General features: G+C 45.9%; 3 protein-coding genes and 1 long non-coding RNA gene across 11 annotated transcripts; 3 read left to right on the top strand and 1 right to left on the bottom strand.

Annotated features, from left to right (window-relative positions):
• The first annotated feature begins 8,903 nt into the window (after positions 1-8,903).
• On the top strand, positions 8,904-90,323 carry LOC130403049 (SH2 domain-containing adapter protein F-like). 3 transcript variants are annotated; one of them, XM_056607167.1, is made up of 8 exons: positions 8,904-9,637; positions 24,433-24,565; positions 66,472-66,699; positions 68,030-68,131; positions 75,611-75,754; positions 82,353-82,527; positions 82,993-83,112; positions 90,116-90,323. In XM_056607167.1, the coding sequence occupies exons 1-8, from the start codon at positions 9,206-9,208 to the stop codon at positions 90,300-90,302; spliced, it is 1,521 nt and encodes a 506-aa protein (XP_056463142.1). In that variant the 5' UTR covers positions 8,904-9,205; the 3' UTR covers positions 90,303-90,323. The 3 variants fall into 3 exon arrangements, with proteins under 3 accessions (XP_056463142.1, XP_056463143.1, XP_056463144.1); XM_056607168.1 differs by lacking the exon at positions 75,611-75,754; XM_056607169.1 differs by lacking the exons at positions 68,030-68,131; positions 75,611-75,754.
• Positions 90,324-96,531: 6,208 nt separating this feature from the next.
• LOC130403051 (ubiquitin-like protein 7) lies at positions 96,532-101,861 on the bottom strand. Of its 3 annotated transcripts, none has more exons than XM_056607173.1 (11): positions 101,698-101,770; positions 101,172-101,352; positions 100,663-100,782; positions 100,471-100,556; positions 100,088-100,172; positions 99,917-99,974; positions 99,281-99,414; positions 98,922-98,971; positions 98,660-98,836; positions 98,020-98,133; positions 96,532-96,959 (listed from the first exon to the last, which is right to left on the bottom strand). In XM_056607173.1, the coding sequence occupies exons 2-11, from the start codon at positions 101,344-101,346 to the stop codon at positions 96,819-96,821; spliced, it is 1,140 nt and encodes a 379-aa protein (XP_056463148.1). In that variant the 5' UTR covers positions 101,347-101,352; positions 101,698-101,770; the 3' UTR covers positions 96,532-96,818. The 3 variants fall into 3 exon arrangements, with proteins under 3 accessions (XP_056463148.1, XP_056463147.1, XP_056463149.1); XM_056607172.1 differs by having other exon boundaries at positions 96,534-96,959; positions 101,758-101,861; XM_056607174.1 differs by lacking the exon at positions 98,020-98,133 and having other exon boundaries at positions 96,535-96,959; positions 101,758-101,861.
• A 438-nt stretch (positions 101,862-102,299) lies between these two features.
• Positions 102,300-176,032, top strand: cd276 (CD276 molecule). Its single transcript, XM_056607182.1, has 8 exons — positions 102,300-102,587; positions 105,795-105,893; positions 115,433-115,780; positions 119,032-119,328; positions 148,300-148,437; positions 152,685-152,726; positions 160,003-160,041; positions 167,707-176,032. The coding sequence occupies exons 1-7, from the start codon at positions 102,551-102,553 to the stop codon at positions 160,038-160,040; spliced, it is 999 nt and encodes a 332-aa protein (XP_056463157.1). The 5' UTR covers positions 102,300-102,550; the 3' UTR covers position 160,041; positions 167,707-176,032.
• On the top strand, positions 137,270-140,859 carry LOC130403057 (uncharacterized). Of its 4 annotated transcripts, none has more exons than XR_008904055.1 (3): positions 137,270-138,786; positions 138,886-139,642; positions 139,736-140,859. It is a non-coding gene; the product is annotated as an uncharacterized LOC130403057 (long non-coding RNA). The 4 variants fall into 4 exon arrangements; XR_008904054.1 differs by having other exon boundaries at positions 137,270-139,338; positions 139,549-139,642; XR_008904052.1 differs by having other exon boundaries at positions 137,270-139,642; positions 139,736-139,944; positions 140,125-140,859.
• Positions 176,033-226,208: the final 50,176 nt, after the last annotated feature.

The following is a 226,208-nucleotide window of genomic DNA, read 5'->3' as shown; positions in this document are numbered from 1 at the left end:
TCTCTCTCTCTCTCTCTCTCTCTCTCTCTCTCTCTCTCTCTCTCTCTCTCTCTCTCCCTCTCTCTCTCCACAGTGAGGCTGGATCCCAGGGGGACCACAGAAAAGGATGTCCTTCCTCAGGGAAACTCGATTTCCTCACTTACTGTCCGGGTCCAAGATGGATGTATGCCACTTCAATTCGTTCCTGTTGCTAATATCTGTTCCCTTTCCAACATCCCTGAGTGTGTATGGGAGACTGCTGGACATCTGAGGATGAGTGATGGCTAAGTGGTGATTAGTGATTAGTGATAATGACTTGGACACGCCATTCATCATTTTGGCCACGCTTTCATCAGAACTGTAATTATTACATACAAGGGATTAGACCATTTATTCAGAGTGAGACATTGTGTTTTTCCATCCATGAGCAACAGTCTCATTATGCACATAATATGCAGTGTAATGATGGTAAATAATGGGTTGTAGTGCAGACATTGTGGAAGAGGATCAAACACTAGAAAAACTCTTGCTTGTCATATATATATGCAAATATATGGTAAATATATCCCTTATGTTCAAAGAAATATAAACATTAAACCATACAATCATCCCAGGGTCTATTCCAAAATCATATTCATAGCTGACATATATTCTGCTACAATAGATGTTGGTCACGTGATGTGGACCTCTTGTTAAGGTCTACAGTGAAATAGTCATTAAAGATCTGTCTGTATATTAGATTATGGTTAGCCGGTCAGCGGTGCTTTTTTTCTGCTTGAAATCAAATATTGTGATTTGTAATCCGGGCCGTCCTAATGGGCTGGTCCAGTCTTAACTGGGCAGCCTGTGCGTGGCTGCTTAATGGTCTGGTCCAGTCTAAACTGTGCAGCCTGGACACTGTGTCTTAATGGGCTCCTTTGGTCTGAACTGGGGGGCCCGTGTGCGGCTGCCTAATTGAGCAGAGTGCTCGCCACTCACTTGTCCGCTGCTCTTGCTGCGAGATGGCGAGATGGTGGACTTTGGCGTGTGTCTGAGCATGTGTGTGTGTAATGAGGCTGCGGTTAGGGCCGTCAGTGATGAGTCGTCAGCCAATGAGCAGCTTGGTCACTCCCCCCTCTCGCTGGGTCTCGTCGGAGCATCGTACCTATCCGTCTTCCTCCGTCGCTCATCACCGCCCGCCCTCGACACGACCGCCTCCGTGGAGTCTCAGAGACGCCGCCGCCACGCGTTGTCAAAAGCTGCAAGGCCATTATTTATTTATCATTCACAGCTCGGTGGTTTTATCACACTCCCACTGTCTGTCTATCACACTCACACTGTCTGTCGCTCTCTCTCTGTCGCTCTTTCTCTGTCTCTCCCTCTGATTCTCTCTCTCTGTCGCTCTCTGTTTCTCTCTGTCTCTCTCAACTTTCTCTCTTTCTTTCTCTCTGTCGCTAGACTCTCTCTCGTTCTCTCTCTCTCTCTCTCTCTCTCTCTGTCTGTCTCTGTCTCTCTCAACTCTCTCTCTCTGTCCCTCGCTCGACTCTCTCTCTCTCAATGTCTCTCTCTGTCTTTGTCTCTCTCTCTCTCTCTCTCTCTCTTTCCCTCTCTCTCTCTCTCTCTCTCTCTCTCTCTCTCTCTCTCTCTCTCTCTCTCTCTCTCTCTCTCTCTCTCTCTGTATCTGTCTCTCTCTAGCTCTGTCTCTGTGTCTTTCTCTCTCTCTCCATCTGTCTCTTTCTCTCTCTCTCCCTCGACTCTCTCTCTCAGTCTCTTCCTCATTGTGTTCTCTTTCTATTCTCTTTGCGCCTCATCGTACCTATTTTTTCCTCTTTAAGCAAATAAAATGACTGCGGCCTCCCTGGTTAATTTCCCATGGGTGAGGCCATATGGAGTTTTCCTCAACTGTGTCTAATTTGTCTGGGAAGAGGCTGGAGAGGTACTCAAGGATTCTGGATGCTTGTGCTTAATGGCTTGTGAAGTCTGAGCGAGAAGGCATTTGGTCGAGTTGAATGCGGTTCTCATTCACAGCCAGGGCTGTTAATGCATGTAAACAGAAAACTGGTTTCTTTCGCCCCCGCTCGACAAATTCCACAGGTGTGCTAATTATCGCAATTATGCAGTTGAATGGTGACCGGTGGTTCTTTGTACAAACAGGTACCCTGCGTTCTGAAAGGGGATTTTTGGCAGGGGAAAACGAACCATGCTAGCTGCAGCTACAAAGTCTTTCTGAATCAATATATAATTAGAAGACAGCTCGGGTATTGATGTATACTAAAGATTCAACAGTGGCAGCCAACCGTCGTTAATAACATCATAGATCAGGGCGAACACCGTGGCTCTAGCGACGCGCTACTCTCGCACAATACCGAAAGCATTTCAATGGTTTTAGGGACGCCAAAACTTTTTTAAAGTGCACTATTTGGAAAATAATAATGATTTTTTTATCCCTGCGTTTCGCTTGAGGTCTCACCCATAATCGCAATTCAATTCAGCTTTTAGTATTTGTTTTGCTACTCTGTCAGGTAACACAACTTCTGTAATCAGCCGTTGATTGTTTTGTACTGCGAAAGTCTATAATATTAGAACTATTACTAAAGTAATGGACAAGAATTGACGGCCGAGTGAATTTGTTGGAAGCGGGGTTCTGATTGTGCTGTCAACATTTCATCTTCCTTTCACTTCCAACTCTGACAAACCTGTCATCTTGTCTCCTTCAGTCTGAAAGATGGAGGGATTTCTTTCTTTAGAAGGGGGCACTTTAATGCCATATCACACCCAAAGGCGTATCATCGGTGCAGAAAATGAACGGCAGCTTGGGTCATAAAAGACCTGAAGCAGCACCCCACCGTTATCTCTAACATTGTCGTGGCATGAAGAAAAACTCCAATCAGCATCTTTTCACTGATGACATATTCCAAGACGGCAGGCGTTTCAGGAACATAACCATGACAACCAAACATCTTATCACGCAGCACCCCATGGATTGCTATAACCTATAACCTGGGGAATGCGTTCCCATCCTACACGCTGGTAGCCTGACTTCATAGCAACCCTACATACATTTACATTTAGGGCATTTGGCAGATTCTTATATCCAAAGTGACTTATAATCAGTACATTTATCAAAAGAAAGAGAAACATTATATCGCTGTTAGTACAGTAACAATGTTCTTAGATCCAAGTGCCAAGCCCTTACAATCGCTAGGTTAACCCATTCCCCGTCAACAACAAAGCTAGCTAGGATGAGATGCTATTTATTATTTTTAAGTGCAAGGACTTACAACATACATAAGTGTGGACATTAAGTGCCAGGATGTACAACTTACACACTTATTGTATATAATTACACAGCATGATGCTATGGTTACCGCTAAAGTGCATCAGACCTCATTAATGGGGATGATAAGGAGGAGAGGAGGGAGCCGTCCAATCACGGTGCTATCCTCGGGCAAAGCAATCAATGTAAATCGAACCATTGGCAATTCTCACTTAGGTAATTGCCGTTCAGAATAATGAAATGATATTCGAGGGTGGCCATGAATGACACGTTATTCATTTTGTTAACAAAGGAACTTGCTGGATGCACAGAGAAAATAACAGGTTCCAGATAACTGCTGTTGCCTCATGTTGTTCTATTGTCGTGACAACATGGCCTGAATATGTGCAAAGTTTAGAGACAAAAAACTATTTCTTGAACACATAGATGGGATATTTTGGTGGGGGAGGGTGTGTGTGCGTGTGTGTCTGTGTGGGGGGTGGGGGGTGGACAAAAAAGAAAGAAACGTACAAACTAATCTAAAACCCCTCTGCTGACCACCGTGCGTTTCACTCCATTAACGTGAGCTTTTGGCCGATTTCTTGCGACCGCCGTATGCTGTGTGAGAATGCGGGCATGCATGGCCACAGCACATTACGGACGTTATGAGGCAGTGTGGACCCGGCCGCATGTAAACCTCCATTTGTCCAGAGGTTATTGACCGTGGCGGTCTGATTGGAGAGGCAGGCCTGGGAAGCCGTACCACAGCCATTCATCTCAGTCACCCTTCACAGCGTCTCGCTCACCACTGCAGAGAGGGTACAGCAGGGGGGGGGGGGGGGGATTCATCGGCCAACAATACAGACAACAGAGAAGTTGAAAAGTGCTGGTTTAATTCCACACCTTCACGGTGGTACGCACACAAACATCAGCTTCCTGCCTGGAGCAAGGGGTTTCATCAAAGTGGCTCATGAGCAGATTTGAAAAGGTGAAATTGTGTCATCTTTAGCTTTGCAAATGTCAGATGAGGCAAAAAACAAATCACCAATCCCGAATATTTCAGGGGATAAAAAGAGTATAAGCCCACTGGGGTAAACCGGTAGGGAGGATCCCAAAAATGGATGCCCTGAATAATTGATGAGGCAGTCATTTTTTTGCTGTTATATGCCGTTAGATGTACAAAGGGAAGAGGCCAGGAGATGGAATCAGTGGCCGTTTACCAAAACACCCATAAACCCTGATTAGATGCCACCAAGGGTTCCTCAACTTGGGTCTGACTTCAAACACCTTCATCGAGACACAAACCTTCTGCGTCAGGCTACCCGCTTCCTCTGCTGATTCAAACCAGATAGATCCGCATTCCCCTACTGATATAAACCAGTTAGATCCGTATTTTAATGAGCTTCCCGTCCGAAAGAGGGATGATCTTGTCAGTGTTTTGAAGAGGTTCCTCAAACGCTCCCTTTAGAGAAGTGGGACATTACCGCACTCATGCATGGCTCTGTGATTGAGGTCAAATACAGGGCATTATCCTAACAACTCAGAGTAGAAGAAACATCAATCTAAGATGGCAGGACTGAGAGGGAGATTTCTTCCACTTTTAAAATGTTTTTTTATTTTTTTCTTAAAGGAAGTTGGTATTATAAGGTCATGCCCATTACAGCAGTTGATTAATAGCAACTGTCAAGCCCGAGTTTTAATATCTACCTCATTATCCGCTGAGATGGCTGCATTAATTCTTCATCAGACATTGGTCAAGAGGGACAGAGCGGGGGGGGGATATCAGACATGGTTTGCATATCGGGCTATGAAACACCCCACTGAAATGGTAATGTACTGATCCCGGTCGAAACTCAGCCCATCTCCATGCACGCTGAGAAAGATAGTAACCGATGGCGTGAAGAAGCTTTCATCGAAGCGTGGACTGAATGAATACTTCTGGATAAACACACTAGTATAGTTCAATGAGAATAAGGTCAAAGCCTGCTCAGACCTCGACACACTGCACCGGCCTCCCAGCCCTCTGCAGTAATAAAAGAGTGAATATACTCTTCGCTCAAATCTAGTATGCACACTTGCATCAGAGGGGGAAATGGGGGGGATCACACACACAGAATCCGATCAAAAATCCATGCCTGTCCTCCTTCCCAGTGGGGGAAGCCATTAGTGGTTCATGTCATCTCTGTGGTGGAGGGCTAGCCTGCAACAAAGGCCGGGCCAGGCCCTCTGTTGTCAGATGAAGGTGTGTGAGTGAGAAGCCTATTTCCCGTGCACATGACCTGCACTGCCGCGCACCGTTCTGAGTGACAGGCCCGGGGAGGAAGACAAACATAACAGCAATCAGGGGGGCTGAGGTGGAGATTGATCCACAAACACAGAGGCACAGCTCATAAAGAATGGAACCCCCCGAAGGAGCAGAATGCAATATTTCTACCTGAATCGGTGGACATGGACCGTGGAGAAACATACTTTCTTCCTGGCTCTCCGGTGTTGATGAAAGGATTTCTGTAATTGTATTGTTTTATCTTCGTTCCATGCTCGACAGGTGTACAGAATATTGGGACGATCGCCATTTCATGGAATTGATCGGCCTGTGGAGTCTGAGTGATTTTGTTATTGATTTTTGCTTTCTAACCTTTTTGTTTTCTTCTTATTATTATGAAGTTGAGGTGCAGATGAATGATGTGTAGAAATGAGAGAGCATTGAAGAGAATGGTGCTTGGAAGGATTGTGCTATTCAGTCAATGACCGTGAGCTTTTAGAGTCAATCAAGATTGAGTAGACATTATTATTACTGGCCTACCTTGATCAATGATTCAAGGTTTCAATCACAAAGATAAACTAGACAAAATAGATGCAATATTTGTATGTCCTATATTCATCATTTGAACTGATTTTGCTTACTTGACTGGACTAATATACTTGGGTTTATAATGTATTTGTTTAAATCTGTAAATATATGAGTGTATGTATGTATGTGCAACTGGGGCATGAAAACAGAGCTCCATAGTGTTCACTTGTCTACTCAAGTGCCCTGTTTCTGCAACAGAGATTTTGTTGTGATTTTTCCCGTCCACTTCCTGCCAGGATATATGCTTGAGTCTTCTAGATCTTCAATCGGAAGTGCTGAGTTGGAAAACTACAATCCTACAATGTAAGGCATGGACATTAATAAGTGTCTGCTGAGGGAACTAAGTCTTGCTTGACCATTGATTCTGTGATGTGTTGGCAACCCAAGCCTCTAGAAGCCATTCCGTCTCAGTGAACGCTGCAGGGGATTAAACAAATGCAGCATATTAAAAGGCAGATCGATGTGCACAACGATGCAGTTCACATTATTCACCACTACACTAACAAACTAACAAACATGTACACGGGTATTCCACACAAACCCTGCAACATTTTTTTATGCTGGAATGGCGATAAACACACAGGCAAAAGGAAATTTATGATTAATGGGAAAAGTGCTCATTGTTGACTGGTTGTCTGTTGACTGGTTCTCTGTTGACTGGTTGTCTGTTGCCTGGGTCTCTATTGACTTGTTGTCTGTTGACTGGTTGTCTGTTAACTGGTTCTCTGGTGACTTCTCTGGTCTTCGTTAACAGTTTTTTGTTAACTGGATGACTGTTGACTGGTTGTCTGTTGACTGGTTCTCTATTGACTGGTTGTCTGTTGACTGGTTCTTTGCTGACTGGTTCTCAGGGCCTGGTATCTGGCTCTCTTTTGGCTCAGGGTGGAGGTAGTAAAACCAAAGCCATCGTGTGGTGATTGTTCTTCCGGCTACCGTCTAAATATGCCCCGGGTTTGTTATGATTTTCTGGGTGTATAAATAGTTATCCTGTTCTGTTTGGGGATGCTGTTTGGGTGACTGCCTCCAGGGACACATCTGGGCTTTTTCCTGAACCGTTAAATCATAATTATATTGTGTTCTCAGCCCTCATTCCTGGAAAAAGCGAAAGGAGGAGGGACAAATGAGGACATACACAGAGACGTACATTCCTTGTATGTTGGAATGTGTTCTTGTGTTCGATTCAGTTCATTCCAAGAAAAAAAGGAAAGGATGATATTCACTGACATCCACATGTTTTTATCCTGGTAACATCTTGAGAGTTTTCTGTAAAATGTAATGTTGTGGGTTAATTCAGTTATGAATGCAGTCGGGTTGACAGCTCAGCCATATGGCTACACAATGGCTGCAAGGGCAACATGTTCAGCCCACTAAGTTCAAGGTTAAAAAATAGCTCCCTGTCTGAAACTACCGGGGGTCTGTCTCCAAGGGGGCTACGCCAAATCATAGTCACTGTTGCTCGCACACACACACACACACACACACACACACACACACACACACACACACACACACACACACACACACACACACACACACACACACACACACACACACACACACACACACAAATATATAGGGGACTGTATATATATATATATATGTAACACATCAGTATATATATACAAATATATATATATAAACACTTGTATATACTTGTATATACACAGTGACAGCAACAGTTAAAAATGTATATCCCAGACAAATAAATATCATGTTTCAAAAGATATTCATTGATATGCTCGCAATTTGTATTGTTCAGAGAAACACAAGGGAGACATGCACACTAGGAAAACATCTAGAACTATAGAAGTATAGAAGTAGGTGTTTTCCCTTGGTTCTTTACCTTGCAAAGATGACTACATTTCAATTAAGGAATAAGATATCTTGTAAAGATTTCAACACTTGTGGCCTCTAGAGTGTTAAAATTAGCTGTCCACGCCTTTCCCTGGGCTGTGTGTGATGATATTAAATTGAAATATTGCTTCATAAACCCACTGTATGCTTGAGTGTGTTTAACGTGCAGGAAAAAATATGAATTTTGTATGTCCTCCGGTTGCAAAACACAATAAATGTTTATAATGTTAACTTGTACCCTTGTCCGTAAAAGACTGTATGAGAACTGCACCAAACATTGAACTTCTCTTGTAGTCAGTCTGATTAATAAACCAGTCGACACTGGATTCGGTCGGAAGAGGATATAAAGAAAGCCCAATCTCGCTTCAATGGTCATCGATGCACTTTGCAATCCGATGTTCCTGTGTAGTGTAACACAACAGTACTTTAGGGGACTGTATGAATATTTCACCCAATGGGTGCTATTGAAAATGCTATGCTGAAGAGAGTAGATTAAAGCACTCAGTTGAAACACTGTGCTCTGGAATATATGAATTTCAGATGGAGGGGCAGGCTTTTCTTTCACGTCAAACCAAAACTACTTTCAGAAGTGATTCAATTGCCTATTCCATAATTTTAACCACTACAAATCCCATATGTATCTTATAGATTGAAACAAAGGCATTTTACTCTATAGGCAGCGTGTGTGTGTGTTCATGTTTGTGTGTGTGTTCGTGTATGTTTGTGATCATGTGTGTGTGTGTGTGTGTGTGTGTGTGTGTGTGTGTGTGTGTGTGTGTGTGTGTGTGTGTGTGTGGGTATGTGTGTGTGTGGTCATATATTTGTGTGTGTGTGTGTGTGTGTGTGTGTGTGTGTGTGTGTGTGTGTGTGTGTGTGTGTGTGTGTGTGTTTGTGTGTGGTCATGCTTGTGTGTGCGTGTGTGTGTTGTTCATCATGTCTCCAGTAGGTGGCAGTGAATGTTCTCAGGCAGGGGAGGGAAGCGTGTGTGTTACTCTCCCGCAAGCGGTTACATGTTGAGTAGTTAAGAAATGTGACGTGAGGAACAGCATAGCGCCGTCAACAGTGTGACAGAGTTGCGGCAAACCAGGAAAGTGCCTGACTGTGACACACGGAGATCGCCGCGAGAAGGGCAGTGTTTCCCCGCCGGAGAAGTAGGGACTGAGAGGCGCTCCGGAGCCGCTCGGAGTGGGACCAAGGACCCCCACGCTGGGAAACATTCGCGCAAACTGGCCAGGATAGGGGGATCTAACAACTATAAATTGACTTTTGAGCGATGCACTGGCAGCATGGCCAAGTGGTTCAAGGAGCACCTAGGATTCAAAACTACCAAAGCACCCCCTCCGGCGCCTCCAAAACCGGACTACAGGTATTGTCCCACCGGTGTGCCCAGCACGCCTGGCTACAAGCACCCGGGCTCCGGGGCCACCTACCCCAGCCCCGCTCAGCCGGACATCCTCGCTGCTTACCAACTACAGAAAGCACTGGACTTCGAAGACCCGTACACCCCAGGTGGAAATATCTCCTACGGATCAAGTTTAAACACTGTGGGCTCTTCGGACCTGAAATATGTGTCTCCAAAGCACCGGCTCATAAAGGTGGAGACGGTGGATAAGTCCAGCGCTGTCCCCGGCGGAGGAGTCTCCGTCACACAGGCGGTATCGGTGGGGAGCGTGAAAACTCCGTCTTCACCTCCGTCGGAAAACGACAATAAAGAGAAGGTGAGCGGAGTGAACAATCGTTTCTAGTGGGTCTAACATCGAGTTACTGTTGCTTGCTTACTCCTAGTCTCAGTAAAAGACTTTCCCCTCCTTTCACCCATGGTTGGGAAGATCGTTGTGACTTGTAACCTGAACAACTTGTTTCAGCAGCGGGCTGACGGCCACCCCTCCCCGGCCTGAAGCCCGCTGAGCCGCGGGGGAGAACCACAACACGTTTGCCTTGATTTTACGGTAGGCTACTTAGTGGAACATCCAGCATAGGTCTGTTTAGCAGGGCTACTACGAGCTTACATTATGATGACACGTTTTCACCTAACTCTGCTGAATCGACTCAAGTAAGACACCCCTCCCCTGTAGGCGTTTTTTGTGTTTATGGAAACCTTTAGTTTCATGTCAGTGGGATACTAACGTGCAAGGCAGGGGTGTTAAACAAGGATAGACAATAACGTGGTGACATAACCCGTAAGTTTACAACCCGAGTTTTCAGCCTAACCAAAAAATCCCGCTTTACTTTTCGGTCACTTTTTCGGTCACAACGTGCGTGAAGAGACCTCCAGAGCGCACGTCGACGCAGAGGAGACGCGGTGACGGATGACCCCATTCTGCAGCCCTCCTCGGGACAAGTGTCCCGCAGGGTGGGTTGTGAGGGTCACGTCGTTGTGCGCTGCCTGGAATTCAGTCAGACCGCATGTTGTTCGTTCGGGAGAAACTTGAGACTGCTGGACGTCTGCAAGGTTAAGCGCGTATAAAGAGACGTCCATCCAGGGAATGTGGCAGCCTCCCATGCCTATGCAAATGAAGGACGCAATCATGTGTGGAAAAACGCATCCAATTACCCTTTTCCTGACATTGTTGGCATTCCTTCCCCGAAACATGTAACCACTTTTACATGGGGGTAGGCCTATCACCTATATTGAGCACCTGTGCCTGTATGGATGACTGAATCCTGCAGCGGACTTGTCTATTCGGAACAGAATATGTATTTTGACATTTTTCTCTATTTTAAAATATAAAAGAAGAATGACAACCAGAATCCCCCATGTCCACACTCACTGCTGTTCATCAGCTAATTCAATTGATTATAGCTGTCTTGCGTTAATTGAGGCTTATTGGGATCTTCCGAGTTAATTAGGCATGGCAGGCCCAGCAGAGATGTACAGTTACTACTGCTTCTACCTCAGTGAGCATCTGGTTCAACAGACGGAGGTGGAGACGCATAGGCATGGATTTAAGACCTCATCAGCCAATGTTATCGTGTGTGTGTGTGTGTGTGGGTGTGGGTGTGTGTGTGTGGGTGGGTATATGGTTTCATGTGTTGATGTGCTGAAACGGTATCTTCAAACATTCTCTGCAAATTAACGTTTTGGAGACGGCACTTTCTTATTTTAATGATTTTGTACAGCTCAACAGAATGGAGTGAATTCTAGCTGTCATCCTACTGACACAATTCTTAGTGCAATTCATGCTGGCAATATATTTAGGAAAAACTCAAATCAGATAACGATAATTAAGATCATAATTCTTTCTGATCCGAGTCTCAAAGTCAAGCCAATATAAGTGCTGCAATAATTGCAGATTTTTGGTTGGCAGTAAAACAATTCAAAACCGGAAATCTCACAGCGCTATCATTTAGGTAGCCATGGAGATAGCTTTACGTCCGTCCTTAAATAAATAGTGTTTCAAATGTAGCCCATAAACAAATTTGAATATAAGAGACTAAGCGATATCACACCTGAACCACATGTTTGGAATAAGGCCAACATGGTGTCCGGTAACCACCTGCTTCATGACATGCAGTTAAGGGAGCAACCAGAGGCTAACAGAGATTACATTAACTACCGTGACTTTTGGGTCACGCAAACAGTGGTTTACTCTTTTTCCGTTTGCAGGTGTTTGGTCAGGTCACACAGATACACGTACACGTACACAGACACAGACACTTACACAGACACAGACACTAACGCAGACACGCAGACACAGAGACAACACGGACACACAGAAATGTTCCGTATAACGAATGACATCAGTCCAAAAAATACATCAGATAATTTAAGTACAATTCTGATCCAGCTTGAACAAAGAGAAAAAACAAAACTGTGTCATCACTGAAGCAACGCTTTCTTTTTACTGGCCGAAAAGTGCTGACAGACGAGAAAAGGGGCACGCACTAAGTGTCTTAACGGCAGGGCTTGTCCACATTGATGTTTTAATTACTTGACTCATGAATGCTAATTATATAACTGCTTACCCAACACCTCAAATGCCAATAGTAGGGTCAAGTGTTTTCTACTCCTCTTAATCCCGGCCTTTAAGAATACTTCTTGGGGTTTGAGAACCCGGAGGATAAAGAATACTTTCAGATATAGTAATCCTGTGTTCATATAGAGACCTGCATGCATGCAGCTGTGTTGACCCTGTAACGTGCTGAATCACAGCAGTAGAGCTGTTGTTGTTTTCAAGGCATTGTTTAGGTTTGTTGTTATTTACGACTACGGTCCTTCATGGTAGAGCGGTTTGCGAGCGATGATCAATTATCACCCGGCCTTGGAACTAATTAGAGGTCCCATCTCTCAGCTCATCGCTCCACTCAGCAACTTCCTTCAAGGTTACATGAAAGTGATGACAAGTGGCCAAATGGGGTAAACAAAAGGAAGCCAAGCCGTGCGTCCAGGATGAGACATCCTTGTCATCATCAATATTGTTCTCTGGTCTCGGGGAAAACCATTTTTAAATCTGGCCTTGGAAGCCTTCTGGGCTTCACAATGTTTGACTCAGTCATTCTGCCAACCGGCTTCTGTTTTTAGCCGCGCACCGTTGGATTAGCACTGACAGCTGTCATGTGGCCAAGGGGCATCTGGCTTGAAATATGTCCTCTGCATTGTTTGGCTCGTTCCCTTTTAGTGGGCCTTTTTATAGGCCCTGCCTCTTCATCCGTTGATTTGCTGAGGTGGCACGTTGTAGAATATATTATCACTATTTGTGACTTCCTCAACATAGTAGAGTCGATTTTTAAGACTCTTGCACAGCTTGGGACCGCAGCCGGCACAACGCTAATGGAAAGTGGTTGAGGGTTATTATATTAGGGGGATTTTGATCATGAGATTCGGGGACTGTGGGCATTTCAAAACACTTAGGCGACTGCCATAGGTTTCGTCTGAAAAGGGGCTGTGTCTTCCGACGGAGTCAAGGACAAATCATCCACCACGCTAATGGGCCGTCCACGAAGGAGGCATTGGGCTGCCTGTCTGGTCTGCAAGGGATTCGTGTAAGACGGTGCAGAAATCTGCACAGCAAGCAAGCTGGAGAAAGCCATAGAAATGACTGAGCTCTGCACCTGACGGGCTCTAAAGGGTTATTAAACCTGGGAGATGTTCATGCTGCTTGAATCTATTCTATTGTATTCTTATGTGAGCAGTGTGAGATGGATCTCCAAATCCTGTATTCACTTATTTGTGAGTGATTCAGTGAATATAAAGGAATTGGAGCCTTTATGTAATTGGCTTTTTGGCGTTGGCATATTCTATAGACTTTGGTCTCAATGCATCTCTTTGAGATGAATGCTACAAGGTTGAAGAATATGCTCGGATCATGTTTCTGATAATGAGATCATGGTGATTGAATGAGGGTGTGTCCTTCAACGGACAGTGGGATGTAATTGGCTTATAACTGGCGGCAGGGATATGGTGTCGAGACGCGGCTACATCATAGTTTTAAGTAAGCAGCGAGGACAGTTTTCTTGTGGAAAAATACTGACTATCATTTATGATACTTTTAATATGAATGACACTTATTTAGGTATATCCTCTTGCTCAACACTTAAGAGAGATGATAAGAGATGTTCTTTACTTTCTTTCAATGGTTTAACTTAACTGTTGACACCTGAACCATTTGTATGCCAGGGCATTGCAGAAATTTTTAACCTTTTGGCTGTAAACGAGTGGTTCAGCTTCACTGGATACTGTTATAGAATATTCAACGGCCGTGTATTTATTTGAAAGGTCACAACTTCCGTTGTAGTGTGAGAGCAGTGAGACACTAAAAAGGTAATTAGGGAATCTTTATTATTTTATTATAATTACGACACAATTAGCAGCATTAGTAACTGATTGATCATCGTGTCTCACACCTTCAAGTGACAATCATATTGATTATGATGATGATGATTGGTAGAATATCTCCAGACATTTGCTCTGCATTAATGCACAAATAGACTGAAAGTCCACTCCGGTGTTATTGACATCAGGAGGAAGGAATGGTTGAAGTCATTCACCTCTCTGGGCCCATTGTTCACGGAGGTGTCCAAGGAATGCCACACGGATGCCTTGACTGCGGAAGTATTCAAGGAATGCCACCCACGACGCTTGGCCCACTAGGTGCAGTCCCCTACAACGATAGTACCTTTACTCCGTGCTTGGAATAACTGGACATTCTACCGTGTTCCCAACAAACATGACTTTCATTGTTTGGTTGTGCGGTCTATTTGAGACATTGTACAAGCTGCTTCGTTAGTTTATTCCTACGACCCCGTTCAGAGGTCCTGAAAGGGCACTGTGCTGGACAGGAAGTAGCATCATGCGGTTTCCTTCCTTCCCCCCCCACAGTTCTAACAGCTTACTCGCTTTGGGCGCCGACCACGGCAGAATAAAGTCGTCCTGAGAGAGACGATGTACTGGAAGGCTCATGTCACACAGTCACAGTTTATCTTGGCTCGTCTTAAACCTTCTGCTTGTCATTAGAGACGAGATTTTGGCAGGACAACAGAACCCATGTTTTTATAGCATTGCAAAGTACTTCAGCACTATTGGGTGTAAAAACTAGATACCAATGTCGGGGAGTTTGTGGGAACCTTTTGTTTTTATGTACAACCACCGCACATGTGAGACTCCTCTGGATGGTTCCTGGAGATGGTGGCTTTTATGCACGATTTGCCTCTTTTTTTCTGCCTTTGGCCGAGTGCAGGCTGGTGGACGTTCTTCTGTTTTTTCAGGCCCGTTTATTTTTCTAAATCTGCTGCCGAACACAAGTCCAAGAATTCCACCAGGTCACAATTACCCTCCGCACCAGCTCTGCAGCTCTGGCCATCAGGGATCTGTAGACACATGGCACTGGTTTGGTTAATGACAGTGTGTGCAGCACAGCCCAGAAGGAAGCAGCTCTGTTGGGCAGGCAGACCGTCACACTGATTAAAAGGAAACGATTTAAACCCTCAAGGCTCATGCCTTCTATGTTACAAAGACAGGATCTTTGTGGGGCACTGCCATTTTTTCACTTTGTTTTCATTTTTTTGCATGTTAAGAAAGTGTGTGTGTGTGTGTGTGTGTGTGTGTGTGTGTGTGTGTGTGTGTGTGTGTGTGTGTGTGTGTGTGTGTGTGTGTGTGTGTGTGTGTGTGTGTGTGTGTGTGTGTGTGTGTGTGTGTGTGTGTGTGAGTGATTATAGCTTTGGATTGTGGGCTGAAGGCTGGAAGGTCTGTTTTTGTGTTTACACTTAAGAGGGCAGAGTAAGAATTGGTTGTTCTTTGGTGTAATACCTAAGCCCTTGTAAAGAGTTCCCTAATGTACGCAACTATTTCCCTTTTTAAGGAGAAGTTCAGAATCCTTAAATAGCAATGACATTCTGTTTATTTTACATAGGCCTACATCCCTTTAGACAAACTATGTATGTCACTATGAAGTAGCCAATTTAACAAAATAAATAGGGATTTAAGCTCCATCATTATGTAGTTATTTTTCTCTTGACAGAGTTTATGATTATTTTGGCTTTCCATTCTACATTTAACTTTAAGGCTCATGGATGTCGTATTACACAAGTTCAGCCATTTTCATCCTTCATGGGTTTATCAGGGTCTTGGCCAGAGAAAGCAAGCAACCAAGCACAGTTGTTTGTGTGAAAAACAAGGAAATGTTGGGTTGCTTCAGGATTAAGGAAGTGCTCTCTTCCTGGCAGGAAGTGTTTACAACTTGGTGACATTCCCTTTTTCTAACTGGACAAATCCGCCGTCCCCTACGTTGACGGCTACATCAACGCTGAACAAAACCCAACTTGTTGTTTCAAGTCGAGCAACGCTTTAGTAGGTTCAAGTGTGAAACAGTGTTGCTGGGTTCTGCCCTACTGTGAACCAGCTGTGAACACTCTCTGGAGACCCAAACCCGCAGCCTGTCTGGTCTCTGAGACTCTCCCTTTCTGGGCTGTGTGTCGTGACGCTGGGGATGGGACCTCCACCCTGCAGTCCATTGTTGTTCTCTGGCGGACGTGTTTGGTACTTGGTTCATACTCGCCACACCGCTTTCCACCACAATCAAATCAGCCTCATGTCAACATGGTTTGCTTTTGGTTTGGCTGTGGTTTAGTTTTGTGTGCATGTTGGCGTTCTTCTCCCATGGTTTTGCTTCACACATTGGATTCAAGAGGGAAACCCATTTGTCTTAATCTCTGTGTGAATTTCCATTTTTGTAAAAGTGTCTGTCTGAAACAAATTTTGTAGCTAGGTAGAAGCAGCCCACAGAAGCATAAAAGTGTATCCTGTGCTTTGAATGGTTATATGTAGATATAGTGCTCACATTGGTTAATTTTAGTTTAGTGGAGGTTGGAAGAATTTCAGATGTCTATTTCTAAATATAGATTGAGCCATTGTGTAGTTAAGCCTAAGTATACCCAGTGTTGAAGTTGGTCATAATAATTCATAAATTCTGACTGTTTTGTGGCATATAATTCTCTTCTGCTGACTCCTGGGCTGCACCTCTCTCTGGGTGAAGGCAGCAGAAACTCTGCTAATAAATCTGGCGAGATGGGAGCAGTGTTTGGAAATTGGATTTTGTCAAGTGTGTTGTCAAGTACTTAATCATAAATATCTGTCACACATTAAGAGCACCTTCTGCCACCTTCCAGTTTTTTCCCTATTCTTAACGGACCCAAGCAGATGTTGGGTTTGTTTCAACCAGGAAATCCAGAGGACTTCTGGGTATTTATTAGGGGTGGGAAAAATAATCGAATCTTCGATGCATCGCGATTCTGTCTAGAACGATGCTTCTCTCGTTTCAGATAAGTTAATAATCGGTACAAAAAAATAATAATATATATAATTCTTTTTTTTTTAATTTAATTTAATTTTTAATTTAATTTGTTCGCCTCCTGCAACATTCTGTTTGATCGAGAGGGATAATTTGACTAGTTTTAAAATTATTTAATTTATCTTCAATGTGTATTGGCCAATCTGATTTGTCTGGACGCGATTGCGATTCAGCCTACGCATAGCATGCACGCAAACTCACAGCCAGACACAAGAACGACACACAAGTTATTATTCTTATAATTGACTAAGAGCATGTTTTTCTTTAATGAAATAGAAAAGAAAGATTAGAAGGAAAAGAAAACTAAATCAGTTTTTTTACCTTCTTCCATAGTGTGTTGTAATGCAAGCTGCATTGATTATTGTATTGTTCATAGAAAGTCATATTTTTGACAAAAGCTTTTTCTCTAATAAAATATTAGATAAGGTAATTAATCTGTTGATTTCTTTAATGATCATCACAAAAGTAGGAAGTGATTAGCAAACTCTGAGTAGAAAATTCAGATGTATCTATTTTCTTTTGAAAATCCCGCATGGAAATGTACATAAAAAAAAATGCTTTGAGATGCATCAATAATCGTTTTAGAATCGAATCGTTGACCTCTGAATCAGAATCGAATCGTGAGGTGCCAAGAGATTCCCACCCCTAGTATTTATTTACCATTGGCTCACTAGTCCTTGGCTGGAAGGATAAGGAACAATGAGCCATCAGGGCCGTACCATTATTTTTAAAGTGAGGTTGCAACTATCTTTTACTTTGCATTTGGGTTGCAACAACATGACATTTCCTGGCTGATTCCGGTGTTGAACAAATGTGAACTAATTTCATACTATCTGCACATAGATGATTGTGGTTTTTTGCTGAATATGTGAGCTTGCCATGGACCGATCCACATCCGGGACAAATGTGAAAAATGGAATATCCCTACGTTGTGTATATGGCTGTGCACGTGTGCTATATAGTTATGATGCAAGCTGGAAAAACTGCCATGTATGCACAGTAACCCACAGCTTGGCAGTGAGGGCAAGGCTTGGGAGGGGCTATACAGCTGCACATAATGTGTCACACTGCACCCCCCCCCCCCCCCCCCCCCCACAACCCACAACCCTTACACTAAATGCCAAATGCTGTTGCCACTCTCCTTTTATTATGTAGTTCTGATGTCTCTCCCGCTTGACATTCTGCCACAGTGCACGGTATCGGTGTCACTGTGGCCGCATCTGGAAGTGTTCTAATGCAACCCTTGATCAATGGCTGGCTAAATCGCTGCTGCCAAAAATACTTGGCTTTTCCAGGCCAACTGCCGCACGAACGGTGGCCCGCGTTGGCAAAAGCACTGAGATCAGAGGAGCCAATGTTTTCTGTGGTCTGAATGCTAAAGGGAAGCAGGGACGGTGCTGGGGATGATAAATAAATGGACATGAAAAAAGTGGCGTGTGCTTTTGAAACGCCAGGCAGATGCCTTCCAGCGGGCGACACACGTGGGAGTCGCTGACTAAGATGCAGAGTGGATCCTTTCATCAGAGCCTCTAGATATAGAGGTTGTTGTTGTGTAAACGTCCACACGTGTTGTGCTGTGGCGAATGTATTGTCAAGTTTACCAAATGAAACGAGAAAAAAGTTCTACATTGACAAAGGCTCACATTTTGCTCGCATGCGCTTTAAAGATCCAGTGGAATTATACTGTTGTTGTTAAAATCTCAAGGGCTAAAGGCTTGCCATTTCTCATTTAATTTAATACTTGGCTCTTTGATAGACACTTTAATTATTTACTAATTGCCTGCCTTCAACCTCAACTTCATAATGGAGGGGGGGGGGGGGGGGGGGGGGGGGGAAGAGAGTGCTCCTCACCTAAGTTGGTACTTGAGTTTGACTTGCTTGTGACTGATTACAGGGAACAAACAACATCCATCATTATAACTAACTAGATTAGTTGCCCCTGCTGTCGAGGTAAGCATTGCCATAGCTGAAGCATTCCTTCATTCTCAGAAGTGATTGAGGTTCTGTAATGTCAAGGGATGACATTTTCTAGTTTTAAGCTTTGGGCGATATTATTTTATCTTTACCTTTACTCTTAAGGATAACAATTGTAAATGTTGTAATTATTCTCATAGAATCGTAACAAGATGTACTCACTTCTACAAAAGTATTACGGATCCTATTAAAAGATTACATCGAAAGTGACTGTATTTTGTTCATGGACTGGCCATTATTGTTTCTGAAATAAATGACCAGAGGTAAGATTTCCTGCCTAGATCTCTTTTGAATGGTACTTCAAAGCATTCAAAGAGAAAAGACAATGCGGGAGATTCTAGCGTCAGCCAAAGCTGCTCAAAAAACGGCCACCTTTTTTTCTTGATCAATTTTGTCCTTCGACTGAAACTTCAATGGCATGGACAGAATATGACAATCAAAACTTTCCTGCCTTGAGAGATTTTACATAATTTGCGGCCAATTGACCATGCTGTTGACTGCTTCAATGCCATTGTGCCAAGCATTGTTGCTGCTCTCAAATGGTAGGGAACACAGCATCTATAAGGATAATGCATCTGACTAATCAGCAGGATTTTGGACTCCGGTGCTGGTTTTCTCCATTGGGCCTGTAGTGTCAGGTAGCATCGACCACTGAATAATAACATATGGTGGCTGAAACAGAAAGCTCATTTTGGAGTTGTATTCTGGAGGTCGAGGATGTGCTTCCTGAGCGGTTTGCTTGCAGGCTGGCTGTTCTCACATTTTAATAACTTCCACTGGCGAGAATAGCTACGAAACGTGCTGGTGAGTGAACACCAATCTAATGTTGTACAGAAGGACGTGAGAAAGATGTATGCTAAATAATATTAGAAAAGGAAAAAAACAAAAAAAGGCCTCTATTTAGTTTATTTCTTTTGGAGCGTACCGCAATACGAATATAAATAAGAAACGGAACTACTTTGCCCATTCGCTTTGAAGCAGCGGCCAGACCTCACAAATCCCATACTGTCCGTTCAGCGTTCTCCTGATCCTATAATATTTCAAATGGCACAAAATACGGCCTTCTATCCCTCCCCATTTCCCTTGAGTGTTTCATTCACGCACAGTGTATGTTCTGTTCATCAAACAACAGGGGCGGGAGGGGGGAGGGGGAGGAGAGAGTAATAGCGGCATTAAGAGCCCCCATTTTTGAAACGGCTTAATGCAATTGAGCTGCTAAGTACTGACTCGTTTCAGGATATCAGGGGCTCAAATCCCCAGTGGCGTGAGGCATAAATCACCCACGTCAGCCCTCGACTCACGCCTCCTCCGTCATTGTGCTGCAGCGGCCTCTCCCTACTGGTGGTCTCTGCAGGGTACCAGCCCTCCCCGGACCCCCTGACACCTCCAATCATTCTCAGACCCGCCGTGACTTTCATATCGCATTCGTTCAGAAAAGGCCTTCCAGGGTGCTGGTCGCTGAGCGCGGCTGCCTGTTGCCACTCGATGTGTGTGTGTGGTCGTGCCACCGACTAACGGGTGGTACACGGTGTGTGTGTGTGTGTGTGTGTTTTGGAATGCTAATCAAGTGTTGTATCGAACTGGATGAGATGCAGATTAAATATTAACACAGGAATAACGTACGACTCTGGTGTCATTTCAACAGATTACCATAAACGCATTTTGAGCAATCTTTCTAGTTTTTCAGCGCGTTTTGATGGACCCACTAAACTAATTTTCTTTCCATCAGGAGAGCAGAGAGAGAGAGAACATTTTTTGCTTATTTTCTCACTTCTAATGGAAGTCGCAAAAGCCCAATTGAATTGTAATTGAATGAAAGCCCGGCTGAATTGTAATCCAAGAAAGGCCCCAGTGTTGCTGCAGAATGCCAAACCAAAGTGGCAGGTGCCTCTTCTGGTCTCCCTCATGCGCTAATGTTCTGCCTCGACTCTCGCGGTATCGAAGTCGACCTAATTCCCAGTGAGCTCCAATGAATGCTAAGCAGTTTGAGATGGTTTCTACTCACTGTTCTCAAGCCGCCTGAAAACCAACAGGTGGAACACCTGGTCACCCTGGGAACGCCGGCGCCTGGCCCGACGTGGGTGTAATTGAGTAAGTTCTCGAGCCGTGCCCCGAGCCCTTGAGCTGCCCGCCTACCTCAGGGGCCAGGCCCTAATCCTGGGAGGAAGGTGGCCCTCGGAGTCTCAAGGCTTACTCCCCGGCTTAGCTCTTGGATCTGAAATCCAGAGCCCTTGCAGAAGCCGTCCGTGGGTGAGTTTGACTTTCGCAACACGTGTGACGTGGCTGCTGTCTTGACACACCCTGGCTCGCCACAAGGCAGATGGGATGTAGAGTCCACCACCCCACTGCTTACCATTCCCCCACCCCTCCACACCCTGCCTCCAGCACCCATCTCAGTGCCTGACCTACTCCTCCTGCTGTTTGGGCAAATGGGGGCAGACTGAAACAATTTGGGAATACTAACCAGCTCCTCTTCCAGCGCACAGTCGGGTCTTACGAGGCTAAGCCCCGACGAGGCCGGCTGTTGACTGTTGAGATTTTCTACGAGAGCAAGCTGAGAACATTTAGTTGCCGTAAAGTGGATAAAATTATCTTCAAGTTCAGTAACGGCTGCCAGAGTGTCCTTGAGGACGTAACCCGAGAGCCGGGGAGCGTACAGGCTGAGGTCATTTGTGGCACGACACAAGAACATTAGCTTTGTGTAGGAACATAAGCCTTCAGGATGTTATGAATGTAGAGCATTGTAATGGCACAGAAAAGTACCCGGCACTTCAGGGTTACTTTTCCAAATCAACGCTTAATCCGTTGATTCAAACCAATTCATCCGTTAATGTGCGGTATTTTTGAGAGGCTTGTCATTTTAGTTTGGGTTTTAGTTAGGGTCAACATACCCAGCAGCCTCGCATGTCAAACGCAAAGTGATTTAATGATTAGTAAACGCCACTAAAAAGACATTCCACGTTTGGGTACATGTTTTTTGGCCTTTCTGTGCGTCTTATAAATAGTGTTAATGGCCTCATTAGCATGTGTGTGCACAACAAAGGCTGTAATTAAGCTACAGCTGTGGCACTATTTAATGACTGCATCATTCATTTTAGAATCGTCTAATTGTGTTAATTATACCTTTTCAAAATGCTGCTTGTTACTTGGCACAAACCTCCACCATGCAAAGTCTTTGAGAACTTGTCTCACACTGACTTGCTACACGGTAAACATTAATCAAACTAAACCTTAATCAAGCTAAACATTAATCAACATTAATCAAAGTCACTGAAGACAGGGCTACCGTGATTGATATCGCAACAAAGCGTTTCAATGTAATTTTATACTATTCATGGCATGTATTATGGAATTATATCAGTAAATGTTGGAGTTTGTTTACATGGTTTTTATCATTTAAATATGTTTTTTAACAATGTGTTTATTAAGCTCATAAATTCACATAGTATATCAAGCATTGGTCCAAAATACCATTGTGCTCAAGAAACTATCCAAAGTCAAGAAGGACATGAATGGTTTTAATTCTGGTAAGAAATTGTAACCTCAGTGTTCCAAGAACCGTGCAGAGTGAGTAATGCTCTGTACCTCTCAACAACTACTGCCCGGGATCCCATGAGCATGATATTTAACCACAAATTGCTGCCGTGGACCTAATTAGTGGCAGAGAAGAGGCAATTACAGCTGTTCTAGGGGAGCTTTCATACCCCATATTTCAAATGTAATACTTTGAGTGTGCACACTTTGGGACCCCTTTCCTTGGGCCAATAGACAGTGTAGCGACTATGTATTTTATGGTGTGCGTAAGAGTGAGCAAAGATCCACCTTCCCTACCTTAAAGTAACAGCTGTTTTTGAAAACCTGCGCACTATGTCCTGACCTCGGATGACTTCTGGCCGTCATATCTACAACAGCAGTGATTCATACACTATTCGTTATGACCCGGGCTGCTTATAATCTCTTTGGAGTTTGCACTCTGTAGGTGTTGTTGTGGAAGCAGCTGAAGCACTTTTTATTGTCAATCTCGGTTGCTACAACAACCAGCATTGTCCCAAATACAAACAGTGGAATTTGATTTAGTTCTGACGGGTGTACATTTTACTACATTTATGGTGCAACCCGCCTGCTAAAATCCAAGAGAAAGTAGGATTTTCTACTGCTTTTTATAGAAGACAAGCTGGAGAGAAACCTATAATTACAAACCGGGTCGGGAAATAGTTCTAGTATTTTTTTTCTTTCTTCCTAAAAATGGACTGAAAAGGAAGAATGGGAGGCAGGTTCTACAGCAGCTGCTAGGAAAACACATTCTTCATTCATACCATAGCTTATACTTATCTGTGAAGGAATCCATTTCCCTGTCATCGCACACCAGATACCTTGACAAAATTCCAGAGCAAAACCTTTCATTGTTTTGAAAGTTCCCCCCTTCGCTGTTCTTGTTATTTTCAGCGGTGTAACGATCTTGATATTGATTTTGATACTGATATTGCTCGATTGGGCTTCGGTCCACGTGTGTGGGTGTGTTTTGTGCGTTTTCATGTCCTCTTTGGGCCGGGGCAGGGGTTAGCCTGGCTTGCACTGCTGAGAAGGGAGTGTGGTGTGGTCGGCGCTGGACATGTGCGGTTGTTGAGGGAAGCTGGCTAGTTGGAGACATGGCTTGGCAGAGTAGAGCTCGGTCCGCCCCTGTGGGTGAATGATGAGCTTGTTTATAGTGAGACTGTCAGATTCCCTTCCTGTAGGAATGAACTCGTGGGATCAAACACCAGTTGGGCTTGGTATTGAACTCTGGTAGAATCCAGAGCACTTCATTCAAAGGTCTGTTTCCTAAATTCCTAGGGTTTTGTACTGTCCTCTCAGTTGGCTGTTTACATAGACGCATGGCTCCTGCAAAATTAGTTTTTAAGGGAAGATGTTGCAGCCCCTTAAGCACTGAGTCATGTCCGCTTTCCTCTCCAGCTGTGATTTAGCCTTATTTTGGGTCTCTACAACGTCCACCTCACCTAATTGCCACCCAGTGCACCAAAAGCTCACTAAAAGAGAAAGCGTGCAATTAGCCTCGGCTTACTGCCAGCTCATCATAAATCTGCCAAATTGTTTCTCTTAAGAAACCCGGCGCAGTTGTGGTCCTCTCCCGGACTCCCGGAACGCAGGCCTGTCAGTGGGGCATCGTATAATTAGGCTGACCAGCGGTTTGCCGAGGACCGGCTCATTGGTCTACAGCAAAGTCAGTGCGGTGCCGTGCTGCGGCCGTACCGGGAGGGACCGGTTATTTATGTGCGTCGCTCGCCTTCTCGGGCTTCGTGCCGCCAAGGAGCCGAGCCAGGGCCCGGTCAAGTGGCTCGGCGCTGCAAGCTCCCTGGACGCCTACCTGAGTTGCAGTGCGCAGCCGAGCAGCACAATGAATTCTCCTCTCACCGTTGTTTATTCTTCTCCCTTTTGCTTCCTCCTCTGTCCTCCCTCTCCTCCCTCCTTCCCCCCCTCTCCTGCCTTCCTCCCCTCCCCTCTCCTCCCTCCCTCCCTCCTCTGCCCGCCCTCCCTCCCTCCCTCCCTCCCTCCCTCCCTCCCTCACCTCCCGTCCCTCCTCCTCTCTCCTTCCTCCCCTCCTCTTCTCTCCCCCCCCCCCCCCCTCTTTCCCCTCTCCTCCCTCCCCTCTTCTCCCTCTCGCCTCCTTCGCTCTCCTCCCTTTCCTCCCCTCTCCCCTCTCCTCCCTCCCCTCCCTCCCCACCCTCCCCTCCCTCCCTCCCGCTCCACTACAGCTCATTATCCTGGAGGACTACGCGGATCCGTTTGACGCGGAGCAGGCCGGCGGTGCCCAGACCGGCGGGGAGAAGGTGACGACGGAGAACGACGGTTACATGGAACCCTACGAGGCCCAGAAGATGATGGCAGGTAGATCACCGACCCACCTGGCCTTTTAATCATCCGACATCGCCCTGCGCCTCCCGTCCCGCGCGGGGGTCAGCGGTGAGGGCCTTACTGCTGACCGTGTCGGAGGTGCAGATGGGCCACGCTGTGGCTGATGCTAGCCTGGCCGCGTGCCTGTCGGCTGCTTGCTAATGAGCAGGCTCCGACTGTAAGAGGACGGTCGACGTGACGCGGCTGCTCATGCAGGGAGTGGCGCCGCGGCGTATAGGGAGGCATCCATCTTCTATTTTTTTGGGCTTTTTTATAAATAAGTAAATAAATAAAGAGAAGCAAGGCAGCGAAACCAACAAGCTGCTGTTGATGTATGGGGTTTCATCGTCGGCTGGGTGTGATTATGGTAAATACACTGAAGGATTTTGTTCGTGTTTGTTGTAGTAGGGAACGACCACATTCACTTACAAATATGGTTTCTCAGTACAATAGCCGTCTAGAACCACACAGAAGAAATACTAGATTATATTGTACAAGTGGTCCGTGGTCAAATTCGTTCTGTTAAGCTCAGTTGGTACATGACATTAAATCCATCACAGGGTTAGAGGTTCAATTCCCAGTAGGGCCCCACATGATAAGAAATGTATACAACCTTTTCAACAAACTTGTCCACCAAATGACAGATCTATAATGTAATAACCCCTGGGTTTTTCGGCAACACAAATTAGCCCTACGTGTATTTCTACTTTAAAAGCAGCTTTACCTAAGGACTACAATTCCAACCGATTTGTCTTCAGGTGTGGTATTGGCATTTAGGGCCATGCCGCTGTAACCCCGGTGGTTTTGTGTCATATTCTTCCATTCCGATTTTCCTGCCTCTCCCCTATGTCACTCTAATAGTAAGCAGGACACGAATGTCTTGCTCCGTCCTCTGAAATGGTCTTTTTAATGGGCCTCCTGGCAATCTCTTGTTTTCATCCATCTCTCTGCCCTGACCTGTAGCCCCTGTCTTGCACTCTGCGACCAGTACGCTGACTGTATGATGTATCGCCTCCCTTTCTGCTTGTAGCACACAAACGGTATAAAATGTCTGTTGGAGCCTCCTTTGGTTTATTTATGTTGAACTACTCTGTCTCCCGTGGCATTCCGAGGGAAAAAAGGTTTTGTTCCGATGAGACAGGTTTGCCTTCCGGCGACAGTGATGAGTCTATCTCGGAGAGAGCAGCTCTCTGCAATGTTTGCTCCAATGACTTTGCTTCCCTAATCAGGACGAGGATAGACGTGACGTTGAGTTGTGGTCGTTTTCTCTCTCTCTCTTTCTCTCTTTTATACGGTTTTCTATTGATTCTTGCCTGTTCCTGTTTGTGCTGCTGCTGTTATGCCTGAGCTGTCAGGCTTCCCTGTGAAATATAGCTGCTTCTTCAGCTCTGCTCCCCCCCCCTGTTAATATTCATTGTAATCCAGGGGATTTCTCTCCTGCGTTCCTCGATGGAGCCGCAACGATGCTTTGATAAGCGACGTCAGACAACACCGGGGGATTTTTAAACATGTTTAAAACCCACTGGCATGTACAACATGTTGAGTTAATATGAGATTGTTTTGTAATGTCGGGAGGGTACTAGACAGTACTGCCGAATCGGAGCAGCCTAACCATGCTCCGACTCTGTTGTCTCAGTCTCTCTCTCCCCCGGCTCACTCTCCCGGCTCTCCCTGTGTAATCATTTTCTGATTTTCTTTTCTTTTCTGCTTGTCTCGCACTCGACTGCTCCCTAATATGACAGCCGTTGTTCCCGTGAACAGCCTTCTACTCGGGCCGCATGCGATGTGGCAGGATGTACCGGCGCAAGTCAGAGTGAACTTAGTTTGGGTATTATTTGGGCTGACAGGCGAGATGCTTATGCACCACCTTCACAAATATTCAGGCCTCCGCTAAAAATGGAAAGGGGGGTTTGCCCGTGGAATAGTTCAATAGTTTGAGCCTGTAAAAATCAAAGGCTGGTGATTGATGGCTCCGTATAAAAACAGTGTATCAAATTAATCAGAGGCAGGCGATCGGCACTAAATCAGACGTGAGCTGGGTTTTTTACGAGCGGCGGTTTACGGCTCGGGGTGTGCGTGTCCACACCGGCGCCAACGGCCCGCTCGACTTTCTCAACAAGATTGAATTCGCCTTCGCTCTCAAGAGCAGGTTCGGGTTCCTCCCCGTAGCACGCGCTCACACGGTAGCATGGTCACATGGGCACGCCGCCTCCCGCCTCGACCTTGGAAGGCGCTTCCGTCCGCAACGCATGGACGGGTGAAACGGCGACGTCACTCCGGTGAAATCTCCCCAACAAGCAATTTGTCATTCATGCAAATTATGGTGGAGTTCCTTGTTCCGTCTTCGTATCGCTCGCGTTCCCTTTCTGTCCGGCTCTCCGTCTGTCACCCCGTACTATATATGGGGCATCCATTATGGCAACCTTTTATTGAAACATAAACGTTTTTTATATTGAACCATTGATTAGTCTTTTAATTTCGTTAGTAATGTACATTCGCGCCATATAATTTCATTATTTTGACAGTTGCCAATTATTATGGACTTTATATATTCTCTCAAGTACCACAAGTTCCCACCCGCTGATCCAGCCACTCTGTACACTGTTTACTCTACACTGTATCGTCTGTTTACTGTACACTGTACAGTCGATATATTATATCATAATGTAACATAGTGTCAGGTGTGGCATGCTGGGCCTGCGGCAAAGTGTGTGTGTGTGTGTGTGTGTGTGTGTGTGTGTGTGTGTGTGTGTGTGTGTGTGTGTGTGTGTGTGTGTGTGTGTGTGTGTGTGTGTGTGTGTGTGTGTGTGTGTGTGTGTGTGTGTGTGTGTGTGTGTGTGTGTGTGTGTGTCCGGCCCTACCCAGTGAGTGGGACTGCGGGTTGATGATTGATGGGTCGCCGGCCTTCACTTCCTTTAACCTGCTGCGGAGGCGGGACACCTGAGCTCCTTCCTGCGCCAGGCTTTCCGGGACTGATTGACAAGTCGCTAGACCTGTTTATATGCCCTGTCGTTAACCCTCAGTATGCCCTTTATGGATGTGTTTAATTAGAAGTAAGTGCTTTGATTGGCCTGGTGTACACGTGTGGCGGTGTGTGTCCCACTGTATCTGTTTGACATAAGTGTGTTTGCGTCCTATCGCTCGACTGATGGAGTGTTTGTGTACAGCTGGTGTTCTGGTTGCTTTATCTAAAGAATGCTTGCGGGGGGCCGGGAGTCGAGATACTGGCACTGTGTGTATACTTGGAACAAATATGTCCGTCACAGTTGCATCATCTTTCATCTTCACACCAGCATGCAGAGCAACACACACGCACACGCACACGCACACACACACTCGGAGTGAGTCCTTGTTTCTGCTGCTGGCTGTTCCTCGCATAGTCTCTGGGTTTTCCACGGCTAGAACAACGGAATCCACTCGTTCTTATCATACTTACTTATCGTCTGTTTTCTTTGGCCCGGGAGCTGCTCAGACCCGTTACCATGCCGATCACTGTGGAATCATCCGGTAGAACCGGAACCGGTCTGCCTTGAGCTGTTTCTCTAGGACGGGGGGAGACGCGGAGGGGAGAGCACTCTACTCCCTGAGCAGCCGTGTGTGAACATAAATAACCACAGTATGCACTAACGCACGCACACTCGGGCAGAGCACGTCGGAAATGGGTCACTTTGGGTCAGGACACGGCGGCCTACATGTTCCTCGTGTTGGTAAATAAATGTAAAATTTCCGTTGGATTAATCCTCCTTAAGGCATGGAGGGAATATCAGGAGATCTGATGTGTGTTGTACCTGAAGCTGGACCTAATGAAATGCTTCACCATCTCCCCCTCTCAAAATACAGTGTTGAAGTTGATAACTAAAGCAGTAACTAACGCACACATAATCCCCCCCCCCCCTCCCCTCACACATTCTGGTCCCCATGCAAAGGGCTTCCCACTGAGCCGAAGGAGTGCTGTTGTGTCAACAGTGTTCGTGACTCAACCCCCCCGATATGCCAATCCTCAGGAACAGGCACGTCATCATGCTCTCACATTGCACGCACACACACACACTTGCACACGAACACACGCTTACAGACTTGGAGTGGGAGTGCGGCAACCAGCTGCTATGTGTGTCCACGTGTGCGCATGTGTATGTGTGAGTATGTTGTGTATGTTGGTAGCGTGTGTTTCAACATGTTGAGCAGCAACCCCCCCCCCCCCCCTTGCCCCTTGCCCCCCGCCCCCATGTTTCAACTTTGGACAAACTTCACGCCCTCCTCCTCCTCCCGCCTGTATCTGATCAGCCAGGTTATCTGGCCTCATTCCGGCGGCCACAGAGTTGTGCAACAGGGCAATCACGCCCCACAGAGATTGAAAGAAAAAAATAATAGAAAGCGTTGGTGTTTTCTTCTAAGGGCTGACTCATAGGTCAGGCACTTACTCCACTTTGTTTCTCTTTCAGTATGCGTGGGGACGGGTCGTCATTGCTTCTGGTAAGGAGCGATGTGTGCCCCAGGAGGTGCAATGGCAGCGATGGAGTGGGTAGATCGAGGAGGTTATTACGGCTGTAAGTCACCGCGGTGGGACCACCTCCCTGTTGAAGTGTTGTCTCTGGGAGGACCTCGTCTGTCTGTGGCGAGATGGTGAAATCAGGCAGAGAGAATGACTTGGGGAAAACAATGGAAAGAAAAACTACAACATAAGGTGTGTGGGTGTGCGTGTGCGTGTGGGTGTGGGTGTGCGTGTGCGTGTGCGTGCGCTACAGTGTGCGTGCGTGCGCTTTCTCAAGAGAAAGTACCGGAGAGACCCGAAGGAAATGAATGAAAAATGGGAGGGGAAACTCTCATGCAGTGTAAGAACAGGCCCTGCCAGAGGAAACTCCTGCTTTAATGACTTCACACACCTTTGGACCGCATTGAGACGCTCGTCTGGGGAGCCCACACAGAGGGAGGGAGAGGGGCGGGGCTTGTTTAATCTCACCAGGCGCGGCCACTCCTTCCAGGCCCTGAGAACACAGCATGTGGCGACACATTTCTTGGCCTGCCAGCGCAGTTTTTATTGCCTCAGGCTGAAACTTGAAGCATATCCGGTGCGTGTTCAGGCAACGCACGTCAGATGTGAACGTCTTCTCTTTAATATCCACCTTCTCGATATTTACAAAAGTCATCGGGTGGTTCAGGTTTAATCACTCTGTGATTTCAGGATTATCTCTGTCCTCTTTAACTTTGACATTTCTTTATTCCGCCGCGGGGCATTGGGAGACGTAGCCGACAGATAATCCCCTCGAGGATGACGTTTATGTATTTAGCCCGTCGCTCATGGGTGGAGACTGACCGCAGTGGAAGAACGCGTAGAAAGGGGGAATCTTCTGCTTCTTTCTCAAATCATGAGGTCATGGTTCGGGATGACTTTCTCTTGAATGGTCAACGGTGGGAGTGACCTCCAGGAATGCGCCGTGTATTTGTGTGTGTGTGTGTAGGACTTCCAGTAAATCCCGTCATCGTGCTTACGGGAAGGTCTGGAGCAGGCTTAACATGCCACAGGTGATCCTCAGGGCTGGATGTGAGGGACACGTCTCTTGTCCACTGCGGAGTTGAACCCCTCCCTTATGGTTCCTCCCCCTGGATCGCTTCCCAACGAGGAGGTGCTGTCGGTCTCACTGGAGGAGAGGGGTATTTACCAGTACCGGCACCCACATGTCATGTCCTGGCACAGGGTCTAGTTCACCGCCCTTCCACCAGCAGCCCGGCACCACAGACCGTGCTTATGTGTCAAGGCTTTTGTAAGTCAGTGGTTGACACGCAGTTCAATGTGTCCTGACGTTTTGTCCAGGAAATACTTTACAGTGCACATTGCTTGCCATCGGGGCAGTGTGATTAGGGCCGGAAACCCATTCCTTTTATTTACTGATTTGCATGTTCATAAGGATTCATTGTTTGACGTATTCCATTCAAGCAGATGATGCATAGGTCTTTGTGTTTACTTGGTGACTTTGGCACACTTGGGTATGCCCCTTGTGTTACCGTGTTGAGTTCCTCTGTTGTTGTATTGTGTGTGTAACCTGACCGGACCCTCCCAGTCCAGGCGTCATGGTCTCTCACCCAAAAGCACGGCCACTTTAACAGGCATGGCGGTGAGTGGGGGATGGTTATGGCACCCTTCGCATACCAGCACCTAGACAAACACACACACACACACACACACACACACACACACACACACACACACACACACACACACACACACACACACACACACACACACACACACACACACACACACACACAGCTTGCCCCTCTCTCTCACACCCTATAAACTGTGATCTCTTTCCTCTGCCCTGGATAGAAAGGGCCCTTTGCCTGGGGCCTATTTGAGCATCTGGTTAAGGACAAATATGCGTCCAAACAACGCTGTGTGTGTGTATGTTAAATATGGGGGCTGCAGCACCACATTTGGGTGGGCTGTCCACATTCATTTTTAAGGAAAGATTAACAAGGTCATTAATCCTGTCTAGGCCTCTGCAGAGGAAGGCAGGGCAGATTCTATGCCAAATGCGGGGTAGGTCCTCGCATGTACACACACTCTCGCTCTCGCGCACACACAAACGCATTCTTTCGGGTCATTTAATATGTCAAGTATCTTCTCCCAGAAGGCGGCGTCGTGTCGTCCTGGTGGGCCGGGTCGTGATGGGGCTTATCGCTCAGCGCTCGCCTGCCCATGAGTGCGCCTCGGAGAGGGAGTGGGAGAGAGTGGAGAGTGGGCGATCGAGCTTGAGAGACGCGGGGAGAGAGAGAGAGCGAGAGGGACTCGCTGAGTGATTTAGTGAGAGGGTGAGTCTGATGGCGATGGCGATTGGGACCATTACAAGAGGTCTGAATGTTTTTTTTCTTTCTTTTTGGGGTGTATTCGGCCACGGTCAAGTTGGGGTGAATGTGGTTATGGGGGGTTGCGGACGGGTCGGCTTGGGTGGGGGTGGGGGTGAGGGTGCTGGTAGCTGTTGGCAGTGGCCCTGCTGTCGGCAGGGAGCAGGGGGTTTCACTAGGAGGTGCGAGAGTGGGCGGCTGGCACGGTGCAGCTGTTGAAGGACACGGCCCCAACAGATGGAGGCTAAAAGAGAGGGAGGGGGAGGGAGGGACTTGACGGAGTCACACACCGCCACGTTTACAGCACATGCGTTGGTGTGGTGGGGGGGTGATGCTGCTGTGGTGAGACGCACGCCAACACCTGTACGCATGCGCACTTACACACACTCACACACTCCAGCGGTCTTGCTCGTCTGGTACTTACTCCCTCGCTGAGTAACACACACACTCACTTACTTTCACTCTTAGTCACTCTCACTCTCTCCTCTTTCCCTATCTCTATCATCTTTCACTAGCTGGCTTACTTGCATGCGTAATGAACGCGGTCCCGGGCTCATTAAGTAAAGAGCTTCTGATGGGTGACTCGGTTCGACCCCGCGTGACCCCGCCTTCAGGGGTCACGTTTCCATCCGTGGTATTGGGTCACTCAGGACACACAAGGATCAATACTTCTGGAGCCCTGCGCGACTGCGCCTCCTTTTTAACCGGGAACCGCTCGGTGAGAACGCGGATAATTGATATCTTGTGTGTTTGTGTGTGTGTGTGTGTGTGTGTGTGTGTGTGTGTGTGTGTGTGTGTGTGTGTGTGTGTGTGTGTGTGTGTGTGTGTGTGTGTGTGTGTGTGTGTGTGTGTGTGTGTGTGTGTGTGTGAAATCATCTATTATGTTACCCAACACGGTTCCTATGTAGTGTGTGTGTTTTTGTCTCTTAGTTGCTGCAGTGTTACTATAGGGGACAAAGCTACCTCAAAGTTTGTGTTTGTTGTTTTGTATGTTTGTGTTTGTATGTGTCTGTGTGCGTCAGAGCGTGAGTCTGCTCTGTGCTGGCTGCGAGCTGTAAAGTGGTCTTGGGGGGACTGGGCTGTAACTGCAGTGAGTAATGCCTGACAGCGGACCCTGACAGCCGAGCATGATGAGGGCAGGGCGAGGTGTGTCCGAGGAGGAGGAGGCCGGCAGTCTGATGAAGCCGTCATCTCTGCCCCTCCGCGCCCGTCTCCAGCTCCTCCACATCTCACTGTCCCTCCTTCTCCATCCCTTGCGTGTCACGCTGCCCATGTTCTCCTCTCGGCCGGTCCCGCCGCCTCCTCTGAATCCCTCCTCTACGTTTGACTGATCGTGTCTGTCAGTCAAACGTAGTCGACCGAGGTCTGTCTGATGCAGTGAAGTCTCTCGCGGTTGGCTCTCCTCCGTGGTTACGATCCAGCCTCCCCCATGCTTGTTGTTGTCATTCGTTAGGACTTAGTTTTTCTCTTCCATTTCCCCGGGTCTATTCTCTCTCTCTCTCCCTCCCAACTGTTGGCCTGATGCTTGGTCGCCCCGGCCAGCAGACGGCAGCCAGTGTTCAGGGACATCAGCTTGATAGGCCTGGGGGAGATACTCTGTATCAGCCTTGTTTTCCTGGAGAGTCACCCCAGGGTGGTTTTTCATTCCCTTTTCTTTATTCCTTTCTTTTTTTTTTTCCCGCCGCAAGACAATTTATCTGCAGCATTTATGCTGAAGTGACCTTTTCTACCTCTCCCGCCGCCTTGCAGAGACAAACACTGTTATCTGTCCTCCCAGGGTAATCCTGCTCTGTTATTGTGCCCTGATTTAAAAATGTACCCTTTTCTGTCATACCCCTGGTTGCTGCCTCTGGCTCCTCCCCCAAACAAAAGGCACACGGGTGCACCCTGTACGTCCACACCGGAAGCAAATTGAGCGACCAAATCGCCGGAAGTCATTCACTTTCTATGGGCAAGAGCGACCAAAGCGACCAACGCGACCAACGCTACCAGCGGCCAAAGTTGAGCGACCAGAGCGTCAAAAAGAAGTTGAAAACTTTTTAACTTTATGCAAATGACTATTATTCGCTTCAGCGGCCAAACACTGACAGCCAATCGGAATGTAGACGCTCTTCGCTTGCGTGGATCCCAGGGAACATCGGCAGGCACTTTGGTTCCTACCTACCTTTATTCAGTCACTGAACAAAATGTCGGCTGAAGTATTAATCGCGGCTGTAGCTGGGCACCCGGTGTTGTACGAACCAACCCTTTTTCAGTTCAGAGATCGAAACGCCATAGTGGTTTGGATATCAAGTGATGATAAGTTATAGGCTACATCTAGAACGTTCGTATTTAAGCGGGAATCATTTTAATTTGCTCTCCATGCCACCAATCTAACCAACCAATCGCGTGTAGCATGCTTTAAACAAAACCAAAAAAGTTTTTGAAATCGTCACATAAACAAAAACTAATTGACAAGACGAGGGATAAATGACAAGGGATATATCTCTTGTCTTTTATCCCTCTATTCCCCACCATTCACGGAGCCTGAGGTGAATAATTGTTAATTAAATAGTCTAGATAGATAGATCGCCTAGTCAAGTCTTTATTAATACCAAACGACACAAATCGTCGGGAATCCATTTAGGTGGTTCGGCCCACACAGGACAGTAGCCTACAAGACCACACAGAACAAGTCTGACTGGACATACACACAATACATCACATTAAAACTAGACACGCATTGATAGATAGATAGACAGATAGGCCTAGATAGATAGATATGTTCCATTATTTGCCTTGCGGAGCCAACCAGTCCTGTGCGCGTATGCAAATTAACCATGTGCGCCAATGTCTATTTCTTTTGAGTGCGACGAATGAGTGCAGATCATGATTTGCAGATGCAGATCAGTGAAACATATTTTAACTACTACAGCACGCAGGGTTTTTTGTTCTCGGTTGTAATTAGCCTACATTTTAGGATTTTTTTTTTTATATTGGGGGGAATCACTGTCCTACTTGTTGTCGAAGCACTTTATCGAACAAGCAAAACCGTCTCGGCAATATGGCAAAGGTGTATGGGAGAGTTCACTATTTGATATGGCTGTCTGTAGTGCCTACTTAACGCAAACGGCTCCTTTAAATGCGTCTGCATAATTGAATTGTACGTCATGAGCGACTTGATCGACCAAAGCGAACAGAAAAATTCGCAGCGAAACTTTGTGAGCGTCGCTTTGGTCGCTCCTGGTGTGGACGTACAGTAATAACACTTAAAAGGTGATTAGTGGGGGGTATTACCTCGCTGTTGCAACAATAGCTGTGATCAAAATCTTTCCCTATTCACTCACTCACTATTCCCTTTATAGTGTTTATGATATAGTGCACTATAGGGAACGAACAAACGAGAATTCGGACACTACGCTATACATTTCTAAACGTAATTTGTGTCAATAAATGCGCCGGGTATTTGTGTGACGCAGACAAATGCGCCCACATGATGTAATCAAACCGGCAGTCACGAGGAAAGCTGGAGGTTGTATTTAGGTTGGATGTTACATTTCCTTGATCAAGTTTTTTTTAAATTTATTTTGAATGTTACATTTTCTATGTTAAATCCCAAATAAATTGTTGACATTTCTAAACGAATCGTTTTCGCGGTTATTCAGCTTCTTCTTCTTCTCCTCCGGAAAAACAATTACAATGCAATTACAAGGGCATTGCATTGTGGTATGCGGGAGTAACATATAGGGAACATCGTATGTTCACTCAAATTTTGTGTATTTTAAGTGCACTATGTAGTGCATGAAATGAACCACTGAGATTCGAACACCAATACAAAATGGCGAGCACCCTATATAGTGCACTATATCCGTGATAGGGAACGATTTCGAACACAGCTAATATCACGTCCCAATATGTGTTAATACATACAGAGACACACAGGCAATCGGGTTCAGCATCAAGCCACCCATGGATGTAGTGAATTCCTACTGTATTCCTCCACAATTTTTTAGGGAAACCCACTGACTCTAAGAGGCTTACACATCGGATTTGAATCCACTACTCTCATGGTTATTCCTATTTGAGACACATGACTCTTTTAAGTATGGCAAATGGTACACTTGCTGCCCGGGGCAGCACTCCTGCCAGGGCGGGGGCCGTAATGGGCTCAACGCGGCCTTAATACGACGAGGAGCCCGTCGAGGGGCCGAAGGAGGAGTCCCAGGCCCAGACACCTGGCTCCAACCTCCCTGCTGGGGCAGAGGGAGGGGAGGCAGACGTTAAGGCAGGAAGGAGGAAGGGTTGAGACAATCAGGTGATGGACGGAGAGAGGGAGTGACACAGAGAGAGGGGGGCAGAAAGAGGGAGGGGGAGGGCAATACGAGATCTCATCTTGAAAGTGACTGCAGCATAAAATAAGGATGCAAAATGAGAGCAGCCTAGCAGCCCGTTGCAAATGAACCCGAGAGGAAGGCAGTATGGTTGAAAGGTAAAAGAAGGTGGGGGAGGCGGAGAAGATGGAGATCATATCAGAGGATGCAGGCGGCGGAGGCAGCAGAAAGAAACGTTACCAGGAAGAGTATTATTCCTAATCTATTTCAAAGGTTAGTTCTACTGTAGGTCTACTCGGGTGGTGATGCAGGCAGCAGGGTCAGCAGACTGAATTATTTATGGAAAGATGTCACCTTCTTTGGAAGCCACGGATGTGTCTGTCCAATAGACCGGGGGTCTGGGATAGAGGGTCACGTGGTCCTAAGTCTCTCCCCGAGCACACATCGACCTCCTGGCTGCGCTGATAAAGGGCCATGCCAGCTCTGGTGCCCCTGGTTCTGAAGCATCAGGCTCCTCCAGGCCGGGTTTGGAGGAGCCAGGAGGAGAGCTGGTTCTGGATAACGTTCGCCTAGAGCGAGGACTCGAGCCAAGCCGCGGATCAATGAGGTTATCGATTGGCATCTAGACAGGGATTCATGGCTTCTGGGCAATACTAAATGCCTCTGGAACCGTGCTGCTATTTCTGGTTCCTTTGGTTCGTTGTTTTGATCCCTCCCCTCAAGGTTTGTTCTCAGTCTTTCTTTTTAGTTTTTTGTTCTCCTGTGTTAAGGATCAAACATGAGTGAGCCACACCACCCACACTAGACCACTCTACACCAAACCACACCACCCACACTACACCACGCACCCACTTCATCACACTACACCATACAAACTGCACCGTACAAACTACACCGTACCAAACCACATTACACCACACGACTACACCATACCAGACCACCCATACCACGCCACCTACACCATACCACACCACATCACACCACACACTAGACCACACTACACCAAACTACACTACACCTCCAATACAACACCACACCTCACTAAACCCCTCCACACCATACCATAAACCCCACACCTTATTGAGGTTGAGCTTAATTAACCAAATCAATATAGACCGAAAATGCTCATTATTCCTCTGTTGTGATTTTTTCACTCCACTTCTCAACGCCTCTACCACTATTTAATTAATGTTCGTATCCAAATGTAAAAGATATAGGTAATTTACAAGTCTAATTCAGTTTCTTAATCTGGTATTAAGTCATCACTGCTTTCAGACCGTGCCTTTGTTTACTCATTTCTAAACACAAATATGATATGTGGTATTGCGTAGTGGTGAGGCGTTTTACCGGTAAATCAGTGAAGCTTACTTGAAGATATTGAGATTGCCTAACCTTCTACTTCTTACTCTCTGAGTACAGATCTGCAGTGTTTAAATCAGTTTGGAGATTATCCAACGAACCAGCCACACCTGGGATTACGATTCTGAATTCCGATCTGATAATTTGACTTGAAATGTTGGGAGAAAAGCGAAGAAAAGCGAAAGAGAGATGGGTAGAGTGTCTGATGTCATGACTCTTCCTCGGCCGTGCAGACCTGTTTGCTCTCCAAGGAATACGAAACGAGTTCCTTGTGGTTTCAAGGGCTGCGACGTCTCTAACCTTTAGGTTGCTCGAACAAACGTTGGAACACACCCTGATTTCCTTCCGCTCCGAACTTGTTTGATCAGTTGCAGTAGTGTAAACACAATGAGTGTGACCGTGAATGAATGCGTGTCCTCGTTTAACCAGCCGTACGTGTCAGCGCGCGCGAGCCATCCAGGGGGGAAGCAAAACCTAATCTTGGTCTGAGCCGTCTACTGAGCTAGCACTGAACACGCTCGCATGCACACACACACACACACACACACACACACACACACACACACACACACACACACACACACACACACACAGCATCAAATTAATTATATACTGGGGCCCTTACAATTACTTGCGCGACATGTGTGTTGCATAATGTACATGAATTGGCATGTCTGGCAATGAAAGCAACTTTAACAAAAAATTCTTGGCTAACTTTCAAAACAAAGATTAATATCAGTGAGTCATTCAACAAACTTCATTCAAAATGCAAACGACCTCTTAGTCATGTTCCTCGACATGCTGACACTTACGGCCCCACAAAACACACTCACGGTCACGCACACACGCGCTCTTCATATGTCCGCCGCTCGGCACGGTGTCGACGTCGGGCCCTGTTTACGCCGAGTGCTGTCAGGTGGGATTATGCGTTAGACCCCTTGCACGCTCGCTGACACCAGCTGCTAAACTAATGCTTTGGGTCCAGCGAAGGCAGTGCTGCGTTCTCTGCATTGAACGTCACACAATCCCAGCAGGGGATGTCTTCACGGTGGGCGCCTCGGTGCCGTCCTGCCGAGAAAAGCTTTAAGCTGGGCACGGGTCGTGCTGATGGCGTGGGTTCCTTTTTTAACATGGCCAACAAAACAGGAGGTGTTACATCCGTTGTGACGAGCGCACTTGGCTTGAGAACAATCAGCCCCGGACCAGGAGAGTGAGAATGCGGTTTTGGGCTGTGGCCATTGTACATGAAGCGTACATCTTTTGTTGTTGATGTTGTTGAGCTGACATCACCGTACCACAACCAGCCCTGTAATTAATGCAGTCGCCGTGCTCGTGGGGGCGTGCGTATTGGATCGTGTGTCAGTGTATGTTAAATTACATCCACTCATCATTTTTATTTTGTTTGTTTCTCTGCCTTCATTTACATACAGTCGATCGTCACCGTTGCATTCTGGGTAACGACTGCTGACAGAATAAACAATGGCTGTGTTTGGGCGAAGGGCGAGCGATGTTTATGGCGGCGGGGAACCGCTTTTGAAAGCAGGCTTAAATATCATTAGCAGGCCTCAGTGCTCATTAGGACCAAGTGATTGTGACGGGCGGTGGAAGCTGCTGCTGACGCCACACGGCAGGTACATGCAGATGAGTGGACCGCTGCGCTAATTGGAATGTAATATGCATGCATGTCCGTCCCCGTGTCAATTTGCGGACGGTTAACCCTTGTGTTCCCTGGCAGTCTTGGGTCGAACCCGTGTTCTTGTGTCTAATTCTGACTCACTCTCGCCTTGCATGTCTGTGACCTGGCTAGTACATTATATCGATGCTCTTTCAGATATATTGTATTTAGAAGAAGTAGACAGGCCGCAGTTCGTCTAGATGTATTGTATTTGGATCGATGTGAGCGGTCTTTTTATAAAGGTTTCAGGCTGGCTATGAATAGATATCGTGAACTCAAGGAAGTGCTTTAAAACCTTCTTTCACAACTGGTTTCAATAAGTATCATGCTGCTTACTTTAAAGCCTTTTAAAAGGTTATTGCTATGGTCTGTCTTTCTTTGGTCATTTTAGATAATGGTGGGACTGAAATAACTAGATAATAGGTCTGGTCAAGTCAATGGCCTATCAACTATTCTATCAATATTTAGCTTTCCGTTGCAAACTCCTCAGGCAATTATAAGGCAGAGTTGTAGATGGATAACTATAGGTCAAATGAAAGAAAACAATTTTAATTGAGGTGAGGAATGCAAAATCCATGTTATTGAATTCTAAGATACGATTGCAGAAAATGTCTAATTATAAAGACTGAAAGATTGATGATTCAAATTTCTTATCTAGAACTAGGCCAATCGATTTATATCAATAGACCCAATCTTTGTGTTGAGGGTTGGCGGTATAATGAAAATGATCAAAGAATTTGATATGCATTTTTCTAAGCAAAAAAAGTTCTTTCTCCAAAGCATTGCACATTGTTTGTTATGCTGTTACGTTATCAAGTTATAGAGACTAGATCATGAATTCTTTCTTTCATTGTGAATATTCCTAATTGCATTAGGCCTACACTAAATCAATTCTAATGGCTGCGTTCGCTCAGTGTCTTGATTCGGCGGTCACTGATTCGTGCATATCGTTATTCTTCATTATGCCTAAGAACCCTCATGATTACAGCTAAAGGCGGCCATTAAGAAACTATGCTTCCACTGACGACAAAAGACGAGGACAATTTACCCCTGCCTTTCCGGTTTGCTGCCGACCTGTCCCGTGCAGAATTGAATGATTAACCGAGCTTCTGAAACGCGTCATTATGTCGTTATGCTCCATTGGCCCACACCTGGTTTCACACTTTTTTGTTTGGGAGTTGGGGAAACAAAGTGGAAGCCTCCATTACCTTCACTTCCTGTCCAGCCCTCCAGGCTCTGTCCAATCCCTCCTCCTCGCCGGCCCACAGATTGTCCGCACACGTCGGTCGACCGGTGGCCTTACCAGCCCCCCCTGCGGCGCTCGTCAGTAGAGCCACATGTCTTTGTCAGTGGGCCCCGCGTCAGCAAACCAGGCTGGGCTGCACGCTCCATCAACACCTCCTGAGGGGGCTTCCAGGCCCCCCCGCGGGGAAGCCAAGCCGGTGCGGCCTTGTGCGAGTTGTGGGGTTTAATGGGGGTGTTCTGCGTCCTGATGAGAGAGACGGCCTGAGGATGCAGGTGGGAGCATATGGTCTCTGCCGTATCCAAGAGGCCTGCTGGTCACCTCGCCGCAGACTCAGAACCCCCCCCTCGGCCCCTCCCTCATAAAGGCTGCCTTTGTCAGCCATGCCCGCCGCGGTGAACCCATCCATCTTGCTTGCTGGCGACCGCGCTCTGCCTGGGAGCGGAGAACAGCTGCCTTGTTCGGAGCAGACGGTTGCCTCGCAGGAGGCCCTCTCCGCGTCCTCCCAGCCCTGCCCGCCTGCGCCCTCAGATAGGGGAGCCTTGGCTCGGCGTCTCCCCCCGTCCATTCTGTTTGCCTCGCTGTCCCCTGGCTGCCTCCTCGCTTGGAACGAGAAGACAGAAAACAAACAGGATGGACGTGGGGGCACCACCACCACCGACGGGAACGGAGCGACGGTCTGAGAGCCGTGGCGTACGACCAGTGGACATAAGGTAATCAACTCTGATGTGTGTTGATCTAACCCGTCCACAGTTCTGGATGGACACTAGGAAGGGGTTGTTGTTGCAAGTCGGTAGTTGGCCCTCAAGTAGTCAATTAAAAGCAGGAAGGACGCGCCATCTGTGAAGCTGACAGTGTATTTGTTAAGACAATCCAAAGGGATTGAGTATACAGTAGATACATTGGCCAGACACATGTATGGCATATATGGCCTTACTCATGCATAAAGAGATACTGACCGACATGTGGTTGCCTATACCACACACACCATGCCTCTTGTGAATAATAAGCTTTATGTAAAAATAAAGGAAACATAGTCTTCTGATTTGGATTAATTAAAGAATTTTAATTGCTGGCTTTTTGGCCAAATCTGCCCGTCATCATTTGGTTGTTTAGGTATTTTAGTGTGTGAGCTCTTGTGCGGGAACTGTGCCAGAGCTCTCGTCTCACTTTCCTTTATCTTCCCTTCTGTGCCCAAGCACCAGAGTGCCCTTCCCCACCACGGACACAGCTGCACCTGAAATGGAAAGATATTTAATCTTCCCCTCTCTGGCATGCGTGAACTCTCTCTCTCTCCCAATTCCCTGTTCTGTACGATGAGAACCCACTGTAGTTGACTTGCACCAGGTGGGTCATTTCCTGTCTATTGGAGGCCAAAGCGCGGGGTGGTGGGCGATCGGTATAACAAAAGGGCTTTTCTCATCCCGCTAGAGCCCTTTCCTCTAAGTGATTACGATACCAAAGCTGTGTGCATTATATAAGCACTACTGTGATGGTCAGCCCTTTTACAGGAGTATAATGGCGGAGAGATTCACTCGAGGAGGTTACGACCACTGTTGCCCAGGGAAAGAGGTTTTCCAGTTTCAGGCGAGAGCACATGGGTAGAGTGGTGCTAATGTCAGAATTAAAACCCGCCCCTTCTTGTTTTTCAAACCTTAATGATGATTCTGGCGATACCAAGTCGATATGGGGACACATCGACTTGGTTTTATTCCTGCTTCCTGATTCCTTCCCCGGGCAAACTGCTCCACCTCTTTGGGAGATTCACACTCACCCTGAGGTTATTTACCCATGCTCCGTCTCCATTATGGGAATTACAGTGAATTTATAGAGGCCTCCCCTCTCTGGCACAGGCCCTCGTCAGCGATTCCACCGAGATGCCGCTCAGGGATTCATCGGCTCCGTTTGGGATTATAGTGAGTATAAACGTTCATGCATGCGTTTAGATTACCTCAGGCAAAAGTTCTTGTGTTTAACACTGTAAAAACACATCGTTAGCATATCAACTATATATAAACCGTTAGTATAGAATAGACTTTAGTAATCCAGTGTGTTCTTGTATAAAGCCTTTATCTCTGTTGTCACAAGAGAGAGGGTAGCTTTTATCCACCAGAGAGCATCCATCTGTCCTATAAAATGGATCTGCACACCGCAGCGTTACTCTGTGAGCTTTACCTTGAGTAATTGGACTCTTTGGGGTCTTTAAAGGACCGCTCAGGCTAATGCGACAAAATCCTATAACGAAGAAGCTTCCGGTGTTTTAATAAAGACTTGTGGGAAGAGCAACAGAGAAGGAGAGGGGAGAAGTCTCCGAAGCCTTCTATATATTTATTTTCATTATAATGATGATTATTTATTACTTTGCACCTCTAACCTCGTCCCATCGTCTCTGGATGGGACGAGTGTTACCAGCCCCTGGGGACCCCCCAACCGAGAGGGGGAACCCGGGCGCGGGTGCTTGATCAGGCTGGCGGTGGTAATCTAACCCGTTGGCAGCGGAACTGCCTGTGGGCGTGTGGGGACAGAGCGCCTGTGTCTAGGAAGAGAGTGTGTTGAATACAGACGGAAGCACCCCACTTCCCAACCGGCCGCCCTTTCCCATGTCCGGACAAAGGAAGCTCACTCCCAGGGTCAGACGGAGGCAGACAGTTTTCGAGGACCTCCTCTTTCATGCTTTCTTTTATTCTATGCTATCACCCCCCCTTCGCCCCTCTCCCTCCCCAATCACTTACACTCTCTCCTTCCCTCCCGTCCGGGGGAGGATTACGTAAGAACTTCAGGCTGCCTCTTTCCTCCAGGCAAGCGGAGGGCTCTAATTGAAAAGGAAGTCCGGAATGAAATCTCGCATTTCAATTCAGCCCTGAGTTCTGCAACGGCACCGGAACCGCACCAGGGGAAATAAGAAGGAACCGTTCAGGGGGACGCGCTGAAAGAAATAGGCCAGGTTCCTTAGAACAGTATCAAAGAAACCCAGTCTGACGTCCTGTCTGGCCGGCGTGCAGGCACTGTGACGGCTCTCGGGTAGCTCTGCGTTCAAAACGTCCGGCTCAACCGTTTCTGATCCGGTTAATGAACCGGGAAATAATCTAGCGAGACAAACGTGGGAGGATTACTGTCAGATGAGTTGGGGAAAGTTAAATCGGTCTTCCTATAGATTTTCTCACACATCTTGGTAGTCTTAAATTCAGGAATATGTTTACGTGTTACGGTTTACTATGTGATGATTCCCGTCGCAGGCGTTTTTGAGCTCTCGCTCTCTCGCTCGACGCTCTTGATCGCTTTCCTTAATTATTTTTATCTATAAATAACAACATTTGGAAGATGGTGAGATTAAATGGCTGATGATTAAGAGGGTGAAGGAGGACCAAGCTAAGGGCTGTTGTAGCCTCCAAAGCCTGCTGTGCCTATTAATCGTGTTTGATTGGTTGTTTATGCATAGTTGAGATGGTGCTGACGAGGCCAAATGCTCAACTTGTTAACCAGTTGAACTCGTAGGAAACAAAAACGGCAGACCACCAATCTAAGCCTCTAGTCCATAGGCAGCAAACTTCTCCATGGCTGGAAACAGGAGATGCTTCCACACACACACGTTTTGATGAATGTCTCAGCACTGACTTGAAGAGGAGTTGTCACCTGCGCTGGAACGGAAAAACCTTAATCAGAACTGGCGGTGGGAATGCAAGCACGGGGAGGTGTCAAACGAGAGCAATGCACTTTTCTCACAGGAGCTGTGTAAGCAGCCATGGCCTCGTATCATCAGTTTATCCTTCCTAGCTCGCTAGGTCCTCTGAAAGGGCTGGGAATGTAAAGGCAGGAGGTGGTGATCTATGGTTGTATTAACCCCGATTATACTTCATTTTAAAAGGTGTATTAATCTTGTATTTTAGAAAAACCACTAATCCCATATGCCTTTCCCATGCCACTATGAGGCATGTCTGTATTCCATGATGCCCTTGATGGTACTGAATGGGAAACAGACTGCTGTTATATAGTGCTTTTCTAAAAAAAAAGTGCTTAATAATATTGCTTTACGTCACCCATTCATCCAACATTAACACAACCATGCTGGGCGGGGGCAGTTGGGGTTCAGGTGTCTTTGCTCAGGGACACCTCGACACTCGGAGTAGCCGGGGATCGACCTAGCAACCTTTCGGTCACCAGTCAACCCGCTCTACCTCGGCAGGCCGGCCATACTGAATAGTGTTGTTGAGCGTTTGATCCACGGCAGTGTGCACCTCAAGTCCACTCTCCTGTTGGTCACCCTTTCTGACCGCAGGACATGTCTCTATTCAGAGTTAAATAAAAGATATAGATATCTCCATGGCAGAGCGGATCCAGGACAATGGACAAGGTTATTACCTTCTTTGTCTATCCCCTGCAGCCCCCATTTGCGGTGCTGTTAAACTAATTATCACAACTGGGAGATGGAGCGAGCCAGCTGCTGCCTTGGGTTGTAATGGCGCACGCACACATTACACAATCATGTGACATTTCATTAAAAAAAACCTTTTGTAACAGGTGGCAATGCTATGGACAATAGACTGCTCAGCAAATGGAAATAACAATGGGTTTCCGCTTATTTGAGCTGCTGTGTGTGTGTGTGTGTGTGTGTGTGTGTGTGTGTGTGTGTGTGTGTGTGTGTGTGTGTGTGTGTGTGTGTGTGTGTGTGTGTGTGTGTGTGTGTGTGTGTGTGTGTGTGTGTGTGGGTTTGTGTGTGTGTGGATGACATTGCTGTTTGTCATCATCTCATTGTGTTTGTGCTTTGCATAATTTCAATATTGTGTGATCTGTGATGCATGATTTGTCGAAGTTCAGAATGTGTCCAATATCCTTGCTTCATCGAATATGGCTGCTGGCTGAGGAATGCATCTGCTTAGAAAATCGATGTAATCCAGAAGAAAGACCAAAGAACTAAAAAAAAATATATATATATATATATTTTGCACACAAAACCAAACTTTTTTATAATCGTTGAACAAAACTCTACATCGTTAATCCACGTTATCTTAATTGGGGTCTACAGCCTTTCTGAGTGCGTCCTCGAACGAAGACACCCGATCCCTTCCCCTCACTCGAAATAAAGGCTTGTCCCTGAATGGCAAACAGTCCCCATTAAGCTTGAGCAGTACATGGCTCATCATCATTCCTGTTATCCTGCAGCTGATGTGGCGGCTAATGGTGGACCAGACACGTTGTTCATTAGTGCTAAGCCGGGGTGATAAACACCACGGTGGATGTGGAGCATCCCCCTATGATGTTCAGCCAGATATCAGGTTTCCAATACTATGGCGGGGACGACCAGACCAGCTGCCTCAACCTATTACCGCCGTTAATGGCGCCGGGGAACGGCACGCATATACACACACCACGGACACGGGATGACCGTGCACACGCGTGCACTTGCACATTTCTCTTTCTCTGCGACAATTAGCTTCCTGGCTTTGTTCTAATGAAAGGAGTGGCGTGGCTTCTTAAAGCGCTCCATTAAGCTGATTGAGGATAGGAGGCGAAGGCTACGTGTTGTTTAATGAATGTCAGGAGCTTGGGACTCTGTCAATGAGTCGATGGTCTGAGATGACTTATTAGGGGGAACCATGCAGTTGTGCGACGGGTACATGGCCTTCTTTAGCATGGGCACATCTCTGGTTTATGACGCACATTCAACTGATCTCATCTTGAGTGGCGCGTGTGGCAGTTAATTGCTGCGAAATTGTCGGATTGTGTTTCATCGTCCGATGTGGAAACCGGAGGACACAGATCGTCTCATAACTGAAACATCACATGCCTTTGCTTGCAATTGCCAATGTGCTTGAATGATTGAATGCCAATCTTTGAGTCTTTACAATGGGCTCTAACGGTCGACGTCTGGACAATCAGAATGGGTCTGGGATTTCTCATTGGATTTTGATTGCAAACTTTCCAGCGACATCTCTGTCTTGCACAATAATCAGACCTCCATATGGAGGCTTTGCTGTGATATCTATTTTTTAGGGATTTACCCGGCTCAAGTTTTGGCGTGGTCGAGTTAACATATTTGTAGCTTTGATTAACGTGCACGCGTTTTGTGCATGTTAGTGAATCTACTTCAAATGTTCATGTGAGTAATTCCTCAAAACATTGAACCACATCGGTTTTTTAATTAGCAGTGGTCGCATTGCAATACAGATGAAATAAGCACTGATGTTTTATGTTGTACTACGGTTGGGTAATAGACTCATCAATTGAATTGACACACGAGTAAACATCCTTCAGATTTCGAGAAGCAGGTCACAACATGGATTTGCGTCACAAAATGTTGTGTGCTACTTTTCAGATAAATATGCACTGAGGGAAAAACAGTCTAGGAAATACTTGTTGTGGAGCTGCTTGATTGAACTACCGCACACAGAGTAGTCTCAACAGGCAATCATATTTTATTACCATATTTTCTATATTATATATTTACTGCACTCTTAAATTTTAAGTTTATCGTGTTACTGAGTGACTAACCTCCTTATATCAATGATTTGTTTTGGCATATTAGTTATTATGCGATTTAAAAGCACGTCAATAGAAAGTTAAGAATATTATTTTTTGTCAATTCAGTATTTTTACTAAAAAATGAAATGAAATGAGGAAACGTGTTATGCCTTTAAAGGTGCCTCATGTTCATAGTTCATTCACTGAACATCCTCTTAAACATTATAAATAGATTGTCGACCAAACATCGGCTCGGTCGACTTATACTCACACCTCTCCCACTCCCTCTCCTGCCTCTCTTCCTCTATCTTTCTCCTCCTCTCGTTGTCTGTCTCTTACCTGAACCTCTCTGGGTGTCTCTCGCCCTCCCTCTCCACATCCACTTTTCCTGGCGATCTGGAGGGAAGGTGCTGAATCTGGGCCAGCTCTATTTTCTGCTCTCTCGCTGCACTGCCTGCTTTCCGCAGAACCCGGGCCTGTCATTGTGTTCTGTAGCTCCTCCTCATCGCTCGTCTCCCGACTCCTTGAATGAGAACGAAGTGCAGCAGCAGTGCAGGGACCTTTTTTTGCTCTTTATCCGTCTCTCTGTCTCCTATTTTTCCCCAATTCTCTTTCTCTTTCATTGTATGTCTGTCCGTCCGCTTCTCTAAGAACTCAGTTCATATAATAAATCATACAGACCCTGTTTATGAATACAACCTTGTAGGTATGGGTTCTTATCAGGACCCCCGTCTACATGAACGACTCTGGTGCGGTGCTAAGTGAACTCTGCTAAATCATCTGTCGAGGAAGTCATTAGCGATGGACAGTCACAGGACGAGATCCATGAGTCGCAAGTGTAATTGATTCAACCTGGGAACCAAACCAAATCTCTCCTCTGCTAATGGCTCCTCCCTTCAGTGTTTACCTGACACACTGTTGTCTATGGCTATAGGCGCCCGTGTGCATTCCTATTCCTCAGGATATGTTGCGTTGTGTTGTTGGCTGGGGTTCTACTTAGCTTGCAATCATCCGCGTGCACGCCTGCCAACAGCCAGGGTTGTAAACACAGCAGTGCTCTTCACCAGAGCACTTCAACAGATGGCTCCATGAAACTCTCTGCATCCTTGTTCTTGTTTACTCAGCAACGCTGCTCAACTCCGTAATGAAATGGCTTCATTACATCAATTTGGTCTCATTCAGCATTCTGGGCGAGCGCAGATGCTCAGGCTGCATCCGTCAGCGTAGGGGAAATTAGGGAGCTGACTAAAACAACGGTTTGAAGGGTCCTGTTGGTTCACGGTTTCTGAAATCATCCCGGGGCGGTTGCGTTGATGTAACACAGGGTAGGAGGATAACATTTCGGTTCTGAACACAACGATAGGTAGCGCTGATCGATTATGGAAAAAAATCATAATCACGATTATTTGGGTCGATATAGAAATCACGATGTTTCAAACTATTTTTTTTTTGTTCGAAAACCAAAAAAACACTTTTTGTAACTGAGAACCTGAAATTTCCCCTTAAAAATATACAATGTTCAAATCTATTTTTTTTTTCAAATATGTATTCGGCTTTTCTGCAATTTGTATAAAACATTTAATCAATAAAACCCATCTACTTAAAATAAAAATTCGATAAAATATAGTTTAAACTCGATTATATTAGTTTGGACATCGTTTGACACAAAAATCGAAATCACGATCGAAATTCAATTAATTACCAGCCCTAATGATAAAGGATGAAAAAAGAGCCGGCTGTTGTTTTAAGAACCGACCGGTGCCCAACGGAGCCGTCCCGCCCTACCCAGCGGACCATGACTCATCATCTTCCTACTTCCTCCTATTAATCTCCCCATTTTATACACCCAGAACTTCAAAGGAGCCTTTTGTAGGAGCACTTCCCTGGAACAAAGTGTTTTGCGCTACGAGCTAGTCAGAGGGAGTAGGCCTACGACAAGAAGGGGGAAACGGTGAGAGTGCTGGCAGTGTGCGGGGTCCTCACCCCAAGAGACTCTCTCTCGCTCTCTGAACCTTTCTCTAGTGAGACCCAGGCCTTCTCTAGCAGACCCGTAGCACTCTCTCCCTTCGCCGCCCCTTTCCCCTCCTTTTAATGCCCGGCTCACGCTGGGTTTAGTGTTTTAGAGAGGCTGTATGTAACACAAGAACCCCTGAGAAGCATTTGTTCTCCGTGGCCGTGAGCGAAGTCTGATGGCCTGCTGCACTGTTTCCCCTGCTGCCCGCTCGCCTTCTCCCTGCTGCCGTCACTGTTGTTAAAAAATACATGTCTGAAAAGAATAATGATCATAGAAAATCAAATATTATCCGACAACAAGTTAATCAAACAAATGGTGTATTTCTGAAACATTATTTCCGTGGAAAAACACGCAAGGACACACGTCCAATGAAATGACGACAGATGGCCGCTGTTAAGAAGTAATGATGGTGGAAACTCGATTGCTATTCTCGTTTATTTCCTTGAATGTTAAGTGACTGTTAAAATAAATGCTTTGTGGACATTGTAGATCATCAGAAATGGCTCTTTCTGGATTATAATTGTTACTGATAGCGAATAGCGTTAAAGGTCAGCAGCCGTACTTTTTCCTCTCCTTATTCCCTGAATGAACAGCCATGAAATCGAAATATAATACTCAATATCGAGCTGGGAGTATCTGGTGTTTGCTTTCATTGTTCATTTATAGTTTCACTTTTTCTTTGTTCACTGCTTTTAACCATATAATAACCATGAGCAGAAAGCATGGCCACCATATCTGTCTGTCAGTAAGACCGAAAAACCCACAGCCGTTCTGTGCTGATGTGGGTGGGTGGGGGCTGGTGGTGGTGCTAACTATCACAGCAGTTGAACACTATTGTAATCCTGCTGATAAACCCTGGACCACGCCGGGCTGCGCAGCAGGCAGGGTAGAGCACAGGGCTGCTCCACAACAACATGAGCGGGCTCTTTGATCCAGGAGGGCGGATTAGAGACGGAGCAGAAGCCGGTTGATGAATTGTCCTCCGGTAGCGACAGCGAGGATGGAAGAAAGAAAGAAACAAACGGCAGGATCTGTGGTGGTATTAGGCCTAACGAAGGACCATGTGATCAAAGCCGTACACGACGTGGAGCGGAGGGCTGTGGCGCGGAGGCTGGCCGTGACGTCGGTGTGTCTCCAACACTAACCTGTCACATTTTATAGCTGACAGCCAATGTTTGCCATCCTGCCATTGACTGGGAGCCACGCAACAAAGGCCCATTCACCAGCTCCCACTGGTTTCACTTCTGCCCCCTTTCCTGAGATCGGTATCGGGGCCACACACACATGAGCCCGCACGTACACACACGCACACGCACACGTACACGTACACGTACGTACACACACACGCATGCACTCACACATGCACACACGCACGCACGTGTACACGTGCACACACACGTACATGGGAAAACACACAGTATTTTGCAGAGCATTTTGTCTCCGTGGACGAAGATTCATTCTAAGTGACAGTGAAGCTTGTTCCACTGCAATTGCTGGTCTTTCTATTCCTTAACAATCAAAAGTTATAATTGTAATGAGTACAAGAGTGGATGCTGGAATCTAAGTCTGAATATTTTCACACCTTGAATTGGCTGTAGTATCTTGAACTAGACAGCTGGCGAGGAAGATAAGCTGTAGAGTAAAAAACTAAACTCAACAATTCAGGACAAGTACATCTTTATTTGTGATGTTTTAATTTCCTACCAAAAAACAATGTGTACAACATTGTTAATGATGCTCTCGCCAATTGCTTCCATTAAAAGATAAAGCTTGCATAAGCGTTTTCGAAAACAAACTGTTTCAGACTGTGATAATTGCGGTTTGCTTCCTCTTGTGAATCCTGGACCAAAGAGGTACAATCAATGTTAGGTCGCACCAGGGTCAATAAGGAACAGGCTTTGTGCCTTTTGTCCTAAAAAATAGATAATTGCCCTCGAAATTGTCATGACGTGGGCTTTGGAATGCTCATGTGTAGTTACCTCAATTGGACGTTGGTCTGTCAGCAACACAGCAACACAGTAACAATGGGGTGTTTCCAAACATTTGATCAAATCGTCCAGGAAATTACCCAAAATGACCCAAAATGACCCAAAATGCTCCGAAGCGCATTACTCCCTATTAATAAGGTAAATTCCCACCCTGGCTCACAAGGTATTTGATCTTGTTCCACTAAACTAACTAAAGCTCAAGCCACTCGGAGGAAAGCTCAGCCTTCAAACGGCAAGTGTAAGCATATGTTTCAGTATGTCGGGCCAGAGTTTGGGATGAACGCTTAAACTATGAGTGGAATTGGCTGAAATGTTTGTGCATTTCTCAGAAGTGACTTGCAAAAATCAGGGGGCTGTTTTCACTGAGTCAGCTCACATGGAAACCAATAAAAACAAAGCCAGTCACTGTGGTTCCTTTTTTCGTGTCCTGGAAACACTTGGGCTTTCTAATCTTGATCCCTAGTCATGGTTCCAGTAAGATATGAGTCATCCTCAAAAAATAATAATGAAGACACACTGCTCTCGCTTTTAACCCTGGACCCTGATGGTAATAAATTAATCTCTGAGATGATGAATCTTCAGGGTAATATATGGGCTGCTTCGCTAATTGAATTGCTCCGTTAGCAGAACGCACTCAGTGTTAGCGCAGCAGGAAGAAAGCCAGGAAAAGAGCCCCCCTTCCCCCCCTCTGGTTTTAAATGGTCTCTGAAAGCCTAATGAACGTCCTTAACGAGGGACAGGAGACGCTAGTGGACTGGAGCTCAGATTTAACCGCTTTCCAGGAGAGACAAATGTGTTTCCACGGCGTGGCGTCTGTCTGTGTGGGCGCCGGCACATTCCCGTGTCTCCAACCTTCATCATCTGTTTTGTGTTTTTCCCTCCAAACATTCATGTTTTTATGCATGATGCAGCGGGGCCCGCCGGAATCAATCGCAGATAGTTCGCGGCTCCCTCTGCCACTTTTAGTCTAGGAGGACGGGCCCTTGCCGGGAGCGTCCCTCAGTGGCCCCGGGCGCGGGGCGTCTCCGCAGATTGCCTGGAGAAAGGTCAGCCATCATTCAGCCGGAGGAGGGCTGCTCTGTTCTGCTGCCACAACCTCCCCGGTGTCCACAGGAATTTAGACAACAGCGCAGGAAAATGTCAGGACACAGGGAGCGTTGTAACAAGACGCCCGGGACATTCTCCTCCGCTGCCTTTTTGGGGTTTAACAGACGAGTGTTAATTCGCTCAGAGGAGGAAGTGAAATAATGAAAATAGCCGTGAGAGTTACCAGTGTCACCGCATTTTAGTTTAACCCCGTTGGCTCAAGGGATACACACACAGAGCGATGCCTGGTGGGTCACATCTTATTTAGGGCAATAGGAGGATTGGTGTGTCGTTTAAAATCGTTGGTGGGAGAAGTACATCCCTTATTGTTCCTGGTAGCTACCGGTCTCCTTGGCAGGTAGTGCAATAATTCTTTCTCAGCAATGTTCAATTTTAATTTCCACACTCAGCAATGTAAAGTCTGTATCTAATGCATCATCAGGCTACCTGAACTTCTTTAATTCATAAGAAATATGTATTGTGTGTTTAGGGCCTCTCATACCCGTCAGACACAGCGCAAACGGACAGACGTACAAAGACTGTTGGATAACCGCGGTCGACATGAATGTAATCAGAGGGGCCACAGGGCTCCCAGTCCTGTCAAACCCTCTCAGAACTCGTTGTTGTTGTTGTTGTGAGTTTCCCTCCATGCTAATTTGTGTTTGGACCGCTCGGGTTCCATGTGAGTGGGACCATGTTTTATTCATCGGTGAAAACCGAGTGCTCGTCAAGGGGTTAGAGGCACATAGCTGAGTGATTATGACTGGGAGACATTCAGCCACCTCACTTGTGTGGAATTTGGTGTGTGTTTCCCGAGTGGAGGGAGGGGGGGGGAGGGGGAGGGCGGGGGGGGAGGCAGGGAGGCAGCAGGTGCAGGAATGTGTGAGCAGTTCTGAGCAGGACGGGTCTTGTCAGGCCATCCGTGGCCCACTGTCTGGAGGGAAAGGGGTGTGTGTGTGCCAAATGTGTGTATTTTCAGGGTTGTGTGTGTGTGCTGGTGCTTTTACTACATTAACGTGTGTGTGTGTGTGTGTGTGTGTGTGTGTGTGTGTGTGTGTGTGTGTGTGTGTGTGTGTGTGTGTGTGTGTGTGTGTGTGTGTGTGTGTGTGTGTGTGTGTGTGTGTGTGTGTTAGATAGAGAAGGATTTGGAATGTGAGTTCCAGACTCTACTTATGTGTAGTGTGCCGGCCAAGTTCTGAATAGCCACAGGGCTCCAATGAACAAAGCAAAACGGTTGCGTGTGGAAGGTGAATTCTCCCAGTCAAGCACTATTTTACAGGAAGGGTTTTCCTGGAAAATTAAATCTAACTTTAACCAAGAAAGATTTTTCAATTTCTCCGATCGATGCATAAATGTCAGCCATGTGACCCATGGTAAAGGCCACTAGATGTTGACTTCCTTCTCAGGGTTGCTAAGGTAGTCCAGCTCTCTCTGAAGGTGCGAGGAGTGACAAGGGGAAGTTCAAAACACTCAGACCTTTTAAAATGTAGAACCGACATTTAAAACCCTTGTGCACACTGCGCTTCCACCCGTCACGGTGGCTGCCGTACAAAACATTTGAATTTCCGAATGGCGTTCTGGCCTCCTGCCTCGCATGGCGGCGGCGTATGTGCGGTTGGCTAAAGAGCTGGCGTTGAACCGGCATCCCGAACAGACCTTCCATCTGCCTGATTACCGACCCAGCAGCAAATCCGGGCCCCGCTCCAGTCAGCCAGCGAACCCTAAACATGGTATTGTAAACCCTAGTAATGGAGGGTCTTATTGCACTAGGTGGAGCTTCTGTGAGTGCACCAACATGTGCGCTCATATACTTAATGTGTGTGTGTGTGTGTGTGTGTGTCGTGTGTGTGTGTGTGTGATGCCGTTGGAGGATTATGATAGGTTACGGATAGTGTGGTCTACCATTGGAAAGCATGACGCAGGGAGGCAGCTTAAAGCAACATTGGCACATCTTTCTTGCAAAAAAACTTGCACAACAACCATTATGGGACCTACCCTGCCCTTATGACACAGACCGAACAAGCTATCACTCCTTCCCCATTGGTCAGCGGGTACTTTGTGTTTCTCGTCGCCCACGCTTTGTGAAAGGTGGATTTGCATAATAGCAGGGCAGCAGGTTTTCCTGTCTGCTCGGAGGAAGGCTGCCAAGCCAAGCAGATCACTTTTCGGGGCAAGACGGGTTCAGTGTGTGCGTGTGTGTGTGGATCTGTGAATCTATACAGGTCGAACACAATACCGTCCCAAGCTTACCTTCATAGCCACGGCCATAATTTCGCTTTTGTCAGACACCAGACCGTGTGCGGTTCAACCACTAAGTATTGTGTTTGTCGTGACATCAACGTTTTTCATTTCCTTGCTGTCAACCGCACTTTATTTTTTCCACTACCTGGATCAGTACTTTTCTTTTCAACGCTTTGTCTCGATCTTGGCTCCACGGCGCGCTCGGCCCGTCAATTATAGCCGTAGCTGTCATACCGGCAGTACGATGTTCAGATAAATGCTCACATTGTTCCTCTCAACACCAGCGCCCTTGGAAGGGGGGGGGGGGGGGGGGGGCGGGGGGCGGCGTCTGTGATGTGTTTTGAATCGGGGCCAGGAAGTGAATGAGGAAAGAGTCCGTGAACCCGTCCCTCCTTGGCTGTGGTGGCAGCGGCAGGTGGGGTGTGCTGCCAGGCACCACTCTGATTACGTTATTGGGTCCGGGAATGGATGAGGCAGGAATTATTCACTCGCCATCAGCCATTTTTATTGGCTTAGTCCTTCTTTCTTTTTTTTTACAGGAATGCAATCGGTTTCTTTCCAAAGGGGATACGCTACAGAGTGTGCCCCTAAGTGGAGTGGCCCCCTTGACTCCTAAATTTCCACATCAACAGATCAGGCTCAGATGTTGGGGGCTGCGACCTAATGGCTCCTCTCTACTCCAGAGTCTTCCTAAACACCATGAACCTCCATCCCTCTTTCTATTCTTTCTATTCTTTGTGTGTGTGTGTGTGTGTGTGTGTGTGTGTGTGTGTGTGTGTGTGTGTGTGTGTGTGTGTGTGTGTGTGTGTGTGTGTGTGTGTGTGTGTGTGTGTGTGTGTGTGTGTGTGTGTGTCTTAGTAAGCTATAAAATGTTGTGGTTTGCCAGCTGATATTTGGCAGGGTTTCCAGTACGCTACTGGGCCTGCCAGAGGCTGCCGAGGCTATTGGAGGACAGGAGCCCATGTGACACGTTGCGGCCACATGTCTGGTGCTCAGCCAATAAGAGAGCGGCATTGTAAAATCGTAAGCGTGAGCCTCAATATAGTTGAGCCTGGAACCACTTTGATTATTATTAGGTAACGGGGCATAAATTATAATGACTTGTTGTGGTACATTTGAGCTTATTATTACTTAGCATAAACTAAAACAACTGCAGTTTGATTCGGCTTTGTATTCTCAAATAGTTAGACATTGTGTTGTGGGGGTTTTGAATGCGTTGTATTGAAAGGTCCATTCGTTTCACGGCAAATCCATGGCCGGCTCCTGGAATGAGCAGGAGTAGACGAAATTGAATCTGATTTGAATTAACCATGCTAAAGAGCTATCCAAATCTAAGATTGGCGTGTCATTAGTACCTAGAAGTCGTTTAACCTATGGTCAATGACGAGTGGGAAGAAAAATCTTTAGCTCTAATCCCTGGAGCACTGAGTCCTTACACCTCATCAATCAAAAGCCCTGCAGTCTCAGTTGATGCAGGATGTATGATCCGCCATACTGTAGCGAGGAGCAGCATATGCTGCAGGATAGGGAGTTGCTTTAGCTACTGTACATCATGCTGCTTGCCTCTTCTACACTAATCAGTTTTATTTAAGATATGCTTTCAGAATACATATGCATTATCTTGCGAAGTGTACTAAAATCCTTTTCTTTTATTTATTGTAACTTTTTTTAGCCGTTTACTAAAACGATCTTGCTTTTATGTGAGCATTGTATCATCTGAAGGTTAGTGCCGTGCCAGCAGGCCTGAACTGGGAGGTTCATTAGGGAGATTCACAACAGAGGGAACTAGCTTGACTGGAAGTGTGTTGAACTGTTTGCGCTTCAGACAAGGCTGGCTGGGTAGGACAACAGCAGACGGGGTTGGTAATCTGTGTTTGACTGCTTTTTGGTTCTTTGGTAGATCAACCCTTAAGTAGATGACGAGTTAGTTCAACACCAAGTGTAATTGCCAGTTAACCGAATGTTTCTCTCACAGTCTATCACAGAGCTCTTACTTTCTGTCGTGTCGCCTCTGGCGGTTGTGTTTGTGCCTTGCTCGCATGGTAGGATTTGATGGGATTGTTCGCGCTCTGAACTGTGGAGATCTGATTACTGATAACACTAATTACACGCATTAGGATGCATTCATTAGAGATCCCCAGTGTAACAGTGACACCGTCTGTGTGCAGGGCCCATGTCCCACCGTAGCCCTTTTCTTCGCCTTGCTGCTCCTCTCGATAACGACATGTGATAGGAGAAAACATTGGTGATCTCATGGTGATCTGTGCTGTTCACTGTTGTGAATTCCTCCCGTACGAGTGGCGTTTGCGGGTTGATCAATGGCGTCCTGAGACGTAAGCCTTCGACGGTCTAAGGCTCTTAGGATCTGACTATATTTTGGCGTAGAGTCTGTGGAGCTGCGTGGGGAGGCTGTCGTACTGTCGTAGTGCGGCTCCATCGTCTCCATCGTCTCTGTCACAAGGAGTCAGGCTGGGTAGGAATGAGGGCTTCAGACCATGTTCGATGAGCTGCTGAGCTGATGAATGCAGAGCTGACGGGAGCCAGAGAGGACAGACGCACGCGTGGATGTGAACCGACACATGCACACACCCATGAGCACAGTCCTGTTGTTATGCGAGCACACACACACACACACAGACACAGAGACAAGCACGCATGCAAATAAAGGCACACTCACTCACGACACAGAGACACGGACATGTGCGCACAGAGACACGCAAACACACAGAGACAAGCATACACACACACACACACACAGAAACACACAGAAACACACAGAAACACACACGGAAACACACACAGAAACACACACAGAAACACGGTTTCTTAACTTACCTCAGTGGCAGCAGAGATAAACAGTGTGTGTGTGTGTGTATGTGTGTGTTTGGGTCTGTGTATGATGAGGTATTCCAGGGTAATTGTATGTGCCACATACCGTTGTAGAATGTAGCATAAAGGCTATATCGGACTGAGCCGCGGGGACTCTGCAATGAATGTTGTGTTTTTTACCGCTCTCCTCAAACGACAACAAAATGCACGCAAACATGTTGAAAGATAATAACGGTGTGAGTGTGCTGCGAAAAGAAAGACCTCTGACCTCTGCCGCTGTTGAAAGACCTTGGTATTCATCCGGGTGACGAGCGTGAGACAAGAGCAGTCAAGTCAAACAGTGTTTGCGGTTTACAGCAGTAATCCACCCGTGGGCTTTATTTACCTTCTTACAGTACACACAATCACCTGGCCACGCCGCTCCGATCACAAGGTCAGGCCCAGGGCCACGGCTGTGTAACTATTTGTTTTGGCCCAGGAGTCTGCTCATAAATGGGCCTCTGAGGACGTCCTCTGTGCTCGGCATTAGTAAGCAGAGCGCAACTTTTGGCGCCTTCACCGTCTGTGGAAAAACGGGAACCAATCGATAGTGTTTGTCGTTAAATCGGTTGGGAGCTGCTGTGTGAGTGCGGGGGCCAAAAACATTTCCTTGTTGTATGAGTTCTGATCTGGCCTTCATTTCTGGCGTGCTCCAGATTAGTGGAACCCCCTTCCTAATGACTCAAGGTTAATTGGTGCCCATTGCAGACACAAGCTGAGCTCTGTGGCTTGACCTCACGCGAGTCGTGGAAAACATGGGAAACTTTTGCGTTTTGTTTAAAGGGAATCAGGGGTGGGATGCGGTCATTGGTTTCCGGTGCTAGAATGTCATGTTGTACAGGATTGATGCGCAGGGTTGACAACGTTGGTACATTTTATAAATCGCACACACATAAAATAAAAAGATTTCTTATGAATAACATAGATTGGAGACTGGGGCGATTTGTGGGTGCCAATAAAACTGCTGGTTGACTTGATAGACTTAAATAGACTAGAATAATCTCCTCTGTGGTAAAACAATAATATACGACATATATTGTGTTTTATTTTCATTATGTACAATTTTCTGCTCTGCTGTAATTCTGGGAATATGGAAAGTTACATCCATAATATAATTATTAGTGTTGTTTGCCAAAGGATTGAAAAGAAAAGCTAGACACATATTGATATTATTCAGACAAGTACTTTGAGATCCGGAGACATTATTGTCCAAAGATGCATGTCTTGTTTCCTATCGCCTCGTTTGAATTTTAAATCCAACATTTCATTATTTAGCATGAATTACCAGACAGAACTTTATTTTTTGTGTGGGATTGATTTTATCTGTGCACCACGACAATAATTAAATCTGCTACATGGATGGGTTCGGGTCACACAAAGTGCATGTTGTTGCCACTAGAAATGATCCGCTATCATCCTCAATTTGCAACCGGATTACTTCGCAAATCTATCTAGGTTTCGGCACACATCTTCCTCCCCCGCTAACGAGAGGCAGCCGGAGGAATGCACGGCGTCTGATAGCGATGGAACTTAATTTCCCCGTTTGGAACCCTGTACATCATCTTGCTGCCGGTAGGGGAGATTATCAGATTACGGGGCGGTTAGAAAAAAAAAAGGTTTCATTTCCAAATGAAACTGCTTTGTTGGCTTTTAGCGATGCTAATGAGCTCCGAAGGCGCGAAGGCAGTGGCAGCGGTGGGCTTAATAGCGGGAGAGAGACGTCGGTCTAACCTGGAGAGGCGAGACCCTTTCTCCATTCGTCATCTGCCCACCTCCATTAAAACGGTTCCCTTTTAATGGAGGCCGTCCTTCGAATCCCTTCAGAGGGGAATCCTATCAATCACTGCGGGTACAAGGCTGCGTGTGACCTCAGTCAGTCAGTCTGTCCGTCCGTCTCTCCCTATCTCCGTACCGCTTCATTCGTGCCAGATCTTTAATAGATTTCTCTCCCAACGACGAATGGGAGGCAGACCGTCCTGTGCCAGTGCCACACTGTGCTATTGTGTTCTCTCCTCCTCCAGAGCAGGATGGATGAGCAGTCATAAGTCCCCTGGGGGGGGTGGGGGAGGTGGAGGCGGAGTTAAGGGGGGGGGGGGGGGGTTCGGTGTCTTGGCTGACTGTTGCTGGAGGCCCATCCCTGCTAATGGGCTGTTGACCCCTCAGTGGTGGAAGGTGATCGGGGGAGGGGATGCGGGGGCGTCAGGTTGATTGGCTGTTTATCATAGTCATGAGTGACCATGCGCCATTACCCTCCTCCCCCCCCCCGTCTCCTACTTCATCTTCCTCGTCTTCGCTGGCTAGCGACCCCACGAGGAGTCCGCCCCCATCACGTAACCGTGACGATTGTACCGAATATCGGTACATTTTGCTACTGCAGATCCGTCTCTCTTGCACTGTTGCATACTGATGTTGGGGAAAGATCGTGGGGACAGGTGGCAGATACGGCAATCAGGATTGATTGCCAGGATAATTGTCCAGGATGACCTGTTCGATGGAAGACTCCCGACTTTGAAAATACAACACTTTGATTTATTTGATAGTTTTAAAGCCCATCTGGAAGGAGTGTTACAAATTCATCTATATCCCCTATGATAATACAACCCTGGAACATCAAAGCGTCTTCTGTGTACAGCTCCTATCTTCTGTTTACATCCTCTGCGGCTCCCTCTCTCTCTCCTCTTCCTCTTATCGCACACGGTCTTCTTGACAGTACCCCCGTCCCGGAACTAATCCCATTCGTTGGCTGTCGTGTTCCGGGGCTCCCAGCCGTTCTGCAGAGGGCTGAACTCTGGATGCACTCGCCTCCTAATCCACCAGCAGCCTTATCACGGCTCACAAACAATAGGCACAGAGTATATTCCGCTCAAAACCGGAGCCGGTTAAATAAGAAGCAGCTCCGCTCCCGCAAGGCTGCGCGTCTCGCCTCTTCAGGCAGGAAGTAAGCAGGAGGCAGCTCCCCGAGTCGCGTTAAGTCCTCGGTTCTATAGGCTGGGGAGGGGGGGCTGGCATCCAAACGGAAGTGCTATCGCTCTGACGCAATTAACAGCTACAGCAACCGGCCAACCGCCTTGATGCTTCTCCCAGGGTGACTGCTCTCTGCGTAGCGTCAGTTTGCAGCTCTCCCACGCATCGCGGTTTCGTTTGGTATGTACGGACGGCCGTTTGGTGATTCATGTCGGTGGACGCCGCTGCACCTCTCCAGGCCAGGTTTCCCATTCGTCTTCCGGTAACGAGCCTTCACCTGAGCCCTAACGAGGCGTAATGGAAATGGCAGGCAGTGGGCTGTGCTCTGGCCGTGGAGAGGACAGCCATTGTGCATGCTTTTTGTCAATGCACTGTGTCTTTTTTTAAACAGGGGGTAAGACATGACCCTACCACTTGGTTTCTGCCCCCCTGATTTCAGGCATTTATTGGCGTTTTTTACGCTAACCTTTTCACGATAACGATAAGTTAAATCTGTATTCGTGTTTTTTGACAGCCATGGCTCATTTGCATGTCCCAACAATGCAGTGTAATTATTGTGTTGTCTGGTGTGTTCTTTTGGTTCCTTTGTGCCGACAGACCCTCTTTGAGCAGAAACAAAGGGGAATAAGGAGATGTGCTTTGGGGGGCTGAGCTGAGATTGTATTTATGGCTTTAAAGAAAGACAGAGAGGCTGAGGAGAGGAGAAAATAAGAAAACCGGACGAGCTTCTCATGTAAAACAAAGGTCATTTCACTGGGGGAAAGTGGTCTTTTATGTCTAGGAAACCCAACAGTCAGACGGTAGTTCTTTACCAACAAGAATGAGTACTCAAGTGATGGCTCCGTGGGATTCTGGTACAACTTTGTCTTTCTCTCATTCGGTACAGCGAAGGCGTTCATCTTCTGCATCACTTATTTGATGACGACTCTGGAAACGACCAAATAGAAACGAGCACATAATGCTCATCCGGGGAACATGCATGAGGCCTTGTGAACATGTGCAACTGCACAAGTCGGTTGTTATAAACTGCCGTTCAAGGATAACATTCTCTACATTCTCTCTTTCAACCCCAGTGCAGCTCTCCACAGCTATCTATACGACCCTTTCTACATTCTGTGTAATTTCTCTGTCAAGAAGTAGCCGAGGTTTTCAGCTTACGGCGGATCATGTGGACAAGATGTCCGCCACAACAAACACCGTGGCCATGCTGAAAATACTTCGGTCCTCTGGTTTGGACACAATCCAGAGTGGACTTGACTCTCTGGTCGTCTCTCGTCTACGATGTGTCCCTGTGGCACGCTAGCAGATGTTTGGCAGGTCTTGGGTTAAGAGTAGGTTCGACTGGGATCCAGCAGAGTTACTATGCTATGGGAGAACTTCTGGGGGGACCCGGCGTAATGCCTGGGCCGGATATCAGGACTACATGGGGTGGAGTTCCGCCTTCTTCTGGTAGTGAATGAAGCTATGAAGCTTTCAAAAGAGATGTACGTCTCTTCTGCTGCAATTTTAGTTTAATCTGCAGGGGTCGAATCACACACGCACACGAACACGCACACGCACACACACCGCAGCGCAAGAGAAAATATGCATATTGACATTAACACACACAAACACGCCAAGAGAGATCTTTGGCTCAGCAAATGAATTCTACGTTCATTGATTGACAGCGCTTTTCCAAAAATGAAAATCGAAGAGGGAGCGTTGAAACCCTGACAGCCTGAGAGACACATGGACGCACGTGATCAAACCCCGGCAAGGGCACTTATTTATTCTTTTGTTTTGGCTGCTTTTGTTCCGTCTAAAACACCAGACACATGGAAATGACATTGAAAAGGGTGTGTGTGTGTGGGCGGGGGGGGGGGGGGGGGGGGGCAGTTGTGAGCATGAGGCAGACAGGGGCGTTCGTGTATCGTCTCATTGTGGCCGTCCTTATCGGGGTCCACTGGGAGCTGCGTGCGGTGTAGGCCTCCCTGGTGGCTCGGCGCTGGGGCTCGGCACCGTAAGCTAGCCGGCCTCCCTGCGGCGTGCTGCCACAGGTCAGGGAGCAGACGCCTGGGGCCCGCTGAACCCAGCGCCGCCGGTGGCCCCTGATAGCCCCGCTCCCAGGGAGCTGCGACGAGTCACGGCCTGCTCAGAGCTGGCCGAGTGGGGTGTTACGAGCAGTGTGATCCAGGTAGTGTGGGTGGTTGTCCCGTGGCAGGGCCACACTTTGGTTCTGAGGGTTTTCCCCCCGAAAGCTCAGACCGGAGAAACGAGGCGCAGCCACTGCGTGGGCTTCCCCATGGGGGTTAATAAAGTGTTCAACATAAATATATGTTGTTGGATTAGGGCTATACTGAGGGACTTTGCTGGAGCAGCACCCAGACCAATGCTTTATTGTGGTCCTAATGGCTTTTCATTGTGGTTTACGACTCTCTCCTAACCTCTTTCTAATCTAATCAAGTAATCTCATTTTATCACACAATTGATTTTTTAATTCATTATGCATTCTCATTTTTCAAACAATTTTATTATATTGATTACTTTCTCGCAACGTTTTCTCATTTGCTCATCTGCTCTGATTAATTCAGCGTCATGATTTATTGTTGTGTCACTGTTAGTTAGTCAATATTTTGTAGGCTTTTCAAACCTGTTGTGTTCATTCATTTCTGTGGTGTTCCCTTAATGTTTCACTGGTCCTTGCTAAAGGTAATTTGATGTTATTTCAGTAGCCATGGCTCCCTAGATAACAAGGCTCTTAGCTAACGCCAAACCTCTGTGATGTTTCCCCTGGAGGTGTCTCCGGTTCTTATAGTTCCGTTCTTTCCTTGCCCTTTCCGAGCTTGGGCTATAATTGGATTATATTATATTATATAACCTAAAAACAAAATATATCAGAGTATAATTTTAACATAGGGATAGGAGTGGGGGGAAACAAAGTGACTTGGGCTGAAACCACAAAGCAGACATGCAGTTACACTCCCTTCACCTCCCTTTTTCACAATCATAAATACGAGGCCACGATGCGATGTGTGAGGGATGGAGTTGGCTTCTGCAAAGCCTTATTGGTTTCAGCTCTCTGAAAGTGCAAAGTTGCATTGAATGCTCCACAGGCAGCCATGGAATCCCTTCATCCAAGTCCTCAGAGACTTAACTCTCCCCCATCACTCTATTTGAAGAACTCTCTAGAATTGTGGATGGGTGGCAGTCGACCCGATACCCTTTATTTGTTGTATTTTTCTTTACTTTATATTTGCAGCATGCATTCCCTTATAGTTTACATGCATAATACTTGAACCCAACGATGGAAGATTGAAGGGAAAAGCCGAGGTTTGAGTCGTAGGTCGACCATGTTGTGGATGAGCAGGCAGGGAGCTTCGGCAGTCGTTGTCTGCCTGGCCGCTTGTTCTTAATGGCTCCGATTAAAACCGGGGGAATCTGGTTCCCGGTGCTCTGGCATCTTAATGCTGCCCAGAGGCGAGTGCTGTAAGCAGGGGGAGGTTGTCTGATTCATTTTCGGAAATATATTTTCTCCTCTCTCCTGTTCAATAGTCGTCTCGGTTCACAAACCTCGGAGATACTAACGAAGACTAGAACTGTCGCTCGTTTCGGAGCGGAGACTCTAAGCAGGGGGAGTCAGAGCGACCGGCTGTCGGAAAGAATGCGATTGCATCCAATCACAGTATTCAGGCTGACTTCATAGCTCTGCATTAATGTCCTCCCTGTATCCTGACTGTGGTAGCCATCTCTTTACTTTAGTAGCCATTAATGTCTTCCTCAGCAGTACTCTGTGGTGTCCCTTTTTAGTTGCAGCTCTCTTGTTAATTTATTTAAGCTGGAAGTGCAGAGCTGATACTTGTATGGAGAAGGCTGTACGTGGAACTCTTTCCCCTGCTTTATGAGCAAGCAGAAGCAGCCCTATAGCTGAGCCTGCGATACCTCCATTGGGGGGGGGGGGGGGGGGGGGGGGGGGGGTTCGTAACAGACCATAATCTCTGACTGCAGGCCTTAAAGCACAACATGATGTGAGTGGAGGAAGTGGAGCATCTGGAAAGGAACTTTTCCCATCCGAGTGCTGGAGGGGATGTGGGGCCCCGCACCGTAACCGAGGGTGTGGTGTCTGACCTCTGACCCCTAATACAGGGGTAAGAGTGGGGGGGGGGGAGAGGATAGACTGCAGCTGTGCAACAGGTCGCGATGGTAACGTTAAGCCAATCAGGGTAATGGGGCCGGGCAGACGCGTCTCCGCCCTGCTCCTACAGGCACGCCCCGACAGGACTGACAGACGCATCGGGAGTAAAGCATGAAGGATTGAGATCGATACCAGAGTAAACAGGAGGGAGGGGGAACCGGGGGGGGGGGGGGGGGGGAGAATGGGATTGATGCACATGTTGGCGTGCTGCTGGTACACACACACACTGAACACAGACGTACACACACAGATACACACAGACCAGACAGAGAGACACTTACACACACTCGCGCGCGAGCACACACAGACCAGACAGAGAGACACACACACACACACACACACACACACACACACACACACACACACACACACACACACACACACACACACACACACACACACACACACACACACACACACACACACACACACACACACACACACACACACACTCTCTTCATTCGTGGATGTCGGTAGGGGGTCTTCATCCACCACATAAATTATCCGGAGCAGACCACCACCAATTAAATGGCCCCTCAAGCCAGATTGCCATAATGTGCTCCTCTCGGCCCCCTCTCTGCCTGGCCCCTCGCCCACCTCTGCCACACTCTGCCCTCTTACTCCGAGAGGTGCGTCTCCATCTCATCATGAAGTATCTCAACAGTCGGATCAAGGAGTTTAGAATCTGAATCTGGCAGTTCACTCACTCTCTCTCACTCTCCCTCTTCCTCTCTTTCTCTTCCTCTCTCTCTCTTCCTCTCTCTCCCACCACCAGCTACTTCCATTAGACTACTCTGCGCATTGCTCATTTTTCTGCAAGGGCTCCCTTGGGCTAAGAGGCAATTATGCAGTGGTGTGGCGTAATATTTCATTTCATTCACATCGCATTACTCTACAGTATTGCCGGCTGCTAACAGCTTCATGCGGCCCAAGAGGAGGAGAGTTTGGCTGCTTAGAACCGGGGGGAGGGGGGGGGGGGGGTAGAAGGAAGAGGAAGGAGGATGGAGTTTGGAGAGAGAGAGAGAGAGAGAGAGCCAGAGAGAGAGAGGGAGAGGGAGAGAGAGAGCCAGAGAGAGAGAGAGAGAGAGACAGAGAGAGGTATAGAAGGAAGAGGAGGAGTTTGGGGGGAGGCGGGCTCCTCAAGGGCACAGGGCTTGGCAGGAGGTCACGTCTGTTGTCACAGCTTGACGAGCAGAGCAGCGTCGTGCACGTTTAGGGCCGACACTCGATCGAGGTTTGAGCGAAGTGGCTTTGGAAAAATATTCACTAAACGTATACTGTGTTCTGCAAGTGAGCCCTGGATTGACGCGTTAACCCCCGCTGGTGCCTTTCTGCACATAAAAAGGCTCTTCTTCAAAGATTGCAATTCAATAGGTCTGACTTTTGAGGACCGCTTGAAACCGACCCGACTCTGTGGAACCGATGGCGTGGCGAGGCGGGCGCGCTCAGGTTTTATTATGCATTTGCACTCTGCCTCGGAGAGGTATCGAGAGTTCTGAATAAAAGATGATGTGTGTTTACCGTTAGTGGGTTTAACGCGGAGTGAAGGGTGAGAGGACCAGTGGGGTGTTTCCCTTCCTAACACGATCCCTGACAGACATCTGCAGCCTGTAGCCTCGGGCCGGCAGCCTCTCCAGCGCCTGTGATGAGGAAGGGTTTAGGAAGAGACACCATGGAGGCTTTCTCGTTTGCATGCAAATATCTCCACGCTGTCTTCCCCGTGTGTTTCTCTGAAATTGTTTTTGTTTTCGGAGAACGCGTGTTTTCTGTGCAGTAGTGTCGGGTCCCCTAGCCAAGAGAATCTGGGTTTAACAAACTATTTTGCATCCTCAAGCAAGATGCCCTCGCTACTTAGGGATGTGGTTGGTTGTCGTGGTGTTTTGGTCACTGCTTAGTGATGTTTCTCATTCAAGACATGGCATAACAAAGTTTCAATTAGCTTAGGTTACGGTTCATTTATGTTGAGTCTAGAGAATCTCCAACACCAATATCCCAAGATGCATCCTGATGTACCAGCTCCATACCTGTTTATGAATGTATCGTGGCACATAATTCCTATTAAGTATTGGATGGATAAGAGCATCCTTCAAGACTTATGAGTAACATCATAGGGTTAATAGTATAGGTTTGTTTCCTTGGTCACTGACAAAGCCTTTTCCGCCTCCTTCATAAGTAGTATCATAGGGCTCGTCCTGGCAATTTATTTACGCACTTATTGTGGGTCATACTTAGTTATAGTACTTAGTTATGTAGCATCTTATCCTAGCTATCTTTGTTGTATACCGGGAATGGGTTAACCTAGCGATTGTAAGTGCTTTGCACGTGGTTCTATGAACATCCTTACTGTGCCGAAAGCATCTGCTAAATGTCAATGTAAATGTTTGTTTCCTCAGTCACTCACAAAGCCTCTTCCTCCTCCTCCATCATAAGTAGCATCATATTGTTAATAGTACAGGCTTGTTTCCTTTGTCACTCACAAAGCCTCTTCTTCCTCCTCCTCCATCATAAGTAGCATATTAGGGAGGCTTAGGATAGTGGATACAGGATAGGTTTGTTTCCTCAGTCACTCACAAAGCCTCCTCCTCCTTCATAAGTAGCATCATAGGGTTAATAGTACATGCTTGATACCTCAGTCACTCACGAAGCCTCTTCTTCCTCCTCCTCCTCCTCCGTCTCCAGAGATCCGCTCGGGCGGTCGCGGCTCCAAGGACGGCTCCGGGAAGCAGCTCCCCCTGTACGACACGCCCTACGAGCCGGCGGAGAACGGCGGCTGCGGCGACGACTCGGACCCCGAGCGCTCCCGCTGCGGCCGGGAGAGCCGCCTGCCCCAGGACGACGAGCGGCCCCCCGAGGAGTACGACCAGCCCTGGGAGTGGAAGAAGGAGCGCATCTCAAAGGCCTTCGCAGGTAAACGGCACAGGGGGAGGGGCGGCGTCGCCAGGGGGCGGGGCGGCGTCGCCAGGGGGCGGGGCGGCGTCGCTAGGGGGCGGGGCGGCAGCAGGGGGCGGGGCTTGGGGTTAGTCTGGTGAGCGTCAGTTGAAAGGAGCTGGGTTTGAAGCAGAGGGCCCTTAAGCGAAAACCCAAACCCTAACCTTTAGTGTTTTTGATATTTTGTGTGCTAAATGTCTCTTTATAATATAAAAGTGTCTCCTAATTTAAACAATAACGGCAAAACTCCTCAACTTTAACCACATGAGATGCATTTATAAATGTCAAATAGCTCAAAGTCATGAGGGATACTTTATGAATCATATTTATAATTTCCAAAATTATGAATACAAAAACGGTCTCAAGGGATACACGCCAATTTCCTTTACGGAGAAGACTTGGTTTTTCAAATCCTTTTTAAAATATAAATATCTGTGAAAACGTATACTTCTCCTTCTCAATTGTTCCGGTTTTGAGTTTCTCATTCTGCTCAGCCCCTCATGTTAGAAGCACAGCGATTAGCGCGGGTAATTCAACCAGTCCGTGGTGCTGGGATGGGGGGTTAACTGCGGTTGCCATGGCTGTCATGTTTCTACCACCGGCCGCCAGTCTGAATGGTCGTCACCTAACACCTTGCTCTTCTTGTTCTTTCTGGTCTTAACTAACAGTAATACCCCTTTTTTTCCCCGTGCTCCGCTTCATGCATATTGTTCTATCAGGCTGTGGGGCTTCCTCTGTTGCCAGGCATTCTCTCTGTTCGTATCGGCTGCGTTGTTTCCCTGCGGTGGGGAAACACACTAGGCTAAATATCGGGGTCATTTGAAGGTGCTTTGGCTGTTTGTAGTATTTTATGATGATGTGATACTTCTTTTGACTGATGGTAGCTGGCCAGATAGTCATGCATTTCGTGTCTGTGTCTGGGTGTGTGTGTGTGTGTGTGTGTGTGTGTGTGTGTGTTTCTGTTTGTGTGTCTGTGTCTGTCTGTTTGTGTGTCCGTGTCCGTGCATGCCTCAGGGATGTGTTGCTGCTGGCGTTATAATTTCTACTGTGTCTGCATGACTTAAACAGCCATAACATTAAGCAGGGCTGTTTCAGAACTGTGAAAATTATTCAAGATATATGCGCAAAACATCTACATGGCTTTTCAAAAATATTCTCCCAAAAAGTAGGGAGAAAAGGGAATAAACAGCTTTTTGGTGGTACATGAAAAGCAATAACTGAAATTCTAAACCTTTTGAAAAGTAGCAAAAAGAACCCTGAACCGACAAAACAACCAAAACTATTGTTCTTTTCTCCGTTCTTTGAACAGCTCTGCTTTGTTATGACTGCCTTAGCTACGAGGACACTGTAAATGGCACTGCTGGAACTGTCCCCCACAGAAGAATGGACTGCACCGCTAAATCTCTCACAGGTACCGGTGGAGCCAGGGCTGGGGGGGGTGGGCAGTCTCTGGACTGTCTGCCCCTGTGTGTGTGTGTGTGTGTGTGTGTGTGTGTGTGTGTGTGTGTGTGTGTGTGTGTGTGTGTGTGTGTGTGTGTGTGTGTGTGTGTGTGTGTGTGTGTGTGTGTGTGTGTGTGTGTGTGTTATTTATGCACGTGTGTGTGCGTGTGTGTGTGTGTTATTTATGCACGTGTGTGTGCGTGTGTGTGTATGCATGCATGTCGGAGCTTGACGTAAATCCCCTGCACCGGGCTGGATCCTGAGAACTCATTTAGCATCGATTTACTCCCCAAGTTGAAGCACTTTCGTTTAAAATTGAGTTTCAAGAGGGGGGGGGTCACCATTTTGGATTCTTTAACGAGCTAATTTGTTTTGGGCCTAGTTAGGTCCTACTGGACTGGGTCAGTGGGTTTGGACCACATAAGTCAAGCTCTTGAATGCGTGTATATGTACATGGTCTGATGTCTATGTTTTTAACTGTCTTTTTGTTTGCTTTTTTTAACCAGAGCAGTGTGCGTGTGTATGTCTCTCCCCAGTTGAAAAATGATGCTCCTTTGCTATTGACCACACCTTCTTCCCTAATTCTATTCGTGCCGAGCTGCAATCAGTGGAGCTTATTTAGGGTGCTATTCACCAACAACACAAGCCTCCTTTAACTCCCCCTTTCAGCTTCTCCTGCTGTTGATCCTCCCGAGAAGAGGGAGTTTTTTTCAAGATAAAAGCTCCCTTAGAGAAAATATTTCGCCTTCATTACTATTGATCTTTAGTCTACCTCGTGTTCTGTGCTGGCAATAATTGTTTCACAAAATAGCTCCTCTCCCCTGACGGCCTGCTTAAAAATAGAGATTCTCTCAGTGGAGGTTTGTCCTATTTTTGCTTTCTATAAAATTCTTTGAGGTTTGAACCAGGCGCCGAACCACCTGGATCTAGACGGCTTATCGGCGTGATTGAAGAAAATTCCACTGCTTTTCAATTCCGAGCTTTGTGTCCACAGCACTAGAAGTCTGCCGGGGCTAGGCTCTAGGAGCTACTGGCATTGTATTTTGGAAACAAAAAACAATATTACAATATACTTATTGTGCAACGGCCGAATTGAGTTTATTCCACCTTTTTCCAATTTCCATCGTTCTGAATTTATATTCATTTCCTTTTTTTTATCCGAGCGTGTTTGGATCGATTTAACTCACTCCGCTTTACCGTGGCCTTCGTCATCCATCCAAACTTATATCCTCCTGTTCTTATTAGCTTTTCGGTTGTTTCGAGGTAATTCGATTCCTGCGTCTCCTCTCCAGGCTCCGGTCCGGACACGCTAACATCGTTGCTCTCCCGAACGCTCTGAGCTGAATTAGATTTACCTCCGGCTGCGAGGGACTGCTCCGTGTTCCCCCAGCTCCCCGGAGGACCGGAGATGAAGGATGTACAGTGCAGGACGCCCGGAAACCTAAGCCCCTTATGAAATCATGCAATCACACTTCAGGCCTATTCAAGGCAACAAAACACCAGATACCTAATGCAGTTCAATCACATTGTTATTTATGGGCTGATGTATCCAATATCATGTAATGAAGTATTGCAGTGCTAAAGTGCTCTGCAGCTGCATGGACCTTTTTCGCCCCCTCTCGCATATCCCGGTCAATTCAAATTTTAACTACTGTTAATTCATTAAAAGAATAGAATAAATGTTCATTAACTGCCGCGTTTCCCAGCAGGCGCCTCTCCCTAACGGGAGCAGTGGCATGGTCCGCGATAGCGTCATGTCAGTGTGTCTGCGTGTGTAGTTACAGGCTGCGGGGGAACTTTTCAACAATTTGCATTTTAAGACTCTTATTTGCATAGATGAATAATGATGCTATTCTCCTCTTCATATTTCCTCGCCGGGGTCCTCAGTGTATCCCAATTCCGCCGTGTACGTTTCAAACACTTAGGTGGGGGAGTGAAAGTGTCTGCAAACAAAGTATAAGCTGATAATGAAGAAAGATTCCCGGGCCCCCCTTAGCCGTGAGTGTGGGCGTGAGAAAGCGGAGGATTTAAACAACAGGCTTCCTGCCTCCTGCTCCTCCTCCTTCCTGCTCTATGGTCCAGCACTCCACTGACATCCATAGAAAGGCCAATTTGTCTTCATTAATAACAGAGGAGAAGCGTAACGGGGTATTGCCTGTCCTCAGCTGCTCATATCCTAGTTACCCTTCCTTCCTTCGTTCGTTCCTTGCTTCCTGCCTGCTCACCCTTCCCGGAGCACTCCTCTCGGTGTGATTGTCCACTGTGCATGGGCATCACTCCTGACAGGTAGGCAATGGCATGTAAATCCCTGCCTTGTTAGCCTGTGTCGCGGGGCTTGTAGTGGTGGCTGTGGTTAATCACTCATCCTCCAGCCACCAGCGTCTCACCGGGCTCTTTCCTGAGCCGGGACCCTGTGATGGATGATGCCGAGGGAGGGTGTTTTTGAGTGTGTGTGTGTGTGTGTGTGTGTGTGTTTGTGTCAGTGTGTGCGTGCCGGCATGGCTGTGCGTGCTGGCATGCATGCGCTCATCAGTGTAAACATAGGGCCGCTACTTAAGAGCGTGCGGGTATCGCGTTCGCACATACCCAGACGTGGTCACCAGCCGCTGGAAACCCGAAGCAGCTCTCGGCGAGCGAGGCATAGAAAGCCAATGTCACTCAATCTCCCTCGTCCCTGCCCCCCTCCCTCCCCCCCCCCCCCCCCCCCCCGCCCCGCCCCATGACACCGGCCCCCACGAGTGATACCTTCACACTTAACACCGGGAGTCGCAGGGAGCCGTCGTCCGAACCAGTTGTCCAACAGCGCGACATTGTGCTGTAACTTCAGACGTTTAACGACCCGAGGAACCTGATGCTTAATGCTCATGTCCCACGGTCAATAATTGATTCGGTGTTTAAATGCACCATGGGCGAGGGTTGGGTCCCTCGGTGTGGACAGACTACAGTGGACCCCTGTGCTATTCCTCAGTGTCTGTTTCGGGGGTGGGTGGATGATTGGGGGAGGGGGGGGGGGGGGGGGTAAACGCGGCTTTGGGCCGTGCTGTCCGTCAACTCGGCCGCTTCCTGCCCGACCCGCTGGCCCCTCCCTCCTGCAGTCGGCCCTGATAACCTTCATGAAAGCCCCCCTGTCATGAGCCCCCCAAATATCTCCTGGCGGCGGCTAGAGGGCTCTTATCTTCACTCATACACATTGGCCACGCACGCACACTCGCGGACACACACATTTGTGCACACACACACGCACACAGATGCACACATGCACATACAGTACACTCGCCCAGACACACACTCGCCCAGACACACACACACACACACACACACACACACACACACACACACACACACACACACACACACACACACACACACACACACACACACACACACACACACACACACACACACACACAGTAACAGACACACAAACACAGTAACAGACACACACACACAGTAACAGACACACACACACAGGTAAATAACTGTCTCCCATAATCTGTGCTACCGCCACACCACCATCCACCCCCAAAACTCTTTACCCTGCCTTTGCTTCTTCTGGGAGGGCAGAACTGTCGCCCCTCTTCATCCCTAATGTGCTGCTTCACTTTCATTGCTTTCATTATGTTTATAAAGGGTATATGGCCCTAGCAGGTGTTTTGAACGACCGTCAGATAGGGTAATGTGATGGATGTTGCATTAGGAGGAGCATTATGGGAGGGCTTCCCCCTGAATGGTAACAACGTTCTTGTCTAACGTTGAGATTAGCCGTGGAACAAACACATATTTTAAGGAATAAAATGAGCCTGCCACGATTCCCTAGTGCACGTAACGCGGGACTGTATCGCGGGAATGTAACGCAGGGCTAACACAGGACTGTAACGCGATGCAGAAACATCCCTACGACTGGTTCTGAAGACGGCCGAATTAAGCAGAACCGAACGAAATGACACGCGAGAAAAGACCGGGTCAGACGCTGATTAATGCCGCCGCAATGTTTATTGTGATTAAGCGACGTAAGGCTAATTAAAATCCAGAGTAAACGCCTTACCTGGGTATATATGGAGCAGGTCCTTGAGGAGCCAAAGAGAGGAAAAGGTAGATTAAGTAGAAGCACAACGGCGGAACCACGCGACGGCCCCCTCGTCACCTTGAGCTTAATTAAACACACACGTATTGTCTGCACGCCCCACGGCGGTCTGCCGGGACGCCCCAACGCTGATGTGGGTAGCAACTCAAGGATCGTAAAGGGGATCCATGCCGTACAGAACTGTATTGGTTCTAGAGACATTTATTATTATTTTCTAAATGTGGCAAATGCCCAGATCCATTAAGGGATACCGTATTGTCAATTTAACATTTAAACTTATTTTTAATAATAACCGATCATTATAACAATGTTACGTTCCCAGCTCAACATGACTTAATGCCTCTACACAGTGCATGTAGTACAATTGTGTATAAATATTTACATATGTTTCCCCCATTATGAAAATGCTCCTACCTATTATGTGACACTGATTACATTATACGATTTAACCGTTTTTTTGTTTTAAAAACACAAGCTCAGCTGGAAACCCAGCAAATCACACAGTAGTCAAAGCTAACCACCTGACACTAAATAACAGGCCTTTAAATGCCTTATCGAGCCATTAAACGGCACATAATCTGCACTTTCCACATGTGCCGTGCGTGGATTGCGGTCATCATTTCGGTATGAACTGATGGCTGGAGAGACCGGTGGGAAGCCCCGTTCATGATCTCCATCGCCCAGAGCAGACCAGGCGACGGCTCAACACATCACCCCCCTGCGGGTCTCTCTCCCTGGGCTCCCCTGCCTCCTCACTTTCTCCCAGAGCGACATGACAGCCCCAGAGCCAGGCGCTCAGCCATGCAGCATCATGGCATCTAAAGCCGCCACCACATTAGAAAGAACGCCCTCTAAGGCAGACGGCATCTTTGAATATATTAGAAGATGACTGGAGAAACCACTCGCTCTGGGGTGTCAGACGTAACTCTCTCTCCCTCTCTCTCCCCCCCCCCCCCCTCCATCCATGCCTATTGAATCACTTTACCATAATTCCAGAAATGCCCGAATGCTATTATTCAGATGTGCAACCAAGCAAATCTGCGCAAGAATGGCCTGAAACTCCTCATCCTCTCTGGGAGTAAAGTGCATGCACTCTTCAACTCCCCGCACAATTACACGGTAATCTGCGACGTGAAATGAGGACTAGGCTTTTAATGGGAAGAGGAGGCGAGGCCCCGACTTCACCCCTCAGATGAAAAAGTTGTCCAATGTCCATGCTGCCCAATTCCTAACCCCTCTGCCACAGGGGTTGGTTTGTACCCAAGTATTGTTAATGTTAATAATGACTATACTTTCAAGTTGTATAGCGCTTTTCTAAATACTGCAAGGCACTTCACAGAGTTAACACACAGGGTCAAACCATTGATTGGTACTTGTCTAAATGAACGTACCTGGCATTAAAGTGATGGCCGAGGGAGACACGGGCGAGGTTCCAGGCATGGCCATTATCACCAGTAGGATTACGAAACCACTTGGCTCTCCTTTCAGATGCCTCTCGCTTAACACGGTGACATCATGCGGCCATCACCGGCTATTGAATGTCCTCATCTCCGGTTCACCGGCTGATATAAATACTTGCTGATGGAACCTGTCATTATCAAGTCTGTGTTCCCGCGGGCTGTAGTGCCTTTAAAAGGGCTGCAGGAAGGAACAGTCTCTTCTCCAAGTAAACGGCGGCAGATAGAGAGTCGAGCTAATGACGTGAGTATAATGCCTTTGATATCATGGCAGTAGAATCAGATGTTCAGTTAGCTAGCGACTAGCTGCCTGCCCTAGTCGCTAGCTAATTGAAAAGTCTGCTGAAAGCCTTACTGGGGTTTGCCCAGTTCGAATACAGATAGGACCTATCATGTAGGTATGCGTCTGCATACTTACATGGTATGCAGATGTATGACATTCGATTGCTGGTATAATTATTAGTGCCACCTGCAGACATTGTCGGAGCTTGTTCTCTGGGAATTGTAGTCATTGCGTATCACAAAAACAATGAAGCAATGGTGGCTCGCGATTCCACGAACCAGACCTGGCCTGGTCCTCCTCTCCCTTAACGAAACCCTAACGTTTTACGATATTAAATAAAGTACATGCTTTAATGTCGACCGGTGAATCAGGCGCCCTGGGGGTTCGCCAATAAAATCCCAGAATTAACTTACGTTTGTTGGGTCTCTTTGCTATTTTTTTGTGTTCCTTTTTAAATTAAATTACCAAACGGCTCGATTGTCCCTTTTACAGTTTCGGTAAACCATTAGGGCTGACGGGCAGCAGGACATCCACCGCTATGGACCCCCGCCACCCCCCTATCCCCATAGTGGTACTCTGTGCTTCTTTATTACCCAGACTCCCCTGCTCCGGCTCTCTGGTGGACACGGAAGAAGTCTCGACCCGTTAAGCCCGCTGCATTTATTAAAACCCCCACACTGTTTAACGAGTGGTCCACTCTTAAGTGAAAGATATGCTCTTACGCCAGCCCTCGATTTACACTGATAATACCCCCGTTTGGACGGCCGCCATGTATTATTCAGGGGGGGGGGGGGGGGGGGGGGGGGCTACGTCTGGAGAGCGTCCGCCAACGCGATGGATCGCTCCGAGGCTGGTTCCAAATGCAGAATGCAGAATGCACATAATACTTTATTGAGGGAGCGAAGAAAAGCTTTTATTGTGTTATTGAGAAGAATCATTGAGCACCGCTGTGTCTCTGACCCGCCGTGTCTGATGATGAATACCGGCCGTTTTAAATCCCTGTGTTGTTCTCTAATCTGGAGGATTCATCATGTTTAATCGCCGCCACTTTTGGATTTAATCAGATCTCTCTCCTGCCGGTGGAGAGAAGCTGGAGTCGGGTTCACGGTCTCGTAAAGAAACGAGAGGTGGGGTTTTCTAAAACGTAATCAAGGGCATCCCATTCCCTGACCTTGGTCTAATGAGCGGGGAGGACCCACGTGTGAGGTGCTCTCACTTGGGAGAGCACCCGACGCACTGCACTAACCTAATCTTCCTTTCCATCCTTTTTCTCCTCTTCCTGTTCTGCTGCTCTGCTGCCAGGGCTGATATCTGTGCCGTGGAACCAGCTCTCGGTTCCACACTGAATTTATGCTCTTCTACTCCTGCAACTGCCTACATCAATTTTCTTCATGTGTGCCTTTTTTTCTTCCTCTCTCTCTCTCGCTCACTCACCCATCGTGCCTCCCCTTCCTCAACCCTCCCCTCTTTCCTGGTGGTTGTGTCCCGGTGTCTCCCTCATCTCCCCCCCCCCCCCCGTCTCCTCTCGTGTGGTTTACTCCTTCCACCTCCTGACCACTGTCTCCCCTCCCTCCCCCTCCCCCTCCCCCTCCACCCCCTCGCTGGTGATCCGGGCCACGCTTGCAGTAGAGATTAAAGTGATCAAGGACCTGCCGTGGCCCCCCCCCGTGGGCCAGCTCAACAGCACCTCCCCCCTGCTGGAGGACGAGGAGCCCCCGTCTCCCTCCCAGCCCCCCCCAGGCCAGAGCGGCTGTGACCAGCACCACAATGGTGGGTGATTGGTATCGCCGTGTAACCGTCCGTCGGAGCCTCGACCCCACTCTCCTACTCTCTCACCCCCCACCCCCGCAGAACCAGGGCCGGGCTCTCTCTGTGGTTCTCCACCCCGGGGGGGCCACATTCACCCCTGGGGTGGGGGCCCGATTCGGAAATCAGAGCGATCAGAGATTTGCATTGATTGTTTAATCTGTTTTGAATCCTAGGGGATAATGGCAGCGCTGGTTGATTGGTGCAGAGATGTGTGCGTGTAAAGTCAAATTATTATTGTTAATATTATTAACATGCTAGCATGTTGTTGGGACCCTAAAAGGGTCAGTGGCTAAAATGGGTTAGAAACCTTTGATGTACCCCAGCATTTATATCTTTATTCATCCGACAATCCATACCGCCATCTTCACATCTATGTATCCGACCCATCGTTATATGTATTTTGAGGATCAAGGGTTGAGTTCATAAAAGTTGATTTGATCTACTTTTTGTAGGTGATATTGGTTTTCCTGTCACTTCCATCTGCTATTTATTTCACTGTGTGTGTGCAGTAGAAGTTTCCACTTAGAGGTCAAAGTGTTATTGTATAGTATAGTAGAATTGCAACGATATTATAATTTAATCTATGGGGTTTGGCTAGTTTCTGCCATGAAAATGCAAATATTGACATGACTTTCATTGGGTGTTAAAATAATTGCGTACGCTTTGCCTTTCGTGGCAAGGTAAGCAAACGAGCAACTGTTCACCCTTTGTTGTGGATCAAAGCTCTGTAAGATCTGACACCAGGCCCCGCTAAAAGAAACAATGGTTCTGTCAGAACTTCCCTTGGCGGAGATTAATTCACCACGGCCCAGGTTTTGTCGCTGAAGGCTCATTAGTTTTTATTTGACTGCGTTTCCTTCTGAACGGGCGCAGCCACTCCCAGTGACCCCTATTTCCTCTCGCCAACAATCAGAACCTTGAAAACGCGACTTGGGCACGGTGCTCAGAAGCAGCCCTTGTGAGCACAAACATTTCAGACGAATCGTGAACGGTTTCGGGGGTCACGGCGTTCCGTCAAGCGCAAACCGCAAATAAAAGCCCTTTTTTTCAAACCGAAAGCCATTAGCGGACGCCGGCATCGCGTGGCTCCCTCCGGAGCCTTCTAGGCAGGGACTGAGATCACTCAGGGAGAAGGGGGCCGTTTGCAGCAGAACTAATGGCCGGATTGGGATTTCCTTCCCAGGAGTGTGAAGGGCTCGGAGCCGGACCGTGTAAGAGGACACTGATGTGTGTGGTGGACGCGAGGACAGCGGCCACCGATGATTTATTCCCCGTAATTCCTTGGGAAAGGTTCTGTTTTCTCGGCTGACGCGAGTGGGCTTAGGGTCGGCGTCCGAAGTGAAAGGGGACCCCGTCTCTTTCTGAGGGAGTTGGACCCCCAGACATGGAGGAGGTCAGAGATCAGAGTGGAAGACATTTTTGCCTTGTGTAGGGGGTCATGGGGGGGAGGGGGGGGGGGGGGGGGACTTGGGCCTCGTGACCCTGTGACCCCTGTGAGTACAGTTACAACCTTGGCCTACACCATTGAGAGATCCCTCATTCGCCACGCACACACACACTCTTTCTCTTTCTCTTTGTGACCACCTGCCGCCTCTTACTAAGTTGTGTGTTGGCAATGATATTGTGTTCGCAAGAACCCAGAGCCCTTTTCAGTACACGCAAGGACTGCCTCATTCGCTCAGGATCCTTATCAAAAACATAAAAATTGTGTGACAAGGAAGGTGGCCCATTTACATATAAATGGGAACTCTTTTGTCCTTTCCTGGAATAATGAGCTTTTCGGTTTGCCTTTTGTCTTAAAAAACTGTTCCCTTTCCATTTTCCGTCCCCTTCTCTTTTGTATTAATTACGTTGGAAACTAATTAATTAAAAAGTTTCCCTGATTCCATTTAATTACAGGAACTGTTTTTTTGTAGGCAAGCTTTTCCTTTGTGTTTGGGAAAAGTAACAAGTTTGCTAAGAAGATTGCAGTGGGTGCTGTTTTGTAATCAAGGCTTTGTGGATAGATATAATTGTACCCCTAACTATAATTATTTGTAATTAGCAGTAAGGTCACTTCCCTAGATGGTGTATTATTTCTCGTTGGGTTTTATTTTCAGACTTTGCTGTTTATTATAATGAGCTGTGGATCCCTTAATCACTTCACAACAACCCAAAGCTGGAAAATGGCTGTGTTTGTCACACATATCTACCGTTTACGACTCCATTGCCCCAGAGTCCTCGACCTTTCTCTGTTCAGACCAGTGAATTAAGGGACATTAGCGTGGAAATGATAAACATCAGTTCAGAAAAATTGTCATTGTCAATGAGGAGAGAAGAAAAGTTTAAGTGCACCCTTTATTAAGAGTTTGAAAGAGTTGCAATAACGAAGAGAGTTGAAAGCTTGATAACGAGCAACAGCTGGCTAAACTGAAACCTAGCATTTTTTAATTTAAGTATTCCACTGGCTAAATACATGTCAATTATCAGGATTTTAAGATGGTTCCTCAATTAACCAAATAAGCTTTTGCTTAACCTGTTTTGGAACATATGTAGTAGATATGAAAACAAATAATCAACGCAGTGCAAAAGTGGCTTGATCGATGTTGCGTTGTCTTTGTAATCTAGGTTGTGCTGTTGTTTAGTCTGGCGTCGCATTCCACTGCTGCCTCAGCCTGATTATGGTGATGTCACTGTGACCTCAGTGGCCTGCGCTTATCTCGCTGCTGGCCAATCAGCACGGCCCCCCCGCCCCCTCCTTGTTTGCGTACAAAGCACCCGGACCAGAGACGCGCTTGCAGAGGGCGCCCTATCCGCCGTGTCCATCAGTCACCGTCTGACTGACAGTCCAATCTGATGCACAGATTCCATTTAGCAGGCTCTACAGGCAACAATCAAGATGGCCCGCGCAGATGTGCACGTGCACACTCAACACATACACTCAGCATGGGCACACTCAACATGTACACTCAGCATGGGCACACTCAACACGTATACACTCAACACGTGCACGCTCAACCCGTGCACCCTCAGCACGTGTACGCTCAGCACGCGCACGCTCAGCACGTGCAAGCTCAACACGTGCACGCTCAGTATGTGTACACTCAAGACATGCATACAACACGTGCACACTCAACACATGCACACTCAACACATGCACACGCCTATGTGCACTTACACAATGCAGCCTCCATGTAGATTGGGAGAGAACGAATGACTTGACTCTCTTCTGTGTGTGTTTTTGTGAGTGCATGCCTGCGTGTGTGTGTGTGTGTGTGTGTGTGTGTGTGTGTGTGTGTGTGTGTGTGTGTGTGTGTGTGTGTGTGTGTGTGTGTGTGTGTGTGTGTGTGTGTGTGTGTGTGTGTGTGTGTGTGTGCCGGCGTGCGTGTGAGTGTGCGCACCGGCGTGCGTGTGAGTGTGCGCGCCGGCTCTTGTCTCTTTTTAACTACCTATCAGGGTCTTTCTCCCGTGAGCCGATCCTCCCATCAATTCCCTGCGCTGTGTGCTGGAGTGTGTGCTCTGGAGAATGAAGAGGGGGGGGAGGGGCGGGGGGAATGAGTTTGGTCGGCTTCCAGCCGTGTTCACCCCTAGACCATAATACTCGCGCAGATCCAGCGAGGGCTTTCAAGGCGGCCAGACATGGGTTCCTTTCACACATGGCCGCTTGAAATGATCACGTTTGTTTAGCTTGGGTTTTGCTTGCAGGCGGCAGCAGGGCAGCGATGAGGACCAGAGATGGAGAGGTCTGATCAGATAAGAGAGAGGCTTGATGGAGTCCACCCGTGGGGGATCTCTGCCCGTTCAAAGTGTGGAGATGACCAGATAGCCCGTATTTAGTTTGGTTCGTCACTTCCACATCCCAGATTTGAGGATAATTTTTCGACAGTCGGCATTTGATTAGGAATCAAGTGATCATGGTTTGTTTGTGTCTCGATAAGGAAGTTAAACGTTACGGCTTTCAAAAGCTGCGCTTGGAGATAGATTACTACATGCACACAAGTGCAAATAAGGTCCAATAAGTTTGGGTCTCATTGGCATCCAGAGACCAATGAGAGATCATTAATTATGATGGATACAGGATGTGGAGATGCTTTGGCATGTCTTCTACGAAATGTGGAGTACTATGACTGCTTGTTGACCCGTGACTTTAAGAATAGTGCCTTTCTGGATCAGACGTGATGTTGAATAGAAATGTAATCGCTTGTTGTTTCTGTCTACACAGGGTGCTCAACCCCACATACAGATGTACACACACACTCACACAGACACATATGTACACACACTCAGACAGACACGGATGTACACACACTCAGACAGACACAGATTTACACACAATCAGACAGACACAGATGTACACCCACTCACACACATGGATGTACACATGCACGCACGCACGCACACGCACGCACACACATACCGTGAGCACTTTGCCAGTATTTTTTTAGATAGATTGGTGCCTGCAATTCTTTCCCATTTCGCCTTTCTCTTCGAACGCACACACAAACACAAACAAAACGCATACTCACATACTCACAACCATACAAACACAGCAGGCAGGGAAAGAATATAGGGATGGGGGGGAGGGGGGGGGGGGAAGAATGACATGCGGTGACGGGGGGGAGACGGCGGCCATGTTGTCATGTTGTGATCCGTTATGGGCTGACAAGAATAAGATGCCACAGAGGCACATCAACTCCTTTCACCTTGGTCAGTTTCCATGGAAACGCTGTCTTTCGCTCATACCCCGCGCACACGCGTGCCAACACGCACGTACGGGGTTCGTAGTTGTGCATATGTGTGTGTGTCAAGTGGGAGCTGTACGTAGGCCTATGTGAATTAAATACAATAATAAGTTAATTGCCTAGCTGTCTTCTGTGAGGTTCTGGGAAGAACGCACACTACAGGAGAACAATTGTGTTACTTCCAGGCAGATAACAAATGTCAATCAACCTGAGAAAGATATTTCTTGACTCACGGATGTTAGTGAGCCTTCTCCCGATTTCTATTTGAGGGAAAGCAACCTGAACTAAAGGACAAGACCTCGGAGCTCAGTCGGTCTGCATCTCAGTGGACAGGAGGGGAAGAGAGGCCCCTAGTGGCCGGAAATAGAACTGCAGAGGATTTGAGTCGAGCACAAAGTACATATCAGGCTGTGGTTTTGCTTAACATTCTTATCATTATATCCCCTCAATTAAAAAAAAAAAAGGTTTTATTTTTGTATAATAAAAACCATGTGCTCGCATAAGTCATAATAAAAGTAAGAACAAATGCATGTTGATTAATAAGGGCTGGAGTTACACACCCAACCATGTGTTAATTCTTCCTCTGTGTACCTGGCGGTTGTCATGTGTGGCTGCCATCCCCTTGTCCCAGAGCTTCCGCTAATGCAATGAAGAGCGTCAGGGCCGCGTTGTCCTTTTGTAACCTATCTAAACGGATTGATAGCAGCATGCAGGGGTGTGTAATGTGATATCCGTTCGCTGCTGTTTGAGGACCAGGGAGCCGTAGGGCCCTGTTCTCCTCCTCAATTTGTTTTGCGATCACAGCGCCTGGCTGTCCTTGCCATGGTTGCCATGTTGGAGTCCAGGTAATCAAGCATTCGCATCTGATTAGCCGAGTGATGGCGGGAAAACGTGACTGAAGAATATGATGTGGGTTGTGCCAGCTAGCTCGGAGCGTTCCATTAAAAGGCTTGACTATAATGTACACCTTCCTCCAAACCAGGAAATGCATTCTATTGAAATAGTTTCTTAAAATATGAAAAACGGAGGCTGCAATGGCTTGAGAAGCAAGCCAGTTTGTGACTCTAAATAGGCTGTTTTCAAAGATAAGGGTGCTTTTAGTCTGCTGTGTCAAACAGAGACGTAATGGGAATGAACCCTACTTGAACCAACTATTCCCACTCTCTGATGACATTTACCGCCGTCGGTGCGTTTGAACCCCAGAGCTCCGTGTCAGAACCAATGTGTTCACTCGCTCTCTCCGTTCATCCTACACTGGTCCTACGCTCTCACTGCAATATGGTTGAGAAAGCACAGCTTTTCCGTACAGTTTCTGCTGCTGTTGTCCTACTCCTGTCCCTTGACTACTTTTTTATAAAAAGACTCCCTTAATGATCGACTACCTTCTCCCATTCAGAGATTTGTATTGGTGAGCATGTGCGCGTGTGTGTGTGTGTGTGTGTGTGTTTGTAATGTATGTGTGTGTGAATGTAGCTGTGTGTCTGAGAGCCTTGTAGCCATGTGTGTACAGTGGCGTACCATCGATTCATGCCTCATTCTTTGTGTACATGACCTTCAGCCAAACGTTTCCCACAAAGAGTGTGTCTGTGCGTGTGTACATGTGTGTTTGTGTTTGAACAACATCCCTACTTCACGCCAATTGTGAAGGGCTTGCAGATTTAGCCGGCAGCCCAACTGAATCACAAGTCAGCCCTATTCATGCAATCTGTGAGAACATTCAATGGGCCTTGTGCATTCTGATGTCCACAGATAACATGTGATTCCATTCATTTTCTTTGGCATGATTCCACCGACTATAGTTTCAACCACGACTCTCTTCCTCTGTCCCCCCCCCCCAGTCCAGTTTGAGGGCGTGGACAAGCCCCGCGGCTCGCCCCCCGGCGAGGCGAAGACCCGGCCGCCCCAGCGCCACTCCAGCGGCTGTCTGGTCAACACCAAGATGACCCCGCTGGACCACTGCAGCCCCTCCCAGGGGGAGCGCATCGACCCCGGCCTGCCCCTGGAGAACCAGTTGTGAGTCTCAGGGTTCAGGGACCGCCATAGACTCAAGCTAGAGACTGCATGTCTTGGCTCAAAGAATCCATAGTACTGTGTGTGTGTGTGTGTGTGTGTGTGTGTGTGTGTGTGTGTGTGTGTGTGTGTGTGTGTGTGTGTGTGTGTGTGTGTGTGTGTGTGTCCTCCTCGCGGAGGGATGTGTGTGCGCGTTTTTACATCGGTCTGTGTGTGTGTACATCTATTTCTACATCTGTGTGTGTGATGTTTCTCCTCCATCGGAATCATTGTATGCGTAATCCTTTTCACCGTGGATTAAAAGGCAGAAAACGGGGGTCGGAGGAATTGCTAAAACGGTTCCTAATGGTTGCTGCTTATCGTGTGTTCTTGGGGGTTAGCCCGGCCGCTATGGGAAGAGTCCCTCTATGAAGCCGGGCTCGTGGTGCTCTGCAGCCCGTTGATGAGCTTCATCCCTCTTCCTCTCAGCTGGTACCACGGGGCCGTGAGCCGCACCGACGCCGAGTCCCTCTTGAGGCTCTGCAAGGAGGCCAGTTACCTGGTGAGGAACAGCGAGACCAGCAAGAACGACTTCTCCCTGTCCCTCAAGTAAGGCACACACACACACACGGGCACATACGTGCACGCATTCACACACGGGCGCGCATGCACGAGGACACACAGGAACACAAGCATGCGGACACAAACACATGCGCAGACGCACATTCTCACACAAACAAGTACACAGACGCACGCATTCACAGACACACAGGAATGCATGCACGCAGACACACACACACTCACACACAGACGTGCATGCACACAAACACACGCAGACACACACACACACACGCAACCAGACACAAACATTGGGACATGCGTTCAAACACATGCGCACACACACACATACAAACAGACACACACTCTGAAAGACAATCACATGCACAGACACACAGGCATTCACACGTAAACATCATTCCTCATAATCATTACTATGGATGCCTACAGGGCGAACATGTCTTCCTCTGCTGTACCGTCAATCCCTCCTATCTGTTCTCCACGTGTGTGTGTGTGTGTGAGCTCTGGGGACGGAGGGCTGTGAGGAACGAGGCAGAGCGCGGCGTCCGCACGATCAGGAACCCGATGAGATAAGCAAATCTCGCAAATGAAAACATAATCATTCTAGCATTTTTCTAACGCGTCAACATAAAGATTAGCGCAGCAAATCTATGAAAACAACATTAGGCTATCTGGGGTCCCGATCGTCGGTTTGGTTCGTGAGATTGTGGTGCAAATTAAGACCGAGTACAATTGAGTTGAGTTAGCCCTCGTCTCCTTCCCGCTCTGCAACACACGCCGTAGTGCGGCCGAGCCCCCTGGGGTAGACGCTACCCCTCGCCTGCTGACTCAGCCCCCTCAGTATGGTAATGGACCTCACCTCCCTCACCCCATCTCCCCCCCCTACATGCCCCCCCAACCCACTGTATCTCCCCCCTCCTCCACCGCAGACCGCTCCAGATCTGCTGATGCGCCGCCAACTCGGTTAACCGTGCCCCCTTCTCTCTCGTGACCCCTGACCCAAGGCACTGGCCAGCGGGGGGGGTGGCGGCGGGGGCGGTCAGAGGCACTGCTCTGATTGGTTTAGCCCTCTCTGACATTTGGGTGGAGGTTACTTTTCTGCACCATTGGGACAAATCCGCCCCCGTGGTGCTGTCATCTCCGATTGGCTTGACGTCGCGGCCCAGGGCGGGGGGGTTTGAAGGGTGTGGAGGGGGGGGGGGGCTACCTGAAGGTCACGACCCCGGCTGCGGACCACTACTTTACAGTTCCTCCACAAATCCCTTCGTACACATTTCGGGCCCCTCGTCATGTCCTCGCTGTAGCACAGAGACGACGAATGATATCGGATCTGCGGCACCTTCCTGTTATCACCGTCACTGTTTGATACAGTTTTTTTTTTGTTTTGTTTAGTTCCTTTTTCAAGGCACGCTCAGTGATGTAACATCAATAAGCTCACCGTCCAAGGCCTTGCTTATTAAAGACGCCAGATATAAACATTTTTGGTTAAAAAGTGTAGCTCTCTTTCTGTTCTTCGCGTGGATCGATAACACTGGCCACCACTGGTCCACTGGTTCTCCATACTGGTCCCGTTTATCTCCCTCTTCTGTTTGGCTGTGTTTCCATGTGAAAGACGGGCCGACTATATGTCTGGGATTTATTTTTCACCCATCCCTCTGCCTGGCTGCTTGACTGAACCACTGAGTCCCTGTCGCCGGACTAATTGCCTTGTCCTGAATGCCCGCGAGCACGGCTACGTGACATATCTGCCTGGTTAACTGACCCAGGGTCTGTCTGATCCCCAGAAGTGGTAACGTCATTATCTTCACGACTGCGTAGTGTCGTTACAACACAGGCAGGGCCAAAGTCTTCCTGTATGATAAGTAAATGGTACGGTATAATGGCTGTATTCACATGCTGAGTACAGTTACAATATTGTACTATCTGCATATCATATCCTATGAAATACTGAAAATACCTTATGATATCATACGGTATCGTAACTGTACACACATGTAGAGTACAGTTTGGCTTTGCATGCAACCAAAAACAAATACTGAGCCAGCGAGCCGATTACGGCGAGTGCCTTGCTCAAAGGCACCCCTGCAGAACTCACCTCCCATAGGATTTTAAACAGCGGGGAGAGATGCTGAACCTACAGCAGCGAACCTCACGCCCCTGACCTTTCGGCCATCCTAGTATAATCCAACACGCAGGAAACGACTCAGGTGGAGACGTGCCCCCTCAGCCCCCCACCCCCCCCACCGGGCACCCTGACAACCTGGCTAGGAGGGGGGGGGGGGGGGGGGGGGTGCGGGCGGACGGTAAGCGGGACTCCGGCTGCCCTGCCTCACCTCAGTGGGGGGGTAGGAGGGCAGGGCGCTGACCTTTAGCGCCAGCTGGCCGCTCTGCCCGCGCCAATGGGCTCGTTGACCCCCGTGGCGCTCCCACCCTTACGATAAGGTCAGACACTGGGGGCGGTGGGGGTTCTGACGCCAAGGAAGATGAAACGGGGGGGGGGGGGGGGGGGGGGGGGGGGCGGCGATGTTGTCGACGGGCGACAGAGTACACAGAAGTCCTGGTGGGCCTCTGTGTGCGTGCCAGTCGGCGCAGACTGTAGGTTCTCAGTTGTGTGCTGTGCGTGTGGTTCTCACGGCACAAGCTTGCGTGTCTGTAAAACATTATTCAGGTGTTTGCGGTAGAGGCCTAAAACAGGAGTTGTGTTGACCGAGGCCGTGGCTGGTGGGAGGTGGGGGAGGCCCAGTCTGATAAGGCCGCTGAACTCATCAGCGGGCCGATCCATGGGAACCACACCAGCCGGGCCGCTTCAGACAGCAGGCAGTCCAGGGTCAGGGGCCGCAGCGCTCCTCTCATTCCCCCACAGAGACCCCCCGACGGGGCCTGACGTGGTGCTCCCCGGCGGAGGGCAGCGAGTGAAATGCATAAGAGCACGCGTTGGTGTGTTTGTGTCGTACATTATTGATGCTGAGGGACTCGGCTGACACCCCACGCCTTCAGATGTATTTACAACCTGGAGGAAAACGTTCTCCGCGGCCGGGCGAGCTCTCGCTGACCCAGGGCCTTCTCTTCTGACTCCCTCTCCCTCGCTCCTCTCCCTTTATCCTTCCCTCTCCGTCTCGCTTTTCATCTATCTCTCCCTCGCTCCTCTCCCTTTATCCTTCCCCCTCTGTCTCTGTCCAATTATCTCTCCATCTCTCTTCCCATTTCTCTCTCCCTCTCTCCTCTCCCGTTTTCTGCCTCTTTCCATGTATCTCTCCCTCTCTCTCCTCTCTTTATCCTTCCCTCTCTCTCCTTTTTCCTCTCCCTTCATCTCTCCCTCTTTCTTCATCTCTCCCCCTCTCGTTCTCTCTTGTAAAGCCGTATTGTAATAGCAGAGGAAGACGTGTTCCAGCCACATTGTTCCTCAATCTCTCCCTCTCTCAATCAACATATTACCAACCTTTCTTCAGACTTTCTTCTTTATTTCTTGCTGCTTATTTTTACCCATTCCTTGCTTTGTCTCTCTCTCTCTCTCTCTCTTTCTCGCTCGCCCTCTGGCTCTTCCTCCACAAGAGCTAGGTATGTGCTTTTATTTTTCTTTCTTTTCAGCTCATGCACACACACACACAAACACACACACACACTCACAAAACTAATAACATGGTGCTCACTGCAGGTATGAGGACAAATTCTTCTTGCATCACCGCCGACCAAACAACATATATAACACGCTGTTAATAATGGAGTGGAGCAATGTCCTTGTTCAAACAGAACTGATGGACGCTGCTGATGTCCCAGACACGAGGACAACAGACGCACTGTACAGCACCAATGGCTCTGCTCCCTCCCCGAGTTGTTTGATTCTGATGTATATGTTCACACTATAGCTGCATCGCGCCACAATGTAGTGCATCAAAGGTAGGCGCTAAGTTATAAGGCCTCAGAGCACAATACGGTTTAACCCAAAGTTGTAGACCGCAACACGCAGGATAATAGACCTCCCGCCCCCATCTTCCACTTAAACTGAATTATGATTCCACAATAAATGTCAACAAACCGATGAATGGCCTGTCTGCTGGGAAGCAGCCCCACATTAAAAATTAAGATCTCTCTCTCTCTCTCTCTCTCTCTCTCTCTCTCTCTCTCTCTCTCTCTCTCTCTCTCTCTCTCTCTCTCTCTCTCTCTCTCTCTCTCTCTCTCTCTCTCTCTCTCTCTCTCTCTCTCTCTCTCTCTCATTTATATATATAATATATATAGTTGTCTCGGTTTCTGTCCCAGTTGGGCTGAAACCAGATAAGCCTAAACAAAAAACAGCCAGATAAGAAGCGCTGACTGGGGAATCAGCCGGGACTCTAAAAAGGCTGCCAGTGATGTGTTTGTCTTTTTAAAGTGAATGTCTGTAACCTGAGGCCTCTTTTTTTCCGTGCGTGAGCATTCATCACTCGTACCTCTCGCAGAGCAGACTAAAACCTAAAGCGATTGCGCCGTCGCTCTGAGACTAGGCGGCCGGGGTATTCCCAGCTCTCCGGGTATCACGATGATCTGGGCTGGTAATGGCTTCTTCTGCGGCAGGAGTCGGAGGCGCGGAGACATGCGATAGCTTTGTTTACATCTCTTTTTATTGCCCAGACGGCCTGCAGAGCTCTCCCACGGTGCGCCTTGAACAGAGGAAAAGTTGACAAATTCTTGCATGACGGGTGTGCTGTCGAACACGGTGCTTAGTGTTGCATTTTAACATTTTATTGAAAGGCGCAGTCTGTAGGATTTACTGGTATCCATGATGGACGTTGGCGGAAATGGAAAGCGAATATTCAGAAGTGGATATAAGAGGCGTTGTGTTTTGGATACCTGAGAATGAGCCCTTTTATATCTTCTTAGGGAGTGGGTCCTCTTCCACGGAGCCCACCGTCTTGCATCATGTTTCAGTAGCCCATACCGTAGCCCATACCGTAGCCCATACCGTAGCCCATACCGTAGCCCATACCGTAGCCCATACCGTAGCCCATACCGTAGCCCATACAGTAGCCCATACCGTGGCCCATACAGTGGCCCATACAGTGGCCCATACAGTGGCCCATACAGTGGCCCATACAGTGGCCCATACAGTGGCCCATACAGTGGCCCATACAGTGGCCCATACAGTAGCCCATAAGGGACAAACGGCTCTAGAGAAGACACATTTTTATAAAACGCTACCATAAATGCTGATATATTTTTGAATGAACTGAATAATAATCTCCTACACGCTGTACCTTTAAGAAGATTCTCTAACTCTGAAATGTATGGAGTCAGTCTTCCCCCACCCACAAGATCGTTGATTGGGATCCACATTCCCGACTCAATATCAATTGATTTCGATAGTTCTCAACGCTTTTGCGGCAGGAACAAATGGACTCAACGATACATAATACATGAATACAAAGTGGTGCATAAAATAGCTATAAGCCGGAGTAACAGGAATCCATGGTTGTGTGTGTGTGTGTGTGTGTGTGTGTGTGTGTGTGTGTGTGTGTGTGTGTGTGTGTGTGTGTGTGTGTGTGTGTGTGTGTGTGTGTGTGTGTGTGTGTGTGTGTGTGTGGTTATCTTCGTGCTTGTTTCATCCTACGCCCGCGTGATGAAGCACTCTGCATATAATTAGAAGATAAGTTAGCATAGGGCTCGCTCTGCTCATGCTAAACATGGCTCCGTGGCTGGTTCCTGCTCATGTTGACCCCCCATACCCAACACTCATACGAACAAAACACCTAAAAAACACCCTCCTCCTCTGTTAGAATACATTTTGAATCAGGTCCGGTCTGCCAATGTTCACCGGGAGATGGACATGATTGACGGCAGAGGAAGCAATCATTGCCAACTTTTGCAGCAAGCGAGAGTCAAATAAAACCCAGAGAAACGTCTGACAGGTCGCCGATAATCACCTGGAATAACCTGAGAGGAGTGGATCCCGGAAGAAACTCACAGAAACTCACAGGAAGCCTCCCCCCCCCCCCCATCCTGCAGGCTGGGATTACCCGCCTCAACGTTTTACCAACTGCTTACAAGATAAACGTCCGGGAATCCGCCAAACATCTTGTACTGAATGTTGACATTCCTGCTCTCCACTCTCCCGCCGCTGCAAAGCGATGTCTGTGCCCGTGGAGGCTGTGTGACGCAGATAACGCTGACGGGGCCCATAAGTCACTGGAGGGGGGGGGGGGGGGGGGGAGGGGTTGACTCTGATGCTGACCTGATGTGTCGTGTTGGTGAAAAGGAGATGGTGATAAATGGGGCGCCTCAGGCTCTTCCTCCACGTCTCTCTGCTCTTTAATTGAAGTGCAGATCTTTTTTTTTCTTTTTTTACGACCCCTTATCTTTTTTTCTCCGCGTTCGGTCCTGAGTGTGTGCTAGACCTGTAGAGAAGCGTCTTCTACAGAGCGCGTGGTTTGGGAGCATCGGGGGGGAAGTGAGGTGGCGCGGCAGAAGACACCGGCGCTACCCTGCCGTGCTTATTGATTCCCTGATTACTAGCTATTGATTGTTTTTGATCAGCTCTCAGCGAAGCCCTTTGATGGCGCTAACATGTGTGATACTCTGAACAGGAGCCGCTGAACGCAGTCATTAGCCGGCATTAGGGCACACTTCCCTTCGGATGACGCAGCTGTAAAACAGGAACGCACACTTTAATATCTGCGCTTCTATTAGGAGCCAACTACTCACAACTTATAACATACCAGAACTATATTAAACCATATCTTTGAATGAATTATGTTACTTTATTCCATCTTTCTCTTTCCAGATCTAAACTAAACTATTGCCTTCCCTCTCCCTCCCCATTCGACTCTCTCTCTCTCTCTCTCTCTCTCTCTCTCTCTCTCTCTCTCTCTCTCTCTCTCTCTCTCTCTCTCTCTCTCTCTCTCTCTCTCTCTCTCTCTCTCTCTCTCTCTCTCTCTCTCTCTCTCTCTCTCTCTCTCTCTCTCTCTCTCTCCACCCTCTCTCTCTCTCTCTCCACCCTCTCTCTCTCTCTCTCCACCCCCTCTCTCTCTCTCTCTCTCCCCCACCTCCCCCCCTCTCCCAGGAGCAGCCAGGGCTTCATGCACATGAAGCTGGCGCGCACCAAGGAGGGCAAGTACGTGCTGGGGCAGAACAGCTGCCCGTTCGACAGCGTGCCGGAGATCATCCACTTCTACTCCAGCCGCAAGCTGCCCATCAAGGGGGCGGAGCACATGTCCCTGCTCTACCCTGTGGCCATCAGGACACTATAGTTCCACAGGGTCGCCCCCCCCCCCCCCCCCCCCCGGCTAAACGTCAACACAACAAACAGCCCCTCACCACCACCAACCCTCTCATCACCCCTGCTGAACCCACTCGGACCACTTCTCCACTTTATGGTCACCCTCCTCCTCCTCCTCCTCCTCTTCGTCCTCCCCTTGACACCCCCTGCTTCTTCATGTCCTCTTCGTTCTGTGATGGGTGGAGGGGGGAGTGGAGCTGGACAGAGATGTGTGTTTGTCAGTGTGTGTGTGTGTGTGTGTGTTGGGGGGGGGGGGGCTATACAGTGACAGTGAACTCCAGAGAACTGCGTGGTGTGCAGACCCTGCGGCCCTGATTACAGCCGCCTGCTCACCACGCCCCCCCCCCCGCTCCGGTTAGCTCATGCCTACTCGTCACAGAACTCGTTTTTATTTTTGTATTTTTAAGTACGTGTGTATATATATTTTTTAATTTATGACAGACCTTCCTCCCTTCATGACACCACAGTCCGACGAGTCGGATGGCCATTTCCCCCCCCATCCCCCTGCTCTCGTATGAAACAGTTTTGTTTGTTTGTTGTACTCTCCTTAGCACTTGACACTCTCGGGGGGGGAGAAGCGCTCTGGCCTCTCTTCTCCACCGGGCTGCTCCTCGCAGCTCGAAAACACTTTGGTTTCTGAGAGTGCATATAACCATTGGCTTTCTCCTTTCCTTTAAAGAATGGCTTTGTTTGATTTTCTCATTTGGCGAGGCACTCTGCTGATTCCATCAGAGCAACGCGTTGATCAATGTGAGCAGAGGGGCGGGTCTCCTGATCCTACGGCCGTGTAAAACGAGCGGAGGCGGGTGGGAGGAACGTCGTCCACACTGGGGCTCTCCTTCCTCTCGCACCGCGGCCCCTGTGTCCTACCGCGGGCCCCTGTGTCTCGTACCGTTGCCCCAGACGCGGGCCCCATACGCGGGGTGTAGAAGCAGCTCGTGAGTGATGCGTCTCACCCACGGGACGCGTGCAAACGGATGTCTCCATCCTGTCCGGCCCCGCAAGCCGTCGGGCTATCCGTCACACGAGTTGGCGTCGTTGCGCATGGCGACTGTAACTACGGCAACGGTTCAGCCGCCGTGTAGCGGCGCGTGATGGATGGGGTCGCCGCTGTCGACCCGGAGCCCGGAGCGAAGCCAGAGCCGGTCCAAACGGAGCGAACGACCCTTACTTTTACCTGCTTAGCGTGGCCAGCATCGGGAGAATGAAATATGCCTGCATTGTCTACCTCAGAAAATCAATTTCATTCGCCCGTCCGCAGATCAATAGGTACGATGGGATTGCGTGGTATTGATCTGCTCTCCCGTCTCCATTTTCAATTCCCTTAAAATGACATCATTGTCTTAATGTTGTTTTAGCATCGACGGCCTCTGCCATTTTATTTCTTTTTGGATTTGTACAAAATAAAAAAGATGATAAAAAGTTATTATAAACAGATTTTTTTTTTTTCAGATCAGCATTTGTATGTATAGTCACTGATATATTGTGATGTCCGTAACAAATGTTTGGTTAATGCCTTATAATGCATGGGTCCAATCAGTCCGGTGGATCAGCTGATTTCCATTTCCTGCTTCTTTGGATGACTGTGCTGTGACATGTAATTTATTCTGGGGTAATTCTTCCTGATGTTGTGACTCCTCATCCTTCTTGCGCCGAATCGTGATCGTGTTTGAGTTCGGGTTCTAAGTGTCGGGATTCCCCGACAGGCCTCTTCTACTGTGGTGCTCTGCGTTTTCTTTTGGTTTGGTTTTCTTTGTTGGAGATCTGGTAACACTAGTTTGCCTCTGTGGCCTAGCTACCTTGAGAATGGAGTCATGATGTGTCCTGACTCCTGACCAATGAGATTGTTGCGGGACTGTTTTAGCGGAAGCCCCCCGGACCAATCACAGCATGCTCCTGTGTCTGAAATGGACAAGCGATCACCGCCCCCATCAAGCATTAAAACCTCTCCTCCATGGACCTGTTGCGCTGTGTGTGTGTGTGTGTGTGTGTGTGTGTGTGTGTGTGTGTGTGTGTGTGTGTGTGTGTGTGTGTGTGTGTGTGTGTGTGTGTGTGTGTGTGTGTGTGCTGCCCTGCCGGTACAAACCAAAGGAGGAAACCCTCTAAGTGCTTCACAGTTTATCGGCTTAATAAATAGGACCTTGATCCAGCCCAATTACTTCATTATTTATTACATTTAACATTTGCATTATTTATGAGTATTATCGATCCATTGCTGCCATGGCTAGACTAATTCTGCATGTGTTAATCTAAATGCTGCCACACAGCAAAATCTAATTTTGATCTGGAATCCATGCTGTCATTTGCAAATAACAGAATTTGCAATTGATTATATTCTGCCATTTTTCACATTGAATATCGCAAATTCAAAATTTAAAGCAAATAGGAACATGTGGTGGTTAATCTGACAGAAGAGGGCCAGACAGCCAGTCCCTCACATTCAGAAATACTACAGAGAAAATCCATGTGAACATGTAAAATAAACTCACTGGGTGTGCGTGCGTGCGTTTGTGACTGTGTCTGTCTGTGTGTGAGTGTGAGAGTGTGTGTGTCTAATCCCCAATTGAAGCTATTGCCAAAGGGGGACATTATGGTTTGTGCGTATGTCTCTAGTCTCCTTTTAAACACATAACAGTACTTTGGAAACGATGACTGGTACAAAGTGTGGCTTCAGTTTTATTATCAATGGAAAAGAATGTGAGCAGACAGGACGGGCCGATGTCGTAAGGCTCCGGTCAGTGAGCTGAGTGGTAAAGGACTGGTTGTCTGTGGATGTTGCGAAGATGGCTTTACAGAAAGGTGTATGGACCTAGCCATTACATTACGAGGCTAGAATATGAATGTTTACTCGATGACTGAACCAACCAACCCTTTCTCCTTGTATTCTGGATGGTTCTGGAGGGATCTCGCTCTGTTTGTCTAAAGAGAGATCTAGGTTTGAGACGGAGCAAGCTAAGGCGGAGGCGTCTTAAGGGAAAGGATGGAGAGGGTAGAGGAGGTGGAGGTGGAGGTGGAGGGGTGGTGTGTGGGAGGGAGGTGAAGGAGGGGGGCTCTCCTGGCGGATAATGGGCCATTGTTTCGATCAGCAAGCCCCTTTGTCATGTCCGTTTTTCATTTTGAGTCCCCTCTCCCCTGAGAAGTGTCTTAAATCGTGTGTGTGTGTGATGACTACATGCATGGAGGGATTACAGCGTTTAACCAGCCTTTAGCCATCATCGATCTGCTCTGTGTGTTGATGGCCACCGACGTGTGGCAAAAGTGGCATGTATGTGTGTGAGTTTGTGCGTGTACATGTTGTTGCTACGTATGTACTGTATGCACTACTAGAACATCTCTGTAGGGTTCCTCACGGCCAAATGTATATACTGAATGTATCGTACGGGGGGCATAGAGGCATCGAGGTTCCAATTAAATAAATGCATCAATAAAGTTTGGTTTACGAGTCTGATTCTTGTCTGCATTTTATTTCTTGGGTCAATTTTGCCGACGACTAAAATGTCAGTAACCTTGCATTCTCCCGGTCTTCCCCTCGAGGGTTCTTCCAGTTTCCATAGTGAACCTTGGAAATGAGTCGCAAAGCATGGCCCCATTGTCAGGAGTCCAGCGCTGGGAGTTCAGGCAATAATGATGAGAAGTGCATCAATAGCTTTCCCTTCATCCACCCGGTGGACGTCCTTGGAATATATTTAAGTATTTTATTTGTTTCTCAGCTTTTTTCCCTCCCCTGCCTCAAGGTTTTTGTGTTGCTGTGTCTGCTTCACAATATGGCAACAAAATGGGGTCCCCGCTGTGCTTAAATCATCGTCTATTTATTTGTTCATGAAGTCAATTAATTGCTCTTTTTATTGAACGATGAATATCAAAATCTTCATCTTAAAAACCGAAGTGAGTATTAATAATGTTGGTGACTACTTGTCTTTGTTTTACACACACACGCACACACACACACTTCTTACCATGATCTTACACAATAAACACAACCTGGACCCTGACTTTCGGAGCGCAGTTTACTCCTGGTGTAGCACTAGACCCTCATGGTTTTGATAATTTGGAATTCCCATCTCATGGTGCCTCAAACCACACCAAACTCCCAACCAAAAGCCATCTCTCACCGAATACCTCGTAACAAACCAACCATGCACCTCAACTAATGCATCGATGGAAACGTCTGAGAGAAAACATCGCAACTCGGGGCACCCCGGTGGCTCAACGGGTAGAGCTCGACCATGAAGGCTCAGTCCCCCCGCAGCGACCCGGGTTTGAATCCTGCCCGTGGTCATTTGCTGCTTGTCCTCCCCTCTCTCTCCCATACCTATCCGTCTGTCTCACTCTATCAAGAAGCATACAAATTCAAAAGAAAAATGTGTTGATGTGCATCTCTTTGCAATCAATCAAACGCAGCGCATTAGGCAGCCTTGCGAATGCACAGCGTCTATCCTCTCTCTGAGCTGATGGGGTCTTCCTCCAGAGAGCCCCAGTCAAGGGCCATGCTCACCTGGGACGGCCGCAACAAAGCAGGCAGGACAAAAGAGCGCTAAAAAGGGATGAAGATAAAGAAAGCGATGAATAGACCCCCCCCCCCACGGCCCATCACCAAATCAATTCATATTCTGCCCGGGCAAAAAGCAATCTCCGGTAACAGAGCAGGTGTTAATAACGCAAGAGATGGCCCTTTCAGAAGACAATGCAAAAAGTGAGGGGATGGTATTGGATCAAGCGCTCTATCCTCATGCCCCGTTCACTGGACGTGACCCCAGCGGAATTGAGTTAGTATTGTTTAGGCAGTCTGCGAGCACGTGATTAGGAAGGCTCCTTATGTCCTGTACTGTACACTGTCTACACTATACCCCGGCCTGCTTGCTAAACCTCATTTCCTGGCGCTTTTTATACGGCTTCCCCCTGTAATCAGGGGGCGGCAAACATTAAGGCCCGACAACAATGGGCTTGATGAGCTCTGCGTTGGTTTGTTCCGTGGTTGTCAAGGCAACCGTAAACACACCGACGTGGAGGGGAACAACATGTGAGGTCCTGAAGCATGGGAGTCCTGCCTTACCTGTGATGAAGGGCTGTGTGTGAGCAAGGAATTGAGTGCCCCGCAGGGCCCTGGCAGCCATTTTGTGTCTCTAGAGTGCTCTTACAAGCACAGATAGAAATTCACAAGTCATCTACACACGATCATTTTCCTCCCCCCCCCCCCAAGCTGATCCGATGACGTCATACCACGTCGGGAGGGAAGGGGTCCAGCTACATCAGGGGCCGCACAGCAATCAGGAATTTGACTGTTGTATTGATCTGATTTTTAACAGATTCGTCTAAAAGCTATGGATTTGGCTGAGAGAAGCAGTTAACGCGTTCTAGGATTCAATAATTTCTAAATACATACATTAAATGTAGAAAATAGACAATATAGATCCCTGATTGTTTTTTCCCCATATTGGATTTTTTTTTTTTACCAGGTTTAACCAGGTCTTTCATTAGAAAGAAAGAAATGCCTTTATTATGCTGTTGTTGAGCATGACGCCTTCCCCTTGGCACTCTGCGAATGTATTATTTTGAAATAGCCTTGCAGGCAAGCGGGGGAGGAAGTTGTCCGCAGGTGTGTGTGCGCGGGCACGCACACGCGCACACACACACACACACACACACACTGGGGAGAGACAGACGGACACTTGAAGCGCTTTTAAGGGTTCCGCAGCGCACATCCAAGGCCAAGCCGCTGATGGAGCTGTCGCGCGCAGTAATAAAACCAGGTAATTACTGCAGATTGACAATGGAGGCCTACAGTGGTGCGAGAGAAGGAAACAAAGCTAATTGGCTTCCGCCTCCGCTATATTTGAGGCAACAGAGAAACAAGCTTTCTGACAGTATTGCCGATGCTGAGCATCGTATTATTGGAGGCTATGTGCAATATATCCATGCACTGCTTTTAGAATATAGCCTTACTTGAGTGTATTTTTGGATAATATTTAGTATAAGCACAACAGCGTGTATAGTTTAAGAGTTACATTTTTTATAAATAGCTCGCCCGGTGAAAAACAAACAAACGCATGAATAAAAAAAAGATGCAGTTGGGAAAGCAAGTTCTAACGAAATGCTGCAGTGCCATCTAGTGGACACTTCACGAACTGCACGTGGCGCAATAGAGCAACTACCATAAAACGAGGTGAGTTGTCGTCAGTTCAGATATATACGCACTCCGTTCACAAACGCACGACAAATGAGACTGAATTTTCGTACAAATCGAAAGCAAAGTTAGTTTTTTAGTTGCAGTCAGTAATTGGGCAAACTATTTTCACACTCAAAATAGCATCGTCGCCTTTATTCAAAGTCTCCAACGGCCAGTAAAAAATGAAAACACACAGTTCACTCCAGTTTAAACTCGTCCAAAGAAAGCTAAGGTACGTCGAAGGACTGGGTTCCTCTGGACCCCCGTGGCCGGGCTGTTCCTCTGTAGAAGCCACTCTGTTCCCCCCGTGGGAGTGGGGGCTCACAGCCCCGAGCCGCCGGCGAAGATGAGCTCCAGCGCCCCCTGCAGGTCCCCGTCGGTGGCCTGCAGCACCCGCAGCATCAGCTCCTCGTCCTGGATGCCCATGTCCCGGAGCTGCTGGATCTGGGACTGCCAGCGGCCCTGGAACCCAAACCCCACAGTGAGTCTAGTGCTCGTTACACCAGCCAGGACCCCAAACCCACAGCGAGTCTGGACCTCGTTACACCACCCTGGACCCCAAACCCCACAGTGAGTAGTTTAGTGCTCGTTACACCACCCTGGACCACACAGTGAGTCTGGCCCCAAAACAGGGTGGTGTAACGAGGTCTGAACCTCGTTACACCACCCTGGAACCCAGACCCACCGTCAGTCTGGACCTCGTTACACCACCCTAGACCCCAGACCCACTGTCAGTCTGGACCTCGTTACACCACCCTGGACCCCAGACCCACCGTCAGTCTGGACCTCGTTACACCACCCTGGACCCCAGACCCACCGTCAGTCTGGTCCTCGTTACACCACCCTAGACCCCAGACCCACTGTCAGTCTGGACCTCGTTACACCACCCTAGACCCCAGAGTCCCACTGTAAGTCTGGACCTCGTTACACCACCCTAGACCCCAGACCCAGCCCCAGCGTCAGTCTTGTCCTCGTACCAACAGTGAATCTGGTCCTCATTACACCACCCTTTACACCACCCTTGACTCCAAACCCACAGTGATTCCAGTTCCTAATTACACCACCCTGGACCCCACAGTGAGTCTGGTCCTCATTACACCACCCAGGGTACCGGCAAATGCCAGCATTATTCTTATAATCTTTTTGTTTGCTCGTATAGGCTTTACATTCTCCTTATTTTCTGTACTTTACTTTTGCTGTGAGCCCAGGATTCCCCATCTGGGATTAAGAAAGAACTTCTTGGCATCTGTAACACTAACTTGTGCACCAGCCACTGGTGGATGAAGACATGTACTAGACACTTGGACATTTTACCCCGATACTTCGATAATGAGAATCACGGAAGCGTATGACTCGAGCATGCGCCGACAAAACATTTGAGAATCTTTGTTATAATACACGTGAAGTTGAGCATGTTCTGAAGATGCCATTCAGTCTCCATCCAGCTACAACAGCACAGCTCCACCGAGTTAACAACAGAGAAGGGCTCTTCCGAAGGAGCCCTGAAGAAGGGGAGGTTCACCTGCAGGGAGGACATGTTGCTGGCCTGCAGGGCCTGCTGCAGAGCCTGGCTGAACAGGTCGTTGCTGACCGGGGTCCCGGCGGGCATGGGGGACACGCCGCTGCTTGCGTCAGCCTGGAGGAGCAACAAGCATCGCGTCGTGACTCTCACACACGCACACACACACACACAGGGAGCCGTATGCTCGAGAACTGCCGTCGCTGGACTCAAAAGGTTAAACGCTTCGTTTGCACTATATCTGATCGTCCATTTAAGGACTTCCTCCCCTTCCCCCCTGGTATTCTGGTATTGGGCTGTGTGACTTAATAGACGCTGCTCTGTATGTGATATCTCTATACAGGCATCCATGGCTCCGGTGATCCGTCACTATAGCAGCCATCGTGTTGCCGTAACGTACGGCAAACCTTTTATCGCTGAAAAATAGGTTTCATTCTTTGCATATAAAGGTCTTCTTCTTCAAGGAAATATTCAAGAGAATGCAGTTATCCCAAATACCTCACGGTTTCTGAACTTAATTCAGATAGTCAGTAGCATATCGCTCAATAATGGCTGCAGCTACACCGCGAACGTCAGGCATCGAACCCGGTGCCCTTCGACCGGGAGTCGAACGCCCTCCTAGGAGGGGTCCGGAGGGCCTCACCTGGCTGGTGGTGGTGGGCGTGGCGGCGCTGCTGTCGGGGGTGCTGGCCAGGGCCAGGGCGGTGGCCAGCTCGCTCTGCGTGATGGGCCGGGGCCCCGCCGCCCCGCTGTGGCTCAGAGACTGGGGCCGCCCCCCGATGGGAGCGCCCCCTCGGCTGGAGGGGCCCGCTTGGTTCCCCTGGGGGGGGGGGGGGGACACGCGTGTGTTAGAGAAGGTCGATAGAGGTTGTGGTTCACAATGATGTAAAGATGCATTCACTCACAGACTGGAATTCATCTTCATCGTCCGACATGCCGTCAAACATGAACCCTCCTGTGCGAAGAAAATAGTCATGATTTAGTCATTTAAAGCGGCAGTAAGTATAGATATAGATAAAGGAAGCAGGTAGAGGTTAGGAGGCTTTTTGTCTTGAGGACATCCCAAAACACTAGAAAGGGCTTTGTCTTAACACGACAATGAACTAGAATGGGCTTTGTTCTGATACACCAATAAACTAGAATGGGCTTTGAACTAACACACCAATACACTAGTAAGGGCTTTGTTCCAACACACAATTCCACTAGAAAGGGCTTTGTTCCAACAAACAAGGCAAAGGCATTAAAAAGGCTCTCTCTTGCCCACCTGGCATGTCACTGTAGGAGCTGGCCGAGACGTTGCGGGAGGAGCTGCTGCTGGCCTGGGTGGGCATGCTGCCCGCCACCGAGTGCAGAACCAGGATGATGGCGTTGACCAACGCTGGGTGGGAGCTGATTAACCTGATGGAGGCGGAACAGAGGACGGTTCACATGCCTGGAGCAACACTGCACATTGTGGGGCGGCATGTCGCTCAAGAGGTAGAGCGAATGTCGAGGTGTCCCTGAGCAAGGCACCCCACCCTAACTGCTCCCGACGAGCTGGCTGTCGCCTTGCATGGTTGACATCGCCGTCGGTGGGTAAATGTGTGCATGAATGGGTGAACGTTAGGTCATATTGAACAGCGCTTTGAGTGGCCGCTGGTTAGAAAAGCGCTACATAAACGCAGTCAATTGACCATTTCACATAGTAACTTTGTTGGCCTGTAAAGGCCAGAGTAAGCTCTCCAGTAAGTATGAAGTAAGGTGGCTGGTTTGGTCGTTATAATCGGCCTAATTATTACAATTTTATGTATGCCCTAAAACCGAGCACTTGCAGATATGCGTGTTTACCTGTGAGGAGAGTCTGCAGGAGTACGCTATTACCACTTGACTCAGGGCCCACTTAAATAACACCAGTACTCACATGTCCAGCATGCTGGGGTCGGCGAACTGAACGAAGAGATCCTTGTCTTGCAGAACCCCTGCGAACACACGTGCCAGACATGTGATGAAACAAAGGACTTGATTCTAGCATTGTGAGAGAAACCCCATCTCATGACGTTCCAAAGGCCAAGCAGGAACCACGTGCTCTTACCCAGAGCCACCGCATCCGACTTAAGGCCCGGGGTGGCCACGATGATCTGGTCCAGAGACTCCTTATTGGTCAGCATTTTAGTCACCTGGGAAGGGGGAACACGATTTACCTATGCTTGTTTCTTACTGCGGGCAGATTGCTGCATTCTGCTTCTTCACAATACAAATAATACAGCACAACATGGTCAACATTGGTTTGCTGCTAAGTGGGGTATAAAAACAACACACAAACAATGCTATCTAGTGTTTGATCTGTAACTAAATGTAACTAGGCCAAGTCACACAGTATTGTGGGAGTACCTTAACCAAGCCTTGAATAATAGTGTACTATATTCAAGTACTATACTCGCAGTCACAATAATGCATATCCATGATGGTACTCACAGAGTCTCTGTAGGCCGTGTTGACAGAGTGCAGAGCCGCGTGGAAGACTCTGAACTCTCTCGCTGCCGTGGCCCGGTTCACAGGCTCTGAGGGCAATCAGGAGACACGTTTAGAGTAACACTGCCCTGCAATCCTGCACACTGCAAACTATATACAACATCTCCATTTTCATATGCACCAGCAGCGACATACCTGGGTTACTGTCAGTCTCTGGCCAAGTCTTTTTGAGAATGTGAAGGGTCGACTTTGGTTGAATTCCATAAGCGTCCAACGTTAGGTCGTCTTTCAGTTTGCGACCACAGTGGACAAGCTCTAGGAAACCACAAAGTAAAACAAGCTCACTTAGCAGGTAAAGCTAACTGCAGGACATAACAACATATGGCAACATACAGCTCAACTGCATGGTTGTAATGCTGGCGTCAACAAACCTTTCGAATTTAGATAATCAACTGTTTTAAGGGCAGGTGATAATTACAATTTTCATTTAAATTGAATTTTATTTATTTTGTATAGCCCTTAATCACAGGTACAGTCTCAAAGAGTTGAACAGACCATGTATTAATGACAACGACAGGAATGAATGAAACAACAAATACTAAAAAAACAACACTAGATGCTGCAGGTTAGAAAGACCAGCATCGTTTGTGTAGGTCTACTACCTACACGAGTAGTAGCTCTACTGGGCGGGTTGTTGAACTGACCTATCAGGTCGGGGTCGTTGACGGAGTCCGGGAGCTGGGCGGCCACCAGCTGCTTCAGGGTGGCGACCCGGTACTCCCCGGGGGGCACGTCCCCGGGCATCATCTCGGGGAAGTGGAAGGTGGATTTGGGCTGATCCACCACCTTCAGCGATAGCTGCCAGTCCACCGAAGTCATCTCCACCTGGGTGGCGACACGGAGGGACCGTGGTCAAAAAACCCGACCAGTGTTAAGCAGCTATATTGTCGGGGACCCCCGATCACCGGTTCAGGGGGAGGGGGCTTCACCTTGCCCCGTTTAGGAAGTACTCCATACTAGAACAATCTGTTATGCCGCCGACATGATGGTGTACATTAATATTATATATCAAACAGTGATGTTACAACATGTGTCTGTTATTATGTATATTAAACAGTACATTGTGTGTGTTATTGCTATTAGATGTGTGCTCTTTTTTTTTTTTTACATAATGGCTGGTTGGCTGGATGGTATACAACACGAACCGCTAAATAAAACCACCCCACTCACCAAAACATGCAGACGGCAACAATAATAGGGAGTTATAGCGAGGTTGTATCGCTTACTCACCAGTGTTGTGTTGACGTCGTTCATTTCTGGGTTTATCACGTGGTCCAAAGCACCGAGACACGTGATCAGCTCAGCCAAAACCGATCATGTTTATTCGCTTTCTTATTTTCATGTTACATTTTTTTTTATATTACAGACAATTAAGCCAAATCAGAAAATACATTAGGATAAATAAATACGTACAACGATTTATAAATACGTTCAACGTTCACACAGACCCCGACCCACACAAACAAACACATACTCACTAAATCATAATGTTAAACTCTTTAAATGCAGATATATAGAAATTAATCATCACATAAAGAACAACGACAGTTACGTCCCTGGTTGAAGAACGAATTAAAACCTGTTGGATAACACTGATTTTAAATTAGGCCTATATGAATGAATCATATGCATCTTAATGCATGAGGCGACTGAAAAAAACACACACACATGCAAACATTCAGCAAACAAACACACAGACACACATGCACACGCACAGAAGATATGATTTTAGCAGACGCGACATAAATGGTTAATTGCGGGGTCGGGCTGGTGGACCCCCGCCCCTCCTCATGACATCACCGCTGGACAAAGCGGCAAGGAGTGGTTTCACAGAGACGATCCAAAACCAAACGATAGGAAATAAAGAGTGGTACATTGTGGCAGATAAGTAGACAACCGGAGTAGTTGCACACTTTAGATCCCATTTTGGATATCCCGGCTGTTGGGTGTGTTGAGAGTGACACGTTGCTGGGAAGGAACTGTTCCCCAAAATAAGATCAACCGCAAGTATCACTGCCGCTGGATGGTTGCTGATCCTAAACTTTTGCTCCTCTATCATGGTAAGCTTGATATATTACACTTAACTCTGAGCACGAGTATATTAAATGCGATGATCAAATCTGTATTTCCCCAGTAACAGTATAGCAAACATAAACAGTGATTTCTCAGACTGGCAACAACTGGGAGATACTCTGTGAAGTAAGCCTAAAACAGCGGTTTTCTATCGAAAACTTATCATGAATTGACTTAATGGTTCGCTCAATGATAGGGCCTAGGAAAACACAGTTATCCCTTTTTTCCATTTTCCTCCCATGCAGCTGTTGAGTGGTGAAGGAAATGGACTGCGCCACCTTTGACATAAAGTTGGTATAGCCTACAACAGCATAGCCACTGCAACAAATATTGGATTTGCTACTTTTCATAATGTTAAACTCTTTAAATGCAGATATATAGAAATTAATCACATTACAGCATAGGTCTACAACCAATAATGTGGGTTATTGGTATTATATAACTATATATACTTTAGTTTCAATATTATGTGTATTTCTATTTCAATTGAGTATTATTACATTCCCTAAAAGTCAGTGTCTTTATTTAGTTAGATGTGTGTTAGGAAGTTAGCATTTATTTAAACATATCATATTTTACAGATGTAAACACAGCCACAGACAGACACACAGACGCACGCACGCACGCACACAAACACAACACAACACAACACACAGCAGGCTGTGCTGTGGTCACCACCTTAAGCCTCTCTTTATTATGTTGGCACGTGGCATGTCTTTCTGATCAATATTATTACCCAGCCTCACACTTTGCTACATATCTTAGTGAGACAGGAAGTAAGAGCTATTAAGAGATGCAGACAGGAAGTGAGCTTAGTGCTCCACACGCACCAACATGTACACACAAAGATGTAAATTAGGGCTAAAGCATTTGACCTGAATGAGATGGGGCGGCAAATTTATAAAGTGTAGCCTAGTAATATGTCGAAAGTAAACTGGAGACGTAATCTGGAATCGTAGCCTACATGGAACAATGAAAGATTGTCAAACTGCTTTTTTTGTCAAATGTTTAAAACTAGGAGGCAAAGCTCCTTTTAGTTAATGTAGTCTACATCAAAATACAAACACTGTTTTGACTTCTATTATTGAAACTTATGCTGATTTCAGATCCACAAACATACAATCTCGACAATTCTACCAAACAGATTTTGGAAAACTTCTGAGGGCAACCAAAATCAACCCCTGGGGTTTAGATTTTTAATTAAGAAGGTTGAGTGAAAGCTAGATATGGATTGATTTATTTCATAATACAGCTTAATGAATGCTTATTGTCAGAGTAAAGTACACACACATTATTGGTTTATTGTAAAAATATGGATAGCTGCCGTTAATTAATTAGTTTATAGGGAGTTAATTGGCCATGTTTTATTTAAATTGTAGCCAAAACCTTCTCCTGCTAGTTTTTACCTTTTTATCAGTGAACAATTCCAGTTCCCCTAATGTTGTGGTCATCTGGCCAGTCACATGGAGGGACAAAGAGAAGAACTTCCACTCTTTCAACAAATAGAAGTGGAAACAAGTTGGGACTTTCCTATTGGAACAGGTCAGAGAAAGTACCTTGACTCACACTGTGAAAAAACAACATACTTTGATGGCTTCCTGGTGTCTGCCCAGCACAGAGACTATACACAGTCTGGTCTAGCGCAGGGGAAACTCAGCCAATGTGGCATACCTCTTGTCCTGTGTTAAATAAAATAGCACTCAATATATGGAACTTTTCAGGAAAAGTCTTTAAGATTTAAAAACATTGAGGATGACTCATCTTCACTACATGTGCGCTTGCAACTTTCTCAAATTTCCATGCCTTTTACGGTAAATGTTTGTGTGCTGGTAACAGTGCAAGAACGCTGAGCTGGTAAACCAGCAGGTCCACAGCCTCATTGGCAGACAGCGTCTCTTAATGGAAGAGCTCCTGAGAGTGAAGAGAAAGCAAGTTGTTGCTGTTCTGTGACAAAGTTCTTCTCCTTCTACCCTCATCCTCTTTATTGTGGCCTGTGGATAAAAACCACCAGAGAAAGAAAATGTGGGTGTGGTTTAGTACTGATTTGTAACCAAAGACAAAGAGCATTATTTTGAGGAATTGTTGATAATACCAAGATGAAAGTTGTTTTAACAGTTGATCTAGGGAGTCTTGTTGAGCATTTCTGAGAGAAACAGGTTTAAGAAAGATGCGATGGCCTTGGGTACTGGCATTCGTCATTATAGGTATTATCAGCCATAAAAAAATATATATAATTGGATATGATTAGCATTTGGCATAGGTGGATGTTACACACGACGACTCTAGTACACCCCCATGGGGGCGCTGTGACAATGCAGAAGCATTCCCCAGATATCTCTCTCCAGCATCTTGGAGCAATCTCTCGAGTCCCACTTTGGAAGCGTTTGATAGGCCCCTCAGCTGTAAAAGCAGATGGCCCAAATGTGTGCCATGTGATTTTATGTTGCTATTATTATGTATTTTATACCGAAGTGACATTAACCGCCCATCTCTATTCTCTACCCTCTGTGTCTTATTTATAGTCTATCTTCATGTTGACCTTGAGGAGCATCACTATACTCTCACACACGCACACACGCGGACACATGCACACAAGCACGCACACGCACGCGCACTTGCACGCACGCACGCACTTGCCCCTGCCCCCAGGTATGCCTAGAATAGGGAGTTGAGAAGAAGCAGGCAAATAAACGGATAGAAAGACAAACGGGGACAGACGAGAATGAGTGACAGACAGACCTCCATTTTAATGAGTTCCTCATCCCTGATGAAACATCACATCCAAAAGAGAATCTACACAGAGATGTATGGCTGGCCATATGATTTCAATCACTTGTCAATCACAACACTGTTCTTAATTCCACTGGGAGTATGGGAGTCGCAAGAGTTGTCGGAGAATGTGTGTCCTGACATTGTCTGTGTATGAGTATGGAATGGTGATTCATTTCCGGAGCTGTTTGTTCCTCATTTGATATGATTCCGCTCTTGTTCTGCACGAAACAACCAATTAATCATAATCCAAATTCAAGTTTTGCTTTGAATCGTTAAGCAATATTTCCTTCATTTTCCTTCAAGAGGAATACATTCAAAACGGTATTACTCTACTCTTGCATCATCCTCGCCTTGCTCAGATACACCGAGCCGCGTCCTGGTTCTTGAGTGTCTGATGTGATGGCTCCTGTTGTTTCCCACAGCTCTGCATCTGAGGACCCACAAGGCCCGCGGCTCCCAGTCTCCCTTACGGACCATGCTGTCCCTCCTGCTGCTCTCCCTGCTGGTGGTCCAGTCTCGGGGTGAGTGCCGTCTCCAACCCCCTGTCTGCCCTTACGCCGTTTATCCCAGCATCACGGTTACCGCTGCTGAGGAAATATCACATCGGGTCTGGAACACCTATTAGCCCCCTCCAATGGCTTCACTGGGTACACAGAAGAAGCCCCAACGGAGCTACTCCCAGAACTAATATGTGGAGGCAGACGAACCCTATAAAGCCTGTGTTGAAGAACGTATTAATCCTGTCGAAATGAAACAGATTCTTATTTACCCACACGCAGGGTTTGGCGCACTGCTGGATGTTACTTTATACTGGCGTGCACACACACAGGCACACACAGGCAGACTGCTTTAGATGAAGGTATACTTCAGTGTAATCCTCCTGACATAGCGATCCTATTGAGGTGGGTTGAAGGAGAACAGTGTTGCCTCTTGACAAACGCAGCACAGAAGAGTCGTCTCCCGGGCCCGGGCTGAGGTCTAAACCTAAGTTGCTAGAGGAGCACTTCTTTTGTTCTGCTGCGTGACTCAAGAGAGTGACGGTGGGAGTGTTTTGGGGTGGTGTTCGGGTGGTGGTTTGATGTGCCGGATGAGACGGCATGAGTCAGATGATACCGGTAAAACACATTGAAAGTTTTGCTTCTGAGGAACAGAACTGATGTTCTAAGCAGAATCAATGTTGTAAAAAGGTAAACACGGTCAGGGCTTGCGTGTCCCCGACGTTGTAAATACAAAAAGGGAGTTTGTATTGTCAAGTTAAGCATCAACACCGCCTCTATTGTAGCAAAGCCTTCCAATGCTGCAGCAACCTTGAAATGGCCATAAATTGTATAAAAATCTGGATAAAGTAAGAAAAAAATACAACTGGATGATTAAAAAGAAGTAAACGATAAAACCCACCACAAAACTGCAAAAAACGCATAAGGCCAATGAAAAGAGCACAATGTTTGGCTGATCGTAAGATGAGAGCTTTCCTATTAAAGACAGGTCTGTAAAAGTGTTATAAAACCGGGAACGGACCCTGCAACCTGGGTCTCCCTAGGATCCATTCCAAGGGGAGGGACCCCTCAAACTCACAGAGGACTCTATATAGTAAGTATCAGCTTCGGTCTCCGGCGTGCAGACTTAAAGTGTCTTCAGCGGGTCATTAGCGGCAGATTGTCCCGGGGCAGTAATGGGCCCGCAGCCTACTCATTACGGGTCAGCCTTGCTTCCGCTGCTGAGCTCGCTCCCCCTCGCACGGGGGAGAGAGGACGAGGAGGAGGACGAGGAGGAGGAGGAGGAGGAGGAGGAGGAGGAGGAGGAGGAGGAGGAGGAGGAGGAGGAGGAGGAGGAGACGACGACGAGGAGGCCGACAGAGATCGTTTATTTTCCGGTAATGGAGCGTTGTAGCTCACATGGTGATCCGCGCTCTCTGCTAAACTAGCGCGCTAATTGAATTATTCTGGGCCCATTCTGTCGCTCTCGCTTCCCGCACCGCTAGGAAACTTAAAGCGACGTGTCGTTTGGCATCGGACCAGTGTCTCCATCCTTGCACAGTGTGTGTGTGCTACGCACGGAGCATGTATGGGTGGATTTGTGTGTCTACGTTTGGGTGGATGTGTGTGTGCTACGTATGGGTGGATGTGTGTGTGTCTACGTATGGGTGATTGTGTGTGTATCTACGTATTGGTGGTTGTGTGTGTGTCTACGTATGGGTGGATGTGTGTGTCTTCTACGTACAGAGCTGTACAGGTGGATGTGTGTGGGCTCTGCATGCATGGATGTACTCTAACCGACATGCTCCTTTGGCCATTTTTCTTCCAGACTTCTCTCCTGCAGTTTCTTAGGATTAGCGGCTCTGTCATCTCTTGTTCTAAGCAGTGTGAGTCCTCTGTAATGCCGGCAAACACCCTTATCTACAAGGCAAGATTGCACTGCCGCTCCGGTGCCCACTCCTGATCCGCAGAACCCTATTGGTCAGGGTAGGACAGTGTGAGCGTGCGTGGAAACGCTGGCGACTTCCAGAAGAATTACAATGTTGGGACCGGCCGCCTTCGGCTCGGTGAACACGCGACCCTGCCCGAAGGTTGTGTGGTCAAACCCCGCTGTCTACAGTGTACCTGAAGGCATCACTGTGCAATGCACCCCTGCTATTAAAACACAGACAGACGCACACACACGCACACGCACACGCGCACACACACACACACACAATGAAGCAAACCCATTCAGATTCACACAAATACCAGAAAACTAGACTGATGGCTCGATTCTCAATCAGAACGGCAGCGATACCAGGTAATTGTCACTATCACACAGGGTTGTACTTAGCATGGCAGTGCATAGGCCGTCATAGCGTCTCTGGTAGTGCACCCTTTGAAGCTTTGCTAACTACAAATGGCCTCTTCGCTCCTCCATCACCCCCTCCCTTCCTCTCCACAGCAGTTGATGGTGCGGAGAGGGGGGGACCTTTTAGCCTGCGCCAAAATTCAATTTAGGGTTATTACCCCGTATCCATGATGTTCTTGCTAATTTGATTGGGTCCAGTCAAGTATCCTTTAAAAAACAATCGAGGACGGCGAGACAAAGATTGCTTTTTTTTGCTACAGTGCATACATAATGAACACTGAGCACTCACTGCTGCCCCCTGCTTCTCCACTTTAGACACACACGCATGCACGCACACACACACACACACACACACACACACACACACACACACACACACACACACACATACACACGTCTCTACTTGCCTCCCGGTTTTCTCCTTGAAACTGAGACTGCATCACTCACCGACCACTTCATGATTATTTAAAAAAATCCTGCCTAGTGGGATTGCTCAAAAATAAATAAATATGGTGATAAACAGATCCTGCAGCTGTCGAGCGGGTCATGTGATCTTCTGCGGGGTCCGCAGGGCTGAGGAAAACGAGATTTATGAATGCTTGTGTTGTGCTGTGCTTGGAAAGCATCGGTGACTGCTGGCTTGATCATGAATAGTTCATAACTCCCGGTGCCCCCCAGGGTTGGGTGTTGATGGGGGGGAAGGATATCACAGGTTCATGGTTTCAACCAGACGGACCAAGCTCCCTGCTGCCATCACTGGTTTCTAGCCCTGAGCTCCATTGGCATCAGTGAACTTGGGGAAGGTAGAAACATTCAAAGCTGGCCTTTTGCATGTGTGACTCGGCTGCGGTTATTAAAAGGGACGCGTTTAAAACACCTTTCCTCGTCACGTGGATTACAGCCAGACAACCTTTATCTCACCCTTCTGAAGTCGGGCACTCATCAACGCGCTCGGTGCTCCTTTGTAATTACACGGCCCCAACCCTACGCTGCATCTTATTGCCTGTCATCCGGATTTAGCCGCGCGGCCTCAGGATCCCACCCTGCAAAACATCCCGCCTTCCGTCCCTCACCCCTTCGCTCCTCCCCCGTCTGTCCCTCTCTCTCTCTCTCTCTCTCTCCCTCTCTCTCTCCCTCCTTCTGGCTAATCATCACTGGCCCTCTGTCTCCCGGCTTGGCGAGATAGGGGCTTGGCCTTATCTCCCTGCTCTTCTGCACCTCACCCTATTATCTGCCTGCCGGAGCCCATTAACGCGTTATTGACAGGATATGAGTCCCAGCCCCCACCTCACCACATGCACACGCACCAAACACGCACACACACACTTCCACATCCCCGCCATCACTCTCCCCGACTGCCCAGCTCTACGTCCCTGATCCGATATCTGGTGTGAGTGTGAGGAGGGGAAGAAAGGAAGGACGTTTGAGTGGAGTAACTGAGGGAACAGTTCAGGGTGTGAATTAAGAAGCAAAAACAATTGTCTTCTTCGTCTTCTTCAAATGAAATGTAATCTCCATCAAATTTCTTTCATCTAGAACAAGGTCATGATTGCTCTGCCCTCTTCATGATGTTTTAAAGATGGTCTTTTATGACCTGCCTAACAATATCTTCTAATGTACTGAATTGGCATTCTCATAATCATATACTGTATGTGTTGATCCTTGAAAGTTTCAAAAATGTCCTTAACACAATTAGGGTTAACCATGTGATATAGATTAAGATAATCGGTACGGTAATAATTACGTTTAACCAAGTGGTGTACATTAGGAGGATGTGTAGGAGTATTATAACATTCATCATTTGGTCTATATTAAAATAATTCTTCTGAGAATAATTACATTTCACCCTGCGGTACACATTAAGACAATGTGTAGGAGTGCGGAAACATGTTTGTTATACTTTGTCATTTGTATAATTACATTCTGAAACATTCTGTGTAGATATACTCTGACCTAATGTAACTCATTAGACATGGCAGCTAAATAGATCCCTATTGTAAGACGTTCTTCTGTTTTCTAGCTTGAGTGAACCGTGTGAAGGAAAGAGTTCAGTCTCCTGCCTGGAGAGTCTGGCAGTACCTGATATCGCCTTAAACCGCTTGAACTGCAAATCTACTTGTCGCTCGACCCCTTGGTCTGAGACTTCAACTGCATCCGAATTGGGCAGAATAATCTCCTTTCAGTAGTCTACCCACCTTCTCGTCAACACAGGCATTGGATAAAGACAGCATTACATCACAAATGTGGATGTACTGCTGTCTTTAACCAATGCAGGCATGGCATTACATGGCAATGACGTGGGCAAAAGTAAGTAGTAATATGTAATAGATTATAATGAATGAATGGAAAGCAGTTGTATTACTCTTTTTTTGTTTCGCAAAAATATCTGATTAGCAACCAAAAACCCTGTGAAACAATCTGAAATGTGAGTTTTGTGATCCATGGCACCACTTTTCGAATCGGTTTAGTTTCACAATTTGCTCTAGAATAAGAAAGCCAGACAGAAAAGACTCAATTCAACAAAATGCCATTTTATTTGTATAGCTGGCAGGGTTAGGGTGAACCCTGGCTAGGGTTAGGGCCACGTTATAATATAGCCTCTACCCTAGCCCTCTCCCTTCCACTCATTGTTCCTACAGCCTCATTTTAGGGTTGGCCAAAAATATGTGGAGAATGATGAGGTGCTGAAACTGCAGTTACATTAACCGCCATATGGGGGCAGAATTGTCCAAGCATACATCCTCACCTCTTCAGTCTGACCGACTGATTCCCAACCACAGTGCAGCCTTTGAGTTTGCTGTGCTGTGTCACTACTGCCCATGGTGTGTCCCCATAATATAGAGGCTGGATGTTCCTGGTGTTGTCAATCAGCGTCATCATTCCCTTTTATAATTGTACCAATGTCACTCGAAAGATTGTGTTCTTACTAATTGATCCTGGCCATGTCAGTGTTGGGTACTACTGCCTACTGACTGTTGGGTTTTCTGGACGTGTAATTTCTATGTTTATGTGATACTGGGGATGTTTATCTGGAAGATGGTTGAATGGGTCTGAACTTAAGGGAGGATATTAGAATTGTATTCCCATTGTGTTTATTGAGAAGGCTGATAAGAGGCATCCTGACTCCAATAAGTCTTAAATTGTCTGTTTGCGTTGTGCATTTGAGTGTATGTTTTTGTGAGACAGTGTGAGAGTGTGTGTGTGTGTGGGTTTGTGCGTGTGTGTGTGTGTGTGTGTGTGTGTGTGTGTGTGTGTGTGTGTGTGTGTGTGTGTGTGTGTGTGTGTGTGTGTGTGTGTGTGTGTGTGTGTGTGTGTGTGTGTGTGCACTAGTGTGCGTGTGTGTGACTGGGTATATGTGCCTTCGTAAACGATTTAAATGTACATAAGTGCACGTGACTGCGTGCACATACGGGGTGAGCATTGTGTTTCCCATCACACGGGCCTGTCCACCTGTCGCCCGGCTGAACGCCGCGACTGTAATAATCTCCCTACCTGTGCAGCCTGCATGGCTCTGCCCCCACGCCGCCTCTCAGTCCCACCCCTGCTGTCGCCGGCTTACCCGGGGCCTGGCACCCCCCAGCTGGGCCCCCGCCGATGACGAACAGAGGAGGAAGATGACTACCCCGGTGATGACCGTGAAGAGGATGATGATGACGGCGAAGAAGATAAAAGAGACACGAGACGTTCCCTGACTGCGCTCCTTAGCAGGAGAGCAGATGGAGATGCAGACATCACTGATACTCCTGCCAGTGAGCAGTGAGTCCCCCACCCCCGCCCCCATCCGAGCGGAGCTGCGCTGCGTGGGGGGGCCAGAGTGTGCCAGACGCCGGCGAGACAAGGCTGTAGGACGGTTTATTCTGCGTCGGCAGTGAAAGTGCCCAGCTCTGTCTTGCAGGCAGTCAAACAGAGTCCGGGCACCGTAAACACAAATCGCAGAATGTAAATCCCGTCGGCCGCGGGCTATCCCCCGTCCTCCTCGCGGCCTCCTCAGCGACGGTTTATCGAGGTGGGAGGAGGAAGGGAGGAGCGGGGAAATTTGCCCATCCCTCTGTCTCTCGCACGCCCCTCCGTTCATCCGTCTTGCACCACCCGCCGGTCCGCCTTGCCGGACGCCTCCTTGGACGAGGCGGGGTAGGGCTCTGAGATCTGCTTTGAGGGCCCAGCCCCCCCACCCCCATCCCCACCCCTGCATTCAGCTAACCTGCCAAATTAGGATCTCATGGTCTCTGACTGCGTCTCTAACCCCGCCTCTCTTCCACGTTGTTTACTTCCTGAGTGCTGTAGGAGTCAACAGCTTCTGGCTTGTTGGAGAACATGGCGCAAACATCTCATAATAATGATGATAAATAATAATATAACCATGATGGAAAATGACTGTAATGATGGTCCAACGCAACAACAACTTTGTGTGTCGACGAGTGGTGAATTATTCATCCGTTGGTATTTCGAGAGAGAGAGAGAGAGAGAGTAGATCAAGTGCCTATCTTCAATCCTTATATCATTTGTTTACTCTGTGTTAAGGGATTACTGGTTTAGCGAGTGGAGTAACGCACAGCTCTTACCCCCATTCAACCCTCAAAATACTCTGTGAGTCATCCGGGGCTAAGAGATGTATTGAATTCATCTCCAGAACGTATTTCACTCATAATACGAAAAAACAAGATTTATCTAGTCACAAAAAAAAACAGCACGGAAAACACTCAACACAGAAATGTGTCAACTCCCTTGACGCAAAGTTACCTCCTCCAGCCAAGATTGGTTCGGATACAGTTTAGTTTTTTAGGGCCGTCGGTTGGATGCTTTAGAAGTCTGTAGCACCGCAGCCCTTGTTTTCCCGGTAGAGGGGGAGAAACCCTGTTTGGCCGTCGTTCTAACAGGGTGTGGGTAGTAAATTGGGGGGTCAGCGACTCGGCGTCCCCTGCTCCTTCCCCAGATTGGTATTTGAAGAGGTTTGTTGTTTTGGTCAACTCCGCGGCGACGGCAGACCGGAGTGCAGTGGCCGGCGGTGTTTGTGGGACTCACACAAACACTGGCAGAGCGATGACCCCGTGACACAGACACACACCCGCCGAACGGACAAAAGGTGTGTCCGGGAGAACACAATGTTTTGTTGTGTGTTTGAGCGTTCCGTTTTTTTGTGCGTTCTTTTGGAGGCGCCGGCTGGGTTCAGGAGGCCAGTAATTATGAATTCCAAAGGGAGGGGAAAACAATACAAAAATGAACACATTGTAAATCAAAGCAATTTTCATTAAACATGACAGTGTTGTGCGTGCTCGCAGGCACGCCGGCACACACACACACACACACACACACACACACACACACACACACACACACACACACACACACACACACACACACACTAATGTCCACACTAATTCCCATTCTGACCCGAACGCAGAGGAGCATGTTTGGGGTGGACGACGGGCTCCCCCCTGTCTGCTCCCCGACGGCCTGCCCTTGCGGCTCGGAGCAGTAGGGGGCAGTATGCCTGCAGTGCAGCACCCAGGAGGGCCTGCGAGGGTGCAGGGAGAGAGGCAGTGTGTTGTACCGACGCCCTCCCTTCTTCTGCAGGAATATCCGTCCCAACAACCATCCCCGCCTTAAACCTTTTGATGAAAGACTTGTTTGTTCTCGATGGAGGGAGAAAAAAGCAACTCTTGTGCCACTCCAGTAATCAAAACAAGTGATGCTAGGCGGATGTTATCTGTTCAGCTTGAAAGGCGGGCTTCCTAATACAACACGGTGGCTGTGGCCGGGAATGGGCTGATATTACGCCAATCACGCGGGCGGGAGTGTACACTGTGGATGTGTTCCTCCAGGGGCCCGGCTGGCGTGTTCTCGTCTCCCTCTCTCCCGCCCTGTGATGAGGATGAGTGTCTTGGAGAGTTTAAGAGCAGACAGGGATTACAGAGCAGATGCTGACTCTGTGGATAGCAGAGGTGCGCTGTGGCTCCGAGACGCCTGCCTCTGATGCACAGCGGTGATGCGGCGATGCTCTCGACGCTCCGGGGCTGCAGGGAGCCCGGTTCAGACCCGGCAGACACACACGGACAGACACGCACGTATGCACCACAGGTAGACGTGTGTGAACATACATGTGTGTGTGTAGTCATGTCCACACACACACACACACACACACACACACACACACACACACACACACACACACACACACACACACACACACACACACACATACAACTGAAAACGCAAAATCAATATTGAGTAGTCTCTGTATTAGGAGAAAACCGTGTCCCACTTCATTCCCATGATAACCAGGATAAGAGACCTATTGAAGTTATTCCCCCACCTACAGTATTTCCCTGAGGGTTTTCACAAAGCTAAGGGATACAGCGTTAGTTCCTCCATCCAATCCCATTGCACCGAGTCTTCGAAGGCAGGCAAAGCCTATAGGAGTAAAGCAAAGTCTTAATGCTTACCGTTGAATCCCTTTGCCCGTCTCCTCAGCTCCGCTACCCACCGCGGCGGGCTGCTCGCTTAGTCACTGAACACGCACCAGAGAGCAGCCTATCAGAGATGATGCTTCCATATTTGATTCCTTTCCCCAAATGAAAAAGATGATTCATGTTGGCGTCGGACTCGTATTGTGGGGGGCTTTATTGTGATACATTGTTATTCTGATGATATTTGGCATCATAGCCGTTGTTTACTGTCACTGCCATATTGCAATATTGATACGGCTATAGAAGAATAGATGTGTACGGGAGTTTGTTAGATTTCTTCCTGAGCGTGAAGTCTTTAAAAGAGAGCCGTCCACTCTTCAGTTATCCAGATCGTTCTGTCGGCAGTGAGCTAAACAGCAGTGTCATTTTCCTTCCCTGGATATCTCCATTACCTGAGGCTGTTTACCCACTGTGTCGTCTCCGCAGTTCATGCTTCATCCTCAAACCAAATCGCTCACTAATAATATCGAGTCAAGTTTTTTCTCTCTCTCTCTCTCTCTCTCTCTCTCTCTCTCTCTCTCTCTCTCTCTCTCTCTCTCTCTCTCTCTCTCTCTCTCTCTCTCTCTCTCTCTCTCTCTCAATTAAATCCAATTCAAAATGATTCATTCGCACGAGAAACTAACATTTACATTGCCAAAGCGGGTGAAAAATAAAGAAGTCAAAATCGAAAACGCTGAATCCAAAACATTGATACATCAGCTACGACACCATTAAACTCTTTTCTCTCTCTCTCTCTCTCTCTCTCTCTCTCTCTCTCTCCCCAGCCATGCAGGTGCACGTGCCCGAGCTGCCGGTGGTCGCCCTGCAGGGCCACGACACCGTCCTCAACTGCACCTTCAGCGGCACGGCGCCCTTCTCCCCCTCCGACATCAGCGTGTTCTGGCAGCTGACGGACACCAAGCGCAGCGTGCACGGCTACTGGGACGGCCGGGACCAGCTGGTGGACCAGGCCGAGGCCTTCTCCGGCCGCACCGCCCTGTCCCCCGACCGGCTGCGCCACGGCGACGCCTCGCTGCTCCTGCGGCGGGTGGAGGTGGCGGACGAGGGCAGCTACACCTGCTTTGTCAGGGTGCAGAACTACAGCAGCTCCGCCCTGCTGCTGCAGGTGGCCGGTGAGTCGACCCCCCCCCCCCCCAACCCCCCCACACACACACACACACACACCGTAGGACCACCCGTCAGCCCCACCCCGCACCCCGCACACCGTCCAACACCCCCACCCGCGCCCCAGCCCCGGTCAGCCAAGAGGTTTGATTACATGGATGGATGGATGGATGGATGGATGGATGGATGGATGGATGGATGGATGGATGGATGGATAGGAACTTTATTTATCCCTCGGGAAGGATCCCCTTATAAAACTGCACTTCCAGCAGTAGCAAACACCATGTTACAAATAGAACAAGAGTTAAAAACAAGTAGCAATGTACAAAAGTACAAAAATGTTACATGCATGTATGCAGGGAAATAATATACAAGAAGAATACTATGCAAGCCAATGTTTACTGGAGGGAGTGCTTAAACGGCGCATAAATACAGTGCAAGAAAATAGTGTATCAAACAGCCAAGTTGTGTTTGATATGCAGTGTTATGTTATGTAGTGGGTCAGGCCTGGCATGTGCACCGCCGTGCTCCACCGGGAGGCTGTGTGAGATGGAGGTCTGCCCATGCCCGTCCATTCACTGGTTTATGAGTGCGGGATGTGGCTCTGGAGGTAGAGGGTGTTGGCTGGGAACTGCAGGGTTGCTAGTTCGAGCCCCTGCTCCTCCTAGCATAGTGTTGAGGTGTCACTGTGCAAGACACCTCACCCTACCTGCTCCCGACGAGCTGGCTGTTGCCTTGCATGGTTGACGTGACTGCGTGCATGTGAATGTGTGCATGGATGGGTGAATGTTAGGCGATATTGTAAAGTGCTTTGAGTGGCCACTAGTTAGAAAAGTGCTGTATAAATGCAGTCCATATACCATTTACAAGGCTATGTAGAAACGTCTGTGCTAAGATCTTGGGTTGATCCTTCAGAGACTAATTTATCAGACTCATTATTCAATTGCATCTCATACATTATGCTATTATCCTTGTGATTTCTTTATTATCCTTGATATTATCCGTGATTTCTTTCAATTCAAATTCAATATTCAAGATTTAGGTATTTACAGTATATGGTACTTGGTATATATTTCTTGGCATGATCAGATTATGCACTGTTCTCTACAGAACGCTACAACTCCTCCAACATGGTAGTAGAGCGGGTAGGCTGGTAACCTGAAGGTTGTTGGTTCGATCCCCGGCTCCTCCTAGCTGAGTGTCGAGGTGTCCTTGAGCAAGGCACCTAACCCTGACTGTTAGCTCCCGGTGAGCTGGCTGTCACCTTGCATGGTTGACTGGCATTACTGTAAAGCGCTTTGGGTGGCCAATGGTTAGAAAAGTGCTATATAAATGCAGTCCATTTATTTTATTTATTTTAACGCATCAAGGCTAGTCCGTTAGGCTCATGATGTCCAATGGGAAGAGATCTTCTGTTCATGTTCAGGTGCAGCATGAGGTGATGGTGCTTTATTCCTTTCCTTTTCAATCCTTTACATCTCATTGAGAGGATGTTGTGACCGTGTATCAGGGACCCAGACACAGCATTGACAACACTGTGAAGGTTACTAAAACAAGCAGCATTTGCTATAAAAAAGTGAGTTTGGTAAAGGATTCATCTCTAAACATATATGTGTGTGTGTATGCTCTTATCCTAACCTCGAACACTAACTGCTTTTTGCATAAACCTTGGAATCCGCGCGGCTAAATATGTCACCCATTGTTTGCTCCCCGGATCCCTTGACTGTACATTGAACTTTATTTAACAGCTCATGTTTCTCTTTTTTCTCGTGGACTCCAGGACCTGACGTGCGTTCATGTTGACAACATGACGTTTGTTCGTCAGCTGTCACACTGTTGCTAGGCGACTGACATGTTGCTGACAGCTTATTTTGGACTTTTCACATAAAGCATAAGCGGAGATGGGGCCTGTACCTACGCCAGTGTTGCCTCTATCATACATGCCTATCGGATCAATTCTCCACACCAGACAGGAAACGGCGATGATAGTTTCCTCAGGGCTTTGGCTGAGCTGTGTTCAGTCAATAGTCCTTGATTGTGGTCTTTGTCATGGTCAATATCCACCCCTTTGATTACTAGCTGTTGTAATGAGCAATCAGCCCTGACTAATGTCTTTGCCGTAGTGTGACTCCAACACTAACTTTCACGACCGAGAGAGTTTTATTTATTTAAAATAAACATGGTCTACCCATGAACAAACTAATACGTCTGAACATGTAATATTATTTAGCTCTGTACATTTCCGTTTTTTATCTTTGCAGTTCTGAAAGTGGATGCTTATTAAGATGACGAAAAAGAAGTCTCCGATATAATCAGTTCTGTCTTAATGCATTCAATTTATCGACGTTCTATTTTTGGCACCATTAATAGTTAAAATCATCTACTCTCCCTTACTGCTCGGGAGAAAATGAAAAGCACTCTCGCTGGAAATCTGCCTGTCACTCAAACTCAATCGGCGAGCTAAGGGAAGTTAGCATGTGCCAAACGAAATCCGTCTCTATATTGAGAGTCCACTTTTCAAAGGCGGCTCAGAAAAACTTATTTCATCCAGCCCCCCATCCGACTCTCCCCACCCCCTATTATCCCACTCCATTGTTTGCCGTGCTATGATTGGCTCAGGGAATACAGTTGGCTCGTCGCTCGCATTTCAGCTCGGTTGGGACTGCAGGGCCATGACTCGATGGAGAGTCAGACATCCCGTACCTTTAACCATCGCCAGGCCCCCCCCCTTCCCCCCGTATACACCTAACTGACAGCCTCCCCTTCAAATACCATGTAAGAGACTGATGATGTCCCAGCTAACAGGCTCCATTTCCTCGTCTGGGGGAAGGCAGGGTAGAGCCTAGCTGTGGGACTTTCTGTGGGGGGGGGGGGGCATTCAGAAGGCTTCCGATATAATCTTAGGTTCTGGGCTGTTTTGAACGTATTGCATTAACTACGTTTCGGCAGAAAATGTGCAGGAAAAGCGGGAGCATTGACATCGCCGGTCAGGGATTTGTGTTCTGGAATTGAAGAAAATTGTTCGGTGAACGAACATAAATGTTTTGTTTTCTTTTGTTGCAGAAAACTGTCATTACAAGCAGAGCTTAAATCACTCTTATAAAACAGTAGCAAAAACAGTTTTTGCTCTTTAACGCCTGTCTCCCCTGATGTCCACCATTGACTTTCCTCCACGTCTCCACCTCGGCTGTCCTCCCGGTGACATCTTGCCCGCACCCTCCCTCATCAATAATTCATCTCTTCATCTCCCTTCCCTCAGCCGCATATTCCAACCCAGCAGTGACCCTGCCCCCGGACTCGAACCTGCGGCCAGGCGACGAGATGGACCTGAGCTGCGTGTCGTACGGCGGCTACCCGGAGGCCGAGGTGCTGTGGCAGGACGGGGGCGGACGCAACCTGACGGACAACGTCACCAGCTCGCTGGTGGCCAATGAGGACGGGCTGTTCAGCGTCCACAGCGTGCTGAGCATCATCCTGGTGCCCAACAGCACCTACACCTGCCGCCTCAACAACCCGGTGCTGGGGGACCAAGGGCACATGTCGGTCACCATCACTGGTTAGTGGTCTCTCTCTCTCTCTCTCTCTCTCTCTCTCTCTCTCTCTCTCTCTCTCTCTCTCTCTCTCTCTCTCTCTCTCTCTCCCTCTCCCTCTCCCTCTCCCTCCCTCCCTCCCTCCCTCCCTCCAAGCTCTATTCTCTTTCTCTCGCTCCATTTCTCTCTCTCTCCCTATCTATCTATCGATTTATGTTCACCAAATCTTCCAACATCATCTTCATGTTGTCTTGTTTTCTGGGGCAAGGCGGCAGGTTTGATATTAAAGGCGTCGTATGTTGACGTGAATCAAACCCTCAGTCTGAGAAGAGAGAAAGAAACTCTGGTTTGTCTTGTGTTCATCTGAGCAACCAGGAGCATCACCACAGAGTGTAATGGAAAAGAACTGGAAGTAATAGTAGGTCCAATTATAGGTCCAATGAGCATAGCCATTAGTTCTTGCGCATCGCAAAATTAGATCAGAGGATGATTATTTCCCCTCAATTAGGAGTGTATCAAATATTTAAAGATACAATCCACTGATGAAGAGTTTAGCGCCGTGGAATGAGCGGCCCCTCGGTTCCTTACACTGCTCATCTTTATGGCTGATACGGCCGTTTGTGGCGGGACAAACCCATTGGATTAGCCTCTACTTCACACCTCCCCCACCACTCCCCCTCTCTCCTCCCTGCTGCGGCTGCCAGTCGGTGTGGGGTGGGGGGGGAGGAGCTGGAGGACCAGCCACATAGGGCTTGAAGATTAATCGAACTCAAACCGCCATCTTTTCTTGGGGGGGGGGGGGGGGGGGAGGGATGTGTAACTGTTAATGACTGGAAATCAGCAACATTTGTATTTATTTTTCTTTTGCAATTCATGAGTTAAATAAAGATGCTATAATATCAATTCATCTAAACATATAGGCCTAAAGGAAAAAAACTGTTATATGTTTACTGCTTCCAATGTTGTGTTGGTCATACTATAGAATGACTTATTGCTTGTTTTTAGAATAATACAGAACATAAGGAGCTTTAAAAAGAAAAATCGTGTACTAAATCTCATCCGCAATAGTGGTCGAAATAATCACAATTTGATTATTTCCCCGAATCGTTGAGCTCTACAGCCAGACGAGGACCTCTACCGGAAGCAGCGCTGTGTGAAATGGCTCATAAATGAGTAGAGTTGTCCTGGCTTGGCTCTGTGGGCGGAGGTCGGAGGGGGCTGCAGCTGGCCTGGCGGGGTCCAGTCGTAGGTCAGGGAGGAGCGCTTCAACGGGCTGGGAAATGACTGGCCTAGCAGAAGAGAGCCGATTGGGAAACCAGGGCTGGATGGCTGGTCGGATTGATGATTTGATTGGGTCTGAGGGGCTTTTTCGTCTGAATGCCACGCGGCACTATACCCTGTTGCCTTGTTGGAAGGAACCATGGTAACTGGCTGCAGCCACGTGTCATTTTCCTTTGCTGCCATGCTAACATCGGGCTATACATCCCTTTATCCACGCAGAAACCTTTAGGTATGGCTACGGGTGCCTTAGCCAGTGAGTTCCATAGACTGCATAGGTCAGTTCCAATGAGGGTACAGAACGCAAACTCTTCTTACTGTGCCTGCCATTGCTCCGGTTGAGCTTGGACACGCTAACTGATAACAATGCTTGGGATTCTAGCCTTTGCGCCATCGCAACGCGGTATGCTAGGAATGAATAGTATGCACCAATGCAGCCCATAGGAACCACGGGCCACTTACTGCAGACTTTTGAAGTGAGAAGGTTCATTAGATGATTTACACAACAAAGTATGTTTTTAACTATTTGATTTGCATCAATAATTGCAAGTTTCCCCGAATCAATTTGTTTAAAAGACTAAAGTCTAAATTGGCATCAAAACCGTAGCCGGTAGCTCAAGGTGTTTTGCCCTGCCATTCTCGGGTGTAGGATTGTTGAGCTGTCAAAAACAATCCTTTGCAGAAAGAGGAGACTGAATCTTCATCACAGAGTCCATTTTGTCTCCTCCATTCATGTCATCCATACTGGTTTCCCAATCTGTGGAAAAGCAATCCATCTTTTATGGTTCTTCCCTTACTGGGAGAAGCAGTGATTTTTCCTTGTTTTTATTTTAAGATACTTGTTATAAAATGCCATCTTCTGACAAGATGCCATTTTATAACCAACAGAAGGCTTAATCTGTGAAGCCCTTCTGAGACTGTATATAGACTAAGGACCTATTCTCCTAATGGTGACATGATGCAACTTACTGGAATTGGTCATCTTGTGGCAGTAGGCTATTATATCTCTTCCAAAAGTAATTTAAGTCGGAAGTGGTGAAATGGACAAACTTTAAAATAAAGACACTGAGGATTACAAACCGAGAAGTCACACATCAACAGCAAACTAACACTAACAATTTGGCCAAAATATGACTTTGTGCTATGAGGCTAACGACATATACGTTTTACAGCCGCTTATTCACCGCGAGATCCCAGAACATCAGACCCCTGCTGCTCATGCACCCAGAGCTTTCTCCTTCATCGTGGTGTGAAATAATAATAATAACCATGTTAATAATTCATTGTAAGCTACTACACCGGCTTTGCCAGCTGCTTGTTTGAAACCCTGCCTTTGAGCAACACGGGGATACATGGTGGTGTCTGAGTCCCCTAAACTGGCCCAACTGCGCATGCACAACAGATCACATCCGGGTTGTGTGATCGCACAGACATTGTGGACAAAACCATAAACGATTTCTCCCTGCGAAGGATGATTCAGGCATCAAGGCCTGTTGTGTCATGTAAATAAAGGCCACACCTTTAGAAAAAAACAACACTGTTTTCCGGAGCGGACATTTTGGGGTCAGAGCAGGAAAGGAGAGGAAGACCCCTAACGAAAGGTGATACGTTCAGTACAGTGGAAGTAAAGGAATTTCGCCTCGCCTGCAGACTACATAGAGTCTGAGGCTTACAAAGTCTAACCCACGTGTAAGACAAAAAAGGAACAGACTCAGGCGGGGGGGGGGGGCATCCGACGGTGTGGCTCTTTAGAAGGGGGGGGGGGGGGGGGGGGAGCGGTGAACAGCAGGACAAGCCCTTTAATCAAAGCCTGAAAACTCGGCGGCGGTCTGTGTGAACATGGCTACGATTAATCCTCCTCTCTGGAAACGTCAACACGGCGAGACGGCGACGGCGTGACTTGTTGGGTAAACACGCGGCGGCAGATGTACAGATATTTAATGGTGCCGGATACAAGGAGGCTTCTCTTGAAATCGAGGATGCATTTGCATTTGTTTACAACAGCTGTGGTTTACTTAACAACTTCAGCAATTAACTTTGACCCAGCAGAACTCCTACGCCGGTACAGAGCGTATAGGGGACCCAAAGCTCCGGCCGATGCCTTGTGGATGCACTGCTTTGTGCCTCTTTTTTTATTGAAAGGCGGCCCAGCGAACACCGCCGCGCTCAGACAGTGGTGAATCCTATTATGGAGGGGTGAAATCTGCTTAAGATTCTGAATGGATGAGGAGGAGGGCAGAATGGAAAAAATAAAAGGAATAAAGAGTGAGAGACGGAGGGAGGGGAGCGGAGAACGAGAGGGAGGAGAGACGTAGGGAGATAGCCAGGGAACAAGCGCATTAAAATTTCACACTCTCTGCAATCACTGATTGAAAAATTACAATAGCAATACAAACCTGGCCCTGGGCAGCGTAGGAGTTTGACAAGGTTAATTTTGAGAAAATGAACCATTTACCCACGCTGAGCCGAGTGCCACTACGTCTGCCGTGAGTAAGGTACTGTGCCTAAGTCTGCGGCGAGTGCTCCTCGATCCAGAAGCACCTGCCGACGAGTCTAGACGCATCGTTTTCTGTTTGCAGCTCAATCAACCGTCCCTGGTTTGATTCAACTCAGCCCCGTCTTCCGGCCCGTACGGACTCAGCAAGGGCGTAACAAGTGAACAGTATGGTGTTTTTCGGTTTGTTGCTATGTTCTGCGGGACATGGCGAGGTTTGGTCGATGGGGGACCCGGGGGGACTTTGAGTGTTACGGAGCAATCCAATCATGAGAAGCAGCAGCTGCAGTCCTTAAATGAACCCATCCTGTCTGCCTGCCGGCCTGTCTTCCCACCTGGCTCTCTGGCCACTCTCTGGCTCCAGCTCCCTCTTCCTGTCTGCCTGGCAGCAGCACCCTGCCGTTCATCCCCCCCCCCCCCCCCCGCGCTCTGCACCTCCACTGACGGCCTGGGTTGCGAGGCAAGCACCTTAATCTCCCGCACAGACTAAATTACACCTCTTACGCCGTCCCTCTCTTCTCGGTTCACTCTCCTCCACTTAGCTCTCCAGTTCCAGCAGTGAAAAGAACAAATCCAACCAGAGAAACCATGGCATGTTGTGAGAAGCTGTTCTTTTTGGGTCGCTTTCTCACCTAAGTGTAAGTGAACCCCTTGTTTCGATTTGGAACACTTTGAAATAAACTTTGGGCTCAGAGATCGAGGAAGGAGAAGGGGGGGGTGGTGTTATCCCCATGGTTACGACCCAAGTCAAATTTGTGATATATTTTTTTCTTCAAGCTAGTACACATGATGCAACGGATATGAAATGCTACAAACGCCGTGGCCTAACCCCTCTCTCGGACGCAGCCATCCAGATCAGCTGCCGACCGGCCATGGCTTCACACACCCAAGGACGCCTCACTTCCGTGTCCCTTCGTCGTTTTGGCCTCAGCGGCACTTTTAAGCACGTGCACCAGGTGCTGGTGCATGGAGGTCAAAGGCCTGTCCTCAAATGGCGTTCAACGTCGCAATGGCAACCGCCGCCAGGTCTTCAAGGCTGTGAGGCGGCCTCCCCTGGTGGGCAACACATCGCTTGCACAGGGCTTACGACCAACGGGGTGGGGTCAGGAGTGATGGGGAAAGGAAAGAGGGGCCGTAGAAGGAGTTGGAGGGATGCAAGATGGCGAGAGTGGAGAAGAAGGAGGAGGAGGAGGAGGGGAAGGGATGCAAGATGGAGAATGTGGAGGAGGGGGAGGGATGAAATTATGATAACCGAAAAGGAGATCGGACGAGATTTTTTGCTGGGCTCAGAGTGTGTTCCGGAACCTTGCCCAGACTCCAATTTAGAAAGAAAAGGCAGTACAATCTTATGTTTTCGCCATTATCCCCAAAACACTATGTGAATGATTCCCACTGCTGCAATCGCATGCATGTTCTTTTCAAGACATCCGACTGCCTTTTTCCGAGGCATTTCTTCCTTTTTCTGTGGACGTGGGTGGCTATCTTGGCAATGTTTGACCACGGTGTCATAGAAAGTTGAGCTTTTCGGACACTTACAGTAAAAGGCCAGGGTGTGTGTGGATGGTGAATCTCCTTCTGAGCAGCGATTTGTTTAATATCCGAGTCCGAGTGAGGGTTAGGCTACCCGGATAAATATTATATAACGGCAACGCTACAGTGTATTGCGCATTTCATATACAACATCGCTCATTATAACGCTCACTCACAACGACGGACGATACTTAAAGGTCCTATGACATGCAACCAGGTGTGAGTGTGATAAGCCTTAAAGGTACGGCCACACCAACCGCGTTGCTCGCGTTAGGGGCGTTGAAAATCGGCATTTTTGCATAGGGAACCATTGGTCTAGGCGCGGTACACGCGTTGAAGCGTTGCGTTGGGGGCGTTAAGGCCGATACATACCTCCGGATACGGACAGTTTCGTCCGGTCCCGGAGGTGTTTCGTCCGTAAATGGGTCCGTCGCCTCTGAGCTTACGAATCCAGAGTCCGTATGATGAGCTGAATTAAGGATTAAGGTTATTCGGCAAAACATGAACAAGAATGTAACTTGAAAAATGTTGTTAACCAACATCTCTCCGTCCAGAGTCCGGACGAAACTGTCCGTATCCGGAGGTATGTATCGGCCTTTAGGCGCGGCAGTTGCACGTAATTACGCACGTAAACGCAGTAAGGCGCCCAACGCACCAACGCCCGGAGTTCAGAAAATTGAACTTTCAACGCTCCTACGCGTGACGCTTAGCCGCGGTAGCCAATCAGCGTGGAGCTTGACCCGACGTCACTGGCAGAGAGTAGTGAGCTTGCGCAGAAGCATACGGCCGACATCTTTCTTTATTCTGGGTGGAAATAGTAACATAGTTACGCCATTAAATGCGTTTATGGAAACATTTCTAGCGAGAAATGTGCATTTTACTTTCATAATGTTCGCTCGGTGAATGTGAAGGATGTTTGGTTTGATAGTTATGACGAAGAGGGAACGCTCCGTTCACTTGCATGGACAGAGTCTCTGGTTGCTAAGCAACCTCAACGTCTTGGCGGACTATATCTCTGCTGATCAACACTGCGAATGCTGGAAACACACCGGACACCCCATGTGAAGTTATTTAACCCGATTATTGTTATTTATATCCGAGATTATTTAATCTAACCCGATCTAAACTCTATCATGCACCCAAACACGGCGGCGTTTGGGTTTCCTACCTCGGACTCCAGCGCAGCCACGGCCGACATCTTTCTTTATTCTGGGTGGAAATAGTTACATAGTTACGCCATTAAATGCGTTTATGGAAACATTTTTAGCGAGAAATGTGCATTTTACTTTCATAATGTTCGCTCAGTGAATGTGAAGGATGTTTGGTTTGATAGTTATGACGAAGAGGGAACGCTCCGTTCACTTGCATGGACATGGACTCATCTAGCTGCGTTGGCGCGTTGACGCGTTGGAAGCGTTGAACCACCACACACTGATCAAGCGTCAGGTTAGGCGCGTTACTCGCGTTGGATAACGCGTTACTCGCGTTGGATAACGCGAGTAACGCGCCTAACCTGACGCTTGATCTGTTGGTTGGTGTGGCCGCACCATTACAAGCCGTTTTGAAAATCTGCCCCTTATGATATTACAAGTGTTCACCTAGATGTGGGCTGGGTAGATCAGTCTACTCACACCTGGTGGCATGTCATGGGACCTTTAAAAAAAAACGATAACAAAGTGTGCGTGGGTCCTAACCCTGGGGAAACGCCCCCCTCTGTCCTAAAAGTCCCAAATTACATCTATTTTTATCTCATAGTGTTAGAATTCTAGCTGAAACTGTTTCTTTAAGACCTTCCACCTTGTTACCCTGTATGATAAACCGAGGTCCACTTCCATTTCAAATGAAGAGGTCTGATATCCTTCACAGTATAACATAGCCGTTAATTGAGGTCAAGAGATTTCAAGGTGGCAGCCTTGAAAATGTATAAACAGAAGGAGAGGGTAACTTGCACATTACGTTAATTTTCTAATTAATATGTCCTCAGTAATTGGAAAAAAGTCATTCTTCTTCTTTGTGCCGCTTTTAAAGTTTTGATCTTTCCATCACTCGTACTTTTAGTCCAACATTGTCGCTCCTGTCAAGGAGTGTTAAATGTTCCCCAATAGAGATCCAAAGTCCTGCCCCACCTTGCAGGCTGGTCTCTGTTCTTCTTGCTTCTATCTCATCTTACAGTATTACCGCTGCAAAGGTATCACATTAAATGCATAGCAATAGGATTAATGTATGGGAAAAATGGAACGGACTTCATGACCTTGATATAGCAATTCGATTTTTAAAAAGAGTATTTTAGATAAGAAATGTTCAATTTGTTTGTCTGTTACCTCTTCAAACATCTGTTAACGTAGGAGACGCTCTTCATAGACCAGCCTGTGCAACCTTGGGGTTTGACCCTTCTGTGTTTACCTGTGCTTTGCAAACAACTGGCAGCAACTAATGCGTCATTTGTAGCATAGTATATTATAAAAAATGACCTGTGCTTCACAATTAAAAGTCCTCGTTCACGCACCACTGAACCTGGGGCAAGAAATCTGGAATGCCGATGCAATCTTGCTTTCTCTTTCCGTAATCTGTTTCACATCGATGACTATGACCCTGATTTCATGGACTACACATTTTACAATATCTATAAAAGCCTACCTTATCGATATATGAAACAATACCTATAAAGTACCTCAAAGGCAACTTGGGTAAATCAAGTTGTTTTGTTGAAAGATGACATTAAAATGACCCAATTCAACAAGGACACCGTCGGCGTCCTTGAGAAAGTCATCCCAACGACTTCAATGAGGGCCGTTATTGTCCGAGCGATTTAAGAGCCGGGGCCACCTTTCTATAAACATCAAGCGTAATTACTGGGCCGAAGACTCTTAGGTGCTCTTAGGTGATGGCACTCTCCAGTCGATAAATAATGCATGTGTCACCGTTTAATTTGACGTCGGCCTGCCGGCTTCACCCGGTGGCTCCACGTCAACGTTATTATCAGTACCAGAGCGCGTGCCTGATGCCATACTGCTATCTAAATTGCTACCTGCCACTGCGTAGTAAGCTCACTCAAGCCTTCAATTCCCAATTTGATTGTTCTTGTGGATAGAAGACCCCGTGGAAAATTGCGAATCTCAATTTAATTCGGTGTCCGCGTTAACCTCTGGTTGGGCGGCCGACGTCGGAGGTCAAATGGAATAGTGGGGGGGAAGAGACGCCGCAACGGCCAACTCGAACCCGAGCTCGCCCACGGGTCGGCTGAGTTCGTGACTAGTTACTCCCATCGGAACTCAGAATGTAATTCAGTCCTTCAAGCATCACTCCGTATTTTTTATCCTCTCTTTCACAGAAGATCAAGTCATTCAACTTTTAAGAAGAGCTGTTCCCCCACCCACCCCCAAAAAAAGAGATTCCACGCCTGCGTTTCCCGAGGCGACTTAGCAACCCACCGCAGTAGTCCTTCATTTCTGCTCAACCCCATTCACCACCCCTCATTTAAATTCAATTAACGCAGCCCCCAGAGAAAGCAGGGAAACGGCGGCATAAACGAATCCGTTGTCAGCGGAGCAGCAAGGCGGGCCTGCTTCCTCGGTGGAACGCCGTATTAATTAGCGTCCAGCGTGGAAGCAGGACTGCCTCGTCCTCCTGGCTGAATGCGGGGCCTGTGTTATCAGGAGCCCAGCTGGGGAAGAAACAACCAAATAAGGACATGAAGTAATGGCCATAATCTAAAATAAATTCAGGTAGGCAGCAGCGACGGCTGTGTAAGCACATTATACCCTATCACGATTATTAAGCCGGGCCTCTTCCCGCTGTCGTTGCCGGTATGGTCTTTGCTCCCCCCCCCCCCCTCTGGGTCGTCCGGAGGGGAGGGGTAACCCTGTATGATGGCCTCGGCTTTAGTATGAGTCAGCCTCTCAGTCTGGCGCTCAGCCCCTTCTGAGGGATTGTTGGGAGGAGAGGGGGATTAAGTAGTGGCCGGTTCCCGCTCAGTGCATGGCTCTCTAGAACCGTACAATCGGCTCCCTTAGAACCGTACAATCTGCTCCCTTACAATTGTATAATCTGCTCTCTCAGAACGGTGCAATCTGCTCTCTGAAAACCTTAAAAACGGCTATTTTAGAACCTTACAATCTGCTCTCTGAGAACGTACAGTGTGCTGTTAGAACGGTTCAATGTGCTCTCTTAGAACAGTTAAATCCCAGAGATCAAATAAAGGGCTCCACTATTTTTGTGCTTGAAGGTATTTCCTCTTTTATTTGGTGCTCTCTGTTCTGCTCTGGCTCTTTCGCTCTCTGTGTGTGTGCCATACCTACCTTATTTGTTGTTCTTTTATTTTGGGAAACATGAAATATGGAATATCATTTTTGTGAACTAGGTCCGTGTCAAAATATCCGGTCTTCTGCTGCATGGAAATTTCAGACCCCCTGAGTTCTGTCTCTCAGTGTTCGTGTCCTGAGTTGGGGAGAAGGAGAGTGTGCGAACCCCTGCAGTCTCTAGAGGTGTTCTGTTGTTTCCATGGATGGATGGAGAGGTGGAAGGAGGAATGCTTCAGTGAATGATTGTTGTTTACCTGTCCACCATATTTTCTTAGCTTGACAGAAATGAAATGGATAATGTTAATGACAAATGTTAATGATGTAGTGTCATCAAATGACTAGGAGCTCCATGTGTAGATGTGAGCTCCCCCTTTCCCCCTGGCCTCCTCTCACGCAATACTCTGAGACCTGTGTCTTTCTCTGGCGAGAAGAGACCATTTGTTATCACTTTTTAACAATGTGTACAATATGTGATGTATGGATATTGACCTAACATATACAAAGCATTCCTCAACCAAGAAATAAAACCATATGTCAGACAATGTTATTTGAGAGTTATATTGCTACATACAAACTGTGCCTCTATTCCTCTATTCTCTCATTTAATATGCAAAGATCTATGAATATGCAAATTGAAAATGGACTATTGCCCTCAACCACTCGCATATTATATCCCCCACCCTTTCCCTCTTGCAATAAGAAATCAGATAGTTTGCATAACTTTGCATATTATCGGACCATGATATGCTTGATGGATTTGTGACATTAATAATTATGCCCATCATTGCACATTACCTACTGGTACCTGTGAAAGAAGCTCTGCATTCATGATTCCTTCTGTTCTGCAGATACAGAACTCCTTCGAGGCAGACTCTATACTCCTAAGAGGAGCGTACCGTAGATAGACTACATGTGTTCAGGCAAGGGGATCTACCATTGGAGCCCATAGGGGCCCCACAGCCTGGTTTAATGTTGCTAATACTGAAGCTTCTAACAGGGATTGGTTTATGCTGGTTTGCCCCTTGCATTGGATTATTAAATCATATTAATTTCATTCTTTTAAAACCATTGGCAAAATGAATTGCAACCAATAAATAGCCGGGCACACCTTCAAAGGTTAGTAGTTTAATTATTCATATCCATTTATTTGATGTTAAACTCTGCGCTAGATAAGACCATGAATTATTGCCTGGCAAAAGATGGTTGCAACCTCTGTAAATTGCTTTATTCTGGGTGTCCAAATAATACAAAGCAAGGGCTGACTAAACACAAAAAAAGAACCATTGTCTCGCAAATGTAATGTCTTTTCAATTAGAAGTTGCGGAGAGATTAAGCTGGTTCCCAAGATATGTAGTTTGTTCTCCAACAGCCTCGGAGACCAGTAATTGATTATCAAGTGTGAAACAGAGGGTTAGGCGTGGCCGCTGCGGTTGTTTTCCCGGAGGAGAGTGGCTCCGAGCATGTCCCTTACCCCCGCAGGCCCTCGGTAGACGAAGAAGAAAAGAGTCCATATTCTCAGTGTTGTCTGATCATGTGTGGGACTGCAATTGACTATGTATGTACTTTCTTTGAATATATGTACTTTATCTGTACAGTGTCCTTGGGTACCTTTTTGAAAGGCGCTTTTAAAATACAATTTATTATTATTATAAAAGAACGGTGCACATTTTGATCGATAATTAACACAGAATCGACTGACATTATAGTGCGACACTTTGTTTATCCTACTGCTGGATACCAAGGGTCAGTCAAGGGCCGACGTGAACGTAGAACTCAGGCCGTGATTGAGCCGCTGTAGACAGACAGACAGGATACTCACCGCCCCATCAGGTCATTAACATGCTTTCTACACATCCTGACGCGGTCCCCAGGGCCCAGCAAGCACTAGCTCATTACAAACTGTCCATGGGAAAAATAAACTCCTCCAACCTTCATTAGGGTTTTGTCAGGCTGCGTTTAATTTCAGCCGACAACCTTCTCGTGTGATAGGCCACAGAAAATCCAGTCGTGCTTTGGCTATGGATTGTTGTTGATTATGGCCCTGCACCTAAAGATGTCTCTCATTCCTGCAGAACGTTTCTGTTGAGAGGCGCCCTCCTGCGTCCATTAAGAGCGAAACCTTGTGATGAGTCACTCTCCTCACGTCATCTGAGGAGGTTCTGAATGAGGCTGAGCTGCTAAATGATTACTATTAATACATGAGATAGCTTTGAGAAGTCGTGGAAACCGAGATGATGAACACTTCCAGGGGGGTATGAAGGAGCCATTTAATAAGTTGTTGAGACACTGAAAGATAATCTCTTCGAAGCCACCTTTTTGCCATGCTTGTATAACCAAAGCACACATGCAAAGGTAATTGCATGTTTAATATGTATAACTTTTTTATGGTAAACTCTGAATGTAAATATAATATATGAATTACTAATTGAAGAGTGATTCGCAAATGTTGCTTCAAAACCGTCCGGCTGTATATTAAGGGCCGAGGTGTGCCTGAAACTATCCTCATGGGTTGCTAGATGTAGCATTAAAAATCACTGCACGGAAGTCAATAATAAAAACATACCTCTATGTATACATTCATAAAGTTTGCGCCATCTGCAGGCTTACTTTGAGGTTTCCTAAAAGGCTCAGGGGACGAGTTTTGATCAGAATTGTGCAGCAGGAAATTAGAAGTTAGTTTTGAATCATAATCCACTCCAAAGACTAAGATGTCAGGGAGACGACAGACTTTGTTAAATGTGTCATTAAAATGTAAACAACATCCGCAACGGCCTTGAACCCAGCACCTCTATTATTCCTGGAACATGGCTATAATTGTGTTTTTAAAAGTGTGGACTGCATTCGTCCTCCAGAAAGATGCTTCGAAGCTGAGCGCCTCCCAAACTCCTGCGTGCTTGTCTCCGCTCGGAGAACGAATCTGTCTCCCCGGTAGCCACCAAAGACCGCACCGCAAGAAAATGAGAAACGCTGCTTTATAATAAGAGCCTAAGGCAAAGACATACAGAAGCATGTCTTTTTAAGATTTGCTGTCATTATGTATTCTAGTAATACTGCAGTAGACGAGGTATCTATAGCAATGTGTACTCACAGAAGTGCTTTTATGTTCTTGGTGAGAGAGTTATGCTTTGTGTTCTTGGGTTGGGTTTGGAGTCATTGTTTGTGTAAGGATTAAGCCGTGATGTGTTTTGTGGCATTGCCCTTGTAAAACAAATCCGGATATTTGTTTAGACATGCAACCTAATTTATTTATGTGTGCAGGTTTTAAAACAAACCCTAAAATTGCACTAGTTTGACTAAATATGAGGCGAGCCGTATTTAAGTATGTCTGCTAGGTTTTTCTCTCCAATGGCAGTGAGAACAAAATAATAATTTGACCAAACTGTTTATTAGCAAAACCAATGTCAGCCAAATAAATAACCCTTAATGGAAAAAAACACGAACAAATGCAGATGCAAACAAAGGCACTATCAGCGGCTGTGAAATTGGTGTAACAGTGTGTTTCCATCAAAGTCCAACACACTCCGGGAGCGAGGATGTGTTTTTATAACGTTGCTCCCAGGCACACGGGAGAGGTTATGAAGATTGGGAAGAAATTAAAACTAAGCATACGATGAAAACAAAAACATGGAACCGGTCTGCAACACTACGAGGAAGGAATTGGGTAAAGTTCTCGAAGATTTAGTAGAATATTAAGCATCCTGTTCACAAACTAGTTTTGTTTGTTCACTTTAATGTTTGAAACTAGCATAAATGCCCTTGTGTTATTTTTTGGAGGGGGGGGGGGGGGGGAACGAAGGACTCACATCCTTCCAATTGCTCGTTTAGTATACCGGAGCCTTTATATTCATGACTGTCTTCTTCAGCTTCTTAAATATATGCTGATGCAATACAGGAGTTCTTAAGGCAATAACTGAACACTTCAATGATTCTCTATAGGGAGTTTCAAGCTGTACTTTGAATGCTGTAACGCTCTGTCAAACGCATGGTATGGCTTGCCTCAAGTATGGAGAATCACTTTAAATATACCGTTAGTGTATTGGTTTCTCAATTTCTGTATACTAATGCTAGTCTGCTAATGTGCAACTGCTGAATATGCTTTTGACTTATAGCGTTTTTCTAATAATACAATAAGAGCATCAGTGCATAATAGAATTGTGATGATTATGATGGTTTAATGATTATTAAGTTAATAGTATCACAGTAGCATTTACTGTATCACAGTCTAACTGCTGCACAACAGCTAGCTATGGTATCACATTATAACTACTGTCACCCAGTATAACTACTATATCACAGTATAACTACTGTACCAAAGCTAGCTATGTTATCACAGGGTAACTAAAGTCACTAAGTATAACTACTATATCACAGTAACTACTGTACCACCGCTAGCTATGGTTTCACAGTATAACTACTGTTACACGGTGTAACTACAATATCACAGTATAACTACTGTATCACAGCTAGCTATGGTATCACAGTATAACTACTGTTACACGGTGTAACTACTATATCACAGTATAACTACTGTATCACAGCTAGCTATGGTATTACAGTATAACTACTGTTACACGCTGTAACTACTATATCACAGTATTACTACTGTATCACAGCTAGCTATGGTATCGCAGTTTATTACAGCATTTACTACAGTAGACTATATATTACAATAGTATACTATAATATAGTTACTACACAGTGTAGTATACTATAGATTACTATACTATACTACAATATAGTGTGGGATTTACTATAGTAATTTTCCAGACATTGTAGTGTACTATGGTAAATACTATAGTAAGTTACTACAAAGTGTAGTATACTATAGATTACTATACTATACTACAATATAGTGTGGGATTTACTATAGTAATTTTCCAGACATTGTAGTGTACTATGGTAAATACTATAGTAAGTCACTACAAAGTGTAGTACAGTATAGATTACTATAGTTAACTATAATATACTTTTTTTAATATATATTTTCATTATTCTGTAATTTGTCCTGAAATTAATATGTGAAACATAAGCCAAATATTTGTATTGTGTGGAGATTTTATTGTAGAAACAAAAACCACACATAAATATAAAACATAATGCACAACATGCATAGGCTACAACAGCCAGAATATAATAACAATGAAAGAGAGTACAATTGAAGCCTTACTAACTTTAAACATTTTCTAATACAGGCATCTTGATAAGAATAATTGACTCATCGTGTACGTAGCAAAAGCATTTGCACAAAATATCATTAGATTTGCAAAGAGGTATTTCATGGGTCTTTCTGAACTTCACAATTTGCTTAGCAGTATTCACCTTAGCAAAATCATCATAGATTCTTAATTGTCTGGAATCCTTTTTTAATCTAAAAATTTGTAGGTACACCTCTTCACACTTGCATGCTGATAAGCAACCACAATTGAGCTTACAAAGTAGTATTGATTTAATGCTACCATGCTCTCCGTTTTTTAGAGCCACACAAGAATTATTGCGTTTAAAATTTGCTGCATACATTTCAGTGGTGTATAAAGTGTGGTGGTTGAAACATCTCTTGAATTCTTTGACACTGGCCTCTATATAAGAGGCCAGTGTCAAAGAGAATGGACTCCCCCACTGTAATTACTCTTGTTGTGTAATTCCCAACAACCCGAGCACAACTACCTACTTTGTATGATTTTAACACTGTATTGTCTTTGTTAACAAGTTTGTTGAAAAGATCACAGACGTCATCACTGGCATTGTTGAATAATTCAGTGTGGTGCATTAGTGTTTTTGTGTTAAAAAATCTCTTAAAAATTAGTTCAGGGACTGCCTGTGTACAATTGAACATTTCAAGAAGAGTGCCAATTGTGTCTTCATAAACAAATGAAGAGTTGGCCCACAGCGGACCCCACATGTCAACTGCATTGCTAAGATGGGTTAAGCAGTGAACATTATAAGATACATAACATTTTCCATAAAGCTCTTGTACCTCGACAACAAAACGCGTAAGACAAGAGGAAGCATGCAAAAGATCAGCTTTTTGGATATTATCCTGGAGGAGTGTGTAGATGGAGAAGACAAGTAATAGCCAGTGATTATAATAAACCGGGGGGTAAAACTGTTTTCAAAAGAATGGGGGAATAAAATAAAAGAAATGCCCTCCATTCAGATGCCTTCCAATAGTGTCTCTCGGACAATGACCTTGGAGATCTTTTGACTTCATGTGGTGGGTGTATGGTGAGGACAGAACTGTCAATCTGTTGGATTATTTTTGGTTGTAAATAGAATAGCAGAGTTTTTTGAATCACACCAAATACAGACAAATTGTTTTGTTACACCAAGGCAAACACTATGCATATATTCTGGGACAAAATGTTTGATGATGTCGAAATTAGGAAGTAGCAGCAGTTGACTAGGTCCCTTAACCCCATTAACATCTGTGTCTGATTGTATTGCAGCAGATGCCTGATGGGTAGTCTGATCATGTGTTCTTAGTTGAGGATACTCAGTAGAGTGAGGATATACACGTGTAAACCCTTTTCCCTTTGGTTCTATTTCTCCCATATGCAGACAAAACCCACACCCATATCTGGCGTTAAATTGTTTCATGTCCTGTACCATGGCACGGGCTGGCGCATCACATATGCAGACACCTGGGGCAACTTTTGTGGTGTGTATATTACCAGTGTTGTCATGCCAAGAAAACCCTTCTGTGAATAGCTCTTGTAATTCCTTGACAAATGGCCTTAACAGTGTTGGCATTTCGGGTTTAGAACTAAACCAAAGGGAATGTAGAAGAGCATACTTTCCACGGATAGTAGATGGAAGTTCATTGACTGTGCAGATCATTTGCCAAATTGAGTAATTGGATGATTTAAAAACTGAAGCCCCGTCAATATTAAATGAAAGTGAAATGTTGTCAAGGGTATCAACAAAGGTTTTAAGTTTTGAGGTGTACATACTTCCACTGTAAATGTCCCCCATGCCCATATTTGTTTTGTTGTCGTTTAAGAACTTGTAGAAAGTAGTGTTTTGGAAGAGCTCCTTCAGTTGTTGCCGTAAGGGCATTAAGAAAAAATAATACCCTTCATTTTTGTTTACTCCTTCATCAACATTTCTGTCACTGCAGCAAGGGGTAAACAACTTACCTATATATTGCGAGCAAATTTTACAGTAATGGTGAATTTCGAATTGTTTTGCCAAATTAAAGAAAGATTTGTCAAAGTAGTATTTACTTGTGGGGGCACATCCAGGTGCTACAATATTTGAAAGATCCAACAAATCTTTTAATCCACTGCCACTAATGCTGTGCTTCAAGATGAAGGCCAGAATGTAGCTGTCCACGGTTAATTGTTGCACCAGAGTAGATGGGTTGCTCTTGGATTTCAGGAGCGTTGAAGATGTTCTGTGCAAAGAGATGCAGACAGAAACGATGCATTGCATTTCGTAACTCATGATTTTATTGTCATCAGTTCATCACACAGAATAACATCTCCAATAGCAAAAATACTCACTGTGAAACACTGCTCATCGTCATCCATTTCAGCGGATTCTGTTTCATTTGTTCCATCCTCTGGTGTCAAGTCGGGCTGTGTTAAATTGGATATGAGTGTCAAAGTTCTGTGCATGTTCAGACCCAGACCCACAGTTCTCGAGTTATTACGATAAGTGATCGAGTTGTAAAAAAAAGCCAGGGGGGATGGTGGATATTAACTTTTAGGGACAGATCATTTGTTATGATGACAGCATATGGTGGGAGACCAACGGTGTGATAATAATAATAATAATAATGATTATATTATTATATATTTTTGGGGATAAAATAAGAGAGATGACTACTGTCATGTCATCGCTCTCATTTTATCCCTAAAAACGCTGCTGATCGGACGCATCACACGATTCGGAGGCATACATCACATTTAAGGATATTAAAAACGGATTCTTATTCTTCAAAAGTTCATTCGGCAGAGAAGGGAGACTAGCGTTAAACACGGGTTGGAATGAAAGGGAAGCGATGTCTGAGATGCAGAGACAGGTTCACGCTATCAGTGTCTGTCTCGTACGGTGTGGAATGAGAGCTTGTGAAGGCACTATTGCGCAAGTACGCCTGCGTGCTTGCGCAATAGCGTACTGCCTGACAAGGCAGTATCGCTGTCAAATCTGTCCCTGGGAAAAGTATATTGTTGCACTAGGGTTGCCGCGGTATACGGTATTACTGATGTTAGCGGTGTTGAGGACACACCGGCAACACAGTTATTTTTATTTATTTTTTCCAGTAATAAAAAAAAAAACCTGTAGAAATTAATATTATAATTAAGAAAATACATTTTTTATAATAATAGATAGATATGATAATAGATAGGCTACCTAATAAACAGATTGATGATTTTGATCTCTCCCTCAACTCGAGTGCTGATTACGATAGGCCTATATTGTATTACATACAAATATGTTATATTTCTAATTTTAGTAAAAGGTTGGACACACAATTAACATTACTTATAAAGTAGGCTACTCAATCATCAATGCAGAATTCTGTCATAAAGTCTTATATGCCACTCCGTTCTCCCTATTTCAACTAGGTGTGTTTGCGTTTTGTGTGTACACACTTGCTCAACATGGTCTGGTGGATCATCACAGGGGAATTCAGCTTCATCTGAAGAGTCAATCTGGAAAAGCCAAATTTATCAATGAGATTAGGATACCCACAGCAAATAGAAAGTAGCTGTTTGTGGCAGCTTGAACTTAAATTACAATTGTACAGTTATAATTTCTGAACATCCATTCTCTTAATTAACTTTGTGTTTAATGTGTACATACCATAGACTGTGTATTAATTTGATCATCAAGGTCTCCGTCATCAGAGAATTCAGCTTCAAATGAAGGCCTTGAATCAATCTGGAAGCCAGTGGACAAATAGAGGTTAGCCTAGCTGTAGGGAATTACTTCGACAAAGTGTCGCAATGAGGCGCTCTTATTCCAGTTTTTCTTACCTCCTCGGTCGAACTTGCTGGCCGTTCCTCTGTTCTCAATTGACTTCTGTACCATTTTGTAGTTTTTGGCACAGGTATAGAAAAATCGGAAAAATATCGTTTATAATTTCGTGAAATTTTGCAGTTAGACGACTGTCAATGCAGACAAATTTAAACTGAAAACAACAACTGAACAACTGAAAAAGACAACTGTAAACCCGCAAGCGTCTCACGCGCTGCGAATGCGGTTGTAAACATATGCTACGCATTTGCAGCGCGTGAGACGTCCGTTGAATATTTGACAATCAAGTCGTGAGTTTTAGTCGTGAGTTTGCTACGGAAAAATAAAGAAAATGGCAAAATATGCACTATTTGACTTTCCGGATGAAGGGGCTGTGGACATAGGCGAAATAGCATGGGTGGTAGGCGAAGTAAATTTAAAAGATCCTTTTGTAACATATAAAGTTCATTGGCCAAACAAGGGAAGGATTGTGTCATGTCCAAGATGGATTATATCAGTCAGTGGTAAGTAACACAATTTTTTTTCTCCTTTGACTATGTTTATATAAAGTATGTGCATAACTACATACATATGGTAATATTTCAAATATCACGGTAAACGTTTTCGTTTCAAAAACGTTGTTAATTGTTAAGCTCGCAACGGTAGGCACGATAAGGCCGCCTAGCTCGCGGCCTATAATGTGAGGCACGGGAAAAATAATAAAAAATAATACTAGCATTTTAAACACACATAATGAAAACGTCATAATTTTGACGTTTTCAGACAACAGAGAGGAGTTAGTTTGCAAGAGAAGGCATTATCTTGATGGTGGAGACAAACTGTCGAGCCCGGAGGAGAAATGGAAGGGGAAAAGAAAGAAACTGAAGAATGGTCGATATTCTGACGACGACGTAGTATCGCTGGTAGGTAACTAAAGTTTTATTACAGAAATGTCATCTATAGGCCTTGTGGATGAGTTAAATTAAAATCGTTGAAAAACTAATCTTCATTATGATTTAAAGGATCCTCAGTTAAGTCAATGTAAGAAGAAGAAGAAGAAGAGACAAGAAACCCAGGTCTTAACGTCTTAATGGAACTGGAAAAGCAAGGTATTGGTGCAGTGATGTACAAATATTCACCTTATGGAAGTGCTTCTTAACATCAGTGAATTATTGTAATGTGATGTAGCCTAATGTTGTCTGTCATATTGTACACCATGTGGTCGCCAACTGGCCTGCTTTGCCTGGCCTGTCAGATCATTTTGACTTTTAGCTTTCTGTCAACTTATTAAGCATATTAACAAGATTAGATTTGAGTATTCATCTCCTGTTCCGCCTGCATTGTCTACTCGCTCAGGCTCATCCCCCCTGCTGACCTCTGTTGTACAGTCTTGATGTAACCCTTAACTCTATGTACATCTTCTGTTTGTCATAGGATCATGTCAGCTGAACTAAATTAATGAAACCAGGAATGAAGTAAGATCCACTAATGTAATAAACTGTCTGCACTTCATGTTCTACCTACAATTAAAGTTTTTATTTCCTAACTCTATAGTTTAGGGATAGATACAGCAATATATTCCTGTAATCTATCAGCTGTAAGCTTTGTACCCTCTAACTGGCTTTTGTATTTGCCCAGGTGTATGTGAGTCAGTTTTGTTTTTTTAATGGAATTTCTATTTTCAGTGCCATCACCCATCTTGTGAGCTGTTGAGGGAGAACAACCACAGGCTGCAGAGGGAAAATGATTCTCTCAAGGCAAAAAAAGCAACATTGAAATGTAATGCTATTGTTGAAAACTTTGGTTTTTTTTACACAAGGGTTTTTCTGTTTTACATGTTAGCTAAAAGGCTATTATGAATCCTTTGCTCAGTGCTGCCAGACGTTTTGCAGAAGATGGAGGAGTTTCTCCGCTCAGCACCAAGACCAACGACAACACCAATACCAACACCAACACCAAGACCAAGACCAGAACCAACACTATCACCAGCACCAACAGCAGTTCCAGCACCAGCAACAGAAGACCCATCACCAGCTCCAGGTCCATCATCAGCATCAGCAACAGAGGCCCTGGGTCACTCTGTAAGAATCTGTTTGTATTTATTTGTATAGGTTGTTACTTAGTTTCAGTTGCACTGTTTTTCTAAATGCATCAGCCGTACACTCGGTTAATCTAAATGCATATATATATCATTGAGGTAAGACGCTAGTCTGCTGTATGTTGAAGTAGATTTGTGGTAATGTTATCTACTTGCATTAAAGGTCATTCCAAAAGGACTTGTGGAGCGCTGCTCCTTCTAAAGCCCCCAGAAGTTCATAAATGATCTCCTTCATGGGATGTATACCAGGGAATACATGGCAGGCCATTCAGTGACTGGCCAGTCATCCAGCAGCTGCACAGAAGGAAAACCTGGCCTAGCCAAACCAGACCTTGTTGAAATAGGAAGTAGGTATATAGAAATGAGAAAAGATGTTGGTTGAGTGATACCCTCATTCTCATGCTCATCTTTCGTGTATGTGTTTGTGTGTGTGTGTGTGTGTATTCCCACAGATGCTGCAAAGTTGAAGTTCACCTACGTAACTGATATGAACATAAAAGCATTTATACGTAAAAAGCTGAACAATGCTGCCAAATTTCAGAAACAATAAATTATCAACTGTTTAAAGAACTAAACTTTTGTTCTATTTTTTTGGTATTTTAGCAGTCAGTAGAAAACACTGTGTTAATGGTGGTTGTAAGCCTAAGTTATGTGCAGTGAATTATTGTTACAGCACTATGGTTAAAAATGGCAACAACGAAAAGTGATACAGTTGAAAATATCCATTAGGTAAAGTACAATGACATAGTTAAAAGAACAACAAAATACTGCATAATGCAGTTATTGTAATGCAGTATATATAGTACTATGGTATCGTAATTGTAGTATTCTATAGCAAAATAAAAGTATAATAAAAGTTCTGTAATTTACTTCAGTAGATTGTAGTTTCTGTAGTAAACTGTCGTAGTATATAATGTAGTATACTGTAGTAATAAAACTGCAGTTTTCTGTAGTATACTATAGTTTACTGTAGTAGTATATATGTGGTATACTGTAGTAATAAAACTGCAGTTTTCTGTAGTATACTATAGTTTACTGTAGTAAAACTACTATAGTAAGGTTAAAAAACACTACAATATTTACTATAGTATATGTACTGTAGTTTATATACTATAGTAAACTATAGAATTTTCTGTAGTATACTATAGTTTACTGTAGTAAAACTACTATAGTAAGGTTCAAAAACACTACAATATTTACTATAGTATATATAGGGTATACTATAGTTTATTTACTATAGTAAACTATAGAATTTTTTTATGTGGTTTCTCTGCTGTGGAACGCTCTGTTCACTTGCATGGGCCTTCCCGACTTCTGGTGGTGAATAACTCTTTGATAATTGACCATTGCTCAGCATATAATGACCGCTATCAAGGAAAGTGGATTTTTTTTGCCTCCTATTCCAGTCTTTGGTATCACTCCGCAAGTAGTCCGGTACCTTATCAACCCCATTGTATTCAGTTGCTAAGCAACTTCAACGTCTTTGGCAGAATATTTCTCTGCTGATCAACAGCAGAGAAAGCCGTGTAATAAGCGGGATAATGTATAGAATGTCGCCTGTCATCGAAAATAAGCCCCTTCAGGGGCTTTCCCGATAATGACTGGCGTTCTATACATTATCCCTTACATAACTACTGTTACCAAGTATAACTACTATATCACAGTATTACTGCTGTACCAAAGCTAGTTATGTTTTCACAGTATAACTACTGTACACAGGTATCTATGGTATCACAGCTAGCTGCTGCTATGATGTCAAAGTATAACTACTTTATCACAGGTATCTATGCTTCACAGTATAACTACTGTACCACAGCTAGCTTTGCTATCACAGTATCACCACCATGAGTCCCACGTTATCACCGAAATGAGGCTGTTATATAGCAGCGGGTCCGGAGAGGTCAGAACGGATCTCTTCGTATGCAGATTCCCAAAAAAAAGAAGGAAAAAGAAAAGTCAGGACGTGTGAGTTGGTCCTTCCGCCTCCTCGTTTCCATTTGTCTGTGTCCGTCTTTTCGCTAGGAGCGTTTTTCGCTCAGCGTCACCTTAATCAGTCGGCCAGATAGGCCTGCCGACCGGGCGAGAGCTGTCACTAGCAATTCCCTGCTACACATTCTCGACATCTTGCAGTTAGCTCTTATTTTAAAGCTAATTAGAAAATTTAGAGAACACAACTTTTTTAGACACCCTCCCACCACCGCAAACACCGCCACCCACCACTCCCCCACCAGCAAAGTTTGCTGCGGTTAAGAAAAAAATAACAACAACGCCGAAAATCAATACTCTGGTCTGCCTCCAACATCTTAATGCCAGCTCGGATTGAGAGAGGCGTGGGGAGGTGATGGAGTCTCTGTCAGGAGGCAGACATCAGAGGACTTTTTAATTGAGGCCCTGTTTGGGAGCTGGGAGGAACCAGCGAGCACACACACACACTCCCATTCTCTCTCTCTCTCTCTCTCCCCTCCCTCCCTCCCTCCCTCCCTCCCTCCCTCCCTCTCTCGGCCCGGACCCTCCCTCAGGCCAGCGGGTTTAATAAACTTCCAACCACATTGCCTGGGCTTCTGCAGCCTCCATCTGTGGCCCTCTCATCGCTAACAAGGCGCCGTAGCAGCTAGCTTTGAAGTGTACGCTCAGTTAATTAGCCGGCTGTAATGGCTGTAGGATTACCTTCGACTGTACAGACCCGAAAACTCATACTCACCTTGCCCCCGGCAGGTGTGAATAATAACCTGAAGACCTCCGCTGTGTTTCTAGGCTACATTCAGGCACTCACTCTCTCTCTCTCTCTCGCCGTTCGCACACAATTCATTCAAGGTGAGAACATTTCAATATTCTCGCCGTATAGGCATTCTCTATCTATAATTTTTGCTCTGTATATTTTGTGAACGGCTCGTGAATACAAAGACCATCAGAAATCATCTGACAAGAATGTTGTCGCTGACAGTTTTTTATTAATGATAATAATAGAACACGTATAACGCGTGTAATTATACAAATATACTGGTGTAGTTCCATATATTACCGCATATGTCTAGTTATTAGGGCGTCATTGTGTCGGCTGTCTTTTTATCTTTAACCTGTGGTTAATGATAATTATTTATTTTGTATGTACAGATATTCAATTGTATAGAAATACTTATATTAACTTGTGCGCTCGCTCGCTCACTCACTCACTCACTCACTCACTCACTCACTCACTCACTCACTCACTCACTCACTCACTCACTCACTCACTCACTCACTCACTCACTCACTCACTCACTCAGCCCCGCTGAATCTCCGTCTCTCTGTCTGTACTGCCTCCTTCGCCAGATGGCGTTTACGGCCGTACCTCAGAGAGCGAAAAAGGGGGCTATTAGAAGCTTTATGTCGATGAATGTGGAGCCATTACTCTTTAATGTAATGTACTTAAATGTGCACATCTGCACACCCAGCTCTGGTGTTCGCCACAAGTCTGTGGCATCCAGGGAAGGGCAATAATGTCAGACAAATTGTGTAAGTAAATGGGCTGGAGGTTGTCCTAGGGTGACCGGCATCGCCTGGCCTGCATGCCAATAAGACAACAACAAGCGAGTGTCTCCCCAGAAAAGCAATTTATTGAAATTCAAAAAGAGGAGGAAAGGGCTTGCAGCTAAAAAAACGCTGACAGGACAAAAACATGTCACCATCCATCTTAGTTTGCCAAGTTCTCATCTCACAGCAAGTGACTTGTCCGCTCCCAGAATGCACCAGGGTTGCCATGGCTATTTATAGGCCATTGCCTTTAAATAGCTGTGGCTATGCCCAATATGGTTGGCGAGGTTAACTGATTTGATCATAATTAACAATAATGATATTATTATTATAATATATATAATTAAATATACATATTTAAACACAACCTATTAAAATACCATTGACTTCAATGCCATATAAAAGCTGAATAATGAAACAAATATACCTTTGAAGAATAACAAAAATGATCATATACAAATGGTTTTATATTGACAAATTGTCAATGAAGATAATCATACACAAACACACGAACAGAGAGGAATATGACGGAAAGGATCGCAGTGACAAAGGGATGAACAGGTGTTGGATACGGTCAGTGATGGAGCCCCCCCCATCCCCGAACCACTGGCCCAATGGACCGGCTGTCACAGCCACAGGTACCAGGGAGCCAGCCCGGTCCGGAGACAATGCCTCCGCCGCAAACAAAAGAGTGCATTACAATAAAGCTGGCGCCGGAATCACACACATAGCCAAGCGTCGAGCCTGGAAGGCAGCCACTGCAGCCACAAAGAGGGCCCCACAAAGAGGAACCCACATGGGCCCACAGACGTTGTTCCCCAACAAAGGCTCCGTCGGAGCGGCCCGACCGGTACGGGGCACCTGGTGAGGAGGGCGGTTAATGAATCTGAGGCCGAAAACAAAATACAAGTCATCCGGTCAATGCAGGCGCAATATTCATGCTCATGTTTCCCTCGCTGGATAATCCCTGTTGTCTGACACCAGGCAGCCCTTTTTTTCCATTAGGATTGTTGTTGCGTCTGCCAATCACACTCTCTCTCTCTCTCTCTCTCTCTCTCTCCGTCGCTCTCTCTCTCTCTCCGTCGCGCTCTCTCTTTCTCTCCCTCTTCCCCTCCCTCTCTATCCCTCCTTCTCTGTTCTCTGTTTAGCTGTGCAGAACAGAAGGAACCGAATGAAGAAAAAAAAAAAAAAAAAAAGGTCTAAATCACCAATGTCTGTAAGCTTGTTTGTTCCAACAAAGTGGTAGGCATCCATCACCTTGCCATTGTTTGGTTGAAAGTGATTTAGTAGGGCTGCTGGTGTGAATTTTATGTCTTATTCATGTTGGTGTCTCCACTCCGCATTGCTGTGTAACGACACAATGCATTTATTTGAGCTGTTTGTGTGCGAGATGTGGCTCATTTTTAGAGATGTCTCTATGCCCGCCTCCAAAGTTCAGGGACTGGTTGTGGTTCTCCGGCCTGGGGGGGGGGGGGCCCGCGTCGGCCCCTCCAGCAGGGCCTGGCTTCTAAACTCAGGGCCAACCCCCTGGACCGGCTGTGCTCGCTGCTGGGGCCCCCATCGCCCATCCCCTTCCCTCCCTTTCTTATGCTTGCTTGGGGACACCCTGACAGCATTGGTAAAGGCCAGGCCCCTGGTTCATCCTCACAATGAGAGAGAAACCTAATTGACTCTTTCTCCACTTCCTCTTATCCCGGCAGCTTTTCTGCAATGAGCCTCGAGGCTTCTTCTTCAGCCCAAAGCTGTCCCTCTGCCAAGGGACATTATTCTTCTTTTGGTCACAGCTTAAGAGGTTGAGTTTCATCCAGGCAGGTAAAGCCGTGTGGACCGTCGAAGGGGCGGAAAACAGGTTGGACTGCCAGCCGCCGTATAGACGCATGGTGGGACCGGGAAGAGGCGTCAGAGAGTCACAGGAACCACTCTTCCCATCATCACTACCGGGCCACAAGAAGACATTTGGGCCACAGAAAATGCCTGAAAATCTGGGCTTTTTTTACAATTAGCTACCGCCAAACAATACCTTGGCGGGCCCCGTGGAGCCCGCAATGGTGTCTTCCAGGCACCAGCAGCCTCATTTGTCACCTGTAATACGACTTTTTCCTGGGGATAGTTTTTTATCCTGCCCTCGTGCGGCTCCATTATAATATCTATTCTTATCCTTTGTAATCTTTCTGGGATGGTTTCTTGCTCATGAAAGCGGGGTCGGACCACCCTCAGTGCGAGCTGGTTACACATGGGGCACAGCGTCACGCCACAGTCATAACCCGGGCCAATAATAGAGCTTGGCGAACCGAATATCGCCATAATGTCACAGATGATATCAGATATAATATCATTCCCTTGACCTGCCTGCCTGCCTGCCTACCTGTCTGTGCGTCCATCCCGCTGTCTATAAAACATACATTCAGACAGGGTGAACGAAATCGTTAGAACGCAATGCCTATACTCAAATACGGCTAGCTTTACCGCAGCCTTCGCTGTGCACTGATGCACGGCCGGGGCTAAGGCTCCATACAGGGCACTCCATCCACACGGTAGCACACCGGGGGAAAAGGGGGAGAAGAGGCAAGGAGAGGAGAGGGGAGGAGAGGTAAACAGAGCCATTAGAGACAAATCTATTTCTGAAGAAAACAAAATCACATCATCAAACAAGGGGGAGAGGAAAAATCGGATGGCACAGCCCTGTGGGCCCGGGCGTAGGGATGATAGCCGACGACGGCATTTGTCTTTATCAGCCTGCCCTGGGGACGGCGAGGAGGGTGGGAGGAGGTGAGAATAACAAGAAAGAGAGAAAGGGGACAGCCGGATTCTATCCCCATCGGTCGCGAAAGGAACCCAAACCCATTCCTTCCTCTTCGGTGGAATCTTCTTGAGAGATGTGGACAGCTCAAGTATGATTCAGAGCACGGAGTATTCCTTCCCTGCCCGTGTGTGTGTGTGATTGTGGTTGTGTGTGTGTGTGTGTGTGTGTGTGTGTGTGTGTGTGTGTGTGTGTGTGTGTGTGTGTGTGTGTGTGTGTGTGTGTGTGTGTGTGTGTGTGTGTGTGTTGTTCACGCAGGCCTGCCCTCGGATGGTCATCCTTAAAAATAGAGCAGAGTAAAGAGGTCTTTGGACAGCAAGTCCCGCGTCATTCGTCACGCCTGGCCCGCGGTGGCATGAGCAGCTTCATCAAAAGGACAAGATTGACTTTCCACATTTTCTCCTTCTCGCGCTGACATTTAGTTGTTTTGTCCGGGTTTGAGAGGAGGCTTGGAGACTGCGACGCATGTGAGGAGTTTGTGTTTGTAGTTTTTTATTTGTATGTTTTTTTATACAGTGATTTTCCGATAGTGTGAAATGTCATGCTCGTACTTGATCAAGCCGACGATTACATTTCGGATATATTTGAAAAATGAGTCAATGTGTCAAAATTTTGAATCAATTTTGGTCATGTGTTATAGTTAAGGGACCTAACGAGAGGAAAATCGACATGTCAAATGTCTAAAGCTTTCAACAGCATTTTAATAATGGTTCGGGTCCGGATTGAAAACAAAGGAACTACCCTATAGTTTAGATAATGATTACCTTCCGATCGTCACTTTGGCTGTCCCGTGTCCCGCCTCCACTTTTATGGTTATTTTATGAACTGTCTTTCATCAAATTTCCCAGAAGTCAACAAAGGAAAGATTGTATTTCCATCTTATATTGTTCGCCTCCAAAAGTTCCAAAGAATCCTGACCTCCATCTGAGCTGTGTCATTTTATATCCTACCGGTCTGTCCTCACAGCATTTGCAAAGTCTGTGAAAAATTCTCCATCCATTACGCAGTCGAATGCCAGTCAATTTTCAGACATTTTCTCTACAATTATCTGCCCAACAAAGCCTCTTCAACGAGAAGGCTTTGTTTGTGTTACAGCCAGACTTCCATCCATTTTTTCTTTCAGGTCCATTGTTTTATGTATTTACTTAAAACAATATTTGTATTTACTCTCTCTCTCTCTCTCTCTCTCTCTCTCTCTCTCTCTCTCTCTCTCTCTCTCTCTCTCTCTCTCTCTCTCTCTCTCTCTCTCTCTCTCCTCCCCTCCCTTTCCATTGTTAAAATGCCCCGGGGAAATATGGCCATGTCTCTGGTATCTCTTTTTTATTCTGTTGATCAGCCACCCTCCCTCTTTTATTAGTCCAGTCCAGTTTGCCAAGATACTGTCAGCACTTTGAAGTCTAATTGTCTCCAGAGTGAGTTTAGTTTAGAGCTGTCTGACAAATCTCCACTATCTGCACACTTGTCAGAAGATGTTTCTCTTCCCCACCTCCACACACCTCATTAAAAACTGGATGGGAATAAACGTTGGCATATTTATGGTGTCGGCCTGATGATGAAATCAGGAACCAGCATATATGGCCCACTATTTCAAAATAAAAGCGCCCTAGATTCCAGGGGTTGCGAGCTAGAAGCTGGCAGAAGGCAGGGGCTGCGCTCGCTGCTCGTAAGGCGCTCCGTGGCCGGGTCGATGCTGTTTGAACAAAGTGAAAACACCAGTGTCCCATCTGGGCACAATTAAACCGCACTCTAATGTCTCACTGTAATTGGATCCCAATAAATTCCTCGCAGCGTTCGAAACGTAAGGTCTCCCTCGTTGGTTCCTCTCTAACGATATATAAACCTCGGCACGTTGCAAATGTTGCCAACTTGGTGACAACGCAAACCGTTGGCAAAAGTAACTCACACTAGAATATCTTAAAGAACTATCGCCGAGGCTTATGCGTGTGATGTGGTGTGTGTTGTGTGCTTCTGAGGGAAAACTGAACGTGCTTTGCTCTCTTTCTCTTTGTACCCCCTTTGCTCCAGGTCAGAATATGGCGTTCCCCCCGGTTGCTTTGTGGGTGACGGTGGGTCTGGCCGTCTGTCTGCTGGCGCTGCTCATCGCTCTGGCCGCCGTCTGCCGACGGAAGATCAAAGAGAGCTGTGAGGAGGCCAGGAGAGAAGGTACGGCAAGACACAGGAAAGAGGGACGAGAGAGAGAGAGAGAGAGAGAGAGAGAGAGAGAGAGAGAGAGAGAGAGAGAGAGAGAGAGAGAGAGAGAGAGAGAGAGAGAGAGAGAGAGAGAGAGAGAGAGAGAGAGAGAGAGAGAGAGAGAGAGAGAGAGAGAGAGAGAGAGAGAGAGAGAGAGAGAGAGAGAGAGAGCTTGTCCGTTGGAAGTTCTCCAACGCCCGCTTATGTAATGGATTCAGTGGGGAGCTGTTGTCTTTATTGAAGGTTGTTCCCGGTGTCGTTTTACGAAGTTCATGTTTCAATCATCAGAGGGAAGGTGAGAGGAACGTCTTGAACGCTCCTCTGTTTATCCTCAGTAGAACAGATACCAACGCTGTGTAAAACCACAACCCATTGTCATTTTAAACGTGAAGTTCGCAAGCTTTCAAAATAAACGACGGCATAACTTAACCCCGACTTCTCTACTGCCGCTAGCACCTCCTCCCTGCCACGCGATAGATGCATTAAAGTGTGATATGTAAAGAATGGGAGGACGATAGAGATCAGATGCTGAGCTGAGATTATGACCCCGAGGAACCATTACGATCCACATCTTTTTTTTTATTTTTTGTGTTAATGTTGCCATCATGCCGGGACTTATGGCTGCCGCAGTCAGGCCCATTATTACCCGGTGCTGTAATTAGCGTTGCAGAATAGTTCTGGAATTGCTGCAAGTGCAAAGAGAGAAAGTTTGAATGGAGGATGGATGGACCAAGGCCACCAGCTCTGCTGTAATGAGATCCGCTCAGACTGGGAGAGACATTTAAATAAAGGTCAGCCTGTGTCTGCACAGAGGCCCAGGGGGTGGAAAATAAATATAGAAGTGACAGAGACTCAGAGGAAAGAGTAAATAGCTCCATGGAACATATGAAATCAAATGAAATGGAAAGAGGGAAATATAATCCTCCTCCCCTCCCACTGGCCGTTCTCTGGTGCCGTCGTACCCCTCGCTGTTTTGCTTTAGTGGAAGGCCTGCTCTTCCCACTGCACCCATGTGAGGAGGCGGGACTGATTATGTGGTCATCTCCTGCCTGTCTCCCTGAAATATTAAGCCTCACACCTTTCCCGCCCCCATTTTGATTGTTTCAGCGCGTCCTTGTTCCCTGAAAGCCGATGGACGACTCTACCGCAGTATATATATATAGTACCTCGACATAGTAGCCAATCAGGAGCTAGGCGGTGCTCGCTGTAGCCTGATGCCGTCGTATGAATACAGATGTGGAAGGATCTCTTGAATGGGTTTGCGGGTTGCCAGGTTGTCATGGCGCTAGCGGCCGGGTTGCCGAGCGGAGGACGTAAGTGGCGTCTAATTGTGGTTGTCTGATCTCGTAACTGCGCCCGCGGGGTCGGGTCCGATCGTAGTCGACTCTTCGCTCGCTGACACCGGCTGCCGAGGGGGGGGGGGGGGGGGGGGGGGGGGGGGGGTCAGCACAAGTAGAGGGAGCGAGCGGGTCATTTTTCTTCGCTGTCATAACGCATATGGGGCAGTGCGGAGTGGAGCCTAAGCGAGGGGGGCAGCCCGCCGGATTGCAGTTGGAAGTGAAAGCTCAATTTGAGGGAGGCGTCTGTCTCTTGCCAGCACCACTGTTTACTCTCTTATCCTTCTTTTTATTTTTTACATTTCCTCTGCCGTTTTTTATTTATTCATCGATTTGTTTGCCTCGTCACATCCTTTATTTAGTTTGGTAGTTCTTCACACCTTCCCTTCTTATTTTTTCTCTCTCTCTCTCTCTCTCTCCCTCTCCCTCTCTCCCTCTCTCCCTCCCTCTCTCCCTGTGCCTCCCTCTGCCTGCCCTACCTTGTATAATACATGAGACATCAAGCATGTGCTGCTGACGGTGTAGCATCTCTCTGGCGTACCATTTAATCCCTCCCCGGCCCCTGGAGAACCTGACGTGTGTACATGACATGGGCGCGCCGTGTCTGCCGTCTGAGACATGACGTGCGTGTGGGAACAACAGGCCGGATGGATCTCATATCCTCACTCCTCCAGCGTCACCGGAGCGTCTGTTCGTACAGGGTTCTGTTGTTCTATCCGTGCTGTTCCTCGCTGACGCTCAGCGCCCATAATCGCCACGCATCTGGAATCGGAGGAAACTCTTAAGCCGTCTCTTGTTGTCGTTTCAGCGGGCATTAAGTAGACGCCATCTTTTTTGTTTTTGTATTAATGTGGATGATTTAGTGTCGGTCCCTTGCTGCCAGCGTCGCAGCGCTGGTCAGTTGCTCACTGTCACCGGATTGGGAGGCTTTCTGGTGACCCTGCTCCACTGACGTAGCTTCCTCCAACCTCTCGTCTATATCGTGGTTTTCTACTGCTATGTTAGAGATATTAGTATCTTAGTGTTGTGTTTCTAAGAACATTTTAGAGATATTAGTCTGTAGGTTGGGGTTCTGATTCTACTGATGTGTTAGAGATATTAGCCAGTAGGTTAGGGTTGTGTTTCTACTGCTATATTAGAGATATTAGTCTGTATGTTGGGGTTCTGTTTCTACTGATGTGTTAGAGATATCACCCTGATCACCCTGTATGTTAGGGTTGTGTGTTTCTACTGCTATATTAGAGATATAAGTCAGTATGTTGGCGTTCTGTTTCTACTGGTATATTAGAGATATTAGTCAGTATGTTAGGGTCTTTTTTCTACTGCTATATTAGAGATATCAGTCAGTAGAAAAATGTTAAACTATAGCCAAACTGGAATGAGCTACCAATACATTCTTCACACTAACTGAATAACACAAAATACTTCCTTTTCTATGCACTATTTGACTGTCTCAGCAGTGAGTGCACTTTAAAACTGACTCGTCATCTTCTGTCTTCAGTTCACCCCAAAGAATACAAATGTTGCTGCAACCAAATGGCAACCACTCTGAGTTGTGAGTAAGGTGCTATGAATGAATCGGCATGCCATGCAATGAAAGTAGCAAGCTGGCTCTCGGATGAATCACTGGGCAGAATGATCACCTGTGGGCATATGGATACTGCAGAGTCTTGTGTGCAATATTTGAAATTAGAATACACTTAGAAAATAGAAACAGGCTGAAGGATAAGGCTGCACACATATATATATTTATTTATTTATTTATTTCAAATCTAATCTGAAAGCTGTGTAATTATAATGATTCTTCTTTAATTTCCCAAGAGGATTATATTATGTTCTATCAAAGTCTTTGAAAATTGTGCCGGCAAACAGGAACAAACTCAAACTTGCTCCGGCATTTAATTCGGTTCAATTATCAGTTCAATCTGCGCAAGACTCAAGTGTTGCACGCTAAATGGTGGCTCTCAGGCCCAATCGCCAAAGATGTTGTCATGGATAAAGATCAGCTATTGGTTGTCTTGTACTCCATCTATTCTTGCGCGCACGCGTGTGTGTGTGTGTGTGTGTGTGTGTGTATGTGTGTGTGTGTGTGCGTGCGTGCACACTGTGTGAGAGATATTGTGTATTCAGTTCCACAAAAATACATCTATGTGCCACATTTATGTGTGTGTGTGTGTGTGTGTGTGTGTGTGTGTGTGTGTGTGTGTGTGTGTGTGTGTGTGTGTGTGTGTGTGTGTGTGTGTGTGTGTGTGTGTGTGTGTGTGTGTGTGTGTGTGTGTGTGTGTGTTTGAGTGTGTGACAGCCGTCACCGTGGGATGTCTCTCCAGCTCTGTTGACAATGGTTTTGAAGGGGCCAGAGGCTATACCCTAATGTGATTACTGTCTCTGTGAGAGGGCCCGGATTGGTGAGGCGGGTAAATAGGTTTGTGCGTGTGTGTGTGTGTGTGTGTGTGTGTGTGTGTGTGTGTGTGTGTGTGTGTGTGTGTGTGTGTGTGTGTGTGTGTGTGTGTGTGTGTGTGTGTGTGTGTGTGTGTGTGTGTGTGTGTGCCATCACTGCCTCCCTTCCATCACAGCTGAGATGAATAAACACAGTGAAAGGCTGATAACGAAGTGGCCATGCACATGCCAAAGCCTCACTGCTTTCTACCGCTTCCCTTTTCCTTCTGTTTTGACTCTGTGATAATTCTCTCTCTCTCTTTCTCTCTTTCTTTCTTTCTTTCTTTATTTTTCAATTCAAAAAAGCTTTATTGGAATGAGAAACAAACGTTTACATTGACAAAGCAGTCGAACAATTAGGAGGTCAAAGTATAAAATGCTAAATACAGCAGTATATACATATCAAATATTGGAAACTAAAATCTCTTTCTCTCTCTCTCTCCACAGCTGAGGAGTCCAAGGAGCTAGAAGAGGAGGGGTCAAAGACAGGTCAGCTAACCCGGACAAGCATCTGCCTCTGTGTTCCACCGTGCATATCTTTAGCTAGTGACGTTTCGTTTAGCGGCTCTTAGCTAGCGGCCGCTTAATGGACGCACATAGGCAGTGCTGGTGCAGCTGTTGCTATGCAACTATCGAAGCCTTTTCTGATCATTAGCGCATTATATGAGAAACATGCCCCATGCCCCATGCCTGGTAACCAGAGAACTAGGCAGGGAGAATGTCAAGGCCTGTAGTTGTGTGGTGGAAACACAGAAGGAAACAAACGGCCCATTCACATGTGGCAGGGGTTGCTAACGGATATGGTCTCACCGATGTGATGACTTCTTCACACGCTTCTTGTTCTCACTGTGCGGAACATACGCCTCTCAAGTGCTCCTCTGAATCCAGACGGGCTGTTAATAGATCTGCTCCCTTTGCCCCCTTCCCCACCCCAGGTGAGGGATGTAGGATATTTTGCCTAGTTTGAGATTTTTGCAATTATAACGCGTTACAAGCTTCCCGGTTACACTCTGACCATCCTTCCTTCGAGCAGTCACGTGATCGGGGTTCGCTTATGACCCCTTCTTTAGTCCGATTGAATTATTTAGTTGCTCCGAGAATTGGAAAGTTAATACCATTGGATTTTAATAAGGTGAGAGTTTCAGGCAGGTCTCTGAGCAGATGGGGGGCACTACAGTTCTGTGATGCCTGCTCTATGTAGTTCTAGAGCTGTGCAGCTTTTGGGAGGGTCAGCTGTGGCCCAGTGATTCACAAACGTGGTTGGGGGCCAGAACCGGGCCTTGGAGTAGTGGTCGCCGGGCCGCACTCCTCCCCCCCAAAAAAATAAAAGAATGTCTTGAATTATATTACTGACGGTTTAAAACTGTGCTTCACGTTTGTTGATATACAGACACGGATGATTTTATTGGTCCCAGAGGAAATCATTATTTACAGTTGCTCAACTCAAGCCAGAAGCATCAAGAACAGAACGGATAAACACAACAAGCAATATAAACACAAAATACAGCATATGGATATTTTAATTATAGATAAAAGATGTGTCTTACCAACAGCAGAAAGTAATTAAATGTTTGTATACATAATAAAAGCATATGTATAACTGACTCTTGGTAGAGTCAAGCAAGTGACTCTAAGATAAAGTAACTTGTCTCGGGTATACTGCAGGCATATTGCACAGGTCATCTGGATATAATGAAATAGCGCCATGGCTCAAAGTGACTCGGTTAAACCGACACTACAGAGTCTGGAGTGACTCACTCACTTCCGGCAGTGAGGGAGTAAAGAGTTTGAAGGCAAAAGGAAAGAAGGACATCCGGTGGCGCTCCCTCACACCCCCTACTGCCAGGAGTCTGTTGCTTAGCATATTCCTCTACAGCGTCATGGTCTAGAATAGAGTAGACGGCCTCCTCTTCTCTGTGACGGCGACACGGGGGACCCACCTTCACAACAGGACCGGCCTTCCTGATCGGTTTGTTAGGGTTAGAAAACATTGCAGTGTAGAAGAGGGGTGCTGGCTACCACAGAATGGACATCCGCCGCAGGGCCTGAAGGACTGGTGTTTTCCTCAGGAAGCAGAGTCTGCTCTGGCCCTTCTTGAGAACTGTGTTGGAGTTCACCGTGCAGTGGAGCCGGTGGTCCAAGTGGACCCCGAGCTACTTGTAGACCTGAACAACAACTACATTCACTCCCAGGAGGAAGAGGGGTGCAGCAGGAGTCCCAAATCTCCAAAGGTCTACTCGCAGTTTAAAGCGTTGAAGCTGTGCACCAGAGCCCTGTACTCCGTCTCTTCACCGTGCCTGGTGCATCCGACTACCACAGAGCCAGAGTCATCGCCCCGAAGGCTTCAGGGTGCAGAGTCTGGAGTCTGGAGTGACAGCTAGTTTGCGACGTCACATGCAGTCACATGAACGGGCGACCAGAGCGGAACACGTGAACCCCTTGGGTTAGGGAGTATGGACGGAGCCCCGCGGCTTATGGCTCAATGTCCGGGCTGCAGATACGCTTAGTCACACGATGACCCCGGTGGCACCATCTGTTGTAAATGAAAACAGCAAGTCCACAGCCTTTCCTCTGGCCACGTTGGGTGCCATTTCTTTCTGCCCAGTCGGAGAGCTGCCGATGGTAACTGAGGAGTCGGGAATATTTCCATGCCGCCAAGTCTCAGTGAAACACACGGCACGACCCTCAGTGAACTCATTCCCTGCCCGGCCTCACTGCGCTGCATTACGTCAAAGGAGAGAGAGTCAAGTCGGGCTGGTGGGGATGGCACCGGCGCGTCCCCCACGGTAGTCCACACACCTGGCTGGTGCAGGTGGAGACGGTGTTTATGGAGGTGGTGAAGTTGAGCTATTGCCCTTGTCATCAGAGATTACTCTTTAAGCTCCAGACATTCAGCTTTGTTGTGCCATCTGGCTCCAATTGCTGCTGACAAAGACGGAGGTTGCAGCCGGAGACAAAGACGGCGAAATGAGGAGCACTTTAATAAACCCGGAGTGATGTGGAGGCCGCGGCTACGTGTTATCTTAATGAGCTGTCCGGAGGAGCGCGCCTTCCCTTTCAAAGCCGGCCTGATTGGAACAATAACCAGTGATAACTGGGGACCTGGGCCCATTCGTTTGAATGGAGCCTCGCTCCCCTGCCTTTACAGCACAGCACTGCTGTGTGCCTGTAACAAACAGCAGCACCTAAATAAGGGGGTTGGTTTGCAGATGGCCAAGCGGAAAGGATCTTGAGACGGCTATATCATATCTGAGATATCGGATGTTTTCCACATATATCCCCTTATACCCCCTTATATCACCATATATCACCATATATCCCCTTATACCACCATATATGACCATTTATCATCATATATCCCCATATATCCACTTGTATCACCATATATCCGAATATACCTCTATATATTCCCCATGTATCCACTTATATCACCATATTTCCCAATTTATCTCTACATATCTCCATATATCCCCTTATATCCCCTTATATCCCCTTATATCACTATAAATCACCATATATCCCCATAGATACCCAACCTTCCCGAGCAAGTGCAAATGCAAGTGCAAAGGACCATTATCTTGCATGTATGCGATTGTAGCCCTCTGCGACACACACACACACACACACACACACACACACACACACACACACACACACACACACACACACACACACACACACACACACACACACACACACACACAGAAATGCCTTCACCTCCCCACCTTCTCTCAGAAATTAGTTTAGTAATCCAGGCATGACTCGCAGTTTAGGGGGGCTGCAGTAATCCGACTACCCTCTCTCCCACCTCTACCCCACACACACACACACACACACACACACACACACACACACACACACACACACACACACACACACACACACACACACACACACACACACACACACACACACACACACACACACACACACATTCCCTCCCTCCCCTACCATAAACACATGCACACACAAACACACACATTCCCTCCCTTCTTTACCACACGCACACACACACACACACACACACTCACATTCCCTACCTCCCCTACCATAAACACATACGCGCGCACACACACACACACACACACACACACACACACACACACACACACACACACACACACACACACACACACACACACACACACACACACACACACACACACACACACACACACACACACACACACACACACACACATTCCCTCCCTCCTCTCTCACACACACACACACACACACACACACACACACACACACACACACACACACACAGAGCGTGCCGGCCCTGGCTCCGCCCCCCCCGGGGCCCAGGAGCCGGGCCCTAGCAACCAGCCCCTGGAAGAAAAAGAGGGGAGTGTTTTTCGATGACCCAGTTCTTTCACAGCAACCCCAAAAAAAAAGCATCTTTAGACACACAGTAAATATATGAAAAGTCCCTGGCTCTAAAAAAAACAAAACAAGAGGCAGCGAAAGCGTTGGAAGGAACGGCTCCACCACTGTGCCGAATTAACCCCTGATTGCTGAGGCGAGGCGCAGCGAGGGTGGCATATCACGCGCCTTGATGCTAATGGAACCGGAGCCCCAGCCGCCACGACCCTCCAGTCTCCGCCATCTTCTCACACCGCCTCAAATCCCCCCCCCCTCCGGGACAAGGCCACCGCTGGAGGATTGATGGCAGTCGCCCCGGCCCCGTATTAAGGCGTCAAGCCCAATAGCTCATTGTCCTAAACGTCCCGGTGATTGTATGAGCGGTGACGGGGGGCTGGGGGGGGAGGCGTTTGTAAGGTGACTCTTAACACGTGGACGGGCCCCGCGACAAGGACAGCTGTTCCAGACTCAAAGTCACCGCTGTGCTCGTTACCGTGGCAGACGTGTCTGTGTGTCTGTCTGCCGCACGGCGCCCTCACAAGCCCCCCTCCCCCGGCTGTTAGAGATCCCCTCGTGGTGATGTCCCCCTTGGAGAACGACTCCCAGACCCACGGGGGAATACAGGAACGTTGCTTTAGGGAGTACCCTCTACGATGCGTCCCTGGTGATGTACTGTGCTAGGGTGATTCATGCGTTCTGCTTATGCACGCGGCTTAGTAAGTCAGGTGTTTTTCACGTCTGTTCATGCCGCCGTAGAGAACGCGGTTAGTAATTGTTGTCCGCCACACAACCATGGAAACCTGATCTTTGCATGGATTTGGAATTCCACCAATTTGTACTCGGGAGCCTTGAGATCACAATTGTTTTAAGCATTTTGACAGGGAGAAGAAAGCGCCGGTTTGATCAGAGCAACCCTGATTCTAGAACGAAACACCAGTTTGATGTGCAGATCCAAGCCTTCAGACACAAAATGGCAACCCTGTCCAACGTAGGTCTGCTCGATTATGGTCAATATTGAAATCACAATTATTCAAACGATTATTTTTTGTTTAAAACATGAACTTGAACTTTTCAGCATATCTCCCCAAAAAAAAATGTCTACAAGACATTTAATGAATAATATAAATATACAAACGCATATTTATGTATTTTAATCGCGGTAACAATTTGTTTAATCGCACAGGCCTAGTCCAGCGTTGCACATTGCATTCACCACGCCCATACTTACCCACGAATAAGACAAGAGGCTGCCTCGCTGTGCCGGGCCGGCCAGGTCCGCTGTCTCCATCGCTCCAGCTCCTGCTTGCTTCTCCTCAAGCCCCGGGTCTCTCCCAACGGTCACACATTAGCGCCTAAAGATATGTAAATAGAGCAGTCATGATGCCTTCATTAGGAGATACGGGTCACGCTGTAACTTCAAGAGCCTAATTAAAGTGGCTCCCTGCGCTCTGCTCCCCAGTGTTGTGGCGCTCGCATTTATCAGGTGGCGCACATGCTACGCTAGTCACACATTACGCTACTAGCTTAGCACCTTTTTTCCTCCCATCACATCTCACCAGAGAAGCCCGCAGAGAACCCGCAGAGGAGCTGAAGTCCAAGTCATTAAGACGTTGTCACCTGTCTCCGCTCGCTCCTCTCGCGTGGGGAACGCTAATGTGTCGAGGAGCGTTGTCTTCTCCTTCATTCCTTCCTTCCTTCCTTCCTTCCTTCCTTCCTCCCTTGCTGCATTTTGTTGCATCTGGTGGAAAGCCAACAACATCTCACAGGTTTTCTCCTGTTCAACGGTAAATGGACTGCATTTATACAGCGCTTTTTCTAACCAGCAGCCACTCAAAGCGCTTTACAATATTGCCTCATACCCACCCGTCCATGCACACATTCCCACACCGGCGGCGGTGTCAACCAACCCAGGCGACAGCCAGCTCGTCGGGAGCAGCTAGGGTTTGGCGTCTTGCTCAGGGACACCTCGACGCTCAAGATGAGCCGGGGATCGAACCTTTTTTAAGGCTGGCATCCTTCCGGTTACCAGCCGACTACCTCCTGAGACACATGCTGCCGCTCTTCCACTGCGAAGAAGGAGGATCCAGGGGCCATTTGGGCTCCGTAACCATCGTCATCTGGCCCCTGCGGGCCCCCCCCCCCCCCCCGGGACCGCTGGGGCACCGTCGGGAAGAGGGGGGAGACGGCGTTAGTACCGGCTCTCCGAACCACTGCTCTCCCCCGTACCTGGAACACCAGGTGGGAAGGCCCCCCCCCCACCCCCCCACTCTGGTCGGCAGAGCACACCTCGGTTCCCCATGAGCACTCAGCTGCTGTGACTAATTAAATAACTCTGTGTGCCCTCTGCCTCCCGTTAGCCACGGCAAGGTTGGCTCCGACACCAGGCAAGGAGACGGAGGATGGGGGGGGGGGGGGGGGGGGGGGACACGGTAATATCGAAGCAGATTGCCAACACACACTCCAATATAAATAGAACGTCTAAGGGGTGTGTGTGTGTGTGTGTGTGTGTGTGTGTGTGTGTGTGTGTGTGTGTGTGTGTGTGTGTGTGTGTGTGTGTGTGTGTGTGTGTGTGTGTGTGTGTGTGTGTGTGTGTGTGTGTGTGTGTCCATTAGGGGTGAAACGGATCAGTGTGTCCACGGTTCGGTTCAGATAACCGTTTTGGGCCTCGGTTTCGGATACGGTTCGGATTAGGATCATGTCCGTGGTAGTAAAAAGGCGGACTTTTTTTTGACGGAGGGTTTGGGGGAGAAACACAAAAATGAATGAGACCCACAGGCTATTTGCAATGTGTTAATTGACTGCAATCAGACAACTTGCAAGGCTTTTTTGTGCAATAAATGTTCCCCTAAATGCATTTGAAAACATGGTGCACTGAGTGTAACATGTAAGGGATAACGGCCGACGAGGCTTAGAACTCTGGCGACGAGCGCAGCATGAAGCCAGAGTTGCCTCTACCTGTCCATTATTTCCATCGAACCGGTCGACCTCGAAGGCCGTTTTCCCGCTATCACCCGTTTGTATTTATCTCCCGTATATTTAGAATATAATTGTATCAATTACTTTCTTTAAATTTAGGAATCGTGCGCTTCAACTTCAGAAAACAACCTATTACAGCTACCTCATTGGCTCGGGCAGCACTGGAGAGAATGCATTCCGCTGGGTCCTAAACACCCTTTGTATCGGACGTAGGCTACAGTAGGCAAAATACGCTACATAAGGCAATGCCTTCATGAAACCGAAATCCGCGGATCACCAGAATGCTCCGAACTGTGGTAAACGAACCGAACGGATTCGGATACAATTCGAATCCGCTGCAGGCCTAGTGTCCATAACATCATTATGATTTGCAGAAACGTATGTTTTCTCATCCATCTCGTTTGTTTTGTCTTCATTTCAGCCATGATGCCTCTGAAAAGCGAAAGTCCACCGAGCTAAGGTGAGGTGTGTGTGTGTGTGTGTGTGTGTGTGTGTGTGTGTGTGTGTGTGTGTGTGTGTGTGTGTGTGTGTGTGTGTGTGTGTGTGTGTGTGTGTGCGTGTGTGTTTACACTGGGTGTGTGTGTGTGTCCCTGTGTCAGTGGTGTGACTATGTCCGCTTTTTTAAATCGAGCCCTGATTGGGGGAGCGAACCGTACGTCTTAAAGCATGCAGAGTGAGAGGAGGAGGAAGAGGAGGAGAATAAGGAAGATGGGGCTTGGGGGGGGAGACAGTGCAATTCTCCATAACAGGCCAACATAACGTCCCGGAACCGGGAGTCGGAGAGGACATTTGTCTTGACTACGGTATCTATCTACTGACCTTCTCCTGGGCGCCCCTCTCTGCTCGGGTCTCTGCCAGTGGCTCACTGCTGAATCACCCCGGATCAATTATTCTAATATTTCTGTGGCAGTTTTAGTATTGATCAGCTTATTCATGCAGAGTGCAGCATATCTTATTTAATAACGTAAGTCATTGCATTTAATTAACTCGTTTCCGTGACGCTCGTGCCCCCCCCCCCCCCCCCCCCCCCCCCCCCTTTATGTTTAATGCACTCTAAATGTTGTGTGCAACTCTGTGCTCCAGCTCCTATTGTCGCCGTGACATCGCTGGTGGCTTGCTGCAGATTGCATGGCGGTCAACAATAAGCAGCACATCATTTATTTATATGCTGAGTGAGGCTGGCCCGGTGGAGTGGCTGGTTGTTGCTAAACGTTCCCCGACCTTCTGCCCGCGGTCGGGGAACCAGAGACCGACTGAAGTGAGGCAGAGTGGGCAGGCTGGAGTCCCAACTCCTGGAACCACTAGAGTTCACCAGGCAATCAGTATGTTCTTACCTTGTTGTTGTGGGCCACAACAACAAGGTACTAGTTGTGCTACTTGGGAGCCTTCATTTAAAGTTTAACAATACACTTTTAAGGTAGCCGTGGTAGTTTGTGTTTGATTGAACATTCAGAGGGACAGCGCGGTCAGGGCAAGGTCGTTTCAATTCATTTGGGAGGCGTTGTTATGAATGGTACCGCTGATCCCATGGCCAGTTTGCAAAGATTACATTTTCAATAAGTTTTTCTTGTAAACCCTTGAGACAAACATTATTTTACGGCCGGTATAACAATTACCTTCAGTTGAGCACCTCTCCAAAGAGCTTTACGGGCCTACTGCAGACAATTAACATCAGGAGAAAAGTCGGAATTCATAAAATGAAAGATGTGCGAATGGCTAAATGCTAAACAATGTGGACCCAACGTCTTCGGATGAGCGTCTTGATACTAGGAGACGGTGTGTGTGTGTGTGTGTGCATGCATGTGTGTGCGCGCATGCATGTGAGCACGTATGTGGATCACGACAGCGAGTCCCCTGACCTTCTGAGTTTGCGGAGAGAGATGACGTGCAGTGAGATAAACGGAGGAGTGCGTGCGTGTGTGCGTGTATGAGAGAGTGTGTGTCTGTGGTCTCTTCAGGTCACTCACTTCCCCGTCGGCGTTGGGGGGGCAGGCTCGACGCTGATGATGTCAGACAGGACACTTACGCCCGGGGTTACTCCGGGGGGGTGGGGGGGGGGGGGGGGGGGGGGGGTGATGGGAGGTCCGCCAACTCAGCCTCCTGCGTTATTGATGCGTTTGTCTCGGGCCATTGATCTGCGTTCTTACACCCCTCTCGTCTCATTGGCCGGCCCACACGGCCCTCCTCTGAGGTGCTTGCGAGGTGCGGCGAGCGGCGGTGCGTTCCGGAAGAGGCCAATTACAGAATATGCTTTTACATGAACGATGATAAGCAGGCATCCATACGAGTCAAACAGCGCAGTCCGGCGTAAAAATATATGTTAGCGTAAAAAATATAACGAGTAAAATGCTGTGCTGGCTTGCCGGATTACTTCAGTCGGGTTTTATTTTTCTTCCCTAAATGATTTCCATGACATGAAAAGTGTTGATATCTGAGCTGCAGCTGGGGGCCAGAATCAGTGATCAATGACAGCTGATGAACAGCGAGGAGACGAGCCCTCCTCCCCACAGAGCGCCACACTCAGAGACGCTGTCGACGTCTGACGGCCCGCGTGAAAAAAAAAACCGAAACCTTCCTTGAAACCATCGCCCGTGGGCTCAATTAGCTTCCATAGATTACTCATAACGCAGATAAAATATAAGTGTGTGTGTGTGTGTGTGTGTGTGTGTGTGTGTGTGTGTGTGTGTGTGTGTGTGTGTGTGTGTGTGTGTGTGTGTGTGTGTGTGTGTGTAAACGTGTGTGTGTGTGTGTGTGTGTAAACATGAGTTCACATGGAAAATCAAACACGCAAATGTATTCTACATGTACAGTTTACCCATTGCACACACTTGAGGTCTCTTGGTACACAGGGCCGCCTATCTATCCCCGTTGCATATATTTTGAAACATAAATCCTAAAAAACCTTGACTTAACAGATAATATCAAATAAAAAAGATATAGATGATACCCATGATATCCATATTTATGTCATTTATTTTTATGAATTCTGAGCAGAATCCTCTAGAAGCACACACAGCCTTCAGTGTAGCTGGGACTGCAGGGGAGGGGTGGGGGGGTTCCATGTTCATGAAGCATGAACATTAAACAGTGATTAATAACAGAGGGGAATCAAGAGGGTGAGCGATGGCCACGGCAACGACCTTATTAAGCAGCGGGGCGTGTGTGTGTGGTTGGCACATGAGCGGTTGAACTCTGTTCACCGTCAGATACCGGCATGGCTTTTAAACGGTTGGACTTGACTTAAGTTCACCAGGACAGGTGGACCAACCGCTCATATTCACACTGACCGGCGGCTTACTGGGTAGAGCGCGTACCATATAGGCCCAGTCCTGATGGCAGCGACCCGGGTTCGAATCCTGCCCGTGGCCATCTGCTGCATGTCCTCCCTTCCATCTCCCATAGCTTCGTCGCTATCTCACTCTATAATAAAGCATAAAAATGCAAAAATCAACCAAAAAATATATATTTGCGCTGACCGTTGTTCCTTCAGCTGCACTTAACCTCTTTGTTTCCTCGATATGGAAAGGCGGTTCTGATTAACTATTGCCTCAATCCAAGCGGTATGAGACACATAGCTCTGCTGTCCTCATCAACCATGTCAACAAACCTTCTAGATTTAACGGTACTCATCCTTATATCCAGCAAAGCAAACATTGCTCCAGTGCTATCGCAATATTGACATGAGAATACATGAATAGATATGAATATATATGCATGATAATAGGCAACCTTGTTAATGGTGAATATGGATATGTTTGTTACTTTGCAAACTAATTGCAGAGATCTAATGAAAGCCAGAGCAAATCTAGTTTGTTCTGCACATCAGGTGAATTACAGATGGCTCAGCGGGAGTCAATCGGAGCGGGTTCATACCGGTTGGGATGTGCATAATCTGTTTGCTATTGAGAGGGAACATCTTTGTGCGCAGCTACCTGAATAATGTATTGCAATTAAGGCGTAATTCATGCGCTGCCTCTAAACTATTGTTGGAGTTGTGCTTTCGCTGTGAAACTAAACGAGATAATGAATGGGAAGAACGGGATCAAATGTTGAGAGAAGGATTAAATACTCGGAAATGATCCGGTGTTGTCTCGGTCTGTCTCGAACGGGATTTCATGTCCCTTGAGTATAACAGCAGCTCTCGATGTTCAGACAGATACATCGTTCTTTGAGCCAGCTGTCGGGTGTAAGCAAGGCAATACCCGGCTCCTACCATAAAGTTGTTCTCATAAAGTTTGTCCTAATGCTTGCCCTGCTTCTAAAGTGTTTAGTGGCCCGACAGTCTATAACACAGCAACGTAACAGTAATAATATGAAGTCCTCCCCATCATCGCGCCTCAAAGTGTCGACTGCGTTGGATCCCTATGGCCATCGGCTGGGCGTCCTTGAACAAGATTTCTAACGCCTAGCTGTACGTTGCTTTGGATGATATCCTCTGCTGAAATCACGCCTTGGTAGGCTGAAGGGACATGGCTAACTGTACAGAATGAATGAGTGAGACGACCTCGCGTTGCATTCAGCATGGATGTCACCACATGGGCTTGTGATCACCATGTGATGACACGTTTGTATGTGTGTGTGTGTGTGTGTGTGTGTGTGTGTGTGTGTGTGTGTGTGTGTGTGTGTGTGTGTGTGTGTGTGTGTGTGTGTGTGTGTGTGTGTGTGTGTGTGTGTGCGCTGTAAACCCACATTATAACACTTAGACGAGGACGGAGAAGGCTGTCGTAGAGGCTGGCGAGGCGGGGTCTACCAAGAGACCTGACTGAGCCTCCCTTTGCTCCGCCCTTCACGTTGATAACCCGGCCAACCCCACCTCCAGGGCCCACCCCCCCCCCCCCCCCCCCCAGGGCCCACCCCCCCCCCTCCTGGGCCCACCCCCGCCTCCAGGGCCCACCCCCCTAGTCTTCAAACGGTCCTTTGTATCACAGAGGAGAATCAAGATTAATGCACTTTCACATCCCGACCTGGCTCTGGGGGCGGGGGAACTAGTGGTATAATTAACACCGCGGGGGAGGGAGGGGGAGGGGGGCGGCAGGGGGCACCACCAGTTACCTGACACACACACACACACAAACACACACACACCGTGGGGGGGGGGGGCGATAAAAGAGTAGGATTTATGTATGCTACAACAACGCATGCTGCTACACCGGGCTCATGGTTGTGTGTATGTGTGGGTGTGCGTGTGGCCAGGGCCTAAGGTAATACAGGTACACCCACCACTCATTCTTGTCGTCCTTCCACATACGGGCGTTTTCGTTCGCTAAGGCGGCTCGTGGTCGACCTAGAGATTCCAAAGTTTTCTTGCCATTCCCTGAGAACCCCAACTCCATTGATAAAACAATCCTTTTGGGAAGTTTTGATAGGCAACCTTTGACCCTATTCAGCCTTTGTGTTTCACATTAGTCACTGGACTCACATCATCACACCCCGATGCAGCAGCGTACCCCACCCCTCCGGGTGTAGGTGATAGAGAAGGAGTGGGCAGTGTTGAAGCTAGGGGTAGCTGTAGCAGAAGTTTAAACGAATCAGCATCAATGTGGCCGGGTCTTTAGTCAAACTGGCTGTACAAACATTGTACAAACCAGATTAAGCTCATTGCAGATCTTAACATGGCTCAATGCGCACATTTTGTGTGTGTGTGTGTGTGTGTGTGTGTGTGTGTGTGTGTGTGTGTGTGTGTGTGTGTGTGTGTGTGTGTGTGTGTGTGTGTGTGTGTGTGTGTGTGTGTGTGTGTGTGTGTGTGTTTGCATGCGAGAGAGCACCTATGAATCCCTTGTATTTAGTCTCCCTGTGCCTCACTACTTCAGGGAAGTTCGGGCGGGCGACCTTTAACACGTGACCGCCACACAGGACCGCCATACATCCAAACAGCGAGGCCAGGTTGACTCCGGTGCTCCGGTGTTATTAATGCATGCGGCGCTAAGCAGAATGAGGGATCCTTCACAATGCTCTGGTGGCCTACTTCCTGGTGGCCGTAATTATAGCACGGCGGCGGCGGCGGCGGCGGCGGTCCCCTCCGTCTGTCAGCCGCCGCTTTGAATTGTTAATGTCTCCCAACGAGTCGACATCGCCATCACATGTGTGAATCTGTTTCATGCGTCGGCTAATTGCCCTTGCACCGTTCTTCACGCTTTGCTTGGCTGATAACCCTGTAATGGATTTTAAATGTAGCAGAGTTGAGGCCGCAGACCGCGTTAACCAGAGTTAACATTAACATGCCGGGCTTCCCCCCATGGTGTACTTTGTATTATTTGAGATGGATTTAGCCTTTTAAGAGTTGTTCGTTTTGTGGTTTTGTCACTGGGCATATTTGGGTACAATCTTGTAAATATTTATACATACTTTCCAGATGATAAAAGAATGCACCCAAGGATGAGTATGATGTATGGCCTTTCATTGCAATGCAGATATGAAAATAATTTGGTTTGAATGTATCGCTGTTCGTTAGAAAGGATTTAGTTGGCCACTGCGTCTTTTGTAGCACACAGCGCCTTCCAAGAGCCAAGAGAGAATTACCGGTAGTGTGCAATTGCCGCTATGGGCTGCAAATGAATCAGCCAGCGTGAGTCCCCCCGTCTTTAAAGAGGACATGCTGGCCTGCACAGATTTAGATTCTCTGATGGATAGCGAAGAAAATATACTTTTGTGCTTGGAGTTTTCTTTTGATTGCCAATTAGAAAAATACAAATTGTGATTATGCCGGCCCAGGACGTTATTTAAAATGGAAGGGAGGGGGGGTGGGGGGGTCATACGTTCAGGTGTAGTCAGGCTTTATTCTCCCCGACTCAGTGAGGCCGAGCACGTGGTTTGGGAGTGCACGTTCCTGCCACAGTCCCTCTCAGGAACGCCGATTTGAATCAATTAAGATCACGCAGTTAATGAGAGTTTTCAAACAGGGTGCTAATCTTAATGAAATTAAAATGATCAAATAATTAAATTGAAACAAATGGCAAGATAGCACTTATTTTCCGTCTTGATGTGCTGAAGAACGTTTAACGAGAATGTGTGCGCCCTCACATGTGAGAGATATGAATCTTATTTATGTTTAAGTTAAATTAACATTTAACGAGCGGGGCAAAGTCACAAACTTTATACAATATTATCAATTATCTACATTTGTCCTATGCAGTCGAGCATGGAGAAAAATCCATCTCCATGTTTATATTTTGGGTACACAATTACACTTACAAATGACCTAATTACAAAGTCAATATCAATCAGCTTCGAAACGTACAGCACCGGCAAAATTTTCTCCTTGGAAAGCCTGCAACAACTCGTCAGTTATTTCCGTTAAAAAACATCCCTTTGATTCGAAACACAAGTAATTGACTCAAATTAAGTATGTAAGCTGAACCGCCGAGCATATAGGCAACTAAATAACCTTTCAAGTCATCAAGTGTGTGAGCCCCATGCGTGGCATCATTCCAATCTGTTCCGTGGTGATTTGGGCAGGTTTAATGACGCTGTGAGATCCATTTATTTCACTGTTTGCCACAGTCTCCGGGGAGCAGGGGTGAGGGAGGCAGTAGGTTTGGTAAAAGGTGCGTGTAGGGAGAAAAGCAGTAGCGAAGCTAAATGAAGAAGGACTTCCTAATCACGAAGAATACCTCCCCTCGCCTGTGCGATAATTAAGTGTCCATGTAACGATGACGAATGAACTTAGCTTTTAATTTACTTGTTTTCTCCTCCTGCAAAGTTTCAGTTTTTTTTGGAACAGCTTGATGCTTATTGATGCAGCTTACATTATTACAGTTATGTTAATATTTTTATTGATTGAATCAATTATAATAATATATATTTATATTATAATATATCATATATTATATTATTATTGAATATGATATATTAGTCCTTAGGTGTGGTCCTAGTGCCTAGTGTTTATGCTGTTTGACCTTTGGGTCAAAGTTCAAATAAGGTCAAAGCCCACCCATATGCATCGTTAAGACTAGCCTAGCCTCTACCTCATGATCTAAATCCCTGTAAACCTCTATAAAACCAGCTGCTGAATTAACAAATAGTGAAATTGTGTCTTCATTGTTTGCCTCAAACAATGACAACAATGTTGTGAGTTGTTGAGAACTGTATGCAGTCATTAGTCTTACATGTAACTTCCTGTTTCCAGGATGTGGTCCAAGAGGACAGGAAGCAGATGAGTCTGGAGACTAATCCCTCCCATCCTGTCAATCCCCTTGGACACCGTCTCCCCCCCCGGTCTCTCCCACCATGTCAAAGCCTCGCTGGGCCGGAGAGACTCCATCATGGTATCGCCGTCAGAGACTTACCCCCTGGATTCCCAAAACACAACACAGAATTTGTACAATCATTTTATAATTTGTCGTAGTAGTATTACATCCCTCCCCCTGTCCGTCGATCGATCAATGTGCGCCGCCTCCCCGAAACAAACAGGGAGGTCAAACGTCTTGTGTGCGACGCAACGCACCAAAGACAAACTCTTTGGATCTGGATTCAAACTGGATCGGGCGGGCACTACTTCTTGCCTCCCCGGTTCAGACATGGCTCTCTGTAAGTGTGTGATGTGGCATGTGCTTGACTTCCCCCTGCTTAATAGGAAACGAGGAGCATGAAGGATGATGACCCGGGCCTTGGCGGCCGTCACGAACGTCTCCGCCGGTAACGGAGCGCTTCTCCGCCATTACTCCCGCGGCGGCTAATTAGCTTCTGTCGCCCAAGTAACTTGAAGCTGTCAGTGTGCGCCTTCGCCCACCGTGCTCGATAACTTGAGGGAATTAGTGTAGGACTGCCGGCAGACCGCTAGCGAAATTGCGAATGTTGCATGAGATGCGTGTCTTTCTCCACTGAGCTGCCAGCGCTGTGTGTAAGAAGTGTTGTTTGGTTATGTGTCCACGTTGGGATGTTTTTATCAACTTAGAGGTTGTTGTTATGCGTCATGTTAGTAACTTGTGGCAACCCGCCACGCTGAGCGCACCAACTCCTCCCAAACAGGACAGCTTTTCGTTGGTTAAAGCCACAAAAAGGCATATTTAATTACAGAACATAAAAGTCTCTCCAAAACACAAATAACGTAAACGTTGAGGAATCCACGGTCCCCTCCTTCGTGGGTGGAATCCCGTCACCCACGAGGACCGGTCTCTCCTTCGTGGAGCTCCAAGGCTGGGAGAGCCCCGAATGAGTGGAGAAGCAGGCTATTTAAGCCCTGCTTCTCCACTTGTTCCTCAGGTGCTCCCAATATCCTTAATTGGCCTCGGCCGGGTTGCCACACTCCTCCACCCTTTGCTGAAGCCTCGGGTGGCCTTTCGGAGGTGGCAGCGGTCCGGCGCGCAGCATGGCTGCTTCTGCTGCCGGCGTGGCTCGTCTCGCGGCCTAGTCTCCCGCAGTCTCGTCTCCCGCGACCTCGTCTCCCGCGGCCTCGTCTCCCGCGGCCTCGTCTCCCGCGGCCTCGTCTCCCGCAGCCTCGTCTCGGGCTGCGTCGTCTCTGGCGGCGTCGTCTCTGGCGGCGTGTCGTCTCTGGCGGCATCGTCTCTGGCGGCGTCGTCTCTGTTGCGTCGACTCCGGCTGCGTCGGCCCCGGCTGCGTCGGCCCCGGCTGCGTCGGCTCCGGTTTGGGGGTGGCTTGAGGTGGGCGCTCCCACCCAAAATGGCCCGTAGCTGGGTCGAGTTGCCCGCATTCTCCACCATAGGTGGCAACCCGCCACGCTGAGCGCACCAACTCCTCCCAAACAGGACAGCTTTTCGTTGGTTAAAGCCACAAAAAGGCATATTTAATTACAGAACATAAAAGTCTCTCCAAAACACAAATAACGTAAACGTTGAGGAATCCACGGTCCCCTCCTTCGTGGGTGGAATCCCGTCACCCACGAGGACCGGTCTCTCCTTCGTGGAGCTCCAAGGCTGGGAGAGCCCCGAATGAGTGGAGAAGCAGGCTATTTAAGCCCTGCTTCTCCACTTGTTCCTCAGGTGCTCCCAATATCCTTAATTGGCCTCGGCCGGGTTGCCACAAACTGAACAATGCCAAGTGCCTAAACGTCATGTACATGTCAAAGACTGTTATTATTTCTCTAAAATAATAGTGCCTATTTGCATTAAAAAGACAAGGTAACACCGCCTGGTCCTTCCTCATTTGATGTGCCATTTCCACGGCACACTTTGTTTTTACACTCTGGCAAGCTCCACTTAGTCACACAGGATTTGTTGTTTGTGACGAAACATCAAATTATGGTCAGAATAATAAAAGAAGAACAAAAATATTTCATTTTCCATGCAAATGAAGCGAGGAGTGTTTCACGGCCCCTAGTTATGCTGTTGCAGTTCTGCCGAGACGCGGTCAACCGAAGCAACTTACTCCTTAAGAATAATGGAAAGTTTCTCTATGTTTGTTTCCGTTGCACAGGATATCGCTGCCTTCCACGCCACACGCGCGTGCGTGCACACACACACACACACACACACACACACACACACACACACACACACACACACACACACACACACACACACACACACACACACACACACACCTCCTCCCCCTTCCCTCCCCCTCCACCTCTTCCCCCCTAAGCTGGGTGATTGGAGGGCTGTTGATCAAACCTCAGTCTGAGCCGTCAGCCCTCTCAGATGTCGGCGTACAGTAGCCCTTGACCTTGCTGTGTGTCCTCGTGGCCCAGACACCCGCTTGAAATTAAATTACAGATTAGTGGCTCCGGGCCCAAAGAGAAGGCTTTATTCAGTTGGCCCCATCTCTGCGTGTCCACCATCTCCTCATTCAGAAGCTCGGAGGGAGAAATGTCATGGGTTTTAAGGAAGGAAGTCTGGATCCCCTTCTTATGACTTCAAAGCATATCTGTGCCAAAAGTCAGCCAGAAATCGAGATGTGTGTCAAGACGGGAAATGGTGAAGCGGTGGTTCAAGGGACAGGTTGGTATGAGGTATTAGGGGGAGTTAGGAGAAATGGATTCTTGGTATTAAAACCACGATAATATATTTCATACCGAGACAAAAATAGTTGCTAGCTTGTCATTTCGTTAAACATTAACTGCCGCAAAACTTAAGCTTCTTACCCTTTCAGGATACAATTTCCCTCCTGTGTTGATTAATTAGGATCAAAATAGATCATAGTCACATTTTTTATTTAATTGCACAGTTGCCAGACAGAGCGAGCACCTTGACAGCAAAACTAATTCTCCTTCCCTCTTAAGGGGGTTGCCGTATGCACATACAAAGCATATGAAGACAGATGCAGTCGCACAACATTGTGACACATTGTATCCCTAGAAATCCATATCCTTAGTGTGGCTCATTTAAAAGATATATTGGGAAAAATAAATACAGAAAAAGGCACACCAAAAAATATGATTCTCGGTACATCTCCGTTAAGCGTCAAGCGTCACGTTTAGTGTCTGTCGGATCTTCTTTGCTTGTGTTTCATTTCAACAATAATCGCTTTGTCTAAATATCTTCAAGAGAACAGTTGGTCCTAAGATTAAACCAAAATCCTCCTCTGAATCATGTTACGGAGTACAAAAACAGCCCTTCCTTAGAACCACGCGCCGACTCTACTGGACATGAGTAGTTGGCACCGGGAAGTAAAACTGAGAACTACGGATGGATGTTTTTCTTTTGACGAGGGGAAATGCCAACTAATAGAAATGAATAAAAGCGGACTCGAGCACTAAGCAGTAAAGAGGACTCAAGCACTAAGCAGTAAAGCTGCAGACCAAATGTTTCATGGCCAGCTGTGGGTATATACACATGGATTACAGTGAAGCATGCGTGCTGAATGGCGACAGTGTCTCTATCTCGGGTCCCATTGTAAGTCACACCGAGATACATATCCCATCCCTACACTGCCATCAACAGCCATTTTGTCAGAAGAAAAACATCTCACAGGTTCAATAGCCACCTATAGGAGAGCGGTTTTGTTGGCAGGCTGTTTTGGATACCCCTTGCAACATTTGCTTTTGTTATGATTTTTTAATGAAAACTGTCTCCCTGTACAATGGCCGATGCTAGCAGGAAGGTAGTCATTGGACTGAAGTAGAACATAATAGCTTCTCAGATTGTCGTCTTGGCATTTATACCAATATGATTATGAAGTTGAAACCCTAGGTACATGTATCTAGAGAAACACAAGTTTACGAATGACACCTTATCGTTCCCGTAGCAAAGTTGTCGCGGAAACTTTGCCAGACAAAACTGGCAGCGACGCTTTAAAAACTCCAACCTTTGGCTTTGCCAAGGGAAAATAAATAAATTACAACTAAATCCACATCACTAACTCAGCTTGGCACTGTAGTTGTACTCAGTTCTATTGGCTGCAGATAGAGTACCGTGGCAATGACGTTCCTTCTGCACCAACTCCAATTGATTAGAAAACATCCAGCAGTATACAGTTTGGCATGGGCCGTTTTTAAGAGCTGTCTTTCAGCCACGAGGCCTACTTAGAGGATAACAAGCACAAAGTATATCAATTATTTGCTGAACCTTAACCCGATAAATATCTCTGCATATATAATCAGTGCAGCAAACAATAGCAGACATTTGTAGTCACATGAAAACAGTGGTTGTCTATGATGTATGTTATGGTGAGGTGAATGGTTCAGTCCAGCTCAAGTGGTCGAGCAAGGCATTCCAACTCCGCGGAGGGTGGAGGTTGACTCCCACACGGATCACCCATGTTAATAAGGGATTTGATTTGGATTGATTTCAATGTAAAGGTAATTGGCATAAGCGTTGTCAAAATGGCCTCTAATTATATTGTTACATTTTATATAATAGAATGATTAAGTGCAAAGAAGTATTTAATAAGTAGCAAATGTATTTGCTCATTTTTTTTTCTGCACATTATATGGTCTTATATAGGCTTGCCTACCTTGAGGGAACCAAACTAATGAGGCCGTTTGAATAATATTTATCTGAGATTATGTGATAGCAGTTCATTGTACTCTGTGATGCATTCTACTATTCATTTCACATTTAATATGTACTGAATGTGTAATTACTCCCTGAACTATTCAGGTTATGATTACACAGCCAATACACTTTGAAAATTTCACATGAAAACATCTGTTTGGGTTTCTTCTAAAAATATTGATCGCACTCTTCTTGCATTAGAAATCGATTGTCTTGTTTTGTCTTCCACACTGAAAGCCTGCCTGTCTAAACACATGGATAGTCACACTCTTTAGGAGTGCTCTGGCTGGAACCATTGCATTTCAATACACTTCATTTAATAATACTTTATTCGTTCTCACGCGTGTTTGGTTTGTCCTGACAGAAGAGCATTTTCCTGTACGGGCATCAAACTTTAATTCATGTCCCTGCATCACATTAGAGCAGTGTTGAATAACTATCTTCTGTTCAATGTCAACATTAACTATTCACATGGCATATGGAGAGGATAGAATACTGTCAGTAAATAAGACATGTGATACGATTATAATTAGTTCTATATGTCATATATAATTAAGTAGTACTCGTATGTTTCAAGTTTCAGTCGTCAGTTTTCTACAACATGTATAGTGGCTGATTTGATTCAAATTGTTCTCGAGGAAAAGATTGCATTCATTGATGTAAACGATATAACAGCCCATCTCATTGTTGTTTCAAAGATAAAATTTCAGATATCAGTCATTCTACTGTGTGTTAAAAGATAACAATGCAGTACACTACCATGAAATACACTCTGGCCAACCTCTTGCTTTCAAGCAACAGGTAATAGAAAAAAACACAACACTTTCTCAGGTTTCTATATTGTAGCACTTAAAGCATCTTGCCTATTTGATGAATTTTATGTATGTCGTTTTGAATAGAATAGCCTAAAGAATGTCATGTAACGTCAAATGACTTTCCACCCACAGGTTGACAGTGCAAAGAGCACAGATCAAATTATTCTAGAACGATCTATACAGACCATAATAGTGGTGCCTGGTGATTTTATATATTTCTCTTCACTATTTATGTTTACCGAATAACGTTTTTTTTTCACATGGTATCTTATTTTTTTCCCCAAAATTGGAGGAGGACTAATACATTTTTGACTGCTCAAACTATATTTATTCAGAATAACATCGAGAACACCATCAATCAAGTACTTTTGAATAGTGGAATACATTTGATCAAACAAATCTAAAATCTATTCCCCATGGACTTCGATTGAGCAGATGCTGTAAAAACAAATGTAAGCCACCAGGTTGGGTGAATGATAAACTGTGGCAATGGACTGGATTTAATTGTCCCTGATGAAGTGTGTATTTCTGAGAGGGAAACAAATAATAAAACATTTATTTTGCCAAAACCCATTAAGAAGAAGCGTTGTAAGTAAATCACTGGACCAACCTGTAAAAAAACAACAGACACAACCGGGCTTATTTTAGAAACTCAATTGTCTGCTTTGTCAGGCTCATTCAGTTCTGCTGAGTTAGTCTGTCCCTAATTAAAGTGTTCCGCTCTACAGAGTCCTGGGTCGACCCTGAGCCTGCACAAAGTGTTTGATTCCTCCATCCATCACATCTACTGTAATTACTTTTGTTTACAGTGGAGGAAGCGGCAGCTGTCTGATTAGACGTTATTGAGGAGATAACTCATGGGCGGATCCAGAAAGGGGCCCGGGCCCTTGATGCAGATGAAGCTCCTCCTCTCTGGGCTTTGAGGGGCCCCGTCCATGGGCTGTGTTCCTGGAGAGAGAGACACTGACGAATGACTGCAGGGGTGTGAATGCCCCCAAAACATTTGCCTCGGGGGCAGAGCGTCGTTGCGCTCGCGACTGCTGCCCGCCCTCTCCCCACTGTGGTGGGTTTCTCTCTCCTGCCACAGAAATAAAATAATAAACTGTAAAGTTAACAAAAAGCAATTAGCCGGGCTTATTTTCCCAATCGTTTTCTCATTAGTATCAGGCGTGTTTTATTTGCGTTATTAATTTTGGTCATTATTATTCTTCGTTCTAATTCAAAGTGTTTTACTGTTTGTTTGTATTGATATGATGCAAGGAAGGGTAAGACTATTTCAATAATAATATACGTGTTTTACTCCCGAGCATCTTTACAAGCAAACCCTCCCATAAAACGCGCCCACACCAAGGCGCTGAGCAACATCTAGATTATGTATCCTAATATATCATAATTATATATAATTCATAGAGTTGGAGATATAATATATCAGTTCAACACCTGCCATTGTATTATCAATACGGTGAATGGAAAAAGCCAATAATTATATGGAAATATGACTCTGGGGTTTAGGAGGAGTATTGGATATATATATTACACTATTGAAAATGTATGAAGTATGTGTTAGATCGGCAGAAAAACACATTAAATATTGACGCATGTTAAAATAGAGCAATCCATCCAAAGGGGATTTCATCGCTGAGTGTTTGGTCAGGCAGATCTCTCGGTGATCGTTCTCTTTTCAGATGTATTCCTTCTCAGTTCCCAGGATATGATGTATCTTTTGTTCTATAAACTTGAGCAATTACGTCCTAAACTATCAGAACCACTTCTCGTCCATGTAGGTCTCTAAAAGTTTTGTCCGATAAGAATTAACCCAAAGTTCAGGTCGCTGTTCACTGAATGTTAGGGAAATATAATAACAATACTCTGGCAGTTTCTCTACTCACCGGCCATACCTAGAAACCTAGACTAACAGTGACACAAGGAATATAGTTGGGCAGCTTTGCTAGAAATTATATAAGGATTGTGCTTTTTATGCTAAAAGCGTCAAATTTGGTACACAGCCAAAGACATATAGAACAATATTAGATGTGGAGGCACGACAAATTTTCAATATGCCGTCCGTTTTCAAGGTGGCCGCCAGTTACCGCCTGTTTTGCGATTAAATTTCACATTAACAATGGATAATAGGTGATAGAAACATGAAATTTGGTAAAATTATAGCCAGAGAAATGGGGAACATAGAGGGATCATCAAGACTTTTGAATATGGTGGCCATTTTTCAAAATGGCCACCAGTGACAACTGTTTTTAGATAAAATGTCATATTAACAATGGATAATAAGAGATAGAAGCATCAAATTTGGTAGTTATATGCTCAAAGACGTGGACCTGTCATACATTTTTTATATGGTGACCATTTTGCAAAATGGATGCCAGTGACAACTCTTTTTAGATTATTATTTTTTTTTTTCATAATAATGAAGGACATAAATGATATGAGGATATATGTTGGATTTATCTACTAAGGATAGCGCTTGGGAACCTTCATTTGAATTACTCCTTTTTCAATATGGTGGCAAAGATGGCAGCCAACTACCAAAAATTGTCAAGATGGCGGGGATGCCTGGTCGCCTAGGAAAACAGTGCTTTCAATACAATTGCATTCATCTTAATTGGATATCAGTTAGGGTTAGAGTTAGGGTAGTCTGTGTAGATTTGTGTACATTCACATTTCCACAAAATAAAATTGTCCTAAATATATGGATGTCAAAGCATAACCAGGGCACACTGGTGACACCACTGCTGTGAAACTCAGCATGGGGTTAAGTGACAGCTAATACACTCTGCTTTATAAATCTTCACTAATTTGTGGTAGTTTAGTGGTAGTGTAGTTTAGTTTCCTAATTGATATCTAATGTTAGCCCCACATCTAGTGGTGGATAACATGATGTAGTTAATTAGCCGCACCTGAATAACCGGGAAGTGCCGGCGCGGGAGAGCCGAACCAAGGGCAACGGGGCTTTAAATTGTATAAAAATATAAAAACACAAAGATCATCCAAATCAGAGAAATGTATGCAACTTTATTGCAACTACCATTTTTTGCTAGTTGGTTGCCATCTTGGTCACCATCTTGAAAAAAAGTATAACATAAATGATAGTTCCCAAGTGCAATGCAGATAAATCCAACATATATCCTCGATGCATAACCAACATCACATTATATCCCTCATTAATATGAAAATTGTTCTGAAAGCAGTTGTCACTGGCAGCCAATTTGGAAAATGCCCGTATTTTTTTTGTGTATTTGGACATAATGGTACCAAATTTGATGCTTATATTACATATTATCCATTGTTAATGTGAAATCTATTATATATTATCTATCTATAAACAGTTGTCACTGGTGGCCATCTTGAAAAATGGCTGCCACATCAAATTTTTGTCATATTGAAAAGTCTTGATCCCTCCACATGTTCCCCATGTTTTTGGCTATAACTAACAAAATGTATGTTTCTATCCCCTATTATCCATTGTTAATGTGAAATGTAATCTAAAAACAGTCATCACTGGCGGCTATCTTGAAAATTGGCCACCATATTAAAAAATGTGTCTGCCTCCACATCACATTTTTTTCTATATGCCTTTGGCTACAAGCTTAACAAGTTTGACGCTTTTATCATAAAATGCACAAACCTTCTGGTTATCTGCCCCACTACTACTAAACCCACACTCATTGACAATGCAAGGGCACTCTGTCAATGTTCACACTGAGAAAGAGCCTAAACAGAGTTGACAAAGGAAACAAATAGCATGGGTTTGGGGGAGAATAGACGCTAATTAGACGTATGCAGCATTCCCCTCTATTCCCCATGTGCAGGATATGTAAATTTAGCCCATAATGCACAGCTTTCCAGGGAGCTCTATTTTGTGGTTTTGTTTATAAGATAAATGCGTTTTCTACCAAATGTCAGATATGTTTTTAACATACAATTTTCATAAAGCGTGTTTAATCTATACCTGTCACAGCTGACCAGATGCGACGTTGCTGGGAGTGCTGAGTATGAGTGTGTCCTTGACTGGTAAGTTCTGTTCAATAAGTACCACTCAATGGGTAGTTCATCATATTAGCCCGGGTCCATTGACAATGATTCATTGTGACTCGTTCCTCCATCATCCCATCGCGGTCGTGTGGAAAGCAAAGGAGTGGCTGGGGCCCACAAAGCAGAGTAATTACGCAAATGTTTGCCATACACAATGTACTAAACGTATATTTGGAGTGTACACAGATTGCACCCACCTGAAGTCGTCCCATTACTGCACCCTGCTCCGTGTATTTACTAATAATGTACCTATTCTAATGAAGCCCGGCTATTTTCCATAAGGCATATCTGCTTTCCGCTCCCCGCCAGCGTGTAAGATTAATTACCCCGCTGTAAGGGGGCCCAATGCATGCTGGTGGTAATTAAAAGATAATGATTGGTCCCTTTGAGTGTTCCAAATAAAGATGCACGTCGGTGATATCCAGTATGTTCCAGAAACATTATGCCCTCTGTGAACACGGGCGTGGGCCGCAGGGTTGGCCGGGACTCGGGGGGGGGAGGGGGGGGGGTGTCGGTGTCGGGGTGGATGGAGGGTTCTTGCTGATGATAGTTAAGAAGTCGCATCTGGAGTTCAGGGGGAGCTGGCAGATCTGTTGATGTTGCCATAGCGCCGGCGTTCACCCAGCGGTGCATTCATTGTCCACCCAGCAGCACACCAGATACATATTCATCCTTTCACGTTCGATTGGAAACGGAATTAAAAACAGCTGCCGATTGATTGTCTCGTGTGTGGGGCCGACTCCCTGCGTCGTACAGAGCTGGAGAGGAATTAAAAAGGCGCAGTCGGGGGAGGTCGGGGAGTCATTTAAGTTTCATATCTGGGGATGAATCTTCTTGTTCTTGAGCTTTAAGTTTCTGACAGCTGTGTTCTGAGGATTGGGGGGCAGGGGAGAGGCTGGTGGTCCGGTCTTCCCCCCAGGGTACGGGGACTAGACTCCTGACCCCGTTTGTGTGGTTTCAAACCATGGTGACCTGCTGCAAATCGCAGGAGAAGTGCATGCGGGGGAAAGGGGAGCTTCTGCATGAAGTCTTCTACCGCTTGTGACGTGTGCTGGTAAATAGGGGGCCGCGCAGACGTCGTGTTTCCTACGCTTGATAAATTCATCCCGACAGTTAATATGCCGCGCCTGCATGAGCCGGTGTCAGTGCTGATAGATGAACGCACGTCGCCTTGTTGCCTTGTTATTAATGGTTTTATTTGGGCAAAGTGGAAATATAGTTCGTATTTTGTCCTCGTTATTGGGGTGCAGAAAAAATAATGGCATTCTCTGCGTCTCCTTTTGACTTGGAAATAACTAATTTAATATTCATTGAAGTAATTTAATAATGCACTCCACCAACGCCACCACCACGAACGGCCATCTTTGCCTCCCTGTCCATGGGAAAAGGTAATTTAACCGCCAGTCACTCAGAAAGCAGACGCCTATATGCTTCAAACCGCTCGTGTGAGATTAAAACTATGGGATTGGGTGAATGGAATGAATTTTTCAAATGGAAGCCGAGGGAGCAGTCGATTTAACGTCTGCAACAGAAGGGAACATGACGATGGGCCCCATAAAGCAGTAGGCCTGTTTAGGACTCGGGGACTGCGGGGTAGTGCTGTGAAGAAGTGTCAAGTGATTGGGTAAAATGCCCGGGATCGATCGGCGGATATTCTGGAAGCTCATTAAGAGTCAGTGAAAAATCTGCCATTTCTTTTTAACGCTTGTCCACAACCTCACAGTCGGTATGCTGTTAGGCACCGGCCTTCAGTGAAAACAATATTGCCGCTTTGGAATGGGACTTGTTGCCGCTTGTCCTTCGTTCTTTGCATGCAGGTCTGTATAACCTACTGTCTTTTGTGTATTTCACACAAATCAATGCTCCCTCAAGAGGCCTCCTGAACTAGGCTGTTCGGAGCATCCTGTTCTCCAGAGCCAACTGTAAAACACCTCTGCTATGACATTCATTAAATCCTAGTTCATTGGTAAGCTCGCTCATCTTTAGTGGTTCCTGAATGTATAATATTGTATAATAAATGTTCAATCAACCATGAGACACAACAAAGGATGTGGCCGTTCCCAGACAACCCAAAAGGAGGACATTTTTCAAAACTTACGTATACACAAAGCCGACACGTCCAATAACGCTACTGCACATATTTTGTGTTTTTGCATGCTCTCTCATGTTCATCCACAGTTTAGGAAAATGTATTAATGCATTTAGCATTCAAATATAAAACATCATTAAAGCTTTATTATAAACATGCCATAACAGCGACACTTTTGTGTCGCTGTGTAATTATACAGTATATTTGTGTAATTTATCTCAGTTAACCAACAGACCAAAGCACTGTTGGATAGACCTAAAGCCAGACTCACTGTCCCCCTGGAGGCAGGACTAAGGTTGCGAGGAGCAATAACTCCATGTTGAGCATGGAGCAGGTACTATTGTGTCCCTTTAAGACAGTTGTGTGGGCGTTTCCCCCGATTGGCCTAGATCCTACATGTCACAAAATGAAACTCCCCCTTTTTAATGGCAATCTGGTATCCAGACTCCAGACCAGGTGGTGGCAGAAATGCACCAATTACCTGGTTTGGCAGCCACGATAAAAACTGAAGAAGAAGAAAGAAGAAGTCAGTTAGCTCTCCCTAGTTAGTTTGGTCTAAATAAGCATAGTTTCCCAGGGCTCCAGTGATTGGAGATTGCCTGGTCGTCATCAGCGTGCCAAGCTTTTTATCATCCATAGGTAGGCTTATTATGCCTCTTTAATTACTGTTTCATTGAACCATTCTGGTGGGATTGTATATAGTCATCATTATCCCTAATAGTTTACTCATGTTTATTTCGATTTAGTTTTGGATCTTGAATAACCTTTTATCAGATAGGCTATGCTTTTTGGTTCCTGTTTTGTTTTGCATTTTGTTATTTATTTTAAGCCTCTCCATGAGGTCTCCTACATCTTCTGACTGGCATGTTGGTTAATAGGACCTTGCAGCCTTAGTGGTAAATATGCTGTGCTGGTGTAACGTCCATGGCTTATTTGTTTGTTTCCCGGACAAACTGACAGTGTAAAGAACTTTAGGAGCAGGGCCTAGTGGTCCTCGGAGGGGATTTCTCCCTGGGTCATTCCCTTATTTTCATGTAGTCAACTACGTGACTTGGCAGCATGGCAGTATTTGACCCAGCATTCATGCATTGAAGTTAAAGTTGAGTTGATGTATTAACTATGTGGCGATAACCTGTTATTATTTACCACATATTATTGTTAATATTTATTGGGTGTTATTCCCAAGGTATTGATGCAAGTGAAATGTAGCATAGTGATCCCTAAGCCTAGGGTTAGGGTTACACTAGAATATTCACCAGCCAAATTATCATTTCCATTTTGCCAAGAGCTAGAATACAATTTAACCCATATTTCCGATTTGACATTCACAATCAGCATCAGCGTGGACCTATAGAAAGGATTCCGTAGAGAGACCCTAGGATTCCTGCTCATCACTGGTTGGTCGGTCAGAAAGAACATGCTGTGTTTTGAAATGTTCATGCATGCAGCTTCACACGCGCCATCGACCGCAGACCCACACTATTATTTACAACGTGTTTGCTATTCCCATGTAAACAACGCAACAACTGATATACTCACTCAACAATGCATTTAAACAGTATCTCCTCCCATTCTCCTGTTCTCCTACTCTTTTTCCTCCCTCCTCCTCCTCACACGCCTCATGTTGGCGTGTCTTTTGTGATCCCCTGGCAGGCATGGCCGTTTAAATATCCCTGACTCATAACCGAGAACATGAGACCAAACGCTCGCTCATTGACAGCCGGTCAAGCCACGCCTTTTGTTAGAAGGGCGGGTCACATTGGACGGGCTGCTTTCGAGGCCGTGGCGGTGGCCCGCTCTCCAGGGGGTCTGTTATCGTCACAGCAGGGGTAGGAGGAGCGATGGTAGCTCACGTAGGGATTTGTTTGCCGCCACTACAGAGATTGTGATTAATAATGCAATTAATGTAATTATGCTTCGCAAACCAACCACAAAATGTACGGCAGGGCCTAGGTGACAATGTCGCCGTCACGTCCCGTCAGGAAACAGGAAGTGGACAAGGTGGATGAATAGCTTTGTTCCTCCTGTGAGTCACCGGCCGACATACAAGGGGGGCAGAGAAGACAGACGCTGTCGTTTATGAAGATCTTTACCACTCATCTGCTCTCTGCAGGATTGAGGTCGAGAAGATATCCACCTTTACGTCGGCCAGGCCTCGGCCGGGCAGCCATTGATTTCCAAATATGGGCTCAGGCCATATCCTTCCCAACCCTTACATTGTTCACAAAACTCCAGCCAGCCAATCCGATTGACGCTCGTGCTCTGTTCATTCTTGTCGATAACAGTTGGAAGGAAGTGAATCACAAACCTATTCTAAGTCCGAGCGAAGCCTTCTGTGCAGATCTCTGTTCATCTGTTCACATTCTTATCAGTCCATTTCAGATAAAAAGCATTTCATCGCTACACTTACCGTGAGCGCTGCCATTGTTTTAGTACTTGGCGAACTGGCTCGGCGCTCCTTGTACGGCCCTGGAAGATCAACAGAATATGAACTCTGAGATCAGGGCGGTCTCACGAGGCTAATGCTAAGTACTTCACAAACAGGCTTTCATCTTTGGCTTGGTTTTCTGTTTGGGGGAAACCAAGCCAAGCAGCTTCCACTGGCTCAGGCTGATGATGATGAGGGGGGCGATGGTTCTCCCCCCCAGGGTGGTGACTATGACCTGCTGGTGTTGGTGCTCAATGTCTGTGGGCATACAGTGAATGTCTAACTGCATTTGATTGCAGCAGAGTCTAGTAGCAGAGGACTATGCGTAACTGCATGTGTTATCTGAGACTGCAAACTGAACCGGGTCCAGCTGCTAGCAGAGTTTTTAGTTATGTCACCTAACTCTTGAGCAATCAGAAAATGTAAATCTGCGCTTTTTTTGTTGGCGTCAAAATGGGTTTAGATGGACTGGTATGCAGTCATTAGGAGATAGGAATCTAGTCCTCGGATAGAGCAATTTATATTCATAATGGCTTATAAGATAAAACCTTGAAAGGAAATTTATATTTTTTTCTGAAACTGATGAAATCGAAGATTTTAATGGTGTTCTCCTGCTTGTGGTTTTATTGGAAGCTTTTAGGAAATTTCTCCCAAAAAATAAAACTTTAAGTGCAAGTAAATGGCTGATAGTGGAGATACAATGTTATTTTTACACCGCATTTATGGTGTTGAAAGTAGGCATTAAAAATACATTTTATTTGCCCCTGTGTCCCCCCTGTACACAAATGAAAGCTGCTGTAATGTATTGTTTGGAAGATTGCTTCAGTGAAAACAATTTTACACAAAGAAGGGGAGTATAAGAACAATTGATATATCCCTGGTTTTCCTTTTGACACATTTCGAAACTGAGGAAGCTTTTCATATTCGCCCTTCAATATATTATGTACTTTCATCATTGTGGGAGGAAACATAAAACTCTGAAGAACATAAGGCCTCATTTTGTCCTGACACAAATTGCCAATCAAAAAGCAGAGACTAATAAACGTCACCGGCCCCCAAATTCAAACAACTTAACTTCTGTTGAACCTTTCAAAGTGAGGCATACAAGGACCTGCACAGGAACTAGGAAATCGTCAATAATGCTCCTATTTGAGTTAATGAGCGAGTTGATTTGAACAACAAACACTGTAACAAGAGCCACTCCTGTTATCACGTTTGCCAAGCCATCTTCTTTGGAGAGGTAATTATAAATGTGTTTCATAAAGCACATTGCGATGGAGTATCTCTAAAATGCCTTATAGAGCGTTGCTGGAAGAGTTGCACACTACAGGATATTTTCGGTAATAGTTAGCGGAAAACCTTAATGGCACGAGGCAAAAGGATTCCCGCTTGACTCGTACATGATAAATATTTAATGTTTCATTACAGTAATGATGGCAAAGGCAGTCGCTGTCAAACACCTCTGTTGTCTCATAATTAGAGGAAACTATGGAAGCCTAAACAACTCTCACATAAGGGGTCTGCCAGCATTTAAAAGATTGGTGACAGGGCGGGGAATTGCGTTACTATGTTGGACTGCAGAGCGGAGCGTTTGCTGTTAATTTAATTCTTGGCATCAGACTTTCATCTTCTTGACAATTTAAGCGTTACCAATTAGAATCCAGGACGCTCAAACAAAGGATATCCACTCTCCCTCTAAATATGTTTACTTCCTCTCAGGCCCTTGAGAGTTTGAACCACTAGTCAGCCTACTTTTGGGTTGTTTTTTCCTTCAAACAAGACCGTTGCGACTCGCGAGCTTGCTCTGAAACCAAAACTTTTAGCGCTCACCCCTGAATAAATACATATGTATTACTTTGACTTTTTTTTACAGAAAACAAAGTGCCTGATTGATCTCTGGTTAGTTCTGATCAGCCTTGGCCTGATGCTCGGCTTACAGTGGCTCTCCATCAGCTCGTTCTGCTCCTGGCTCGGAGCCTGCCAGACTCCAGAGGGGGACGGCCGATCGATACGCTGTGCCGCCGCCATTATCGCTGGACCACTTCTTTGTACATCTTTTTCCGCTGCTTCCTCCCTCTCGCCAGCGTCGAGGAGTCAGGCTAGGGTTGTGATTTACTCATCTTTAATGGCGGGTCACCCTTAATTAGTTGACGTTGCAAACCCGCCCATATGCAACTTTAGAGTCAGGTCTGTCACCGGCTCAAGATGACACCTGCTCAGGGCAACCCCACTGGCCAATCAGATCAACCAGCAGCACGCTCACAATAGCTCGCCCACTGATGCACGTTGAAGGGGGTAGGAGATAATGATGTGATGCATCTTTTGCCCACATTGGGGCTTTGTTTTTTTGTACCTTCCTGCATCAAATAGTCAACACGGATATGTTTTGTTCTTATTGTAGTCCTAAAACATTTCACTGGCTCCCTACTGAATATTAACAAAAAAAATAACTAGCTAGTTTAATAGAGTGACTCGGACTCGCACGTTGTTGCAACAAGAGCAGCCGCCAGTGCTTTGATCCAGATTAGCAACTAAAATACTAGCTAGCTGCTCATTAGCTCCTCGCAGAGTTATGGCAGTCGGGCACATAGGAAACCTGAATAATATCTAGTGAGAGGCTTGATGAATTGCATAATATCCAGATTAGCAATATGTCACATTAAGCCACTGGCTAGGGAATTGGGGAAAATTCTCCACTCCCAGTGTGATGAGAAAGATAAAAATAGCAACCTTGAAGCACAATTTGTCTTGTTACATGAACAGAATTGCATTCCCCTCCCAACCCCGCATTCAATATGTAAGGGGGGAGGGGGGGCTGGGCGGGGGACCGGGGTCTTTCGAGGCAAATCTCATCATGTCATTACGCAAATGGTAATGCATCAGTACAAACAGTGACAAATATCACGGTTAAAGCTGGCTTTTATTTGATCACCTCCAGTCGAAGCGTCTAACTTTGTTATGCCGCTACAGACGTCCCCATCATTCAGGATGTCAGCATTTGTTTTTATTTATTTTTATTTCTAATTGCAAACCGTTTCATAGCACGGCACAGTATTTTCCCCCTGACTGAAGGATACGGCCGGATGTGATGTTTCAGGCTGGAGTTAAGTATATGGGAAGCATTTAAAATAAACCTTTAACAACACCTTTTAAATAACCCAATGTGTAAAATTGAAATAGGGCATTTGGAATCACCATATAAGAATAGAGTGTATATCACAGCGTACGCTTTACAGCCCACTGCAGTAAAGAAAGGCCCACTGTATGCCTCGTTTTACCCTTACGCTTCTACTTGGCATCTTAAAAGTGTCGCTAAAGAAGTTTACGTTTACCATCTTCAGTGATTTGAGTCGGGTCCACTCCCAATCCTCTGCCGGGCCACAAAAACCTATGGGTCCTGCCTGGGCATCCAGGGCCCTAACTCAGCTGCGACTGTGGTTATATCTTTATACTACTGTCACCAGCATTGGTGAGTTCTGATACTCGCGTGCGGTCCACTTCCAGGTCAGGGTTGCGGCACAGCGGGGCAGGGAATATAACAAGGGTGTGTTTACATGACGCGACAAACAAGCCAAGCCATGAATTCAGAGCAGGATATTGGCTGGAGGGGAGCTGTTTGGAAGGTAATTACATCAAAGGCTGTTGTGGGAATATTTGGCATGCAGAAATTGCAGCCGACAATAAGCGAATCCCCTACAAGCAGTAATCAGGGACCTTGGTTGTGACAGGGAGGCCATCTTTGGGACTTTTTCCCTGTGAAATAATTCCTCTTCCATTGTTTTGCTTTGCAATTTATTAACCTGCAATTGTGCCGAGGCATAGTGCTAAAGAGGCCTTTAAGCTATTTGTCTCTTCTCACTAACTAGGCTACGGTTCGGGAGGGCAGGTTTGGTTTTGCGCACGTTCCACCTTTCCATAGCAACAGGAGATAATTTTAACTAATGTGGAAAACATTTCTTGTTGTTTTGGATTCTGCTGAAGGGCGGAGTCAAGATGTCTCCATTTGAAGAGAGATTATGATTTGTGTTCCCTCTTTAATCGGTTTGTCTGGAGTGTTTTAATAAAGTTTAATTTGTATTGAATTCTATGTCGCCGCGAATGAACCGAGGAAGACCGCTCCAGGAGTGACTTTAATTATGGTGGAAATGTAACATTCGACATTTAAGAGGATTATTAACAAACTTCAAATTGCAGTACTCTTTTAAATTCCGCTTTCCCAAATCCTCCGTCAAAGTGGAGTCATAGGGCTACTGGCACAACCCTGAACCTCCTTTAATTCGGCCAAACTTTTTTTGGAATAGTTTCTTGCCATAATGTGCTCCCAAATACTCATAGCTGCACCTATATTTATAAATTCCTGCCGTACACATACAATGCGCTGTGTTTAACCGTGGCAGAAGACTAGTGGGCCTACCAATCAATGCAATGGGGTGTGATTAGGACTCTGGAGAGCAGAGGAAGGGACAGGTTGTGCGATTTGTTTATGTGATAACGTGAGGACTGCCCCTTCTGACCGGTGACAAATCTATTTCCTGCAGCTTAAATGTAATCTCTGAAACAAGAAATCCAAGAATAATATTCCCATGTATACATGTGCGAACGAAGGTGTACTCATGTGTTGATGAGTTGGTGTATGTATCCTATTGATTCATTATCTGTGTGATATTACTTGTGTTGCGTTGATTTTTATTTATATTTTTTTCTTAATTGCCTCCCACTTATGCTAGGATAAGGGAATACACAAATAGTGTGTATGTGTGTGTGTGTGTGTGGTCCCATGGCATCACACACATTTTCTCATTAGGAAACACAAAACTAAAACTGCAATCTGAAGCCTGATTAAATGTATCATTATTTTTTTTTTTTATTTTAGTTTCCATTAGAACTTAAAAATAAATTCCCTTTATCCGACATAAACTAACAAAAAAACTAACAAAAAATGTTACTCAATTGTGTATTGCAAATGTTTGAGCAGTTTGTACATTTTTAAATTAAATAAACATAATAGCAGAGATAAACTGTGTGCTCTTAAGTAGAGCGCACAGCACCCAGGATCTGTTACAGAGTCGCTGTTTCTCAAGTTCAACGAAGCTCCTTGTTTAACAGGAATTTGGTGTGTGTGTGTGTGTGTGTGTGTGTGTGTGTGTGTGTGTGTGTGTGTGTGTGTGTGTGTGTGTGTGTGTGTGTGTGTGTGTGTGTGTGTGTGTGTGTGTGTGTGTGTGTGTGTGTGTGTGTGTGTGTGTGTGTGTGTCAGAGGGAGCGTTTTTCAGAGAGAGCGTGTGTGTCAGAGTGTATGTGTGTGTGTGTTGCAGCGAGTGAGTGTGCTTTCGTTCTGGGATCATTTGTGTGCATTGGTGTAGGAATAGAAGTAAAACTGAGTGTGAAAAGGCAGATGTTTCCTCAGGGGCCGCGTGACGTGCTCCGCAGGGGGGCGGAGGGACGCACGCTGTGCTCGCTGTAATTGGTGCATGTGTAAACGCCCGCGCTCGCTGCGGTCCCTCGCGCTGTTTGTTTTCCCCGCATATTCATCTTCCCAACGGATCGCAATCCAGGTCGGTGTGTGTGTGTGTGTGTGTGTGTGTGTGTGTGTGTGTGTGTGTGTGTGTGTGTGTGTGTGTGTGTGTGTGTGTGTGTGTGTGTGTGTGTGTGTGTGTGTGTGTGTGTGTGTGTGTGTGTGTGGAGGGGGGTCAATTAGACAGATTGTGCTCAATGACTGTCACTCGGTTATAAACCGAGGAATTCTCCTCGCATTCAAGAGCAGCATCTGGTCAAGATTACATGTAATGGAAACGGCTGGGGTGGTAAATAGCATCAATAGGATAGGTCATGCATTATAAAAAAGGTAATCTTTTCATGTTCAAGGGATTAAATCTGCATTTGTGTACCCATGCATTGGTTAGGGTGACCTGATCCCAATTCACCAGATGTAGGACAAAGGCTACGTTTGTGTGGGACAATGTGGGACAATGTGGGATACCAATGCATCGAGTCTAAAATAACTTAAAAAAAAACAAAAAAACATTTTTATTCTGCCCCTTTGCTTATAACATTACTATGCTTTGCAATCTGGTTGATTCAGTAGCACATAACAGCCTGCAAATTAAAACTAAACAAATATATATTATTTAAATGGAAAACAGTAAGCATGGTGCTTTCTTTCATTGTTTATATTTTTATGAGTCTCGCATTGTCTGTGTCGTTTCATGTCGTATTCACCTCTGTGTTAAATGGAAAAATGACTCAAGTCTCGCCTTGCACTGGTTTCACCCAGGGCTAGATAGTTTCCCAATCTTTATTGTAGCTGCATTTTCTCTTCTAGCCGTATGGGTCGTGCTTTCCTCCGTCTAGTGCTGCATGCCGTTCTGACCTGAGTTTCATTGTTTCTTGTTGGTCGTGCCCTTTACCTGCTACCGCGTCCCAGTTTGATTGACGTAATCAAACACCCCACCCCGTCCCTTGATGACAGCCATCACTGCTGTCACCGCAGACAGCTTTTTGAGGAAGAACCTAACTGTTTAAGCCAATCGGGTTGCAGCTAAACTTTGATTGGCCGGAGTACTGTTGACGCAAGTCGTAGGCAGCAACTTTCATCTGGATGGAGTTTCAATGGCTGCGTCCCTGAAACTGAATGCAAACGGAAGTGAGGGAACTTGATGGGTTACAGCCACACATTGGGTCAGACCAGCATATCTGGGAGGTTTGGTGTCTAATTGATGGTGTATATTTGACTCTTGATCACCAAGCCAGAAGGCAATCGTAGACTAAATGAGGTAAAATCAAACCCATCCCCTGTGATGATACAAATAGATCCAGAGGAACCTGCTCTTGACATTTATTTCTGGGCCTTATGCTCTTTGAGGTTTTTTGCTACTCTGTCCTTTTTTCTTACTCTAGGGGAAATAATAGAGACAAGACAGCAAGCAGGGCCAAGGATTTGGGTCAGAACCGCAAAGTTGCAAAAAGAAACGCATGAAAGAATGCATACGCAATGATTACCTGATATCTAACCTAAGTCAAATTATATATTAAAAGAAAACGATGAGTTAATGCTGAAAACTTTATTAGAATAGGTTGATTTCACAATACCACAAAAACCTTTTTAGTCAATTTTATAGTATTGAGATAGAACAGCAAACATTTCTGAAGTCATTTACATGCTATTTTGTATTGTCTAGCATGTATTAAATCCTCAATGCTGTTTGTACTAAGTATAATGATCAATAATCCCAAATCCATCGTCTCAGACTTGTCTCAAAGCAGGGATCTCGGCAAGAGCACAGTGTTGAAAGATGAAAGTCAATATACCAACTAATGACCTATACATCCTCCCCCTCCCAAAGGACGTAAGCTATATGGATTTCTATTTAATCTACACTACCATTTTGTAGACATCCTATATTGGAGCTGTGTTATTTTAAAGTGTTTTGTTATTTTGGCCGGTTGGAACGTCAGATGGTGCAGTTGGAACCAGCTGGTGGCAGGACATCATTCACCAGTGATCTGCTCCTATTGTTAGTGTCCAGCCTACTCAGAGACTATACATTACCAATGATTCATACGTATAAAGGAGGCATGAAGAGCCTCGCAAACCCTTAGGTGGTCGTCACTGAGAAATCATGCAGTCGCTGAAAACGGAAAGCTATTCAGGCCATTCTTGATTAATCTTGCTTCCAGCAGTCCTACTATGTTAGAGCAGACCTCCTGATCCAGCGGTTCTACTATTTAATAGCAGAATTTCTGATCTAGCAGTTATACTATGTTACAGCAGAACTTCTGATCCAGCAGTCCTACACTGTTAGAGCAAAACTTCTGATATAGCAGTCCTACTAAGTGACAGTATACCTTTTAATCCAGCAGTCCTACCGTGTTACAGCAGAACCTCTGATCCAGCATTCCGACTATATTATAGCAGAACTTCTGGGGGGAGACCGCTAAGAGCTAGGGTCGGAGACCAGAAACTGAAAGGGCGGAGTTACGCCTTGCTTCCGGCTTCGTTACGGAGATATTGCACAGTAACAAATTTATTTTTGTGAGTGGTTGAGGCTTTCTGAAGGGGATTCTGAAGGGGATAAGTGTATTTCTACAGTGTGGGTGTGTGCGTGTTCATCAATTTTGCTTTTACAGATCCCCGCCTCCAGCAACGTAATTGGTCACAACAGATATGAAGTGAAAGAAAGTGAGACGCCCCGTTTGCAAAGATTTGAGCGCGTCTGCCGTCAGACTCTAGATATGAATCTAAAGGCGGATTTTGAGAGATTAATTCTAGAAATACACATAATGGCTTCCTCATCAGATTAATTTGCCATGAAGAAATCATTCTTGCCAAGGCCATGGTTTTTACATTTTTGGGCAATCAACATACAAACAATTCGTTAGGCAAAAGGGTTAGACGTTACAAAGAAATATATTGGAATAACTTTACCATTCCAGGTCCTAAACATCCTCGCCGAACCTTTATCCCTAGGTCTGTGACAAGACAAACAAGCAGTAGGAACTGGTACGACTTCTTGTATGCCTTATTATTTATCAACTATTATTGCAATGTATAAACTATTGTAGCTCTATCTACAGTATACAATATACTCTGTTTATTTATGTGCAATAATTAACATTGGGAAAGCATTTGTATAGACATATTCATCTATTCATGCAAACCAGTGTGTATAAATGCAATTATATTTGTATTTAACCTCATCATTCATCCATGGATGTTTTTCTAGAAAGGTATGTGTGTTTATCCTAATCATTCTTCCATGGACGCGCTTGTGGACGTGTTTGTGTGTTTATCCTGATCATTCTTCCGTGGAGGTATTTCTAGACAGGCATAGAGCAGGCGGCAGGCTGAGGGGTGTGTGTGTGTGTGTGTGTGTGTGTGGGGGGGGGGGGTCTTTGTGGGCTCGTGCAGCTCCCTTGTTGCTCATCAGATTACCAGCGGAGCTATTTTTAGACCGCTAATAAGAATTAATTTGAGGCTTGGACTTCAATTGAAACCAGGTGTAACACGAATGCGCCAGCCAGGAAGTATTTAGCGTGGAAAAAATGGACAAAATCACAAATTACCTCCCAAAGTAATGGCTGACTGTTTGCATGAAGGAATGATGTGATAGCTCATACATTATTTAAAAGGGGTGAGTGAAATATTTAAGGGTTGCTGTGGTTTGCCATCACATTTCCTTTGAGCGGAGGGCATTGTAAGTGTCAATTGTATCAACTAAATATTTTAAGGGTTTGACACGGTAAAGGCCTCCTCGTCTCCCACCCGACGATGTGCCTCTGATACATCATTCTCCCGCTCGCTCACGCACGCAACGCAGCCCCTGATCTGCTCCTGACCCGAAGGAACTGTCAGGATCGGTTTTAATTCTGCGTGGTGCCGCCTGCTGTCATATCTACTCCAGTGAAACTAATCTGTTCCATGAAATATTAAACTTTCACGCTCAAAAGGCGAGAGGAACAAGACAACTGTTGAAAAAAGAAAACGGAAATGTCAAGCTTGCTTTTGAACCGCATTGAATAACTAAGCTCATGTCTGATGCACTGGCAATATCCTTTGTGGTTTGAACTTGATCTAATTATTCATAATGGATTATAATAACAGTAATTACAATAATACAAGCCTTTGATGTGTTCGTATTGATTGATTTGAATACTAATTGGTACCATACGTACAGTCTGTCTGCCTTCCAATTAATGTTGACGTGCAACACATATTTGAGGGCGTTGGAACGATAGCCCTGGAAGAACATCACTTTATTAAAAAGGTTTTTTTTTGCATCTGCTGAATGACCTTGAAGGACTATCCAGGTATCGCTTTCACCAAATGGTATCCTGCGCTAGCTGATCTAGCTTGCTAAGTGTCTCTTGTAGCTGCTTAGAAGCAAGCCTCCTCTGGCGTGCCAAAATCCCTTCAGCACGACGGAGGAACATGAGAGCTAGGGCTGGAATAACAAACCGATTTCCAAGGCATAAAAAAGCCCAAAATGTAAGTCAATGTGATTATTTTCACTCAAAGGGCTTTAGTCTTGTAATAATTACTAAATCTAGAGCAGGAATGCTAGTCTACGGGCAAATTGGAATACCTTATAAATAGGCAAAGAGATACAAAAAACACAAAATGGCTGAGATACAATACCGGTTCCCTCATCTCCGAAGAATGGCACTCATGCATTATGGAAATTCACTAATGAGATCAGCAAAATTATTCTACCACAGCCGCGGAGATGTAGAGAATACTTGTGAGTGTATATATATTTATATAATCATTTGTTTGACTATTTATTTATTATTTCATTTCAATTATTTATTTGTCCTCATTTCGGGGTAAAGAAATGATGTGAGTTGCTATGAGTTCAAATTGGTTTCCATGGTGATGTAAGGCAAAAGGGCTCGACAATAGGCATTTGTTTTCTGTGTTATGTCACACAAAATGTGCCATGATTTGGGGGTTTGGAATAAACGATTGTGTGTGCGTGTGTTTGTGGCTGTGCCCAAAAGTACTTGGACTATGACACACGGAGCAGTAAATGTTTGGGAGAGTGCTTCCTGGATGTTGAGAGAGAGGGTTCTGTTTATCACCCAGGCCCCGGCTCCATTCCGTGAGCACAAATTACCAATAATGCCCTTCATATGCAGATATGCGTGTTTAATTGTTACAGTGCCTGATTCTTAATGCATGAGAGGAAATGCATCCAAACATGCAGCATTTGAATGAAATATTCAAGCCTCGGAATTTAATATTCTGGCTGTTTTTTGGGCTTCAGCTTTGATGGGCCGCAATGCAACCCCAGACTGCCTTTGTAACTTGTTGTTTTCTTTAGTGGTTGTATAATCTTGGCAAATATAATAAGGGATGGTATTAAAGTGAGACAAAACGTTGAAATAATGAATTATTTAAGACTTAATCCGGTATTCTCGAAGATTAACGTTTTGTCGTCTTTGACGGCACCCTAACTTTTCCCTGTAGCCCAACAGTTTCACCACCAACTCCCAGTTCATAACATTTATAATACTGTGAATGGGGGCTTTCATTAGGGCATAGGCCCAATCACCATTGTGTTCTCTCATTTGGTGATGGATTGGGACTTAATGGACATTTATTAACATGAAAATCTTTAAGGTAACCTGCTAAAGCATGTTCCCTTTACATAAATCGAAATGTATCCGTCTTGACTTAAATAAAAGAGACATTCTTATTAAACCACCAGGTGTGAATCTGATTAGCCTTACAAGCCATTTCGAAAATCTGCCTCATATTCTCGAAATGGTTTGTAAGGCAGAGCGTTTCTTGAAAAAGTCACGGCCGTTTTATTAAACGCCTCTCCCAGCGTTTTTTTCTGCCATACGGAGCGCTGAAAAAAGTTCAACTTTCAGGAAGAAAGCCGTCGACGTCAGGCGTCTTTTGGGCAACTGACCAATCACAAGCGGAACATTGACACTTCGTCACGAAGGAAACTGTCAAAACAAGAAACAATGGTGGACAAATCACGCGGGAAAGTGCCGGTGGAGCGATTAATAGTTTCAATTACAGAAACTTTCGAGATCTACGACATGTCTAATGGGCTCTAACCTGGATACGTAGTAGGCGAGTAACGTCGGGTCTAGAATGGGTTCGTTGCTAGGCGATAGAAAAAACGCTCTTGGCGCTTATAAGACAAAAAACGCTGGCAGCTTTTTTTTTTACAACGGTTACAACGGTTGGCTCAACTTTTCCCTATTACAAAAAATGCTAGATGTGAACGCGGCCATAGGCCATGTTCACATCTAGCGTTTTTCAATCACAAGCGGAACATTGACACTTTGTCACGAAGGAAACTCTCAACTGTCAAAACAAGAAACAATGGCGGACAAATCACTCGGGAAAGTGCCGGTGTTCTGCCAATTTCTGCTCCTTTGTCAGATTTTGCTACAGTAGTGCGACTCGATAGCGGAGTCTATCAAATCATGCTACCCATCATGATGATTCTGCAGTGGGAGCAGTATTTGATAGAGCTGATAGGTCTATCCACATAGGCTACTTTACCCCTGCTATCTTAAATAAAGACATTATAAACAAGCAAGTATTTCAGATACTCACCCTTTAATTTGAATTTTGAAGCGTACCTCCTAAGGTTTAATTTCTGGGACTTATCAAAGCCATCCGTGAATGTTCCCAGAGACAGGAGGTCAAGAGATTGTTTCCATCTTTCTTCCATAGCTTTACAAACACAAGTATTTAGAATTTATGTAACACGATAAATTTCTTGTGATAACAAGACAAGATGTCTCCCCCTCCACCACCGACGAAAACTTTCTCCGCTCCCAGACACGTAAAGATAACACATATATCATCTTATTTCTACATTCATCAGAAGTTTGCATCATATTTACGTTCTTACAGGTCAAAACGCACAATGTTAAACATATTTAAGATAATTGCTCAGTTAAAAACATGTTTTAAAGAAAAAACTCACCATCGTCATAAAAGGTAGCAGAAACTGATGGGTGCGCACGCAGGATCGCACATTTTCGAGATGCGCTTGGGGAGAACCACTAGGTAGTAGAATTTGATGGGAGAATTTGGCACAACAACGGTGAAGCGATTAATAGTTTTAATTCAACATACAGAACATGTCAAGATCTATGACATGTCTAATGGGCTCTGGCCTGTACGTAGTAGGCGAGTAACGTCGGGTCTAGAATGGGTTCGTTGCTAGGCAATAGAAAAAACGCTCTCGGCCCTTTTAGGACCAAAAACGCTGCCAGCTTTTTCATTTGTTGAAAAAACGGTCTTCTCAACTTTTCCCTATTACAAGAAACGCTAGATGTGAACACGGCCATAGACTTCGGCAGCGTTTTGAGCGTATTATTTTTGCGTTGTCAAGGTTAACATCCGGTTGATGTTGTATTTGACCATTTAAAGTCACATTTTGTAAGTTTCATATTTAAATTTAATGGATGTTTATACAAGTTCATTTTTTGTTCACAAATAACTCTACTCACAACATTGGTGGCAATTTATTTTCAGTTTATTCTTTCAGTTTTATCTCAAAACAGTTTACACGGGTAGTTTGCTTTTGTCTTCAAACGCTACCTTGTGTTGTTCTTTTCCACGGCATTAATCATTTTTGAAATAGGATGATCAATATCAGAGCCCTTTGCTTTGTGTCCCTTAACCTAATTAGAGTGGAATTACGTTTTGTTAGTGGATAGTCTTATATTTTCTCTGTCTGATGATATTTGCATAAAATGTGGTTTCATTGTGTAAAATCAAGCCTAATTAATCACAGCAGAAACCACCCCTCAATTTATTTATAATAGTATTCCCTTATTCACATGCACAAGTCATTAGGAATCATTTAATTGACTGTTTAGTGTTTAAACATGATTTATTGATTTACATAAAAATGTTTTTTTTTTTCCTACTCGTCAATTCGATACAAAGGTTCTTACGCACCACCAGATAAATCTTCCTATCCCTTGAATGAAGCCATGGAAGGGGCTGATTGGTTACTGGTATTGGTCCCTCCCAGGTCATCTCTACTGCCCTGTTAGTGGATAAGATGTCATACACCCCCACAAACACACATACACACACATGCTAACTATGTAAAGCTCTTTGGGTACCTTCAAAAGGGCTCTACAAATGCAATCAATTATTAATATTATTATTATTATCAATTATAAATATTTTACTGAAAATGGTCTGCTAATGGGAATCTCTATTTCTTTGAAACTTTTGTTCGAATTAACATATATATATATACATATATATGATCATTTTCAAGAAAGGGTAATGGTTAAGAAAACTAATGATTTCTCAGAATTTGGAGGGAATCAGCCATCAAAGTCCTGTTGTGACCCAGCAGCCTGGACATGCATGGTGCAGAGCTTACATTTGACTTGGGGCTGCTTGCGAGTGACTGAACACTGTTGCCTTTTATTTATTGGTGGAAATGAAGAGTTTCCCCCTGTGTCTTTCAGGTTTACCCTTTCTCTTTCAGTATTCATACGCGTTCCTCTTTGTCCTAATAAGATGGACTATGTGGCAGATGAAGCTTTAAAGCCGTCTTGCGTGCGCGCAAAGAAATTAATAGTCCTAGGGTGCATCTCGCTTTTATAACTTAACAAATATTTAATGTGTCCTTCTGAGGAGAGGAGAGGGTATGAATTATTCAAATATCCAAATGCTAGCTGGATGTTTTGACTGTAAATACAGTCAGTATTTGCATTATCAAACCACATTTCCCCCCTGGAGACTGTGTGAAAAATGCTGTTTGCAATATGTGTGCCATGGTCGCGTTAGACATAAGAGTGTGTCAGGTAACACAATTAAGGAGCCGGGCTCGCAGTCATCTGTGGGAAACGTAGGAGATTGTGTGTGTGTGTGTGTGTGTGTGTGTGTGTGTGTGTGTGTGTGTGTGTGTGTGTGTGTGTGTGTGTGTGTGTGTGTGTGTGTGTGTGTGTGTGTGTGTGTGTGTGTGTGTGTGTGTGTGTGTGTGTGTGTCGTGATTAAATGGCAAACTTCCCCGTCGTAAAGGCCCCTCGCTTGTCCCGTCAGCCTACCACGCCCTCCTCCCTCTGTTTCCACTCAGTGCCTCATCGCCTGCTCGTCCCACGCAGCCCAACAGGGGAGCCAGAGATGCTGTTGTTTGGAAACGTAGGACCTCCATTTGACATTGGTCAAACTTTGTGGTATTGTATGCAAATAGCTTAAGATGAAGGTGGGAACGGTTTGATGTGCAAATGATGAGTTTAAGGGCATTGTGGATGCGCAGGCCATCCCATCTCTGATAATTACCTTCGCTGCAGAGGGAAGACGCTTCGTTTGAGTGGGAGCTAACATGTGGTTTAAAACACCCCTGATAGAAGGATGTTTGTGTATACAGCACGGAACAGCATCGACTTTCGATTTAAACCTGTCGTTATTGAGTACGTCAGCAGCTGACAATGTCTGCTAATGAATGGGCTGGTGTGGTGGATACATCAATGGATCTTCCTCATGACTGTGGACACACGTGGCGATACACGGAAGCAATGAAGAAGAAACCGCCAGCACACCCCAGGTTTTCTCATTTATTACTTTTATTTAACAATTTGGATCCAGGAAGAGAACAAGAATACAGAAACATGCCAGAAATGTACAAGTGCAACATAACAATTCAAACCTTTGATAATTTTCAGGTTAGCTAAGGTCGGGGAATCTACTCCTTTTTGTTTAAAATGGATCCATTCGTGTCCATCCAAAATGGATGACTGGCTCAGCTCTTCACATTTAGCTTTATTTAAATTGTATATGAGGCAAGATTTGTAATTGTCTCAATTATATTTTGCCCGCTGCTCCTCACCGGGCTTCCTTTATGAAGCTCAAAGAGTTATGTTGATCACAGCACTAGGCACACCCCAGATTAATGAGCCATTGACAGACTTCCACTGGCTCGCTCCATTTCTTTTATTTATTTCTGTTTATTTATTCATTCATTGTCTTTCTTCAGAAAGTGATTTTGCTGCAGGGGTATTGGTTCACTTTCGGATCCACCTAGACTTGATTTCAAGGTAGCTGCACTGTTTTGATTTAGTTTTCTCTAAGATATTGATGCGCTGCAGTCAGAAGAAGAGTAGCACGATACTAGCATACGTTGTTCGACGGATTCAGAGGGGGAGAAAAACTGCCCAAAGGGATCCAGTCTCTTGCTATTTTCATTTATTACAAATCAGGGAAATATGAGCCTCACTCTGATGTTTTTGGTTGTGACGGGGAGAAGAATGTAATGTTTCCACAACACTTCGTAAACGGACGCAGGATGGGATTGTTGTTGTTTTTTTGCACACTCACCGCGGCGAGATAGATAAGGTTTTTGTTCTGTGTTTGAGAGCGGATACTTTCAGGGGAAGATCGGTGTTTTCCACGCCTCGAGGGCGTGAGCAGTAAAAGGAGCGCAGTAAAAAATTGCCAAGGTTGACTAAGGACAGATAAGAGTCACAAATGTGTTATAATTAAGGAAGGGGACGTGCTCCAGCTGCTTTTTATCTGCTGTTCTGTGGGAGGGGGGTGACACTGCTACGAAGAGCAAGGGGACTGCAACACACAAACAAACACACAAAAAACCACTGGATCAATTTCAGAGGATGGCTTTTTAAATATACACAAGTAAGGACATAGGACACATTTGAAATGTAACACAAGCAAGTTAGTAACACAATGTAACACAAGCAAGGACACCTTTCGAAAACACCGATGCTCATGAATAATGAATACGGCTTCCATATTCGTGACCACCCATCTGTGTATATGTGTGTCCGAGGGTGCTGGTTTGTGTGTGTGTGTGTGTGTGTGTGTTTGTTCGAGTGCGCCGAGTGTGCACACATTCCGTGACAAGGCGGCCCCTCCCAGAACGCTGGCGGTTGGGAGATGCGGCCTGCGGGCTGTTGGTCGTGTTGATTAATAGAGGGGCCGTGCAGCAGGACTGCACTGTGATTAATTGGGCTCAGGACCTCATCTGCAGTGTTTTGATGAAAATGAAGAGAGGAAGTGGGGTTGTGCCGCCAGAGCAGAGAGGGCTGAGCGCCGTGGCAGGCAGGCCGTGTGACGAAGCGGCCCGGCCACCAGCCTGATTGTCAGTGTAGATAGCCGCTCCTGCTACTGTCGTGACACCTGTACTTGTTACACACCTAGTATAATTGATCATAACCAGGTGTTTTTTTCTTCAATTCTAGAAGACGATCCGAGAATATACCAAGTTGGAAGACGTGTTTGTTAGACTTAAATAAATGGAGAAATACATAAAATTCAATAAAAAACAATGAACAACTTTATATTGTCTGTTATTAAGTAGGGGAACCAAGGTGAAAAGGTACATTTTACAGTCAAGGTAAATTGTAGTGAGCATTACTAAATATTGTAGGAGGTACATGTTAAGGGAGCAGATCTGCAGAAGGAGGTGCATGTTAAGGGAGCAGTACTCTAGGGTGAAGGAGGCGCATGTTAAGGGAGCAGTACTGCAGAAGGAGGTAGAGGTTAAGGGAGCAGTTATTCAGGGTGAAGGAGTGCATGTTAAAGGGAGCTATATGGTGAAGGAGGTACATGTTAAGGGAGCAGATCTGCAGAAGGAGGTGCATGTTAAGGGAGCAGTACTCTAGGGTGAAGGAGGCGCATGTTAAGGGAGCAGTACTGCAGAAGGAGGTAGAGGTTAAGGGAGCAGTTATTCAGGGTGAAGGATTGCATGTTAAGGGAGCTATATGGTGAAGGAGGGACATGTTAAGGGAGCAGTAATGCAGAAGAAGGTGCATGTTAAGGGAGCAGTACTTGAGGAGAAGGAGAAACATGTTAAGAGAGCAGCATGTTGAAGAAGGTACATGTTAAGGGAGCATTGATTCGTCCCAAAGTGTGTGTCTCTACATCGATCCATTGACTGCACGGTGCAGGAGGTGGGAGTGGGAGTACTGGTGAGAGTGATGGACTACTGCTCCAGAAGAGGAACCTGACCCGGCCCTTTTCCCATTAGCAGCAATTAGAGCGTCAGTGTGAGGAACGCCTTCGCCCGCCTCTCTAATTGTAAATCAGCTTTCCAAAACACGCACAATCACTTTTATTGTCTCTTAAACAGCGGTCGAAATACCAGGTCGGGGCAGGTGGAAGTCCCTGCCAGTGTTTAAAGGACAGCGTCTTGATTTTCTAATTAGCTGCCGTGCAATTAATGACATCAGCCGGATCAAAGAGGGGCTGGAAAGGGTGGGGGAAAGTCAGGATAATTACATTCCGGACATAGAATTTGACACTTTTGTGCACAATACGCGACAGAACACGGCAGTATCCATATTTTTGGATAAGAAAAACGTATGTCCTTTTTAACGAGCGTGACACGATGACCAAACTATGGATGTCTGTAAAAGAAAGCTGGGTGATGCAGTAATGACCCGACAGAGTCCCTTCCTTGGGGCTTACGTCAGTGTGAGATTTGTTGGAATGACCCACAGAGGTCTGAAAGACCGTGTGTCTGTGAATGCAGTCTTAGGGGCAGCCATATACAACCGGTGGAACGAAATGACCCGTCATGAATGCATTTGGAAACTCAAGCCAGAAATCGGCTGTGATTTCACACGGTGCAGTACTTAATCGCAGACACAGGCGGATCTCCGGTGGGAGGTGAGAGGACCCATCTGGGAACCGCCGGTTCCCAGATGATAGATAGAAAAAACAGGTTTTTTTCTATCTAAAATAATGAAGTTATCAAAGTGATAGGAAAATTGAGAACCTTTTTAATGTGAGCTAACAGAATGAATAAAATTGACTTGGATAAAATAAAAGGTTCACGGTGGAAATTGGGGTCATGCTGAGGTAGGACCAAGCCAAGTGGATGATGGCAAGGTGTCAGCCATCTCTAAATTAGAGCCATCCCATTGCATAGTCGCACCCACCTACAGGCCATGTATCACCTCCCAATAGCCTCACCCAACATGTGTTCATGTCCTGCCTGCAAGCTCCATGCAGACAGGACATGAAAACGAGAATCAGCTGCAGGTCTCCCAGGCTCTGGGTCCACCACAAGGCCTCAGGGGTGTCCATGGCATGATTTATTTGGGGTACAGTACACTGGAGTTACACATATTGAATGTAAGCAATGGCTGACTGCACCACTGACTGTCTGTCTGAAAGTTCTTTCTGATGTTTTAATTTCTCTTTGTGAATGTCCCTCCATCCAAGCTCTTTTCCCCATCCATGCCCTGTTTTACATGGGTATAGATTCTCTCATAGTTATCTCAGGCAACAGACAATATTTTCATAACAGGAACGTAAAAGTACTTTCAACTTTGCGAGGTTGATGCAGTGTGCAACTGGTTGTGACAGGGTTTTAAACAAAATGCCTTCAAACCGCCACCGTGTTAGTAGGAGTAGGAAAGAGATGAAGGGGGAGAAAGAAGGATGAATTCTGTTCTGTGGGTTCTGCTCTGACGCTATATCTCTAAAAAGCGGGTTTTAAACTTCCCGAAATGAATCCAATTACTGGGAGGGCTTTCGGTGGCACTTGTGGAACTCTGGGTAATTGTGTAACCCTAATTTTCCCGCTGCCCGAGCTCTGACATAGACCTGTCATCTCCCCTTAAGCCTCGGCTGTCGGCGGCGATGTGAAAATGAGATCTCCCCTTAGCTGAGGAAACGCTGAAAGGAATATTAGAGGCAGCAAAAGAACAAAATCATCTTTTACAGAGCAATCCCTTTTGAAGGGGGACTTTAACATCTATACTGCCCTCTCACATGCCATGATGTAACTAGGGGGTGGGGGCACTGTGAGATATTCATTTAACGTTCTTTCAGATAAACAGACAGATAGAACTCCTGTGATTAGGGTGTTTAGTATTGCAATACCCAATGCCCATGTTAAACTTTTTCTTTTCATCCCTTTTAACAATTTAGCTTTTTATTTATATTTCGTTTCCCTTTTTGCCAGTGTTTGGCAAGTGTGAATTCCAAAGCAACAGTTTTGTCTGCTCTAAAGAGGGAGATAATTGACCATGGGGATGGCTTGTCGTGTTATTGATTGCGAGTGTTCCACGGAACTTTACTCGGTCCCACCCTGTGCATACCTCAACAGCCCCCGGCCCCGGTCTCCTAATGCCTTATGAATATTTTATGCAAGGGCATGATTGTGCGCTGACATCTGGCTATTTTGTGTCAACTTTGGCTATTGCGCGTCCCTTCAGAGGAGTTTACACCGAGATGAAAAGGCGTTCGGTGGTCGGATCCAGGGCGGTCAGGCAATTGAAAGTGGGGAGGAGAACATGCTCTGAATGACAATAATCCAAGCGAGCGACTGGAATGGGGGATAAACGGAAGCTGGGGCCATGTTTTTTATTTATTGTTGCATAATGTAATGGTTGGTGATTCGATATCTTCCTAACGGCCGTTGTTATTTCTGTTGAACTCGCTGGTCACTAGAAACATGGATGGAGAACGTATCCCTCCTGACCTGGCTCTGTGGAGATTTGACTCCAACATATTTCAACTTTAGATCACTCATTAGTTTGTTGTTTTTGGTGTGATCTGCTCCCACAGACAACCTCTGTTCCTCTGCTACTATTTTCCCTTCAGTTCCCTCAAAGAAAAAATGGAAAACCAAATGAAGGAAACACTGTTCCAATGGACAGTAGATGGGCCGGCTCAGAGAGCATTTTTTAACTTTATTACTTAATAACATTTAGCATCCAAGAATGCCGAGACTTTTTACTCATTGCTAACTTCATTTCATATGCTTTATCTGATAGGGTTAGGGTTAGACATACTAAACTTGCAGGTTTTTCACTGCATTGTTCTGGATGACAAATATTGGGGAATTGCCTATCAACTGGATTCTTATGTTATATCGCTAACCTCACGTATAAAGGTGTGTGAGGTCGTGGTGGATTTTGGGGTGACTGGTAGAATTAACGCAGATAGACGCAATTCTACCGCCTTTGATCTTTGCAGCCATCACGGTGCCCCCCCCTCCCCTCTCCCGGTCGGACAGCTCCCATGCGGTGCTTCACGTTCCCGCAGTAGAGCATCAAACAGACTCTCTCCTCGTGTCTCTCCCACATGTCTGGCGCAGATGCCGAGACAGCCACGCTGGTCTGAGCAGCGCTGCAGTGGGGCTCTCGAATCAGTCGTTTTGAACACAGCAGCACGGGTCGTCAGTATTTTATGTCTGTGTGCGGCTTAAAACGAGAGGCAATCAAAATTGACCAAAACACAAAATCTGCATTTTTTTTGTATTTACTATGTACTTAAATCCATCCTCATGCATAATTAACTACGTAAGCAACTGCTTTCTTCTTTAGAGCGTTACCCTGCATGAATCCTGAAATGGAAATAAACTTCTGTGCGTGCGCGTGCGTGCGTGTGTGTGTGTTAGTCATAGTTTCCAAATTCAATCGATGCAAGGCATGTTTCCGTCTGCATCAGCAGAGAATATAAAGGACAGTAGCAAAGGGACCTCTCTCAACATCTGAAGATTGTTTGACCTTGTTTGTCTTGTATATTTCAAGCTTCAGTTGCTATCAGTTAACCATCTACATTGTTGATACAAACAGGACTTGGTTGACAACATCAAAACACTGTAATTAGTTAACAACGACACAATTTCTGCTTTGTAATGTTTTTTTTCTGATTCTGGCTAGCTCTGACAGGAGTTCCTTCAGTAAAAAAGTTAACAAGTGATATGTTACTCTAGCAGGGTCATCATTAGTCACGTTTATGGAAGGATAAATATAAAGATGCTATGAATGCCTTGACTGTTTTTGTACACTTTTGTTTTACATGAAATTCAAATGAGGCTTAATGTAGGTTGGGCTGATGAATGTCAGAATACAGTATGGGATTTTTTGCCTCTGATACTCCATACGCCATATTGAGAGGTACTGTAAAATTCAAAATAAACATAAATCCACTGTAACCTAGGCCAATAAATAAGCCACGTCTCAAATGAGAAACTCTGTGGCAGTTTCAAACACAATAGTGTCTTGCCATAATGACTCATTATTTCACTATCATCGACTAAACAATGACAAAAGAAACATTTCTACCAATGTAATAACTATCATTCTAACACTCTTATGCTCGCAAAATGGCAGTGGTCATTGCACTGTGATGTCACGAAGTCCAAGCCCCATCAAATGGGAATCGAAAAGCTATAATTATATATAGGCCTAGTTACATATTTTTTTCTTTATTTACTTTATTATACCACAGCAAAAACAAGAGCTTAATAATAATGAACTGCCTTTTACCAGCTTAATTTCCCCCCAACCTTTCTCTTTACATCTGTCCCAAGACGGTACAATTTTGCTCGCTCTTATTCTCCATCTGACCATCCCAGGCAAAACATATCCCAGGGTGGCCGATTTACCTTATCGTGTGTCAGCAGTCTCCTAACTTCGAGGTGAAAGGTTGGCTGCATACGTCCCTCTCTCTCTCAGCTGAAAAAAGAAAGATGTATCGCTTGGCCGTGGCATATAGGCTAACCTAGAGAGTCTTCACCTGATGATTTGAGGATTTTTCTTTTTTTTTTTCATAGTGCCTCTAACCAAATACTGTCGTGTTTCTATATTAGCGATCCAGGAATGTCAACATCTTTTTGTTGTTGTTAGCTGAACAGATGCAGTGATATTATGATTCCATTTGCGAAATTCTGTTTTCCACTCACTTTAAACATCCTCTAAAACAGATCGGTGTCAAGCATCCCAAACAACTAAATAATTATAGCTAGAAGGCAAGCAGGTTCTTCCATCTATAATCAATGATATCCCTCCCATATGTCGTTCCTGTTTCCCTTGTAAAGACGTCCCACTGAGACAGCGATACGGTCTATCGTCTTTCAGCTTGCCCCATTCATTATGACCAAACAAACATACGCGGTACATATGTAGCGTTGTATCTTCCGCTTGTTTTGCATCTCCTTCTCCTGCTTGAGGATCCCACATGACTCCACGCCCCGACCGGCTCGAGTTATGCAAAGACCTTGACGTGCACCGTGGAGCCCCTTCATCTTCGCTCACGTCAGTCCTAATTAAGACGACTCCCAGCCGTCGCTGCCAATCAATGACATTTTAATGAGGGAAAGGGTGGCTCGTTAGCCCATTGTGACGGCACAGATTGTCGTTTACCAGCACCACCTATCGACATCGACCACGGAGTCGCTCCACACAACCAGTTTTTTATTTTATCATCTGTATTATTTATTTTTTTATCTCGACGCTTACGGCTATAGAGCTAATGGCCAGAGCCTGCCGGTAATCGCATACACTATGTTGACAGTGATTGCTTGTTTATGCTGTAATGGAGAATGGGAAAACTAAGTCAAGAGCCACTTAAAATTGATCACCATGCTGAGCAATGGAAATCCAATCCATTGCAGTAGCCTATTCAATTGGTGGTGGGGGTTTGAACGGGATGACAGCAGAATGTGATTGTTTGGAGTTGAAATCCCTCTGCTGCACCAGTGTAATCATAAACTGCCACTCTCATTATCATGTAGTTATCCTGTTTGATGAGTGTGGTTCATCATCTTTAATTCCAACCGTTAATATCAGTGGTTGGTTGGAAAGGAACGTTTGTCAAGTTTGCAAAAGCCCGCATCACAAGGTTTTATTCATTTCCACTGTGTTAGAGTAAATATTATATGCTTTATGAATTCGTAGCACTGATACGTTTTGCACAATTAGATCTACTATCTCAAGAATCAATAAAACATTTAGGAGGGACTCCAACAGAGGACGCCGTTGATGTATCTTCTCTTATAGTGCCTCTATATCATTTTGACGAGCGTAAAGGCCATTACTTTTTCATTCATAGATGTGTATCACATGCGTACCCTTAATGCTGCCATTACATTACAGATTTGCTGCCTGTCTGATTCCGGTTATCATCCTCTCGTAGCCCATTCGTATAGTTTTATTTTGTCATAAACTTTGGCAAACTCGATTATCATTAGAGTACAACCGCCTGCGATTTTGTCCATAATAATGGCATTAGCAAAACAAGACCTGAAACTGTATTAAAAATGAAATACTGCCAATGTTTTGGGAGCAAAGTATAAAGCTTTATTGCTGTAGACCCAAGAAGCAGATTAGGAAGCTAAAGCTTTTCCAGGATTTCCTAGCTAATGTTTGAATCCTTGCCTCATGCATTCTTGCACACATATACATACTGTACACAGGTAGGGGTTCTACATGTTTGTGTGTAGGGTGACATGTATCACACTTTGAGGTCATGCGTGCTCATTGAGCCATTATTATTGCAAGTATTGAAATGTAATCATAGCCATATGACCAAATGGCCTACTGATGTTTAGGCAATCTTGGGGGAGGGAGGGGGGGAGGGAGGGTGGGAGACAGAGAGAGAGAATTTTTTTTTTCTTCAGGGGACATTGATTAATTATGCCACACACAATTAGCCCTTCAAATGGAGTGTGTCCTCCTCTCCTCTGTGGAAGAGGTGATGTCAGAATCTGATGGGGCATTAGGCATTATTGCACCTTGTGTTTCCTCAGAGATCGCTGAAGGGAGTACGGCTGGGGAAGGCACGTCTCGGCGTGTGATTATGTGTGGGAGATGCAGGGTGGAGGCTTCGAGAAGGGTGTAGCGAGAACACCGCTAAATGTGGCTTTTAGACCCTGCGTCAATATTGATCCCTAACACTTCTTCCTTCGGTGCCAGGGTCTGCCGGGTGAGGGTCCCTGGCCTCGCTGCCATGTCGGTGGCACCGCGGTGACTGAGAGGAAGACGTGTCAGTGGGAGACAGATGGAGAGCACACAGTGAACCGAGGTGAGCGGCGGCCTTCACTGTGCAATGCAAATGTCCCTGAATGGGATTTGTGTGTCCTTCTTTTGTACGTTTTCTACCAGAAGAGGAATGCCTGTAACCCATTCCAGTACAGCTTCCTGATAAGAATTTTCCTTTTACATTATTCACGTATCCATATCAGTGTTTTTTTTAATTGAAACGGGGGGTCCCCCCCGTTTCAGTTCAATTCAAAAAGCTTGATGGCACGACCATTGTTGTGAACAGTTTTACCGATGAATTATTGATCAGGTTTATTTTTGACACCTGATGGAAGTATGTTTTCTTTCCCTACGAGAGTTTTCTACTTTGTTAATGCATAATAATTAAAAAAAAATATTTAAAAAAATAGAAATATATAAATTTTTTTTTCATATACATTGGTAGTCAAGGCGGGGCCCTATTGTTGTTAAGGCGGCCGCCCTAACAACACAGTGCTGGGGAAAACACTGCATATTCTAAACCTGTTCTCAGTCAAAAACAAATGCACAATATAAATTCAGTCACATGGCTCTCTACCAAATGGGTAGGTTTCAAATGGGCGGGTTCATCCATATATCCAGGCCTCAATCCATAATATGAAAGTTATCTCTGGATCCAAAATGCTGCTTCTTTCTGTCTCCTCCTTCCTCATTCCTTTCTTCCTTAACGTAAACCTGCCCTTGCTATGCCACTCATCCATCATTAAAATTGCCGTAACTCCTCGCCCACTCTCGGTGTCATTGACTTGGCAATAAATATTTCAGTAGTAATGCATTTACTGTTCTGTTTTTTTTTGTTTATCCATCTTCTTTCTATTCATGCGGTTGTTATGGCAATTGTGAAGGGCACAGCCCGTGGATTCAGGTCCCGGTCTGAAAGACAATTTCCATGACAACCGCTTTCCTAAGGTTTCTGACTCACAATGTGGTGGACTCGGCACACCTTGAAGGGGAGAGAGAGAGAGAGAGAGAGAGAGAGAGAGAGAGAGAGAGAGAGAGAGAGAGAGAGAGAGAGAGAGAGAGAGAGAGAGAGAGAGAGAGAGAGAGAGAGAGAGAGAGAGAGAGAGAGAGAGAGAGAGAGAGAGAGAGAGAGAGAGAGAGAGAGAGAGAGAGAGAGAGAGAGAGAGAGAGAGAGAGAGATCTTGAGTCAAATCTAATTGAATGCCTGAACGCTCAATCATGCCGCTTGTTTGTATATTATTCCCTTAAAATTAACTCTTGAACTGCGTCCACTCCGTGTGCTTGAGCTGCCCGTCCCTGTACACAGCCAGAGGTATTTTGCTACAGGGATGCTGTGGTTCAATGGTGTGCTTGAAGGGAAATACCATCAGACCAATATCCACATCAAAGGTGGCGTTGGGCTTTTTTAGAACCACCATGGGAAATAGGGTCTCTGATTGAATACAAAATATGAATCTACCTGTGTCCATGGACGAGTAATATAATGCTTTCTTTAGTGCCTATAGCATGTCTGACGTAAGCATCTCCTTGCCCTTATATATTGAAAGAGCCTCCAGTATCTGCAGTGCTGGTGGGTTTGTGGAGATGTTTATGATTTTTCGCAGTATCCCTTGAAAAGCCTTGCTTTAATGTCAATGCACTAATACAGTACTTACCGCCAAAGATGGGTAATGTAGAGGATGTAACACCCATGATACACCACCTGACCAGTCGACCCCGTACTCCTCTGCAGATGGAGGAATGATATACTGAGGCGCCCGTGGGTGAATTTTGTGTATCAATTCAAGGAGTACATATGGGTATTAACAGGAGAAGGACATGAGCACCACCCTCTTGCCCATACACATGCTAAAATATTGGCCAACTTGGATCAGCCCGACTGAGAAGTACAATAGTGTAGTGTACAATAAACGTATACAATCCATCTTCAGGCGAGATTTTTTTTGGCCAAGGTATTCCCATACGAGTATATTTTTCTAAGGGTTGTTATATTTCCCTAACAAGAACAATTGTTTTGCATTAGCCACATTTTTCTCTAATGCAGACCCATTAGGAAATTATTCAAATGTGGACTAAGAGGGTAATACATTTGACCAGATTGCATGCTTAAAACCTCAAAGCTGCACTTGTTGTGTTTTATTTATGGAATTCTGCCTTCATCCGGTCGCGTCAAAGGGAATTCAGATATAATTCATGAACGTGTAATGTACTTATTTATTTATCCGGCCTCAGAGGGGAGAGGGCGAACGTTCCAAGACAAGGATACGAGGTCTGTGGGGCTGGTCAAAGCCAAGTGTATCCCTTCATCCCTGGCCCGTCAGGTTACCACTGTCACCAACCCATACACCTACATGTTCTTCTTCATTTGTAACCACCTTTTACTTTTATCGTTAATCCTGTGAAATTATTAGTGGCAAAAGTGTGTGTGTGTGTGTGTGTTTTTGTCAGAGATTGAATGCGTGTGTCTGTCAGAGAGAGTGTTTGTGTGTGTGTGTATCAGAGAGGGTGTGTGTGTCAATATTGATTATTAGTTGCAAAACTGTGCGTGTTTATGCGTTTATTTGTTGTACAAGATTTTTTCTCTGAACTTGCAACTTTAATCAGGAGAGAAACTAGGAAGATGAAGTGATAAAATGGAAAAGTGAATCCAGAAGTCCCGTTCATATCCAAGTTCACTTGCTGCTCCATCTGACCCCAGGCCAGACTCCCCGGCATGCGACATTCTCTCAAAAGCCCTGGGAGAGAGTGAGTGGGACAATTGGAGAGAGAGAGGCGGACTCTTTCCTCTGTGTGCGCCAGCAAAACAGTAATTGTTTTGTGTTCACATCAAATAGCCAACTTTCACTCGAGGATTAGCCTTAGAATATTCCCAACAAAATAACAGTCCCTTTTGTTAAAGTGACATCATTCCAATTCACTTTGCTGTTTCCTTGCAAAGAACCAATGTATACAAAACGATTCGCACAGGGCTGGAAATGTATCATGGTTAGTGCCAAAAACACACACCTTGAAAGATGTAATGGTTTGGAACAGTAGCCATTTTCCTTCCTCTCCATTCTCTGCCACAATATTTTGTGTGTGTGTGTGTGTGTGTGTGTGTGTGTGTGTGTGTGTGTGTGTGTGTGTGTGTGTGTGTGTGTGTGTGTGTGTGTGCGCGTGTGCGTGTGCGTGCGTGCGTGCGTGCGTGTCCTTTATCTCTCTGTTTAGCTGTTCAGTGATCCATAATGTAGGTTTCTTAGAAAAACAGCGACAGGCCACATTTATCCTGGCGTCTTTATCTTAACAAATGTAAGAGCCATATATCCAGATTACTTACACATGTTCAGTCGTGTAAACGCAAACGATTGACAACGGTGTTGTATCATTAAATTAATGTGACTATAAATGTGTCACCGTTTCAAAAGCAGTTGTCAGTGTTGTTGGCTTTATTTGTCTAAACCCCATGCAAATGAATAACAAAGACCTGCTTCTTGTCAACCTCACGTTGTTTCAAACAAATGGATGAAAGCAACGCAGAAGCACGTTATCAGAAGAGGCACGCTATCTTTTAATTGGATTAGTGAGACACCACAGCTGTTCCATAAACAACTGACCATTTCTGTACTTCCAGACTACAACTTAAAGCTAATGCATTCTGTTCGATCAAGTTCACTTGATGGTATAGCACGACTAATTGCTTTGTTTTTTTTTGATTTTAACAAAATTTTTCCTTTAAGGCAAAATGTTCAATTTATCCATATGTATAGCAGCACAATGTGTCATATTCTTTGCAATGTCAATTACGGGGTTAGTTCATTTGTTTGTTCTTTGAAGAAAGTACTATGTACTGGTTTTAGTAGTCTGGGATTGGAGCCAGGCCGATACATTCACTGAACCCTGGGATAAAGGGACCGGGCTGCTGACATGATAGAACACAAACCATAGCTGGATCCGTTGAGAGCAGTCCCTCAATGGATGCTTGACACTAGATGGCTCCACTTCAGCTGGGTGGAAGAAGAAAAAAAGTCAAAACCATAAACCTGGGTTGGTCTTTTGGAAATCACTTGCATCCTAGGTAAATTCTGAGAGATGAAATCATGCAGCGAAATGGCATGCTCATCTCTGTCAGGGTGCCAACGAGTTGGCACTCAGCTTACCAGTCAAATGGAACCAAGCTTCTCAGATCCCAGCCTGTCTGCAAGATTTCTGGGCAAGATGGGTCATGACACATTCACCCTTCTGGAACACCCTGAAATAGCAGCACATATGCCCAACATGGACCCTTGCTAGGATGCAGGGCACGGCGATGGCCCGGGTCCAATACTATCATCTCTCACCAGTTTAACAGTTTCCCTCGGTCGTCGCACTCGGTTCCATCTGCTCTCCGTCAGCGCGCTGCAGCAGACACCGCTGTAGGTACGTGAGAAACAAACAGAATGACCTCGGGATAAACACTTGGCTGTGTTTCACTGTGTTGAGTTGTGTAAAATAGTTTTTTACACATTCGTCTTAATATCCATTCCACTCGCTATCGAATACAAATTAAGATGAACTTACCGAAAATGTTATGACTGAGAATGAGGGGATTTTATAGTAAATAATATTTATATCTATATTATATGCATTATTTAGATGTATCAAGTGTTATTGAATACAATTATTTTTTCACTGCAACAACTTTATGTACATCCTCAAGTTAGGCCAAACTGCTGGTCGGTGGTTGGTGCCCTGGTCGTAACGATGTTGGGGGTCTGTAAAGCATCAACTGACCAGAGTCTTGCTTTGTACTGCATGTGTTGCATGCAAAACATTCACTATCTGTAGTTGGAAAATGTATTGGCAACCTAGGAAGGCAAGGGTAGGTAACATTGTTGGCAATATTCTGTCAGGCTTGTTTCATTTGCAGAAGAAAGAAATGACAGAGAAAACCATTCATTGTCTACGATACGTTATTGAAGTGTTTAAAGTACATACATGTTTGGTGGCTCCGATGCATGTAAATGGAGGTCAAAAATATATCACTTAATTCTCAACCGAGTCGTGAAATTCAGTAAGCACCTTTTTGCAGGTGTATGGGTAAAACCAAATTTAGAATGGGTGAGGCATTGTTTTAAGAGAAAATGTAGTGTTATGTATTTATAGTTATCTCAGATACCTGAAGAGTACAGGGGAGGGTTACACTGAGTTTGGATGGGGAAACATAAATAATGTGACCTAAAACATGAAATTGGGGACAATGGGGAAGATGGATTGTGAATGGACGTTAGGTGGGTTACATTTACTCTATATATAGTTATCCCTTGCTCCCTCCATAACCCGTTTCTCTTGGGTGTATTTGAAGTAATATTTACACTGTCCTTTTTAATCTCTAAATGCATGTCTTAATGTTTGTACTATAGGTAATCTGTCCCTGGCTGGTAATCCTTGGGTGATTTAAAATGTTTTACCAATCTCAATGTTAACAAGAGGGTCTTCCAATTTCTATATTAAAAATGTATACTTTTATAGTTGAAACTTCACTTCAAACACAAACTTTGTTATGTTTTTTGTCCAAAAGCAACCTGATAGTTATACATAGTCAGTTATATAGATAATATCATTTTCAAAGGCAAACATGGATTCATTTCTGCAAACCAATCACTCAAGGTGGACAGTCTCTGACAGGATAATAACACAACGGGCATCTTTCCATTTTAGTTTTTTCTCACTGTGGGCCGAGAAGTTATGATTGATGAATCGGTGGGTATTAATTTGTTTATTGGACCTTTGTGTAGGAACTTAGAAACATGTTTAATAATCTGACAGCTCGGAAAGCTGCATGACTGCTTGACTTGCTGCACGGAAACATCTGGCCCTTGTCAATGCCCGGGCCCCTGAGAGACTGTCACTTAGAAAACACCCGTGCTGCTAAGCAGGAGTCTGGAACAAATGGAACATCCCTCTTGTCCATATATCCGTGCGACGATGCCTTGCACATTAGTTTTGCATGGGAAACAATGAAAGGAACGCAGGGGCAGTGAAGCCACGTTTGGAGCCCCTTGCTGCTTGTGTTGAATTTACGGCACTCAGTTATTGTTTAATTGGTTTGACATTGACCCATCTCGGATCCACTTCACCTTCTGCAACATTTAGGTTTTCTGTCAGGTAAGAAGGCAAAGATTGCTCTTTGATAGAAAGTTTCATAAAACTTGAGCGTCATGAAGGGTTCCTGATTTCAAGTCTCACAACTAGACAACCGCGGCTAAGATGCATGTGAAGATGAGCTGGATATGGATGATGGGGAGAGAAGATTGTTATACTCCTGTGATTACTAATTAGTACTCTAGTAAGTATTCTACCAACAAGCCAACAGCCAATATGGGCAGAGCAAAGTAATTGTTGGCATAGAAATTGGGTGTTTCAATGCGGTCTTATCATGGGATGAGATGCTTGCAGCTCAAACATCTAGGCTGCTTATTTGGCTGGTGAGATCTCAGAGTAGTAGATGCAATTTCATATTATACATACATGGGTGGATGAGACTTGTTCCAAAAGTTGTCTGTTTTCTTGAAAAGTGATGCTGGTTTGTGTGAGGCTACGTTGTTTGGTTCCAAATGGGCTGTTTTATTACAGCTCGTTCATGGCTCGTTGGTTAGTTTTTGTTGTGTATTGCTTAAGAAGAATTTATCACTCCTGATTCAGTCCTGGGTTTTGATTGCATGATGTTAACGACCAACAACAATATGGCGAGTACGCTTTCAGACTCCCACAGCCAATCAACTATTGGCAGCTTAAAATGGTTTGGGTACAACTGCTTAATAGTGCAACATGAACGATTTGGCCAACTGTCAAATGAGTCTACACTTTGGGGGCAGAATACTACCAGAAAGTTGTGGTGTTCACTCCTTTTGTAAGAAACACTGAAATACAAAAAGTGTGACTCAAAACGTTTAGATCTTCACATTCTGATGATAATTATACTACTTTTTTTATTGATTTAAAAAATAGGTAGGCTACTTAGCAGGTGTTCTTACTATGACAATTGTGACATAAGCACTTATTTGAGACGTTGGTATATAAATTAAATTAGCAGATGCTTGGCGAAGTTTTAAGGTGAATTAAAATTCAGTTTGGATCACCATCCTTTCGTTGGAGAGTCAAATGAATGCTGCATGAGGTTCCACTGGAAGATATCAAATGAAATTGATAGTGTGCCAAGACAGACTTTAAAGACGGGATCTCTCTCATGCACTAAAATGGAAAGTTCTGAACTAGCTTATGTTTTTGATCTCTGAATCTGTCAGTTCCACTCTGCAGAGAGTGGCTGTTATTTCTGTGCGTTCCGTGCATTATGCTGCAGATTCCCATCCAGCTCACTAAGGTATGCAGCATATCAGTCCAAAGGATCCCCTCGGACTGCTCCACCCATCATCTCTAGCATGTAATACAATACATTCTATTGACTTCCTCGGGGGCCGTCTACAAAGAGAATTTATCCTTTGGCCGGGGCTAATTTGACTCGCTGCTGCATGGGTACAAAATAAAGGAAGGCGCTGGACCGTGCAGAATGAGAATAATAATGTACTGTTACTGAATGGTTCGATATTTTACCACATGCTTGTCATTGTTTGGTGTGTGTCCACATTATCTGGTGCAACTAAGCTCTGCGGTTGGCCTGAAGTATTAATGTTTCTGAATGGAAAGTTGCTCTGTAATAAATTGACTTGAGAGATATTGTTGGAGGGTTGGTTTGCAAAAATGAAAAAGAAAATGTATTCATCAACACAGTGGTTGGCGCTATCCCCCTCAAACACAATTAGCACTAGGCATCGTGTTTCAATGTGCTGGGTCTACAGTACGTAATAAAGCATATTATTCAGTTCAAGGCCATAACTTAGTTGCACAAAGCAGATTCAGTCCTATTAGATTGTGGTATGGACTGTGAGTGATCTGTTACCAGTTAAATTATGTTGCTAGTTGTTTGATATTGTCTCTGATGTGGACTGCTTTCTATTATTTATCTTTAAGGAAGAATAAAATAAAAACACACAATAAGGACTGTGAAATATTTACTGAGATTAATAACTAAATATGAAATCATGTTGAATATCAATGAGAAATACGTATTATATATATATTTTGAAGAACTTGTGACCCAGGACATTGCCTATCCTTGAGTGAACTTCATCATGGGTGTGGGGCACACAAACCAAGCAGACAAATAGCTACAACAGGCCACAGTTACTGTGCAGGTGAAGGGAAAAGACAGTGTCATGGTCTAACAAATACTGTAGATACAAATGCGTTTTCATGCATTGTTTACTCCCAGCTCTAACAATATTTGCCATCGGCCAATCATAAGCATTGGTCCGTCAAACTGCTTGAACAACCTTTAAAGGTTATAAACTACACAGCCCACGACAGTTTGAAAATATAGCTCCATTTTCTCAATGCGTAAAATAAAACATTATTTTCCCCTCATACAATGTCAAATAATCAGTCAGTATAATGAGATTTTACTTAAATAAGGCGATATTTCTTTGAACAGTAGCAAAACATTGTGACTCAGTATTGTTGCTTGCCTTTTATGAATGATTGTGTGCTCTTTCCCTCAATAATCAGGATCAAATTACTCTCGCTAGGCCTGGTTGAACCAGCCAGGGTATTTTATTTGTATGATATCATTATAATGCCCATGAATGTGCCTTATATCCCATAAAAGATAATCCAGAAGACAAAGCAAAATGTGACAAAAGAAAGGGCCCCTTTATCTTTAACATCTCTTAATATATTATTAATTAATAGTTCACGTCACATTACCTCGGTAATGTGAGCACATTGGCTTGTTTTGGGGTCTTTTTATATTGAAAAAGTAAAAAAAATCAGATCGATTTTTTTTAAATAAGTATTCCACTTGTGTCCTTACCAATACTTCCATTTTGTTTGGAAACTGAATTATGTGTTATTCCCCAGTTATAATACATGCATTGAATCCACATTCTACCCCATATAAAAAGCCTTATCTGAGATGCAACAATATTCCTTTGTTTTGCCTAACCGTAGTTAGTTGGGCCTTTAAGGTAATTTCAATAATGCAACGTATATAAAAAGTGCATTTAACACATTCTTGACACATACTCTGGTCCCTAGAACCTCATTCTCTTTCTCACATTGTGGCAAGAAAGAGTAGGCTCACATCGTTTAACCAAACTCCTCGGGCCCGCTACACTTGGGTGGGAAAGTTGTTGCTCATTTAATTTTGCTGGTTTTCAATGAAAGCAAATGGTTAGGTCTGACCTCATAAAACGTGTATTATCTTCCAACACAATTGAAAAGGGAGAACATTATCTTCCCCAAAGTATGTTGTCATTATATATATACAATTTCAATAATTTGTTCTATTTAATATGGGAGATGTAAATTACCATCTTTGCTGCGGTCTTGGAGAATATAAAAAATGAGCTAACTGAAATGACACGTCTATAACAACCAATCACATTCTGATTTGTCAAGCTTCATGGATTCAGTGTGGTTTAAGAGACAATAACACAACTGATATGGATACATTGATATTTCATAATATTTGTAATATGAATGAAAGAAAAGCTGAGCCTTGACAGCAATACACATAGAAGAAGATTTGACACTATTAATCAGCGTAAGTCCTTTCTGTGATCAGAACAACTCACACTCTGAGACAAAAGTCTTAAAATACTGCATTCACACCACACGCATGTTGGATTCCAGAGAAAATACAGTTTAGCCTGTGCACGGCAATTTACAGACCGATGTTAAATCTGTGTTTATAACTGCTCTCCTAGGATTCATGTTTGTTTGTTTGTTTGTTATACAGCCAAAAGTGTTGTTGCGATTATGTTTTGATTTTTAGCATCTCAGCCATTTCTGCAAACAGGAGACTGCAAACTATTAAACAAGTGTGTAAATCTGCACCTACCCAGGCTACTGTGCTCAACTTAATAGCAGTGAGTTTTACATTGTTTAAAAAAGCACAAAATAGGGTTGGAAGGGATTTTCTTTTGTGTGTGTCACAGGGATAAAGGAAGGCATGCTGCCAAGGCAGTGAGTAAATATACCTTGCGTTGCAGGATGATGATAGAAGTCATGCAAATTTATTTAATTTAAGTGCTTGGTAATATTATTGTACTATGTGACTGGTTGACAAAAAGGTATGGAAAGAACATACACAAAACCCATTGATACTTGCTGCGCTCCAAGGTACTAGGACATCATAAATGTGGTCTTTATTGTCGATCAGTTAGCACCCTAGCTTTCTCCATCAGGATCCACATTTTAAGGAACACTTCTTAGACTGTCATTTATGAAATTTGCTTTCAAGGCTGTCTTGAAGAAAGAAAAAAATCTTCAAACCTGATTTCATTGCAGTCTGGTCATTTCATCTGTGTGATAATGGAAGCCATTTCTATGAAGGATTTTTACCGAACACTGTCAATCTGATAAGCTTTGTTGTGTGTGTGTGTGTGTGTGTGTGTGTGTGTGTGTGTGTGTGTGTGTGTGTGTGTGTGTGTGTGTGTGTGTGTGTGTGTGTGTGTGTGTGTGTGTGTGTGTGTGTGTGTGTGTGTGTGTGTGTGTGTTTATACAACAATCCGGCACCTTTCCGGACAACACTGAAGGGTTTTCTGATCCTGTCCAGAATCCGTCAATGACTTGGAGTCTGTTATACCTTTGAACCATTATGGCGGGAGAGTTCTTTCCTGCTCACCTGGCCATGTCGAATCCATCAAGTCAAAGTTCCTTGCTAAAAGTGTTTATGAAGTTATAAAAGTCATAAAAAGGTGAACAAGTATTGCAAAGTGATGAATGCATTGTCTTAAACATACAACACATTCTGTTGTTCATACAATCCATGAACTTTGGTTCTGGGTCTTGGTTCTGGCCGTGGCATGTGGTCGAATACCGGGCTATAAGCGATTGAATGATTCAAAGGCAGCCTCCAGTAGGGCGTTCTCTCTCTCTCTCTCTCTCTCTCTCTCTCTCTCTCTCTCTCTCTCTCTCTCTCTCTCTCTCTCTCTCTCTCTCTCCTCTCTCTCTCTCTCTCTCTCTCTCTCTCTCTCTCTCTCTCTCTCTCTCTCTCTCTCTCTCTCTCTCAGGGCTGGCCAGCATGATGCATGAGATCATGTGGTTTGATCAGGCTGAAAGTTGACCTCGGCGTTCTGCGGGTTAAAATCAAAGTCGTAAGCATTCGCTCGTTTGCGTTTGATTGATATGTCCAGATTGATTTTGCATTTGTTAGCATAATGGCACGGAGCGATCGCCGAGTTGATCTCAGGCCGTTTGGTTATTGACGGTAAAAAGCTCATGAAAATTGAACAGAGCGCTGTTTGCTGACCCCTAACAGCGGGGTGCTGATTGCAGATGAGAAAGGGCGTTCACCTTCGCTGCTGAGCAGAGGATTTCATCAACTGATCCTAATGACAACACGGTCTCCATTAACACACCCAGAGTCACAGCCCGCCGTCAAAACCCATCACGTTTGCATCGAGGAGGATGCTAATGTTGGACGGGTCGAAGTTATTCTTATTAATGCATGGTGGACATTTAAAAACAAAACTCAGAATGAACAACCTTGAATTCACAAATACATTTTGAATAATTTTCGTTAGTTTGGTTCGTTAGGTGGACAAGAAATGTATCAATGGTGATCGGTTCCATTTTTCAGCATCCTTCTAAGGCACCATGACCCGTTTTGCAATCGAGTTAGAATGCACAATCCTGGCATTTTTCTGGGAACATCTGTGCTTATTTAGAGATCAGACGGAACAATTGAAGTCCTATTTGCACCTGGGCAGTGTGTGGCCCTTTCCCTTTAAGTGATACTAACTCCCCTGCCATTTGAATAAATGTCAGAAATACTGAAAACCCGCTTTGGGAATGGCTGACCAACGGCTGGCACATACGACTGCATCGCAAACCTGGCCCATTGTGCCCGTACTCCCACTTGCCTTTACCTCCCCTTTTTTTATATTTTGATGAGGTGGCGGGGATCTCTTCAACCTATTCAGAGCCTCTGGCTGCAGCACAATGACAAAACAGGCTGTCCGTTTTTCCTCCCATGCTATCAGACACAGGTGGCCGGGTCATGGGGGGAGGATACAGGGCCGGAGGGGGGGCGAGAGCCTGGTCACAGAGCATGACATGGTTAATGGTAAGTTGCCGAGGACTGGTGAAGCTTGCAGGCGAGATGGCTTCATTTCGTGTTCAGGATAGCGGGGCCCAGGAAAAGGGAGTTGCAAGCAGAAGGAGCGGAGGCCTTCAGGAAACTACCACCACCCCTTCTCCGGGGTCTCACCATCAACACTGGACATATCCATAAAATGTATGAAAAATGATTAGGCGCTGACTAATTACCCGCTTAGTGTCGCTGAAAGTTGTTAAACAGACCATTACCTTTTAATACCTAAAGTAAGGAATGGGATTAATTAAGCAGAAATGTATTCTTCTAGGCTGCCAAGTCCCCTTCCTCACACTCGGTAAAAAACACAGGGTGTGATGGGGTTTGCACCTCAGGGAAATAGTTGTAAATGGTCTGAGAAGAGATCTTCACTTTCCCATTCACCAGTTTTGGATGATTGGATGAACGAGGTGAATAAGCACTTGATGGCAGCCACAAATCCAAAGTGCGTCTGGTCGTTTGGGATTCATGACTTTTCTCTGAATTCTTTCTCTTCCCCCACCTTAGATGTTGTTCAACTGGTCGTTCTGCACTTATTTACCATATATTAAGCACACCATTTAGGTAAAAGTTGTGATGCTAAACACTTAGTGCTTAGGAAGAGAAGCTGTTCAAACAACTAGAAACATCGATCTTCAGTATAAGTGTTAAATTTACATCAAGATGTGTTTATTCTCAAGCACACAAAATCTCCCCGATCCCAAACAGTTTGTGGGAGTACAATGTTCCGTTGGGTTGTCATGGTCTGGCCGGCCTTGTCATGGTGTCACATCCATTTGCATTTGGATTTTCCCTTTCTTTATTTGAAGATGGTACGAGAACACGCCCTCATTAATATCCCCATGTCCTCAAATAAACAGCAACGGAAAGTCACAAAATACAACTTCTTATTGAGCAACATGAAGCAGCCTTTTTTGTTCGTTTTTTTTGCAAATTATGTATTGAAGACTGAGCTTCGGATCTGTTGCATGTTTAAAATATATAAATTAAGTTTCTTCTCCCTAGACTTCCTGGCATGTGCTGCAGTTGGCCTTCTGGCGGCCTCTGTGCAGGGTGCTAAATCTGCTTTGGACACTGGGAGATCGGTCTTTCCACCAGGAGATTTACACTTGACATGCTCTTAAAACCCTAGTCTGACACCAAGGGCGCTGGAACCCATTGCCAGACACCAGACCGGCACAGGGCCCACACAGCCATTTAAAAGCTGTGCTTTATGGCTTTTATAGGTGCATTAGCCTGGCCCAGTGTACCCAGGACACAGGCAAAAAAGGAGCAGTGATTGACCACTTTACTAGTGCACACTTATGCCAAGAAATCGCAACTTCAGTCTGAGACCTTTCCGCTGAGACGTCTTAATGGACCTTGACCCTGATTGTTGGCTGCTTTTGATCTTATTTCTTTTCATTTTTCATTGTAATGATGATGATACCCACTAGGTCTCTGTACGAACATGCAGTATGTAGTGATATAGAGACCAGCACAAATATGTTTGTTTTGGAAGGACATTCAAACTATACCAAATTCCTTTTACACACTTATTGTCAACTGAAAATATCTAGGATGTAATATATCAGTTTATAGCTTGTTTCAGATTCATAGCCATTCCAACCATTAAACGAGGTACAGTGTTCATTAGCATTTTAGATGAAGGAAATATCATAAATTATACTGCAGTTTATGACGTTATGACGATTCAACACTTCTCCTGTTAACTGCGTGCTGCCACTTGGGTCACCAACACATGGCAGAGGTAGGGGGTTACATTTCAATTCATTTATGTTTATTTTCTCGTGTTTGGTGCAAGCCCAAGACTTAATGAAACGCCACTAGCTATTAATCTTTGGACATACCTCGAAGCTTCTAGGTCAGCAAACCACCGTGAGCGGGCAGATCCATCCTGACATTTGACTAATTGCAGTCATTTGAGAATGATCACTACTCTGTTTTATTTGCAGTACCCGGCGGTATGGTCCGACATACGTGCAAACCGCCTTTTTTCCGTGACTTTGTCTGAACTCAGAGAAATTGGACTAGTCATCAGTGTATCTGTGTTGCCATTAAAGACCCGCACTAATTGGAGGTGAGTAGAGCTTCCATAGCCGCCTTGCTCGCTCGCCAGACCCTTAGTACCAATGATACCAATCATTGATAATTAATTCATGGCTCGCACATCTCTTGTCTCCTCGGAGCCCTCAGCATTGCGGTAGAAAACTTTTGCACAATCTAGGCCTCCTCCTCCTCCCTTTCCTCCTACTCCTGCACCCGATTCTAAAAGAAATGACTCTAACCTGTCCTTGGCACTTTGTGCATCACTGGATGATGAAGACCTTCCGTGTCTGGTTCCTGGGCGAGGGTGGAGCACTCTTTATAGCAATAAGCAAGGAGATGGAAAGTGCGTAGCAAGGGAGAAATGAGCAAAATGGGGGGGGGGGGGGGGGGGGAGGAAGAGGGGGAAGAGGAAGAGGAGGAAGAGGAATAGGAGGAGGGAGAGGAAGAGAGAATATAGTGGGTAAGTAGTAAATATGAGAGATTGGGAAAGCCCTTTTGTAAGGTGATATAAGGGGTGCTTAGGGACTTGCCTGTCCTCATCATCATTTAACTCCTATTTGTTGGTCTTACTAAACTGTCAGCAATTCTCTCCTTCCTTGGCCTTTACCTGTAAAATGCCATGAAAATGCTGACAAGCTGCCAAGAAAAAAAAAAACACTGCTGCCTTTTTTTTTTGGATGCACTTACTGTAGCCAACCGGGCCGCACCCTGCATGGATATTCTCCATTCATCCATCTATGCATATGCTAATGAATATATAATGGCGGCCTGGTTTCTGTAGGTCTTATCTATCTGAACCACTAATAAAAACCAGGGGTGCGAGAAATACCAAAAAATGAATCGAATACACTGCCTCGCACCTTGTTGGCAGTAGTTTCCACTAATATCGAAAGTCAGTTTTAGGCTGTAATTTATACAGGTTTTTGCCACACTGAAACTCACCTAGTCAAGCAGTTTTATACCTGCTTTAACTGTTGTAAAGCTAGTGGGATACACTCCCAAACAGCGACTTTAATGTTATTTCCATTGGCAACAATTTGAAACATGATGAATCCAGTGGAATTTCGTTTTAGCAAGGCCATTATTTAGGCAGGGTACTTTGTAATTCGCTGCTTGTGTTGCGATATTGACCAAACAACGAGTGCTGTGGCTGTGTTCGCTTGGCTGCCGTGTCTCCTGGTCAGGTAGGAATTGCTAGACACACTGGGAATCGTCACATCACTAATTCAGAGCATGACTATCTCTTGAATAGCCAACATCTTCCTCACTTATGTAAAACAACGTTCAAACTGAATGGCTGCTATTGGAAGCATATAGCGCTATGCTGCTGTACGTTTCACTTTCAGTTTGGATTTCGAGGGTCAACTTGCAGGCATTTATTATAGAACGACTTCAACACTGCCCTTAACTTCTATCTGTGGTTCACACAAATATGCATAGGCGTCAAAACGTGTTTAGATTATTTTTTCTATAACAAATACAGAAGCATTTGAATACAGTTTTGAGATTTGAGAACCTCCTCTTTCGGCTGAGGACACTATTTGCTTGACGAGTACTCATTTAATTGAGTAGATGTTTGTGTCCTCAATGAAAACCTCTAAATAAACCAAATCTTTAATGAATACAGATTATTTCCTCAAAGAAGAATGATCCATTTCCATTAAGAATCTGTATTTTCATCCCATTCCAATTTTGATTATCCAGAGCGCACAGCTTTACATACATTAACAAAATGTACGCAATATGCCACCGATATATTCCGACGTGTCATTCACAACTTGTTGTGATTCTCTTTTGTGACACCATCAATGTGTGGCACAAGCCAATCCATTATTTGCATTCAAACTGACCAATGAAGAAACGGATGGAGGAATTGGCACCATTCACTCACTCCTCCTCGGCATCTAATGAGTCGATCGAGTGCACGGAATCATAACAAATTAACATTTCCCATTCGACACACCTCTAATTGGCATTTCTGACAGCGTTTCTCGAAACGCATGTGCTCCTGGTAACCCCTTTACAAGGTATTTCACGGAGGTACAAATTGGTTTGCTCATCTTCAAAAAGAAATCTATGATGGTAATGCATTTTACCTTCATTAAAACTGGTGTGCTATTTACATACACGAAGTCAAAAACTATTCAGGCATTTCAAGGGATACATATGTATGAAACCACCTGCGTACTCATACGTAGTGTGATCATACACATTCTATTTGACGGTGTCTGTTTTTGAACAAATGCAGAGATTAATTTGACGACCGCATTCGACTCGACTCTGCCTTATGATAGCCTTGCCGGTGACCTCGTGGGGAACAATTATCACCTCCAATTACCTTTCTTTGTTTTGCACAGCACACTCTTCAATCAAACCGCTATGGTGTACGTGGAAGTGACAGGGTTCTCATTAACTCTAATTACTTTCTGCCAAACCATTGGACACTTTTGTCTTTTATCCCTGGAACTCAGACCTCCCAGTCTGCCCCCCTTCTGCCCCATCCTCTGAGGCACTTCTTTCCCCCCCACTGTTGAAACAGCCCTCCCCCTCCCCCTCCCCCCAGCCCTGTCCTTCATCACCTGTGAAGGTCTAATTGTATCTGTGGTTCTGTGGCTCTTCATTAATCACTCCCGTGGCTCAATCAGATGGTAAGTGATGCTGGACACGGCCTTGTCCACCCGATCGCTCAGGGTGCTGTAGTTCGGCGGGGAGATGGACAACCAAACCAGCCGCATAGATCCTGTAACATGTCCTCTGACTGTCGAGGCATTGCACATGTGCACAAACGGCCGGTGAATTCCCTCCAAGCAAAGTTCCCTTCTGTGCCAGGTGTCCTGCACCACCAACCTTGGGGAGACTGTAGCAATGATTCTCTCCCCGTCAGATGCAGTGATGCGCTGCATCGTTGTGAATAAGTAAGTAAGTAAGGTGTCGGCACCGCAGACACATCCGGCCACCCCTTCTGACTGGTTCCCCCAAAAACACAGGAGATCTGGGTTGAAGATATGCAGTGATTGAGGAAGATGTGGTTGGGGTTGGGGGGTTTGGGGTGGAGAAGATTGAGGGAGGAGGGGAACATGGAGCAGGGATAGTTGTTCTGGTAGCAGGATATAAATGACACAGAGATGAAACAAATCAAACTCAGGTAGCCTCGGCGGTTATCCAATCCATAGTAATCAGTGTGAGTCTATTGAGCTCTGAGCTTCAAACACCCTAATGAATCAGCAACCAAAACAGAGATCCATCATTCATTTTCCTTCTGCTCTTTGACGCAAGCGATGGCGACCTTTTTTTGAACGTGAAGTAAGGAAGAACGGTACACCGTGATGAAGGGGGGGGCATGTTGCTGTGTCTCTTTAGACTGCACGGCAACGTTTAGAGAGCTCGATGCAGCTACAGTTTTAATCTCAATTAAATGCAGAAAAGGAACAGCCCACGCCCCCTTGGGCATGTTCAGAGTTCCAAGATGCACGTTTCCATAAATACACATTTGTTATCACCTGCCTAGAGAGGTAGGGAAGTTCTTGGCATTGCGCTGTCTTCCGGTTTGCGCGATGTTTGGATGCCACCCATCTTTGTTCTATGGAGAACTGAGGCTGAAGTTCTACCCTATTAGAAATGAATAATGAGCCTATTGGCAAGGGAGGTCATTGCTAATGGTTTGTCCAAATATTTCCAAGTCTGTCCCCACTGACAATCTATTCCTGACCCGTGCCAAACCACATTTATACGCGGATAGGTGGTTTAATTGCCTGTTTATACTTTTCACGAGAAAATTAAAAAGAGCAACGTTATAAAGAGTGCCTCTTTTAAAAGTGCGATGTTGCGCAAATGTACAGGCATCGCGATGCCTGTACATTTTCACAACAACACCCTTTTGAAGCAGCTTAGTTGGTTTCCATGTGATTGATAGTTGCCTTGCTTCAGGGCTCTGTTTGTTTATTCTAATGGGCCGGGTGACCTGTTGCCCCCCCTCCATCTAGCAGGGAAATGGCAGACGATGCCATGCATGGCAGCCATTGATCTCCCCTAAATACATCTTTCTCACAAGAACTCTTTCAGGATTAACTTGGCTGGAGCAAGATGAAAGAAGAATGAACGGCAAAAGACCAGCACGGTCCAATTGGTTTGCTTTGGCATGATTGCATTATTTTTTTCCTTTTTACTAGAATATTGCAGGATATGTGGGTTGGACTTTGCTGGAGACTTTCACGTTTAAAATGTAAATTGTTAAAAATATATATCATGTATGATATGATCCGGTCCAATTCTTATGGTTCGGCTCACATTTCCGACTGTCAGTATTGCTGTTGAATCTGAGCGGTCACATGGGTCACTGCCTAGAAAGATGGTCATGTAAGAACAAGCATTGCCTATACTTACCGAAAGGGGAATGATTAAGTTTGTCAATTGTATGAACAACTACAATTTGATGTGTACAATCTGTTCCTTTATAAGCCAAAAATGGGCGTAGCTAGTTCTGGGCAGGACATTCTAGTTATCAGCTGACTACTAACGCTGTCCAATCAAACGCACGTACACTGATGGGTCAATTCAAGGCCTTCAATCTTAAACACTCACTATGCGTAAGTTACGTGTGCTGAGCAGAATTTGACCCACCACCAACCCAGCCTCCACCTGCTTTGGTTCTGCTTGTCTGTAACCTGTAGGGTGGGTTCAGATATCTGATGTTCCCCATGAAGGATTGGATTGTGCTCCCTGTGCAAATGTTGGTATTCTGTATCTGACATGCGTCTGTCATATTTTAAATCCAGAGAGAAAGAGTGGAACGATAAATCGTGTTACCATTTCATGAAATAAATTATCAATCTTTGACATGACTGATTCCTGATAGAACCATAATTTAAGGCATAGGCCTAACATTGTTAAAAGATGAACACTTGAATACAAGTGCAGCAATAACTGTAAAATGGAACATAAATATACAGCACATACAGCCAGCGTTCTACAACTAGCAGGAAGGTTCCAAGATAAAATCCCAGCAAGAAATTGCGGTCATCAATCATACCTCTAACTGCTTTTTGATCTTTGTTTTGTTTTTCGGATTGGAACTAAATTGTGTGAAATGGTCTTGACTACCAAGGTATTATTTTTATTACCTTTGATTAATCTGCCTCCACTCTACCATGTCAAGTACCTCTTATGCACACATCTGAAATCATTAACTATAATTAACTAAATCAGCCGTAAAATGCTGCTTGGTTGGTTTTAGTATTTGTTAAATAAGATAAGATAGTTGTTGACAAAAACAAAGCCAAAACAATTATGCGTTGTTATTTGCTCAAAGACAATTCCACCTCATACTATGTCAAAGGGTTTGGGAAATTTTGAGGTTATGTGCTAGCAGTTAACATATAGAATTCTATAAAAACTAGAGCCTTACAGCAATGCAGATTTTAACGAAATCCTTAATAAATCCGGAATAACTACGACATAAATATAGTGATACAAAAAAGTGAATAAAAAAAACATTGTTTTTTTAATAATAGTTTCTAGGCGAATAACATGGACACAGGAGGAGTCATCAGCCTAGCATGGGGTGGTCCTCTAAAAGCGTTGACCTTAACATCATCTCCGCGTGGACCAGGATAGATGATGAGGAAGGTAAAGGTGACGAAGGGCATCGGGGGTGGACGCACTGAGCCACAAAAGCCATACCCCGGGAAATGTTATTGCTTGGCAAAGGGCTCTGGACGGGAACACTATCTGTTTGCCATTTACTCAAACTATGTGGAACATATTTTGAAAATGTCAGCTTCGGAGCCACATCCTCTGTATGAGTTTTGTTCTGTTTTTTTCAAGTAAATTGGTCTGACTGTGAGGTTTTTGTTCGCGGACCGCGGGAGAACGGCCTCCATGGCCAGGCTTGGAGACCTCTCAAACGGCGC

This window comes from Gadus chalcogrammus, chromosome 14 (assembly GCF_026213295.1).
Source record: "Gadus chalcogrammus isolate NIFS_2021 chromosome 14, NIFS_Gcha_1.0, whole genome shotgun sequence".
Taxonomy (NCBI): Eukaryota; Metazoa; Chordata; class Actinopteri; order Gadiformes; family Gadidae; genus Gadus; species Gadus chalcogrammus.
The sequence above is the reverse complement of the archived record's forward strand: the minus strand, read 5'-3'. Positions and strand labels throughout refer to the sequence as shown.

Excerpts from the sequence above, each read along its gene's own strand:
- LOC130403049 (XM_056607167.1), top strand. The coding sequence starts at position 9,206 with ATGGCCAAGTGGTTCAAGGAGCACCTAGGATTCAAAACTACCAAAGCA. Across the intron at positions 9,638-24,432 it reads AAAACGACAATAAAGAGAAG|CTCATTATCCTGGAGGACTA; the intron begins GTGAGCGGAGTG and ends GCTCCACTACAG. Across the intron at positions 66,700-68,029 it reads CATCTCAAAGGCCTTCGCAG|CTCTGCTTTGTTATGACTGC; the intron begins GTAAACGGCACA and ends TTCTTTGAACAG.
- LOC130403051 (XM_056607172.1), bottom strand. The coding sequence starts at position 101,781 with ATGAACGACGTCAACACAACACTG. Across the intron at positions 100,783-101,171 it reads CAACGACCCCGACCTGATAG|AGCTTGTCCACTGTGGTCGC; the intron begins GTCAGTTCAACA and ends GTGGTTTCCTAG. Across the intron at positions 99,975-100,087 it reads GTCGGATGCGGTGGCTCTGG|GGGTTCTGCAAGACAAGGAT; the intron begins GTAAGAGCACGT and ends GTGTGTTCGCAG.
- cd276 (XM_056607182.1), top strand. The coding sequence starts at position 102,551 with ATGGTTGCTGATCCTAAACTTTTGCTCCTCTATCATG. Across the intron at positions 119,329-148,299 it reads CATGTCGGTCACCATCACTG|GTCAGAATATGGCGTTCCCC; the intron begins GTTAGTGGTCTC and ends CCTTTGCTCCAG. Across the intron at positions 148,438-152,684 it reads TGAGGAGGCCAGGAGAGAAG|CTGAGGAGTCCAAGGAGCTA; the intron begins GTACGGCAAGAC and ends CTCTCTCCACAG.